This window comes from Manis pentadactyla, chromosome 3 (genome assembly GCF_030020395.1).
Source record: "Manis pentadactyla isolate mManPen7 chromosome 3, mManPen7.hap1, whole genome shotgun sequence".
NCBI classification, from domain to species: domain Eukaryota; kingdom Metazoa; phylum Chordata; class Mammalia; order Pholidota; family Manidae; genus Manis; species Manis pentadactyla.
In genome coordinates this window covers 175,560,556-175,848,913 of record NC_080021.1, presented here as the reverse complement: position 1 = coordinate 175,848,913, position 288,358 = coordinate 175,560,556, and the positions used below count along the sequence as shown (strand labels likewise).

The following is a 288,358-nucleotide window of genomic DNA, read 5'->3' as shown; positions in this document are numbered from 1 at the left end:
ATAGCAGCATTCCATTGTATGAATTTAACACAATTTATTTATCCATTCATCATTTGATGGACATTAGGGTTGTTTTCAGTGTTTAGTTATAATGAATAATGCTTCTATGAACATTTGAGTATAGAAGGGCCTTTGAATAGACTTGTTTGTATTTCTTTTGATTAAGTACCTAAAAGGGGGATTGCTAAATCATGTGTTTTATCTTTATAAAAAACTGTCAAAGCTTTTTTCCAAACTATTCACAACAGCAGCATATGAGATTTCCCACTATACCACAACCCATCATCACTTGTGATTGTCAATGTTTTCAATGTTAGCCACAATAGTGGGTCTATAGTTGTATCTTAGCAAGATTTCCCTAATAACTAATGATGTTGAGCATCTTTTCATGTGTCTATTTGATGAAATGTCCATTTAAAACTTCTGACCATTTTTTAAAATTGGATTGTTTATCTTCTTATTACTATGAAAATTCTCTGTAAACTCTGGGTTCAAGTCCTTGAAGACTATATCTCCCAGTGGTCAATTTCTAAAAGACTGTACCACTCAAAAGTCTAATTCCATAAAGGCACCCAAATGGCAAATTCCATGAGTACTACAACATTTCAATGTCTTGGGGAGAGAGTAACGGTCATTTATCAAATTCTGAAATCAATTACTGTGTGGTTATATCAAAGATAACCCAATTCTGTCATTCTCATCAGGTCATGTCTTATACCTTGAGAATAAAAATGCTTAGAATTTACAATGAGGACAGTTTTTAAAAATACTTAGCATTACTCTACCAAACTTAAACTTTTGAAGACTCGATAAATCTCCCTAACTCTAGTCCACAGTCATTATTGGGTCCCTTGGCTATATTAATTTGTATTTGTATATTTTATTACATATGCTCTGGCTTGTTAGTAGTGTCTCTCTCCTAAGTTAAGGGGATCACTCTTTATTCTGTCTAGAGTAGAGGCTAGCACATTGTTCAATATTAAGTTGTTTGTCAGTCAGGCTTTTAGGAGGAAACAAATTTCACACTCAAAGGGCATAATAAAGGGCCTATTTACAAATTGTAGGCAGGCATAAGGGAAACAAGCAAGCCATGGTTTCTGGTACTCCTAGACTGGAAGAAAAATGGAGAGGGAGAAGTTGCTCAAACCTGAATAGAATAACTATAGCTACAGGAGCAGTGGTCTGGTGTAGACAGATTCAAGCAACATCATTCAGATGTGGCAGGAAGGAAACAAATCAAGAAGAAAAATACCCCAATCTTATACTCCTTCAGTCCTCCAATCTCCTGATGCTGACAACCACCAGAAAACCCCAACAGGAAGCCAGAGAGCAGGAGATCATGCTGATGTACTTAATGAAGATCAACTTCCCAGGACACAGAACAAGAGAGAAGAGTAGAGAAAGGATCTGGATGGGCCACAGAAATTATTAAATATAAGAAGATAATAAATGTACCCTAATTACTGAACAGTTACTCCAAGTAGAACTTTGGAACTATAGAGGAAATAAAATATAAAATAATGAGAATTATTAGTGTCCCCATGAAGAAATAAATGACTCTTAAGTCAGATGTGCAATAGCCTCTTTATGTTTGGACACATAGACATTCTATATAGCAGAAATAGAACATATACTTAGGATTTTTGTTTTGTTTTATGACCAACTAAAATAATAAATTAAATTCTTAAAAGGGAGGGTGGGGGTTGGGGGAAGAAAGATGAGAGAAAATAACAATGCCTGGTTTTTATTTTTTTACCTATCAACAGCTGAGAAAGAGATTGCAGCTGCCATTCTTGAACAACCTGCTGCTATACTAAAAGTTACATAAATGCTCCTTTTAACATCTTTCATTTCATAAAAATGTTAATTTACCTTCTTAATCTGAGCATTTACACTATTCTCAGTAAAGAATATTGAAAATGGTATGGCATTAGGTATTTGGCAGACCTCAGTTGGTATCACGGCTCTCTCTTTACTTGTGTATGACACAGAGCAAAAATATTTAACCTAAGCAAAATTTTCCTCATCCAAAAACAGAAAAATAGTAATGAGCATTCCTCAAGACTAGGGTGAAGTTTGTAATGTGTAAAGAATTTCTCATCTCTACATCTACATCATTGCAGTCCATCTATAAATAATGGCCTTCCTCCAATTTTTAAATGGGGGCAAAATCTCTCTGGATCCTAAAAAAAGCACTATTGATGCCACTTGTCAAATACCCAATTAACCTATAAAGAAAAGGACAGCCCAGTGACACTGATGCCCACAGAAGCCCTGTGGCTTGTGATGTTTGAGTTCAGTACTCTATTCCAATTACCTCTTTTTTCTACATATACTCTGGTCACACACTCTAAGTTCTTTCAGCTTTAAAAAAGTAACATTCTGAATTTCATGGAACTCTTCAAATTACCTATAAAACATGCTAGAAAATAACTATTCCCTTAAATCTCTAACTGAAAGGATGTGGGAAGTAAAGGAAGAATATAGAGAAATAGATCATCTCTGAAAATGATCACTGGATTAAATGAGCAAATCACACATGTGGGCAACATAGATGGATCATCACCAAAACCCGAAGAGAGGCACAAGACTAGGTTAAGGAGATGCCCTGATTCTTGGGCAGAACAATCACATTTGTACTATCAAAATTCACACACTTTTTAAGGCCATTGATATCCTCTATGTATCTTACTTCCAATAAACTTTGTATGTGGCAATGCAAAGTGAAGGATTAGTAATAAAAAGTATAAATTTATCATAAATATTAGTTCATCAAGTACTCAGGATTTCAAATATAATTTAACAAAATACTTGGACAATTATTTATTGTGAGTCCCAAAATCAAGACCATGTGGAATGATTTTTATTCTATTTAATTGAGAAAACTATTTAAATAAATGCTTGCATATACATTTATGTAATTTAAATTTTTGTTAATTGTTATTTGTGTGTGTGCTACTGAATTTAATTTTTTGTTATGAATTATTTGTGTAAGTACTGAAAATTACAAAGGTGATATCCTTTTCATTTTATTTATTAGATAAACTTAGTACCTATATCTGGGTAAGTTATCTGGTATTGGAAATACGAAAGCAAGTAATATTTTGACATTTGGGTGCTACTGCTCTCTAGCACTGGTTATATATACTTACCTAGTAAAAGTAGATAATAATATTCAGTGAAACACCTGTGTTTATCACTGGCCCGCCAGTTGTAGATTTAAGATTATTATGCTACATGAAGTGTTAAACCTACTAGAGCTCACCCTACTGCTCACTCTGGACAAAAAGTAACCTCTACTAGGTTTTCTGACCCTAGGGAGGAACAGTTCAGTGCTGCTAATGGGGACACTATCAAAGGAAGGACTCTACAATGCTGTGGAACTAAAATGTTTAAATAAATGATATCCAAAGCAATCACAACAGAAAAATTAGTATGGAAAATTTCAAAGCAACCAAACAAAAGAGGTGGAAGAATGTTACATTTCTGACAGTGAATAAACCGTCCCACCTGCTAATTTCTCCAACTAAAATCATATCTAAACCACCAGCTTCAATTTTAAATAATAATAGGTACCATTTATTGAGGAAAAAGCTTTACATACATTGTGTCATTCAATCCTCAACATAACCATATGTGGTATATGTTATGCTTTCTATTTTATAAATGAGAAGATTGAAAGTCAAAGATTTTAACAGTATGTCTTAAAGTCATATGCTCATAAGAAAATTAAGATTAAACCCGTGTCTGTCAGAAAACAAAGCTTGTTCTCCTAGCCATCAACCTAGGTTATCAATTATTTCAAGTGCTTTTTACAATAGAAAACTCCTTAGGATAGAAACAGCCAAATAATTAAACCATGAAAATTTTGTATTAATGATAGATTCCAAAAGAGTACAATAATGATAAAAAAGTGAGGAGAGCCACATGTATTGCCTCTTAGGTTTATTCCTGGAAATCTCTGTATTTTGTTTTCAAAATTAAGAGTGTGACTAAAGCACCAAATAGAAAATAGATCAACATTCAGTACATCAGAGTTCTTCCGGAATGTCAGGGTTAAAACCTCTGAAAATCTACCTGCCTATAAACGCAGTGAGAAAGAACACTGCAAAAATTATCAAAACCAACTTTTTCAAGACTCTGAAATTAAATAAAGACTCACAATAATGCAGTGAGTGTTTATTCAAAAAAACAAAAACAACCCAAACTTGTTAAGAATAACAAATGTTATCCCATTTTAATATGCCGTAATCCCATCTCCTCTTCCCAGCCTTGCAGTAGCCTTGAAAAAAAAGAACTTCACAATGATGGTACCTGTGAAACCTTGTGCCTAACAACCACTAGAGAGGGCAGGATATCACTACTGGACCTGTCTAATACTCCCTGAAAAACACCATTCTCAAGGTTTGTTTTTATTTCATTTGATGCAGAGGTCACTCTGTGCAAACTGACCTAGACCCAAGACAGGTGTCAAAAACAATCAGCAACGTTTAATGCCCACTAATATGACAATTGTTTAAGGTAGCAGTTTCCTGAATGTGGTATTATCAGTTAGGGCTACTAAGAGGATGACGAAGAAAGTGTAAAAGGAAAAACTGGGGAAAAGGGTTTTCCTTAAAAGGAAAAAAAGAGTCTCTGAAAAGTTCTGAAATATTACTGGAATCTAGAAGGCCACATGCATGTGCAGGGTTCTATGCATACCTAGGACGACCTAAAATACTAATCTCTCACCTTTGACTGACCTTGAGGCTCTGTAGAAGCAGAAAGCTAAAGTTAAGGCAGAGTTATAAGCTTTCCATTAGAGCAACACACACATATAGCCACCTCAGCAAAGGCTGAGAGACTTATCTTTATAAAGCATTTAAAGAAATCTCTGTACAATAATAAGCTCATCACTAGGCTAACCAAGTGGAGACACCAGTGGTCACACACAACAAAGAGCACACACTTTATATAATTATTCCAGGAAAGTCACAAATAGACAAATAGCAATAACAAACCCAGAGAGGGGCAGAGTCGAATATCTAAAACTGCTACATTTGATTATTTTAAATGTTTACTTTTCAACCAAAAAAGTAAAAGATTAAAAGAAACAATAAAGTATGGCTAATACACAGGGGGAGAAAAGCACTCAATAGAAACTCTCCCTTGGAAGTCCTGATTATGGACTTAGTAGACACAGACTTTAAGTCAGCTATTAAAATTATGTTAAAAGAATATTTTGAAACCATGTCCAAAAGAATTAAAGAATACTACCAGAAAAAATGTCTTTGCCTCACACCATATACAAAAATTAACTCAATATAAATCCTACACCTAAATTTAAGAATGAAAACTATAAAACTTTTAGAAAAAATATGAGTATTTGTGACCTTGGATCTGGCAATGGTTTCTTAGACATGATATCAAAAGCACAAGCAGTGAAAAAAAAGCAGATAAGTGGGCAGCATGAATATTAATATTATGTTCAAAAGAACATTTCAAGGAAGTGAAGATAAACCACACAATAGGAGTATTTCCAAATCATGTGTAGAGCAAAGGATTTGTATCTAAACTATATAAAATGATAAAAATGCAAATGCCCATTTAAAAATGAGCAAGGATCTAAATAGATATTTCTTCAAAAAAGAGATATAAATGGCCAACAGGAACATGAAAAGATACTCAATAAAATTAGTCACCAGACAAATGCAAATTAAAACCACAATGAGGTACCACTTCACACCCATTAGAATGGATACAATCCAAAAAATGTATAATAACAAGTGTTGGCAAGCACATGGAGAAACTGAAAGCCTCATACATAGCTAATAGGAAGGCAAAATGATGTAGCCACTTTGTAGAACAGTTTGGCAGTTCTCAACAAGTTAAACACAGAGTCATCATATGAACTAATTCCTCTCCTGCGTATATTCCCAAGAGGGCTGAAAAACATATGCCCACTTAAAAATGTGTATATGAATATTCATAATAGCATTATTTATAAATAGTCAAGAGGCTGAAACAACTCAAATGTCCATCAACTGATGAATGGATAAATGAATGTGGTAGAGCCAGTGTAATGGAATATTATTCAACCATAGAAAGAAATGAAGTACTGATATTTGGTACAACATGGATGAACCTTGAACACATTATGCTACGCATAAGAAGTTAGACATAAAAGACTACACACATATCCTGCAGTTCATTTTATACAAAGTTTCCAAAATAGACAAATCAGTCAAGACAGAAAGTAAATTAATTGTTTCCAGAGGCTGAGGGGAGGGAGGAATGGAAAGTGACTGCCAATATATGGGGTTTCCTTTGGGTTACTAAAATGTGAAAACTTTTCTGGAATTAGATGGTAACAATGGTTACACAACTATTTGACTATATTTTTTTACTTTTAAAACTTTTTACTGAAAGTTTTATGCTTTTAGGTTTTTAACCTCTGAATTGCACAGTTTAAAACAGGTGAATTGTATGCTATATGAATTATATATTTTTTAAAAGCTATTACTTTTTAAAGTATAAAAGGTTTTCAGGTTGGTGCAGCCTTTAGACCTTGGCAGACGTTGGAATGGGTCTCCAGGTTCCAAGTCATAAGCCCTTCTGGCAGCCCTGAGCCCTACCTGCTCCTGGAAGGCTGTAATTTTGATGTCCACCCATGTACAGTTCACTCCCATGCACAGCATTTGGGCCAGAGCATGTTTCTGGCACCTGGCCAGGCCCCTGGGGTGACACCTTTACCTTGTGACTCCAATTAGAGGGAGTCAGGGAGTCCACAAGCACTGGGGATTTCCTGATGGGTTCTGTGAGCCAAACCCCTTATGGACGGCTCTGGGAGGAGGGGCCTTTGGCACCAGGGTGCCCAGGTATTTCTCATCCCAGAACTCCCCTGATGGCCCCCAAGATCCTGCAAGATCGGACTCCTCTAGGAAGTGTGGTTACAGCTGCAGCACCCACGCCTGACTCGGCCGTTCTCTGAGCCACCACTGCCGCTCAGGCAGGGCCCATACTCACTGCCCTGACACACCCCGAGTCACGTACTGCGACCTGCGGGCTCCGACTGCACCGTTTGCCTTTCTGGACCTGGCCTGGCCCCATCCCTCGAGCATCCTATGTGCTATCCAAAGAGAGAACATTTCTTGATGGCACAGCGCAGGTGAAGGCGATAGCTTCCCCATCCCAGGATGAAGACGGATGACGAGCTGGGTCAGAAACAGAATAATGCCCTCAGTCTGCTTGGAGCAAAAATGCTCCAAGATGGACACAGATGGTCTCTGGGGATGAATTTTAGACACCTCACAACTGCCAGGAGGAGCAACTCGCCCTGAAGATGTGCGTGTGTGCCTGAGTACCTGGGTTTTTTGTATTTTTGCGTGAGAAAGTGAGTGTATATGTGTTTCTTTTTATTCTCCCCTTTCTTCTCCCCTACTGCACTAAGTGCCTTGGTCTGACTGAACATCTTGCTCTTTTTCCAGAGCTGTGTCCAGATGGGGAGCCCAGCGGGGTAGGCTGTGTACTCCTCAGAGTACCTTGGATTTGGGGAGTAAGGGCCTCTTTTTCCTTGGGCCCAACATGTGCTGAGAAGGTCATTTCGTGAAATGGGAGAGCTGCCGAGGTCTAGTTTTGAGAATGTCTGCTCTGCCGCAGTCCGGGACATCAAGCTGGTGCTTTGGAAGGTGGTTGGTGTGTGTCGGTGAAATGCAGGCGCCCGGTGGGCTGTCGGCTGTGGAACACCAAGAGGGCAAGGCCCAGATCCGCGTTTTCCCCCTGAGCACAGAGCGGCCGTGCCCAGCCCCCTTAGCTTCCAGAGACCCTGGGTGGGTGAGGTTGGCACTGTCCGCGGTCTGCAGGGACAGAGGGGCAGGTGGCTGCTGAGGGGCAGGTACTCACATCTCCTGAAGAGGGGAAAGCAGCGGCCCGAGCTGACAGCCGCCGGTGCTACACGGCGGGCTCCCATTCAGGCCCTTGCCCACCTGACACACTTCATTTCCAGATTCCAGAATGGAATGGCGCGTTCAGGTTACTGCAGCCTGGGACCCTGGCCTGTGTTGGAAGGAGGCCCGGGGCTCCGCGCCAGAAGCCCGGCGCGCGTCACACTCCCAGAGGTGTCGGGTTTGCGGCCCGCGCATGCGCAGCTGCTTCCCGCGCCCGGCTTAAGGCGGTCCACACCGTCCACAGGATGAGGGACAGAGCTGGGGAGTGAGTGTGTATGTGTGTTACATAAATGTTGCACAAAATCCAACAGAGCTAAGAAACCAAAAACCTCAAGAGGGAGTGCTGCCAAAAGAAGTGAATTTTTCATTAGATACCCCAAACAACTTAATGGTCATAAACGTGGGAGTGGGGCAGAAAAGTGCATCTTGTGATTCATTCATTAGTACTACTCTGGGGAGAACACAGTAAGTCCTAAGATAAGTGAAAAAAGACATTGACCAAGCTATCTTACAGCCATCTCAAGGGACAAAGAGCCTCCTCATAAAAATGAAAAATCCATCCAACAAAAAATGCCATTCAGTCATAAGACTCAATCCTTACTTACACAAAACCATGAAAGCTCTAATACTTATAATAGAAACCTGTAATCATTGTCCTAAGAATGGAAATCCTCAGTAAGAGACTACAATGACAGCTATAATAAGGTTATTGTAGACCCTAACCTATAAATTTACAAATGGGCTATCAACAGTCACCAAAAATTAAGATGGACAAACAATGCAAAAGAAAGAAAAATAAGAAAGAAACAGAACTCAGTTACATAACTAATTGCCAGGAATTGGAATTAATACAGGAAAAAGTAGAAATTTTAAAAATACATTTTTAAAATATTCTCAGAAATTTTTTAGAATATTGCCTGTGTTTAAAAAGTAAAAGAAAATAAATGATGTTAGAATAAAAGAATAATTGAAAATTTCAAAACATATTTGCTAAAATAACATAAAGTTGCTAAGTAATAGGTGAAAATTAGTTGTTTACCTGAGAGATTCGAATACGGGATTATCTCATAATGCAAAGCAAGTAGAAAAAGAAATCAACAGAAATAATGATTTTTAAAATGTAAGATCTAGATTCTATTAGAACTTTGAAACACATAGAAAAAAAAGAATAGGAAAAAATAATTAAATGACTTATTCCCATTAACTGAAAATTCAACTCTTTAGATTGCTCAGCCCCTGAAAGCTGAAAGTGAGAAATGAAACCATACATAATGAAACTTTACAAAGATATACATTCTGTCAAGTATATATATTTCTTAATAAATGTTTAAAAACTAAAAAAATGCAAAAGAAATTAATAAGTGAGGAGCAAACCAATAGTAAGGAAATCCTAAGAAAAAGAAAGCAAAAGTGAAAACAAATATTGTAAAAAGAGCATTCAAGGGAAAAAAGCATTCAGTGTGACATAACAAAAAGTGATTATTTTGTGCTGATGAAAGATATAATATATTAAGAAGTTACAATGGTAATGAATATTAATGTACTTAATTACACAGATAAAACATAAAAAGCAAAAGCTGGTAAAATACATGATTATAGTTTCTATTTCAGGGAATATGAGGCAATAGATATCTTGAAGGACTCCCACTATAAAACATTTAGATCCAGGGTAATACTTTTCAATGTATTGAAATTAAGGAAAACTCTAAGAGAAAAAGAAAACTATAACTGAAAGAGAAGCAATAAGTTCTAGGAAAATATGGTAAGGAGGGGAGCCTGAAGGATAATGATGTTCCATCACTACACCAGGCCTTGGTTCCCAGGTGAACCAAAGTGACCACATTCTTGGTTTAAAGTTACCAGTACCCACCCATTTCCAAAAGAAGTAACAGTAAATATATTATGGGGGAAAGCATCAATTTAGACCCTTAAGATTTCCACCCATCCAGATCAAATACAGAGGAGCCTATAGTCAAGGGAATGTAAACACTGAAGGAAACAAGTGTCTATGACTGAAGCTCAGCATCAATCATAAACACAAATTTAAATTCTCAGGGACTTTGGGTATTGAAGCTATCTGATGCACAATAAAAGAACTTGTATAATACAGTTTAAACAATTTTTTTTGGAAACAGCAAAATGAGCACACAGCAAGAGGCTCTCCACAGTGACCAGGCAGATTTTAAAAATAGGCAAGTAGAACTTTAGAAATGTAAAATACAATTGTTTAAATCAATATATCAATGGATCAAGCAGTGTATTTGACACCAATAAACACAATTAATGATACATGGAGAATAAAGAGAATAGAAAACATGAAAGAGAAATCAAGAGACCTAGATATTAAATGAGAAGATCTAACCTGCATTTTCAACTCTGCAGAGACCTTCTCATACCATGCAATCTAAAGTAGTTCCTCCCATCCCAGTCCCACCCCTTAACTTCTCTAGTGCTGTGTTTCATTTTTCTCAGAGCATCTGAAAGTATCTTGTTAGTTTATTTCCTACCTGTTTATTATCAGTTTCTTTCTGCTTGACTAAATACTCTTATTACAATAGAAACTCCACCTGATATCTTGTCAGTTATAGTTGTAGCATAAAGATGATATTTTCCCTCTCTATGTACATCTATTTGGTCTGATCGCCCAATTTCTAATCTACTGAATGGGTAAGAGGTGGTGTTAATAGGCTATGCTCAAAATTCCCAGCAACATGTATAGCCTTATTTTTTCATTGAAGATGGGACTGTACTCTGTATCTTCTTTGACCTTCTTTTTCTCTTCATCTTACCCTATTTGCACATATTGGTTCTCTTAGTCTTTTAGTTTAACTATCATTTGTTTAACTATTGCCATTGGATGGATATTTCTAATATTTTATTATTACAAACAATGATTTGTTCTTTTGTTCATTTTTGCAAATATTTTTGTATAATATATTAAATATGAATGTTGTCTCAAAAAGTATGCATATTTTAAATTTGATAGATGTTGCCAATATGCATTCTAAAGAGCTGTACAAACTTCTACACTTCTTAACAACACCTGTTTCCCCATATCTTAACCAACAACGGATATTGTCAAATTTTTCATTTGGGTCAATCTGATATGTGAAATAGGATATTGCATTACTATTTTTGAATTTTTCATTCATTATATGAAACAATGTATTTACTTATATCTTATATATGGATGGGTACCCAAAATTCATGTGTATTGCTTTTTCTGTAAATTGCCAGTTATATCATTACTTTTCAAGAAAAATTTAATTCTCTTTTCTTATTGATTTTTATGAACTCTTTAAAAAATTCTGAGATTATTCTTCTGTCTTTTATTAATGTTGTAAATGTGTCCCACTTGTCTATCAAGTTAAAATCTATCTTTTAACTTTGCTCCTGGTATCCTGTAGCCAAATCTATCAATTTTTTCTTTGTGGCACTCAGATTTTGTGTCTTGTCAATGAAGAACTTCTTCAATCAAAAATTATTTTTAAAATATCCTAATCACAATTCAATAACACTATAAACTAAAAACAAAATGTTCCACCTTACTACTTATCTGGGAAGAAAAATTCCAGCATCAATGTATTAGTTTTCTATTTCTCTTGTAATAACACATTATCACAATTTAGTAGTTTAAAACAGCCCAAATCTTCTGGTAGAAAATCTATTTCACTGCACACATTCTTTTAAAAGAGGAGAGGAGACATAACACTACATAGGCTTTGTAAGCACTAGAGCTCTCCTGCTTCTGAAAAAGATCACATCGACAATCTATTTTATTTTTAAGGAGAAACCTGTTGACTTTATTTCAAAGAGTTGAAAGAACTCTTGAGGACCACAAAACTATGTTAGATGAATTCATAACAAGCACAGATATCCAGTAAATAAGGAATCCGAGTAAACAAAAGCTATTAGTTGAGTTGGAAAATATCTCTAGAGGTTAATTTCCCCACACCTTGACATCTCCTCAGTTATTTTTCAGCTACCTTGTTTTGAGTTTCTTGACCCTTCAAGTCATGCTACTTTGATACAATTCTTAGACATGTCTAAGTTTTTCAGCGTTTCAAAACTTTTGCTCAACCACCCCTCTAAAGTCTTCTATGCAACTTCATATATTTGCATATATGTATGATTTCCTAGAAGTTCCCTGAAACTTTTTCATTTGATATCATCTATTACTTCCTATTTGTTGATTTACATTTCAAATGTGTTTTCACATTTGATGTGAAATGTGTTACATTCTTGAAATACGTTTTCATTATTTTATCATTCTCTACTTCTCTAGAATTCCAAATGACATGTAATTGTTATATACATAAATATTTTTTGAAATTTTACATTTTGGACTTGAAGACAGTTTTATTCACATTTTCTTGAAATAAAGATTATTTTTAAATGTCCTAGAAATGCTTTCTCTCATTTTTTTTCTTTCAGGCATAACCCAGAGATACACAATATAATCATTTCTCCCTGTTTTAAGATAGCCAGAAGAATTTATCTGAATGTACATAAGCATACAATATAAATATTGAATGTATACTTAGATGAGGACAGAATTTGATCTATAAATACTTTCTGTCTAAAATGGAAATTAAATAGCAAACTTATCACTGCTATGCTTGAAATTCTTGAATGGGTAATGGTTTATTTTGAAACATTAATTAGCATCCTGTGAAAATATTAACCAAGGTAGACTGTTAAAACATTATGCTCAAGGATAAAAATGCATGACAAGCTATAATGGATGTAATAACTTTATGAAAATCCCCTCCAATCATGTAAATAAAGAGCAACAGGAGTGTAAATATAGCTCAGATTAATAATATTTATTTTCCTAATATTCATTTCCTGAATATGTGCATCATTCCAAGGCATCATGTGGGCTTGTATGTGCATTTATGTTTGTTTTTAAATGACGACTACAAAATGAACACCTCCCAATAGCTTGAAGATGAAAGAAATTTAACAAATGGGTTCATCTTAGTCTCCCAGTTACTTGGGGAAGAATAATAGTTTATTGACTTCAGCAAAGTATTATGTTTATTATTAAGATGGGACAATAGTGGTCAATAATGGATGGGTACCCAAAATTCAAATTTTGTTATTTTAACTATTTTATGATTTGCTGATAGGCTTACACGTGAAAAAAAAGACATGAATTTCAACAGCATGCTACAAGACATAAGCAGATTAACATTTGTATCCCATCCACTTTTTGATGCTTCTGGGGAAAAGTAAAAACTTGTAGCTTCATTATACGTGTCTCTAGGCTGATGTCATTCAGTGAATTGGGGCTAACATTGACCAAAACCACTTAAAAAAAAAAATTAGAGAATTCTGGTTGGTTTGTCAATAGCTCATCTGCATCAGTACTCATTTTTTGTCTTAAGAGTTCACATTTTAAACTTCTAGTTATTATTTATGGTGGCTGCTTTTTCTGATCCAATTAAAAATTATTCATTCATTCATACACATTCATTCATTTATTAAGTGGGTACTGTTTGCTAGGTCTAAAAATACACAGATGAATTTTACTCTTCCTAGCCGTGAGAGTTACAAATGTGTGTTTTATAACAACAATACAGTGTGGTAAATGCCATAGTAGCAGTAGGGAACAAAAGATGTTTTTAGCTGCTTTGGCAGAATTGGGAAACGTCCTTCACAGGGTAGGTAACATTTCATATTACGAAGCAAATAATATTTTGGAAGTTTCAGGGGATGAAAGACGTCCAGAGAGAAAAAATAGCATTGTCAGAGGTACAGAAATGTATAGGCAACAAAGAGAAGTCCAGTGGGTTTCATGGTTGCGTATGGCAGAAAAAGTGACTGGTAACAAAGCAATTAAATGCCCATTCATTAAGGATGTTCAATAAGGGATTCAAAATTTGGGAGGAAGGTTGAATCCCAAGATCCCTTTCCACTATATAATAGTATCAGTCTATATTTATTTACTGTTGATCACCTACGTGACATAATATATTGTTCCTGCCACAGTGAGCTAATTGTAAAGTGAATAATCAGTTTCTAATTTATGTGTTAACAATTCACACATTCACGTAAAGAGTGTGCTAACACTTTAAGTGTCCCTATACTGAAATAGTAATTGAAAACCTGATACTATCTATCGATGAATAATTGTTGTAAACTGTTTGAAAGTTGTTTTGTTGTATAAGATGTTCTTGGAAGGACCACACAGCTTGGTTATCATTTGCCTCAACAATGCATCTCATGGTAAACCGGTTGAAAGTTCTATATTGTCTATACTAGATAAGGAGATAAAAATGATTGCATCATTGTTACAGTCAAATGAGTGAGTCAGTATAATATTAACAGCAGATTCCTCTAGAAAAAAAGTTTAATCATGATTTCAAGAAGCCCAAATATTTTATTTGAATGCTTTCATTTTCAAATTATTTTATAAACAATGTAAGTGTCCATGCAAAACTCAAATATTCATAAACATATCGCCTAATGGTATCACACAACTAAACATCTCTAATTTTAAGAATTACTGTTTATAATATTTACCAACTATTTTGTAAAAGTAATTTCAGTGTATTCTGCTCAGTTCATACAAAAATTAAATTTATGACACTATGTATGTTGTTGGCAAATTGAATAGCTTAGCATTTGATCCCAATATTTTGGAAAAGAACCTAAGTAACAGTGGTCCTGCCAAAGTTTTCCCAGTCTAACCATATCTTCAAGATCCGCCAAGTTCTAAGTGTAGTCGAATAAACACAGATACACTTTCACAGAGAGAGTGTGCCAGTTTTTAATCATCCCTTTAATCACCTCCAACATCTGCCAGCCTTTCTCTTCTAAAAATGCTGCCACTTTTAGCATGACCCCCGAGAGGCAGGTGCAGTATACGAAGCATGGTGTGGTGGTTTCCAACAGAGTCCCTCTTGGCTTTCAGTTGAAAGATGTCCCAGCCTGGTTTGGCTGAGATCACATGGCTAACTCCCCTCCCCCACCATTCAATGTGACAGCCACAGGAGTAAGTCATGAAGGATTTTCTAGCAGTTCCTGAAATAAAATCACATAAAGGAGAAACATCTGAAGAGGAGGTTCAGCATTTAACAGGACAGTGTGAGGTAGATAGACACTAACCTACCAGAATAATCACAGAAACTATATGATACATCAACAAATCAGATGCCTTCATTTAAAATAGCAATTCTGATTGCAAATTAACTGGGTTGGATGAAGTATTGGAGACATTTACAAATCAGATAGTGCTCCTACTGGGGCTTAGCTTAGAATAAATCCTGCCTGAGTACCCTGAAATTCTGAGTTTAAATAATCAATTACTATTGATTTTTCACTTTTGTTCTGCCAACATTTGGTTATTCCCTGGGTCACATAGCCTTGCCATTTGAACCAAAGTCAATAAAGAATTTATTCATTCATTAGAATCTGTAGAGGTAGAATGTAATGCTGAAAAATTGTTTAAAATTTTCTACAGTAAATATCAAACATTTTTTAATGCTGAAAAATCTGTATTAAGGACATAAGCAAGATAAGTGTGTATGCCTTGTGAGGGACTGGTTTTAATGATGTGAATTGCATTAGTGCAGGAGAAAAGTAATTTAAAAAGAATCCAACAATAATTTTTTGGACCTTGCAGCAGGATTGTGAATATTAATTTGCTCATATATTAACAGGCATGAAGTATTGTTATTTTCTTTATACCTCTTGGAAGCACTAAATACAAACAGAGTGCGATGATCTGACTATTTATTGGCCAAATTCATTCCAATAATAAGCTTTTGGTAAGCGCAGAGAAGATTTCTGTATCACTATCAAAGTATAATAGCTCCCAATTTGTCTAATCATTACAACTAGTGCTCATGAAAACATCTTACTCAACTAGAAAAAGCTTATTCATCTCTCTTATTACATTTGCTCTGAGTATTCTCTTGAATTTTTATGCGAAAATACCAAAATGCCTTGTAGTGCTTCTCAGTAAGCAGAAAGCTCTGGCTCTATCAATCACTTCCAGTAATAATATCAAATCATTTTTTTTTCAGTATATAAAGATGGTAAATGTTGCTCGGAATATTTTGCTAAGTTAATAAGGTTCTATTTCTGCATATTAGGCAGTTATTTTCCAAGATATTATAACATTGATTTTTAAAGTCATTGGTTAATTTTTACATGGAAACTTCTTTGATGGTAACCATTGGTATCCAGTCTTAACCACATTTTTCTTCTGTCCATGATTCAGTAAGTGAAGCTCTCAAATTTATGATTATGGAATTCTCCTTGGTCTTCTTAGTATTGTGTAGCCTTTGTGTAAGTACTTCTATATTTCCAGAAATGTTCTCATCAGAATCCTATTTCATCCTCACATCAGCCTTTTCCTCTGTTTTACTCATGAGGAAATGGATACAAAAAAATTAAGTAAAGCCAAGATGTAAAAAACATCACTTGTAGCATTCAGATTAGAGCCTATCAGTTTCTCCACCAGATCACAGTCCCCATTTGTCCTGCTTGAGTTAGTCTTAAAGGATAATTGGTTTCAGTGTTCCATAAATTCAATGAAGTTTTAGCTACACAGTCTCAATCTGGAACAATACAGATAAGAGCCTAAACTCAACTTTTAAAAATTCACTAGTGAATATTAACTTACAAAATTAATAAAATGCTAGATCATTTGAACAAGATCTTCCTCTCCCAAATAAACTAATGTTAATATTTGAATGGGATTTTTAAAAAATTACCATCTGTCTTACATTCCCATTGTAATTTTTTAAAAGAATTTTAAGTTTTGTGGGAAAGGTTAAACATTGAAGAAAGAATGTTAGAGAAATATTTAAGTTTCTTTTCATTAGCAACAATTAGAGACCCATATGTGGATTTTCCAAACTCATATCCCATCATCCAAAATACATATTTTGAACAATTCTTTAGATTCTTGAGGATTTTTGTTCTTTTTCATATCAAGTAATTCATTCCAATATTAAGACTGACATTTTGAATCATAAGACATTTTTACCAAATAAAAAATTAAATGATTGACTATCTCAACATTTTCATTTTACAGATACAAAATGTAGACTTCAAAGATAGATTCAACAGTGTTTTTTGTGACTCTAAATGGTATTTTCTTTCTGCTTTTTCAAAACAGGGGAAAAAAATTAAGTGAGGGTTTGTGTGGCATACAAGTGAACACAATTAAGGAAACCCTCATTGTTGTCTTCTGAATAGACTTGTCACATTACTATTCACAGCTTTGTCTGGTGACAGTGGAATATCAAAAAGATACTGAATAATATGGCAAAAAATCTATTGTGCCACTAAGATCTAATCTTTGTCTGAATGTAATTGCCTTATTAAAAGATTTGCAAGCTTACTCTTTCTGTGATTCTAAAATAAGCCAAGGAAAACCGTGCTGTAAAACTGCAACTGTAGTCTCTATGATATGACAACAGCGTGTAAGTCAAACTGAAAATTAAAACCCCATTCCCTAGTTCCCCAGCAATGGCGTGGATGCTTCTAGTCCTGCAATTATCCCTGGTGGTATGAATGGCATTTGGAAGACTTTCTTCCCATGAACTTTAGCTTAGAATGCCTGAGGAACTGTTTATGTAAATACGAATATCTCATTTAGATTGTAATTCATGTCATGTGGCAGTGTCTGCTTCTGTGTACCTGTCCATTATAGCTAATAGATTCAGGATAAGCTCCTTTGTGTTTTTTCCCCACCCTGCTCCCCAAAAACACCTTGCTCTAAGCCTTCCTAGAGGGGAGAACAGTTTCACCGTTCAGTAGAAGTAAAGAAGTAATTGCACATACTGAAGCCAATACCCATTACAAATTGTCAGCGTGAGTAAACAGTGTAAGTGGATTAATCTTCTTTTTTTTTTTTTGCCCTTCAGCCTATTCCTTTTGTATATATTATAATATTTTACTTCTATGGTTTCTTGAAAAGCTTTGCTTCCCATTCCCTATTAGTCACTTCATTCAGATATAATAAGACATAATACAAGCACCACATAATCACAGCATTAATTCACTTCATTTGTGGCCTTAAGTCCTTATTCTTAATAGAGAAGGGAACAACCACCAATTTCATTTTTCTATAAATAACTATCTCATTTAGGCAACAGTAGACACTTAAACACAACCTCTTCAGTTAGAGTGGATTAGGGTAAAGAGGCCGGGACAGTTGATAGTCACATACATTTTAGCAACAGAAGAATTTTTTCTTATTCATCCAGACTTGAGGGATATTGGGTATATATTAGGTATGTGTAAAGATTACATTTTACTCATCTCCAGAATTTGACATAACTACCTAAAATGAGATTTGTGCAGTGATAGTATTAACAAAATTCCAAGAATGGAAGATTGCTTTTTATAGTAACCTTCTCCTTGTAAAATCTAAATTTTGATTACTTTTTAAAGAAATTAGAGCTACATGCTGTCCTTAAAAGAACATTTTTATTCAAATTACAGGTGAGTTAAGAAGATCAAATATATTTGCACATAATTTGCATGTGCCAATTTATCAGTGCCTTCACTTCTAAATAGCAACAATTTAAGCATAACTGATGCTTCCCAGTAAAAGATCCTTTCTTCATTTTGTTCACTACCTTTTTCCCCAAATCCTCACCAGATCTTCTAAGTTTATAGGTTATATGAGAAGTTAGAGGATAGAAGCAGAAGATTAAAATGTATTGAGTTTCACATTGTCCAACTGTTAGTGTCCTTGAGCAAGAATGGGGTAAATGCTGCCTTACAGTAAGATTATCAAGTATATAATACACAAGTGTCCGTTTGAAGCAAAATGAATGTGTTAAAACATTGGGCCTCTAACTTTATCCAGTTCTGATAAAGCCATTCATTCATTCTCTTTCCAAAACCTATTGGATTGCTGGAAGAATGTAAGCAAAAAGGAATAACCCCTAACCTTATCCTGCTTACACTCCACTGTGCCCCATCAGCATGGTTTACCAAATTAAACACTCCATATCCTAGGATATCCAAACCGGAATGGACACTTCTGAGTGTTAGAAGAGGGAGCTAGTAATAGTTACACCAAGACAACAAATGTAAATAGAAGTGTCTTGTGAAAACCAGAAAGTATGGGCACTATCCTTCCCTCCCAATTTCCCCATTTAGTACAGGATACACTTGCATTCTTTTCTCTTAGGATGGAGAAAATGGGTGATAGACATTAATGACATATCTCAGACAACAACTTGACTGTTCCTGGAGATGTCCTGTGTAGTCAAAGGGGTAAATAGTAAAGTTTTAACCTTTGGGAATCTCAGTTTTTCATCTATAGAATAAAGATGTTGGAATGGATAAGTTCTAAGATCTCTTCCCTATTATAACAGTCTAGGATTTCCCATATGAACCTGAAGTTCTGATTTGTTAGGAAGAAGAAAACACAGCAAATGTTTTTCATTTTGCTTTTAAAATGTTAGTCATACATTAAACATAAGGGAATGCCACATTTTTTTCCCCTCTTAAATGTGAAATACTTGAAGGCCTGTTTTTAGAGATGGTGTAAAAGCTTGGGTTCTAACATCTTCAAGGGAAAAAACATTCAGTTTTCTAAAATCTAAGTATGAAGCAAAATCAAAAAAATAAATTGTAATGATGTAAATATTGTTGTAAACCTATAAAATTTTTAATATTTTGTAAGACCAATACTGATAAAATAAATATTATATACAATGATCTAAATCTCTTCAAATTATGCTAACATCCCTCCTCTTCTGAACTTCTGTCCTTTTAGTCTTCTGTATCTTTGGTAGAGATTATTTTCTCTCTCCCATTTCTGAAGCAAATTACTTTACCTTTGAGAAACTGAATACTCATTTGTTTCTCACTAGACAGGAATTTTTCTTAAGTTTCATGGGTTCCTTTCAAGCAAGATCATTTATATTAAAATTTTATTTGAAGACAATTGCTTAAAGCAAATACAGATACTTTTAAAATTAAATCATTAAAATACATCCTATACTATCTTGTGAGCATCCATTATGAATTTTCCATTTATTTACATCAGTTGGTTATATGTTTTCTACATCTGTTGTTTTTAATTTTACCTTATATAATAAACGTTAGTCTAATTGTCCATATAATTTTGCAGGAGATATAAAATGCCTATTGTCTCTATACAATATTTAAATTATTTAGAAGACATTTTCTAATCTAGCCATGATTCTTGGCTACAAAGAATTATAACATGTATTATATTTGTGGGTATAGTTTTAATGTAAATGTTTTTAAGAAACAATATTTTCATACCTGTGATATGATATTATGATGCTGTAAGTCTTGATTTGCAATTGGAAGATATTCTACTGAACATTTTCATTATTGTTGCAGCCAATCTGACAATAGGTACCCACTGAAAACTCCAATTCTCATCTAATGTACTTCATACCTTCATTCCAAATGAATTTTTTTATTAGTGTCTCTTTAAAATATAAATTAATAAATTTTAAGTCCAAAAAAATAGTGTGCTATTCTTTGAAATTCCTGGAATATTATTTTTTATGCTACATTTATACTATACCATATAATTCATATTTCCTTTGCTTTTGTTTTATTAGAAGCAAGTCTTTTGAATTATATCTTCATATTTGTCTACAGTACAGTTCAGATACAATCAGAGAATCTACTGTCTAACACTAAGCTTACCATAAGCATTAAGTATTCTCTGACAGATCTTATAATGTATGTTGGTGTTGTCATAAAAAAATCTAAAAGTTTGTGTGTTGAGAAATCAATTTGGATTAAATATGAACATCACATATACATTTCTTAACTAGCGTGCTGATTTTTGACAATATTTTGAAATTTATGGTATTTTAAATGAAAACTATTAATGGACTTCTATTAAAATAATTTTTATTATTATAACATTTTGTTTTAAAATTTTTATTTCATATCTTATTATAAGATTAACATACAACTATCACCTAAAACTTGTGAAATAAAAGTGAAAGGAACAAAATAGATACATTATCCCAACATCAAAAACAGTCTTTATTACCATTTTGGTAGTTTTCTTCCAGTCTTTATTTCATAGATATTTTTTAAGTTGATTTTAATTACACTGTATGAAACTATCTATACTGAAATTTACATTAAACATCATATAGTGTTCTTTTTTTTTTTCTCTTATGTCTCCTGACAACTAATGATGCTATTAGGTATTTGATTTAAATTCCCTTTGGGTTTTTTGTTGTTGTTTTCTTTTTTTTAAATTAAATTATCATTAATATATAATCTTATGTTGGTTTCAAATGTACATCACACTGGTTCAACAGTCCCTGTGATCAACTTATATTGTGATTGGGAATTATTATTCCTCTTTGTCCCCCTCCCCTCCCACCCTTGCACCCATCCCAAACCCTCCCCCTTGGTAACCACTAGTCACTGCTCAGTGCCTCTGAGTCTGCTGCTGTTTTGTTCCTTCTGTTTTGCTTTGTTTTTATATTCCACAAATAAGTGAAATCATATGGTAGTTGTCTTTCTCCACCTGGCTTATTTCACTGAACATAATATCCTCTAGATCCATCCATGTTGTTGCAAATGGCAGGATTTCTTTTCTATTTATGGCTGAATAATATTCCATTGTAACACCACATAGTGTTTCTTATAGTAATATAAAAGATTCACGAATGTCAATATGAATGATATTGTGAGAATTACATGAGATAAGGTATAGAAAGGACTTGATAAGGCATAGAAAGGGCTTATATGAGATAAGACATAGAAAGGACTTAGTATAGTTTATGATACTCAGTAACTAAGTCAGAATATGTCAGCTACCATCTTCATCATTAAATTTATTATCAGATAATAACCGTGAAGCTCTACCATAATATACAGAGCCATCTAATTATTAAAATACATCTAGGTTCCTTACAGGTTTTAGCCTTATAAATAATGCAGGGTTTGGCATATTTTATACAGAAAGCTGTTTTCACATTTTTTATTATTTCCTTAAGAGATATTTCCAGAATGAAATTGCCAAACAAGGGGATGCTCATTGTCAAAACCTTTTAATATACTTCACCAAATGTCTTGAAAAGGGTTGTCCCAACTTCAATCCCCTTAGCAGTGTATAAGATTGGTCTCTTTGTGGCACCCTAGCTGACATTCAATATTCTCTATTTATTTTCTACTTTAATCATGTTCCTAGCTATATCTGCCTCTAACACTGTATCAGTTTTTATTTTCTGAAGAATTTATTTATTGACATAATTTTAGAGTAAAAGAAAAAACAGAACTACAAAAAGAATTCTCCAATTCCCTAAATGTTAGCATTTTATTATATTTGCTTTATCCTTTTCTTTCTCTCTTTGTAGATATAGATACAAATTTTTCTGAAATCTGTAAATTGCATAAGTGACACTTTTTACCTCTACTTATTTTATTACATGAGCACAATACAATTATCAGTATCAGTAGATTAGCATTGATACAATAGTATCTAATCAATAAATTAAACTTGTAATTAAAACATTTGTGCTCTCTCAGGATTCATTTCCATTTTCTGCTTTTTTTTCTGGATTATAGGTCATATATTCCTGGATTATATACAGCTAGAAAAAAAGGTGTAGTAGACATGTGGCTAACACATTGTAGAGAATGAATTTTGTTATCTTCCTTAGAAGAGTTTTGAGATTTTGTCCTAACATAAAAGTTAACTTGATAGGACTGAAATTCCAAACTGTCTCCCCTGTGATGGGAAGGAGCTGAAATCTCTGCTCCTCTTTTTTTAGCTTTCTGACTTGATATCCACCACACTCCTTAGAGTCTTCCTCATGCATGCCAAGCATGCCAGTTCAGGGGTTAACCAAGATTTAAGGAAAGATTTTATATAGAGAGACTTAGATTTCATAAGATTTTCCCTTTCAATTGTAAACTACTCTGAGGGCCCCAAACTCCTTACTTTGACACAAACCAATAATTCTGTGTGTCCATACTCAAACTGCTCCATGCTATACAGACTAGGAAGGGTATTCAAGGAAAAGTGTACATAATATGGATCTTGCTCAGTAGAGTTCTCTTCTTTCAAGGATCAAGCTTCTTTCAGTATTTCTCCCTGCTTTTGGTTAAACTCCATGCCTTCCTCTTTTTAAAAAACTTAATCCACAATTTACGATTTTTACCTGCAGGTCGTTATTCCAATACAAGATCCTTGGCCATCCTGGAACCAGAATTCAACAATTCTGTAGTCTACGTCAGATCTTAACATATTTAAAGGAGCATTTCCCAATGTGTGGTCTGTAGAACACAAGTAGTTCCTTAAAATGAACAATCAAGAGGAGGTTGTTATGTCATCACATATTTAGGAACCCTGCCTGGTCTTTCATCCACTGTGCCTCTTAGATATTTACAATTGTGTAAGTCTATTGAAGGATATTCCAAATCCTTGAGTAAAAACTATTAAACTTTAACACAGTGTTTCATTGATTCAACAAATATTTATTAAGTGACATTCTAGTGTTTTTTTCCCAGATATATTTCATTATAGAACATCCTTTTATTTCCTTTTAAAACTTTTTATGTTCTACAACCTAGTGTCAAATGTAACACGTTTTTTAAATGCTGTATTAAAAGTATGACTCCTACTTAGAATTTTAATTTTCTCTCCTAGTACTTCATTTCAAAACTTTTCTGTTCCAGAAAACTGGTATATTACCCCATAACACACATTTTCTTTGTTTTTCTACTTCAATGGTTTTATTTAGGGCAATTATATTCATCAATGTATTTCCTCCCTAAGCAGTACATTTATTTTCCTCAATTATTTTACCATGAAGGGCATGGTACCCTGACTCCGACAGGGACTTCAGCACCTTCTGCTGGCTGCCAGGCTGCCTGGTAGGATGCACAAAGGGAGCATGGAGACTTGTACAGTAGATTTTTGTTTTGCTTTTATTCAATTTGGGGGGTATAATTGAAGCATCATAAACTCCATGTATTTAAAGTGTACAATTTGATACGTGCATATGTCTGACACCCTCACCACAATGAAGAAAATGAGCAATTCCATCACTCAAAGAACGTTCCCCATTCCCTCTGCAATCACTGACTCTCTCCACACTTGTCTTCAGGCAACACTGACCCGCTTTTGTTACCAGAGATGGGTTTACGTTCAAGGATTTTTAATAAGTGAAATAATGCAGTATGAACTCTTTCTCGACTGGTACCTTTCACCTTTCACTCAGCATGATGATGTGTAGAATCACCCATGCTATGTATCAGTAGTTCATTCTGTTTCATCGACGGCTGGTATTCCATTATGTAGATACGCCGTGAGCTGCTGGTCCATCTGCCCGTTGGTGGACGTTGGGTTTGCTTCTAGTTTCTGGCTGTTACAAATAAAGATAAGAACATTGGGTAATCTGGAGCTAATTGCTAAAAAAAAAAGAAATACTGCTTTTATTCAAACCACATCCCACTGAAGATCTAGGACAGTCCATAAAATTTCTCCCGTAGGTGTAGTACATATCAGAGAACACACAGAACAAAAATGAAAGCAGAATTATAACAAAAAGGCAAAATATCTTCTGTTGTTTAGTTATGTATTACTATGACACAAACTATCCCAAAACCTAGTGTCTAGAAGAGTAGCCATTTTATTGCATCGCATAATTTTGTGGGTCAGAGCGAGCTTCTCGGCTGGTCAGTAAGATTTAGGTGGCTTCAGTCACTTCCCCAGCCCCGGGATAGGGATGGCTTGGAAGACTGCGCTCTCCTGTGATGTCTCCTGCTGAGGAGTCAGATTTCTTCTGTGGTGGCTCAGAGTTGCACAGAAGGAAGGCAGAAGCTGTCATTCCTTCTGAAAACAAAGCCCGGAACTGGCCCTTTCTCTCATATACTTTCTGTATGCAGTTATTGACCATCCCAGATTCAAAGCAAAGACAACTAGACTTCACCTTTGATGGGGCAGATTTCAAAGAATTTGCGTTCGTCTTTAATCCACCACACCATTCTCTGCATAAAATAAAGTAGTAGATATTTTACAGAACACTGTATGAAAGAAGGATAATTCTGTTCTATTTTAGAATTACACAGGGACAAAAGCTAGTAAAAATGGCTAGTGATAAGACATATAATTGAGGAAGTTAATAAGGACACTGCAGACACAAAAAATATATGAGCATATCATGCAGAACGTCATGCTAAAATATTTGAAAATTTAGATGAACAATTTCTAGAAAAGTGTAACTTATAAAACTGATACAGGCAGAAAAAGAATTCTCTAGGTAGTCTTACCATATTGAACAAATTGAATCCAAAAATCTTGCCACTTGGAAAACTCCAGGCCCAAATGATATCTTTAATGAAGACTTCCAAACATTCAGGGAATAAAATATTCCAGTCATATTCAAGTCTTCCAAAGAGTAGGAAGAGAGGTTATGATCCCTAGATAATTTGATAAGACTAGCATAATCTCATGTATGATATAATTATTAGAGTCATATTCAAGTCTTCCAAAGAGTAGGAAGAGAGGTTATGATCCCTAGATAATTTGATAAGACTAGCATAATCTCATATATGATATAATAAAAATATTATACAAGTACAGCCTGTAATTGCCTCTTCTTGTGCTAGCCTTCTCAGCATATCAGTGACTCATTTGTCATTATATAAATATGTAAAAAATGTAGAATATAACTTACAAAACACATTCACCATAAACTAACATTATCAGGAATTAATTAAACATTAACATGTGTTACTGTATGATGATCAGTCCCTCTCAAGAAAAGGGACATAGATTGGATTCTACACAGTCTTTCTCTCTTAGATTTTCTGGGTGTGGCAAGGAAAATATGTTTTTCATGTTAGTGTCCTCTGCCTTCCTCTGTTTCTCTTTATCACTACTAAAATAATTTTGTCATTGCCCATTTAGATTCTCCCCCTTCCCACTTTATGACAAGAAGTCCTTCTTTGCTGGATCTATTCCTTTGTGATGCAAAAGTATAAATGAGATTAGGAAAGGAAAGGAGAGAGTCCTTAGCCATAAAAGCTATGTTTATGTATATGACAAAGAACTGGTAGAAGATACAAAGGGATTGAAAGACCTGGTTACCTGAGAGAGTTTGGGGAGGTTTCTAAGTAAGACCCTTCAGGGAAAGTACAAATTCATATGGTATATTTTAGAGGGTATACTTTGGGAATATAAATTTTATCCCCTTTTTTGTTCTATAGGTGCAAGTAAAAATTGAAATGACCAATTGAAATGGTCATTTTTAGTGATTTTGTAGTAGTAACTAACATTACATTGTTAGTCTTTGCTAATGTAGGACAGCCTTTTTCCCATGGAATATTAAGTCTGAACAATTCTTAAATACCCATATGCTATCCTACTTGCTATTGCAATATAGTCCCAGGTTTTCCCCAACTTTCCAGAATACCTGCTGTCGTCTCTGTTACTCTTTGTCCATGTCTCAAGAACAGTAACCTTTCCTCTTCTGACAATGAAAACAATAACAGCTAACATTTTTTGAGTATTTCATATATTTCAGACAATATACTAAGTGTTTTACATGTATTACCACACTTATTCCTCACAACAATCCTAGGAAATAATTATTGATATTATCCTTTTTACAGATGAGGAAACCAAAAGGTCTAGTAATTTTTCCATGTTCACACAGCTAAGTAATAGCAAAACTGGGATTTGAACCAATAAAATATGATTCCAGAGCCTGTCCCTTGTACCACTGTATTATACTGCTTCCAACTATAATATATGACCTTAGCAACTGCCACACCCTTGCAACAAATACAATTTATCCTATTTGAGCTTTTTACCCACAAACCCTTCTCACTATGAGAGGAATTCTGGAGCTAATTGCTAAGATGATAAAATATTTTCTTATCTCATTACACTTATACTTTTAAAGCTTGAGACAAAAATTAGACATAAAGCAAGATTGAAAAATTAATTATTTGATTACACTAAGGATCAAAATGTTGGCAAATCAATACTTAGACTCAAGATATGAGGATCTGCTTGGAAAAACAGGAGAAGACAAGAGGAAAGGCTGGGGTGGGGAGAGAGAGTGGAGGGAGGATTTGAAATGATACTGTATCATAAAACAAGTAAGGTCCTAGGGAAACTGTCCCAGTTGCAAAGGTAGAGCCATATAAATAACATTGTATCTTACATGTATAGGTTGGTGTTTTCAATCCACTAAATAGAAATCAGGGTCAGGAATAGAGGAAGCAAATAATTAGGTATTAGATGAGCTGGATGGTAGAAATGTAGGAATTCATTTTTCAGTGTAAGGCTTTCTCCTAGAGGCCAGCTGAGGGGAAGCAACCAGCAATATAAGATCCAATGCAGAAGTTAGCTCTACTGGCTGCACAGACACATAATGCAGGAGCTGTAGGAAGCCAGCCCTGAACGTGAGAGTCACATGGGCACCTCTCAGGGTCCTCTAAAGAAATAGAACCAGTAGGAGATGGTACATAGACAGACAACAGATTATAGATATTGACAGAGACATTATCTATAGATTTTATATTATCATATATACAAATACACACACACACTATATATATATATATATATATATATATATATATATATATGCACATACATACACATACACAGAAAGGGATTTTAAGGAATTGGCTTACACAATTGTGGGTGCTGGCAAGTGGAAAATGTGAAATCTGCAGGGCAAACCAGCAGTCTGGAAACTTAGGAAGGATTTCTACATCACAGTTTTGAGACAAAATTTCTATTCCCCGGGAAATGCCATTTTTTGGTCTTCAGGCAACTGATTGACAACTCACCTTATCCAGGGAAATCGCCTATACTTAAATTGTAGATCTTAATTACATCTACAAAACACCTTCGCAGGAACAGCTAAAGTCATGTTCACCAGTCAGGCACCATAGCCTACCAAGTTGACACTTGGACAGTCCTGTTCTGAGACATTTGGTTTCTACATCCGGTTACTAAGGGGAAAATTCATGGATCAACAAAGCAATTCAAAGATTTGTTGCAGTTGAAGATAGGACTGAGGCGTGGGAGCTGGACTGCTGTAAGAACAGTGGACCTTTCTTTGAGAAGCTAGTGAAATGGGAGGCAATACAGAACACCAGATGATCGTGGTTTTTAAATGTTAGGTTAAACAAGAATCACTTGGAAAATTTGTTAAAAATGCAGATCCTTCCTTTTTTTAATCTGTAAATTTGTGTTGGAATTTATCAGCCACCCCAGGTGATGCTGATACAGGGCACACAAAGATTACGCTTGCGAAAACGTGACGTTAATGACATTTATCCCATGACTAAAGAGAAAGGGAGTCTCTAAACATAATACGATTTCAGTAAGGACAAGCTTCACCTGCTGAAATGACAGCGAGACCTGAATCCTATCATCCCACAGAATAAAGATAAGATCCATAAAATAAAAGGAAATGATAGCCTAGATAGGCCAAGCAAATTTAATTTCAGAATAGCCATCTTTGAGTGCACAAATAGAATCAGAACATGTCACAATTGAAAGCCAATTGAGAATATGGCCTGTACCCTACTTCCCATCCCTATGACTTTCAATTGTTTGTGGTAATAAAATTAGAGCATATCACAGAGAAAAAGAACAGAGTAACTGCAATGTTAAGTGAACAGTTTGTTCTCTGTACCCAGTTTTCCAAACTGCTGTTTATGAAAAAACAACTGCATTCTCTTTGCCAAATGAGATGCTCACCAGTGTGAATGACTTACATAGGGTATATTAGAATGCAAGCATACCAAAGACAAAGCTTCTGACAGAAGATGAGTTTGAAATAAAAATTTAATTGAATTACTGTTGGCAACAGAGAATGGAACGTGGAATTAAACTTCATCCAAGACAAAGCACTATTATTATGTGTTTGAAACTGTTCTTGTAGGCAACAAGTAGAAAAATTTTTTTTCTACTCTCCCCCATTGAACTTGATCTAATTCATAATTGCTATACAAGGACCTCTAACCAGTTTCCTATCACTTAGAATCATGGATTTCTAGGATCTTCAATTTATCAGTGGGTTTGATATTAGATCCAAATATCCAAAACGCCTAACAACACATTAACTTAAGGTCTTCCAGGCTCTCTTTAAAAACTTCTGATAAAAAGTAAATATTACCTCAGAAGTAATACCCTTGTACACTTAGCAACTTTAATTTGAAATTTCCTTTCTTTGAAGTGTTCTGTTTTCCTCTCCCAACTTTTCCATAGCATCCTTCACCCCAACTCCATCCTACACCTGACCTTCTGGCAAGCAGAAATAGTCACACACACACATACACACACACACACACCACATCCTACACATAATGCAATCTCCTGAGACCTTTAAAAACATTGACCATGATAAGGAAGCAGACAAGCAGGACTAGAAAATATTTCTGATTCCCCAAGGAATAATACAGATTCCCCATGGTAATCACTTATTACATTTAGGAAACATTTTATTTAACACACAGAAGTAACTAACCTGCAGTTAACTAGAGAGCTCAGTCTTAATCAAAAAAGAAACAAGAGCTATAACTATATAAGGCAAATGTTTTCAGGCATAATGAACTGTTCCATACAAAACTTTTACTTCATTCTTTATACTGAAGGCCTCTAAGACAGGAGGAAGGATGAAATATAATTTGATACTAGACTGATTAGGAGGTAGACAAATAACTAGCAATGTGATTTCTGAATAGCCAAATTATATGGCTCCTCATTACAGAAGCAATAATTTTGCAACAGAATGTTTAATGATACTTTTCTTTAAAGTGAATACTCATCTCCTTTACATTGTTACCTCCACACACACAAAAAAATGTGGCCTAGTAGTTAGTCAAAGTTCTTAGGGCCTCTGTGAATCTAATTACTGTCCCAACATATCACAATAGATGGATAAATGTTAAATAAGACTTAACTGATTATTTTTTAATTTCTATACCTATATTTAAAAGTTATCACCCTGTAAAGCTGGATTCCTAAAATATACTATTTTGTATGTAATATGAAATTGTCCTAAATTGTTTGAAGCTCTATTTACAAACATTAATAGAGAGAATATCAGCCTTAGTTTTTTATAACCTGATATCCCTGAGGTTGTCAAATAGCATTTACAAATATTTCCTCAAAAATTTACTGTAAGTTAACATACCTACATCATAGAGCTCACTATTCTATTTGTACAAGAGCCATAACAGTATAAAGTGAATTTACATTATATAAGGAAATCTTGACCCAGGGAAAAAGGAATTGTAATCTTGCCTTTACCACTTACCACCAGTGTGACAATGAAAAAATTATTTAAATTTTCTGAGCCTCAGTCTCTTCATTTGTAAAGTAGGCATAAATATTACTATTGCTATTAAACTATCTTACAGCATTGTTGTAAAGATTACAAACATGTTATGTGAAATAATAGATACAGTACTTGGTACATAATGAGACTCAGTAAATCATAGCTATTGTCATTGTTTTGTTACTGTTGTTGTTTTGAGTAACCAAAAGTCAGAGAAAAAAAAAGATTAAAAACAAAAGCAGAAAACTTAAAGTTTCTATTGTGTTTTTATGCCAATCTTTTGATTTTTAGAACTTCATAACTATTGAAGATATTAATATAAGAATTTGTATGTTTTGTGTTTCTAGAAAACCTGCTATGATTAAAATTATAATTATACGGAAACACAGAGGTGGAAATTATCACCATATGATTTAGACAAGAAAATTGGGCCTTGGAGACGTCACTCCTTGATCAGGATCACCCAGTGCATTGCAAAATCAGAACTTGAGTCAAGGTGTCTGAAACAAAGTTTAGAGTTTAGAGTGATAAAATAATTAGGAAAATCAGAGCCAAAAAAAAATCAACTTCCCATAAAGTAACAGTGATCCAATCTGAGAACATGAACCAAAAGTATATTATTTGGTTATTATCATATATCCCAAGTGAAGAGGATCACCTCTTTCAACCCATGCTATGTTCATAAAATAATGAAATCAAATGTCAGATCTGTTTGTTAAGCTATCCCCTTGAATGTTTTCATCATTAAGGATCTGTTTGTTAAGATATCCCCTTGATATTCATTAGTAAGCATTAATTATTTTAATTATATATCATAATATATAAAATATATAATTATATAATGTGTAATGCAATTGCATATTATTTTAATCAATATATTAGTACATTGATATTATTGATTTTGGTACTATATAATTATTATAGAATTGTGCATTTACAATGTATTTATAGAGTATATATAACATATATTTCATATAATATAATTAGAGTATATGGAATTATATTGATTACTATTATTAATTACTTTAAACATTCACTGGGAATCATTCATTACACTAAGAAAAAGTCACTGAAGTCATTATTCATTCAAGTACATGCCATAATTTTGTTTGTGAGTTGAATTATTACTTTATGATACTTAATATAAATAATTCCATCAGTAGCAGTTTATTAAAAGGAATTATTTTCTTCCCTTGAATTCAGTCAGTCAGGGAGTATATGAGTGAGAACACTGGATAACAGATGAGTTAGGTGACCCAAAAAGAAAGAAAGTTAAGAAATAGTACTATTTGACTGATCTGTCCATCAAGTCTGAAGAAAACTATCAATCTAGGTATACTTCAGCTTTAGTATATTCAACTCATTATCTTCAAAAGAACTCCTGAGGAAAGGGGATTTTTCCCATTTTAAAATGTACTGAAAATGCATTGACTTCAAAAAGGATAAGGCATCAGAGGATAACAAGCAAACATGAGCATGTGAGAAAATGTCTACACTTCTTTTGAGATGCATACTTAATTATCTGAAGTACAGAAAAGGTGACATGACAATGTCTGGAATTTGCTTTAAAATACTTCAGCAAAATATACACACAGCAGAAACACACATGTGTGTTCACCAGAAGACAAGTACAAGCATGTTACTAGTAGTATTATTTCTAATACCAAAGACTGGAAACAACCCAAATGTTCAACAGTAAAATGGGTAGAGAATGGCCTATCTGTACAATTGAACACCATATAGCAAGAATAAACAAATCCAGCAAAGTGCTACAGCATAGGTGAATCTCAGAAACATAACGCTGAACAAATGAAGGCAGGCAGAAAAGAGTCCATATATGATTTCATTTATATAAAACTCCAAAACTGGCAAAACTGATCTCTGGTGTTAGAGGTCATAATAACTTCTGTCACCCTTGAAGTTGGAAGTCGTGACTAGCAGGGGACATGAGGATAATTTTGGGTTTTGCTGATGTTCTGCTTCTTCATGTGGATGCTTATAGTATGCTCTTATGGTTTGTGCGCTTTTCTATGGTTTGTTATTCTTCCCAAAAAAAGTTTGTATGAAATACTCCTGCAAAATAAAATTAAGAAGCAAACATGATAAAGTCTTAATAACTTGAATTTGGATGATAGGTACACAGGGACTCATTTTACTTTTCTTTCTACTTTTGTGACTGAAATTTTTCATATTAAAAAATGTAACTATAATCTAAAATATACTGTATGATAGGTGGGGACCTGAGAATTCAAAATTTATTAATTTTAGAGATATAAATTTAAGAAGAACTTAAGATGTTGGTTTATAATGCATAGTACATTGAATCTTATGAAAAATGATCAAGATTCTGCCCAATATGCCCTTCCTCCATCTACAAAAAACATACCATTGAATTACATTGAGTCAGCCACTCTGGAGAGATTACCTGGCTAATACAAGCATAATCATACTGCACTCCTGTGTTTCCTAATTAAAGGGTCTGAAGATATTAAACCAATTGCCAACACTGCAAAAAAAAATGGTCTCCTTCTCTGACACCTGAAGAAAAGAGCTCTGCCTAATTGATTCTTATTACTGTTTATTATGTGTATTCTAAAAACTATTTCTAAAAGATTTGGATGGGGTGGGAAGAGAAGGAAAAAGAGAAGGTGAACACCTTGAAAGCAGTCTGACTCTAATTTTCAGCAAAGCAAGTGCAAATTTAGATGCAGTCAGAGTTGGACAAAATATTACTGGGCTACTGATTTAAGAAGGTAAAGAAAAATTTAGCCTATAAGGAATAGTACAATATTTCATTATGCTAACATGAAACCTCAAGAGTTTGTTGAATGGAACCTACTGGGTATCCATGGCCACTACTTTGTCTTTCAAATTAGGCCATTTTTATTCCCACTATGAAGAGTGCTCTTTCTGAGTGTATAATGAGTTAAGCTTTGCAAGCCTTAGAAGGTATTCTCATGGTATATGAAGAAAGAATTGATTTCCCCTTCCTTTTTGGTTTACTTCTATGAATATGCTTTTTACATTATATATAAAAATCAGAAAACTGGATGTCTGAGGTGAGGCTGGAAATTAACAACTCTAAGTATTGATGGATTTGTTTTTCATTTTGTAACCATTTATTAGATTATTCCTACATTTTTTTTACCTGACTTGATAAAATGTTTTACAGCTGCCAGTTGCAACAAAAGTCAGTTTCTTTTCAAGCAAACTAGCACTGCTTGTTGCTTTCTTGTGTTAACGCTCAAAAGAATTCACGCCTAGTCATAGGATATATGAATTGTAGTTAATAAACCATTACTGTCTGTGAACATTATGACTCTGGGTACCTACTATTATGTATTTCTTAAATTAAAAAATTTTTAAATCTCTCCATTCAGTACAAGTAAAATAGGCTTCACAGTAAGTAATTGCTGATCATTTTTGCCAGATATTTTTATTAGAACTGCATGGTAACCGTTAAAATGGGTTTGCATTTTCTTCAGGAGCATTAATTTTCGGATTAAATAAAATACATGGTCTTATTTTAAAGCAGGCTCATTTTATACAATAGACCAATTTTTAAAATGAGCTACCCTACACTTAATGTCATTAGTAAACGATGCATTTAGTCACACAGGAATCCCAGGCTCATACATTTAAAACACTTCAGCATCTTGTTATGCCAGCTGAACCCATTGCACAGGGATGTAACCTAACAATAGCTACTTACATAGACAAATGACTATAGGAAACCAGATTTTGCAGCACAGATGCTGCCTCTTATCTTGCCCCTCTAGGACAATGTCAAAATTGTGATCATTGTATGTATATGTTGAATCTGTATCTGGTATTTTTCTGGGGAGAGTGAAAAATTGATTGTCATCTGCATCCTTTCATAGTTTCATGGAACATCTACCGGTGAGATTTTCCAGGAGATGGTTCTCAGTTCTAGAGTGCATTATGGTATGTCATAGGCACTATCACAGGTTACATCCATTTGTGCATGGGAGTAACAGTCTGCAGTGTTAACATCATTCTGTCATTAATAGCCACCAATTATTAAACATTCATAAGGCAATGTGCTAACTCCTTCACATGCTTAAGCTCAATACATACTCACAAAAGCCCCATGGTAGATCCTATTTTCCCATTTTACAGGTAAAGAGGCTGAGATGCCAAAGAGATAAAGAATGTGCTAATGATTATACAGCTATAAAATGGCATACTCAGAATTCAAACTAAATCCATCTGACTCTAAGCAGAAAACCACCTCAGTGAACCTCCAAACTTGTTAAAATAGTGACTTGTATTTTGTTTCTTACTTTATGCCTTTTATTATACTCTAAAACTAAAGCCCCAACATTTGCTAATAAAAGGAAAGCATTGGCACTAATTCAAACACAATTCAAGTACCTATACAAGTTATTTGCAAATAAATTACTTATTTTCTTTATTTTTAAACAATCACCAAAATGTGATGCTTCTCCAAGAGGTAAAATAGTAAATAAAAATTAGTAGATACTCAAAATTTGGGGAAATTCAATCTCTTAGTTGCAATTATTAAGACGGCAGTTCAGTTTTTTTTAATGTTAATAGAGAAATATACGGTTTATAAATAAGGAAGGAATTTTGCAACATTTAAATTACATATAGTCTATGCGGTAAAAATCTACAGGAATCATCTGGTCCCCTTCTGCCACACCATCCCCAGCTCCAATCCATGTTCCAAAGCATACACAAACACACCCATAAGATGCTTCAGTACCCTCCCATAGCATTACCATAATTGGAGACCCCGTCTCTACTTAATGACCCACCAATGATGAGACTCTCTCTATCTTATGAGGGAGCTTATTCCATGTTCAAGGTAGTTCCAATTGCTTACATCCTTCCAAATAAATAATGCTTTCCCTCAGTCTCACTAAGTTAACTAAAATAAAAAAGAAGTGCTCAGAATAACAGTTATAACTTTAACAAATGTCTCTCTTCTCATTTTAAGTGTCCTTGTGAATTTATATCTCTAAGTCCTTAACTGTGGTTGTAATGTAATTTCAGAAGGGAGCACAAATACATGTTTTCAATGGATATATTTAAGTGGAATCTCTTCAAAATTTTTCACCTCCATAACTGTCTTTAGGAAGGTCCCTTGTAATTTATCCAGTCTCAGAAGTTTTAACCAAAATAGTGTAGAAGTTTTGCACATTAAATACTTCACAACTAGTTTCCCTATATAATATTCAAATTTACATAAAATATATTTGCCTATGAGTATAGAGTTACACACACAATTGTAACTCTTCAGTTTACTTCACAGTGAAGATTTTTGTTTTATGAGATGAGTAATTCAAAGAAAAAATAACTTAATCGTTTTTAAATTAATTTGAATTTTCTATCTATATTTAACATTAAAAATGATTGCTTTGTCATTTACTTCTGAGTATTCTGCAGGTGTGAGGATGGCAATGGTAACTTTGTCTTTGTTTCAGAAACACACTTCACTTTTAAGCAGATGAATGTTAATACTATGGCTCCAAGTCCATCTGATAATTCAAAAGAGGACTGATTTTCATATCTTTGCTTATTTGAGATATTAGAATATCTTCCTTCCAGACTGTCCAGTTAAACTTGAGAACAGGTCTCATTAAATTATTTCAGAACCTGAAGCCACCCAAAGTGGACTAACGGTTTCCTGTCCATTTACTACAGAAAATTGTTCCAACAAATTTTCATCAGACAGCATAACTCTCCTTTGTAAAGCAAAAGTGAGGAATGCCTCGTTGAATCATCAGGTTAGTTAAGATGTTTGTTATGGAGAATATAATCTTTATATTAATATTTATCCTTCAGTTTATCCTTGCTTGAAATTAGCCCTGCTGTTAAAAGACAGCAATACAAAAATACATCACAAAATTTGAGAGAATGCTTGCAGTTAATGCTCGTCAAATGGAAACAAAAGTATTTTGAATTATTTATTTTCTCTTTGTTTCAATGGAAAGATAATGTCACATATCCATTTAAAAGAATTCAAGTGAATCATGTCTTTAAATACCAAATTATATTTATGTAAATATGATACATCTGCTTTCTAAATTGCATTAATTCTCCTACATTATCAAAAATAATTTTTGTTGAATATTTTGATGGTCACACTCAGAACTTTGAAGGATTAAGTAACAAAAAACTAATGCATGTCACTTAAACATAAAGTCACAGAAGAAGAAACAGCCTTTCAAATCTCAGATACTCCTATAGACAGTGTATTTTCAAAAATTTAAGAGATAAAAGTTCATTTGTAGAGTACTTTAACTTGTTGTTGCTGTATTTTCTCCCTTTTCACAATATTCTGTACTAGATGGGGTAGGGGTGGGGATTCGCAGAGGGAAAAACAAGGACAGAGTGAGTAAGAATAAAATGGCTAAGGAAAAATAGAGCCCTTGAAAAGTCAATTTAAAAAAAAAGAGGCAATAACTATGTTTACCAATGGAAAAAGAGCCAGAAAACTCTCTATGGGGAAGGGAAAAGGAGCAGATAGCACATTACAATTATCCCTATTCGGGGTACAGGAAGAGGGAATTGGGAATTCTGGAAGTAGTAGTATATTCCCACAAAGAAATAATCACAATACAACAATAAAAATGGACAAACTACATCTATAAGTAACAACATGAATGAATTTTGTAATGTTGAACAAAAGAATACAGGCAAGAAAATACATATTGTATGATTTCATTTATATAAAAAAAAAAATACAACCAAATTAGTGTTAGAAGCCAACATAGGGAGCAGGGGCAATAGTGAATGGGAAGGGGCAAAATCCATCCTTCTGGACTTTGAGTGATGTTCTTTTTTTTACCTAGATAGTGCTTTTATGAGTTTTACTTTGTATTCAGTCATTGAGCTGTATGTATTTTATGCACTTCTCTATGTAGGTGTTACATGTAAAATGGAGCAAAATGAAGAGGTATTAAGAGAAAAAGCAATGAGACAGTGACAAGATGCAAAGCCGAACACTAAGCTTCAGTCATTCAATTATTAAGGCTCAAATACTAATACTATTCCATCTGCATGGGCCTAACTGCCCAGAAAAACATATATTTTTAAAATAAACCAGTGAATAAAAATTTATTTGAAAAATCAATTTTCAAAAATCCTTTTACTGAGTTAAGCAAAACATATTTTAAATAAACTTTAAATACCAACTATACAACATGGGACTTAACGGGGAAATAATAAAAGCATCCCCATTAAGTTAGGGATAAATAAAATACTTTTTTGCCACCATTATTGTTGAACATTTGTTCATTCATTCAAGGAACATTTATTTAGAGCCAGCTGGTGCTTGGCACTATTCTGGGATACCAGGACAAATCTCTGTGTGGAAGAGCTAAATGCCTTGCCTTCATAGAGCTTAAAATATTAGGGGAAAACCAATGAATAAGCAAATAAACAAATATTAGATAGGAACAATTGCTATGGGCAAAAAGTAAAGCAGTGTAAGAGAGAGTAAGGTAAGTTGCAATGATGGGTGAGGCATTGCTATTTTATATGGAAGTGACTGGGGACATCCCTGTTAAGGTGACATTTGAGCAGAGACTTGAAGGAAGTGAGAGGGCATGTCATTATGGTATGTAGGGTAGAATCATTGTGGAGGCATTAGTCTATGCTAGTAGACATCAGAAAGAGTGAAAGGCATAAAAATAAGAGTGGAAGAAATGAATTATCATTACTAGTATGTAGTAAAATTGTTTACCTAAAAAAGCCAAGAGAATCAGCTAAAATGCTATTCCAAATATCAGTAAGATGAACAGGTATAATATTTATATTTACTCAACAGCCTTCATATATTCAAACAACTTGATATAATCAAAAAAACATCAAATAAAAATAACAAAAAAGACAAAACACTGGGAATAAAATTAACAAGTAATGTACTAGCTCTATATGAGAAAAGCATATAAATGCCACTAATGGACACAAGATAGGAAGGCATACCATGTTCTTAGCAAAATTTAAATTCATAGTTTAATATTCTTTAATTTAACTTTTAAACACTAACTTTATACCAATAAAAATATTTTTAGATCTTGACAGTAGCTCTATATATACTAGCTCTATATAAGAAAAGCATATAAATTCCATTAATGGACACAAAATAGGAAGGCATACTATGTTCTTAGAAAGTAAAATTTAAATTCATAGTTTAATACTCTTTAACTTTTTAACTTTAATTTTATACCATTAAAAATATTTTTGGATCTTGACACTCTGCCTCTAAAGTTCATATGGAAAATAATCCAGCAAGAATGGCCAGAACTGAAAAGTAAAAGTAAAGAATTCTGAAATACCTACGCATTTCAGGTATTGAGGTATTCCATATGGAAAGCCCTTACCCATTCTAGGTATTAAGACTTTGAAAAATTATGTTAATTAAAAGAATATAGATTGGTCCCTGAATGTGTGTCTATATGTATCAATGAAATACTAATAGACCCAGATACCTATGGGAATCTAATAGATGATAAAGGAGGCATTACAAATAAGTAAGTAAAAAAGATTGGGTTATTTGGGAAATAGAGTGGGAATAAATATTTGAAAAATGCAACTTTGGATCCATCTTGCATACATCATATTGAGCTAAATTCTAGATGGATAAAAAATGTACTGTGAAAAAAAGGAAGCCATAAAAGTTCTAAGAGTGGGGAAAACTTTATAAAGTATTATTTTTAAAAGGAGATACATAAAAATATATAAATAAACTAAATAAACTCAGAATTTTCTACATAACAAAAAAATAGCATAAGCCAAGGATATGCAAATTCAGGAAAAAGACATTTCACAGACAAGGAAAAACAAATATGACTTAAATTATGAAATAATTTTACTTTCCCATATAGTAAAAGAATGCAAATTTAAATGACAGATATAATTTTTTAATCAGATTGACAAATCAGGAAATTTGATTATACATTGCATTGTACTGCTTTGTGTGTCAGAAAATGGGTACTTTCATAAATTGCTGGTAGGAGTGTAAGTTAATACATGTTAATAACATTTTTAAAGTATAAATCATTTTATTCAACTCCACTTCTACACATTTTTTTCTACAGATGTGCTTATACAATGAAAAATGACACATGTGAAAAGAAGTACAGAATTGTTAGTAATAGCCAAATACTGGAAAAAATTTAAATGGCCATCAATAAGGAACCAGCTAAATAAATATTACATGATGTTAAAATTGAGGTTTCCACCAAGACATATATGAAGTTCCAAAGACATTGTTACATGTAGACTTTACAAAGCACATTAAAAAAACAATCGCTATACCAAATCTAAAAACTTTTGTTCAGCAGAGAACACAATCAACATGATGAAAAGACAACTTATGAAAAGGGAGAAAATATTTGGAAACCATATATTGGAAAAGGGGTTAATATGCAGAATATATGAAGAACTTCTATAACTCAACAACAAAAAATCAAATAACCCAATTTAAAAAGGAGAAAAGATTTGAATAGACATTTCTACAAAGATGATATACAAATGGCCAACAGCCTTATGAAAAAGGTATTCAACATCAATAATCATCAGAGAAATGAAAATCAAAGCCACAATGAGATATCATCTCACACCTACTAGAAAAACAGAAACTAACATGTGTTGCTAGGGAAGTTGGAGTTAGAACCCTTGTACTCTGTTGGTAGGATTATAAAATGATGCAACCACTATGGAAAACAGTATGGAGTTCCTCAAAAATTAAAAATAGAACTGCCATATGTTCCAGCAATCCCACTTCCAGATACATATAAAAAGAATTGGAAGCAGGCTCTAAGAGATACTTGCCACCCCATATTCATAGCAGCACAATAGCCAGGTGGTAGAAGCAACCCAAAGTCCATCAACAGGTAATTAGATAAACAAAATGTAGTTTATGCATACAATGGAATACTAGGCATTCCTACAAAGGAAGGAATTCCTGTCACATGCTACAACATGGATGAACTCTGAGGATATTATGCTAATGGATAGCATTTGGGACTGGAATTAGCCAGTCCCAAAATGGCAGCTACTATATAATTCCACATTTAGTAGATATCTAAAGTCATCAAATTGATAGATATCAAAAGTAAAATGGTGGTTACCAGGGGTTCTGGGCAGGAAGCAAAGGGGAGTTGTTTACTGGGTACACAGTTTGAGTTCTGCAAGATGAAGAAAAGTTCTGGAGATCAGTTTCACAACAGTGTAAATAAGCACTACTGAACTGTACATTCAAAAATGGTTAAGATATTAAATCTTGTATGTGTTTTTGTCTACAACAAAAAAAACTAAAATTACCTGGAACATTTAATTTTTTGAGTGCTTGGCATTACTATAAGCACTTCATATGAATTGATTCATTTAAACCTTACATGAAGGAAGATAATGCTATTATCTCAATTTTACAGATGAGAAAATTGAAGTTCATAGAGTTTAAGTAATTTCATTTTAACGGGCAAGAACAAGATGTGAAGCTGGCTAGCTTACTTCTACTCTGTTTCTCAAAGTACTGACCATTCTATTTCTTCATTACCTATTCAGAGCCAATTTCAGGATGGATGCGTGTCTCAGCTGGATCAAACTACAAAAACAAATTATGGAGGGAGGGAGGATTTTGTGAAGTGATTTTCTTGGAGAGAAGTGTTGTACTGGGGAAAGGGCAAAGAATGAGGGATTTCCCCTCACCTCAAAGAAGGAACAGGGCCAAATGCAAACTTAAGGGAGCTTTCTTCTGGCTTTTAAGAATACCGTCGAAGCTTTTTGGGAGGGGGGATTAAAGATGGCAGCATGAGACGAGAGACAGAGGCTTCCTCCTAAAACTGGCTACAATTAGAAAATATAGTTGGCACAACTAATCCTGAGAGAACAACAGGAAAGAGAACGGTGCCAGACTGCATAAACCTGGAGAAAAGAGCAGAACTCATGGAACAGAGTAACATACCAAATCTGTGGCCAGGCAGGACCCAAGCCCTTCCCCCACCCCAGCTCACTGGCGAGAGGAAGAGAAATGGAGCAGGGACAGAGTGGAAGGCCTGGAACTGCTGAATACCTAGCTCTGGAAATCTGTGATGGGAGCACAAACCTACATTTCATGGTGCTTTCATGATACTCGCATGACTACCGGATTGGAAAGTTAATACAGGAAGAATTCCTGCAGAGACTGAGATTCCAGCCACTTGTGGAAAGCAGAAATCCATATTGGGCTGTTCTGGGACAAAAGCTTATAGCTGTGTGCTCAACCCACTGGCTCAGGCAGTGGAGACAGACACAGCAGTCGGAAAGGGGGAACAGCTCTTTCCTCCCCCCAGGTACCAATACTGCTCCCCTGTGACCCCCAACATTGCTTCAGGGGCTGAGCAGCTCCAGTAGACCTTCTGGACACTAGAGGGCGCCATATACAAATATGAAATGCCAAAGGAACCTGGTCCAGAGTAAAATTAATATAACTCCAGAGAAAGATTTAAATGACATAGGCTTACAACTCTTCCTGAAAGGGAGTTCAAAATAAAAATCATCAACATGCTAATGGAGGTACGGAAAGATATCCAAGAACTCAGGAATGAATTCAGGTCAGAGATCCAATTGCTGAAGAGCACAATGGAGGGTATTAAAAACAGGTTGGATACAGTGGAGGAGATGATAAATGAAACAGAAACTAGAGAAGAAGAATACAAAGAGGCTGAGGCACAGAGAGAAAAAGGATCTCTAAGAATGAAAGAATATTGAGAGAACTGTGTGACCAATCCAAATGGAACAATATTCGCATTATAGGGACACTAGAAGAAGAGAAAGAGAAAGGGATAGAAAGTGTCTTTGAGGAGGTAGTTGCTGAAAACTTCCCCAATCTGGGGAAGGAGATAGTCTCTCAGGCCATGGAAATCCACAGATCGCCCAACACAAGGGGCTCAAGGAAGACAACACCAAGACATATAGTAATAAAATTGGCAAAGATCAAGGATAAGGACAGACTATTAAAAGCAGCCAGAGAGAGAAATAAGATCACATACAAAGGAAAGCCCATCAGACTAACAACAGACTTCTCATCAGAAACCTTACAGGTCAGAAGGGAGTGGCATGATGTGTTTAATGCCATGAAGCAGAAGGGCCTGAAACCAAGATTACTTTATCCAGTGAGATTATCATTTAAATTTGAAGGAGGGATTAAACAATTTCCAGATAAGCAAAAGCTGAGACAATTTACCTCCCACAAACCATCTCTACAGTCTATTTTGGAGGGACTGCAATAGATGTAAGTGCTCCTAAGGTTTAATAGCTGTCACCAGAGGAAATAAAACCACAGTAAAGAAAGTAGAACAGCTAATTAATAAGCAAATGCAAAATTAAATTAACTATCGCCAAAGTCAATCAAGGGATAGACAAAGAACACAGAATATGATACCCAATATATAAAGAATGGAGGAGCAAGAAAAAGGAGGAGAAAAAGAAAAGAACCTTTAGATTGTGTTTGTAACAGAATATGAAGTGAGTTAAGTGAGACTCTTAGATAGTAAGGAAATTAACCTTGAGCCTTTGGTAACCACGAATCTAAAGCCTGCAATGGCAATAAGTACATACCTATTGATAATCACCCTAAATGTAAATGGACTGAATGCACCAATCAAAAAACATAGAGTCACTGAATAGATAAAAAAACAAGACCCATCTATATGCTGCCGGCAAGAGACTCACTTTAAACCCAAAGACATACACAGACTAAAAGTGAAGGGATGGAAAAAGATATTTCATGAAACTAACAGAGAGAAAAAAGAAGGAGTTGCAATACTTGTATCAGAAAAAATAGACTTCAAAACACAGAAAGTAACAAGAGATAAAGAAGGACATTACATAATGATAAAGGGGTCAATCCAACAAGAAGATATAACCATTATAAATATCTATTCTCCCAAGACAGGAGCACCCACATATGTGAAACAAATACTAACAGAATTAAAAGGGGAAATAGAATGCAATGCATTCATTCTAGGAGACTTCAACACTCCACTCACTCTGAAGGACAGATCAACCAGACAGAAGATAAGTAAGGAGACAGAGGCCCTGAACAACACATTAAAACAGATGGACCTAATGGACATCTACAGAACTCTACACCCAAAAGCAACAGAATACACATTCTTCTCAAGTGCACATGGAACATTTTCAAGAATAGAGCATGAACTAGGACACAAAAAGAGCTTCAGTAAATTCAAAAATATTGAAATTGTACCAACCAGTTTCTCAGATCACAAACGTATGAAACTAGAAATAAATTACGCAAAGAAAATGAAAAATCCCACAAACACATGAAGACTTCAGAAGATGCTCCTAAATAACCAATGGATCAATGACGAAATAAAAACAGAGATCAAGCAATATATGGAGACAAATGACAACAATAATTCAACACCACAAAATCTGTAGGATGCAGCCAAGGCTGTGCTAAGAGGAAACTATATTGCAATACAGGCCTACCTCAAGAAAGAAGAACAATCCCATATAAGCAGACTAAACTCACAATTAATGAAACTAGAAAAAGAAGAACAAATGAGGCCCAAAGTCAGTAATAGGAGGGACATAATAAAGATTAGAGCAGAAATAAATAAAATTGAGAAGAATAAAACAATAGAAAGAATCAATGAAAGCAAGAGCTGGTTCTTCAAGAAAATAATCAAAATAGATAAACTCCTAGCCAGACTTATCAAGAAAATAAGAGAGTCTACACACATAAACAGAATCAGAAATGAGAAAGGAAAAATCACTACAGACTCCATAGAAATACAAAGAATTATTAGAGAATAGTATGAAAAATTATATGCTAACAAACTGGATAACCTAGAAGAAATGGACAACTTTCAAGAAAAATACAACCTTCCAAGAATGACCAAGGAAGAAACAGAAAATCTGAACAGACCAATTACCAGCAACGAAATCAAGCTGCTAATAAAAAAACTACCTAAGAACAACACCCCTGGACCAGATGTCTTCACTGCTCAATTTTACCAAACATTTAGTGAAGACCTAATACCCATTCTCATTAAAGTTTTCCAAAAAATAGAAGAGGAGGGAATACTTCCAAACTCATTCTAAGAGGCCAGCATCATTCTAATACCAAAACCAGGCAAAGACACCACAAAAAAAGAAAATTACAGACCAATATCCCTGATGAACATAGATGCAAAAATACTCAACAAAATATTAGCAAACTGAATTAAAAAATACATCAAAAAGGTCATCCATCATGATCAAGTTGGATTTATTCCAGGGATGCAAGGATGGTACAACATTAGAAAATCCATCAACATCATCCACCACATCAACAAAAAGGACAAAAACCACATAATCATCTCCATAGATGCCTAAAAAGCATTTAACAAAATTCAACATCCATTTATGATAAAAACTCTCAACAAAATGGGTATAGAAGGCAAGTACCTCAACATAACAAAGGCCATATATGACAAACCCACAGCCAACATTATACTTAATAGAGAGAAGCTGAAAGCTTTTCCTCTAAGGCTGGGAACAATACAAGGATGCCCACTTTCTCCACGTCTATTCAACATAGTACTGGAGGTCCTAGCCATGGGCAATCAGACAACACAAAGAAATAGAAGGCATCCAGATTGGCAAGGAAGAAGTTAAACTGTCCCTGTTTGCAGATGACATGATATTATACATAAGAAACCCTAAAGAATCCACTCCAAAACTACTAGATCTAGTATCTGAATTCAGCAAAGTTGCAGGATGCAAAATTAATACACAGAAATCTGTGGCATTCCTGAACACTAACAATGAACTAGCAGAGAGAGAAATCAGGAAAACAATTCCATTCACAATTGCATCAAAAAGAATAAAATACCTAGGAATAAACCTAACCAAGGAAGTGAAAGACCTATACTCTGAAAACTACAAGACACTCATGAGAGAAATTAAAGAAGATACCAATAAATGGAAACACAACCCATGCTCATGGATAGGAAGAACTAATATTGTCAAAATGGCCATCCTGGCTAAAGCAATCTATAGATTCAATGCAATTCCTATCAAAATACCAACAACATTCTTCAATGAAATAGAGAAAATTGTCCTAAAATTCAGATGGAACCACAAAAGACCTCAAATAGCCAAAACAATCCTGAGAAGGAAGAATAAAGCAGGGGGAATTACGCTCCCTAACTTCAAGCTCTACTACAAAGCCACAGCAATCAAGACAATTTGATACTGACACTAGAACAGACCCGTAGACCAATGGAACAGATTGAGAGCCCTGATATAAACCCAATCATATATGGTCAATTAATATATGACAAAGGAGCCATGGACATACAATGGGGAAATGACAGCCTCTTCAACAGCTGGTGTTGGCAAAACTGGACAGCTACATGCAAGAGAATGAAACTGGATTATTGTTTAACCCCATACACAAAAGTAAACTTGAAATGGATTACAGACTTGAATGTAAGTCATGAAACCATAAAACTCTTAGAAGACAACATAGGCAAACATCTCCTGAATATAAGCATGAGCAACTTCTTCCTGAACCCATCTCCTCGAGAAAGGGAAACAAAAGTAAAAATGAACTCATGGGACTACATCAAGCTAAAAAGTTTTTGTACGGCAAAGGACATCATCAACAAAACAAAAAGGCATCCTACAGTATGGGAGAATATATTTGTAAATGACATATCTGACAAGGGGTTAACATCCAAAATATATAAGAATTTACACACCTCAACACCCAAAAAGCAGATAACCCGATTAACAAATGGGCAGAGGATATGAAGAGACAGTTCTCCAAAGAAGAAATTCAGATGGCCAACAGACACATGAAAAGATGCTCATCATCACTAATCATCAGGGAAATGCAAATTAACACCACAATGAGATATCAACTCACACCACTAAGGATGGCCAGAATCGAAAAGACTAAGAACAACAAATGTTGGTGAGGATGTGGAGAAAGGGGAACCCTCCTACACTGCTGGTGGGAATGTAAGCTAGTTCAACCACTGTGGAAAGCAGTATGGAGGTTCCTCAAAAAACTAAAAATAGAAATACCATTTGACCCCGAAATCCCACTTCTTGGAATATACCCAAAGCATACAACTTCTCAGATTCAAAAAGACATATGCACCCCTCTGTTCATCGCAGCACTTTTTACAATAGCCAAGATATGGAAGCAACCTAGGTGTCCATCTATAGATGAATGGAGAAAGAAGATGTGGTAAATATACACAATGGAATATTATTCAGCCATAAGCAGGACACAAATCCTACCATTTGCAACAACATGGATGGAGCTGGAGGACATGCTCAGTGAAATAAGCCAGGCAGAGAAAGACAAATACCAAATGATTTCCCTCATTTGTGGAGTAAAACAATGAACCAAAACTGAAGGAACAAAATGGCAGCAGACTCAGAGACTCCAAGAACGAACTAGTGGTTACCAAAGGGGAGGGGTGTGGGAGGGTGGGTGGGGAGGGAAGGAGAATGGGACTGAGGGGTATTATGTTTAGTATACATGGTCTGGGGAATCATGGGGAGAACAGTGCATCACAGAGAAGGGACATAGTAGACCTCTGGCAACTTGCACTGATGGACAGTGACTGCATTGGGGTAAGGGTGGGGACTTGATAATATGGGTAAATGTAGTAACCACATTGTTTTTTCATGTGAAACCTTCATAAGAGTATATATCGATTATACCTTTAAAAAATTTTAAAAAAGGAATACTGTCACAGCAAACATTTTTGTGTGGACATATTTTTTCATTTTTCTTGAGAATATCAATAAAGACAGAAAGTGGAATAGTGGTTGCTGAGGGCTGGGGAGGAAAGTATGGCTGCTAATGTGTTTTTTTTGTGGGGGTAATTAAAATGTTGTAAAGTTGTGATGGTTGAAAACTCTGAGAATATACAATAAAAACCATTCAGTTGTACACTTTAAATATACAAATTCTGTATGTGAACTATATCTCAGTAAAGTTGTTATTTTTAAAATTAAGGGGATGCTGAAAACACAGTAATCAAGGTAAAAGTGTAATGTAAGATTTTTAAAAATCAAAATTAATGTAAAGCTAATCTACCTGATACAAAATATCAGAATTTTAAGTAAAGATAGTGGGTAGCTCTTGTTTGTTTTATGGCCTTGCATTATTGTGAAATGAATGAGTTATTTCCAAACAGCCTTAGTTCCAGGATAACACAGTCATTGTATCCTATCCACGGGGATTGTTGTTTGTGGGTTCACAAAGGTGTGCAAACACACTGAACAGCAGTGAGGCTTTCTGTATAGTCATTTGGGTGAGTGGTGGTGGGAAAGAGCTTTAAACTTCTTCTACTTGGTTCAAAATATGGGAAAATATTTTGATAAGTGTCTACAGGAGTGGTCATTTTCCCTTTGCCTCAGACACCGTTGTACCTCAGCAAAGTACTAACAAGGAACTTACATGGGGCCAGTGAGAGAGCTTGAGATGTGCTCCCTGCATGACACCCTGTAAGAGCTGAGAAGTTCAGAGAGTAAAAAAGGGGCTAACTAACAACTTGATGGTAAAGCCAAGATAGTTCTGCTGCATTAGAGTTGCCCACAGTCCCAAGACTGTCAAGGGAAAAAAGTGATTGCATATGGACTGGCTAAGAACAGAAGACAAAGAGCCACGCTGGAGCCATCTTTTGTTTGGTTTGAGAGGGTTTCTACAACCGGGTGGAGGTGAGGGGGCCCTTCAGTGAGTGGCTCTGTAGGGTGGGCTGCCAGAAAAATATGAACTGAAGCAGGACAGCAAGGGGCCTACTGAGGAGAATGTACATAGCCCATTGTCACGAGGGTCATATTTGAAGGGAACCAGCAGGGAACCTCCAAAGTGCACACCAGGGAGAATCTACTTTAAACATACACCTAGTCTAGAAAGCATGAAGAGATGCAATTCAAATTTCTCATCCTTCCCCGACCTCCCAGCTAGGACCCTAGAGGGCTCAGAAACTAGCAAATTTCAGATGGTTGGAGACAGGGAGGGTAGGAGGAGCTCCAGGAGGAAGAGGTTTCACATCAAAACAATCTTGTTTCCCTTTCCTTTAGCAGGGCAGACTTCCAACCTGACGCTTGATGTGTTAAGTAATTGTGAATTTTGAATGATCTCTGAGCTGGTGCATTCCGACTTCTGAATTCAGCCTGCATTTAGGACAAAGTAACTGTAGGACTATTTCCTCAGAGAGAGCAAATTTGTCATGGGGAGTCTACCCAAGTTTCCACCTAGGGGCAGAAGGAAATGATGCCAATTAAATAAATTTTAAAGAAGCAAATGGGGAAATAAAAGCTTATTTTTCATTACATCTCATGAGTCTGCATTGTATAATTGTGCATAGAGATAAAATGAAATAGTATACACAATTAAAAATAATGCAGCAGTCACGAATATATGAAACTACCTTCAGGATATAATGTTTTCTGTAAGTATAAAACTATGTATGTTATATGCATTATTTTTATTTAAAAATAACTAAAACTATTTCTGGAGATTTACACTAGACATTGGTAACAGTAATTACCTTGAGGGAAAGGATTCCTCTGGGTAGAAAACAGGAGTAGGTAGGATACTTACTTTTCGCTGTCCACACATTTGTATCTTCTACATTTTGAGTTGTGTATTGCCTATTCTAAATATTAAATAAGTTAATTAAAAAGAAAAAATGGCTTCAAGCTTACACATAGATATGACCAAAAAAAGTAAATTACATAATTAACTTTCAAATTAGTAAACCCCAGGATGAGAAATCACATACATGAGGAAAGGGGTATAGCCCAAAGCCATTAAAAAAAAGAAAAAAATGGCCAACAAAATATGTAGAGGATTCTGAAAGACAGCATAATGAGTCTCCTAACATCAACCTCCAACTTGCCTCAACCCTACCCAAATTATACTGTTGAGGTGTCTGAGAGGATCTTTCTGGCCTACCTGTGTGTTCTGAAGGGGGGAAAAATGAGAAATAACACAAGGTATAGGCAGATGGGAGACATAAATATTACACTTATAATTGAAAGATGCTAAGTTGATGACATAGCTTAGGGTAAGAGCAAAATGGGTCACCAACTAAAATCCAGAATTAGACAGATTAATCCACCAAGTGAGAGGCATCATTACCCAGCAGAGAAGTCATTCCATCTACTCTGGCACTGAGAGAGTTAAGGAAAGAACAGAATATAGCACCAATGGATCTCAGTCAACAGGAAAAGTACCAACAGGAATAGACAATTTTATCTTTTCCTTCTTCTGACTAGACAGTAGTGCAGATGTTGTATAAGGAGAAGGAGATGAAACAAAGAAACTGAACAGAACAATGAGGTGGGTTCTCTCTTTGAAAGAACTGACTTCGACATTGAGAATTAAGAAACCTGCTGTGGATAAAATGAAAGCTCCTGTGGCCAGGATTCTCACCTGGCCCTGGTTGGCTAGCTCACTACACACGTGTGGGCAATACATTGCTATTGACTCTATACAAAGAGCTCCACCCAGTGCTCTGGGCGACACCATGGCACAGCTGCAGGGCTGTAGGAGAGCAGAGCAGAGGCTGGAGTGGTGGCAGCACCGAGGACAGACTGGGACCACTGTGCAGGCAGAAAAGCCCAGAGGACAGCTGTGCAGGCAAAGAGGCCCAGAGGAATAGACCAGCTTGCTGTATGCAGACTCACTCTAAGTGAATGAGATTTTAGCGATTGACCTGCCACCATGGAAATAAAGTTGGGTATAACCCTTTCACCCCAAGAATGTTCTACTGTCATTTCTTTGTTCACACTGAATCCATAGTGAACTTGCCCAAGGCTGAAACCAATTGGCAAGACAGCCACCCCAACTCCAAGTATAATCCCCAGTGAGAGTGAGACATACCACTACTGTCCAAGTAGGAGCCATGAGCCCTGGTAGAGGTGATTGCAGAGCCCAGATGTTCACATAATCTTTGAGTTCTTCCCCTTCTGCACTTTGACTTCATGACTCAGGGGGAAAAAAAATCTAGAACACTATATTTCCAGCCATCAAACTCTATATAAGAGGAGAAAACAAAGTGGTTTAAGTTAAGTGGCAAGGTTGTCAAAACCTTTAATTATAAGAAAATAAATGCAGGTCTGGACAGATCTCCATGTACATGCATAATGAAAAGAAATAGCAAAACAACAGTGCAAATAGATTGGGAAGGGAAAAAGAGTATATAAAGGACCGACATTGAAGCAAGCCTAGGAAAATCATAATGCAAGAAAGCGAATTAATTTCTCAGCAAGTGCTTTGCCATTTGGAATAACTTATGAAGAACAAAACAAGAATTCAAGAATGAGTTTTTTAAAAGCAGAATAAAGAAAAGAGTAATCACAAACCTAAGGAAATGGAAGATGAACAATATCACTAAATAACTAATGATAAATTTCAAAAGCAAAAAAGAGAGAAAAGACCTGATACGGTCAGTAAATGCAGATTAAATCAATCAATCAATCAAGAGCTCACAGAAGTGGATGACTGACAAATTCTGTGCAATGGAACCTTGTCCCTTTGGTAGAAAACCCAGAGGAACACAGCAATGTAGCCAAAGATATATGTTTTTAATGCAAAGAAGAAACATTTTCTGAAATGAAGCAGAAGTTTATAATCTGAAGATTGAAAAGTAGCATATATTCCAGGTACCTTGATTGGGAATGCTCATCATTGGGAAGGAAATAAGCCCTTAGTTGTATTACCAGTACTCAAGCATAAATAATTCCTTAGGCACCTAAAAGAAAAGCAAATCACCATCAGAGGAAAATATCCATACTGGTCTCATATTATTCTACAGTAACATTCAGTAACAGAAGCAATTGGAAAACATACAAGAAATTTGAAAATACATAAGAAACATAATCTAACAATAATATAAACATCCAAAACATGCATGAATACAAGGTACATATACAACAACAATAGGTAAAGCAGGCAGATAGTTTCAAACATGAAAGAAGTCTGAAGAATACAACACCCATGTACCCTTCTTCACCAAAACCAAATCAAAATAACAACCACAAAAACAGATAAACACATATTACTTGATAATGAAATCCAGCTGCTTAATTGATGAATGAAAAATAAAGAAAAGAGGAAATGCATAAAAGGTCTTGGGTGAACACTGATTCCATTTAAAATATATCTAAAGATTTACAAAACAGAATGAAAATGTATAATCCTTGGGCATATATAAATAATAATATAAATAACAAGATTAAGAGATGGGAGAGGAGAAAAAGGAAAAGCTAATATCTTCATCTTTCAGAGCAGGGAAACAATGCCATCTACAATTTAAATGGGTAGGTTTTAAAGCTATGGTTTCAACATTTTAATGTTTTTAATAATCTCTTATTAGCTTTAGAGGGACCTTTTATGAAATAATAGATCCTGTACTAGATACAGCACTTTCTGAAGTTTAGCAATCCATTCCAATTCATTTCAGCTTCATTTGGCTTCTTTCTAATTCATAACTTATTTATAAAAATAGCAAGTATTATACGTTAATAATGGTAAAAAGGGATCTGGGGTTATGTTTTTAAAACCTCTTCACTTTTCTGCATGACTTGAACTCATTATAATGAGAAAGTGTTATATTTACAAATTCAATACAGGAAATTTTCTTCTAAAAATGAACAGGAAAGTTAAAAACAGACATTTAATTTTTTTAACCAACTGATGTTAAGTTCAATAAAAACAGTATTGTAATTTAATTATTTCTCAGACTTAAGATTTCCTGTGCACTTGGATAGATCTCATCTCCAAATTCCAGATAAATGCCTCCATTTGAAATTCCTTTGATTCTGTAAACAGAATTTAGCATGCAGAATAAGTCCTAGCACTTAAATCATTGACTTGGCTGCTAAATGACAGCACAGATGCAATTCAGGGTTGGAGCCAAAAGAAATGATGAAGGTTTGAGACTAGAATTATTATATCACAATGAGAATGCAATAAAACTGCCTCTACTTTTACAAAGCCATCTTTTGTTCTGCTCCTTCTCTTTATACCTGTACCCATTTCAGTTGAACTGATCCCCATTTTGGGGTTGGGGTAGAGCTAGTTTTTATAAATGCTTTCCTCATATACATAGGTATGATGTTTTCATGTTAAAAATAATATATGAAACATGAACTAAAGAACCATATGCTTTTTAAAAGACACATTCATACAGGCTACTGCATAACAATTCTCTTTTTAACTGCTTAGTGTTTTCAGGACATTACATGAATTCCCTAAAGTCAAAGAGCCTGGCACATTTTATTTGTATTTTATCCTGTGAATCCTAGAGAACAGATGTCATTATAGATCCTTGTTTACCATGATAAATTTGTTTCTTCACTAAGTAGATGTGGTAGGCAAAATAATAGGCCCCCATCCCCCAGTGAGATATCCATATCCTAATTTCCACAATTTGTAAATATATTATATGGCAAAGGGAAATTGAGATTACAGATGGAATTAAGGTTGGTAATCAGATGATCTTGAGATGTGGAGAGCTGTTGGATTATCCAAATGGGCCCAGTGTAAACAGAACAGTCCTTATAAGTAAAAGAGGGAGACAGGAGAGTTAGTATCAGAGTGGCATAGTGTGAGAAAGACTCCACCCACCATCACTGGCTGAAGATGGAATATGGCAGCCAAGGAATTTAGGCAGCCTCTAGCAGGTGGGAAAAACAAGGAAACAGGATCTTCCCTTGAACGTCCAGAAGGAACGCAGCCTTCCAGAAACCTTGGTTTTAGCTCAGCAAGACCCACTTCAGACTGGCAACTTGCAAAGTTTTGTGTTGTGTTGTTCTATGGTGTTGTTGCAAGTCACTGAATTTGTGGTAATTTGTTACAGCAGCAATAGCCAACTAATACAGTAAATACAAAGGTGAAAACATGCAACAACTTTACTCTCTGGACCATGCTTCTGAATGTCCATGGTTACAGAGCTGACTTTAGGCCAAACATAAAGTAGCTATCTTGGACACTAACTCCCTGTCAGTATTTTACTTCTCTTTTTGGGTAACAATGTATCATAGAAACATAAAATTTTTAAAATGAAAAAAAAGGCTATTCTCTGGATAGCTATAGTATACTACCTTTCCAGGACTGGACAAGAAACTCATGTTTCACTTTCTTCCCCTGACAGTTCGTTTCCAAGACCTGGATGATGGGTGAGATTGCTGCAGTGACAGAGCCTGTATTGCAATAAAGACTGAGTATCTGAACATAGAAACAAGGCAAGAGATTATTATTTAAAAGACAGGCATTCCCAAGAAAGGTTTCCATCTCTTGCCTACTTAGGGAGGTTATAAGGGGAATAAGGGGGTGGAGCCAACAGGACAGAGCACAATTGGCCAAGAAACCCTGTAGCAAAAATGAGTAGGTGCTCAGGCAATGATGCTCGTTTAATATCAATGAGATTGAAGGGCAGGTATGGAGCCTAAGGACAGGTGATGAATAAGATCTGTGCGTGAGCATACCACTCGGTTAATTGTATAAGGATTAGTATAGTAATACCCATTAGCAAAGAAAATGGAGAACAAAGCCAGAGATTTCTTATAAGAAAATTATTGTCAAAGGAGAAAAACCTTTAGACTGCACCAATGCTAAGCGAAAAACTGCGAGAATAAGATCCATATACTGACTTACCCTGAGATAGGTGCCATTTAAATGTGGGGTTGAAGTCCTATGCCCCATCGGGGGATGGTATTAAGCTAGATGAGCAGGATTCAAGCTCATCTTTATATATTTACTGTGTTCAAAACATGATACTTCTGAGTCCCATTCTCACTGAAGCCTTCATTCATTAGATTTCACTGTGTGCTAGTAAAGTTAACCAGATAAAATATTTAGGGTAGTGTAATGTAGCCAGTAGTACTTCCCCACCTTTGTTGTTATTGACGCCTACATACCTGCAGACTGGAGAAGATAAGACCATTTGTAACAGTAGTCTGGGATGAGGCCCAATACTTTGCATTTCTAACAATTTCTTAGATGACAAGGAAATATCTTAGGTGATGATGTTATACTGAGGTACATGAGACTTAGGTAGGTGAAGAGGTTTATCTAGAATCATACTCTGGAACCAGGACTGGTTTCTTTACACTGCAATAAACAAAATAATAAATATTAATCCATGTCAACTAGCCACAAAATTCATAATTAACTCATAATAAATTTATTGTTCATTTCTTTAGTCTGTTTTTCAAAGTGCCAAGGAGCACATTTTTATTGGATTAGTTTGCTTACCCATTCCTTCCATTTTCCTCTACAAAAATGTAGTTCTAGGTTGGAGAAGCAGAAAGGGGGATCAGAGAAAGTGAATTTAGTAAAATGTGTATTTTCCAGGATGCCTTCAAAACTGTTGAAAGTAGAATTGTAGAGTTGCAGTTCTTGGTAGCAACTCTTATAAATGACCTGATATGGTTTATATTTTAAGTATTTCAAAGACTTCACTGTTTGACTAGCAGGGTATTGTCCTAAGTGGTGTTTGCTGATCACTTACTAAATGCCTAGCATTACACACAAAGATCATATTTTTTATTCTGTTTAATATTCACAACTCCCAAATATAGTTACTATTTTTATCTTTACATTACAGATAGGAAAATAGGCATAAAATGATTGAATAATCACTATCACATAGCTAGTAAGAAGTAAGGTTGGAGCTCAAATGAAATTCTGGTGGATTCAACATCTTACTGTTTTATCAGTGACACTATTGCACCTTGCTACTTGTCTTTTATTTTTTAATCAACTAAAGAAAAGTGATAGTACTACAAAATGACTTTGAGTCAATTGAACACTGAGCCTGTTTCAGAATAAGAAATTTATGACAGAATGGGAGGGGAAAGGTGAAAAGAAACATCTGGTTTATTCAAAGAAATTGCAACTTGCCATAGTTATGAGACAGATGAGTTTAGCTAACACATGTGACCAAGTGTGTGGACCTCCAAAGCAGTCACCTTGGGAAGAAATTTATTTGAACAATGCCATTATTGCTACAACAGATTCTTAGGCTTGTTTTAGGTCCAGATATTTTGTGTATACACCTTTTGTGTAAATGAAAAATCCCATTTAAAAAGGGGTAATGTTTCCTCAAGAAAGCAAACGTTTTTCCAGAAGACCCATCAGCAAATAGGCATGTACATTTAATTTGCCAGAACAGTCTTTTGCTTTGTTTTTGTTTTTGGTCAAACAGTCACTACAAGCTGCCAGGAAAATTGGGAAAGAAAATATTCAACTTTTCAGTCTCTCTATTTGTGTAACTCAAGGAGGGAGGAGATTGAGAATTCATACTGAGTGAGCCCAACTACAATGTCTGTCTCAACAGGGCTTATATTTTCCTAGGCGGTATGTTTTCACACCTTTTATCATTAAATCATCACAACAGTACGAGTTGGTCTTGCTATTTTAATTTTACTAAAGGGAGAAGTGTGGTCTTGGGTGGTTAAGAGAATTGTCCAAGTCATCCACCTTCTAATCATTGGGACTAATTTATGACTGTAGAAATCCTATCTAACATGTGCAAAGAAAATCATCATATCATGAAAACAATGCTTTCCCCAAGACTGAATGTGCTCTTAAAAGGCAGCATGAAGGAGAATCTTTAGAATCCTTATTGGATTCTTACACAATGATATTGTTCTTAATCTGTGACAAAACTTGTTGAGAAGTTCCCTAAAGGAGAAAGCCAAGGTCGCTTGAGATGAACCATTGTGTTCCATTAGTCACTGAAGCCTTAGCATGACTTTCAACAATCACCTACTGGTGGGAGATTTACAGACAGGGAATTATTTATTTAACACCTAGCTTATATGTTTTCCAGACTTCGTTTGCTTTTATTGATTATAGTATAGTCCTTGATGTATGCCAAAGAAACTCTTTTGTCCTCTATTTTCCCCTGCCACATAGAGCGGGGCATAAAATAAATCTGGCCCATAATCATTAATAAACACAGAAAACAGAACATAATACCTTCTTCAGGTATTAAACACTCTCTTTTCAGTATATACTAATGCTATCATATATATCGTGGAATAGGCTAGGAAATTTTAGTAGGACAAATATTTTTGCAGGAGGTAGATTTAAAGAAAAGACCTAACTACAGTTTTGGCGGGGGGGGGGGGGGGGCTTGATATATCCCTCCTAGAAAAATTTCGGTTTACATTTAGGTAGAGGACTCTTGTCAATTCAGTACAACTGTGTTCCACATTGGGCTCAAGTTCTCCTCATTACTGCTGAGTGAGTCGATGTGTCTTAATAATCTCCAACTGTGCTAACTTCTCCCAGGTGCAATGTGATGTTTCACAAGGTTAATACATTTAATGCATACACTTTCTGGAGCTGTTTTTATCACATCTTAAAATTTTCATTTCTTAAAAGACCCAATTTCCAAATTTATTGTTCATTTCTTTAAGTTTGTTTTTCAAAGTGTCAAGGAAAACACCTTTATTCTATTAGTTAGAGTTTCTATTCCTTCCATTTTTTCCTCTCAATAGATGTAGTTCTAGGCTGGAGGATCAGAAAGGGGAATCAGAGAAAAGTGGATTTAATAAAATCTATATTTTCTTTCAATCATGGTATGGCAGGGCAGTGGAGGGCTTGGGTGTGGGTAACTTACCCAGGTAGCTAATGAGCTATTCTTTTAAAAATGTCCTAGTAGTTTTCAACCAAGAGAGTATGTTCAGAGGACAGCATTTTGTTTCTTGCCCATCTAGTTCTTGAGGCAATGGAGAGCTTTAATAACAATATACTTTTATTGTTTATTATTATACTTACAATTAATAACATACTTCAAAAGCCATTCTGTCTCCACTCATAACTATTTTATGAACTAACCTTTTTTAAAACACTATGAAAATTGTTAGTAAAACAATATAAGGATATGTTTTTTTTAAAGTTTTCAATGTCCTTAAAAAGGGCTATTTACATAGAATCAACTTGTTAATCATATAAAATTGTATATAATTTTTATTCTTATTCAATAAGGTATAGCTCTAAGGATTTCTTATAAGCATGCTTTATTTAAAGTTGGTAATACTGTTGGTCAGTAAATGAATTAGTCAGTATATTTAGATTCCTCACTAATTCCAACTAGTCTTCCCTAGTCTCCAACTTCTTCCCTTTGTTTAATTATAGGAAATATGGGAACATAAGTCTGATACTACCTTCAAGTTATGCAATTGTAAAAAGTAGTGAAAAGTAATTGGTTAAAAAGAGAGGAAGGTTTCTGTGCCCTTGAAGGTTTCTCAGACCTGAAGGAACCATATAAGGTCAACACCACACACTTCCTTTCTCAATGCTGAAAGGCCTCTGACAAGATTTCTCCTTCCCACAAATCTACTAACTGTGGTTTCTTATTAGAAGCAATTAAGAGCTTCAGTTCTATTACCTTCCCCATAGAGCAGAACCTGTTTGAGGAGTAGCATAAAAATCTTCTTTACTGATCTCCCATAGCCTAGATCAGGCTGCACAACCTATATACACAGATTTTAAGTGATTAATAAATAAAAACTGACATAAAAAGAGATGCCTCATTAGACATAAACGTCCTGTTTTCTCTCTTGCTTTCTCTTGGCTGCTATAAGGCATCTATGATGAAAGTATGGAAGTCGATTCATAGTGTCAGATAAGTGGTACTCCATAAGCTCTAAAAAACAAATATCCACGCGGTTCTGGAGAAATCGCTCAGGACGTTTGGAACAGGTGTTTCTTATCCACATCGATAGCGTACAGTGGAAATGGAAGTTGGGTCTAAAACAAGTCTATTTGCCCATGTAGGGAATAGAGGACCCTTGTAAGACTTTCCTACACTTGAAAAAGCAGTGCCTGCGAACTGGGTTCTTCGGACCATTAACAAATTGAATGGAAAAAAAAAGGATCCGCGAATGTTTTCAACAGAGCAATGGGAAGGTAGCTAAGCAAAGATCCAAGACTCCACAGAGGGGGCGAAAGGGGAGGTGTTTATCTGTGCTTTCTGCCTTTTCCGGGCAGGCAGGGCAGCAAGGGCTAGACGGGGAATGGAGTGGGAATGCAAGGGGATGTTCTATCTGCAGGCAGGCGAGAGCTTGAGTCGGAGGTCAGTCCCAACACGGTGACTTAGCTGCGCACCTGCCAGGGCGGCGCTCCCCAGTGAGGGAGCGGCCCGGAGCGAAGAAGAGGACGGGGCGTTGGCCCGAGGGGCACCCAACGCGCGGGGACAGAATGCCTCGCCCGACCAGGTCGTCTCGGACCCCGGAACTCCCTCCAGCACCTGTCAGTCCCACCCGGGCCGGCCCGACTTTCTGTTTGGGTGCAGGTTTCCTCCCCAATTGGCCGCAAGCGGTCCGAGGCAGGGGCCCCTCCTGCATTCTCCTGTCGGGCCCGAGCCTCCCGGGTTGTATTTCCTCCTCTTCACCCCGCTGCGCGCCCCCTGTATGGTCCCGGGCCCGCAGAAGAACCACGCGCAGCGCAGCGCCGTCCCGCGCCTCCCGGAGCCGCGCCGAGTTGGTGCGCGTGGACCGAGAGTGGCAAACCATTGGCTAGTTAAGGTCGCGCTCCCTTTCCAACCTCGCTTCCCCCCTGCTCTGCCACCCACCCTCCCAGCTCTTCTCGCACCGCTTCCGCCTGTATTTTCAATGTTAGGAACTTGTGTTTCCTTAAGTGTTAGGAAAAATTCGCCTTTCATGAGCTGTTTAGATAGAAATGACCTGATAGTTTGCTGGTTTTCATACTTTAAAAAATGCTGACTGTAGAAAATGCCATAGGGAGGTGGGGAAAGAGGAAGCAAAATTGTGTGTGTGTGTGTGTGTGTGTGTGTGTGTGTGTGTGTGTGCGCGCGCGCGCGCGCGCGTGTGTATGTGTGTGGTGGGTGGGGAGGGAGGGAGGGGGAGAGAGAGAGAGAGAGAGAGAGAGAGAGAGAGAGACCTAGGGGGAGGGCAGGGGGCTTCCCTCTCCGGGAGGACAGACAGAATGATACATACCGTCATTAACAGTTTTGACCCACCCAGACCCCACCCTTTGGTTGCATCCATCACACAGTCATTACAAAGGGGCAGCGCTGTCACACTGCTTGCCCTGCTCCTGGGGCTTTCGTGCTGGCTTAATGAGGTGCACCCAGCCGGGACTATTGTGCAGCGCGAATGAGGCAGGAACGAGACGGCGACGATCCTTGCAGCTGCTCGCAACAGCCCCGCAGCAGCAGCCAAACCCAGACCTCAAGTGGATGGAAGCCTCTGGAAGGGTTTTCTGAACGAACCCATCAGGCAGTGGAAGACTGGCAGGGCTAGTGAACTTAGATGGGGCATTCCTCTCCTGCAGTTGAGCTGGCTGGAGGCAAGTGCAGTCACTCGGGTAATCGCGGGGGTGCTGGGGGCGGGGGTGGTGGTGCGGATGGTTTTAAGCCAGTCCTCAGTCCAAAGACGGCTTGGATCAATTTCCCCTCCAACCACTCAACTCTCCCCTTTACCTTTTGTTTTGTTAGCTTTGCTTTTTCCACTCCCACCCCTCCCTAGTATCGTCAGAACCTTGCGTCTAGCTCGGGTTTGTGCATTTAAATGTTATTCTGATTGGTGAATGTTCTCTCCTTTTTGTTGTGATTACTAGAGATACTTTAGTCCTGCCTTCCCAGTTCTGCGTCCTGCACAAGCAGTTTTGAAAAATTAAGTGCAAAAAGCATGACAAAGCAATATGAGGTTGCCGTGGTAAGTGAACTTTTAAGCCAAAAATTACCATTTTTTCTTGTACGCTGGGTGTGTGGATGCTTTGAAGGGGAATCATCACACACAAAGGGCTGAGGGCTGGGAAGAGGGAGCGATGAAACAAAAAGCAATAGTTCTAATTTTGTTTTTCTCGTTACTACGGTCAGTAGACGTGCCGTATTTAATCTGGTTGATATTCGGGAAGGTAATGGGTTTGGTGCATTTCAAGTGGGAAAGAGTTGGCTGTCTGCAGGGTCGAGGTGCCGGGGAGGGAGGGGAAAGGAACTAGGTTATTGTCTGTTTTCAAAAGAACCGTGCAGCTCTAACTTACTGAACTCAGCACAGTAGTGAGGTCATTCCTGATCAAAATCCTTAAGGAGAAATGGAACAATGGGGTCACCCTCACTCACTACAGTCTCTGTGTCCTCACCTGCACCGTTAGACCTTTTCTTTTCTTCCTCACACTTCTTCGGGTAGCAACGTTAGAAATCATCCTTCTTAAGACAAATTTTAAACGTTAAAGGATGCCCAAATAATACATTTGGAAAGTTGTGATCTTAAAAAGTTTGAGGCTGGAAAAAGGAATTGCGTACTACCCTTCCCACATCTCCCATCGCTCTTCCTGCCCCTGCCCTTTTGAACTAAAGTGTACAGATGCATTTAAGGATCCTTCCTCAACCCCTCTCCTAATCCCTTTTATGTGTTTTGAAGTGCGAGATCCAGAGAAGGACTTCTGAGTTTTGTTCCTTTATCTCACATTCACTTCCTGAGAATAGCTATCCAACTTAATATTTGTGGTTGAGTTAATAATTCCAAGTTTGGTAAAAGACTCAACCTTTCCTCTGGAAAATTCTAAATATTTTGGCCAGCTCAGCACTTAAAAAAAAAAATTAACAGTGCTCAGTAGTCTTTACTTTTTCTGTTTGTGAATCCATTTGACTTTTAACTTGTCAATGGCTGTTGCCAGGGAGATGACTGGATGCCCTATATTGGAATGAACCTGCAAGTTCTCTGATGAGGGAAGGCCATCTTCGTTTTCTCATTTGAAGGATGAAATAGAAACAAAAATGCCCCCCTGAAAGGACTTGTTTTCATGTTTTGTTAAAACCATTCTTAACTTTCATTTATATGTGTGCAGATGTAATTACAGTGCTTACATTTCTCAAGATCTATTCTGAAATAAAAACTTTTGAGTTATTATAAACTCCCTCTGAGCATAAGAAACACTTAAAATAACTTTTTAAACTGATATTACAATGAAAATTAATGTTTTATTAGGCACATGATTTGATAACTTCTTTTAACAGCTGACTTATTCTTTGTCTGTTCTACATAAAATTACTGTAATTTACCAGAAACTATAACAGGAAAGTGACACTTTATGAAGTTGACTTACAAAGTCTTCACCATTGCTTTTTGTCTTGCTATTTGCAATCATCATCCTTAAAAAGTTTTCACTTTGAGAGCTTAAACACCAAATGGCTAACTAAACTACTAATCTGTTGGTACAAGCAGAATCAATTCAGTACAACTTCGAAAGAAAAATCTCAGAAGAGTTTAGAATAGAATGTATTATTTCATGTATTTGTTGTAGCCAAGAGTTGCTTTTCTTAATGTACTGATAATTTTAGGCTATGGGTAGTCAACTAACAAAATTTTTAACTTTATAATTTATTTTGGACCATACTACTTAACTGTCATACCTTTTCAATTTTGGAATTAACCTTGAACTATGTTAGTACCATCTGGGGTTTTAAAATAAGCATCTTGAACTGTATTTTTCTACAAAATATAAACGAAGTAAGAATTTACTATCTACCAATTTTGTATAGATACTTGCAAGTATATTTATGGCCTGTAGATGTGTAAAAATTAGATTACTTGATACTGTGAGAAAAAACACCTTTAATCAAAATTATTTTACCTACTCATAGTCCCAAGCAAGCCTTCAATTTTACTGTAATTTTCTACCTATACACTGAATATACTGTTTTAGTTGAAGACATTCATAAAAAATTATTATTTAAAATAAGTTGGGTAATTGCAAGTTTTTTAAGTATAATCCATAATAGTGCATGTAGTTTAATATCCTATAAAAGTAACCAGACTATTTAGCACCATATGTTCCTGGCACTTTCCCTCACTAATACTAGTGTGGCAATTTTAGATTTGCCAAATATTCTTAATATGGAAATTTCTTTCTATCAGAATGTAATACTATAATAAGCCTTTTCTTTCCTCAGTGTTCTAATTATATGTTATTAGCACATTAGAAATACAGTGGCCATGGACTGGTATTTTCCCTAAACCTCAGTCCATTAGAATAAATTTTATAAATAACAGGAAGTTTATAATGTTCATAAGAACAAAGTTCTAAGTAAACAATACTCTCAGAGAAATATTTATTGTTTCCCATAACATCGACTCACTTTAAGTAAATGGTATCATAAATAAAGGAGCAAAATGGATGAGATGTAGGGAATGAAAATGGGTGGTAGCCAGGGTCATCTAATATTACATGGCAAGGTTCTACCTCTTACACCATGTTGAGGACATGAAATTTGTACCTGCAGGCAAAAAGGCAAAAAAGGAATGGCTGAAGTGATACTATCATTTTAAAAATGAAAGCTAATCTTCATTTAATACTTCTATTTGTATTAACCTTACTATCATATATCAAATACACAGTCTAAAACAGGTATGAAGCTAATTGTAATAGTTAACATGTATTTACTGGCCATGATCCTGGCATGAATCCAGTCATATAGGAAGTGCTTCACATGTATTATCTCAGTTAATCTTCAAAACACATGGTAGGTTTTATTATGACTTAAATGAATAGGGTAAGGTCAGACATCTTAGGATTTAAATCAAAAATCTATCTGACTCTAAACTTAGGTCCCAAATCAAACAAATTGATAATCAAATAATAGAAAATATATGAAATAACTTACTAAATTTAAAGAGACCTTCCCCATAAGCTCATATAATCTCAACAAATTCCAAAGATAAGAATAATTACCTTGTTAATCTTGGCAATTACTTTGATAAAACATTTTTTGAGGAAAAAAATCTTGCTGAAATATTTCTAACTATATACCTACATTGGGTTTGGATACCATCAGCCTACTTTGGCTGGTCATTTCTTTTGGGGGCAATAATTATGGAGAATTTATTGCATTCTCCATCCTACCCCAAAATCAAATAAAAGGAGAGGAAGATTAAATCAGTTATAATGACAAAGTATATTCAAATAAGTACCAACCATATCTACTTAATAAAAGGAAAACTTTACTTGCAAACCCAGTTTTCCTGAAAGTGGACTTAAAATCAATAGAGTGATTTTTATTTCATTTTACCAACTTAAATGAGACTTAATTTTTCATTTTAAAGACTTTAAAAATTCAATTACCATAGCATTTGCTGAAGTAATGAAATACATGATTTTATAGGTAGCAAATCATTTGATGATTTTTTTTTGCCATAATATATATTTTCTGTTAGAGTTTACTTTGATATTCTTATACTCAGTTAACTTCTACCATAATTATGCAGTGTCTTTTTAAAGTGAATTCATTTAGAACAAAATAGCAGTAGACTCAGACACTGAGAAGTGACTGGTCATTACCATGGGAAAGGGGAGGGAGTGCGTGGTGGGGCGAGTGAGGGGGAAAAACGAGCACAAAAATTCTCAGTCATAATGTAAGTTGGTCACAGGGATATAGCCAAAGATTCTGTAACATCTTCCCATATTGACAGATTAATAACTGCACTAGTGGGGGTGAGGATCTAATAATGTAGATAACTGTTGCACCACTGTGTTGTATACTTGAAACCAATAGAAGATTGTATAACAACTATACTTAAAAAAAAATTAAAGAAAATAATAACAAAGCTATTCAAATAATTTCAAATTAAAATGTACTAATCAAAGAACAAAAACAAAGCATATTCAAAGATGAGTTAAAAAAAATAAAGTGAACTAAAGAGACAAAACTGAAAGTGATATAGAAAATAGATTTTTCAAATGGGGCCCCATTATATGAGTCATTTTTTAAATATTAAACATGATAGACTTTCAAATAGAAGAGAAAAATCCTTTCCCTTTAAAAAGCTCTAATTTTGCTCTTTTTTAAAAATAAAATCTTTGAACCTGAAAGATTGGGATACAGATATTGCAGCTGATAATGTTTACTTATTTATTAACTTGGATCTGCAAAAATGGAGATGCTATGATTTTATCAAGATAATCCATTCAGGTACTCCTAAGTACCAATGAAGAAAATGTTTAAGGACATTATTTACATTCAGCAGAAAACTGCTCAATTTCTCACTTTCACCTGAGAAGAAGTGAAAGTGCTCTGAATAACTCTATCTGCATTTTATGCAGTATATGGGCTCTGGAGTTGTTTTGTGTAAACCTTTTCTAAAAATATTGGGTTACTTTTTTTTAAATGCCGAGAGCTCACCAGAATTTGAATCAACACTCTTGTTAAATTAAGAACTTTTTAAAATTTGATTCATCTGTTTTGTATGTTTCAGACCTTCATAATATTAAATCATCCAGATCTATCATGTTTAAACCCAATTGCTATGAAAGTGCCAATAGCTTTTTCAAGTCTGATAATTTTGGACTTTAAAGAAACATGTTAAAAAAGGGAGAATTGTGAAGCTTCAACCTTACAATATTCTGCACTTGGTCATATAACTTCAACTCTACTTCACTTTGACCTTGGAGGGCATGCCTCAAAAGACCCTTGGATTTTTACCCAGCAAGAAAGCTAATTCTAGTTACTTGCTTCATCCTAAGGAAATTCAGGCTCTGTTTTTATCACAGTTAATAAAATATTTGTGTAGTTTTCTATTTTACCCTTGATTTGGAAATTTACATTACTGTATTATGTACTACAATCATAGGACTGTATCTAGACAATTTTTTCCTTGCAAATTCATCAGTGTGCATAGGTCTGTATTTATAAATAATAAGTATATATAAATATACATATACAAAAAGTTACGGTTTTGTTAGTATGAAGTAAAAAAATTATTGAAGCAGTTTCAGTGTTAAACTTATGTGATAATTAATGGCACAAAACTGAATTTTATCTAATGACAAAAATATTAACTACCTTTATTATTAACTAAAAATCTAGAGTATTTTGGGATCGGTTTGTGGAATCTGTTTTCTTCTACCGCTCCACTTTTGCTTCCCCATAACTTCATACAAAATGATAACTTCATTTGAAAAATTTCAGGAAAATGTGGAAATCTTTAGTAAATATTTAGACAAGGAAAAGAATAAAAGGACCTTAAGACAGTGCCTGCACAGGTCCTGGAGTCCTTCAAGCTGTGCACCTCAATTATACCTGTAAATTCCTTTAAATATGAATTAATTACATTTACATAACAGTAAAGTTATATGTTATGGGCTTTCGAAGCCTCTCAGAGCATGAAGGGTTTACAGGAAATGGCAGAATAATAGAAGCTAGATACCACCACACCTGGCAGACATCAATGAAGGCTGAGAAGGCAGTGCTAAGTGTTTTATTTATTTTTTAATAAGAACTCAGGTTTTTTAGTATTTCCAGCAAAAATCATTAACCACATGACACATTATAAATATTTAATAAAGTCTAAAAGTTGACCACTATTCTTTGTTAAGGATAATGAGAGTGAAGATTACTACAGTAATCTAGGCTTGTGAATTTCTAATTATTCAGTGCATAATTTTTTACCACTAATTCTGATATTATGGCAGAGTTGGTATTTAATATATGTTTGATTCTTACCATAGACACTGTAACATTTTGATGTGTCTTGGGATACAAATGGATGATATTCTTCATTTAACAAACATTATTGCATGCTTACTAGGTTTTTGGCACAGTGCTAGACACCCAATGGAAAGGATGGCTTTGCTATCAAGCTGTGCACCACTGTCTGTGTAGGAGACAGACGCGTCAACAAATGGTTATAATGCAGTGAGATAATTGCTATCAGAGGTGTGTGCAAAGTGCTTTTAGGAGCTCTCACCTATAAACCTGCAGTTGGCTTTAGTGGGGGTATTCAGGAAGTGCTTCTCAGTGAAGTTTTGCACACTTTTTCCATTAAAAAAGTGTAATAGTGGGCCTTCAAATAATACAAAGATGAAGTATGTATTTTCTAGTTTTTATATTTTGATATCAACTTATGAAGAGGGACAGCAAGGATGTTTTCAAGATTCATTAGTGTAATTCCTCAGATGCACAGCCTTTGACAAATGTGCACTGCTGGGAAGCCTTTAATATATTGATTATGTTAGTGTTTTGTTGTTAGTAGCATAATGGATAAAGCAAAGGCTCCGTTTTTATTCTTCTAGATGCTCTACAAAAAAAAAAGTGTCTTGCAAACCGTGAAAGGCACACAAAAGCAAAAGTAATTAAATAACATAAATGGTGAGGGAGATTGCCTGTGATCTGGGCTAGAATTAGAAAGGGAAGTGTATGGAAGGTTATTTAAGAGAGAATGATATGAAAATGTTTTGAAATAGGAAAGAGAGTTCTGCTACATAACAATAGGATATCAATTTAAGTGACTTCACTTTCCTTTGTATTGCATTCACATTTACAACAGAGCGAAGTACCATTAATCCAAAATTTTCCTTATTTATGATTTTCATCATTGAATGGGCTGAAACCACCCTATTTTCTTCCTCAAACTCCCAACTGCATGAAAAATCTTCACTTAAGAGTGATTAGTACTTCATGTGAATATCATTATACATTTTGCTCTCTGATTGTTTGACAATACAGTTTAGCCCATTCCTGCTGGGATTCTCTCCTGGCAACAATTTTATTTCCTTGTGTTCATTTTTAGGAAAATCCTCTCCACATTGTTATATGTATTATTTTATAGGAAGGAAGCATGTAAAATACTCTTGAACTCATTTTACTTGTGAGTTTGAATAGCATTCAGATTAGAATGATTTCCCCAGAATTTTATAGGCTTGCCCAATCCAGCTGTATATTTTATATGCTAATGTAAATTCTATTTTTGTTCCCCTTGGGGGTTTAAGTGATTATAATTGTTGCTCTTCAAAAGCCAAACAGATGATGATTGCTGCTTCAGGAGTGTACCAAAAGAAACTGGCTTTCATTAAACCTGCTCATCCACTTCATAATTATCTCCATTTTATCTAGCTAAGAAGCAGGAAAAAAATGGCAAGTACAGTTCATTGAAGCCAGTTCAGTTATTTAAACATTGCTTTATTGAACTAGCAGGAGGTGTTAAAGTAGAGGAGATGTTTTCATCCCAACACTGATGTGTAGCCGGTGGCCCAACTCAGGAGTTTAGTTGAGCATTAAATGCCAGAGGCCACAGGGAATGAAAGGGGAGATATTCTGAGCTGTTCAGAGAGGGGTCCTCTAGTGGATACAATAAATAGTACTGCAATGGCAGCAGTTCTGAAATAATCTTTTTGCTTGCTCTTCTTGTAAGTTAAAAATGGAGTTAGCTACTTAGTATATCCACTAAGACTCAGAAATGCACTCTAAATGAAAGGGAAATTTCCTATATAATAATATTAAAAACAAAGGTAGGGAGGGTACTGATAACGTTAAAAGGATATTAAATCCTGTGACTGACATCTGAAACCTTCAAGAAATCCTATGGTCACATGAGCCTTGTGATCTTGACCATTGGTCAGAAACAGGTGCTTCCAGAAATTGGTTTTCCTCAATGGAGAGAATATCTCCCTTATTCAGGTGACACAGGGGTTCTGAGTTACCTGTAAGGAGGGGTTGCCTTGCAATTAGGTTGTATTGGACATGGTTCTGAGCACATACATTGCTGGCTGTCCTCCTGATGACACACTGAGGGTCCTTGAACTCAGGTGAAATAGAAAAGTGTCAGAGTTAACAGCGCAAGCTTCCAGCTGTCAGAAAGCAATTCTGTGCTGGTTAAGAGAAAAATTATGAAAGGACTCTGTTCTCTAAAATTTCAAAGAGCCACATTTAAAAAACCAATTGTCTAAGGATTTGGATAAAACATTACACATTCATAAACAAATAAAATGGAAGGTTTCACTTTTTTCTACAGATTTTCATTTTCATGTTCCATGATAGTTCAGCAAGTTTCAGGCAATTTCACTTTTTTAAGTTTTAACATAGAGTTATTATAGTACAACTTGATTTTTAAACTCTTGGGGAATCATTGAAAAAAGGAAAAAAAAAAGTTCACTTAAAAAGAAAAAGGAAATATGTTCCTGGAAGGCTTTTGGATAATTTGCTATAGAGTTGTATACATTAAAAAATAACTTTTTTCCCTCTCAATTCTTATGTCATAATAATAAAATTTTTCAAGTTTTCATGTATGTCATTTTATTTTGGGTCCACAATAACCTCAAAAAGTAAGGAAATCAAATACTATAATTTCATTTTATATATAGAAAAATAGAAATTTCACAGTTTTAAATCTAGAATCTGAGTATACCAACTCCTTGATCAGTATCTTATTCGACGTCTTGATCTACCAATAGCTTATCAAGAGATTATGTATAATTATATCTAGACTATAGAATCATCTTTAAACCTTGGCGGGGAGGAGGGAGTAGAATGTTCCCAGAGAATAAGTATTTTCCCAGTGAGCTCTTCAGCAGTCTATGCAGTTTGCATTCTCAGATCTAGGGAGAGACTGTATCAATGGTTTCCTCTAAAAACTCTCTAAATATATACTCTGTTTGGTGGTATAGCAGTATTGGAATTTTCTTGGATTTCTGTGTAGAGATATGCCAGGGTAAAAAGAACTGATTTCTTATCAGCAAAGCCTATAGAAGCCAAAAGTCTGAGAATATACTAGCTTCACCTAGAACTGCCCTAGGCAAAAATGGTGAAAACTATGGAGTTGGTTTTCTCACCTCTCTATCACCTCTTGATACATCTAGTACCCTGGCTACCCTTTGTTCCTCTAGGCTTGTGCTGTCCATTTACCAACATTACTAAAACCCAAGGCCTACTAGGACACTTGCTCTTCCTCTTCCAAGGAGGCAGACAGGTTGTTAATCTAATGAATTAATCTCCACTATTTGGAAGATATTAAGGAGAGTCTTGGTTTCAGTAAATATTGAAAAGTCACTCCCAGGGAAAATTCCCTCATTTTTTGTTAAACAATCATGGTGTGAATACCCTGTTGGTGGTCATGTCAGGCCAAAATAAATACTTTTCTGGTAGTTGCTTTTCTTAACCACATGGCACTCCTTGATTTTTGTCACTGAGGAGACTGCTTACTTATCTTGAAATAGGACAGTTAGAAATGCACTAACTCAACAAGAAAATAAATTCTGAAAAAGATTAACTTGGAAATGTTGTCTTATCTGCCTACATTTGTTAAAACAGAAGTAAAAGCTACAACATATAGTAAACACTAATATATATCCATGCCAATGGAATGACTCTCTAATTTCTCAGGGTTATCTCACATGTCTGTAGTTCTATTGTAATAACAGAAATTGTGGGAAATCATGCTTGTCCTGTGACCTCACAGACATATTAATGTAAATAAAATCTTAAAAGTCTCCCAGTTAAATCTCTTTCAGCATAACACAAAGTACAAATCTGGCAATTACTCCAATTAATCTGCTCAACAGAGAGCTGAACCAAAACAGTTCAAGGCAGTTTACTTTACTGCCATGTTAACTGGGCAACTGAAAAAAATCTGTACTGTGTTTTGTTTTAAATCAGTAGTCCATCAGAATCATCCATGGAGGTTTTTATAAACACAAATGCTTCAAACATCACCTCAGAATTACTGAGTAGGATGTCTACCCTGGGAAGCGCATGTACTTGAAAAGACAAGACCTCCACGGGTGGGCCAAGACATGGGTGCTTAGTTATGTGTGAGAACTACTGCCTTTCACCAGTAATATCATTCACTGAATATTCACTCTGTGACAGGCACTCTCTTGAGCACTTGACAAATATTTTTCACTTAATATTCACAATATCCCTTAAAATGTGACTATTACTTTTGCAGTAACTCATTTTACCAATGAGAAAGATGAGGTGAAGAGAAGTCAGACAACTTGCCTAAGTCATATACCAAGGACATGGGAGCCGCAGAACTAGAATGCAGGTTGCCTTGAATACTTGAACCGCTGCAACTCTGAAAAGGCCTTTGTAATATACCTATTGAAAATGGATGGCTGTATTTTATAGTTGTAATTTCTAACCTAGAAGCTTCCATTTTGTTGCTTTGAGTACCCTACGATTATCTGGAGTGTACAGGGATTGTTTCACTTTATGGCCTTAAAACAGAACCACTATATTCATGTGAAAGGAGAAATGGTCTAATAGGTAAAAGATACTTGAAAATTGCAAAATGTTTTTGTTTTTTTTTTGTATAAAAGTTGCATATTACTTTCTACTTTAATTCTTGGTTCAGAAACTCAAGAGCTGCTATAAACTACCTTTTAATTTCATGGCTAAAAAAAATTTAGAAATGAGATAGTTAGAAGAGCATGATTTTCCTTCCAGGTTAATTTCTCATTTAAAAGTATGAGAAGTTGTATAAAATCATTGCTGAGAAATGCAGTTTCCAGTGTAGAATATGCAATTTTAGGATTTGTTCTTTCTGATTTGGGGCTGACACCATTATTTAGAATAGTGATGACTCATGTCTAGGACTGAAATCTGTTTTTCATGGGTTTATACATTTTTCCCCTTGAACTGCACCAAAAATGGTTTTTTAATTGGCTTTAACTCATGCCCAATAAATTGGATGAAAATTGATTGCCACAGTCATGTTTGGTTTAAAATTATTCAAGACTGCGCCATGAGTCAGATGAGTGCAAGAGCAAGGGCAGCCTCACTTTATGTCCTCTGTTTATGACAAATAACTTTTTTCAAAATGGTCATAATTCATATCTAAAAGTTAATATATGTTTGCAATTTATAAAGCTTAAAAGATAGTAACAGAGCCACTTTAAAACACATGTTAAAAAATATATTTCTCTTATTTTGATATTGTTTCTTAATACCCTCTTTTCCAGTTCTACCAATACTACAAGTTAAATCATACTCCTTTAACAATTAATAATACCTGCATGTAGCTCTTGTTAGATCCTTGGTCATAATATTAGAATATTTTAATGGCAAAATTAAGTAAATAAATGAGGATGTTCAGACTGTACAATCCTATAGAGCTGAGACAGTAGTCCAGTTTTTTTCTTTCTCTGAGGAATATTTTTAAAGACAAAAATTAAACAATATGAAAATTGAATTAACTCAGGTGACTGTTTAGGGCATTGGAATAGCAATTCACTAAATGGTACCTGTCAGGGAGCCAGTTTTTATTCTATCTCATTATAATTATTTACTGTATTATGGTTTTCACTTACGTATATGCCATAGAAATACAAGCAAATCATTTTAAGGGCTTTGCAAGTTGGGCTCATTTTATGAGATTCTACAGGAACTGTAGGAAAGGGTATAATGGGGAAAAAGAAATGATTAATTAAATGAAAAGAACATCCCTTGGCTATAATATAAATAGCAGTAAGAGAAGGAAATAGTTGATGTTCTTGTGTAAAATTAATATTAGGCAATTCTAACTGGACAGGATAGTTAGATCTGATACTGTATTCTTCTAAGAAACTGGTAGAGCAATTTCTGAGATTTTTAAAATCATTTTACTCTATTATACTTATTTTTCATATGCATGAAATATCAAGATTTGTTTTTGTAAGAGTATATTATTTTTTGTATAAAATATAAAGCTCCAGGGCTGTTAATCTGTCTTCTCTCTGGTCCTCACCCCTCAATATTACCACCTGCTCCCACCTGGTGGCTACACAGCTGAAGCTTGAGCTCTTGAGCTGCAGAAGTTTTTTTCCTCAAGACACAAAACTACCTGTGTTTCTATTATATAAAAAAGACACATACTCCGAATTTTTACAAACCCAATAATGCAGGAAATAAAGAAAAATATAACTATAGACCAATTCCTATTATTTCAAAATAGCCACTGTTTAATGTTCTAGTGACCATCCTTTCTATATTTAGTGAATGTTCTCAACATTCAATATTTCATGGAAATCCTCATATATCACTAAATTACAAATATATACTATTCCTTTTAATGTTTTTGTAACTAGTTGCCATACGGTTATGGATTAGACATTTGGATATTAAAATTTACAAAAGCTAAATAATAAAATTTCCTCAAACCCCAAAATAATAATGTCAGTGGTTAGGACTTCCTTGGACATATACTGTAATATTTCTAAAATCCTATTGTATTTGACCTGAATCATTTAAAGAAGCAAGTCATCCAATTATCACTTTGATCTCTCTTCCATTTGCTGGCAATAGATAATATGGCAAGACGTGAGTATGATTATTTGTTCCAAAAACATAGTTTTGTCTGTTTATGTTAACTGCAATATCCATTTTCCTTATGCTTTTGTTCTATTGCAAGGATTATGTTATCTTTAATTTCTGCCATTTTTTTTCAAATAACTGAACTTTACATCTAGATAGTACTTTAGAGGTTATTTAATAAATAGCAGCTAAAGACTTGGCCATAAAAATTGACTACCTGGGGTCAAATCCCAGCTCTGTCAAATTCTAATTGTGTGATCTTGGAAAAATTACTTAATTTCCTCACCTTTAAAATGGTAGGATTATTGTGAGGATTGAATGATTTAATGTACATAATGCATTAGAATGCTGCCTAGCACATAGTATGTACTTAATGCTCATTACCCATTATCAGTATTCTTACTAATTCAGTGTTCTGGGAATCAGGAAGTTTAGGCAGAGTGACTTGAAGGCAATCAGCTAGTTAGTGGGAGAAGTAATATTAGGACTCATGTCTCCTTTCTCTAAGCCCAGGAATCTTTAGCTCAGTGCATCCTTTCCTAGCAGTGTTTTTAAAGCTCCCTCTTAGGCACAAAGATATCTTAGAGGCAACTGTAGGTGCAGCCTGAGAGGCTGTGATTCCTGGTTTCTCTCCCTCACAGCTTTCCTTGGGCTCTTGGGCTCAAATATATTATTTGTTCTAAGTGCTATCACTTTTTCAGTGCCTGCTATAAACATTTTGGCATGAAAACATTTTCGTTATTATCAGGGTGAACCTCTTTTCTATACCTGTCAGTCTTCCCCCCATCTCTATTCCTGACCTTACCACCTCATTCCAAGCAGTCTTAGGTTTTAGACAAAAGGTTTTGCAACCCTCCTTATGGCTTGATTCTGATTCCCGTGCCTTTGAGTCACCTCCTGCTTGCCAAGTCCAGAATATATGATTGTCAATAGATATATCCTGTATCCAGTTGTTTTATGTCAGTACTTCCTCTGCTGGCTCTCAAAGCCTTCCGTGAAGTAGTTCCACAATACCTAACCAACCTAATATCCTATCACCCTCCAGCCCATTTACTGCCTTCACCACAGTCAGCCTAGTCTCCACCATCAAAGTCTCATCATTTTCACCTTTGAACATCATTTCATCTGTTCTGAACACGTGCCCCTCTCCACACACACATCCTAATAAAGTAGATTCATATAAAGGTCTTTTAAATTTAAGGAATAAAACACCGCAATATATATATTTATATTTTCCTCTTTCATAAAAACCTTATAAAGGGGCCCATATTTTCATGTATTCTTTTGATATGATGAGCATAAAGACATGCCTTTCTTTTAGTATTCATTTTACATCCAGGAAATATTAGTATTCTAGAAAACATCAGTGCTCTGTGAGTTAAATAGTGAACACTGACATAAAAGAAAGGCTTTTCTTCTTATTGTCTGCACAAGGAATCTAGAAAGTTCAGCAAGAGAAAAAAAGAAATTTCACAGTAAATTGTGTCAAAATGTTTCAGGGAAATGTCTATTTGTTACTCAAACAACTTTAACAGTCTGTAACACCATTCATTTATGTTACATCTTCCAACTCATGTTTATAAAAACTGACATTTCAAACAACCATAGTCTCTAATTTCTCCTAGTAGAATGACAAGGACCAAAGGAACACAATATTGTTTCTATTACAACAGTATTTTCAGTCTTAAAATGCAAATACATATGCTCAATCACGAAAATAGATTTTCCATTTAGTTACATCAACAGGAAGGGTTAAAAGGAGTTGACAGTGAAATGGCAATAAAGAGCGACTCTGGTTATTGTGTGTGTCAGCATGTGAGTTTCTTCTTGGTGCTAATTACACTTCCTCATAGAAGTTTGGCAGTCACATGACTGGGCTTGCCATTGAGTGGGTTAATCTTATCAAATTTTAAGATACATTTAAAGTGCAAATAGGTGCCTATTTAAGTTTAAAATAAAAACATTAAATCTGGTTTTCCATAGCAACCTACTCATGCAGACATCTAAAAAGTTTAAGTTTCATTCTTTTATTGGGCTGCAGAGTTTTGTTTCCTTGCATTCTATTCACTCACTGAAAGTCCATATCTGCAGCTGCATCTGTATTAATCCATGACAAAGTAAGCCCAGGAGGGAACTGCAAAACTATAAACCATAAGCAAGTTTTAGTATTTTTTTTGACATTATATGTTTTACAGTGTCAAGTGGGCATTATTTCTCCACATTGTTTCATTCAAAGCAAACAAAAAACTATTATAAAAAGCATATTCTCTTGTGCCCTTTATACAGTCTACCTCTATATTCCTTTGGAAATTTATTTTGATAGATTTTTCAAGCACAGACAACTAAGAAATAGAAAACTAGGGCAGAAAGTACTGTTAGCCTATGTAAATGGAATAAATGTAATAGCCTATAAAATGTATGTAGAGAAAGAATGAACCTGGGGAGAGGCAAGTAATAAGAAGATTGAAACTGATTTCTTTTAAAGCCATAAATGATGAGTAACTTTTAAACTCTTGCCTTAGAGTTAACACAGAATGGTAAATAAGAATAGATAATATACATGTGTGTCTGTGTGTGTGTGTATGTATAATTGAAAAATAAAAGTGTCTTGGTATAAAATAAAAATATTTTAATTTGATTAGACAGTGATGGTATATATTTGACTCAGCTTGGTTTCAGCAAGTAATTAACTGAATTATAACCTATACTTAATACCAAACACTAACATTTTGAGCCTAACTAAAGTAACAATGGTCATAATTAATGCCAAAGAGAGTAAATAACACATTGCAAAAAGACTGACATTCAGGAAACCTGTTCTGTATTTCTCTTAAATTTAGAAATATTACCTATACTCCTAATGCCTCTGTTATGCTCCTGAAAATGAGAAATAATTTATGTCCTTCCTTACCTCCTACGTTACAATGATAAATATGTAAAAGTACATTGAGCTTTCTGTGATAAAAGGAACTATAAAAATCTGAGGTGTTTTTATTATTATATCAATCATATGGGATATCAGACTAAGTTCCTTTTTGAAGACCCACAACTTTTTATGGGTGAATCATGAAATTGTATTGGGAAATATATTGAAGCCACATAACAGGCAGACAGAAGATTTTATGTCTTTTGGGGCCTTTTAAACTTGGTTACAATTAGAAATGTGAGAAGATATTATCATAGGATATATCAGTTAGGACATTAATGGGAGCAAATGAAAATATTTAAGAGACAGTATGTAATATCAGGAACTCTAATTCTGGCTTTAGCAAATAAATGCGCTAAGTCACCATTTTTGTTCCCATAATTGTAGTTACCATGTATCAGCTGCTTCCTTCATGACAGGGAACTTGAATATTTTCCACTCATGATTATATTTAACCTTACAGTGAACCTAAATTAAGCATTATTATCACGATTTTATGGATCAGGAAATCAAGGCTTAGAAGAGATAAAATAACTTGCTGAGGACCCCACAAAGGTGGAGTCAGGTTCAAACCCAGATGTACCTGAGTAAAAATCCAAACCCTTAACAATTTTCAAAATTGTAGCACCTAATAGAGTAACATTACAATTTATATTTACAGGACTAATTTTTTGACAAGCTATACTATTGAAAAATTTGTAAAGACATACTCTACAAATATAGGCACTCAAAAGATGCTAGAATCAAACTGAAATGGGTGATTTGTCAAAGATGAGGAATAAACATTTAAAAATAGGAACTGATTATGTATTACTCATTTAACCCTCAGCTGAAGATAAATGTTCTATCTGGAACACAATTAGTTTTTTGATTTTTTTTTTTTTTGGTAATGGAATTATAATCAGTTTTAAACAAAAACATTATGTCTTTTAGATATTTCCAAATCTTTCAATATTTTTGCCTTATACATCATAGAAAGACTGTTTTGCCTTAAAAATTTACCATCCTACTTCCTATAAAGAGGAATTAATAATGAGGAATCCCTCTAAAGATGTATTTTGCACTTCTACAATTTTAGTTATTTTTCATTTTTTATAATGAATTGCTATGCTTTTAGAAACTATATATAGCATTTATTTGTGACAAAAATTAGGTTTATAATAATTTAATGCTAAAAGATTTTTCTGTTCAATAATGAAATTAAAAAAAAATTCTTTGTTTTGAAATGTTATATTATTTTATATGTATTAGATATCTTTTTTCACATTTCAGATTTAGTGAGAGTACATCTTTTAACCCTTCTGTAAATCACCATCTTTAACAAGTTCTACCTGTATTGACAAAGAGTAGTTTAAGCTGCCCACTGTATGTATATTTTCAATTTAATTAAGAATAACAAAAATAACTATAGCTTAAAAGCCTCATTAAAGCTGGCAATTCAAACTTGTTTGGTTATTTGTAACAGGCACAAAGAAGTCTTACATGGTTTTCTGAATATAACTTAATAGTGCCTAAAAGGCTAGAATTCATTAAAAGAATACTTAAAATGCTTATATAGTAGCCATTATTTAATCCAACATTATAACATTATGGAAAATAATGGTATAGAAAGGAAGAGCTAACTTACATAAACATAAATTTCTTTCTCATTAAAGAATACATACAACACTCATTCACCCATGCACTTGAATTTAAAAAAAAATCCTGTTTTCTGTGTTACAAGATATGAAGGATTTTTGCATAAAGAATTCTTCAGAAATGTGTTTGAGATTCTATGACTTATATTTATTTGCTTACTTCCCTGTGGCTCATTAGATAACAACTTCAGAGTTTGAAAGAACTCCAAAATATATCTAAATAGTTTCGTAAGTACTAAAACATGTACTAGCATCTTAAATTTTTTCTCATCACTTTTCCCAACAAATTAATTTTTAATTCTTCTTCACCCCACTGTAATTTAAGCAGCTCTTATATTGTCAATAAGTACACTCTGACACTGATCCAAGTTTTGGGGTTAAACAAAGTAAAAAGTGATTGATTTTCTAAAGCTGCAGTAACTACATATTATGGGCTAAAGGTACTTTTTTAGAACTGCTGCTAAAACTCGAAATATCAATGATATTGTGGAAAATGCAATGCATCCTCTCACACTTACAGACTCCCATAATTGTACATTAGTGAATTTACAATCCACTCAATGACAAAAAGAACGAGGTACAGTGCAATCATTAGTGAATCAAGACAACAAGGTCACTAAGTATATTCTGCTCATTAAACATTTAAAATTTTTTGTGAAACACTTACTCAAATAATGCATAGCATTTCATGTCTCATACCCATCAAGCAGACATAAGACTAGATATAAAATGTGCTGTAAGGACCAGGTGATTTCAAAATACACACGCGGAAATTTTTGTCTCCTGAAATTACTTCATGGAAATTATGTGGGCAGAGGGGGAGGGTGTGAAATGTAACTCTTATTCTTTTAAGTAGCTAAGCAGATTCTTTTCTGTGATCACTTCTTAAGGCTATTCTAAAAATCACCCTGTAATTTCTCCGGTGACTATATATCACTTCAACAACAAGGTCAAGTTAACCTCAGATATGGTAACTATTCTGTATCTGGTTAATCTACTTTTCTTACAACAAAAGGAAAAGTTCAGAGTTCATTTGGAATCTGTTCTTACTTAACACTGTAGTCAGAGTTTCCTTTGCCCCATGTTCTGACAAAGACAACGATCTTTTCTAAATGATTGGTTTAAATTGTTCCTTATTACATCAAAATTCATACAACTTTATACTTTTCAAATTGTTTAGCATGGTAGCTATGACTACGAATCGTTATCAAGATGCTGTGTCCTTTTGCTACTCCTTAGAGTTTCTCCTTCCCAAATAATTTTAAAAACACGTGAGCTTTAATCTCTCACCGCTCCCCACCCCCGACTAAAACAACAGCATCCCGTTCCAGGCGCCCCCTTTCTGCTTGCGGAAAGCATTTTAATGACAGTTTACTTTAGCGGTCTATCAGCAGACTGCTTGCCTCTGCCACCTGAATTTCAATTTCTTAATTTACAGCCCAGATAAAACAGAATGGAGCAGGGTCTGGGCTGCTCTCTACATTGGGTTGGCCTTATCAAGCGTGAAGTTTGGCGCACTGCAAACCTATTCAAGTGATTATCTGTTGAGGACCTCTTGAGCCATCTCCATCTCTGCAGCGGGCTGATAAGACAGCTGTTTCTCTAGCTGCTGTGTCTCCCCGGGCCTCAGTCTTCTTCTGATACAAACTCTGCCTTTGTCACCGTGTCCCGGTGCGGTCACTTACTCTATGGGGCAAGGGTTTGATCTGAACACACGTGCGGGAAAAGTGTGAGCGTGTACGAGAGCAGAAGACGGTGGAGGAGGGGGAGGGCTGTGAGAACAAGAAGGGGAGGAGGGAAGGAGGGTTAGAGACCGGAGGGAGGTGGGGGCAGGGCCGCGCGCGGAGCGCAGTTGATAGCTCTGAGTGACTGGTCGCTCAGCCTGGCTTTATTATTCCAAATTAGACGTGCATCTCACACAAGTGGAAACGTAAATCTGCAATATAAGGAAGAGCCTCTGAGCACTGGAAGCAGAAAAACCGTTTCTTCCCAGTTCCCGGTAAAGAAACCGGCGAAAAGACTGATCGTCACCAGCTGAGACAGATGGTTTCCTTTAACTTTGGAAACTGCTATTTTTAATTACTTGTATTAATTTTGCATGAGATGTATCGGCTCCAGGAGGAAGCTTAAGGAAGGCTGTTAGCATCCCCGAAAGAAACGGACACAAAGCTGTGATTTGCCCTTTCTCACCTCCAGTTTTTCTTGCCTCACCCTCGCCTGGTCGCCTAGATCTCCCTTTGCACGTTCAGGAAAGACGTGAGTTTTTCCGGCTAAAAGTTGCTACTGAGTAGAAGAGGGGAGGAAAAGAAATTTGAGGACATTTGGGCGGGCGTTTACATAAACGATCGTCGATACGAAACTGCAAATAATCTTTTCCGAGACGCTCTGGGGCACGTGTAACAGATCTTGGTCTGAATATTTGCAGGCAAATCACCTAAAGAAAAATGAACTTCCCATAAATTTTGCCCAGAAAAAAAGATGGTGGTGGTGGCGAACAACAAGCTCGGCTGGACTCAAAGATTTGCTGCGACACTATATTACATTTAATCTTAACATTTAAACAAAGAACTCACATGGTATTTAAGTGTAAATAGTAACGTCAGGATTTAGGGGGAATTCCCATTGAGTTTGTTCCCCTTTACAGTCTTCTTCCTGGAACAGGAGTTTAAAGACAAAATGTAAAGAGAAAGTGAAGGATGTTTGTGAACCCGCTCACTGCCGCTTCTGGCACTATCCCTAATGCAGAAGTGTTTGCAAAATAAAGGATGCTTTTCAAAATAGTCTCGGAGGTCACTCGTCTTCGGATAAGGGGCTTTGCCCTTTTGCCAGGAGGTGGAGGGAGCCAGCAGAAGAATTGGGGGAGAGGAGCGAGGGGGAGTGTATAGGCGTTTCTGTGGCTATTCCCGCTGGGAATATCGAAGGCTAAAAACTCTGGAGTAGGTTTAGCAGACTTTTCGATGACTACCTGGATTTGCATTTATTTTGCAAGACCACTTTGATGAAAGGCAGGCTCACCAGGGCAAGAGAGTGCATGAGAAAAGGGGAACAGTGGAGGGTCCGCAGCGAGTTCGGGGCTCTAACTCTCCTGATGGCTTATCACGAAGGCCGCGTCCTAGCAAAAGCCAGTCTACTTAAAAATAAACATATTTCTTTGGAGTAGGGCAGCCTCTTACTTAAAGTCTGGAATGAAACGTTCCCACAAAGTGCAGTTTTCGCATCTCACTGGAAGGGACAGAAAACATTACCAGGCTGTGCAAACCTTTATTCAGGGTAGGTTCGTCTCTGTCCATGGTGCTAATTCCTGCCTCATTCTCTTGCCCGGTTGCCACTTTCTATAGTGATGTCGGTGTCAATTTTCTCGACAATTTTTTTTTTCTTTTTTCTAAACTGTGGAAGGAAATTTGACATTTTTGTTTAAGAAGAATAAGTAAAAGAGTAGTCATGCTATATAATATCTATATTTCTCACTCAGGTATCATGGAAATGTCTCTTTTCAACATTATGAACCACAGACCTCCCCCAACCTCAAACAGCCCATCAAACTAACACGAAATAATATATTTAATCATCTGAGAGGGTATAATGTTTGGGACTATTGCTCTAAGCTAAATATTATAAAATCATTTAAATAGCTCAACTGCTTTATTTACTTCTTTTTAAAAAAATTTACAATAAATGTTTTACAGAGGCCTTTGTCATAGAATGATAACCCCTCCCAATGTAAGGAGGTTGTTTATCCTAAACGACATTGCCCACAATAGCTTATGACTATTCCTGTGAATGAGTGTTCCTTTATTAAAAAACTTTAGTAAAATAATCAATTGAATTCTTCACTTTTTCAACTCTGAGAACCATTCTTTTTGCAACTTTCTCCACATCAAACTTTTTCTCCAAATTCTCAGTGATACCCTATATTTCTCCCTTCTCTGCTGAAGCTGGAATAAAGCCAGTATTTTTGAAGGTATAGCAGAACTAACATGACAACCATAACTCAGTGTCTCTTAAATGCTTTTCTAATGCAAGTTCAGATGCTGTGGATGATTATTTATCTAACAATGAATGAAGGCAGGTTGAATATGATTGCCTAATGTGGAGTGTGATGTTTACACATAGTGTTTATTAATTGCAAGATAGAATGTGTTAATATTTCAGGCTAGGACAACATGAATTTCAAAATGAAATCTATATCCAGATCTCATTTGTTTTAAAGTGGCTGTATTCACACATTTTTTAAGTTGGAAAAGTACATGTTACTTATGGTATATCTATTTAAATGTTTTTCAGTTTAAAAACATCTGTCTTATTAGGGAAGTAAACTCGTACTTTCAGATATTTTCCATTTCTTAAATAATTTAACTCCATTTTTACCTACATAGAAAAAACAACATGACAACATGTTGAAGATGTCAACATTTTGAAATACATTTGCCCCTCTGCCCAAACTGAAAACAGAAGATATAATGAATCCACAGTATTTAGCATTTTGCATTTGAATGGACATATTTACCATTTTCCAAGTAATTCCTTTAACTACATAGCATACTTGCTATATTTTCATCACTTCACACCACACCCAGCTTTCTATATATCTACCCTCCTTCAACCCTTTTGGAAAATGTACCACTATAATCTACAAAACCTTTCTGTGGATACATACACACATCAAAAAAATAAAACAAAGTATGAGCTTTCACCCAGTTAGAAGACACTTATGTGATTATGAGTTAACAGTAAAGATTTTCTTCCGAGTGCTGAGAGTAATACCTGAACATATGCAACTAATTCAATGTTAACATAAAACACAGTAACATGAGAAAAGACAATCCACTCCATGGACAACTCTGACTAAACAGTATTATACTTTTAACCCAAATTGTATTTACTACTTTAAGACTTAAGTTCTTTACTGAGATGGGGTGAGGGAAGGGTTGAAGGAGGATGACTACAAACCCAATCTTTCAACTGCTTAACAGTGATTAATCTGTTCTAGCTGAGGTGGTGTCTTTCTGTCTTTTCCCTTGATTTGTCCTTCCTTCAGTCCCTTGACTCCATTTCTTCAAACGGCTTTTCTTTCTTCTTCACATGAGTCCCGCTCAGGGCTGCAGAATAGTTTTAAGTTGAAATGAGGCCCCAGGCCTGTTGTTATTAAAAAGTGGGGGCAGGGATTGTGACATGATAATTATAAATGGTAATTATAAGATAACCTTCAGATTCAGGCCTTCCATCCCAATCCCCAGTTACTATGCAAAGCAATAGAACTTGGACATATTATACAGGATATGAGGGAGATAAACAGGTCTTCTGTTCTTTGCCATTAATCATTTATCAACACTCAAGGACACTCTCAAGGAATTCTGATTTGCTTCACCCCTCACTTTCTAGTCATTTTGTTTTGTGACCATCTGCCCCTTTTCCCTTCATCTCACTCCACAATCCTTCAGTCTCTCTTACCTGTGACTCCTTTTTCTGTATTTTCAAAGATAGCAACTCGTAATAAATAAACAGGTAAAGTAATTATTGTTTGAAAGGCATGAACCCCCAGAGAAGATATGTTACATTGCATGAGAAACATTAAATACTGTCTAGGATGTTGGCACTATCTTCCAAGATTAAAAGAAGATACTCGGGCTGGAAAAGAACCTAGGTCAAATGAATATTGTCTCTACTTATACATCAAGTCAATCCTGAGGACCACACTTACATTTGGAGGAAGAAATAAATACCATGAATAAACAGTACTTCAGCCTCCTGAATGTTATTAAAATATGGAGTTTAATAAAGTAGCCTTCATCTGTAAAGCAGAGACATTGACAGCTTGGTCTTCTGGTTAAACTTTCTAAATCCTCGGAGAAAGAGCCTAGAAAAAGGCTCGGCTGTCCTTACTGTCAACAATACATGTGTGGTCCAAGAACTGTACCACTAGCAAATACAGACGAGTGGCTTGTTCTAATTTTATATACAGCTGCTCTTTTTGAGAGTCATCATACACCTCAAAGTGAAGGACCTTAGCTCTACTCAGTACCTCTTTTCCTAGACAAGATATTTATCGTACACGTTCTTATTCTAACACGAAGTGAAAGCTAATTCAAACTATGCAGCTTTATCTGAAAGCATTTCTGAATTAATTCTTGTCCTAAAAGGACGCTTTAAAAAATAAACAAGAGAGCTGCAATATACATATATTAGAATAGAAGAGACATAGAATTGCCTAATATCTAATACGGAATACTAGAACACAAATTGAAAAAGACATGCGGACAAGTAATGGTTGTACATTCATCCCTTTCACTCAGACCAAAGAGAGGGAGCTCTCAATGACTCATATATACCGGAAAGAGTTTAATGTTATAAAGAAACGTGCCATAGATGCGGTAGTGATGGCAAAATAAATGACTCTTTCGGAAGCAGAAAGATTTTAGAGGATAGGGGATCGTGCCATATCACAAACTCTCATAGTATAGTTCAACCCTCCCACGTTGCTTTCTCCCATCTCTTTTTGCTTCTTGCATTTCCCTTCGCCGCCAGTGTTGTGTGTACCTCTCCGCACAACTTACCTTGAAACGGGACTCCATTGAGTTCTGAAGAGTGACACAAGCTCTCATCCAATCATCTCACGTAGCCTTGCCTGGGCGGCCTCAATGGAAAGATCGGGACCAATCATCATTCTGGGGCGATGAGCAAGTTGGGTTGTGGCGCGACTCGGCGTATACTTCCGCGCGTGCTGCCCGGGATAGGATCCTGGCAGAGCAGCTGCACACACGCCAGTGCGGAGGCAGAGAAGGGGTTGGTGATACGGTGCTATAAATCTGTGGTCCAGTCCACCTCCCTTTTAAGACGTCCTCCCCCCTTATTTCTGTTGTCAGTTAGAGATGCAGCAGCTTACTCCTGTAGCGACCTACTAAAAAGCAACAAGGAGAAAGACATCGTCTTTTTGAAAAAACGTTCTTTCGTCTCTTTTCTTTGTTCCTTCGTTTGTTTTTCTTGCCCCTTTTTGTTTAGTTGAACGGCTGTAGGAGGGTAGTCTCTCCGTCTTTTTAAACTCTCTTTTTTAAGTTTCCCCTCCCCTTTCATACTGTTTTTTCGCTATTGCTTTTAGCGTTGGACTTGGGGTCGAAAGCATTTCTTTTTATTTGCTTCTTTTAAGCCGAGCACAGTTTAGGTTTCGTGCTGTCTTAAGAGAACTATCCAGCAGCTTCTTGCTCATCCTTATTGGGAGAACTGCACCGTTACTTTAAAAACACACATACACAAAAACCTTAAGGGAGAAAGGTAAGTTTCGGTTTGGTTTCTTTAATCATTAGTTGCAGCGATGCGCTGGCAAACCCAGAAAAACCTGTAAGTGAGCGGAATACAGAATATGAAGTTAATTGCACATGTTTGTCTCATTTCAAAGCTTCTGCTTTGCTTTTTAATTCTAGAGAGCTAGATACTAAAGGACGGTGGAGGCATGCTTGACGTACTGAATATTCGCAAATGTCAATGGCAGAAACTTAAGTGGTAAATGTGGCCAGGGAAGAGCAGGGGTACAATAGGAGTCTAAATGTTGAATGAGCTTGAGATTCAGGTTGGAAGTTCATTTAGTGGGAAGAGAGAGGTAACGGGTTTTGGGGGGGATGCATGCCTCTACTTTCGCAAAGCAGCCGAAGGACTGGAGAGGCTTTAGTACATTAAGGGGAATCAGAAGCCTGGATTTGCAGATTAGACCAGCGAAAACCCCACACTTAATTGCATTAACCAGATAACATGTGCTGGGGAGATGGGATTGCCAGATGGAATTTAGATGCTGCACCAGGCAGCGAGTTGTAGTTGAAAAAAGTACATGCCGCCTGAGGGCTGGGGCTGGGCTGGGGCTGGGGTGGGTAGAAGCTGTCAAAACTCATCATTGCTAGGTGTGCGGGCTCCAATTCACGGACGCCAATTGCAGTGATTCTCTTTTAAAAGAAGATAGCCAATTTAGGGCCGAATTCTTAAGCCTGTACCGGATATGAGATTCCCTTTGTTCAGAAAAGCGTAAATAAGATCCTTGGAGCTGTGTCTGTGGAGTGGCGGCTGCCTGGGAGTCTCGCTGTACTGGGCGCTGGGAACTGGATCCCAAGCCCTGTCCTTGGTCCTAGGCGGAAGACTTCGCCTTCCAAGCGAAGGGGGAATCCCTTCGCAGCCGCCAGGCTTCTCAGCCACCTCAGGAGCCAACTTCGCTACGTAGCCCTCACCGCCTTCCTAAACCTCCCCGCTTTCCCCGCCTTTCTGGAATAGCTATTGTTAAACTGATGCCGGGAGAAGGATGGTTGGGGATGAGACGCTGGACAGACACATGCATTTTTAACTTTTGTGATTTCTCGGGATTTAGGAGAAGCCAGCTGGGTTTCTACTGCGTAAAAGATAATCCAGGGAAGATGTGGGAAAGGGGGAGGGTGTTCGCTGTGCGGGGAGGGCAGAGGGGGTGGTAGTGTCGGTGAATGAGGTGTTGTGCCTAAGAGAAGTTTAAATTATTGGCACGAGGGGGTGTGGGCGAGTGTGTGCAGGAGAGAGCGCTTGGGGTGCTTAAGAGGGAGGGAGGGCATGGAGAAAAGGTACAAAGCCGGCTGGGGCTGTTAATTTCTGGCTGCTGGCCACCCCACCCACCCTCGCTCAGGGTTGGAAAAGCCAACTCCCCGCCAGCCTCCTCTCGGACTCCACTCTGTCAGCTTCCGGGCGGTGGGGGCTGGGGATGGCAAGGTGGCAGTGCCCAGGACGGGAGCTCCGCGCCGAACAGGACCTCGCGTGGCCATTGTTACTTAATTTATGCCCAGCACGTTGCTACGTACCCACCTATTTCACGTCTGTAGAGAATTAATATGAGAGCTTATACAACTGTGGTAAATTGGAGGTTAGAGACATTCCTCTTACGGGCTAGAGAAACTGGGGTTGGGACTGGGTATTTTTTTCTCGTAATTACCAGCTGCAGATCTGGCTTTATTGTGGCGAGAGTGAGAGAAATAATCAACCATTTAGTATTTACTCTTAACACTGCTGGGCCAGGGTGGATGTCGCTGTACTTTCTCCCCGAAACTCACGGTTTTTCTTCCCTCCCCCACTGATGTACAAACACTCCTGTTGGTTAATATTCTCAACATTCTGCCAGCCCTTCCCTGCACCTGTTTATTATGCCTATCCTCTGGGTGTTGGGAATGGGAGATGGAGATGGCTTATTTCCGAGGCCTACACTGCAACCTATACAACGTAGGCTTAAAATGGTGAGAAAAAAGTACAGAGCAGACAACACTAACTGAATAAATTATATTCCTAACTGGAAATCAGTTCCTAAAGGTCAGGAAAACGGTATTGGGGGTATTTTGGGGATGAAAGGGTAGGAAATCTGTTTAGGTCATAAGACTGCCTTGGTAAAATGGCTTCTTAAATGGGACATCTGAAAGATATGTCACAATCTGAACAAACAAGTCTGCAAAAAAAAAAATTTTTTTTTGAGCGTTTAAAAGTCGCCTTTTGGGCGATCAAAAAAAATTAACTTAGTTACTGTGTTATTCCGTGAATCTGCCTTACACCAGGCACTCCTGGATTTCCTTTCCTTATTTTAACCAAGTGCTTCGGGCATGTCACATTATAAAGCTAACCTGTTCTCAAGTTCACCACGAAAACACAACGTTTGGAAGTGTTTTGGAAGTTGTTGACAGAGAGAGGTCTCCAGTAACTTCAGGAAGTCAGCTTAAGGAAGTAGGGCATCCTAAGAGTTTTAGGCTTCGGTTGGCAAATTTGGTAGGCCGATTTTTGCCTGACGTTTGGAAACAGGCATTTTTAGCAATCCCGCCTGCCTGGAATGGGAATATTATAATTAACTGTTCAGAGGGAGGTCAAAGAGGCGCAGGCGCTTTGAGCGCTTTTCCCAGGAATCCTACAAAGTCAATTAAGCTCATTGCTAACGGGATTTGGGGTGACACACGGAAATGTCGATATAGAATCAATTAGCTATTTTTGACGTCCCCAGTCTGGGATCCCCAAATTGAGGGATGGACGGTCTCCATTTCGATCCTGGTTGATCCTTCTACTATGTGCCTGATATGACTTCGTCCAAGAGGGCAGTTTTGCCTCCCCCACCCTCGCCCTGGGTTAAGAGTCCTTCCGCCCTTCTCCCCCAGCCCCGCCCGTCGCGTGGGGGCGGGGAGCGCTGGGCGCCCTTAGTGGACCTTGCTGCATCAAATCCGCATCATGCCCTTGAAGCTGTAATCTCTCTCGGTCACGTTCTTGCGGCGACTCAGTCACCCACTGCTCAGTTCCTTTCTCTTACCTCCTGCGATTTCAGGTAGGTATGACAGGTGATATTTTAAACGTAGTTTTTAGGGGGAAGGGTTAAAAAAAAAAAGCCCTTGTAATGAAAAGAAAAGGAAAAAAAAGCCCAAACACTAGAGGTGCTCTCGTAATTAAGAAGCTGAGCAGGTGTAAAAACGTGCTCCCGCCTCGTGGCTCGGGGTCGGTTTTGACTCCCAGTCGTGGGGCTGGGTCTGAGGGCAGGCACAGGTTTTCCTGCGGAAAAGCGATTGAGCAGGCCGTGGGGGCGGGCCAAGGCAAGGCAGCAAAGCGACGCCCCCTCAGTGAAGAGTTGGCCATTTCGGGGCTTTGGAGTGTGTATTGGGGGACGTTGGAAGGATGCGGCGAGCGGCAGGCGCTTTTATAGTAGGGAGCAGGATTTCCTACTCTGTGTTTAAAGCAATGTATAGCACCCCGCACAGGTACCCGGGGCTTATTTGAACGTCATAATCCATCTAGAGAGGCTGAAAAGGGGCAGCGGGAGCTAAGCTTTTAGTTTTTTGCCGAGGGACAGGACCCTTCTACTGTGAAGTAGGGAGAAAAAAAGAGCCTTTTAACTCTATTTGCTGTATATGTGTGTGTGTGTATGTGTATACACTTGACACACATATATATCAAAGTAACCCCCGAGCGAATTGCTTCGACTCTCCGTTAGCGCCCAGAGCCTCGGGGTTTGCAAACTCGCACCTTGAAGCGGCGGGCGCGCGGCGCTCTCCGCGCTACCAGAGGAACCTGGTCACGGAGCTTGCTTCGAATCGAAGCCGGGAGGCGCGGAGCCGAGCGGCCGCAACCGGGCGTCCTCCCACAGGCACCGACCCTCTGGGCTGCCGTGGAGGGCACGCGCCGGCGGCAGCAGCCGCGGCGCCGCGAACTCGCCGCCGGCTCCGCCTCCTGGCGCTCCTCCGAGGAAGCCCCTCCTCCCCGCCCCGCTACAAACGGCGGGACCGCGGCGTCCGGGCGTCACTGAGGCAGCTGCGGGCCGGGTAAGGAGGCCGGTCGCCGGCGCCGCGCGGGTGGGGCGGGAGTGCCGCCGGGTTCCAGTCCGTCTTCCCGTCACCGCCAGGACTGGGGACACCGCTGCCGCCGCCACCTCTTTCCCGCGGAGCCCACCCGGAGCGACTCCTCCGCGGCCGTGCTGACAGCCGGCGGCGCGAGCCGTAGTAGCTGCAGCTCCGAGGCGTAGCAGGCAAGTGCTGGGAGCGTGGGGGTGGGGCGGAGAGGGCCGGCACGCCGCCTGGCCGCAGGTCCTTTTGGACGCCCTGGCTAAGGACTGTGCGCGCTGCCGCACCGCCGTGCGGAGTCCGGCTTCCGCTTGGCGGTAGCCCTAATCCGGGTTTAGGGCGGGAGCGCAGGTGGGGGCGGTGGAGGCTGTGCACGCGAAGTTCCTAGAGCTCGTCCCCGTGAGGCGGGAGTAGAGGGAATTGGGCGCCTCGGGAGGCGGCACCGCCCCTCCTTGGGCACAAGCTGCTTGGGGGTGGCGGGAGCCGAGCGGGGCCAGTTCAGTTGCGCTGGGCAGCGTGCGCAGGCCTGGATGTTTCCGCGAACCGCCGCGCATAGCGCGAGAGGAACTGCGCCGAGACGCAGGTGAGTGTATTGGAGGGAAAGTGGGGGAGGAGGCTTTTCTAGAAAAAGGGCAGGATTCCTGTGGAGGACTGTCAGCCCCGCCTTGTGGGACGCTGTGCGCACCGGGTTCTCCAGCAGGGTGGTGTCTGGTGTCGTGCCCACTTAGGACGGCGCCTCCTCGCGCGTGGTCCTTGGAGCTCCAGGGGTGTCTCGAGACTTGGAACCACGCATTGTGCGGAGGTGGCACGGATTCTGGGTGGTCCGAGCAGAGCAAAGCGAAATCCCCGGGGCTCTCTCCCCCTTGCGCCGTGTTAGGTGAGTCCGGGCGCAGCCGCGCGAGGTCGCCGCTCACATCTCCGGTTTGCGCGCTAGCGGTGCGCTGGGCGGGAATCGCGGGGTGGGCGAGGCAGGGCCTCCGGGAGGCACGCTGCCGGCTTTGGCTCGCTCGCTGTAGTTGCGGGAGGTACACCTCCAGCTGCGGCCTCGTGCACGGACGTATGTTCGTGCGCTGGTGAGATTGGTAGAGTCTTGCGCGGACCAGCATTGGTTCACTATCAGGTGCTCCTCCAGTGCTCGTGACAATGACCAGCAAAGTCGTTCCACGGGTTTCCTTCAAAGCCTACTTGTTATGATAGAGGCCCGAGCGCAAAGCCTTGTCTGTAGATGTGAGCTACCAGCATGGAGTCGCAGTTGTCCAGATGGTCATTTAAAATAGTGTTCATTTCAAATATCATCTTTATGATAACATTTTTAACTCCCAACTTCTCTGTATACGAAAGTATGAGAAAAGGACTTGTTACCAGCGATGTACTCTTCTTTATTCCCTCACCCAACGAATGGTACTTAATAATGTCTAATGAAATACCTCCGTCAAGGACAAAGAGCTTTCTAAAACTTAATTTTTCGGTTGACCTACCAATAATAATTCTGTCCTCATAAAAATGTAGCTCAGGCCCCAAAGTTATGGAAGGTAAGTCCATTTACAACCACTTGAATACAAGTTAAGGTATTATATCCCCCATTCCCTAAGTAAAATCGGTTTAAGTACTTGCTAGTTGTCCTTGAACACAATTTTCTCAAAAATCATTTCCCCACGGTCGTTTGAATTTTTCATTTTGTGGTAAGGTTGCATTGGTGGAAGCTGACCTGGAGTCTCCATTTTGTTGAGCAGGGTGGAAATGCTTTCCTAGATCCTCTTTTTTCGTCCAGACCTTTGGGTCTAGAAATGGTGACTATTTTGCTGGGTGGACTGGAATGTTACTACATTTGTTTTTGGCCTGTTTTTTTTGAGGGGTTTGTAGGAATGTTGACTTAACACTGCTCAGGTGCAGCGGGTGCATACTTACAGAAAGTGCCTTTGGAAATGAGGGTGAAAAAGAGGAAGAGGGGACAAGAAGAAAACAGGTGGATAATGGCTGGGGTGGGGTGGAAAAACTAGATTATGAAGAAACACATTACACCCCATTTTCTCGGACTCCTTTTTTCTTTTCCTTCTTGAGAGAATATTCTTGTATTGTGTGATCAAAACTAGCCCCTTACTGCATTTTTGGGTAACTTGGTGCTGCCACCTTTCGGGAGAGAGGTTCTATTTCCCCTCTAAGGCAGAGCCTTAGGTATTTAGTGTCCCGTTCTCCCAGGTCTAGGGGTTTCGTCCACTGGGTAGTGTTTGCTCTTAGGAATCATGTCAGTCAGCTGTTTTAAGCTGAACACATTCTCCACGGTTCTAGAAAATTTTAGTTTTAGCATATGCCCCTAGAATAGATGAGGTACCCAAAACTTGTCAGTGTAGGTCAGGTCCCATCTGTTACTCACTACTGAACTTTGTTTTCCTTTTTTCTAGTTCAGGATGTGTTGTTACTTTTTTGTTTTTGATTTGTTGGTTAATGCTTCTGCACCAGAGGAACAAGGTCTTTCTCTATCTGGGTTTTGGTATTTTTAGTTAAGACCCAGCTCCCAGTGGGTTAGAGAAGAACAGTGCGCTAAGTGGCATTTATACTAGTCTATTCTTTAATCCAGCCTTTTAGTCTTTGTACACAGATGTTCCTGGCTGAATTCTTGTTACCACTTTCAGCGATTCCAGCCTTCTGTGCTTTTTCTTGTTAACATGGTTATAATTTTTAAAAATACTGCTTTCTTCCCCAACCTCTTTTTCTCTTCTCTCTTAGAAGCAAGTTCCAGGTTCTCTTTAAGAACACAACAAAGCCATTCAGAAAGCCCTGACTTCTAAGATGGTATCAACCGTTTTTTCTCTGATGAAAAACAAACAAACAAACCATTATGCTTATCAGGCATTAGCATGGCACAAAGAGCGCCACCGTGGCAAATTACTCTTCATGTTCTTTCTCCCCAAAGGTCTGGATACCGAAATAGCATCCTACCAATTATCAAGGCTGACTTTACCTTTCACCTTTTTGATTGTTTGGTCTACATGGTAGGGTCAGTTTTTTTGCTCTCATTTGAAGTCTTATTAAATCTATGTCATCACATTCTTATTGTCACCTTTGTCAGCAGTAATGTTTATTTGGGAATAAGGGAGGCTAGCGATCAGCAATATTTAGCCTGGTCAGGTTATCTTTTGTGTAGCAATGGGGGGCTTTATAGGTGAGATGGTATGGGGCCTGGATGGTGTGCCACCCTGTGGAAAACTTGCCCATAGCAGTCCACCCCAGCTCTTTCTATTTCTGTGGATACTAAGCTGGATAGGCCCATAGGTACCACATTTGAGGTTTTTAATTTTATTTTTAAGCGTTGGTACTTGGAAGCTGGACCACTTTTGGGCCTGTGAGCTGTGCACGCGTAACTCCTCTCCATTGAAATTCTTAATTTTTGAACAAGGGATTCCATACCTTCATTTTGCACTGGGACTCATGGATTATGGGGCTTATCCTGGCGAGAGGCTTTCTTGATTGTTACTATTAATTGCGTATATAATTGCTGCTTTATGCTAATGTATTATACAGAACTGTTTGAAAGAGAAGGCTTTCTGCTCAGTAATAGAAATATGCAGTGGTGATGCCACGCCCAACTCTTGAATTAACTCTGTGGAGGACATTAGATGCACAGAATGTCCTAGTGCTTTGACCAGTTTCATTTTACAGATGTGGAAGTCTTCACTGGTTCTGGTTACTCACAGAACTTGCATGATGTGTGTTTAATGCCAAATCATTGTTTTCTTGTTTCTAATTTGGGAACAATGTTTATTGTGTTACTTATTTGATTCTGGGCACTAATTGATTTGCAACAGTAGTCAATTTTTCTTGATTTCAAATTATGCTACATTGAAACAGAAGGCACTAAGGCTTCAAAGGCAATAAATAATTTGTTTTAAGGCTCTTGTGTACCAAAAGATACATGTTTTGTTATGGTTTAAGTAGGATTGGTAACTTTTGGCATCTGAACTAAAAATAGGAATTAGTATAGTAAAATCCTGTATAGGTTTTATGGAGTATTTAGGAAATTTTTTACTAACAAGAAATGAACAGGTTTGGTTTTCAGCATGATTGTATATCGTAACTTTAATTTTGTGAGGTCACAGGAATTTTTTTTTAAGAAATGATGACTTTCTGTATCTCTAGCCTTGTGTTCCATTGTATCAAACAAAAGGTTGACTTTTCTGTAAGCAACACCTTTAGGTGCATTTCAGTAGTCATCCTCCCCTTTAATACCAATGCTGAGTCTCCAGAGATTGGTTTAAATAGAAATACCTATTTTGGTAAAGTTATTATTTATTTTTTGTGAGCCACAGGTTAGGCTTTGAATGCATCAATTTCAGTGACACTCTTAACTGTATGTTTTCCTTTTGAAAGCAGCTGAACAGTTTTGTGTGATGATAGGTAAGGGTTTTCCATGTAAGAAATCTTCATGGAGAGGAGAATAGATACTCTGGGAACTGGAATAGGTAAAATAACCAAGGAGGTCATAGGAATAGGTGGTGTAGGGCTAAACCCAAACCAATTTGGAGGCTGTTTCCTTTTTTTTTTTAAACTTGTACTTTCTCTTAGAACTTGTCTGTATTACTGATTTTCCATTATGTAAGTTTCTGACTGAAAATGAAAAGCAATTAAGGTTTGAGACCCCCTTCCCCAGTTTTAGAAATTGTTCATTGTAAAACTGGACGATTTTGCTTAATAGACTTACGTATTGTGAAACAGTTATAGTTAAATGGTGTTTTTTTTTTTGAAACATATTGAAGATTTTACTTTACATCAGATAAGCCCTGAGCTTCTGAATTGGATGGAGTATCTGCGTATTTTTCCCTTGTCTAATCTAATAGTGGTAGATTCATCCCAGGCTTTCTCCCTTGACTTAAAAAAGAAGTCTGTTTCATAAAAAAGGAAATTTATATTTCATACGACTAGCTTTTCTTTTCCTGCAGATACTTTGTTGTCGTGCTGTTCATTGCTGGAGATTATTTCAGCAACTTTAAGGAGTATATTAATACAATATTGCAAAACCCCCTATTTTCATAAATAGCAAACTGATTAATTGTTCTTTCAGGATGGGTTTTCATTTCATTCCATTTTGCTTTCTCACTTAGCAGTGGTCAAATTCACTTCAAGCTTCAGTAGACATTTCCTTCTTTAAGAGAAAAGGGCAATAGTTGTTTTGAAAGTCTTAGTTTTCCTGTATTTATTATGGAGTCAATATAAAATTAAAATTTCTTAATGTTAAGTTCTCAGTCTCTCTGAGCATCTGAAGAAAGCTGGGGGCCCCTCTCTCTGTAGAGAAATGCTCATACACTGAAATTTCCATACAATTTTTTACTCTTTTGCCCTCTGGAGTAAAGTGATTAAATGAGGTTTTATTTGGGAAATAAAGACTTTAAAAAAAGTTGAAATCATCTTCTTACAGTATGATGGCAGGCAAAGTCATTCAGATCAGTTCTTTTGTCTTCTGTAGTGTTAGCGATGTGGACTTTAGCTTTCATAGAAGGTGAACCCTCAGCTTTGTCTCCTCAAAGTGTTTTAAAATCCATTCTGATTTTGTAAACAAATATTACACACATAAGGTCTTCTTGTGAGCATGATGCCGCCAGTTTAGCTACTGAGTTGTCTTGCCTCAGTAGGTTTTGTCACTTAGGTTGAAATTCTTAATTTAGCAGAGCCAGGTGGAAAATACTAGGCCAGAAGTCTAAAGTTTCTGTTTGGTTTTGGCTCAATTACTTATGTCCTTGGTTTTCTTAACCTTTCTTTGAATATAAAACCTCATCCTCCACATCTCCAGGACAGGGTGAATATGAACATATTGAAATACAAGACTTTTGGCAGTGGAATGGCAGTGTTTACTGAACTGGAAGGGTGGTGATAGGTGATAGTTTCATATATTTGGCCTTCAATGTATTATTATTAACCATTGTTTGTAGTGATTCTACATAACATACCATCATAAAATGTCTATTTCTGTCAAGGAAAAAGGGAAAATTTCCAGGCCATAGGGAGGCTTTTGGAAAATTGTGACTCTGAACATGTAAGTATGGAAATAGATCTATCTATCTGTGATGATGGTATTTGGAAGGTTAAAATACATTTTTTCTTGACTATATGAATAATGCTCCAAAAAATTACATGTGAAATTACAAGAAGTTAGCCAGCTAACTTTTCCAGGAATATAAATATCTTAATTTAAATTTTCCATAGAGATCAAAATCTTAATTTAAGCGTTTATATTAAAATAACCAGTCTGTATTTTCCTGATTTGAATTTTGTTTCATCTCTTATCAAGGATCTATTCCTATGTGTTACAAAATGGAATTTGCACATAAATACATTTTTCCCAGCTTGTTTCAATGCCTGCTCACCACCCCAAATGAAAAGTCATTGATGGATGCCCTGTCAGGCTAGTTATTAGAAATTGCTCACTTGTTCAGCTTTTAAAGGATATTTAACACTTTTTTATTCTTTGGATGTCATTTGTGTGTATCAGAAGTCCAAGAGGTATTTCTCAAAGCAAATAAATAACAGTGTATTTGAAAATAAATTCAGTGAATTGGGTAAGGTGGGGAAAATACTGCGAGAACTGATAGTGTGCTTAATCGTGAGTTTCTTCTGAGAAAGCTTTTGAAAGTGAGATTCTCCTATTTCACGGATGTTGCTTCTCCAAGGGAGGTACTTCTGGTGATGTGAGGGCCACCCACCTTTATTGCACAGCTGTATAGAATATTTTAAATGTTGCAAAGTTTGTTACAGAGTGGGCAAGTTTTTATAACCTATTCCCAGGTAAGGCCTATTTCTGTGTGGGTTTACTCAACGCTGCTTTCTCTCCCCGAGGTGCTGCTTACTGGTCACTGACTTATTTTGTTCAAATCCTTAAGGTCCTTTCTGGCCTATAGCTATGAATGACTCATGGACTTTTTCCAATTACCGGGTCATCAGTGCTTTTGACTTTCACCCCTCCACTGCCATCACCTCTGCAAGGAACTTGAACTGCCCACAACCTTTCTTTACACCCCTGTGCTGGCTCTCTGTCCCTTAGTCACCTGACTGTACTTCTGAGCCCTGTGCTAGTTCTACTTCTAGCCTGGTAATTCTGAGTCGGGTGCAGCCTACTCACTTGTCCCTTTATTTGCATTTTTGCATTGGTTCTTAAGCATTCTGCTACATTTCACTCACTGAAGAATAAATACCTTATGTGACCAAGTGAATTGCTGCTATTAGAGGATGAAACGGAGAAACAGATATCCATGGATAAGTAGTTTGGGCCACAGGTCCCAAATGGTAGACCATGGTCTGTAGCTATTCTATTTGACCTGAACTCTCTCTCTCTCTCTCTCTCTCTCTATATATATATATATATAGATACACACATATACATGTATATGAATATATCTTTTTTCTAAGTAGTGAATTATAGACTTAGGTGTTGGGAAATATCATATGTCTATAGCCATATTTCATGTGTCTTATTAAATGGTTGGAAGGGTGGAAGCAACACTGAGTCCGTATTGATCAGCTACACCCTTCAGAATGGGGCATAGTTTGTTTCACTTGCAAAAGATTACTGCCTGGCCTTTGGGGGTATTTGAGTTTGTGATTCCAATACTATGTATGGCTCCTGAAGCCATGAGAATTAAAATGTTTCCTTAAATATAAAGACAAAGGCAGTAGTCCTAACGATTTCATATTCTTTTAATTTTGTGTTTACAGGTAAGGTTTGAATTATGTTAGATTGCCTCTTACAAGTTTAGATCTTGTGGTCTCCTTTACTTTGTTAGCAAAATTTTGGACCTTCCTTAATCCCTGGTGGTAAGCCAATTCATCCTTTCTTTACAAGGTGTGCTTCCATCAGTTCATCTTGCCTTGTCTCCGCTCTCCCTAGGATTTAACACCTACCCCCTGTTGGGAATGGGGTTTTCTTTCTGCCCCTTCACTGTTTATATTGAGAGATGCTTTGGGGTCAGCAAAACTTGATTGGTGCTGTGAAAAGTACTAGGATGTCATGAACTGTTCAAGAGAGACCCATGGCCCACCTGCTAACCTCACTGCTGATGGTGTCAGCTTAGAAAAGCTGTAAAAAAGAGCTGATAGGAGAGGTTACCAGGTGTGAGGTTTATATGTGTATTGTTTCTCTGCTTCTCCCTTTTCTTTCTTTCTTTTTTTTTTTTTTAGTCTTCAGACTTTTCTCTCCCAGTCTAGAAACAGCAGGGCAGCTTCAGCAAAGCTTTTTCCCATTTGTGCAGTAGAGCAAGCTGATGCTCCAGCAGAAGTAGAAAGAAGCTTTGCATATCATGTTTGGACCAATGCTGTAATTTTATTTTACAGTAAGGAAGGTGGATATTATTTATCTACTTCTGAGCATAATAGCACAATTTGAATAGCAGAGAGCAACTTCGGTGTATGTTAATGTCTAGTGAGATGAATACAGATGAATGCTAAGTAAGTAGAAAATGTTAGTGTGGAACCTTTCTTCTGGTGATTTCAAGCACTTACATTTCTAGTTAACTTTTTTCCAGCCTGGAAAACAGATACGAAGATCTGTTTTATCAACCTAGTATTAATGTAGCTTCTGAGAAAGGAACAATGCCTATAAAGCCTTGCTCTCTTGGCAGCCACTTGAGCTAGGCCGGTCACAACGAGGAGTTAGAATGTGTCCCTGTGTTGAATATCTTAGTAAAACCCTTCAGAATAATAGGAGCTTAATGCTGGCAGTTTTTTAAATTGCCATGTTCTCCAGCCCAGCCAAATTTTTTTGATATTTGGGGTGTGAGGAAAAGTGTATTCTTATTTTCAAAACCTCATTTTGAATTAGCTGTATATAGTTTTAAAAAATAATTATTGTAGGTGTATTCTGAATGTATTTTGAAGAGGCATTTAAAAAGAACTCTTGGTACCAAGCATCTTCCTTGATTATATGATTCTTTTAGACAAATATGTTGCTTATTTTGATGTATCCTGGAGCATTTGTTTGAGGGGCTTCCAAGGTGAAGGGCTTCCTTACTGGGTGGAGGTTGGGAATTGAGAATTGGCTAAAAAAAAAAAAAAGATGAAAAACATGTTTTATTTCCGTAAAGGTTGAGCATCATTGTCATGGAGCTTTTGTGTAATAGGAAAGGCTTTGGTATATGTGGGCTGGTGGTTAAATCAGAGTCTTGGCCTTTTCGAAATTTGTCTAAATTTGTTTCTTTTAGTTAAAGGTTTTAAAAAAATGTCTTCACATTTCTTGTATTGGGACTGTGCTTACAATCCCGGAAGATGGCATAATACTTACTGTTTCATTATACATTATTACTGAGGGTTTGGTGCTGAGAGAGCTTTAGAGAATTTTCTAAAGCATCCTTGTTCTCATATTCCTTGGTCTGTCTGCTTAAGGAGATGTGGTAGAAAGTGATGATTTAAAAGGTGTCACAAGCCTCTGCCCCCAACCCCAAGTTTAATTGCATTTGAGGAATTAAGAAAAGGGACACATCTCTGTAGTTTGGGCATTAGGAATATGGTGGCCAGGTTGTGGGCAGCAGTGTGTAGCTTTTCTTGGTCAGTTCTGTGTATGTATTTATTTGCTTAGTTGTTTTGATTCCCCCTCCTCCTCTTCCACCCATATCATTTTTGTGCCTTTTGATTCTCTTTTGTGGTATGAGTATTTCCTAGTTTGCCAGGAGCCTAGTCACAGGTGGAGGATATTTATTCAGTGCAGAACCTGCTGAGTTTTAAGTTGAGGCTGAAAAGAGATGCCTCTGTGACTGTTAATTTTATGCTATGTCCCAGGAAGAACAGATCCGAGGCATGTGTATATGGAACTTGATGAAGCCCCCAGCTTTGTCCCTATAGTCTTATTCTCTCAACAGCCTGATGTGCCAGCATCCTATTCTGGGCTTACCATTTGTTTTTCAAAACATCTAGGACAAAGTCATAAAGATTATGTAACATTTTTTTAGCTCCTTCCTTCTTGGTATAGTTGCAGTAGCAGAAAGCAAGTAGCAGGTCAGAAGCTGGGATGCTTTAAAGGGCACTGATCTGCACCTTCTCCTCAAGTCTTCCTCGTGCCTAAGACAGTATCTGCCAGGAGCATAGGTTGTCAAGGCTGCTGACTAGCTTTCTCATGCCACTTCTTGCTTGGTTTTCTCAGGTGTACTTGTGGCTTTTTACATTACTTTTTTTTTTTAATTCTGAAAGGTGATTGAACAGCCTGTATAGTGAGTGCTTCATCTCCCTGGTTTGCTGGAGAGGCTTATTTTCTAAGTTGGAACTAGCTGTTTGGGGATAATATATATTCTTGCTTTTTAGACTTAAAAAAGTTTGGCTAACCCGATAGCTATTGTTTTGTGGCAAGTAGAGGGCAAAGTGTGATTTCATGGTGAGCAACATAGTTTGTCATCTAGAGAAAGACAATGAAGAGATGAGGGTTTTTCCTTTTGTACAACCTCTAAAGTTACTTAAAATTCTTGCCTCTTGAGAATGCAGTTAGAGTAAGAAAACTTGTATAGACAGTCAAGTTGGTGACGTATTGGGAAGGGGCAACAAGGAGCTGCCTGTTCATAGTTGCTGACGGACCTGTTAGGACATAAAAACAGGTGGAGTCAGTAAATGAAGATGGTGTATACACAAAATGATGCACTAGGAGATGAAAAGAGTTACTTTAATAACAGCAATGACACCCAGTGTTTCTGTTCTTCTAGAACCTTACTATAGCTTCATGGGTCAATCAATTTATAGATAAGGAAAATGAGGCTCAGAGGTCAGGTGTTTGCTCAAGGATTCAACCTACTGCCTAGTTAGTTCTGTGGCTGTTACTTCAGTACCTTTTCCCATGGACTCCAGAATGATGTCCTTTCTACTTCTGGTAGTTCTGCTGGGTGTAGTTTAAGTTGATTGAGGCTAGACATTCAGATCCAAGAGGCAGCTGAGCAACTGTATCTCATCTCCTGACCTTATTGTTTGGCTCCTTAGTGGTGGGGCACTTGTGACAGGTTTTTGTTTCAAAAGCTTCACTCTGGTCATTTAGCGCTCCCAACAGAATGCCTACTGCTTGTTTCCCCAGGGCAAGGATTTTGACCTTGCATTATTTTAGATCTGTGACCAGGTGACTTCTGGAAGGATTCCATCACAGGCTGGCGTCTTCCTGATGGCCAGCTTCTCAACTTGCAGGATTACTTTTTGGAACCAAATGAAGGATAGATTGGTTATTTTCTATAAGAAAGGGAATGAAGACACTGTCTTCAGACTTAACTTTTGGATGCTCTTAAAATCAAGACAAACGATTGAAATACTGTATATTCTTTTTCCAGTGAGAGTGACATTGAGATAACCCTAGCTCATGGTAGTAGAGAATCTGAAAGGGGGCTACTCCCTAAATTTGTTAAGTTTCTGAAACTGTTTTCCAAATCTGGTGGGTTTTTAGAGACACAGCTGTTTCTGTTCTGAGAAAAAAGTCATAGGCTAGGTATTAAGGGGATGTATAATGTCTACACTTGAATCAACAAAACATTCACCCAGTAAAGACTGTTTTTGATTCATCTTGTTTCTCCAACTGTCAGAAAAATTGGTCGGAGGGTGGATGGGGAATACAGATTCAGGATAGTATTTTTGTTCTTCCCTAGGAAGGGGATATGTGTCTTGTTTATTAACTCTGTCACTTATATCTAGTGTGTTACTGTTTGTAGTAGAAATTCAGGAAATATTTCTTCACTTGAACTCAAAGTTTGAAATACAGATAACAGGGGAAAAGTGAGATAATACAGTACTTGAAACTCACTATCAATTGAGATTTTATTTGCATCTGTAGGTAAACTGGATGATAGGTGATCTTAGAATTTTAATCACTGCAAGGTTATTTTTAAAAAAATACTGCTTTTAACTATTGCCATATTTCCCTAAGTCTTAGATGTATAATTTTTACATTGTTTTTGAATCTCATGGTATGTCCCTTAATGTAATGATTTTATTTTCCGTGAAGTTAGTGGTACATCTTTTAGTCCATGATGTCTTAGAATTGGGAAACTGAGGTAGCTGCTTGTTAACTAATGTTCTTTGGTTGCTTATCTCTGTGTACATTTAATTCCTTCTGGACTATAAATATTATCCTTGTGTTCTGTGAAACTGGTTTAAGCCTAAGAATAAAATCATCCAATTGTCTCTACATTACAAGCAGGGGCCTCTGGTATAAAATTGGCCCAACGGTTTGTGCACACACCAAGAGTAGAACAGGAGTCAGGTAGAATCCTGCCAACTTTGCTCTGTACTGTTTAGCCATGATATAGGTCATCACAAAACAAAGCAGGAGTTAAGATACAGGTGTTGAGAATTCAAAGCTGAATTGCTTTTTATATTATTTCATCTTATAGGACACCACAATCTTAAACTTTGATGAATATGTACCGATTCTCCTTAATTTCTTCTTTTTTTTTCCTGTAAGTTGGCCTAGACTACCAAAGATTCTGAATAAAATGTTTCTATAGTTCCCTAGTTCTCTTAAAAAATATAGAAACAAAGAAATTCAGGGACTTCTTGTCAAGTCCTGGGTGTCCTGTTGTCATAGTTTTTCCCAGGGAGTTTTATGGAATTTATCCACGAGGAATTCTTCATTGTGGCTGGCATTTCTTTCTCTTCCCATGATTATCTTCTGTTATTGTCTGAAGTAGTGAAGTAGTTTGGTGAAAGTATATTAAATAGCTCATGAATACTTGAAAATATTCATTATTACCCTTTTGGCAAAATACAAAATGGCTTCTTTAAATTTTTTTTCCTAGACCTATACCTTGATGGGATTTGAATTTTTATGATTGTATTGTACCTGCCTCCTGATCTTAATGGTGTTTTGTTGTCTTTTTGATCATCCACTCCTTTTTTTGGGATTTTTGATGGACCTTTTCTGCTCTGCAGTAGTTAAAATTATTTTTCCAGCTTATGTGTGAAAATTTTGCAGTTTCCTAAGTGAAAGTTCACTACTTAAGCTGTTTGTCTTCACACTGTATGTCACACACTGTTTTAAGTCTTAAGATATTCTAGTGAGGGTGATACATAGTCCTGCTGAAACTTAGAGTTTGAGGAGATATAAAAGTTTTAGGAGCTATTAATTGTGATTTTGCTATGAAAGAAAAGTCTTGGGGGCTCCTAACTTAATGTGGAGCAGTCAGGAGAGTTCATTTACCAACTTCATCTTCCCTCCCATTCACCCTTTCCCTGCCTTACACAAAGGCAGACTTCTTAGTTTTTATTTTCATAGGTATAGAATATTAGAATAGAATGGTATATTCTAAAGTTTAACTCTCTTTTTCCTGATGAATTCGTGGTGAACTTTAAATCCTGGATCTGATCCCTGCCATCTAGCTTGTATCCTGCCACAGATCTAGTCTTTTTCTTTCCAACAGCTGAAAAACAAATTAATGTTTTTTTAAGGACAACAATTAGGCAGCTTTTACAATATAAAAGTGTACAACAAATACCAAGTCCAGCAGTGAGATCTTCATTGTCTATATCCTTTATTCTGTTCACTCATGGCTTTGAAAAGTGCTGTTTCTATCTGATTTTTGAAGTATAATTTATCAGGATATTTTTTATAGCTCTTTTCCAGTGTATTAATTGAGGTGATAAAAACTAAGGAGAATTGTCTATTAAGCTTTTTGCTTGGCTTAAAGGACTTCACCAACTCACCCAAAATTATAGTTTGTCATTGGTTGAATGGCTTTATTAGTTTGTAGGTAACCTTTTATAGAACCCCTTTCTGCCACATCATGGCAACTTACCCCATTTCTTCACAATACTGTATGCTTCCCAGTATTCATTTTTAGTTTTAAGGCATTCAAACTAAAAACAAATACCATATTAATTGGGAATTGTCTTTAAAACCTTTGCTGGTATGGGAGAGGCCTGAGCATTTTTCTTTGGGAAAACTTGAAAGACATTTATCAAAAAACCTTTCTCTTAAAATGACCTGAATATCTTCTGGGCAGTCCCTTAACCCTAAAGGGCTAGGTATGTTTGTAAGAGATTGGTAGAGTCTGGAAAGTTGCTCTAAGTGATCAGAAAAAGACAAAGAAAAGGTTAACGAAAATGAGGAAGTTAATTCTCTGTGTGGCTTATTTCCTCATCTACACATATCAAAACTAAACAGTACAGTGAATTTATAACATGGTATTTTAAAGTAATATCTTACCTGCTTATTGCATCATTATACTTACTAGAATATAGTCTTAACTCATTTGTTTCTTCAGAGAAGAGAGGTAGACCCTGGTGGCTAATAGTTTTTTTTTCTTGTTTTAAATTTTATGTGATCTTTTGGAAAGTAACCAAGACATTGAATCTTTCTAGTTTATATCATCTAGAATTGTTTAACTTGAGGATAGCATTTTTTTCCAGTTGGATCATATTCCATCACAGCTTTTGGATCTCAGTTCCTTTTTCCTTAGGTGTAGTGAAGCCACTAAAAATATACACAGTAACCTCTTGATTGAGGGAACCTTGGAGAGATGTAAAAACAAGTTCAGTTCAGGAGAGGAGAATTCTAATGTTGCTCCTGGTATTGCAGGGACAGCAGGGATGAGGGAAGGGACGTCTGGAGTAACAACTTCCCTTTGCTTTGGGTGTCTTTTCAGTGGCTCTTTAAATTAGTTTGTATCTTTAGGACATGTCTTAAATGTTGTTTTCAACAAAATATGAAGCTCATCAATGTCCGTGATCCTGTCTTACAGCTTTATTTCTTGAACATAGGTGGTCCTATTTCTTTAAAATAGTAAAATTATAAAATTACACACTGCATACAAGTTTTTCTATTTGTCTTTGGTACTCTTTTGTGAATTTACCAATTGGAATTAATAAAAGTGATTAATGTTTAGGCATTTTGATGTCTTTTATTTATAGACATTACTATACAGTAGTAATTTAAGTGCTGGATAATTATTTAATATTTTAAGATAACTTTGTATTAACTGTGCTGTTTCTCTTCAGCCCTGTGAATAATTAAGACTTATCATTTTCTATATTCAGTCTTCTAGCTGGTGAATTTAACAGTTTATTTGGTCCACACAGGAAAAGATCTGGTGTGATGCTTCTGTAACATTTTGACTAGACTGAGACTGTGCCTTTTATACATATTTATGACCTATTTTACTAGGCTTCAAAGCATTCAATATTAAAAAACATTTTGCTTCAGGAATGGACTAAAGTGGCTATGCTTGCCAGGATTAAGGAGGCAGGCTCCAGAAGTGACCACTGGACCAGTCATTTAATAGCAGTATGAAACCACCTCTGGCTTTGGGAAAAATGACTGCTTTCTCCTCAGCACGTCTTTTTGGAAGGAGATAGAGAAGTTGAGGTCTAAGGTGGGTGCTCTGATCATGGAAGGCTAACCACTGCTGTGGTATATGCCTGGCTCCTGCGTGAACACACACACACACACACACACACACACACACACTCTCTCTCTCTCTCTCTCTCACACACACACACACACACACACACACACTCTCTCTCTCTCTCTCTCACACACACACTCTCACACGCACACACACACACACACACACTCTCTCTCTCTCTCTCTCTCTCTCTCTCTCTCTCTCTCTCTCTCTCTCTCTCTCCAAGGTAAGGCAGCAGCTCCATCTGGTATGTTGTAGGCCTGCCGTGACATAGAACTGTTTGTACTAAAGCAACTCATTTTAAAGCTGCAATATGTTAAATGGGCAGCCCTTCATTGAAGGCCTCCGGTATGTTGGCAGTTTATCAGCAGCAGGGTTGTGATCCTGTCACTTCTTGTTAATGAAGGCTTTTATTTAGCTTAGCAAACCATATCTCCTGTTAACATCCACTCTTTCAAATGGTAAACTTGAAAAGGGTGTTTGTAACTTCTTTAATTAGCAGCTTTCGGGTTGCTTTGGTCCTTGCTTATGATAGGCATTTAGCTGTATTCTACTGAGGGGCAACTTGGAAACACCCACCTCCACCCCAAGTGATTAAAATGCTCCCCTTTTTTTGGTTTGTTTTTCTTGAAGTGCTTCTTTATCTTTCCTCTTAGGTGGCCATTTCTTCCCGTCTCAATTTCACTTCCATTTTTAAATTCCTAGCAGGGGTTTTATCAGAACATTAGCTTTCCCAGGGCAGTGATTTGACTTTCCCAGCACTTTTGGTTATTTCTGGGAAGCCCAAGAGAATAAGTATTTTGTTTTCATATTTAATGTGAGTTTCTTATATATTCAAGGACATCAGAGAATGTTCTAACTGGAGGGGTCCTTGCTGCACAGTATTGTCCACACCCTCATGTGTAACGTGAGGGATTGATGCTAAAGATACGCTGCCTAATGTCTAATGATAAATGTCAGTGGTTGGAGACTAGACCCATGACTAGTTCTTGACTTGTCTTTCCTTCTTCCGGTACCCTCTCCTCTACACTGCTGCAGGATTTCTGCATGTTTCATTTTTTAACATGCCAACAATGCCTTGGTGGGTTGTAAATTAAGTTTTTTAGAGGGCTTTTTGGCTGCAACTAGCATAATTAAAATGCAAATAGATTATGAACCAGCAATTTCTACCTTTAAATTTATGTTTTTGCTCTATTCTATAAGGTATTTGTTGTAGGCATTGTTTGAAATGGCAAAACCCTGGAATGTTTATCAGTAGGGGATTGGTTAAATTCAGTTAATTGGTTAATTAAATAACATACCTTTGTTACAGTCATGTATAAAGAAAAAAATTTTCTATGTGCTGATATTTAAATGTAAAGTACAAAGAACATTATAGAATGATCTCTCTCTGTGTATGCATTGAAGTATTTGCTGTCCTCACCTGTACTGGTATATGTGTATGTGTTTGCTTTAAAAATGCTCAAATTACTAATGAGTCTCTTAACCTTGGGGGTGTGGTTGAAATAATTAAAGACTTCTATCTTTATTTTATATACAGTTTAGCAGTTATGGTCTATATCATTTTTTCATTTGCACAAATACCATTAACATGTAATTACTAATTATCTGAAAAGATAACCCTTGCATTAGAGGATTTTATTAATAAATTCTCAATATTCTCTTTGTATAAACTGCCTTTTAGTGTTCAGTGCCTATGTTGAGCCAAGCATTGTACCCGGTCTTTGGGAGTTGAGAAGCTATAGGATGTGGATGCTATTCATTACGTTTAAGTCTTGACAGCCCACAGACATGAGATACAGCGAGTTGACTATTGACTGTGAGAACGGGGGTTTGGTGAGCGTTGCTGTGGTAGTTGGAAAACCATTCAGGAAAACAGGTAGATGGGAGTTTCATTTTTAGGGAGGTGCTGTGTATAGGTAGAGGGATATTTTTTTTTCTTAGGAGGAAAAGAGGGGGCATAATGTACTCCTATCATATTGAGGAAACAGTTTTAACTGTTAGAGGATGTTTAGGTTTCTAGAGCATCTTGAAATCCAGGTGGGAACGTTTCCGTTTCTGTATGTTAAAGGGTATTGTAAAACCTTTGGTGTATGGGAGTAGTAGAAAGAAAACTTGAGAAGTGGAATTGGGGACAGTTTTGTAGGATGGCTTGGTGTGAGGAAAGCTGAAGGAAAGGATTTAGCAAATGCCTTTTGCTGATCTGGCAGAAGGAACCCTGGGAAGGAAAGATGCTGCTGGGCTTCAGGAGGCAAGTGGAACATGATTTGGTGCCTGATGATTGTAGAATCCACCAATGAAAAACCACTTCTTGGTGCATCCTATGTACCTTTTTTAAGGGGAGAATTGTAAGATTCACAAGTACTTTCTAAACCAAATTAGGTGTGCAACACTTGGGATGTTCATAAAGCATGTTATGAGAACTAGACTAAAGGTATATTCATGGTTTCCCTACTGTGTTACAAAAATTCTCTATCAAAGGAAGTTGAAGTGATTAAAATAACTACTGGGCTTAAAAAATAGTTTACATAGTCCAAGAGCTGGAGGAGCATCCCCCTGAAGGTAAGGAGAGCAATAGGAAACTTTTCTAAGGTTTATACATGTGTACTGAAGGAATTTACCATAAAAGAAAGCTTATTGAGCAATGACTTACACCACTGATTCTCAAACTTTTTGGCCTTAGGGCCCTTTATACACTTCAATTATAGAGGACTCCAAAGACCTCTTATGTAGGTTATATTTATCAATATTTATTGTATTAGAAATTAAGATGAGAAAGTTTAAAAATACATTCAAAATATAATAAACTCATAACATTAACAAAAGTAACATTTAAAAAGGAAGCACATGTAAAAATAGTGATGAGTGGTATAATTTTACATTGTTTTATATGTCTTCAGTGTCTCTTTTAATAGAAATGAGCTGTATTCTCATATTGTACCAGACTGAATGCAGAAGCAGGTATCTAACATTATAAAGCCTTTGGAAAACTACTATACATTCATGAGAGAATGACAAAAAGATATTACTGTGACCTCTTGGATCTATGAAAAGGCTTCAAGGACCCTCGGGTTCCCAGACAATACTTTGGGATCCACTGGGTTGGACTAATGGCTTCCTGGAAGAAACGGGGTGAGGCTCATATAAGCCTTAAAAGAAAATTTACAGTCTGTATGATAGAGAGGCACGGACAGTCATCTGTCCAGGGTAGGTGTAAATTCAAGAATAAAGTCATGGAATTAGAATACTTGAAGGTGAGGTTGTACTGTGACCACATTCTGTCAGTGGCAAGTTTTACCTTGGCTTCTTGGTTATTCCTTTCCTTACCTAAAAGTTGAGGCTGTAGACCAGCTCTCAGAAGTCCCTTGTAGCACTAACATTCTGTGATTTATTCATGTATTTTTTTTATAGTGCTCTCAACACTTGCTTTCTATAAATAAACACATGCCCACACATCTACTTACACACATCTGGAGCACTTTGGAAGGTCACATGAGCTAAAAATGCACCTTGGAGTAGTTCACATAAGCATTTTGTTTTTCCACATTGGTTTCATTGTCCTACTTTGTTGCTGAAATAGGAATTGACTAAATGGTACTGTGGGTGTATATGGAATCTTAACTTCTTTGTCAGCTGTTGAACACACCTGCACTTATTTTTCTTTTTAAATCTTCCATTGCATTTATTACCACCCCTCCCCAATCAGTCATAGATTAGGTAGGTGAGTAAGGAGGAGGAAGGTGAGATGTTATCTAGACCACCTTTGTCAGGCAGGGCTCCACTGGTCTATTCCAGGTTGCTGAGCTTGTTGAGAGAAGAAAATGCCATAGTAGACCCTTCCCTCTTGAAAATGCAAATCTGAGTTGGGGATGGTGGGGTGCCCATTTATTTTCAGTGTGTATAATTCCACATTTATTTAATATTCTGATAGAACCTTTAAGTTTCATATTTGCTTATTTAGATATTTTCTGCATATTAATTTGGATCACAAATACCTGAATGTTTTATTGTCAAGTATTGAAGCCTTTATATATCCTGACCAAACCAAGAAATACCCATATCAGTGGCATCTAGGATTCTCAGTGTTGTTGATTACTTAAAAATGAAGTTCCTTTGCTAGGATACCTCTGGTGGGTTGTGGTGAGGGTTAAGGTATTGTGGAATTTCAGATAGCAAGAAACTTTCTCCTCTGAAAACTCTGGAATCTTTGGGGGCAAAGAGGTACTTTTATATTCTGATAGTTCCTTGTACACAGTAATACTTGTTGAGTGAATGCCAGTAAAACTTTTATTTTCTTTAAAACATAAAATTCAAGATAAGAACATTAATTATGTTTTTATTTTGGAAATCCCTTGCAAGCTGTACAAATGAAATCTTCAACCTGAGAAAATTTCTGCCTAGTTTAAAAGAAATAAGGCAGCAGTCTCAAATTTAATATACACATTATAAAAAAATTCATCTCCAGCTAGTGCTGCTTGTATTTTTCTTCTCAACTCTTACATTTCATACTTTCAGCTGTCTCTGGATAAGGCTATCTAAAAACAGAGGGCCATTCTGAGATAGTCTGGAGGGCAACTCTCTCTGTGTTATATGGTTCAAAATTGGAAAAGTAAACATGGAAGGAAGGATTGCTCTATAATTCACAATATTGTCCTGAACCTGGGTCCCTCTATAAGGTTATCGGTATATAATGTTGTCTTGATCTGAAAAGCCCAAATGAGGTGCTCTTGCTTCTGAAGAGGAGGAAGAAGTTGTTAATGCAAGTTTTCCTGTGGTTTCTATTTAATAAATGAGAATGGAGATCCTCTGAGAAGATTCAAAAAGCATATTCATTGCCCTTGAAGGCACCCACATCAAAAGAAGGTAGAGCTAAATTAGTATTTGAGTAAGAATTTCAAACATGATGTGCTTCCCCAAACTAACTTTAAAATGTTTGAAAATTTTACTGTAGTTTATTTTAAATGCATTTTTCTAATTTTGTAAGTTCATTTGCTGAGAGGGATTCTATACTGACTCAGTACTCACAGAAACCAAGTAATCTGAGGTAGTTTTCCATTCTCACATTATTTAGATTATGAGTTAACATTAGTAAAGAGGGAGATGACCTACATCCTTTGAAAAGCTTTTAAAAATTTCATTTTAGTATTCTGAGAAAGCACATGTCCATTTCAAGTTGGTCTTGAATGAGAGAAAGGGCTTGGGGAGAACAGACCCTAAAGGCTGCAGATTCACCTGCAGTGTTGAAGCATGCTGCCATTTGTCATTACAGATTAGCACAATTGCTCTTTGGCTGCACCATCTCGGGGGGGGGGTGAAGTGGCCCCAGCAGGAGCCCACAGCCTGGTGACACCTGCCAGAGACAGACAGGCAGAGAGGAAGGAATGGGAACTCCTCAGTTTTAGAACCTGATTGGTAACACCTGAGGTTAAAAAAATTTAGGATATTTATTCAAGTCACCCAGCCTCTCTAAGCCTTAAAGTTTCTAACTTAACGATATGGGAATAATGATGATACGTGTGATAAAACATTGGGGTGCTAAAGAGTATAGCTCTCAAGAACAGTAGCTATTTTCTCATTCCTGAATTGGAATTTTTTGGAAGACTAAAGATATTTGCTAATGTTAATGCGACTCTTTTAGGATAAATTATTTGACTTTAAGGCTTTGTCTCTACAACATATAGAATCCATTGAATAGTGCATGAAGCTTGGATCTGTTCTTGCAACACAGAGCCCTTGCTTGGACAACTAAGTTTAAAGGCAAGGGCTTGGGTTAGATTTGTCTATTAGTTTTTGGAAGGAAATAGAATGGAAAACTAACAAGCTTAGATTTTTCTTTTCAGTGATAAATAGAGCCCTTTCAGGGTTTTCTAATTCTTAATAGATTTTTTGCCCAACTGTGTGTTTCTTGTTTGGTGTATTAGGTCTGTAAAGAAGCTTAGTCTTGCCAGAAGGGACTTGAGTGTGTGGTGTGGCAATTACAGGCTCTCAATAGATGATGCATTAATTAGTGATCTGCATCCCTTCCAAAATAGGGTGTGGGCTGCCGGGAATAGCAGGAGTTACTATTAAGCATCAGTAGACTAAGTTAATCTTATTTAGCTGGAAATGGGGATAGATACTGTAATTAGATGTGAGAGGCACAGTAATCAGACTTGAAAATGTAGGCCCTCAAAATTATTTGAGGTTTCCCTACCCACATGTGAGGTGAAGGTAGGGTACACAATCTTGTTTTGTACTAGAGGAGACCTGGGTTCTAGTGTGGGTTTTACCCTGTCTTAGGATAAGGGTTAGGGTCTAGAATGTGGGATGGAAAATAAGCATAGGGTTGCTATTGTCTTTTAAAGATCTGATTCACTGATTTTAGAATCAGGGGAAAGGGTTCGATTGAGGTTTGGATGCTATTACCAATGACTTTGTTTTCCTGTTTAGAAGTAGTAGACAAGCATTAAATATTTTGGGCTTTTTAAGGCAGTTGTTTGGAGATGGAGATAAAATAAAAATTGCTATGAGATTGCCTTAGGTTGTGTTAGGCTCTCTACTCTCAGATTATGTCTGTCGTAATTGGGTAATAATTAGCACTCTAGAAGGCCATTATAAGGGTTTTAATAATTCTTCCTTCACTTTACCTGACCACCACCTGGGAGAAAATTTTGTGCACCGATCAAGGAAGAAAATGATCAAATTTGGGATTTAAGAACCTAATTGTTAAGTCTTGATTAAATGATGCCTATTAGGTTGTAATTATATCTATCCATAAAAAGGATGATAGCAGATTTGATTGCTGGGTTTCCTAAAGCAGTCTTTTAAGATAATGAATTTTAATTACATATGTGTGCCTGGGAACCATTTTAAGCCACTGAGAAGGGAAAAATGGACAAGGCAAATTGTAAAAGAAGTGTTCACCTAAGTACATAGCTTCTTAGTTCGTGGTTTTGGAAGGACAGAACAGAAAAATCTGACTTGTCTCTCCTCTCCCTCCTCACACAAATATATCTTTACAAAGGCACCTGAATCAGCATTCCTTAATTTTTATATGAAATGTTACAGTAACATTGATCAGACATCAGAAAGATATGGCATAGTAGAAGTGGTTGTATCATCATCACTGAAAATTTTTCTTTGTGCCAGGCGCTGTTCTAAGCAATCTTTTCTTTCATTCAGTACCTCAGAACTTGGGAGGTGTAGGTAGTAAAATTTTTCCCATTCTACAGATAAGAAATTACAGCACAGAGAGGTTTAAGTTACTGGCCTAAAGACCCAGTAAATGGCAGAGATAAGAGTTAGAACTCAATGCAGTTTGGCTCCAGACTGTACGAATATAAGTAACTATACTAGAATTCTCTGTTCCCAGGTTATTAGACCTAAATTGGGGATCAGCATTGATTTTTTTAATGAATAATCTCCTTGGATAAAATAGCCTTGTAGTATTTAGACACATCTGAGTAAGAACCTTGTATGTAAGAGACAGATAAGGGACAGCTGTGACACTGTTATCCTGCCTGAAACCTTCAGTGGCCCCCTATGGTCTACAAAGCAGATTTCAAGCACTTTTAAGCATTCAAAAGTTTTCCATTCTTTCCCAAAAGTAATGTTCACTTTATGAACTAGCCAAATACCTTTTTATCCCCTTGAACGTTGTCGATGAATTCTTAGCCCATTCTTTTTATTCACTCTCATATCTCATGGCAACCCTAAATCCTACATGTGATATCCTTTTTTATCTCCTTCCAGCTCCTATCTTTTATCAGTTCTGTCTTCGTCTCCTCTCCTCCACAGCACCTAAGTGTCATTTTTCAGTTTCCAATGTGCAGCATTCAGGTCTCATTTACGTGTGTATTAAATGAGATTTATCTTGTAACATGAAGACTTACACATTACCTTCTCTTGGTTTATATTCACACTGCTCCTGTGATACATTAAGGGCTCAGGGATCATGCATTGACTTTGGGCTACTTAGGTTTTGAGATTCAATTTAAAGATTTTTAGAAAATCTCTTTTGAAGTGCTTTTGTTGTTGCATGTCTGCAAAATACTTTGTGTGTCTGTGTGTGTTTAACAGGGAAGATGGAGCTTCACTTTTAGGTTTTTAAAAAAATAGGATTCATTCTGAATTTTAGTTTATTTTTGTCTCGAAACCTAAGCTGTTCAAATTATATTGTTAGCATCTCAGAACTCAGCTGGTCAGATAGAATTCATTGTACAAGAAGTGTAAAGGTCAGGTAATCAAACCTGTGTCTGTAGCTGCAGTGGCAACCATGTCATGCTTGTGAATTGGATTCTACACCAGCTAGTTTAACATCGTCCCATTCCCCATCCTTTATGGATTGCTATCTACCAAACGCACCCTTATTATTGGCTGTAAGAAGAATGGGGTCAAAACTGAGCAGATAAGCAAACCTAAGTTCATTTGTATTATATACCATGATCGTGATAGTGGATGAGCACGCTAGCCTATGCAAAGGACACAGGCAAGTATAGTTATTCTCAGTTTCCTTATTATATTTGGGATATTATTCTTTGTTTTCAAGAGACTTAATTACAGAACTATGATTAAATACCTTCTTGTTTAGTGAACCAAATCTGCATAAAGATTTGACAATGATAGTGTCAAGACTCCCTGTAAGGATGATAAACCCTGACTACCTGATAGAAAATCATTGCCCTGGGAGGTAAAACACAGATCTCTGAACCATAAATGACTATATAGCAGAATTATAATCTGGCAACTTTGTAGGTTTACCCTTTGAGTGCGAAGTTGTATTTGCCTTTTGGCAGTATTTTGCTTTCATCAAGATGATCTCAGCTTTCATTAACTTTTCAGCTAACTGCAAAGATTGATTTTTGAGTAGGTGAGAGTCCTTTTATATAATGTCTCAAAGGACAGAGTATGGGTTAAATCACTCATCAAATGGGTGGTAATTGGGAAGAAGAGGCTTTTAAAATGGTAGCAAGTTACCCTGAGCTTATTGGAACTGAGAGCTTTTACATGTAATAAGCTTCCTCATTTGTAAATAACGGGAACTTTAATAACCCATTGAAAGCCCAGAGACCAAGGCTGGAACTTGAGTTAATGCTTTCACTTTGCTCATCCTTCTAAGGCTAGTGTTTTGTATTTGGCACTCCTATAGTTGGACCTAGAATGTCCATCATTCTTCCTCTGATTGCTGAATTGCTAAAATATTTTGTTCTTCATAGTTTTGTTTCTTGTAAAATGAAGACTCAGTTAAAAATCCAATGACCAAGATGAGTACACTTCCTTTATATGATTTCCACAACCTGGTGAGAAAAAATATTGAGATGAAGTAAGTCATTTAAGCATTTTTCCCAATCTGTAAGGAGGTGGTGATGCCACAGAGCAGGTTGTGAAGAGGAGTCAGTATTAAAAAACTATTGCTTAGCTCTTGGAAATACTTTCCTGGAAATGCTAAATAGTAATAAATCAGCTTTCGGGAAGGAGACACATTGCCATTAAATGTCTTATTTTTGTGTCAGCTTTGTAATGAACAAAGGAGTGTTCTTTCTTAAATAAATGGAATCCTGATTTAAAATTCCATTTTCATACTAGCAATTTAAAATTTCCTCTCTGTGTAAGATCTCTGTTTTTTGACTTTCCTATTCTGTAGTTTGGGGTCATTTTATATGTTATTAATGACTATGGACTTCAAATTTTGTTTTATCAGTACCTTAGTCACTGGTAGGATCTTGGACTCTTGAGAATCTTTTGTAAAATATAAACAAATATAAAATATTAACACTTAAGAAATTCAACAATCTGAGGAAGAATGATGGACATTCCAGGTCCTACTACCCACTTTAGTCACAAGCCTATTACTCTTAGGGTCTATGTAGGTAGGGACTTAATTTGTTTTTCAGGGTTGTTGACTTTAAAACACATTCCTAAGCTGTATTTTCAGTGTCTAAAGGGCCACATGATTTTACTTCTATAGTTTATTAGCTGTTGATTTGTAGGGTTTATATACAGGTGTTTTGTGTGTATCTGTAAGACAAAACAAGGGAAAATTTGATTAAAGAGAAATGTTAATCTTTTTAGCTTTTGTTATATTTTATTTTTCTAGGGGCTACATATACCTCCCATATATGGCCCTGGCTCTCTGCTTATCATTGTAACCATAGAGGGTGGAAATATTAATGCTTTATTTGCTATGTTTTATCTGTCTTCCATTGGTCAAGAAATCTTGCCAGATTTTAGAGAGCAATGCCAAGTATTTAGTGTACTGGCTTGAAAAGATTAGGTTTAACCAAATGAATTTTAAAACGATTTCTCTAAACACTAGGGATTGGTTGTATAAACTTTGTGTGATTTTAATAATTAGTTTGGCTTGACTAATGAGGTTATGTGATCTGAAAAAGGTTGGTATTTTGGAATTCTCAAATTCTAGAAGGTTTTAAAACAAAAGGTATCATATTAAGTCTTGAACTTGAAAAAGGGGCTATACCCAGTGTGGATTAGATGTCTCTTTTCATCTCTTAAAAATTGGTTGTCCTCAGAAGCTTTTAAGAACTCTGGCAGGACAGCTTGCCTTTTCTCCTGCAAGAGGCCTGCTGTACATGTGTTTAATAGTCAATCTGTCTTAGAAAGTGGGTGGTTCTTTCCCCCTTTTGATGGGAAGCTGATGGCCCAGCCCTCTTGGGCACTCAGTGTTCCAGGAAACAAGAAAACGTCAAACAGTCCCTGAGTGTTATACTTACTATCTGTTTGCTTCTCATGCTGGGCCCTGATTGTAGATCTGCTTTGTAGAATTTCTTTGTCCTTTCAACCCATAAGGTGGAATAGGAAAGATAAGCACATCAAGTGATTTGAGTGCTCTTGGTTACTAGTCAGTGACACTGGAGAATCTCTGGGTGCTACTGATTACAGTGCCCTTTGATTTGGGTCGGAGCAATAGAGCTTAAGGCACTTCTAATTTAAGTCTCTACTCTTGTTAGGTGTTTATGTAAAAATGACCACATACAGGTGAAGTCATTATTGGTGGGGTCTTAAGTGTCTCTGTGATACAGTGAATGCTCAGTTGCCAAGAATAAAGCTCTTGGAGGACTATTTTTAAAGGGAAGGAGGGATTTTGAAGGTAGTGAAGTTTGTATTAGTGATAAGCATGTGTGAGAATTGGAAGTAGGGGAGAGAAGATGCCAGGTGGAGGTCCAGCAAGTGGGACAGAGGCTATTTTAGAGGCACAAAAAATTAAGAGCCAATTTATGGGAATATTTGTATATTACTTTTTTACATCCACATGATGATGATCAGTAAAGACCTAGCATAAGTTAGGAAACCCTGTTATGTCCTTACAAAAAGAGGGTTGTCAAGGCTTGTGAAGTCCTCTGGAGGAAGATGGGTGGGGGTGGGGGCAGGGCATCACTGAAAATCTGCTAAGTCTGAGAGTCTCCTTTAGAAGTCTTGCTGGGGTATATAGGTGGTGGCTTTAGAAATAAAGCAGTGGGTTTGAGAGGAGAACTGATTGACCTCAGAGGTCAGGTCTGCAGGTACCTCAAGGTCTCGCTGTGACCTTCTGTGATGCTTTAGATGATAAGATTGAGGGGAGGTGAGAGTCTCAGAAAACTTTGAGTGTTTTTATCATCTCCATTTCTTACATGGAGCTGAAATTTTTGTGTTGTGAAAGTTAAACATCACTGACTCTGAGTGTAGTATGTAGTCTGTTTTCATGAACTTGTTATCTTCAAGGGCCAGTTGAAGCCTTATAGATTTTCTCCTCCCTATTCTCGAACTAAGAATAGTCTGAACATGTTATGGAATGCTTGGACATGTTAAGGAATTCGGGATTTTCTATCTCCTATTTTTCTTTTGCTAGTACCACCTTTCAGGTCTAGTGTAAGAACCTGGCATAATTCCTTGGTGTGACTAAAAGATTATTTGAATGAAATAAATTGTGTGGCCAAGCAGCATTTCAGGGTAGAGGGTTTTGCCATAGCCCCTTGTGATTATAAAGTGTTCTTCAGTGACTTCTCTCTTCCAGCCACCATTTAGAAGAAGGAAATAGAGCAGAGAGGACATTCTAGGTTGTTGCAACAATGAGAAAAAGCAAGGAAAGAGGAAAATGCAAGAGATAGTCAGAGGATGAGCGTGGGTCATTTTGACCTTGTGCAGGGTTTTTTTAATGAGAAGTTGGAAGAAGCCAGTAGGGTGGGTAAGCTGTTAGAAAATTGAAGAGGCCCTTGAATGCAGGTCTGTATGTGTGCAGCTCATGGCATTTGGGCATGTGATAGATGAGATGTTCCTGGGAAGTAGCAGTTAGCCAGATTGGAGTGAAGTATAGGTATGCTTGTGGGGAGACAGAGGGAAGTAATATATATAGTGATAAAGGCCTGCCCTTTCCTCATGGAATTGGAAGATGGAAGGAAGGGTGGCCATTGGTGATAGTGGAAAATTAACTTGTGGATTCAAAAGTAAGAAAGTACGGTTTTGTGCATATACACCGGAGGTTCAGATCCTAGGATTCTGTGAAGGTTGGGTGGCAGCATTGGGAAGAAAAAGATAACTGAAATAATTGGCTTGTGGTTTATCAGTGTCTTTGGGCTTCTATAATAATCCTACAGATTGGGTTGCTTAAATTAAAAAAAGGTATTTTTTTGCAGTTCTGGAGGCTAGAAGTCCAAGATCAAGGTGCTGGCAGGGTTGGTTTCTGGTGAAGCCACTTCTTATCCTGTCGATGGCTTCCTTCTCACTGTGTCCTCAGCTGGCAGGCACTCTCTGTGTATATGCTCCTGGTGAATCTTCTTTATATGGGCCCCATTCCTATTGGATTAAGGACCCACCCATATGACCTCATTAACCTTAGTCACCTCCTTAAAGACCCTGTCTCCAAATATAGTTATGTTGGGGATTAGGACTTAAACAGGAGTTTTGGGGGAGACCATAATAGAGGTAAAGGTATCTAATTCCCTCAAGGATGAACAGAAATTACTCTCTTTCCCCTGCATTTGTGATCTGTGGTTTTCATTTTCCAGTACAGAAAAGAGAGATGCTTTCTACTCTTATGCTGGTCTAGGCCTCCTTGCTCCCACCCCAAGGATTGGGCATTTCCAGGGCAGAGATTGTTTTCCCTCTCACTCTCTACAACAACTTCTGACCAGCTCTACCATTTACAGTTGGATTTTGACAATTGATACACGATTGATTTCTTCTCTCATCTCTTCAACTTTATAGTCTGACCTCTTGTTAAAAACTGCTTTTAAAGGCACTGTGCTTATGCTTTAAAAGCCAGGTAAAAAGAACACTGTATTTAGAAGATGCAGTGCTTTTGCTACAGGTGTCAGGAGGGTCTTGGCAGTGTTTTCCCTGAATATCTACTCAGCTGTCCGTGCAGCTCTGAGGCCCTCTGGGTCCCTTTTACTTGGAAAACATTGAGAGATCCAGTGTTCATCATGGGACTTGTGATACTTTTGTTGAAAATGCTGAGAGATTTGAGGTTTGGGGTGTTTTTTGTTCCATGGAGTACTCACTGAGCACACACACCTGCAAGTCTCAGTGAGGCCCTGGTTTTTGAACTTAAAGAGAAAATTAGCAGTGAAACTCTAATAGAGAAAATACAAAATCAAAGGTCTGGGGTAAACGGCAAACACCTAGTTATATTAGCTAGTCAGCTTATAGTTAGTGGCCCTGACAGAGCTTGACTATTGCTGTTCTGTCTCTTTAGGGGTGACCATGTGAGAGTCAGACCTTCAGCTTTCTTTTCCTGGGGGAATGCAGCAAGAGTTTTAGCTCTTTTAGTCTGAGGTTTATAGGGGTTTGTGGGATTGAGTTGTGAGAATGGGATGGAGCCTGAGGTGGGTATTACTACATTTCCTCCAATCTGATTTTTAGTGTGGCCTCATTTTGTTTGAACATGAACTCCCAGGGCAGCTGATATGCCTGTAATTAATCCTAGAAAATCCATTCCAAAGATGAAACTATTTTTGCTTTACCTGTGCAGGCACCAAATAGGACAGGGGATGTTTAGGTCTCTGAGAATGTGGATTCACATCGTTTGGTGTAAATATTCACTATCCTTTCTTCCACACAGGCATTTCAGTATATTTTTGTGCCCTCTCCTACTCTTGTTATCATAAAAGTTTGTCATTTCAGGAATCCCTCTCTGACCTCTTCCTGATTTTGATTATAACTGTTAGCTCTAGTATTTTTCTCCAATACAAAACAAGAAAATAGCAATGGGGTCCTTCACTTCTTGTAGTGATTCTCTAGCCAAAGAATGATTTTAAGAGAATATTTCTTAATTGCTGAAAGCCTTTTTTCCTTCTTAACAACAACTGCCATTTTATATCTTTGTCTTAATGGATTATCCAAACATTATAGCTGTTTTCCCTTTGAAAACTGGTTTCAGGAATTAGAAATTAATGTAATGGCTTCACTCTAGGAACTTGGTTCCCACCTGACATCTGAGTGCTCTGCCTCTACAATCATGAGAAGGTTAAAAAGCACAGAGTTCTTTTAAAACCAAGTATCTTTTTCTCTTTTACAACAGAGATGTAAGATGTTAACTTTTTTTTTTATAACTAAAATTTTTTCTTATGTTGACCCCCCTTCCCCTCTTGTTAAGAATGTTTAGTTTCTTGGGCAAGGAGAGATACTGTAGTCACCAACTCAGGTTTCCATCATACTGACTGGCTATGATAGCTTATATAATATAATAAATTATTCTAGAAGTAATTTCTTGCCATTCAGAATGTGAGTTTAAAGATTTCTTAGCTGAAGTAATACCTACTGTGTGTGAGATCACCTTAAGGCAAAATAAGAATGTGAAAATAAAAGTTAAATAGGAAATTTTGCTGACTACCAAGTTCAAATCATTTGGCAGGTGTCAGATTTTAAGTTGTCTGGGTTATTTTGACTAATAAGGAAAGTTTAAACAGTCCTGTTACTAGATTTCTTTACTAAGTAATATTTGACCCCAAGAATTCAGTTAAGGGTATACACAGGATAATTTAATACATAATTTTGTATATAAATTTGTGTATAAAATTAAAGTTAATAAGTCACTTCATACATAAGTTCAACAACCATATATGAAAAGATTATTGCTATCCAGGGTTTGTGGGGGCTATATTCCACCTCATCATTTAGGAAAAATTTCCAATTTTTTCATGGCTGCATCTAGCATCTGGGAACTGGCCTGTACTGATGCACTGATGCAGAGTAATTAAAAATAGAAACTGACTAGGCACATAAAGACTCACATTTACTGAGTCTTTAAAACTATCAACACCGTCAAAAGCTGTAATGGTAAGAAGGGAAAAATTGGGTACTATTTCATTATACTGGTCTGTTAGAATACAGAAGCTCTGAGTTTATTTTCTTTTACTCATATTATCTCTCTTATTCTTTCCAATAAGTTTACATGATGATGAGATTATTTTTCCCATATCTAATAAGGAAGTTGAGGCTTAGAATCGTGACCATAGCAAGAGTCACCGCAGAGCTCGTTTTTGTGCCTAACTATACTGCATCTCCTCAGCAAGCCTGCTCATTATCCGTCCCTTCCTGTACTTTATATCTCTGCCCATTTGCTTTTGATTTATCGACTGTTATTTTTTCTTTATCTCCCTAAAATTTATATCCCTTTTGTCATATCAGTTCCAAAAATCATTTTGAGCCACTTTCTTACCTCCAATCTTAAAAGTAAAAATTTCCTGGCCTTTTCTTTGTGCTCTCAGCAAAAAGATTCCCAGTCGACGACTTCTGCCTTTTTAGTCACTGCTGTGGTGAGACTCACCTTGGGTATGCTTTTGCTGGCTCTGCCTCGGCTGCTTCACTGATAACCACAGTCCTCTTTCCCCCTTAAATCTGGATTCCTTCCCCCATCTCTGATTATTTGACTCTTGTCTGTGCTGCATGACCTAGTTGATATAGTCTGCTTGTTTTATGAAGGTCTTCGCAGTGTCTCTCAGCCTTGTCTGCACATTAGAATCAAATAGGGTGCTTTAAAAAATACCTATGTCTGGACCCTTACTAGAGATTTTTATTTTAGTGGTCTGGGGTGAAGTAAGGCATTTGGTTATTTTAACTACTTTTCTGATGTGGTGCAAAGAGCATGTGCTTTAATAGTCTGATAGACCTGGATTTGCAAGTTTTGTAGTTCTGGGCAAGGTTTTCCTTTCTAAGCCAATTCTTCCTCTGAAAAATAGGACTAAAATGACACACTTCCTTAGGTAGGTAGGATTACATGGGGATAGTGTTCCTTGAGGGGTTTGATGTACTGCCTGGCACTGAATTATACTAATAATAGCTATTTTTCTTAACCATTCAACAACATTGTCTTCCTTTTCTAAATGTCTGTATTCTTTCTCACCTTTGTCATTTATATATTGCTTTTTCTTCCTTGTTTGAATTTGTCTTTCCCATTAAAATTTGTTTATAAGTTCAAGGTCCTTAGTGATGTTTTATTCAATTGTGTGCTTAGGTAAAAGCATACCTTAAACCTCTTAAAATATATTTGAACTGCATGAGTCCACTTATATGTGTCCTTTCAAAAAAAATACTATATAGTACTGCAAATGTACTTATGATTTTCTTAGTAACATTTTTTCAGCTTTATTGTAAGAATACTGCTAGCAATATGTATATAACATATAAACTGTGTTAATTGATTGCATATGTTATTGGTAAGGCTTCTGGTCAATAATAGGCTATTAGTAGTTAAGTTTTTGGGGAGTCTGAAGTTACACGCAGATTTTTGACTGCAAAGGGGTCAGTGCCTGAACCCCCATGTTGTTCAGAGCTAAGCTGTTTATGGAAAGTCTCCACAGAAAAATGGATACATAGCATCAAAATTCTTTGACTAGAAAAGTAACTGGGTCTTGTGGGTGTCCTTTTAGAATTTCTGTGGCTTAGATTTTTAAAAGGCTTTCTTTTCTTCCCTTTTTTCCTCTTGCCACTACAGACTGTGTTACTGAAATCACTGCAAATTTCCTGCCAATATACTTTGTGAATATTTATGTCTTAGGTTTTTTTGTCTTGTTTTTCTGTCCTAACAGTCCCCTAGTCCTAGCCTTACCTGAAGTTTAGTCTTTTCCCCAAGCGTCTTACAGCTTCAGGATGACTTTTTGTGTGCTACATTCTAACAACTGTAAAGAGCAGATCAACACCAGTTGAAAGGGATAACCATTTTTCTAAAAGAAGAGTTTTTATTGAACTGTGTATATATGTATTTTGAGAGTAAAAGAAGCACTTTGTCTCAAAACACCCAATGTTTTTCTTCTATCAGTAATCACCTTTAGGTTGTCATCATTTTAGTAGCTCAGGGTCCACATGTATTTCTAAATCGTTTGTGTTTTATAAATCTTGCTATGAAGGAAGCACCCATCTGAGTTCCTTGCTTGGAACAGTCTTGTCTGTGTGGTTTGTCTCAATGTAAGTTAGATCTTTATTGCTTACATCATTTTGATAAAATTGAAGTCCTCCTTGACTTCTTTGGTATATAATAGAATTGTGTTTTTTAAGCTATATCCTTTCCTACGTTACTTTTTTTATTAGTGCGCATGATGTGGGCTTTCACAGCAGCTCTTCTGTAAGGTGACTTTTCTTCAGTAACAGAGATAAATGCTCTGGTACAAACATAAATGTTTCTGATGTCCTTGGGAAGATTTTGAAATCTCTCAAGTTCGGCAAGCTTGAGACTGTTCGTGTTCAAAATAGAGCGTAGCATCAGTCAGGACCAGCCAGGATGCTTTTCCAGTAGATCTGTCAGCATTCTGGGAGAATTCTTCTTGAAGGCGACTTCATCTGGTGACCTTCAGGACACAGAGGTCTGGAATTCTTACTTAGGTCACTATTTCTTCTTTGGGACTATAAATTAAAAGGTTGAGATAAGCCTTGTTCAAGTTGGGCCCAGCGTCTAACCAGCTTTGTGCAGAATTCCATAAACAGATTCTCTGTTTTTCCCACTGTGAGCCCTCTCCAGTTTTAACCTTTTATTTTGCTCAGGCTCAACCTGGTCATATGCTTTTGAAATTCATGTTTTATAGGTTGACCTGGAACTTGAGCAGCTGCTACTTGGCAGAATAGGTCGAGGTTTCTGTGTTAAGGCTGATTAAGTAGGTGTCTATAGTTGGAGTTTAGGGTTAACCAGACATGAAGCAGTGAGGGTTGATTTATAGTGGCTCCAATGTGAAGGGCATTTCCCCCTCATTGTTTTTATTTCCACACTATCCTTTAAAAACTGTAATGTGCGATTTCAAAAGTACAATCAAAACATAAAGTCTCTTTTTGACTATGTTCGAATTCTAATGGCAGCTATGATACCTGAAAAGATTAATTCCTTTTTTGTCTTGCAGGACACAATATTAAATTAATCAAATTCTCTGTTTATGATGTAGTTTGTTTGCATGGGCCCTCTCCTTTTTGTTGCTGAGTAATATTCAGTTGTGTGAATATATGACCATTTATTTATCTTCATGTCTTCTTCCTATTTATCTTTCTTGATAAGCACTGGAGTTGTTTTCTTTTTTTGCTTTGGTGATCAGTGCTGCTCTGAGCTTCCTCTTAGTGGCACCCCATGTTCTCCCTCACCCTCTCTTAGCAATTGTTCCTTGATGTTTGTATTTGTCAAGCAAGTACAATAAAAAGTAAAAGTACACATCAGGGGAGAGGGAGACTGGTAGGTTTGCCAATCTTGTTTTGCCAAGGAAGGGCATTCAAAAAAAATCTGACCAAGTTTCTGTTATCAGACATCATTTCCTGGCTGCTTAGACAGCCCAAAGGTAGGATACGCATAATTTCAGAAGCTACATGGAATGTATTTCACTTTATGAGAAAATCACTATGTTTTTCATTTTGTCTTGAACCAGGGAAGATTATTCCACAATGTTTGGTGAAGTGCTTGGCACTTAGGCCCGAGTCTACTTATTTTCCTTACAAATATTAAGTGTTCCTTCCTTGTACATTACTGATTTTCTGAGCTCTGATTTTCCAAATGAATTTTCTGATTAAAAAGCTAATGGGCAGTGCAGAGTAATGGGAGTTTAATAAGCTGGGTTTCTACCTCTGTCCCAACCTAGTTCAGTGACCCAGTGAGCCAGCCTCTGGCCTTCATTTCCTTCATTTGAATAAAGGGATGCTTGAGCAGGATGGGTTTCAAGATCTCTCTTGGTTCTTAAGGTTCTGAAATGATAACATTTTGCTTATTGGCCCTTCCACATTCTGCGTGTGGTTGCGTCCCTAGAATAAGATTCTTCAGGGCACAGATTCCTATAGCTTGTCTGTACATTTTTTGCTGTCCCTTGCGCCCAACTCCACAGCATGTAGCATGGCATCATTTGTTGCAAAGACCACGTATTTCATGTGCCTTATCTTTAGGTCTCAGTTTATATATCACTTCTCTAGAGAGGCCTTTTCTGGTCACTGTCTCCATTTTATTCCTGTGGATGGTTTTTTCCATGGCATGGATCACAGTTTTAAACAACAGTTTTGTCCTTTTGCCTGTTTAATCGTTCTCTCCTGCTAAGTTCCCTGAGTGCCTGTTTTGTGTACTCTCATGCTTGGCATTTATTAAAGACTGAATTCATGCATGCGTCATGAAGTCTTATTTGAACATATGACAATGGATAATGGATAACCTAGTACATATGTCCTTTTCTCTGTTGTCCAATCCTTTATGATTTTTTTCCTCTGATATCCAGATACAATCCTTCCTCCTCACACTTACCAGATTGTGTCCTGTGTTATGGTTCTATATGTGTTCTGCTCTTTGCTAGACATGAAGCAGCACCTCTTCATCTGAGTCATCTTCAGTATCCAGCACAGTGCCGTCCCTGCATGTTAGAGGATTTGCGTATTAGAATGAATATGAATGTCTTGTCCTTCAAATGTGTAGATATTTGAGATACATTAATTTTTTCCTAGGTCCTTTTAGTTGTGACTTAAGCTTCATTTGCAAGCTCCTTCTCAAAGGATCCTTGATGCCTGTTACTCAGTAATGAACTTCCCTATTTTCAGGTTGGTGCGTAGCGCCTTTGCAGTTGTCCAGAACTGTACAGGCTTGTCGTGCTGTCTGAAGTTTATGTATTTCTTTAGTTTCATTTCATTTAAGTGACTCCAGGGTTGTAAGCTGAGATCTTGCTGTCTTCCATCCTCAGCACGTTGGTCATTTATATTCACTTTGGCTATTTTTTATTTGAAACTAAAGGTTAACAGATATGGGAAGGATAATTCTGCCCAATGGATCATCTAGGAGGGGGACAGCTCCATCCTTCAGAGAGTGGAGGTTGGCTACCTTTCACCAGTATTGGAATAATTTCCAGATATTTCCTGCTCTTTTGAGGTATGAGTTTGTTTTATGCACATATTAGGTGGGTTCTCTCTCTTTAGCCAAGCATTGACCAGTTAATATCTTCGGGTATTGGGGGACCCAGCTAAGTTCTCAAATGAGAGAGGTATGAGGGCGCATTGAGCAGCTGCCATGAGAAGCTATAAGGGAAGAAAAGGGCTGATGATATATACAAGACTTTTAAAGAAATTTGATCTCCTCCCTGCTTTTCTTGCTAGTCTTCCCCTTCCCCACCATGCCACCTTTACTCTGGGCTTTCCATCTTCAGTTTCCACTTGTGCCCAAGTCTGTCTGGTAGGCTCGTGAAGTAGTTTCTGTGTCAGTGCATTCAGGTAGGGGTGCCTCATCAGCAGACTGTACCAGGAAGTATTTGTGTAAAGTGGTCTATTGTGTGGTATGTCGTACATAACTAGTCATCTTCAGGCTAAATTTTAGTATATAAATCTAGCTCTTTAAAATGGCCTGATCTCTTGAATGTTTTCAGGAATGCTAAGCATTTAATATTCATCCTAGGTTACTGTAAATTTGATGCCCATGCTCAGACCTAGTGTTAGGCCCCATGTTGGGTTCTGAGCTGATGTGTACCGTGTACATTAGTGTGTGAATCTTAAATTGGCATCTGAACATCACCATCAGCTGTTTAGCAAATTGGGATATTTTTTTGAAAACAAGTGTTTTGAATTGGAATCTGCTTAAACAAGTTTTACGTTACACAAACTACTTAGCAGTCTATTCTGTCTTCTCTGGTGGTTTAAATATTTGGTACTTTGAATTTAATATATGAGAGTTCATGGTCTATTTATAGGTCAGTTTAAGGTAGAAAAATAGCCTTTTTTTTTGAGTGAGTGAAGAAAGCTCAGCCTGGTCCATATGCAGGAGTGTATATATGTTTAATCTGAATTTCCCAAGTTACAGTGATTGCAACAGCTTGACCTTAGCATAAATTAGAAATGTGCTGTTAGAAGGGAGGATGTGAGAGCTGAAGACTTCTCAAGAAGGTTAGTGTCTTAAGAACAATATTTAGTGTATCTTACAATTTTTATAAGACATTCTTTTATCTGTTTATTTCATATAAAAGTATTATTTGCTAGGCAGAGTGGGAAAATCTATACTTCATAGATGAGGGAAATTACTGAGGTTAAAAATGAAGATCACAAAACTGCTAAGAAATACAGTTAGGACTGGCAGCTGACCTCTTTATTTTATATGGGCTTTTTCTATTCTCCTCTATTTTCATGTTGTCATTAGGTGTTGGTTAGCCTAGGACCTGGGAAAGAGATATTTGCCCCCTGAGGTTTTTTCCCAACCCTGACTGGTGATGTGAGAGCTTAAATTCCAAATTTCCCTCACATGCATACTATGTAGTACTGAGACTTTACCTTGTTTTGACCTTGACGACCTTGAATACCTGGTCATCTTTTCACTCTCCCAAAGAAGTCTCATTTTAATATAAATGGGTGTGTTTTGTTCTGATATTTTTAGATATGGGAAATAGTAACTATACTTGGGAGCGACTGTATATTATACATGATGATTTTGATTTGAATTTAGGCTGATCCAATGAACTTCTCTGTAACCTTGGTCCTTAATGAAGAATATAATAAAGATCTTTATGTGGGCTAGCATAATTAATGATGTGAGTTAAGAGGTATACCTCTGATCTGATATTCACATATTCCAAAATTGAACTCTTAATCAGGTCATACTGACTTGACTGAAATGTCATGAGAAAGTGATCATACAGAGGCCCCTAAATCCCTACTACTTAATAACTTTCGTCAAATTGGAGGTATCTTGTATGTAGAAAGGCATTTTTCCATATTTATTAGGCTGAAAACTTAAGGGTGAATCAGGAGGTGTCATGGGGAGAAAATAGGTACTTATCAGTGTTTATATAAAGTAAGATGTGAGAATTTCAGATTTGGTTTAGTAAGTTTATTGTTGTTTTGGAACCTCATGTACTGATTAGTAAACACATACAAAATGATTATTATAAGGTACTGCTCTTTAATGACAAATGTTGGTCTGTTCCCAGTTCGTGTTTTATATCTTAATGCAGCCCCGAAAGAAAGAGAACAGACCTAAGTAACCTAACGTCTGAGGTTTTGCAGAATGTGTAGTATGCTCTGCATGCAGGAACTCATGCCTCCTTCCTTCGTAATAGAGACTGGATTAGAAGTTTATGAGGATTCTTTTTTTTTTTTAAGGAAAATTACCATGGATTCTGGGAAAAAAAATTGAGTAGTGTTAAAGTAATACCCTGCAACCTTAAAGATTTATAGTTGATAAGAGAATAATTTAATGTGCTCTATAAAACCTTCAATTTTGGAATCCTCTGGCTTTTATTTTTAGCTGTGGCTTTTAGTTAATAAGAGGTGAAAAGTATAGTTTTCTCCTAGTCTCTGCCTGACATTACTAAAACTTTTAATGCTGAAAGACTTCTCAGTTCAGGAGATTCTTGGGAGATCACTATTATTATCCAGTGGGGGTGGTGTTCAGACCTCTATTTCTAGAGAATTCCATTCCCTATTTCTAGATAATTGGAAAGAATGGTGAGTTAATCACCTCAGGATTTTAGAAATTGTAATTACTTTGATATTGCCAAATGGACAGGAGGGAGAGTTTTTGCAGTAGTACTTTGAAAACTTACTTGAAACAAAATAGCAGCTTCAGGGGCATTGGAACAATGCATTCCGCCCACCGTCTAGTCCTTTGCTCTCCACCACCTGGGTTCACCCTGCTGTAAACAGGGCACTTCAGGCAGGGCTTTGCTTTTTACCCTTGTGTCTTCAAAGACTTTCTGTAGGACAGGGATCTCCTTTGTCACTCCTCATGCCCACTCCCCTGGCTTGAAGCAGGTTTGGATAAACTGAAGACAGCAGTAAAGTGAAGACAGACCTCTTCTTTATACTTCTGTTCCTACTTAGCCTCTGTTCTACTTCTAAAATATTCTTTGTAGTATGTCTTGAGACAGGTTTTAGAGAGTTTGACCTTGAAATTTGTTTTTATTAATTCTAGGGCTTCTGGTATAATGCAAGGAGATTATTTTGTTTTTTAACTTTTTGTTTGCTGGTACATTCCTCTCCCACCCCCCAGAAAAAAACCTGGGACTAAAGCACTTAATGTGCCCCTCTCCTTTTTTCTGGTATTAAAATATTTGATTAGTTCTAAATTAACTTTCTCTTCAGCCTCTAGAAGGGACAGGATAAACTTAATTCTTTATGGTTCCAATGCAGAGTAGTATATCATGCACAAGTAGATCTCATTTTAGAGTGCTTTGAATGTGTGTAGCAGTCATACTAGGATATATTCTATATAATAACAAAGAATTGACGCTTTCTGCTTCATTTGTTAGGCTTATTCCTTGGAATATTTCACAGCCAATTACATCTAAAATTAAAGATTGAGTTTAGATGAGTATGATATGTCAAAATTAGTAAAGATTAGTTTAACCCACTCCACCCAGCCCAGTATTTGTTGTACCCCTGTGTTATATCTACAGTGAAGTTTCCAAGCATTTTACCTCATGGGACTCTTGTCATTTCTTTCTGTCCCTTAACCCCATGTCAGTACACCGGTCTTTTGAGTCTCTCTACCACTATGGTAGAAAAGCTGTATACCCTTCAGCACATGTGGCCTTTAGACTGTGATGTTGTTCTGCTTGAGATCCAACCCTTGCAGGAACCTGGACTTTCAGACAAAGAAGTCAAGCTGGTATTGGGAGAACTGCAGAGAACATGCTCCATTTGAAGGGCAGCCTGCTGGCTAATAGCTCTGTGGGAATGTGGATTCTGTTGCCAGTTTTTTTTTTTTTTTTTAAGAAAAGCCAGGAATTTTTTTTTTTTATAAATGTGAGTTTGCCAAATTGGTGAAGTTTTAAATGTTGAACAGTACTAATTTAAAAAAGTATGTAGTATAGACCAATACACACATTTGCAGACTAAATCTACCCTCTCGTTTCCAGTTGTGACTTGCTTGGAGGTCTCGAGGGGCACTCGCCTGACTTGTCTCTTTGTCTCTCAGCTTTCCTCCGTGCGGCACGTACAAGATCGTGTGTGGTTACTGATGCCCATTATTTTTTGCATCTTTTCTTACTCTTTTTTTCAAATATGATCCTGTAACCTTTCTTTTAGATTTTTTGTGTGAATTGTTTAAGCAAAGTCCCTTGTTTTTCGGTTTTATTTCTGGTTTTAATAAATAACTGTGGTCAGCAGACTTCTACCATGTAATTGAATGCATAATACATTAATTAGGACGACTTCTGACTCCCTTCTTGTACCTCACGGTTCTCCGCTCCCCACCTTTTCTTTCTGCTTGTCGGAGCTACTGTTGGGTCTTGTTCATCATTCGGTGTGTGGTGAACTGTATACCACGAAGTATCACAAGTGGCCGCCTGGCTGCTGCTGTTTTCTGTTGGCTGTGTTGAGTAGGTCTTAGTTATTAACGTGTTGGTCTTAATGGGTAAATAGGATTTTATTTGTTTGCATTTTGGTCCATTTTAAGTAATTGTCTTTAGTCTCATCAAGTCAAGATATAGGTCATTTTCAGTTAGAACAAAAAGTCACTTTGGCAAAATACTGCTGTGTCTTGGCCAGCAGTGCACAGGAATTGTTCTTTCTAATGGTTTGTTTGCAGTGAAATTCACTCCTAATTAGTGTTCCCATGCAGTGGAAGTTGTCTCCAGGCTTAATTTCCTACTCCTGCTTCTACCTTGATGATTCCCTTCTACTATTCTTGAAACAGAGAATGAAAAATATCCTGATTACACAATTTAGTCCTAAGACCTGCAGTCATTAGATCTTTGTTGGGAATCCTGGGCTTTATCCTGACATAAGATGGCTTTGAAATGCATGTATGGGTGGGGCTTAGGGTATAATACAAAAATCACATTTCTAAACCATTCCACTCCCTTATAGAGATGGTCCTCAGGGAGAAGCAGCCAAAGCCAAGTCAAGGAGTTAAAACATCTCTAAGAAAGTGCATTTGTGTTGATTTCTGCTGTCTTTAAAGAAAAACAATGAAAAATTTGTATTTTTAGGGCCATGGTTTCAAGAATAACTTGAGTATCCTTTTTTTCCCTTTAAATACATGTGAGATTAAAGTAGTAAATGACAGTAAAATGTTCTTTCCTATACACAGACCTATAAGAAATTATAATCCTAATGACTCTAGACTATCATTTTGCCTATTACATAATAGGTACTTCTATAAAAGCCTTGTTAATGGCAAAATACGGTATCATTGCTAAGCAATTTACATGTTAAACATACTGTACTGAGGGAGTTCTTTTAAATAAATGTGCTCTTTCTGTGGAATAAAGTTACAGAAGGAAGTGGGTACCAAGAAACTCTTTGAAGTCCTAAATCAGAAAAACTTCAATTTATGTGTCTTTGTAATTTCAAATTTTTATAATGAGACAGAAATCCAGTTTAATGATAGATGTGAAAGCTGTGCACAATATCCTATTATTATTTGCATTTCAAACAATACGAAGCAAAATGCTTCATTTCTGCTCAAATGTTTCCAGACTCAGATGTTTAAGTTAGAGGTGGTAGTTTCCATGGCAGCAAAGTCTTTGGCCTTTTATCTCTTTCTTAGCACAATATTTAGCATAGGTCATCCAGGGAGATTACTGTTTGTGGCTATGGATTCTTAAAGACTGCCTTGAAAGCCTTTGGCTTTTTGGGCCCAGGTGTGTTCTGGAGAAGCTCCTTGAGGAGTGGAACGTATGTTTTGTGCATCCTTGTTTTCTCAGCATCCAGCTCCGTGTGCCTGTGAAATCCACTGAATCAGGGATGTTGCTCTCTCGTCCCTGGGTGGTTTCTCCTGTACTCCTCTTCTGATGTTACTGTGTATGCCAGACTTTGGCTGGGCTGGAGGAAGGAGCTGTTTAACTTCTGGTATGGTCTTGGTTTTTCACAATGGCGGTGAGGTTTGCTTATATTAAACTGCAATGTGATAACAGTGGAACATGCCCGTCTTTCCTTCTCCAGCTTACCTGTTTTAACAAAGGCTTGCAGCCAGGAAGTAAAAAAAATGCCAATTCAACATGAAGCTTTCGTTTATAAGAATTAGTAGGTGTACCTGGTAAGGGATGTTAGTGGTGGGCAATGACAGCCTACTGTAAGTCTGCTTTCCCCTTTATTAGCAACCTGAGGTGATTTTAACTGGCTCCTCCAGGTATATATATTGACTTGGAATACTCCCCACTTGGCAGGGAATACAAAGCTACATGAAAAAAACCCATAAATGAGTAGGAAATGTTTTTACTCGGCCACCTTGCACAGCACTTCATGGCATTGATGCTTTTTCTCTTTCTGGCTCTATGTTCACATTTGCTGAGGAGACACAGGGGAGTGGAGGGGCAAAGGGAGCACAGAGGAGGAGTATCTGGCTCACCTCAGCAGTTCTGTTCCCAGGAGGAGAAAGGTGGTGAGGCTGTTACGGGTGGAGAAAAGAGCGTGAGCAACATTGGGAAGCAGTCTGGACCTGGGAGGAGCCACTGGGAGTTTGGCAGAACCTCGTGTGTGCTTACTTACGTAGAGAGGTAGGTGGGAACCAGGTCAAGTTGTATGCCTCAGTGCAGAGTCAGGGAAGGCTGTAAAAAGAGAAATGGTTGTAGGATGTTTACCGTTTTCAAGTAGACCACTGTAGTTGTGGAAACGAGGATGGATTGGAGAGGGGGCAAAGCAGGCCTGGAAGCAGTGAAACCGGTTGTGAGGCTTCAGATGATCTCAGCTCTGGCTTCAAATCCCAGTGTCTCTGTTTAGTAGCTGTATGGGCTCGTGAAGTTTTGAAATCCTCACTTGTAAGCTGAAGATGATGTATATAAGCTCATTGTGCACAAGAAGATTAAGTGGGATTTTCTTTTGTTTGTAAAATATCTATAGTTTGAGGCCTTACCCAGAAAAAAGAATGAATGCATACTACTTTGTTATCCTACCCGACTGTCCCCATCTTGTAGTAGGATTCACTAAATGCAGCTGCATGAAATAGTCAGATAATCTGAAACTCTTTCCTATATCAAAAGATACCCAAATCTTGTGGAGAGTTCAGGAGTATGCCTCACTTGATTTTCTTGTAATTAAACACAATTTAAAGCTAAAGTTAGTGGAGACTTAGAAAAAGAATGTTTAAATTCAGGTTATCTTGAAAACCACAATAAGAGAAAGAAGGTAGGAGACAGTATAGCTGTATATGGGTATGTATGGATCAATTAACTTGTGAATTGTAGAAACTGACACCACCATCTCAATGTGCATATTGTTAATCTAGATTCTGTGGTACAATCATGGATGAGACTTATGCACTTTCTTTCTCCCTTGTATTATAAATAATAAATCCGAATATAAGTAGAAGATGTTCTGTCATCCTTGGAGCCCTTAGCAAAAGGAACAGTGAAGTGACAGTATCTAATCTTAAATATTAAAATTCTGAGACACTGAGCAGCTGAGCATGAGAAGACTGAGTTGGGGAGGATAGAAGGCCATGTGCACTCTGTGTGTGTATATGTGTAGTTTTTAAAGTTAGGTAAATTAAAATAGATAAGGCTGTACTTCTGATGTGAAACACTTAGACTATTGGAACTTCATATATTTAAATGTATTCTTCAGAGGTCTGGGGTTAAAAACCAGCATTTCAAGTAAAGATTCTTATTCTTCTTAGCCACCATTTGTGACTGTGTGCTAAATGTAGTTTAAGATAGCATTTGCTTCAGCGTCCCTGTAGTGGAGTTGACAGTCATGATTGGGCAAAGTCTGCATACTGTACTTTCTGTCTACAGTGTTCCCTTTTCATGCTAAGAAGATCCCAACACAGTTCTGCACCCTTCTTGTCCATATAGATATGAGAAAAAAACAAAAAAAAAACACTAAGCTTTCACCCAAGGGACAGATAAGCAAATTCTCTATGGTAACATTTTAAAAGAGGCATCATCCTTTGTCCAACAAAAATGATAATAGCCCTTCATAGTCACTGAGCACTTAAGAATTTGTAAAGTGCTTTGACAAACTGACCAAATTATATGTATATAATTAAAGCTTTTAAAGAAATAGACCCTTTTATTACCTCTTTTACCTCTTCCTCTTACAGAGTAATAATCCAAAGGCTAGGTGCTTTTTGTGGTTTCAGTCTTAAGAAAAATTTTCCTATGTTGAAACATAGCCTGTGATTTCATATGTGCTCCACTCCCTTTCTCTAGTCTGTGAGAGATTGATATTGTTTCTTATCAATTATTGGAAATATGTATGTAGATACATTAATAGGTTCTATATACATATATATGCTCACAGACTTGCTTCACTGTTCACTTATACAATGGGGGGACTTGCCCCAATGTACTTTCAGAGATCCTTAAGCATTTTTTAAAAATGTGCTTCAGGGCTATTAAGATTACATGCAAAGTGGAAACTCAGAAGTTGAAGTGGCAGTCATTGACAGGGAACCTAAGCACCTGCACGTTGACTGCTTTCCCTGCTAGAGAGGTATCTGGGATCTGGGATTGGGTGTATGTGCCTGCTATGGATATAAGCAGACAAGGTCTGAGACTAAGAAAGGTCTTATCTGATCTGCAGTGTATAGCATTAATTTTCTTTATTCTAAAGCATTAATTCATACACATTCTTAGTCAGCAGGTAACCAGAAATTTCCTTGTGATTCTCTCTCTCAGGGCCCCTGCCCCAAATGGAATCACTGGGGAGTAGAAATAACACTTTAACTGAATGTCAATTCTGGTGCCCCCTCCCCCTCTTGAAATGTAGTAAATAACCAGGAGCTTAATTACCCTAACAAATCACAGATGTACCTAGGTGTGTTTTTCTAGCTGGGATGTAGCTTTTAAGGAAAGCTGTCTGTGGGGGAAGAAGAGGAAGAGGTAGAACAAAGGGAATAAAGACTCTTCTTTTTAGGGTGAATCTTGGTTTTTAAAATGCACCAACTTTCCATAGTAAATAATTCACCATCATGTTTCTAAAGCAAAAGTATGTATGTCTTGGGAACATCAGAACTTTAAACACCAGCTGAAAATAAAAATGTATTTCAAAGACAAATACCAGTGAGATGATTCACATTTCAGAGAGGAAGGAAGCTGGCCCTCTGTATTGATTAACGTTTACAATCCTCCAGTCAGTCCTCCAGTGGACAAGGTGAGGGGGAGCTCATTGTTCTACTCTATAATGCATTAATGAATTCCAAATTTTATTTGTCCAAGGGTAGACTCTCCTCTTTTTTGATTTCTCTGAAGCTCAACAGGCGTATTTGTAGCCTCCCAACATTATTAAGGAAATATACCTTGTTTCATTGACATTTTAGATGCCTCTATTTTGGTATAAGCAATTTGGAGTTAAACACTAACTATAGTTTTCAGTTTTCTATCTGTAAGTCTTAGTAAATGACAGTGAAGAGTAAAATGTTAACCTCAGTGGCCAGATGGAGTATTGTGGCCTTTGTAACACTTGAGTTAAAAATGGCATTTGTGACCAAAAACCTTACTTAGCTTAGATTCCCTTTAAGACTAGGTATGCTTTATGTTGAGGAGCTTTAAAATGACAGTATTTTAGTGTCTGTATCCTACAGAGGAGCAAAGTTTTTAACTTGCCTAATGAAAACCCTCAACTACAGGGATTAATTTGAGGGTTTTCAATCAGCCTGTTACAATTTGTTACTATCCAGAGGGGGTTCTCCTCAGCTGGGACTTCAGTAGAAGAATGTGAAATTAATCCAGTTTCCATGTTGATTACTATGCTGTTTAAGTTTAGCAATTCAAATTTACTTGCCTGTATCAAGTAAGAACTCTGCTACAAAACTGTGAGAGGTTGATCTCACTGTACTCATAGGCATATCTATAGCCAAATAATGGCATGGGAATTAATTAGGACCACTGAGGTTGGAATGATTCTCACTAGAAGGTAGTGTATTCTAGCCTGAAACCAAGATTGAGTTAGCCCTAGCCTAACCTTCACTACTGGAGAGGTGTGTAAATGGACCTGTTGAATATAGATTTAAATGTTTACTTGGATTTCACAAAATGTAGTTTATTCTCATTACCTTCATCTACTTTTTTAAAAAACTTTTGGTGTGTTAAGATACTTTGAATTCTAACATCTTTAAGGGATCTCTCATATGTTATAAATCAACACCTGACATCTTGTACTTTGTTTAGTAGTTGCATTTTGTACCTTGCTCTGATTTTCAAGATTTTACATTTGCTAATTGTTAAAAAATAAAATTCAACTCACCAGCTTTATTCAGTGACTCATGAATCAGGCAGCATCCCATTTATCAGACAGAAGGGAGTTCCAAATAGCTGAATAAAATGGGAGAATTTTATAGGCAGAAGGGGACAGGGACAAGGAAAGAGCGGATTCTTTGATTTTTCTTTGAAGAACAGAAAGGGTCTACCAGGTAGATTACTCACTAGTGCTTTCAGGAAATGACAAATTTACTGGTTTAAGATTACATTCCTGGGAGAGGTTGAAGCTCCAATTAGGTTAGATAGTAAGTCTTAGTTCGCTGATACGGAATTTAGCACAAGCGACTTCATTTGGGTCGTGTGTGTGTGTGTGTGTGTGTGTGTGTCTTTTCTTTTTTTCTTAACAATCCACCATTTGGGTCGTGTGTGTGTGTGTGTGTGTGTCTTTTCTTTTTTTCTTAACAATCCACCACTTTTGATCAGACTTTCAGGTTAACACAGTGTGCTCAAAATTTAAGGCATTAATGCCACTTCCAGCTACCTCTCTAAAGTTCTGTTTTTGTTGGTTATTTGTGTTGCCTTCACAGGTCGTAGTGATTTTTGCTTAATTTCTGTTATATTCGTAGGCTGTTGACTTCAGGTTCACAATTTTTAAGTCAGTCATTCTCTTTGTTTTTTGATGCCCCAGTCCTAGGGAGATCTTTTGCCTAGTGGGTTAGCAGCTGCAAACATGCATTTAAAGCTTTTGAGAGAATACAGCTTTGTGGGAAGACTACCATGATTTTTATACACAGGGTAATTCCTAATGTTTGGAGTGTTTGCTGGATCCATGGTCCCTGAAACTAAAACCAATGAAAACTAAGTCAAAGAAAAAGACCCCATTGAAGGAGCTACCTTTTTAAGCTATGTGGCTTGAGTTCCATCTTCCTCAGAAGTGTTAATCCAGGTGTAGCAGGTAGTGTTGGTCAGAACATAGATACCTTCTTTGTTCAAAGATAATTTAAGGCCTGTCTTATTATCAAGAGAAACTTTGGCCAGAGAGTCTGATTTTTCTTGCACAGCTCTTGTTGTAGCAGCTGATTTGGTAATAGTTTCAAGAGTTAAGGAAGGATTTCTGATCATACCCTTATTTATATTTACATTTATTCTATAAAAGAAAGCTAATTTTGAACCATGAGTGCTTCCTGGTATTTTCATTTTAAGTGTGTGATTCAGGCTAGAAAGGTGACAGTCATGGCGGCCAGTAAAACTTAAGGGTCTGTAGACTGGTAGTTTTATTCTGGTTACCTTTGTGTCTTTGTACAGAGTCTGGACACAAGGTTTTACCAGGTTTGGGGTTGTTAACCAGAGATAAGAGAAATGGACCAGGGGTGTCTAGCATCATGGACAGATCAGAGTTGGGGACAGATGCAGCAGTCTGGAAGGTACCTAACAGTGGCCTGGGAGATATATGGGTGATGGCTTTATCTTTACAGGCCAATGTAAAGGGAAGAAAAAGGTTTCATATTCACTTACAGGGTGAAGTCTTGATCCAGCATCTTTGGAAGAAGCAGTATCCATCAACGCAGGCTATTTCTCTTTCTTGTCAGTTGAATTTGAAGGTCTCCAGTGTTTGCAAAGGACCAGACATCGGGTGAAGTCTTTAGCTGTGAAAAATGTGCTCTAGGTTCAAGTTCCTGAAGTCTGGCTGCTATTCGGGTGTTAAAGGGTACCTGGTATAGTTCTTTGCAAGGAGATTTAAGGGCAGCCTTTGTTCTTAGATTTCAAATCAGATGGTTGGAAAAAAATCAGAAATTAGTTTAGAAAGCCATAGCCAAATATTTGAGAAAAGTAGAATAATTCAGGATCAAGTCCAGTTCACAGGTAAATAACAGATCCTCAAAGGTAATTAGCAGGATTAGACTCTAATATCTACAAAAGTGTAAACATAATTTTTCTCTCTACAATTATCCACATTTTTTTTTCCTGTTCCAAATAACATTACAGTAAAACTAATTTGTTTGCATTTAAAGTTGGCCTGATCATTTACATAAGTGCAGCAAAAAAAGTGGTTGACCATGTGTTGTTTTTTTTTTTTTTGAATTTTATTTTTAAGACTGCTTTGCTGGAATTTTTCATAAGGAATCTCAGATTGAAATCTTAAAAGCCTTTGAAGCTAGGAAGCCAAGTCAAGGACTTGCTGGCGGATTTTACATGTATTACTGTACCAGTCAGAGACTTGGTATAACATGGTCAGTGTGTCCTTTTGCAAGAACAGACTGTTTTTGAACTTAGTAAGTAACTAATTATGTTGCCATGAATATTCAAGAGTTTCAGAATTTTGGAGGGATCAGGTAGAGAGAAAAAGTACAATGTTATATTTTTGTTTACAGAGGTATACTTTATCAAATAGCTGTAAATCATAGCTTAAGTGAAAAGGTTTCCTTAAATCTGCAAAAACAAAACAGTAAGGAACCAGCAATGTTTTCCAACAAAAAACCATACAACCTACAATCCTCCTCCTCATTATTACTTGTTTTGCTTGAATCCAGTTTTTCCATGAGTTCTGGAAATTCTTGCCCAGTTCAGTTTTATAATCTTAAAGTAATCAGAAACCTGTACTTGTCAAAGTCCCTTCCATGAATCTTGCAGCTGACACACTTTGGCAGGAACACATTTGCAAAGCAACAGAGTGAAACAATAACTCTAAGTGAATAATAAAAGACTTAAAAATGTCCATGTTTAAAGATCTGATGAGAGTTCATTATAATGGAATTGACAAGGAAATTTGGTTATTTTTATGATATACAGCATTTTAAGATAACTGAATTAAAGTTGATAATATACCAACACATGTCAGATTTCTAGGAATTTCATGATTTCTGGAACACATATATCTATACAAATACAACATAAAGAAGAGTTATTGTTTCTTCTTTGACAGTGTTTCCACGTCATTTAACATATCAAAAAAGCCTAATAAATCATCTCCCTTTTTGTAAGAACAACAGATCTTTTGAGATATTCCAGGGGACCTTTGAAACATCCCAAAGTTAGTTCAAGGTCAGTTAAGACTTCATTTAGAATTTGATTTTTGGGAAGTTTGTCAAATATATCAATAAGGTTTTAAACACTGGTCAAATAGTATTATAGGGCACTGAGAAACAATACTTAGACTATCCATTTAGCCATGGGGACAAAAGACTTTGAAGACAAATACAGAAAATTGAATAGTTATAAAAAAAAAAAAACTAGTTATTAAATAAGTTGGATCTAAGTTGTTTTCCTGGGAGATAAAATAAGTTACCTGTTCAGATGGCTAAAGCTTTTACTAATATTTGTGAAAACATTTAAAAGATTTTTATTCACATAAGTTTTAACTGATACTACCTCCCCTCCTTTGAAGGATTATTATGTTGATATGAAAGACTCTTGTTAATATGAAAGACTCAGTTTTCCTAAATAATCAAAGACCCAGGGAAAAAGAAAATTGAAACACAGGAAATTATTTTGATCAGACACATAATCTTTGTTTTCTGAGCATAATATGAAAAACTTGTTCCAGTCTCTTTAGGAGCAAACCAAAAGGCCAAAAAAAAAAAAACCTGTCCTTCTGGCAGATGAAAGAAGAAAGTTTGTTTCATTTAATAAGTACATTAATGACTTTAAAGCTCAATTTTATAACCTTTTTAATAAATTCACTCAATTTTAATCAACTTAACCACATAAGGTAAGATTTTTACTCTCTCTTCCCAATTTCCTATTTAGTTTGTCCTTTATTTTCTCTTTCCCATTTTGAAATAAGTAGGTTTATTTTGAGACAGAACTACTTACTTTCCCTTTTACAAAAATGCATATTCACACCTTACACCTTTTTGACCAAAACAACAAAAATCCCAAACCCAACACATCCTACTTTGCCTGCGTAGTTGTTTCTCTTATTATTTCTAGTTTTTTAATTTCATATATTAGAATTCTTAAGCCTTAAAAACTTTAATTTCTAGTGAAAATAAGGAAGTAAATATTGTGAACATTTACCTTAGCATTCTGTGGCTTGGCAGGTTTATACATACTTTTTATAACTTTTGGAAACATATTTCTCATAGTGAATTTCTCAGCCTGGCACAAAACATGCTTACTAATAAACCCAAAATACCTTTAGTTTTTCTAAAGTGAATAAATCTATTTTTAGTAATTAATGTTTTTGTTTTTTATCTTATTTGGAAACGATACAGATAAATTATTTAATTTTACTTAGTAAAACTGTTTCAGGTTGCCAAAATGATTTGGGGAAACAATTAAAAAAATTTACCTACAATTTTTTTCTTGCTTATATCTATTTAATTTACTTGTTTTTGACAATTATGTTTAGATTACTTGTGGCAGTTTCATCATACCAAGTTATTTTTGTTGCTGAGGAAATTTGTAAATGAGATAATGTGAACTTATTTGACTAATAAAACTAGGAAGAATAGAAGTTGTATGTCTGCATTATATTCAGTGTTGCTAAGTCTAGAGACATGCCTGTTTTAATTAAACCAACAAACTTAAATACCTGATATTTTCCCAGATGATGTGAACTTGCAAACCATTTGAGTTAGTTTCTATTGTATTTCTGAGAATTTTAGGAATACTTTAGTTCATATGTGCTTAATTTTCTTTTTTGGGATATGTTTATATATGTACATATACATATGTATACACACCCATAAACATGTAGACAGACCCAAACAGCTTCCATTTAAAAATTACTGCCATGAATCAGGTACAATACAAAACTCACTAGTTATTAAACAAGTTGGATCTAAGTTGTTTTCCTGGGAGATAGAATAAGTTACCTGTTCAGATGGCTAAAGCTTTTTACTAATATTTGTGAAAACATTTAAAAAGATTTTCATTCACATAAGTTTTAACTGATACTACCTCCCCTCCTTTGAAGGATTATCTCCTTGAATTTGTCCATTATTTTGGTGGACTTTTGTTTATGGTCTTGTAATCTCTTTAGAGTGGAAAAACAATTTAGACAGGATTACTAAAATGAGTACTCCAATAAAAGAGGATGGAGGGGAGCAGGAGCTGTGTTCATCTTAGGTTTTGGTACCTCTTGAGTCTTTAACTTTGTGTTTGCCTTTTGCAAGGAATCTTTCAATGAAGCTATTTAAAAATCTTGAAGTCTTTCTGAGGCTTCTGCATACCAATTAAAGTAAGGATCCCATTCTGTTTCCTTAAATTGGGAACCCTTACTTTCAAGTGCACTTCTTAAAATGATCTTATCTAATTGGAACATTTCTCACAGTGGCCATTGTAATTTCCTTGAGGGCCAACAGCCCTTTGGTAGGCCCCTTAGCCACAAATGAAGGTCAACCCTTGTTTCTGTCCATCCATATCTGGCTGCAAATGGCTTGCAACCCACATTTCTGTCCAGTGCATTTTGGGCCTCCCAACCTTATGGTTACCAAGTTTTAAGGATACAAACCAATGATCTCATTTTAGGTTGTTTAAAATGTGATTTTTGTCATTTATATAGATATTTATGGCTCATGGGACCATATTTCTTAGACATAAAATAAGCAGGTATACTGAAAGGTGGTGTGCTTAACTTTTTACAATTTAAGGATTGTACTTCTTCAGTACTCATTAATTTTTTAAACTGGGCCTTTTCAGAGCCAAACTAATACCTAAAAGGGATGTGATGTTTCTGTGACCCATTCTATGACCAACTTACCCTAACATTGGGAATCTTTGAGTTAGGTTGTGAGTGCTCTAACAACTTCTAAGTGTTCATCCTGTGCCCATGGACTTTTGTAGGTCACCCCTCTCCCTCCAGCACCATCCCCACCTTTGGAGATTTCTATGAGTAGTGCTCGTTGTCTTCACAAGACCAACATACATGTGCTCTTATACTACATAACCAGCACTAACCAAGAGCTGTCCCTGTGGGCTGGCCAAGAGAAGGCCCTGTGCATACCACCAGCAGTTTCCAACCTGGCACAGGGGCTGGGAAAAGGACTGAATGAGCAAACTCCCACAATGAGGACTGTGGGCTGTACTGGGTTTCCAAAAAGGGGAATTTCAGACCGAACCAAGGTGATAGGGACTTGAGTTCTGGGTAAAACTACCTGCTAGCTTGTGATAACCTGCTCTCACTGGAAAGCCAGTTATATTAGGAACTTAACACAAAGAGGGTGGAGCTACGAACCCAGAGGAACTTACCCACAGTCTATGGAAACAGCAACAAAAAGAACTTTTTCAAAAAGGATTCATGGGTACATTGTCCCTGAATGCCCCTGAATGCCATCAGAAGTTCGCTGTAGATCCCATTACTGCCACCATATCTGTTAAGCAAAATTCAACTGAGTAACCTTTAAGGACCTTACTGGCTTTAATTCAGTGACTCGTGAATCAAGCAGCATTCCATTTAGCAGATAGAAAGGAGCTCCAAAGAGTCGACCAGAATGGGAGACTTTTATAGGCAGAAGGAGACAGGGACAAGGAAGAGTGGATTCCCTCATTTTTCTTTGGAAGACAGAAGGGCCTACGTGCAAATTACCTCAGTAGTGCTGTCAAGAAACTCCAGATTTACTGGTTTAAGATTGCATTCCTGGGAGAGGTTGAATTAGGTTAGGTATGAAGTCTTAGTTTGTGGTTCTGGGGCTTGGCACAAGTGACTCCATGTTGGGTCTGCCTTTTTTTAGCATATTAAATGAATCACTTGTACATTTTAGCATATTAAATGAATCACTGTAAAGAATCTGTACATAAAGTGAATAAATGTTGATTTAATGTTCATAAACTCAGAGTTTCATATGTTTAGTTTCCTTGAGGAGATATATAGAAAGCTGTGTCTTAAAAGAAAAAAAGAAGGTACCCCTTTGCTTAATCATCTTATGTTCTTAGTGCCTAGAGTTTAATAAATGCAATGATAGTTTGTTTGCATGTAAGCAGTTAGAATCTAAACCAGTTTCTCAATGATAAATATAAACAGGTTTAATTCACTTCATTTCATTCACCTGTGATGGCTGTCAGTACATACAGAAGCTCAGTAAGCTTCGTGTGCCTTTCTCTTGTTAATCTTTGTCAGTTTAGTTTCCAGATCCAGCCAGGGGCCCTAGGAGTGTTGAAGAAAAATTTTTCCTCCCCTAACCCTCCAGTGGTCCTGTGTGGTCTGGCCTTATTACCTCCTGGAGTCCTCTCCCTCTAACTCCTTATAGCTTCCCTCTATCTGGTCTGCCTGGAATGCTCTTCTTCTGGATGTCTTCATGGGGATATACTTGGTTTACCATTACTTGTTACAGATGTAATGGTAAACCAAGTAATTACAAACGTGGTGCTTAAAACAATACAGATTTATTACCTTACAGTTCTGAAGGTCAGAGTCGCCTGATGTGGGTCTCATTGGGCTATTGTTGGTGTTGGCAGGGCTGCATTCCTTCTGGAAACCCTAGGGGAGAATCTGTGTCCTTTCCTTTTCCAGCTTCTGGAGGCTGCCCACATTTCCTGGTTGGGTGGTTCAGTTCCATCTTCAAAACCCGTGGTGGTGGGTCAAGTCTTTCTCACACTGTGTCGCTCTGACCCTGATTCTCCAGTCTCTGTCTTCATAACATTCACAGGTTTCAGGGATTAGGATATGGACATCTATAGTGGGACATTATATAACACCACAGTACCTAGCTTATGCCTCTTTCAAACCTGGGCTCAAAGCTCACCTTCTTAATGATGCCTATTGTTAATACTGAAAACTGTCTATCTCCCATCTCCACATTCACAACCCTCTTACTCTGCCCTACATTTTTAATATACTCTACATACTCTAATAATATGCTCTACATATTCTAATGTACTATTTCCTTATATATGTTCCTTATTGGTCTGCTGCATACATCTCCCATTGGAAGTGTACACTACAGGATACTTTTCATTGCTGTATTGCAAATATACCTAGGTCAGTGTTTATTTAGTTAGTGGGAGTTGTGTACAAATGTTTGTTGAATGAATGGATGAATGAACAGTGTGAAGCTTAAGCAAATCTTTCTCACCAGATCTTTTCCTGTTGCCCAGGACTTGGGACCCCTAAATTTATTAGCTGTATTCCCTAACCTCACAGTTTTTAATCCTGCCAGCTCCAGAACTGCAAAACCTCAGAAAGACTGGCGTCAGAAAGACTCTGTAGTTAGTCTTTGGGGGCCAAGAGACAGAGAAATGTTAGTGTTCATTGCCAAAGAACATTCTCCCTGTGACTCCTGCAGCTGTTTGGTGCATCATCTCTGAAGCTCTTGGACCCTTGTTAGCCCCAAGGCCAAAAATCTGAGTTTGACAAGGCTGAGGAATCCATAGAGCCCCAGAGGCAGGTAAAATGGCATGTGGATGGGGTAGGGAGTTGACAGGGATTCTAGGATTGAGGAAATCTCATGATTAAAGCCACAAACTTTATTTTAGGAACCACAAAGCAAAGTGAAGAGATTTAAAGAAAACAAATTAATGGCTCATTCCTATAGCTGACACATCAGCCCCGTGATTTTAGGGCTTGGTTAACTCTTATATTGCTTAATACAGTAAAGCCAAAATGTATCCTGAAAATGCTATTTTAGTGGGAATTGTAAAAAATTATTCTGTAGGAATGGTGTCATCTAGCTAAACGACCCCATCGACTGCTTACCCAGCTCTCATCTGTAAGCTGTCAGTACTCACTTCACTCATTATTTTGAATGCTTTAGCTCCTTGCCTCGAGTTCCCCAAAGGAAAATGCTTTTTGATCAAGGTTGCTGTCTTTATTTTGGTAGATTCTGCTCTTAAACTTTTGAGACAAATGGCTTCTGTTCACCTTGTAACTTGGCCTTAGAGAGGTTTGCTGTGGTGAGAGGAAAGGCTTTGCACTGTACGCATTCTACCCTGGTCATGTGCTACTTAAGATATTGAGAACCCTATAGGTGCAAATAAGTGTCCAGGTCAAGGTCACTTTATCCAGTATGGACCTTTCAAGTATGAGAGAGATGCTTGCCCTTGAGTGACCCTATCCATGATTCTTTTTAGAGGTGTTACCATTTATTTGCTTAAACTTTCTAGTCCGAATGAAATTAAACCATTTGAAGTCCAAAACTTAATTATGATGCATTTTTTAAAACAACTTTGTGTTAAAATCTGTTTATTTTTTTCACGTATGCCTTTGATTCTGCCATTTTCTTCATGTTAGACCCAGACTCCAGATGCCACATAACCCACTGGCCAGGGACTTGGAGTACATTTTTGCACCACGTTTGTAGGTTTGTTTTAGCTTCCAATTTTTTTGTAGTTGGCAAGTTGGTGTGATAGGCTCTTGAAATAAAAGTACACAGGGGATCAGTCAAGATAGTTTTCTTTGTTATGCCCTTTAACAAGAATTTGGATTTCAGTGGGTGAGGGTGGTACCAAAAATTGAAAATATGCTTTCATAGTTATTTCTGGTTTGAAATACTTGAGGTGGGATAGAAAAATAACCTACTAAGTTTGCACGAATTTAGGGAGGTGTTTGCCTTTTCTTGCTCCATTTTTTTAAGGAATGGTTTGTCCTTAACGTACATTTTTGAATGCTTAGTGTGTACAAACCCCTGAAATGGATGTGGGTGGGTATGGCTGATGTTCCATCTTCCAGGCTGATGGAACTGTATGCATAAAGCCAGAGAAGGTATGGCTTTGAATGTGTTTCAGCTGTTTGAGGGACAAGGGATGGTTTCGATTTTTAGGTGCTTAAATAAGTGGGCTGTCAGAGTAGTTGTAAAGGCTCTCAGATGTTTATATTGTTTATACTGAATAGTTTGTACTTAATTTGATTAGCAGCAGGGAGCTATTGAGGGTTCAGGAAAACCACATAGGAAGAGCATTACTGTGGATCAGGATGATGAGGGACCTTTTAGAAGGCTGTAATTGAGTGGTTCGGATGAGAAGTGAGGGCACAGATCAGAATGGCTGCATAGTGGTGGAGAGGCTGGTGCAGATAGGCTGCGCTGTGGGACTACAGTGACCCCTTCAGCGGCCCTACTAGGACTTTGACCCTCAGCTGTACCCAAGTCAGATTGGTTCCAGGTGTTGGAACCCTTCCACCCCCCCCCCCCACTCCCCACCCCCTGCCCAAAGACACTGTACTCAATAAGAATACTCAGAATATATGTAGGATGTTTTTGATTAGCAGTCTTGTTTTGTGGCTGTCTGCAAAAATTTTGAAGTAGCAAAGAAACTGATAACTTTAATTTTCAGAATTTTTTATCAGGAAGTTTGGAAAATAGGGACTGGACTGTTCCTTTCCTCTCAAGTGATCAGAAAACTATTGGTCCCAGATAGGGGAAATGAAGCAATAGCATTGGTTTCCTGAAATCCACTGTTGTAAAAAAAATTTTTAGAAATTAAGATACATAGAGGGACATTTAAGTAAGAAGGAAAGAAATTCAGTTAAAAAAGTTTCTTCTGTGGATTTTTTGAAGTAAACTGTTTGAGTGTTGATAACATAGTGGCCACTCCCCTCCACCCAGTAAAAATCATGCTCTTACCGAACGAACATTCTCATTCTCTCTTGGAGCCCAGGGCAAGTTTAGAATAATTCTAGATTGATTTGTGCTAAATTGCCTTTTCTTATATTATTACATGGAGAATGACAGGAGGAAAAGCAGTCATAGTTGGCATAATTGATGTCTAAATTAAGATGTGAACATACATTGAAAAATTATTTTTTTAAGCATTAAAGTGAATGGTTATATGTTGCTGGAATATATGGCCTTTTTTCCCCTTCCAAAGAGTTTCAGAGCCAATTGAGAATCCATAAATAGTGCACAGCCTGGTTGTCTGTGGTAGACTGAGTAGAGCAGAATTGCCTGTCCTTAAGTGAAGGGGAAGTAGCTTTACATTTTTAGTAACTGAATTGTTGGCCAGCATAAAGGTAAGGGCCATGTGAGCAACTTATTTATAACTTCCCATAAAGGTATGTGTCTGCCTCAAGCAGAGAAACTGTCTGGGGTACTTGAAATGTAAAAATGCAGTAGAATAATTTTCCAAACACAGTCTTCCTAACTAGTTGGTGCAATAAAATGATTGTTTGCATCCCTAGGGCTTTCAGAAAGAGGGGTGTCAATAGATTAGCTCATTAGCATCGCCTCCTATGGAATAGAAGGGACTGAAGCCAATACATTTGAATCTATGGTTGTATGTAGTAAAGAATGTTTGGATACTAACTCCAGAGGGTATTCAGGACAGAAATTTAAGCTTGGTTTAACCTATAGGGTGTGGTCTTCTTATCTATTCTACTACAGTTAGGATCTTACTAAAATACTCCACATGTATAAAAGGACTTAATTTTTTTCACAGGTTCAATTCAACTATAAGTAGTGTTTTTTTTTTTTTTTAATGAACATAGAATCAGACTGAATTCTGTGGTAACAGTGGGAGAAGGGAAGAAGAGTAAAAACATTTTCATGGCATCCTGTAAAAAGCACATTTAAACCCTTTTGGTAGATGCCAGAAAATTGAATCCATTGTTACATGTTGTCACTTGCATTGGTAGTAAATCGCTTCCATCCAGTCTTAATTATAGGGATGAAATTTTTATAATCAAAAGTAGGCAAGTAAAATATGTTTTTGGCTCTTATTTGTTACTCATTATTAATTTTCAGACTTTTTTCTGAATATTAAGTTGACCATTTAAAGCATCTACATATATGGCTAAAATGTAAACTTTGGCTTTTGTGCCCATATCATGGCTCTGTTTAGTATTTGGGCAAGTTGTAATATGTGGTAAATGGCCCATTAAACTATATTGGAGGCCTCATAGCAGCACTAATTTCAAATTGTGCTGGGTTTACAATTTACATATTAAAAAATGTTCACTTGATTTCGTTCAGGGACAAAGATGACATTCTATATAAGCATTACTCCAAACAATCCTATTTATTGGTCCAATTATTTCAATTGAAAGATGCTGGTTTACTACCTTTTAGTATATGTGAACAATTTTCAGCAAAACTGTTAGAGATCAGTTTGACTATAGTGGCAGAGTAACCTCACAGGGTTTCGATTCACTTTTAATTTTAAGTCCCAGGATTAAGGATCATTTGTAGTATAATGTAGCAGTGTGGGCAAATATAGCTTCTCTTAATGCCCTTCACATATTTTGGGTAAGAGTGCTTTTTATGCAAAGCATTTACTTAGGGATTGCATGACTGCCTTTTCTCACTATAAAATTTCATTCACATTTCCTCCCTTCTCCCACATCCTTAAGAGACAGGACAACATACAGTGTTTTGCTTCATTTTATTATTATTTAAAAAAAATTTGAGATACGGTTTAAGGTAGTTCTTCAGAATAGATGCCAAGGTAACTAGTTAATACTGTTTTTCAATCAGGCTCTTAATTAAGAATGCTTAATTTGTGCAAGAAAACTACATGTTGAAATGAATTTGGAAAGATTAGATTGGAATTGCCTCAAATTCAATTAAGCCACACTGCATGGACGTGCTGGGAATATCAATACAATCACTGTAAATTTTGTACAAACTGATTTGTTGCATTATCTTGCTCATCTAACATACGGTACTTTTTGTGTCCATATTGCAGACGGCAACTCCAAACTAACATGGCAGTCAGACTGTGTGATGTGGCTTCTCTGCTTAGAAGTGGTTCGTGGGCAGCAGAGCCTTGGACTGGGGTCTGTGGGATTTTTCTTAAATTCTGTAGGCTATTTTTTTTTTTAGCATGTTGCAGGAGTGCTGAGGCCATACCAAACACTTGAACTTTTCATTTGGCATACTAGTTATAATATTTAACCTATTGTGGTATGGCCATCATTAGGACTTAAAGCACATTGGAATCTTAACCATAGTGGTATATAGCATCAGAACCATGCTTTTGTATGTAACTTTTTATAATCTAAATTAGGATTTAGTGTAGACTCAAAGAAAAGAGTGACAAGCTTTTTTTGTTAAAAAACAAAAAAGTTTTGGTATGGTCTGAATACTAAGTTACCATAACTCTTTACATACTGTTTACTATGTATTTTTTTGGTTACTAAATTTTGAAGTTATTTACAATTCCTGATGCTCAAAAAAAAATTGTTAAAATTGTAAATCTGGCCGAAAATTATTTGCCCAGGAGCTGTTGAAAGAGTTTGCATTCTGTGAACAGTTGTGTTGAGCCTATCAATGGAATATGCATTATTTGTAAAATATAGCACATTAGTATCATTTTATTCTGAGCAGATGGTCCTATAGCTGAGAGATGCTGTAATTTTCAGCACACACAGCCTACTGCAGCTGTTCACTTGAATGTTGGCTTAGGAGCTTATTCTTGCCACCTGAACATGGAAAGAAAAGTGCAATTAAGTGAGGAGTGTTTGTTGTCCTTGCTAAATCCTGCTAATTTCAATCACTGAGCACTTTATATTTCAAATGCCATCCCAGTGAGTTTATTCTAAATATCATATTTGGGGTTATATAGTTTGTACACATACCCTAACTTTTGAATATTGATTTGTTCCATTGGTTGTGGCAACTCTCATCTTGGAATTCATTGTTTTCATAACTGCCGGGCAAAGGTTAATCCCACAAGAATTTTGCTGTGGAAAGTGACCCACACTAATATTCTACAAACTGGAACAATAATGCTTTATTAGGAAATCTGAAACTTTATCAGTTTCAGATAAATTTGTTAATTATAAAAAGAACATGTATTTTGAATTATTTCAGGTTTTTTTTATACAAATTTCCAAAGGTCTCTTTATTTTCCTTTACTCCTTTAAATATTCCCTGAGAATGCTTACCCAAGAGGGGTAGCGAGCAGCTTATAGAATAAATACCCATTTCTTTGAAAAGGAGATGAAGTCATGGAGGGGTTATAGGTTGTTTGATATTTCATTGGTAGTCTGGATTTTGTCTCCTATTTTTTCTCCTGATAACACTGATTTCTTGTTCAGTCTAACCAGTCTCCATCTGTCCTATAAACCTCTCTTGGCATTAGATATTTCTTCCTATGTGCTTATCTGCTGTGGTGCCCTTTCATTTTTCATAGGCAATATGCCTTTTAAAGGACTTTTTTTCTCTTGTAACACTCTTTCCTTCTACTTTGCTTTTTTAATTTTGCCTTAAATTCTTTGCCTTTTATATGTTAAAACTTTCCCCCCAAACTAGCATCCCATCAATTCAGAATTGTCAATTTTGAGAAGTAGTTCTTTGAGGAGATGAGGATGTATTAGATCAAGTATGAAGAATAATTCTTTCTGTGATGCTTTGATATTTGGATTCCCCCACAATCTTGGCTATGCAAAGTAGATAGCTATAGGAAGATGGCTTTAGAAAATTTGGGGCTGTGCTTTGTGACTCTTGCTGAAAGAGCTTAGAATTGATTTTTAGGAAACTAGATTCAAATTTGCTTAATAAATGACTTTTATAGTACCTTCAACAGTTTAAAGACATTTCCCCCAACTCTGCTATTTATTCTGTATTTGGAGTTTATAGATAACTTATTACTTAGATTTTCAACAGGCTTATGTGCTCAAATGAAAATTTCCTTGGGCTGGTCTGTTTGCAAAAGCTGATGTTTACATTGTTGTTTTGGTGGACTGGATAGGGGTTTTTGGGGTTTTTTTTTTCCTTTTAAAGTCAGAGTCAAGGCAAAATATATCGAATTGTTTGGGGATTTTATTTTGATGACGTACATCAGTTGCCTTGATGGTGATCTTTCGCTGCCAAGGTCAACAAGAATGGCTTGTCAGATTCTACAAGGTACATTAAGTACTCACAGCTTCTTTTCCATGTTATCCTACAAATCCTTTTCATGTCCTAACATAACATCTGATATTTTTCTTATTTCTTACTAATAGTAGAGGTACGAGATATTGTCACTCAAAAACATTTTCAATATGTAACCAAAACAGTACATGTTGACAAATTTCTATATATTTACAGTACTCTTGCTCCTTGATTTTAAGTTAATGGATGTCTGTCTGTCAGTTTTAGAATATTGAAACTCATAGGCTAACTGAAAAATCTCTTCAAAGTTAGGTAGACCATTTTTTTGGTTTGCTTTTTGTAGCATGTTTAATGAGCACTTTAATTTTCTAGTATGATTTTTAGTCAGGGTTCAATTCTGTGCTCTTTGGTACTAAATTTCCTCAAGTCTGTGGACACTTCAGGTAAGTAAGGATATGTGAGTAGACCCAGAATGTGGTTCTAGAGAATGTTTAAGATCTAAATTGTGCTTATGTGCATGTATGGAATATGTATGTGAAAATATAGTTGTGATCTTAAATTGAATAGCTGAATAGGAAGTAAAAATTAGCATAGGTGTTGCACTTTCTGTTGAAGCTCTGTTGTAATTTCAGCAGAACAACTTGTGTTTAGTGACAAGTATTTAAATTCTTGGATGGAATAATCTCTAATAGTTTGTGAAATATGAATTCTGACATTTGTTATTTTCTCTGTTTTTAGCAGGTAATTGCTGCCATGGAAACACAACTGTCTAATGGGCCAACTTGCAATAACACAGCCAATGGTCCAACCACCATAAACAACAACTGTTCATCACCAGTTGACTCTGGGAACACAGAGGACAGCAAGACCAACTTAATAGTCAACTACCTTCCTCAGAACATGACCCAGGAGGAACTAAAAAGCCTTTTTGGGAGCATCGGTGAAATAGAGTCCTGTAAGCTTGTAAGAGACAAAATAACAGGTATGCAGTTTTATATAGGCTTATCCCATTTATAGGATTGTGTTTCAAGATGTGAGAAAATAGTAAGTTTACTCCTTGTAAATCATTCAGTGCTGCAGTTTTACATGTCTAGATATTCTCTCTGTTATTGACTACATCAGCAGCCTGAAACTTAGTTTTAAGTTTTGTTTTCCTTATAAAGCAGAAAACATTTTTATGGTCAGTGTATATTATCGCTAGACTTTTATATACTTTGAACTGTACAATAACATCTTTGAAAAGTGTTTTAAAAGTATGTATGTGTCTGGGGCAGCAAGTGCCATGTTAACCGTTAGTTTTTAGTTCTCTGAGCTCACATGACTTAGCATTTCAGCAATGAGATATAAGGAGAATATTGTGTTTGGGAGAGGAGAAAAACCTCATAAAATGTCTTTTCCCTTAAGTCTTTATAGTCCTGCTTATAATACGTAATACAGAGTAAGTGATAATATTCATACTGTCAAAGTATAAATATTTGCAGTGATAGAATTTGAGTATAGCAAGATATTGTCTGTTCTTTAACAAGGAGAGGAAAATGGGATGTATGAGTGCTCCTCTTATCATAAAGATAAGAATAAAAGCATGGTACTTTTTAAGTATTAAGTACTGGAAAAATATCTTTAGTATTTTGTAAGATTTGACTAAATTTTTAGAATAAGCCAACACCGAACTAAGGGGCATGTTCTTAGGGTAGAAGGGTTAATGCTTCCTGCAGTTGTTTTCAAACAACATGTATGAAGTTACATGTAGAAATATTCCCTGGATTTTCCATGTCACTGTTAAATTTAGGTGATGGTGTGCATAAAATTGTTTTACATGGTTTATAACTGAAAGTATAAAATTAAATGTTTGAAATGAGTGAAGGATACCTAAAGGCAGTGTGAAGAGTTGCACCAGGATCCAACTTTAACTAGTTAGTCAAATGACCTTGGACAAGTCAGCTCTTGGCTTCAGGTTTCCTTTGGTAAAATGAGGTATGGGCAAAGGAGAGAACATGCCAGGTAATTTCTGATGTCAATTTTGACTTTTCCTGAGATGGTACCTTTAGCTGTCCTTTTCCCAATCAGTAGGGCTGTTCTTTCCAAGATGAGTGAGTTCTTAGAATTATCACTTAGGCTTGGTCTCACAGTGGTGTTTCCTTGAGCTGCAGATTGAGGTTCACCGAGAGAACTTACTGAAATCAAGTAAATCAAGTAAAAACCAAGTAAAACCTGGTTGTCACCAATCCATTCTGAATAATTATTTTTCAACTAATTATGTTACTTAGATATTTACCATGCTATCATCAGGAAGACTTGTCTTTTGTTTTTGAATACTTGATAATCAAATGGGTGAGAGTTTCCATTTCTATATCCCAAATCAATGTGAGCAGCGTACATGAAGTTTACAAAGAAACAGTTTTTGAAAAAAGTTGGAAAAGGTAGAGAAAGGCTCTTATAACAGCTGTGGGCCCTGATACTATGTGATAAGTAGTATGAAAGCTGTGACATCAGTGATATGATTTCTAGTTTAATTGCCTAGTAACTATTGCTACCATTAAAAAAAACATGCTTGAAGAAGGCATATGAAAGTTACATTTCGGTTATGATCCTGGGAACAGATGAAAATATTAAACCATACATCTTTTGTATTAGGCATTTTCCACAGGAAACATCTCAAGGATTTTTATCTCTCGTCTCTGGTCAGTCTTGAATTACTTTATTCTTCTGTAAACTTTTATTAGAGCTGTTTGGTGGCACAATTGGATATATTTGAATTCTTTATCTTCACACCCTTTACCTCCCTGAATTTAGTGTTGTGGACAGAGGTAATAGAATCATAGTGCATGTGTAATCTGAAATACATGGTTACTGGCAACCTTCTTTAATATTTGTTGTCCATTTCTTTCAATCCTGCTCCATTGTCTTTTCAGTGAGAGGGTGGAGTTTTCTACCATAATAAAGTTTCTACCTCTCATAAACAAGTGGACTACCCAATAAAATCCACAGTGGGCATGAGGGTTGAAAGATATTTTCTAAGCTTTTCCATGAAATACAGTCACAAATGTTCCTCAAAATAAATGTTCCATTGACAGAAAAGAGATGCTGCCCTCCGTAAGTTTCCTACTTAAGAGAGACATTGCAGATCATCACCATATTAAAAATAATATCGTGCTGTAAAGAAACAATTCTAACAGAATTCCTCAAACTCATTTTACCATAGAACTCACTCTAGGAGATATCTCCTTGGTACTAGATTTCCACTGAACTTGTTCCATGAAGTCTTTTGAATTTATTTAACTGGTTATCAGACAACCTGAAACTCTTCTGTAACTTGTTCATTGAGCATGTTTCATAAAATGAATATCCATGATAGTGAACTATAAAGTGAAAAGTTGAGTAGGTAAACTGAATACAAAAGACCTCTTTTCTACTAACCCTGTTTTGATTTGGCCCACTGACATCTTATTCTTAATATAGTTAAAAAGGTGTTCAGAAGAGTCTGACTCATTTAGCTTCATGCATAAATTACCTTAGAATTTTTGTTTTGTACTGAGTTTCTTAGTAAATATTTGTATTGAACAAAATAGTCTAGTAAATGGTACATTTCTAAAACTGGATTTTAAATTGTTGCTCTTTGCAAAGTGGACGTATCTTCCTAAGAACTACTATTAACATCCTCTAGCAAAGTTTTGAAAGAAACGGGGGATTTGGACCCTGCTCTCTGTTGTTTAGCTTAGCCATTTAATGCAGTTTCTCAGTACACATTTTTAGAGTCAAGTCAGAGTTACTTGGTCTGTCTCTTCCGACTTATCCTACCTTGGGGGTTTAGTTTAGCTCTTTGCATTCTGATTTTTATAGGCGGTAAGCATTAATGAGTGGTTTGTAAGAAAACTCAGGGATCATTCTTCAGGAAAAAAAATTTAAATCCCTCCTTTTCACTTCTCTTAAAATGTTTCTTACTTAAATAATGCTGTATTAAGAAACTGTATCACAGATACAGAAATATCTAGTTAGGAAAGTGTGTGCCTCTTTCCTAAAACCTCAAAGTGTGTATAATTTTTAGATTGTGTTGGTGTTAGCAAATTCATGTCACTTTTGATAGAATGAGGATTAGGGAAATACATTAAGAAACATCTTCAGTAGCAAGTACAGTAATCTCCTCTCTAGCCTAAATTCTATTTACTATGTTGTTTTTCAGGCCCTGTTTTTGGGCTCGTGCCCAGCTTTATATTTCATCCTGCCTCCTATCTATAGGCATTAATTATGAAAAGCTGCTGCTTGTACAGCTTAGCCAATGTTGGTCCATCCCTTTGAGTTCTTAAATGCACTTCAGAGCCCTTGATACCTGCTGATGCTGCATTCTAGTGGAGTGAAATGGATTTATCCAGGGAAAGGAATGAATAATAGAGCATTCAAATCAGAAAGGCTCTTGAGATGACCTTAGCCATTTCTCTCACATACCAGGTGATGAGAGGCCCAAGTTTGTTGAAAGGACTATTCCAAGACCCCATAGCTATTAAGTGTTAGAGCGGGGACCAGAATTCTGGTTTTCTGATTCTTTCCCAGGATTATTTCCTCCTTGCCCTCTTGTTGGGAGGCCAGAACTCAAAAAATTAAGCATAGGACCAACTGATGAATTTATAGTGAAAGAGATAACTTGTACAGGGTCACTGAGGGGCATCTTCTGGGGAGTGTGCCTGTTTTAGAACAGGAATGGAAGATTTTTGAAAGTCAAGGACTGAAATGAGAATGTCTGTGCTTCTCTGGAAACTTCATAATCGGTGAAAATATTGTGAAATCAGATATTCCAACCCAGTGGTTCCCAAGTTCGGCTGTACATCCTCACCTGCAGGAGTTTTGGAAAATACTGGAGTCTTTGGGTGTCTTGTCAGAAAGCTCCCTTGGTGATTTTGATGAGCAAGCAAGCAGTTTTGGGAACCAGTCTTTGGTTGCATAGTCAGTAGAGCACCTGTGCTGGAATCACTTGGAATGACTGCCAAAAATGCAGGTTCCTGGACCTACTGAATCAGAATCTCTGTAGATGAGGCCAGGAGTGTTCCATTTATCTGGGAGTTACCTACTTTACTTGCTGAACATTTTGCAGGGAGATAGAGCCAGGGATTTCCAGGTTTTCCTGAATTCTGAGTGGAGGTAGGTGGGAGAGGAGTTATAACTGTAGCACCAAATTCTGTGGCAAATTAAGTTTCAGGTTTTGTCTCCACCCAGCGTTGGGAGGATGAGTTAATTCCTGGGGTTCCGGACTGGAGATACCAAGTTTAAAAGTCACCAGGCTGTGTTTACTGAATATTCAGCTTGTCCCAGAGAGAGAGAGAGAAAGAGAGAGACAGAGAGACAGAGAGAGGGGCAGAGTTTAAGTGTGTGTGTGTGTGTGTGTGTGTGTGTGTGTTAAGTGTGTGTGTGTTAAGTGTGTAATTAGTTTTCAGACCTCCAGGATAGCTTAGCTTGTTTCCTTTGCTGTTACTTTTCCTTTTTTCTAATAGAAGAGCTACAGAATTACAGTTGAAGACCTCAGGTGATGAGTGGTGCTCTTTTTTTATCTTGGTGTATGGTGTTTTCACTTTTACTCTAGGAATTGTTTGAGATAGGTCCTATGCCAACCCATCAGTTGCCAACTAGAAGCTTTCAGACAAAAGGGGAAACAAAGACCAAAACAAATACAAACTACAGGCTGCTTTAGAAGGTACTTCGCTGATGTGGCATCTGAATAGGCATGGTAAGGTAACACAGGCCTCCTTTATTTTGTCCTTAGAACCTGAGTGGAAAACTCTTTTTATATGAGCGTTATTAGCTAGGTTTAATAGTGTTTATGTTGCTTTCTGAGAACTTTAAAGTTAGTTTTGAACCTGGTTTATTTGATCAGAATAATGTGACTTTCCAACCTCATTTTAATGGCATGGGGTTCACTGCTCCTCTTTTTAAAAACAAAAATGGCTTTAGCTCTCCAGGATTGGAACAGGTAAGTGGTATTTTATTAGTCTAATGTGCACCTTCAAACTTAACAGCACTTACTGTGATGAAGTCAGTTAATCACAGTGAGCAGGAGGCTGTTTTGATGAACATGAATTTGAAAAGGTGGCTGTATGTCAGTTACAATCTTAAGGTCAGCTGTTTGGTGTTCATAGTATTAAGCAATCAAGAATTTTGATTATTGCAGACAAGTAGTTGAAAAGAGAGGATGGTTTGGTAGGTGGTGGGTGGGTATGGTAGCTAACCTTTCACTTTGCAGACTTCTCTTACTATTAGAAATTTGGTAGAAAGGCTAGTGTGTTCCCAGGTCTTCACACAATAACTTAACTGCATGTCGTCAGAGACTGGTGGTTCCCTAGTGTATTAACTGTGGAATATGATACATTTGAGTACAGCTGTTTTAGATTTTAGTGGCTAAATTTTTATGAAGTGAAATTTGTATAAAATGAACTGAAATTCAAATTCTGTTTTTGTATGTGGTGCTGAATAAGCTTTATTTGCATGTATTTTTAAACCTAATTATTTTTCCATTGTATGTTTGTCCTTTCTAAAGGTCATGGCTAATCAGTCATTTAAAAAATTTGATGTTATCATTATAAAAGCTTTTCATAAAGTTTTTGGGGAAATTAAAAAATTTTTTTCTTCTGGGTTCATTTTTTCCACTCAAAATAGGTTCATATTTTTCTGTGTTCATTTTCTCCACTTGAACTGGGGTATTTTACAGAACAATTTTCAGTGTTAGTGTTGGTTAATTAAGATGAAGAATTTCAGGATAGTGAAATTAGAAATTTATGAAATTTAAGAAATCAAATATGATTCTTTTCCATTGTCAGGGAGGAAATTTTCCCTCTACCCTCTTAGTTTAATTTGTAGACCCCCATTCACTGAATCTAACAAAAGACAGATTATACAATTTCTAATGTCAATTACATTTCAGTAAAACTGCAGAGGGAGATTAATAGAAATAGAGGTACATGATATTTATTAAATATTTTATGTGCACTTAGAATTCACAGAATTGAAGCTCAAAGAAGTGGTTAGACTCCGGGGCTTATGTATCATTTAACAGAGGAAAAGGGATTTGAACTCTGAGGCAAGATAAATTGTGGAGAAGTGAACGTACATACATGGAGGGAGACTAATGGAAGGCACTGAACTATTTCAGCAAGGTTTGTGTGTGCATCTTGGTGCTGACTCTCGCTCTGGTTGTGAGAATTGCACTCTCCCTGGTACAGGAGAAGGAGACATCTTCACAAGGGACATTGATAACCTGTGTTTAGGCAGAAAAGAATAGGGCAGAGAACTCCTGAATTGCCTTCAGCTCAGAAGAATCCTTATGCCAAAGTGGCATACTCGGGACCCCTTCACCATTAAATGAATTAACTCTCAAATTACAAACCTGAACAGAAAAGGTTTCTTCTTTGGGTATGCTATGGTAGTGAAACCTAAAGCGGCCAGTTGCTGGAAGAAAAACATCTATTTTGAGGATATAGAAAAGTTTGAAACAGAAATGTTCCTGATTAATTTGTAAATTTAGGGACTTTTATTTCTCTGATTTCTTGATATTGACATTTGTATTACTTTGTACTTTATTACATTAGAAGGAAATGAAGAAAAATTATTGCAACTCCCAGGAGCTGATTACACATTTTCCAGCAGCTTTTAAGAAGTATTTACTGGGGAAATAAAGTTGAACCTATTGGGTAAATGAGGTTTAGGAGTTCTGATTATGTTCTTTTTTTGCCCTTATTGTCACTGGGACTTCTTGAATGACCATATTTATCTTGCCACTAGATTAGGAATGTAGCACCTTTTATTTTAACTTAGTTTGATCCATACTCAAACTTTGTTAATGTGTTCAAATTCACAGGAACTAAGAATGCAGTTGAAGTTGTGTAAGGATTTCAGTCCCCCCCTAAAATTTAGTAAGGTAATGCGTGCTTGTGAGCTGATTGCTATCCCAGATCTTTTCACATTCTTTTTTCTAGTTCTTGTTTACTTGCCCATCAGGAGATTGGTGGTATAGAATAGAAACCATTTTCAATCAGTTATTTAGTGACTGTCATGGTAATGATGGAAAAAATGTAAATGAGAAAGAAGATGGTGAACTAAATGGGAGAAGGTAAAGAACAATTAAATTCTGATACAGGATTTCTTCTTCCTTTTGTAATCTATAGAATGGTAAAATCCTATTTCTCCTCAGGTATGAAATTGATTATCCTATTTCATTACCTTAATTTACCCTCAAGTCATCCCACCCCTGCCCCCATGTAATACAAAATCAACCTGCTTTTCTTTTAATGGTCTTTATTTCATTACCTTATATCTATTACACTACCTTAGTACCAGCCTTTGCTATTTAACTTTATAAATTATGAATAGAGCAAAGCATTTTTATTTTGCACCTATTGGAACATTTTCTTTTAAACATTTCCTGAACAGTGGATCACTGAAGCTAAAGCTGTGCTTCAGAGTTCGCTAGCTTCTTTTGATCTTGTTCTAAGTTATTGACTTTCAGTGGAGCACACTGCTGCTACTAAATTTTGAGAGCTGTGGAAACTCAGAGCGTGCCTTTCTAACTAAAAAGGTCAACCTTAAAAAACATTTTCTGGCATTTTACTTGTGAGTGCCATTTGATTTGTCAGACCTCTGTTGTGACTTATTTAACATGTTTTACTCCTTAATGTATTTGGTTTTGTTTTTCAAAGTTGTAAGATGTCAGTATTTCGACACCATTGGATATATTGTATATCTTTCATTGGCGGTGGTGTCTGTCATCAAATGTTTTTGAGGGCTTTACACTATAAAGCAGCAGGTTGTCAGTTCACACTATCTTTTTGTGATCTTAATAGAGTCGGAAATCTCTTACTGTCTTCTTTAGGTAGTAGAGGGGTGATCATTCCACATTGTTCTAAATTAGAACAAAGATTCTCACTCTGTATGCCTCCTTCAAGGGGGTGAGGAGAGGCAATATGGGAGTATTTAATTTAAACTCTGTAAGTGTTCCATCTCATCTTTCCATGTGAAATGGACTTGAATGCAGTGTGGTATTAGGGTTAACCAAACCCCTATGTATGCTAGGGTTGTTACTTGCTTAGCTTGGAATTAAGTTCTCAGGAATAACATTGAGATAAAATGCCCGCTCAACTTCTGTTCCCTGCTAGGGAGGTGGCCTACCAAGCATTAGTTTCAGAAGTTTCAGTTTAGAAAGGACATATTATGCTTGATTTCAAATCCCAGACCAGTCAGTTACTTGTAACACAGCCTTATATAAGCTGTTAGTGTACTTGGAGTTGCTTGTGTAAATTGCCTAGCACACAGGAGCACTCTCTCTCTTCTCTTTCTGATCCCCTTCCTACCAGTTAATATTCATTCAGTGACATGATGGTTGCAGACTATTTCCCTTGGGTAAGCTAATTTTTGAGAAAAAAATTTCCAAGTAAATCTGTTGTCTGAGAATTCTTAGTTTCTCATGATGTGGGAAATGGAAAGCTAAATTTCTATCCTTTGCTTTTTTAGGTAATTTAACCAACATAATTGATTTTTCTAGGGGTGGGATAAAGAGGGAATAGGAAGTATAAGGCAGGACTTGGGAGCCTGGAAAGATGATTAATGATAATACATCAACCTCTCTGAACTAGAACTCTGGAGTGTGGAGTTATTGCTCTATGTTGTATTGTGTGAATGTTATTCAGAATGAATGAGCTTGACTTACTTAAAATATGAAGGTTCTTTGAGCTGAGCTTACCCAGTGGACTATTACTGGCCTGAAAGGTCAGCAAGTTGTTAGACTGAGCCAAGAGGTGTGGGTTAGAGAAAAACTAACAGGCTTATTTTCACTTTTATTGACATCTTCTTCCATAAGATTAATACACCTTTAATATAAATGGTAAAAACTATTACTAAATATTCTTTATTTATAAAGTAAGATTTTCAAGTAGGGAAATGCAGAGACCTGTGTGTTTGAATGTTAAGGAGCCCAATACTCATGTAGTGTTAGCAGACCAGAGGACTTAGAAAAAAATTGCTATCCCTTTTTTGTTGTTGAAATATTCATTGAAAACAGTTAAAGCCTTGCTTTATTCAGTCATCACAGACTTCACAGATTTCAGTTTGTGTAAGGGAGGGTGGCGATTTCCATGAGGGCACGGTTAACTTAGCAGATGCAATTTTACATCTTGTTTTCCTTTTCTTTCTGTTAAATCCTTATGCATATTGTGAATTATAGTTTATTTTTAGCTCTTAATGAGTTCTTTTCTCATGATTGTACTTTTTGTTGGAACTCTGTTTTCTACAGAAAGCTTTGATTTTGAAGGGGGAGTGTGTGTGGTTCAGAAGTCTTGTAATCCACCCCCGCTTCCTCTCCAGCTCAACTGAAATTTTCATTTTTGTATTAGAGGTGGTAGATCCTAGATCCCGTTGCTTATTACCTGGTCAGTAGGTGTGGTGATGCCCTTGATTCTTTTTCACAACCTTTTTGACCTTGGGCTTTATCCTGAGGAAGTCAAATTCTCCTTTCAAAGTAAGGTTTAAAAGAAGCAGAGCTGCATGCAAACAGGTAAACGAGAATCATTTCATTGTATTCAGGGTCACTGGAGCCTGAGGGAACTAGTTTATTTCCTCCCATTTTGATGCTTTAAATCCAGTCTCAAGGAGCCAACTGGCTCATTAAAACAGTGGCCTCCAAGGCACTGTCTTCTGGATGCTTCTTCCTAACCATGCTACCAGTCCCTGAGAGCTTTTTTCATACAACTGAATTGAATTGTAGTTTGTTTTTAGTCCACTTGAAAATATTATCTGAACAGGGTGGCTATGGTGTGTCAAAATAGTTGTCCCATGGAGTTAGTGTAACATATCATCAAGATCAGTTTTTTGGGGCACAGTCTAAAGTTCTCTTTGAAAAGATCAAATTCTAGTTTTATCCTTACAGTATTGTATCTAGTCATGGGTGCAGAATCATAACTGTAATTGTTTGGGGAAATATCTGGTCAATTTTATATTTCCACATTACATCATGTTAAGATATTTATATAAGCTTAAAGGTTTAGAAAGGGATATCTACTCAAGTGGCTTTAAGTAAAAACACGATTTGGAGATGGGGAGAGTGATGGCCTTGCCAGGATATTACTACATTTTAGGAAGTAATACAAAAAATCTTTGAATTAGCACCTGAAATAGGCTGTAGATTCTGCATTTAGTAAACAATTCCTCTGGGGAATTCCTGTAACTCTGGGAAATTCTGGGAAACCTTGTTTGTCACTTGATTTGAATTTTCTTTAGAAAATTTGCCTCACTTTTTAAAAATCCAAGGTGAAAGTGACAGAGAATGAAAATGAAGGAACACAGTAGCTTTGTAAATAATGGAATCAAGGGTCTTGGGACAGAAATTGAGATTGGGAAGTAATTATCTTATGTGAAGGTTTAAAATCTGGCCAAGGACAATCATTTGGTAAAATTTGATAACCAATATATTTATCACTATTATACTTACTACTGTGGTTAACTTTTATTTTTTTGTATCTGGATATTCAATGATAAGAGTCAAGAATTGATAGGAAATAAAAGAAGTACTGAGTTTCCATGTTTAAGAGTGGAAAGACTAAAATTATGATGGTCAACTAGCATAGAATAGTGAATTGAATGTTTTAAATGTCTCCTTAATGTAATCTTTCTAGAGCCTTAAAAATTATAATTTGGCCCTCTCCCTTTCTTCAAAAGAATGCTGTTTAGAGCCAATCAATCTTTGTCTGGGTATCTGAAGTTTTTACACATAAACAAGTCATAGATGTAGATAGAAGATAAAACTTTTTAAACATAGTACAAGTTCTATCTATGTCCTTTAATATTAGATATAGGTTCGGGAAGAGTGGAGGCTCAAGCACCCAGATATGGTAGAGAAGTCTTTTGGGTTAGGAGATAAACTTCAGTGTGTATATGTGTGTATTTGTGTTTTTTAGCTAGGAAATGTTCCTGTTTGAGGAAAGTAAGATACTGGTAATCTGGGTATAAATGGAATACCATAATAATGTTTATGTTGATTATTGGGAGAACTAGAAAAAACACTGATTTTAGAGGTTGTATTTGGGAGTAGGGATTGACTAGTTAGTGATCTGGAGGTATATATAAGATTTTTAAAGTTTTCCCAAAATAAAGAAGATTAGTTTATAATACATAACTAGTCTCCTGCTCCTTTATAAATAACAAAGAAGAAATTTTCAGCAACAGAAAAGGAAAACTCCTTGATACTAAAGGCTGTTGAATTTTGGAGTGAGCTGGAAGTCTAGTGTTCAGTGAAATCTTCATTTGTGGTATACTTGTAATAGAATACTTGGTGTGTTATATAGCATTCTACAGTGTAGGAACTCTTTAACATGAGTTGATCCTAATGCACAGGTCTGAATTTATTTGTGAAGCTTGCTTGACAAGGGCAAAACAGACGGTGTAGTCACAGGGGTGAGCATTAGAGTGTACTTTTACCTCAGCTCTTTTCACAGATGAGGTATTACAGATGAGGAGGAGCCTTAAACTCCTAGCCGCCTTTCTTTGGGGGACACTTTCTTGGCAAAAAGGTGCATTTTTCTAAGATTATGTACCCCTGTGTTTATTGCAGCATTCTTTGTAATAGTCAACATACAGAAACACTCTAAGTGTCCTTCCATGGATGAATGGATAAAGATAGGAAATGTGGTACATATGTACAATGGACTATTACTTAGCCATAGAAAGAAATCCTGCCGTTTGCAACAACATGGATGGACCAGGAGGGTATTATGCTAAGTGAATTAAGTCAGAGAAAGACAAATACCATCTAATTTCACTTATATGTGCAATCTAAAATAATAAAATGAACAAACAAAAAAAGACTCATACAAATGAGAACAAACTGGTAGTTTCCATAGGGGGAAGGGGAGTAGAGGGAATGTGTGAAATAGATGTAGGGTATAAACAGGCACAACTTGTAATTATAGAATAAATAAGTTGAGGGGATGAACAATACAGCATGGGGAATATAGTCAATATAATAACTTCAAATATTATTATAAATAATTACAGATAGTAATTCCAGTTGCTGTGGTGAGCATTTTGTAATATATATAATTGTTGAATCACCATGCTATACACCTAAACCAATATAATACTGTATATCAACTTTATTTCAGTTTTAAAAAGATGGGCTTTTCTGAAGGAGGTACCTTTTGCCACCTGGCTTTTCCCTAATCTTAAAATGTGTTTGCAGAGTTGCCATGTAATGTGGCCCAGCTAGCCAAGAAGCTCTGTCTATACTGTTGAGTTCCTGTACTGATGTTCCTTAATATTATTTAATCTGATGCAGTGAGACCACAGTATCTTTCCCAAGATTGAGCCTCAGATATGTGAATAAGCAAGTAATTTCAGTAATAGCAGGTGAAAGAAAACTGTTTTTAAGGGTTCTTAAGAAGAATTAAAGTTCAGGTGCTCTTCTTGAATAAAGTTATTTTTCCCTTCATCCTGCTATTGATTCATGGGTACTTGAGACAATAAAATGGCAATAGTTTGAAAAGATTATTTTGTGCTTAGGTATTTATGTGACTTGAATATTTCATTTTTAATATGCTTTTCAAGTTCAGTGTGATATGGTACATTTACTGTGGTGCTAATGTGGACACTGCTATGTTTGTGTGCTAATAAGTCACTGGGAAGAATCTTCTAAGCATTTGCTTTTTAAAGTGTTTTGCGAATTTTAAATTTGGAAGAGTGTAACAGCTAATCTTTTCAATTTTCAAACTTGGTTATTTTTGTTAAGAAATGCTGATCTGTGATACTAATGTGGCAGTCGTAGGAGCCAGACCATTTTGTATTTCTCTTTAGCAGCCATCTGTTATTTGGTGGGCAAATTGCCCTGTGGTCTCAGAGTGGTTTCTGTAACATAGCTGTCCCTTAGCAAAAACAGAATGAATATTTATTTCTGTCAGGGTACCTCTTTGACTTAATTTGTAGCCATGGTTTCTGTCTGACCCACAGCCTTTAAACTTGCTACCATGTACTGCTCAGTTCCTCTACAGATGGTGTTCCATTGGGATTCTTCCCTCTTTACTGCTTCAGAAAGGGCTTTCTTGTCCTTGAAACTGTGTCTGCAGTAATTAAATAGGTTTCCTTTATAATCAGCATTTATACCCTAACCTGCTCGAACACCAGTGGTCTGTTGGGGGATTTCTCCTAAGTATAAAAATCAGTGCTTTTGTTTGACTCTCTTAAAGTGAGGGGGAGGAAGAAAACCACATTCCTTAAATCCTCTTGAAAATGTAACTGCCTTTCTTTACTAAATAGAAGCCAAGCAAAATGTTCTATACAAAGAAAAATTGCATGTTATTTATACCTAGATGTTTGTGTTGATCAGGGACAATGGACATCTTTTGGAATTTTACTTCCTTTGTCTTTGCTAAAAATATCACTAATTTAATTGTGGTCTTTCTTTTTGGAATAAAATGGAGTGGAGAATTGTTCCTCAGTGGGAGTCTGGTATGTATATGGACTGTTTTGTCAGTGATGCAGATAAAGTGAAATGATATGTATGTCTTTAATTTGAAACTTTTGTCTGTGATGTGATGTGATGTCTTCTTGGCCAACTTTCCTACCTCTCTCCCTCTCCCCTTGTTTTTTTTTGACTTGATTGCCATATTATACATGAGGGGTTCAGGTATGTGTGCATTCAGAAGTCATTTATATCTTTGTGATTTGCTGCATAAAATGTCAAAATAAGGTTAACACTTTATGTCTACTCATAAGAGAGGCTTAACTGGGGAGAAAAAAGGATTCAAGTATACATATTTTTGTAGCTCTGTGAAAGAGATCATAGAAAATCGTAAGTCTTCCTTGGGGCAGTCATCTTGGGTTTTGCTTTTCCATGGCTGGGGTTATATCCGTCTCTAATAGGTGCATAGTGAATGAGTATTTAAGAGTGTGTTAGGTTGGTGCTCTTTATTCATCTCTGTATTAACTTAAGATGCAAAAAATTCCTTATCTCTTGTAACTCTTACGAAGGTGAGAGGTTATGCCATGGAAGTACAAATCCTCCTGGGGTGTACGAGGTTGCTTTCATTCGGTTCCAGTTCTGGTCCTTATTCTGGAAGGCCCACTGAAAGAAAAGAGTGGTCTGAAAGTTGAATTCTGGGGAAAAGGGGAGTAGGATCGAGTTAATCATGCTCATTGGAAGCCAAGTGGCATTTGGCAAAGGGTTAGAATGGTGTCATGGACAAAAGTTTTCTTGGAATGGAAGAATAGGAACAGAAGATTTGGACTGAATTTGTCCAGATGAGAGATTAGCTGTTTAGGACTGGGGCAGTTTGTAGGGACTTCTGAAGGAGGGTATTGGTTTTTTTCCTCTAAATTTTTTTTTTTTTAGAGATCTTAGAGACTCAGTTGAAAAGTATTTGGGAAGTGTCCCCTTCCTGGGCTGTCACAGCTTCTTCCTCAGTGGTCTCCTTGCTGTGCAGCTGCACCTCTCAGTGACTGCCTCAGGCTACCAAAGTCAACCATCCTGCAGTATGACTGCTACTAACCGTCATGTGCGTACCCCTGTTTCTGAGTCTACTTTCTTCTACACAGCTCACTTTTTGTTCACTGTGCCTTTGGTCTGACTATCTCTTCTGTGCATTTCTACAAATTAGCCCTTCTTCATATGCCTATTCCCTTAATTTCTTTGTCAAGAAACTCCTAGTAAATTTCACCTGTGTTTTCACCAACTAAGTACTTCTCTTTTTTCAGATTTGTCCTGGTTAGGCATGAAATGCCAGTAATTAATCATAGATGTTCTCTGTTCAGTTAGGTACCTGCATCTCCCTTGTTTACTGTCATGCTTTAAGTTTTGAATCTAACATCCCAGAGGGCAGAGACCATGTGGTATTGATCCCACCTGCTTTTCTTCAGCTAGGAAATCACACTGTGTGTATGAAAGCGTTTTAATGCAATCTGCTGAGAGAGAAGTGTCTTGTGTGGGAGACAGTTTTGGCAGTAGCAGACATGTTTGGCTTTAACCATGAGAATTGCTTTCTGAGTTTCTGGAAAAGGAGTATGCAAATCAAGTCCTGTTTTAAATGAGTCTTTTTATAATGTGGATATCTCTAATCTGTTTTGTAATGATGGCTGTGTTTTGAGGATTTAAGTGATTCGTACACCTGCAGGATGCCATTTCTTTTCTTTCAGGCTTTTAAAATTTTCTTTTATACATAGTGTCTTGATGGATTATGAAAGAATGGTGAAGTTCCAGTCAATGACAAAGAACAACAACAAAAAATTGCAGGTGTATTTGGAGATTATGAATATCCTGGCTGATAATTTGTGAACTTTGAATGCACAGGCCTTTGCCTCCGAGTAATCCCCAACTTGGCCAAAGATCAAGATTCTGCTGGAAAAACCGAGTTTGGAATGATCAATCCTGGTTTCAGTGAAACCTAACTACCATTTACCTGCTACCTTTGAGCAAGTTAATTAGCATATCTGGACCTCCAAATTCATATCTGTGAAATTGGTACAAATGTATCAACACAGAACTTTGCTATGAGAATTAAATATGATGAATATATGTAATGTAAGACTCAGAAGTTTCTTTATAGCAGTTTACAATTAGAAAATGGTGCTGTTTGCCTTCAGAAAGCTGGATACAGCAATTATGGGGCAGTGGAAAAGGCTTCTCCACAGATTTACTGAGTTTTGCATGTTGGAATATTTTGGCTGATGAACCTTTTCTTTGGGGTGAAAGATTTTTTAAAGTTACGTGTTCAAGAAGAAAATTTATCTCTATGAAGGGATTTTTTTCATCAGGTGGACCAGGTGGGATGTGTATAGTCTGACTAATGTTTCCCATTATTCTGGACAAAACGGAGCTCTCCATAGTTGTTTGCAAGACTGGTTGACACAGTTTCAAAAAGGGCACCTTTAAATTTTTGTTGTGCAGTATCTGGATTTAAAAAATGAACTCTCTCTTACAAAGAGAGAAAAACACATTAAGAAGCTTTACTGCTTTTTGATGGCCTGCCTAGGAGGGTTTGTGTGTGTGTGTGTGTGTGTGTGTGTGTGTCTGTGTATATGTGTGTAGATTGACACCAGCTGGTAGTACAGGCAACAGCAGATGCCCTTTTTACTACTGTGTTTGTTGACTGGTTTCCCTCTTCACTACCATAATACTTTAAGGAATATAGTTCTTTGCCCTCATCTCAGATGATTATTTACTTGAAAAACTCCATTGCTTTTAAGTAAGCACAAGGTAAAGCAAAGAACACAAATGTGTATTTGCATATGTTTGTATGCTGTACAAAGTTAATCATAATTAACTAAGAAATGAGAGTTTTGCAGCTGACCTACATCTTTAACTGGAAGTAAGCTTTAGCTCTGAGTTGTTAGTGTCCTAAGTGTCTTTGAACTGTGGGGTCTGACTTTCTTGGCCAACTGAGTTTTTTGGCTTTTGCTTTTATCACAGGGGCAGCTCCAGGGTTTGAGGGTAGAATTTCTGATTTTTCTTTCATAGCAACTACCTAAAATCAATAAGTAATGAGAATTGGCTTTTGTTTTAACTGTAGTATTTTGAGATACTACAGTATCTCACTCACTTTATCTCAGGCTACAGAATTTGCTCTGAGTTAGTCTTATCCTAAGATGTGTATACTAAAAGAAGTGGTTTATTTTGTCCGCTTTGGATAAAGATAATTTTTCCTAATCTTCCTGGTCTTGGATGCAGGACATCTTAGAACCCCTGTGCAGTGCTCAAGAATGCAGAGGATTTAAAAGCCTCTGCTGTTCTCAGTAGCCTGAGACTGAATTGCGTGGGAGTTCTTAATGTTGTCTAAAATTGTGATGTATTAAGAACCCACAGTTTCGCCAACTTAAGCAAGGTCACACTGCATTGCTAGCAGATTCATAATTACCGGGACTGGAACTATAGAAAAATAGAGCTCTACCAGTTGCATAATCAGAGAACATATACAGCCATTAAAATTAACTTGAAAAGGAAATGCCCTGATGCTGAGGACATTAACTACTCCCTCTAGAATTGGGCTGCTTAGGTAATACTTACCCAATTATCACTATTTACAATCTTGATTTCTGTAGAAAGTTACAATTTAAACTTGTCTGTATTATCTCAGTATACCTGTGAAGTCCTCAAAATTTAAAAATACTGGGGCATTTTAGTCTCAGGCCAGCTTTATTAGCATTTGGGTGGAAGATAAGTCTTCCAGTGAGCTATCTGTTTTCTGTATTATGTGAGCATCTAGGTTGAGTTCTCCATCATGATAATCCCTAGTAATGTCCTTTGGGAAACTAGTAAAAATGCATCAAACTTTCAGGAAGGCTGGCTTGGTCTGTAGTGATAGGATCTCACCAGTCTTCTGTGTCACGATTTGATCTTGCTCATAGAGGGCAGTGAGGAGAACCTGTTTAATTTGACCTGAGGTAGTTGTGTGTTTAAATGAAGGACCTGCTGTATCTGACATGCTGTGTCTGAGTTGGCTCAGGCTAAGTCAGGAATTAAAATTTTCAGAAAAACGTCACTAGAGAAGATTGCATCCCTCTCTTCAAAGATTCTCTCAAAACCTTGCCCCTGATCTGTTGTATGCATGGCTTTGTTACATATCAGATCTGTGATACTAAGAAAGCTCTTTTGTAAAGTCTGGTGTATGTTACTTTGGTGCCAGCATTGCAGTGCACAGCCTGTCTGAACAGACACACATAATGAATGCCCAAGAACAGAAAGTCCATCTGAAGAAACACAAACCATTTGCAACTTTATTGTATGTTTGGGAAAAGAGGGAAAAAGGGTGTTACAATGAGGGGAGGAGGAGAGTCTGTCTAACAAAAATCGTCCCTCCTTGGAGTGAAAACTAGTTTTCCTAACTCAATTTTTTGTGTGTGTTTGTATGTGTATGCAGTTTTATATAGGGGACGTGCTTGGAGACAATCTTCTCAGTTTGCTTTTCTCAAGTCTCACATTATTAGACTTTAGGTTGAAAATAGTCGTTTGTCAGAGGACCATAGTGATCTGTTCTGCTAACCATGGGATTTTAAAAAGATTCATGCTGCTTTTGTCCTTTTTTTATTTCATAAAACATTACTACTGCTGTAAATGAAATAATAGATACACATCAATCAGTGTAGTCACCTTTTATTGTTGATTCAGCTACCAGGTTTTTACAGAATTCACTCTGCATTTTATTTGACTTGAACATGAATAGTCTCGGCAGACTTAATTATATTAGTGAAAAAGCACTTTCAACAAAATTATATGCTGACATCCCATAATTTATACTTACAAATTTGTGAAACAGATTTATGTAAATCTATCAAATTACTCTAGATGACATTTTTTTTGAAAATTGAGATTTCACTTAAATGGTATTTGTAGAAAATTTTCATATGAAAAGTTTTACATGAACTATTTAAAAATAAATCTCACATCATTCCCTTATAAAGACAGAATACTGTAACATTTGAGCATCTTGTCTTAGTTTGTGTTCTGTAATCCATCTGGTACAATGTTGGGGACATGGGGAGCATGTTTATAAGGGCATCTCTCTTCTAAACCATAAGCTCCTGGAAGGCAGAGGGCTGTATCTTCATTTGTTCATTCTTCACTCATTTCTTCATTCATTCAATGAACATATAGTTAATAATCTTTGCTAGGGTTGTCTTTGTCAGAAACTGCTCAGCTTGTCCTTGCTCAGTGATCTAAAGAGGTGGAGTATCCAGATTGACTCAATATCGATATGTAGTGAGATGAAGGCATAATATAAGGGCTGTGGAGGGACTGGGCGGGGGAACATTGCACAGTGTTCACTGGGAATGGGACAGATTGTGGCAGGAAGGGGTCTCAGAGAAAGAATCAAAGAATATGTGGGAGCTGACCAGTAGGAGATGTGTGTTCCAGACACAGGGAACTGAATGTACATTTTATTTTAGGGTATATGTGTAGGAGTAGCGGAAGCAAGCAAGAAGCTGATGATGACCTTGGAAACCAGAGCACGATTGTATTTGTCTTTTGGAAATATCACCAGGACAACGTTATGGTGGAAGATAACTGGCTTTGGAGTTATTAACAGGAGGCTAGTGAAGGAGTGATGGGTTAGGATATTGTAATAATTCAAGGTAGAAGAATGCATGAATACCTCTGCTAATGCAAAGGGGTAGGGATGAGGGACAGATTTAGCTGGTTAAAATGGTAGGATGTGATACTCCTGTAGTAGAACTTTCATGGAAATAAGTCTCCTTGCAGAACTTTGCTATTAGATTTATAAGCTACTTCCTTCCATCTTGGATCAAATGTTATCTTCAGGATGAGGCCCACTCTGACCACTATAGTCACAACTAGTTTATATCTGAACCCAGACCATCTTCAGTATGCTGGAAATGCAATGTAGCCAGGCATTTTATAACACAAAAAAATTGTTTTGAAACAGTCGCCCACTCTCTCAAATTCCTATATTGTGCAGATATCAGTTTCACTATATATTAATGTATAGCCCTGAACTCTTACCTCCCACTCTCATTAGTCTGCTTTTTTTCCTCCTTCACCCTTATTTTGTTCTAATACACCTGTAACAGAGCTTGTTCTTTGATCTTCTTTTACCAGAATGTATGTTTTATGAAGAGGAACTTTCTCTTTGCTATATCAGGGATTAGCAAAAAGTAGACTTTCTATAGTTGTTGAGCCAAATGAATGGTAAATGTTGATGAGAGATATGTAGGATGGCTTTTTTTTAAATACTGAATTTTGCTTTCCACAATTCCATGTTGAGGGTGTCTCAATATGGATTGGTTGGATAAAATGAAATTAATGTACCAGGTTTATAATCATGATTTACAGTAGACCATTGCCTTTACCTTTAAACCTGAGGGGGTAGTTTGATATTCTGAACATTGGTAGTAATTTGAAATAGAAGAGACTAAATAAAGTGACCTTTGAATTAAATGGGTCTGGAAGATTGTGTGTTTTTAATTAAAATATGCAATTAAATTTTTAATTAAAGTATGCTATTAAAAGCAATGTAGGTGGCAAGGGAATGGCTGCTGCTTTAAATTACACACAGTTTGGGATAAATTGAAGTTTACTGTGTTTCCCACTAGCACTTTGTCACTAAACAGATTCCCTTTCTGTTTTCTTCCTGCTCTGACCCCTGTGCAGCTCTCAATGGGCCTCAGTGCCATTCAGAGGCCTGTGGAGTGTTTCAGCTCTGTGCTCTAGATCACTTGACTGTGGTTTTAAGCAGCCTGTTTATAACTGTTCTCCTTATGCCAGGAGCAGTTTGTTAAGTGATTTTTCTATCTCTTGTAAAGAAGAGATCCCTTTCTGTGGCATATATGTTGGACTAAAAAGGAATGTTCGAAACAAAAGGCATTCTCATACACAGTGTATAGAGAGAGTACATGTGCTGAAGTGTGGTATTGACCTGGAGTTTTCAGAACCTGCCTGAAGGTCTTAGGCCATTTGATTGTTCAGATAGCTTAGTTCCATGGAATTCTTAGTTCTAGAATCCCTGCCATGAATGTTAGGACCAATGCTTAGATTGAGATGACTGGTAGCTTGTGAGGCTAGCTGGAGACAAGTGGTGCTGACCTTATTCTTGATGCTCAATTACAGAAGGAATGTTTTGGCTAGAGACAGGATTTCTTTGCCTTGAAGGCTATTTTTGGGAGAGCCTTAGCTTTGTCATCTCATTAAGAATTTTCTTTTAATCATGCTGGGTTCATAATGGTTATACTTGGATTTAAATGTAGAGTGTTATAAATTTTTTAAAGAAATAATTCTTGGTTTTGGGATTATCGATATGCACATTCTAAATTTAGAATGATTTGAAAAATAGATTTGGATGGTATGGATAAATGATGCTTAGTTTTCAAGCCTTCCCTGGTAGTTTGGTTACCAGGGAACTGTTACTAGCTGATGAATCTGAGAGCACAAAAAAGTAGATGCAGGCTGAATATTTTTCCTTGATGGTTGACTTGTTACTGCTCTTATTTTTTAAAAGTCTGCACCCCCTTATAATAACCTGAAATAGGCACTTAGCTAAATAAGGCATAATTTATGTTGTCAAAAGAATGAATAACAGCGTAGAAATAAAAAAAATAGTGATACAGGAATTTGAGAAAGTGGGCAATTGTCTTTCAACAACTTTTTTTTGTGGTAGAATCCTGTGAGAAAATGCCTGGCTACCTTGTGTTTCAGGCATACTGAAGATGGTCTGGGTTCAGATATAAAGCAAGTTGTAAACTGAGTTGAGAAACAGCATTTGAGAATCCTGGACTTAAGTCCTCACCACCACTTCCTTCTTGCTTTTTTGATTTGAGAAAGCTGATAGACCTTGCCCAGCTTCAGATATCACTTCTCCCTTGTAGGAGAATATAAGTCTCTCACAAGATAAATCTGAGGCTAAAATTAAACAGTAAAACACTACACAGCATAAAGGTGAGAATGGGGAGAGTCTTGCCTCTTGTATTATCTCTGATGCCTTTGTATATTTTAAGCATCTAATAAATATTTGGTGACTAAGCTAACTCACTGTAAGATGAGATGATACATGAAGTTCCTAACGTGTGTGTAGTTCAAAGTCAACATGTTAATGCATCTACTGCAGCGGATTTAGGAATGCAACCTTTTAACAGCAAATATCTCCTTTCATATTATTTTGCTTAGGATAACAGTAAAATTTTGCCTACCTCAAACACATTCTGATTGATAGTTGGGGCTTTTCCTAATAATGCCCCTCAGCAAATTAGAAACTTTGTGGAAGAGAGGTCGTTTGGGGATAAATATTGTCTGAGTGTACTCAGTTTACAGGTAGTAGAAATCAGGCTGACTCAGTATAGATGGCCATGATTGCTTGAGGGATCAGGTCAAAGACTCATTCTGTGGTTGGGCCATCGATGGTGAGGTTGATAATAATACCTTTGGTTGTTATGTAACCCCACTGTGCTTCTCATTCATTCATTTAGCAAGCTTTTGAGTGCCTGCAGTATGCTAGGAGTAAAAGCCCAGAGGCCAGTGCAGGAGACAGCTAAGCCGGGACTTGGCAGGACAAGTTTCTCACTTCACACACTGACCCAGCTCCAGTGGGCAGTGCTGTGCCCTAGAATGATCTCAACAGGCCGATAAACTGTTACTCTGAAGGAATGGAGAACTTGAAGATTTTAGAAGGAAGACATCCACTTAGATATTTAAATGCATCTGTAAAATAACAGTCTTCCCTGCCGAGTCTCTTCACAGGCTCAGGCCATCAGCACTTGGCCCCTATCAGGGCCCCTGGAAGCCTTATTTGTAGCCCAGGATTGTTTCTCACCATTATAACTGTGATTTTCAACCTTGGCTACATATTAGAGACACCAGGATTTTAAAAACCTAGTACCAGTGCTTCATAATAAACCCATAAAATCACATTCTTTGGGAATGGGACTCAGGCATCAGTTTTTTAAATTTTATTGTAAGCTTTATAGATGATTCCAGTATGCAACCGAGGTTAAGAAAGTACTAGATAAGAATCTGCAAAAATGCAGGTGTGAGGGTAGTGCTAGTCAGTAGGAGAAGTCAGTGCTGGTACAATTGATGACCTGATTTATTTTGTTGTACAAGAGCATTGTGACAAAACTGCACAATGCCTGGCTTGCCTTGCCTTTCCTCATTATATTTATAGCATCTTCCTGATTTAATTTTAAATGGATGCACATTAACTCCTTAATATATAGTAGGTGAATGTTATTTTTCTTTTACCTTTTGACTAGAACGATCTACTTCCATCTATAGTGAGGGTGCACATCACTGCCTCAGCAGTTTCACTGGTTAGAAATTATTATCCTCATTTTAGAAATAAGGAAGTCACAACTCAGAAAGGTTAAGTAGCTTCTTCAGAATCACACCGCTGGCAAAGAGCAGAGCCAGGATTAGAATTCATGTGTGTCTGTCTCTAGAGCCCGTATTCTTCCCATCACAAGTACATTTTGTTATGTTCAGCCCTTTTGAATCCTGCTTAGTGCTAATAAAATGACATTTCATAAGAGGGCACTATGCATGCAGTAGATACAACATAAATGTTTGTTAAATCAATAAAAAGCTGATTGCTAAATATACAATGGTTTCACATGAAACTTTTAGAAAATAGAACTGTAAGACAAAAACTCTGTGATTAGTGTGAGAAAAAAATAACTGAATTAGGTTTAGCTATCCCCTTACCCCCTTTTTTTAAAACAGGAAAAAATTCAATTTGATAAGAGGATATAAGTTAGCAATGATTATCTCAGATTCTTTTTTTTTCATTGAGGTATAATTGAGAAATTAATTTCAGGTCTATATATAATAAACAGATTCTGATAGTGGTCCCCAAGATACAATCTACAAGTTTCATGGTTATTAGGTACTGTATGTATTGAGTCTTCTCCTTTATTTTTATTTTTATTTTTGCTACCATTAATCTACAATTACATGAAGAACACTATGTTTAACAGGCTCCCCCCTCACCAAGTCCCCCCTACACACCCCACTACAGTCACTGTCCATCAGCATAGCAAGATGCTGTATAATCACCACCTGTCTTCTCTGTGTTGTAGAGCCCTCCCCGTGCTCCCCACCACATTGTACTTGCTAATCCTAATGCCCCCTTTCTTTTTCCCCGCCCTTATCCCTCTCTTCCCACCCATCCTCCTCAGTCCCTGTTAGTCCATTCTTGGGTTCTGTGATTCTGCTGCTGTTTTGTTCATTCAGTTTTTCTTTGTTCATATACTCCACATATGAGTGAAATCATTTGGTACTTGTCTTTCTCTGCCTGGCTTGTTTCACTGAGCATAATACCCTCTAGCTCCATCCATGTTGTTGCAAATGGGAGGATTTATTTTCTTCTTATGGCTGAATAATATTCCATTGTGTATATGTACCACATCTTCTTTATCCATTCATCTACTTATGGACACTTAGGTTGCTTCCATTTCTTGGGTATTGTAAATAGTGCTGCGATAAACATAGGGGTGCACCTGTCTTTTTCAAACTGGGGTGCTGCATTCTTTGGGTAAATTCCTAGAAGTAGAATTCCTGGGTCAAATGGTATTTCTATTTTGAGCATTTTGAGGAACCTCCATACTGCTTTCCACAATGGTTGAACTAATTTACATTCCCACCAGCAGTGTAGGAGGGTTCCCCTTTCTCCACAACCTTGCCAGCATTTGTTGTTGTTTGTCTTTTGGATGATAGCCATCCTTACTGGTGTGAGGTGATGTCTCATTGTGGTTTTAATTTGCATTTCTCTGATGACTAGCGATGTGGAGCATCTTTTCATGTGTCTGTTGGCCATCTGAATTTCTTCTTTAGGGAACTGTCTGTTCAGCTACTCTGCCCATTTTTTAATTGGATCATTTGCTTTTTGTTTGTTGAGGTGTGTGAGCTTTTTATATATTTTAGATGTCAACCCTTTATCAGATCTGTCATTTATGAATATATTCTCCCACACTATAGTATACCTTTTTGTTCTGTTGATGGTGTCCTTTGCTGTACAGAAGCTTTTCAGCTTGATAGAGTCCCACTTGTTCATTTTTGCTTTTGTTTCCCTTGCCCGGGGAGATATGTTCAAGAAGAGGTCACTCATGTTTATGTCTAAGAGATTTTTGCCAATGTTTTTTTCTAAGAGTTTTATGGTTTCATGACTTACGTTCAGGTCTTTGATCCATGTCGAATTTACTTTTGAGTATGGGTTAGACAATGATCCAGTTTCATTCTCTTACATGTAGCTGTCCAGTCTTGCCAGCACCATCTGTTGAAGAGACTGTCATTTCCCCTTTGTATGTCCGTGGCTCCTTTATCGAATATTAATTGACCATATATGTTTGGGTTAATGTTTGGAGTCTCTGTTCTGTTCCATTGGTCTGTGGCTCTGTTCTTGTGCCAGTATCAAATTGTCTTGATTACTGTGGCTTTGTTGGAGAGCTTGAAGTTGGGGAGTGAAATCCCCCCCACTTTATTCTTCCTTCTCAGGATTGCTCTGGCTATTTGGGGTCTTTGGTGTTTCCATATGAATTTTTGGACTATTTGTTCCAGTTCACTGAAGAATGCTGTTGGTAATTTGATAGGGATTGCATTGAATCTGTAGATTGCTTTAGGCAGGATGGCCATTTTGACAATATTAATTCTTCTTAGCCAGGAGCATGGGATGAGTTTCCATTTGTTAGTGACCTCTTTAATTTCTCTTCATTGTCTTATAGTTTTCAGGGTATAGGTCTTTCACTTCCTTGGTTAGGTTTATTCCTAGGTATTTTATTCTTTTTGATGCAATTGTGAATGGAGTTATTTTCCTGATTTCTCTTTCTATTAGTTCATTGTTAGTGTATAGGAAAGCCATAGATTTCTGTGTGTTAATTTTGTATCCTGCAATCCTTTTGTATATAGTCACAAGAAACCACATTAGGATAACCAGAATGGCTATCCTAAATACCTATATTCATACCTATGTGGACCTAAGGTGCCTCATCAAGAAAAAAGATCTAATTTCACCATGAAATTGATGCAAAAATGGTATTTAATAAGAAACTTCAGACCTTTTCTGGGCCTGTTTCAGGGAAAAACCCTCAATTAGTTGGGTTTGACTTTTAGTAGAGACTAACCCTTTCTTATGTCCATTTTTGTCACCCACTCTATAGTGTTTCTCACCTCTTTAAACTGAGAAATTTTCTTACTTGCAAAAGTGAAACTTTTAGGATTGGCTTTACTTGTATGTGCTTTCCATTGATTTCAACCTCTTGATACCTCCCATTTTTTGAGAGTTGGGACATCGATCCAGGGATGAGAGGGTTCAGATATTAGGGAAAAAACACCAAAGACTTACCATGAAGCAGCTCTTACTCCAAAAATTTCGTTTCATTGTTATTTTTTTGTTAATTTTTTAAAATTTTGTTGTCATTAATCTACAATTACATGAAGAACATTATGTTTACTAGTGTCCCCCCTTCACCAAGTCCCCCCCACAAACCCCATTACAGTACTGTCCATTAGCGTAGTAAAATGCTGTAGAATCACTACTTGTCTTCTCTGTGTTGCACAGCCCTCCCCATGCCCCCCCCACATTATACATGCTAATCATAATACCCCCTTTCTTTTTCCCCACCCTTATCCCTCCCTTCCCTCTCACTCTCCCCAATCCCTTTCCCTTTGGTAGCTGTTAGTCCATTCTTAGGTTCTGTGATTCTGCTGTTGTTTTGTTCCTTCAGTCTTTCTTTGTTCCTATACTCCACATATGAGTGAAATCATTTGGTGTTTGTCTTTCTCCACCTGGCTTATTTATACCCTCTAGCTCCATCCATGTTGTTGCAAATGGTAGGATTTGTTTTCTTCTTATGGCTGAATAATATTCCATTGTGTATATGTACCACATCTTCTTTATCCATTCATCTACTGATGGACACTTAGGTTGCTTCCATTTCTTTGCTATTGTAAATAGTGGCTTTTGGATGTAGAGTTCTATAGATGTCTATTAGGTCCATCTGTTCTAGTGTGTTGTTCAGTGCCTCTGTGTCCTTATTTATTTTCTGTCCGGTGGGTCTGTCCTTTGGAGTGAGTGGCGTGTTGAAGTCTCCTAAAATGAATGCATTGCATTCTCTTTCCTCCTTTAGTTCTGTTAGTATTTGTTTCACATATGTTGGTGCTCCTGTGTTGGGTGCATATATATGTATAATGGTTATATCCTCTTGTTGGATTTAGCCCTTTATCATTATGTAATGTCCTTCTTTATCTTTTGTTACTTTCTTTCTTTTGAAGTCTATTTTGTCTGATACTACTGCAACACCTGCTTTTTTCTCCCTGTTGTTTGCATGGAATATCTTTTTCCATCCCTTGACTTTTAGTCTGTGCATGTCTTTGGGTTTGAGGTGAGTCTCTTTTAAGCAGCATAGAGATGGATCTTGCTTTTTTATCCATTCTACTACTCTGTGTCTCTTCATTGGTGCATTTAGTCCATTTACATTTAGGGTGATTATTGAAAGATATGTACGTATTGCCATTGCAGGCTTTAGATTTGTGGTTACCAAAGGTTCAAGGTTAGCTTCTTTAGTATCTTACTGTCTAGCTTAACTCGCTTATTGAGCTATTTTAAACACTGTCTGGTGATTCTTTATTTTTCTCCCTTCTTATTCCTCCTCCTCCATTCTTTATATGTTGGTTGTTTTATCCTGTGCTCTTTTGTGTTTCCGTTAACTGCTTTTATGGGTAGTTGATTTTATTTTTTGCCTTTAGTTAGTATTTGGTTGGTCTGCTTTGCTGTGATTTTATTTTCTCTGGTGACATCTGTTTCGTCTTAGGAGTGCTCCCGTCTAGAACAGTCCCTCCAAAATACCCTGTAGGGGTGGTTTGTGGGCGGCAAATTCCCTCAACTTTTGCTTGTCTGGGAATTGTTTAATCCCTCCTTCATATTTAAATGATAATCATGCTGGATACAGTATTCTTGGTTGAAGGCCCTTCTGTTTCATTGCATTAAATATATCATGCCGTTCTCTTCTGTAAGGTTTCTGTTGAGAAGTCTGATGATAGCCTGATGGATTTTCCTTTGTAGGTGACCTTTTTCCTCTCTCTAGCTGCCTTTAAAACTCTGTCCTTGTCCTTGATCTTTGTCATTCTAATTATTATGTGTCTTGGTGTTGTCCTCCTTGGGTCCCTTCTGTTGGGGGTTCTGTGCACTTCCATGGTCTGATCAATTATTTCCTTCCCCAATTTGGGGAAGTTTTCAGCAATTATTTCTTCAAATACACTTTCTATCCCTTTTTCTCTCTTCTTCTTCTTTTGGTACCCCTGTAATGCAGATATTTTTCCTTTTGGATTGGTCACACAGTTCTCTTAATATTGTTTCATTCCTGGAGATCCTTTTATCTCTCTCTGCGTCAGCTTCTATGCATTCCTGTTCTCTGGTTTCACTTCCATCAATGGCCTCTTGCATCTTATCCATTCTGCTTATAAATCCTTCCAGAGATTGTTTCATTTCTGTAATGTCCTTCCAGACATCATCCCTTAGCTCTTACATATTTCTCTGCAGTTCCATCAGCATGGTTATGAACTTTATTTTTAAATCTTTTTCAAGGAGAAAGGTTAGGTCTGTCTCCTTCTCAGGGTTTGCCTCTGTGATCTTGGTCTGTATCAAATTCTTCTTCCTTTTCATGGCGATAGAGGTATTTGTAGGGAGCTGGCGCGTGTGTTGGCTAAGAGAAAGTCCCTTCTTGCTGGTTTGTGGCCTTCCTCTCCTGGGAGAACAGTGACCCCTAGCGGCTTGTGCTGGGTATCTACGTGCAGGCGGGGTTTCTAATTCTTGCCCGGCCGCTGTGGAGCTCCACGGTTGCTGTGGGCGTGGCCACCCTCAGGCTGCTTCTCCAATATGGCGGAGCCGCATTGGAGTGGGAATGGGTGGGAGGTTGTTTATCACCGTGAGGGTCCTCCGAGCTGCACTGCTGCCCAGGGTGTTAGGGCACTTGGAGTTCCCTGGGATTCCCAGCCAGCTGCTGGGCTAAATGTCCCGGGACGCTTTCGTCCAGCTGTGGGGTCCATGTCCCTTTAAGACTTTCAGAAAGCACTCGCTTTTCTTTGTCCCAGTGGCGCCGTCTGCGGGGACCCGCTCACAGGTCTTGCTGTCCTGTTTCCCTAGTATCCAGCACCACACACCTGGGTGTGGATGGCTAGGGCTGGCTATTTAGCAGTCCTGGGCTCCCTCTCCTCTCCTCCCGCCGGGAGCTGGGGTGAGGGACACTCAGGTCCCACCAGGCCGTGGCTTGTATCTTACCCCCTTCGTGAGGTGCTGGGTTCTCACAGGTGTGGATGTAGTCTGGCTGTTGTCCTGTGTCTTCTGGTTTCCCTTTTTGGAAGAGTTGTATTTGTTGTATTTTCAAAAATATATATGGTTTTGGGAGATTTCTGCTGCTGTACTCAGCCGCCATCTTGGCTCTCTCGTTTCATTATTTTTATGCTCTTTTTCTTCTCTCCTACATGTTCTCATTGGCTTGGACGTCCTCATTGTAAATCTTTGCATTCCTGTTTCCCTGTATTCCTTATGTAGGTCATCAAACCCATTTTAGGAGATTGGATTCATTTAATTTGAAGGTGCCCTCTGTAAAATAAATATACACATACACACACATGATTCTTTACCTTTTCAACTCAAATAATTGTCTTGGTAAAAGCTGTAAATTTGTCAGAGTACAATGTATAGAACACTGACAGATTCTTAGCTGATGCTTAACGCCTTCCCATTTTGTGGGTCAGGAAACTGAAGCTGCAGAAGTCATTCCCGTGAAGCCCACTCACGCCACTTGGTGGGGACCTGCACACACAGTTCCCAAAGCTGAGCGTTGCTCTGGCTCAGGCAGGATGTGTATGATGGAACACTTTTGGGACATGAGTGTTCCTTTTTTTTTTTTTTAACCTCGCAGCTTGCTGAGTTCTGATGTTTATATCTACAAATATAGTAGACAGAGATAAAAAAAGACCACATGGATGCATCTAGAAGAATTAATGTAGACTTCTTTGTACCATTGAGAAAATGTGTTGGTGTTAATGATAAGACCATATGCCAGAATGAAAGTGGATCTCTGTCATCAGCGGTGTAGAACTAATGAATGCCTTTTCCCCTTCTTTTTCATTAGGGCAGAGCTTGGGATATGGCTTTGTGAACTACATTGATCCCAAGGATGCAGAGAAAGCTATCAACACCCTGAATGGATTGAGACTTCAAACCAAAACAATAAAAGTAGGTTAAAAACCTTTTTATATCTACTTTTAGCCCAGGTATTTTTAAAAAATTAAGGTCTGCTTGTATTTCTTTACCTTTATTCATTTTGTTCCCACAGAGTCACTTCTCTGGGAAGCGTAGCAGAATTTTGTTTGTACATGATGAGGCAACTGTATTCATGAGTACTTCATGTAATCACTCCTCTATTAACAAAGGGACAGCAGCAGCTTCTTTATATAAGTACTTCATGAAGCCTCCTGAATTGAATCTTCTTCCTTTGAATTACTTGTCATATAACTTAAGGAAACCTTAGACCAGTTCTTCTAGCTCAGGGGTCAGCACACCTGTTCTTTACAGCATCAGGTAGTAAATAAATATGTTAGGATTTGCAGGCCAGACAGTCTCTGTCACAGCTTCTTAACTATGCTCTTGTAACTTGAAACCAGACATAGCCACTGCATGAGCAAATAGATGTGACTGAGATCTTATAAAACTTTATTTATGGACACTGAAACTTGAATTTTGTTTAATATTCCTGTGTCACAAAATATAGTCTTTTTATTTTATCCTACTCATTAAAAAATTTGTAAAAACCACTCTTAGCTCACAGATCATAAAAAAAAACAAGAAGCAGGCTGGGTATGATCCTTGGACCGTAGTTGACTTTGTGCTAACAGATTCAGCTTATTTGAGGAGATGGACTAGAAGAGCTTACATGCCACACAGGTTATTTTTCCTGTTCTTTTATTTTTTTCAAGACAAATGGTAAATAATTTTGTGGATATTTTTCCACTGTGATTTTTCAAAATTCTGATGTAGATTCTCCCTGGATAAGAAGTTAAACCAATTTGTAGTATAGATTTCTTTTCCTTTAGAAAATAAAAGGGATGTTGCCTCTGGAAAGCTCTTAGTACAACGTGCCGTCAATTTTCCCTCTCCTGCCCAGTGCAGACATTGCCAATCAATCATGGCAGACTTTCACTGAGTCTAGATGTGACTCCCAAATATTTTTCAAATAGTGTTCCAGACAACCTCTATCAATTGACTCAAGTTGGAACTTATTTTCCACACTTGATTTAAGAAGTCAGCTCAGACTATAGCCTAAAGTGGTGAGGAGAAGTCATTCAGGGCTGACTGTGGCATCCGTCTTGTTTAGAGACTTGTCTAGAGGATTTCTGCTCATTTTTTCAGGTATCTGAAAATGCAATGTCATCTTTGTACTTAAAAGTTGCTTCTCACAGAATTGTAAGTTAATTCGTTAGCCCTGGGTAGTTTTGACATCCCATTCTTTTATATTTATTGGCACATAGGAAAAATGCCTCCCAACTGTGCCTCATCTAAAGGAAACTGAACACAGCAAATCCCAAATATACTTGGATATAAGATGTCTAAGAATTCAAGACTTCTTGATCAAGAAAATGCCCTATGAAAAATTCACCCTTCAGTCAGAAAACAAACTGGTTAATTTTGATGTTATCACAATTTGAGGAAAAAAACTTCTTTCTGATGTAGTCTAGTTATCTTCAGGTTTTTTTGTGTGTTCTTTATTGTACGTATTTTTGTGGGCCTCCCAGTTTACACTGAATTCGAGAATTGCTGCTTATTTATCTTAGTGTTGAGGTCCTGAGTTGTGGTTAAGAAGTTGGAATAGGTAGTTGGGATGGCTCATTCCAGGATTTATTTTTCTCTATTCAAGAAATAGCCATCCTTACTTCATTTTAAATGAGTCATTTCTTTTGCTACAAGTTAGTTATTTTGCAGTAATGTCCACAAGAAGGTAGAAATGCAGGAAAAACAGATCACCATAGGATAAATTTTCATGGCTTATAAGGAAACCATTGATGACAGCTGCTTCCTCACTGTCCATTGCCGGCCTTCTCTTGAAGGCCCAGCTGCTCGGCAGAATATATGGAAGAAAGGACAGTAATGCCTTGTGGCTTTTACACTGTGACATCTGCTACTTTAGATTTTCTGAAATGGGGGTGGGGGTTGAGGGATAAGCAGCAGGCTACTTCTTTCCCCGCCCCCATTTGGTTCCTGCAAAAATATCAGATAACAGCTGGTACCTTCAGTTTGGTCCAGATTTCTTTGAGATGCAACGTAAACCGGTTTCCAAACTACATAGCACCATTTTTCTCGGTCTGTTCTTTTTGTGTGTCTTTTTCTTACTTTAAACTAGACATGTTTTGTGTTCTTATACTTCTTGAACCAAGTACCTAGTATTCACTGCTTTGAGTACCTTTTGGAAGCTGTATTTAAGCCTTTCCATTCCCTGGGAATGCTATTCCATAAATTGGTCTCTTTTTTTTTTCCTTCCTCAGATCCATCTTGTTGGTGACTATCAGGCTAATCTAATAAAAATAACACTTTCTTCATGTTACTTTTCAACTCAAAGTTTTTTCATATTTCCCTACTTTTTTATCGTGTCATTTGGCCTAACTCTGGAGTTGACCCAGTGTTATTACTATTCTCCATGGTAGTGGGACTGGCTCTTCACTTGCAGCCTGATCTTATTCCCAGCCTCTGCACACATGCTCATGTGGTTTCCACTTCCTCACATACCTTTTTCCCACTCATTTTAGTTTAACAGAGGTTATCCCATCTATTGGAGCCCACCTGAAGTCCATCCTTCAGCCACTACCTTGCCAAGTTGTTCCAGCTCAGGTTATGTTCCCCCTTCTTTGAAATATGTTACCTTTACCCATGAGAAACAACAGAAGTTTTGGGATGAAAAGACCCATGCATTATTTAGACTTGGGCACCTACTACCCTCTGCCCCCAATAAAAGTGTCAAGACCTTGGTGGTCATATAGTTTAGCTAAGACCAGGCAGTTAAAGGTAGAGCTGTGACACAAATTGTTATCTTCTGATGCCTAAGCCAAAACTCTTGCCATGACACTATGCTTTCCTTTAGAAAGCTGCAGTAGATTAATCAATATATACATTATATACAAGTATGCAAGTGTTCATTTACTTCTGAGTTGAGGCTTCTGTTATGTCTTCCAGGCCACCTAGCATTTAGTATGTGTTTGCTAGAATTCCTAGTTATTGGAATATTGAAACAGTGAATCAAATGCTGTGAAAGGTGGTTTATTTAGCACTTTCTCCTGGGGCTTCCTAATAGCATTAGCCCAGTAGGGCTTTGTGCAATGGGTGGTGTGTTGAATAAATGACACATTTTCAGTATTTCTGCAGTGAGTGAAACAAAGTCCCTCAGGGACTGCAAAATTCTCAAGTAGTTATTCCCAAATGTGGTTACATCAGAATCACAAGGAGAGTGAGTTAGTAAATACAGGTTTGGGGACCCACTTCAGACCCTCTAGATCAGTGTCCAGAGGTGAGATGCAGGAATCTCTTTTCATATGCCTTCCAGGTAATTTGTGACAGCAAGTCTACGATATAGCAGTTAGGAACCACCAAAATGCACCTTTTTTGACCAAGTGGGTTCTCTAAATCTTTGGTATTTTTGCATGTGAAGTTCCATTTGTTTTCATGTTTTACCATGCCAATCCCCTTGTGGATAATTCCCTTAACCAGAATAATAGCTATGCTTTTTTATGAGCATGCTGAATGATAGCTTAACATTTAGAGTAAGAAGTAAGTTCAAATCATCTTCACTTTTTAAAAAGTGTGGCTTAGAAATTCGAAAAACCTAATATGCTCACCTTATGTTGGAAAGATATTTCTTTATTGTTAGGTACTAGCGTTCATAGTTTAAGTTTCAAAGTGCTTATTGTCTTCTGAGGCTCACTCTTTTCCCTGATCAGTCAGTGAGCCAGCTGCTTGCCTTGTGTGTGATGTCACACCATCCGTGACCTTCAGGTGAGGCAGTCATGACAGATATTGAGATGGTAAAATGAACTGTGAATATTACAAGATGTTTTTAACTTCCGATATTAGGGAGAGTAGTGAAAAGGTAGCATATACACAATTTAGGCATCTAAGAGGAAAAAATATCTACTCATTATAGTGTCAAAAGTTGTATGTGGGGGGATCTCATTGAGAGCTCCCCGGTCCCCATGGGAGCCCTTCATTTTGTGGGCTATTGGAGGGCTCAGTGGTCATGATTGTTGTATTCAGTCTTCATATTTTTCTACTCATTTTGTTTTTAGGGGGAGTCTCAAGTATTGGTCAAATCTCAATAGTGTGTAAAACATTCATGGCTTGAAGCCAATACTGTTTTTCCCCTCCAGAGGGAAATGTATGTTTTGCCCCAGTTAATGGTATCAGACTTAAATTTTTGTTCAATAGAGTAAAATCATTCATTTCCACAAATATTTATAGACTTTTTTCCCCCTTCAAGTCCTATAAATAGGTGATTATCACATACACAATGAAAGGATGTTTTGATTCCCAGCATCTCTCCCAAATTCTCCCCATTCCTCTATGGGCCCAGGAAGCTTTATCTGGTCAGAAAGTGGGAGCTGTTATCTTAAAGATTATAACTTTTTATTTTGATTGATAGGTACTGCCCTTAGAAATCCATGTTTTCTCTACCCTGCAAAAGACAATACCCTATGTGAAAATACTACCAGCACAGAAAAACTGCCTAAATCTGGTTTTGATTAAAGGGATTATTTCTTAATTATTCAGACATAGACCAGGCTGAATTTTTCCTTTGCTTAAAAATTAATAGATGTTTATTAATGTGAAATACATCATATTAAAATAATCAAACCACCACTTAAGTACATATGGAATACCTTATAGAAATTGGAATATTAATTACAAATTGAATCTGTTCCTTAAAGTGTTCAGTTTCTTAGCAATTAGGCAAAGCTAATAAAGCTTTATTCTAAGCTCTTCTGTTGCTTTTAATAATCTGTTTTCCATTTCCTTACTAGCCTATCCTTTTCTCAGCAAATACCATGTTTGTAGACATTTTTTTCTGTTTAGCATGAACTATATCCTTTAACATAGGGGAATATAGAACCACATTTCTGAAATCTTACCAGTCTGACATTGCTGAGTAATTTAACTGGCTGTGTGATTGTAGGCAAGTTTTTTTAACCATTTAAGTTTGCATTTATATCTATAAAATGAATGGAATAATTTATAATGTATTTATCTTAAAAAAAAAAAAACTTTCCGTGGCCTGCCAAATAGCATATTAAGAAAACGTAAAACTTTTTTAAATGAACTCATGGTTGTTATCATATAGATTGATTTAGTTAGTGATGAGAGGCAGCACCCTATCCTGAATTGATAACCATTTTAACTGTTTCCCTTTGCCATTGTTGAAAGTTTAGCCGCCACAGTAAACTTTGTTCTGGGAAACACTTTAGTAGCTCACCTTCTTTTCGGTACAGAATTTTTTGGGGTGGGTTGGATTTTATTTGTCATTGTAAATTGTTCTTTTATAAAATTCTGACCATTAGGACATGTTGAATAAATTGGCTTGACTGTAGAGAAGGAAATGGCGTGGGAGCCAAGAAGTGAAACGCTAAGCTGTGGGCGACCCGACACCTTCTAGGGGCTCTGTTAGTACCTGCAGGACCATTGTATGGTATTTGAGACAAGGGGATTTTATAATAGCAATAATGCTAAGAGTTCATGCTTTTGTAGGGAAGTGGAAAGCCTGTTTTAGGGGAACTGTATAGAATTAACTAGAGCAGAAAGCAAGATAGGGACCTAATACAGAAAGAGCCTGAGAGCATGTGAGGGGTCGTAAAAGGCATGTGTGCCATGCCAAGGTGTCGTGGTTTTGTACTGAAGGTGAGGGAGAACCACCAGTTTTGAGCAATGTTGATGGGATTGGATTTGAGTATTTATTAGGAGGCGAAGGTCTTCTTTGTGTAAACTCATCTCTCTGAGCATCTCCAGCCACCATAGTTTTCTTTTGGCTTAGGCACATAGTTAATGTTATTTTTCATGAACGTGAAAAATGTAGATGCTTCTATAAGTGTGGGTTTCACAAATGTATAAAACATCTCCTATAAAGTACCCTCATTTCAACACTTGCACATAGATTTTCATTTACCTTTTACCTTGAGCAGATTTGGAAAATTTGAAAGTTAATAGTCTGAAGGACAGGCCTGAAATTATCTGACAGCTTCTGAAATGTTAGCCTAATTGTTTAGTTGGTCTTATCTTTGTAGAGAGACTAAAAGTTGAAAAAGTGCCTGACAGGAGTGGAGGCAAAAATGGAAACTTGGAGTAAATAATTTCTTTGTCTTTTAAAAAAGACACACTGAAGGCATGTTTTTCTAACTTCGTTTTTTAAACCATGGTCTAGAATTTTCTGGAGCCATGTGCCAGGTTTCATCAATATCTTGCTGTATCTGATTATCAAAAACTGTTCAATGCATTCAAATAAAATTATTTTATCTATGTTGAGTCCAGTTGACATGGTCTTTCTTTCAAATGAGAAATAACAGATTTTTTTTTGAGTAATGTGTTGTTTGTATAATGCCCATTCTGTGTTTTGTTGAATTCTCCATTGTCAACTTTGATTTTTTTTTTTTTTTAATTACAAAAAGCTCCAGAGGTTGTTACTTACCTGGGGTGGCCTAGAGAGTATGGGGTGGGTGGCCTAGCATGGTCCAGACTGTGACTGCTCCAATTTCAGGCCTGCTGTATTAATCCTACTCCTTCCAAACTCCCTCCAAAGTGGGAATTAGACATTTGAAAATTGCTGGAGGGCAATAAAATTGGCATTTCTAATCAGCTTTTCTGTAGATACTTTTGCATGGCTGCTGGAGCAGAAGCTGAACCTGCACACAGGGGAGGGGGAGGAGGATTCCTGGTGGTAGTATCCCAGCTCACTTCCTGCTTATTCCTGCTTGGGAGCCACTGAGGGTGGTGGTGTGAGAGAGTCTTAGCAGCTGGCTGAAGCTATCTCCCTTACAGATCATTTTGTTACCCAAGTATGCCTCCACCTTTTCTGCCTGTTTCACAAATGTGCAACAGGAAAAGCGGTTCTTCAAGGCCCTGTTAACTTGTCTGCCTAACGTTTATACTGCTCCATAAGGGTGGGATAGAGCTTGTCTTTCATTTATGGCAAGGGGAGAAGTAGTAATAGTTGAGTTTGGTAACTTCAGTCTGTTCTATACCAAGCTAGCTAGACAGGTTAAAATAGGCATGCTAACTTCTGAAGAAGGAGCCCTTAATTCCTTGCTGCATCTTCATTTTGTAGTGTTTTCATAGGCTTTTATCCTTTTACTTGTCTCTGGGTTCATGCAAAACAACTGCAGTAGGCAGATACTCCCTTTGACCAATGAACGAAGCTCAGGTTAAGAGACCTGTTCAGACAACAGTATAGCTAACAGTACCACTGGGACCAGAATTGTTAATGTCACATTGGCTGATGCTGCTAGCTTTTATTGTTTCCTTTCCATCTCGCATTATCGATATTCAAGTGTTTTGCTTTGAACCAGGTGTAGATGCTACTATAAACAAACCAGATATTCTCTGTAGACTTTAATCTGGGGCTTTTAGCATTGAGACTGTGTGAATCAGATCTCTGTTAGGTGCGAGGGAGTGAAGCTATGCCTAGTTGTGGAAAAACTTGCTGTCTTTCAGTCTGAGTGCCTGAGACAGCCAGACTTACATTTGAGAAGGAAACTGCTATCTGGAGTCATATTTAGCCTATAACTGAATTAACATAGATTTAAGTATTTTCAATGGTAATTGTGCAATGAAAGGATTATTATAGTATCTTTCTGCATCTTTGTCTTACAGGACAGAGTTTTACATAAATCCAGACAAATGAGATAAAAGTCTGAAAATACTACAAAGAGCAGATTCAACAAGAAATTAGGGACCCTTTGGAAGTCAGCATACTATCTTAATCTCTAAACACTAGCTTGATAGGACAGATTGAAGCCACCAAACTGACCTAGTACTGTTTCTCCTGAGTTGTAAATGAAAGACCACAAACCCTACTCTACTCTTAGAGAGTGTTAGAAAAGTTAGGATTTAGGACTCATTCTTCAAGGATGTTTTTCTGGTAGGTTCTTTTGAGTTGTAGATGCTAGTTAAAAAAATTAGAGAAATGTATGTTTGTCTCTCTTTAGATTTGTATGAACTCTTTAGAAAAAGGAGATGTCCATTTTTTTTTTACTGCCCCCTCTATCAGATACTCTATCATTTCCCTTAGGATTCTCTCTCAGCCATAAGTGTCATACCATACCATGATTATGTAGGTTTTATTTCAGTATTTCCCGAACACTTGACATACTGTTTATGGGAAAGCATGAGAGAGGGCTATATTTTGAATACAATACAAGAAACATGCTACTTGTCTGAACTCCCCCCTCCTCCCCAGTTCCGTGAAGAACTCTTGTGAGTCTTGTTGCATTAGGGCTTAAGAGTCACAAGCTGTTCTCTTGGTCTACTTTTCTCACTTATAAAATGGTGGAGATGGTACCAGGCTACACAGTTACCGTGAAATGTTCTGTTTGACACGGAGGGGTAAAGAGTACTTAACACTGGCGTGTTGCTTTCAAAGAATACTTTAAGGTTGTATTTTAGAAGTCTAGTTGGGGAGTAATTAAAAATCTACTTTTACCCTGAAGAAAGTCACAATGTTTAGTTCTTTTAATTTAACTTTGTTGGCTATTAAAAAAAAATTACTGTAGTTACGTTCTGTTACAGAGAAGTGGATTTTGAAAAAAACAAAACAAAACACAATACATCATGCTATTGTGCTCTGTTTTTTGGTCATTAATATAAGGTTTCCTCCTCTCCCAGGAATGAGAGGTTAATCCTTCCTACATAGATTCTGGGGTTGCTAAGGAGTCTTAAAAGGACTCTCAGGCGAGCAGCATGAAGGGCAAGGAAAAGCAGAGTACCTACTTGGTCCTGGAAACTGGTAATTCAGAAAAACTTTAGTTTTCACAAATTTCGTTAAATGACTAGAAATTCAACTGTTCTGCTTGCTTTACCCAAACAACTCTGTTTGTATTCCTAGAGAGATTCCTGAGTCATCGAGCGGCTCAGACCTCATAGAATCAAGCACAACAACCTTTTTGCAGAGACTGGCTGGGCTGATGGGCCCCTAATTGAGCCAAGCCACATGCAGCCTGTCTGATTCTTGGAAATATCTTTGGATGGATTTTTATGGGCTTCCTTTTATGTGTTTTTATTTCTTGGTGATGTAAATTCATATATATACTTTACTTTCAAGCTACCTGGGAATTTGTCCTACTCATTTAGTAGCCAGCATTGGTATTAGTGGGAAGAGGGCTTGAAATCTGAAATTTCTGTAAGCTCTCCTGGAAACCTGAATATGCCCCCAGAGTTTGAGGATTTCCTACATAAAATCCCTATACAAAAGGAACTGCCAAAACCTTAAAGTTCATCAGAATCACTGGGGTGAGGTGTTTGATAAAATGCAGATTTCCAGACCCCAATTAACACTCACTAAATCTGATTATCTGCAGGGTGAGGCCAAATAAATCATATTTTAACAACCACCATCAAGGATCCTCAACAGGTGGTGGTCTGACCTGAGACACACATTGTTTGGACCTAAATGATTTGCACTTGGATAAGTCTGTGGTGCTCTGCTCAAAACAAATTTGCATGTAAATTAACATTTTCATTTGTGGGTTCTATCAAACTATGAGGAATGCTTATGATTAACAGATACACTTTTAATGAATACAATGCTGGATTTACCTAAAAAATAATGCATATTTCATTCTCTCTTTCTTCCTCTACCACACATACACAGACACACATACACACTGTTCAATTTCAGAACATTTGAATGTCATTAAATACTTTTAAGATTACAAGTACATAAATACCATATAAAATTGGATTCTGAGAGTGGGGAAATTACAGTGGGATTCTTCTGGGGCCCATTCATTTAAAATGGATATTTCAGAGTATTGAGGTTGGAAACTGAATTATATGATCCGAGATGGTTGTGAATCCTTAGATTATGAAAGTTGCTTTTACAATTCAATAAAAATATATCTTGTCTTTATAAACTCCTATCCATACCCCTTTCCTACCCTTCCCCAGTTTCTAGATATTTGAACTTTCTAGTCAGGGTTTGAATAAATGAGATTTTACTCTATTTACTCTCCCACATAACAATTTATAAATATTTAAAGAAAAAAAATCCATAAAGTGAATTATTTCCCAAAGCTGTGTGTGAAATCAGTGCATAATTTGCCAAAAGGCTTGGAATGTCTCTGTTCTCATATTTGCAAAAATGGGTTAATAAGTACTCATCACCAACTTGAAGGATTCTCCTTGGTGGTGTTCTTCATTAACCAGTGTCTTGGGGGAACTGGGAAATGTGCATCCTCTGCAAACTGCTCTGGCACACAAAGTCAAATGAGCTGTGAAGGTGAGGACTAAAAACGGCCTTCTCACCTTTGTACTTTGTTCTGTGAGTATTAGAGAACATTGATCTACAAACTGGCAAAGGGGATACTATTTGGTGGTTTAATTACAGCCAGTGAATGTTGCTGATGCTATCAATCAGTGAGACCGGGAAAAGGGCATGGTGCCAGATCATTCTGTGCTCCCGACAGTGTAATTAAATACACAGGACTAGATTCTCAGGTAAAAAGTGAGGTGCTTCTGAACTGAAGCAGGAGAACACTTTGTTTTGCAACAAAGGTAAAGGTGGTTGTCTCCTCCTAACCATCCCTCTTTTAATTTCTGGAGGTGTTCATGAATAGCAATGATAAGGTCTCTTTATTGCATACAGTTAAAGTTTTTGGTGTCTTTTAACAATTCTTTCATTTAAAATCTTCACAACTGTCATACAAAAGGCTTTAGGAATACAGTAATTACTTTTAGTTAAAGCTGTTTGGGGGAATATATAGCTTAGGTGCCTAATAGGTATTTGGAGGATGAGGGATTGTCTTTGAATGAGATTATTAGTCCTGCAAATCAGTTCATTTTAAAAAAAGCTTTCCCCATGATTATTCTCTAATGTCTAATCATGTTGAGAGGAAAGTATCTTGATAGGTTTGAAGTTATAAAACATGCAGTTTTATTTCAGGGGTTATTCCTCTTAAGTTATTTATTGAATGAATTTCATAGTTGTATAACCTATGGCAGGTCCACACAGTATATGTAGATAAAACTTTCTTTGACTCTGGGGAGGGCTTATAGTAATATTTCTATTAGCCTTTTCTCTCTTTATCCTATGTTATATCTATGTTATATATCTATACCATATACATAAATGTATGTGTGTGTATCATAATTTCCCATTTAGAACTGTTTGAGAGATAAATGCCATAGGTAATCTAAAATATTTCCTGAGACTGCCCCCAACTTTTAATGGTGTGTAGTTTGTACCAATCGAGGCTTAGCAAAGTCAGGCAACCCTTGAAAGAAAATCAGTTGTTTTCCTAACTTTTTTTATGCACGTGTGTGATCCCAGACATTTGGGTCAAGTGAGGCCTCACAATACTACATCTTAGCTATTGCAGTTTACTGGTAATACATAGATTGTGGGCTATTTCACATTTACTACAGGTGTTTGAAGAAGAATTATTGAAATATCTTACCTGTTGTTTAAAAGAGGAAGATTGTTAGAAATTTTTCCTTCGGAAGTTTGAGGAATAATTTTTTAAAGTACATTAAAGGCTTAGTAATCGTGAATGCTTCATCATCAAGAGTTCTATCCTATTAGGCCTTTACTATATTATATGGATCCATACATAACATGACCAGTGGTCATTCTCATAGTTTGTAGGGAAGGTCATATGCTTTAAAAGTCCTAAGTCTCCATCATACATGTGCTTTTTTTCCTCTACTCTTCTCCCCCACCCCACAAAAGGGCAAAAGTATTAAACAGACTATTAAAAAATATTTAACTGCAAGTTTTTTAAGACTACAATAATGATTACATGTTCTTGAATTGGGAATATCTGTAATTAAATAAGTACTTAATTCTGAGAGCATTTTGAGTGTCTAGTATATACCAGTCAGCTTTGCTAAATGTTGGAGCAATGCTAAAATATAGCAAGATGTAGTCTTGTCCTTGATGTCATTGTGTAGTAGGGAAGATAGCAATTACTTCATACGATTGTTATTTGGATGTATGATAAGTGAATAGAGAGAGCAATAGAAATGGATATGTCACTGGCTACTAAGAGGCCTCCACAGTGGTTTCAGAGGTGATAGAGTTTTACAAAACAGGGTTCACAGAGAAAGAAGGAAGGTATTACACGTGAAGGAATGTCTCCACACAAAGACACAGAAGCCTTTTTGACAGAAATAAATGTACTTTTTGAAAGAAACTTAGCATCTGAAAACAATTAAGTGTACTTATTCTATAAAGTAATAACCTTCCACAAAAATGATTAATAGAAAGATTTGATTAAACTGAGCCCCATGTTTTACATTTGTCCATTTTCAGTGAAGACCTAATTTGTAAGAGGAACTACAGGAATGAATTTTGGGCAGATAAATTCACTTGTTCATAGACACATACCTGCCTTGTTCTGCAAATATTCATGGTGACCTATGAGACTCATTTGAGATTCTTAAAAATGGTATCAAGATGAAATTTCTCTGTGGAGTATTTAGTGAACATACAAAGATAGGATCATTATATTTTCATTACTGTATATATAAGTAGGTCAAAGGAGACTTGGGTATCTGAAATAATATTGTAGCACAGCAGTTTTTCTTATACTTACAGAACAAAAGGAAACTTATTGTAGAATGTACTTAGCATTTTTATTGCCACACTGATTTTGACTATTCTCCTCACTTAGCTTATGATGGGAAAACTGTCTCCATATTGTGTATGTGTATGACATACACCAGACATTTTTGTAGACTATCACTTCACTGCTCATAAAATCTGCACCTTGACATTTAAGAGCTCTAGAATCTGCCATAACTCACTATTCCAGTGTTGTTATTATCCTGCAGAAATTTCTATCCTAGTTCAGCTTTGGATATGCAAGTCTAATTCTTGTCTCGCAACTGCCTTGGAGATATCTATCTTTGTCTATTCTGCCCTATACCACTGTCACTATTTACCAAGGTTTATTTGGCCATAAAAGCTTTTTTTAAGATTTTTTTATTAAAGTATTGCTGATATACAATATTATATTGGTTTCAGGTATACAACGTAATAATTGAACAGTTACCTGCATTATCTACATTATTAAATGCTCACCCCAACTAGTTTAGTGTAGTTACTGTCTGTCCACATAGAAGATACTAAGGTACTACAGGACTATTGACTATATTCTCTGGGCTGTGCTTTACTCCCCATAACTAATTTATATTATGATTGAGATTTTGTGTCTATCCCCTTCACCTGTTTCACCCACCCACCCCAAAACCTCTCCCACAGTAACCCCCAGTCACTTCTCAGTGTCTGTGAGTCTACTGCTGTTTTATTCATTTTGTTTTGTTTTGTTTTGTTTTGTTTTTAGATTCCACATGTAAGTGAAACCATGTGGTATTTGTATTTCTCTATCTGGCTTATTTCACTTTGCATAATACCCTCTAGGTCCATGTTACTGCAAATGGTAGAATTTATTTCATTTTTATGGCCAAATAATATTCCTTTACATATATGTACCACATCATCTTTATCCATTCATCTACTGATGGACACTTTGATTACTTCCGTATCTTGGCTATTGTAAATAATGTGGAAATAAACATAAGTCTGCGTATATCATTTTGAATCAGGGATTTTGTTTTCTTCAGGTAGATTCCTAGAAGTGGAATTACTGGGTCATAAAGTATTTCTATTTTTAGTTTTTTGAGCAATTTCCATACTGCTCTCCGTAGTGGTTGCACCAATTTACATTCCCACCAGTAGTGTAGGAGGGTTCCCTTTTCTCCACATGCTCACCAACACTTGTTATTCTTGTCTTTTGAACAGTGGCTATTGTAACTGGTGTGAAATGGTATCTCATTGTGGTTTTGATTTACATTTCTCTGATGATTAGCGATGTGGAGCATCTTTCCATGTGCCTTTTGGCCATCTGTATTTCTTCTTTGGAAAAATGTCTATTCAGGTCCTCTGCCCATTTTTTTCCTCCAATGTATATGCTTAACTTTATTTATTTATTTATTTATTTATTTATTTATTTTTATTGAAGTCTAGTTGATACACAATCTTATGTTGGTTTCAAGTATCAACACAGTGGTTCAACAGTACCCACATTATTAAATCCTCACCCCAACTAGTACAGCTACTATCTGTCAACATAGGAAGATGTTACAGAATCATTGACTATATTTTCCATGCTGTACTAACATCCCTGTGACCAACTTACAGTACGATTGAGGATTTTTGTGCCCCTTTATCCCCCCTCATTCTCCCCACCACCCATCTCAAACCCTCCCTTAGCCATCAGTCACTTCTCAGTGTCTGTGAATCTACTCTCTACCAATTTTTTAATGGGGTTACTTGCTTTTGTGGTGTCAAGTTTATATGAGTTCTTTATATATTTTGGATGTTAACCCCTTTTCAGATAAATCATTTATGAATATATTCTCCCATATTGTAGGTTGCCTTTTTGTTATGTTGATAGTGTCCTTTGTTATATGGAAGCTTTTTATTTTGATGTTGTCCCAGTTGTTCATTTTTGCTTTTGTTTCTGTTGTCCAGAAAAAAATTACTCTTATGTTCAAGAGATTTTTGCCTTTGTTTTCTTCTAAGAGTTTTATGGTTTCATGTCTTACACTTATTTTAGGTCTTTAATCCATTTAAAATTTACTCTTGTGTACAGTTAGACAGTAATCCAATTTCATTCTCTTGAATGTAGCTGTCCAGTCTTTGCAACACCGTTTACTGAAGAGACTGTCATTTCTTCAATTGTATATTCTTTCCTCCTTTGTCACATATTAATTGACCATATATGAATGGGTTTATTTCTTGGCTCTCTATTCTGTTCCATTGATCTATGTGTCTGTTCTTGTGTCAGTACCATGTGCTGTTTTGATTATTGTAGCTTTGTAGTATAGCTTGAAGTCAGGGAGCATGAGACACCCCCATCTTTGTTCTTATTCAAGATTGTAAAAGCATTTATTTTTCACTTTGCATTACTTTTCTCTCCTTCGTGGTCTACAGAACACCTCACAGAACACTTACCATTTTATTTATAATTTCTGAATGACGATATTTCTGTATAAGAGATAGTGGAGCTGCTCTTGGAGACCTGCTCTATATGCTTACAGATAGGAAAATTCACAATTTAAGTGAGAGGAAAAGTGAAACACTGTTACTTCCTAGGTGTTAGTAGTCACTGGAGATAAGGTTGAATGAAGAATGTATAAAGGACTTACCTGCTTTTTTTCCTCTAATAAATGAAGACTTAACTCCTGTTACTCTTTGTGTGTGATTTTCTACATATTGTTCATTAGTCTGTGTCTGCGTGTCATGTGTCTCTCTTTCATATATTCTTGCTTTCTCAAATCTCAAATGAAGGAGTACATGAAAGCCCGGGGATGTGTAACCTACCGAAACTGGCTTATAGAGAACCTTTTTCTTTTTCCACATGTTACTGACTAGTACTCGTTGGCTTTTATTGTTAAAAGCTCAGTTTACTTATCCCAGGTAATGTGTAGACCTTCTTTATGTTTAACTTCCTAACTTGGCATTTTAATCTGTTGATCGTATCTTAGAATATGTTAGATTCTCAAATACTACATTAATTGTGTTTTAAGATTATTTTTGGAGGTAAAGTTGTGACAGGTATCTTGATCAGTATTGCATTAGTTGGAGATTGCATCTGATCAAGTTTCAGAAACTCTTAAGTTGAAAGAACCCTTAAGAAACTATTAGTGGAGAATGGTTTTCTAAGAATTGGATGAGTACCCTTATTTTTCTGTGAGCCAGTTTAATTTGTATTGTTTCCGTTAAAACACAAAATGCCAGGTTGTTTGGGCCAGTATCACACGTTCTGATCATCTTGCCGGAGAGGTACTTCAGAAATAGACCCTGCAGAAGGCCATGGGATATATTCACTCAGCAGGTATTGGAGTACCTACTTGGTGGGTGGGGCAATAAGATAGGCATACATACAAGAATGACTTGCAACCATCTAGAAACTTAAAGTCTAACAATATGAAAGCTTGGTAGGAGAGTTGCAGTGCTCTTACCCTGGGAGGAGGCTTTGAGACAGTCTAGTCCTCTGACAATGTTGAAGGAACCTCAGACACATCTGAGTATTGAGTACTAAGTACTGAGATTTTTCTCTTTAAGTTTCTCTAACGTCTGGATGGCATATTTAGTGAAAGCATTGAAAATGAAAATTGTATAGTACAACGTGCTAGGATAGCATTTTAAATATTTTTTTATACTGTAATATTGCATTGAGTCATTAGGTGCTGATTGCCTGGTGACTTGACCCATCACACACTCAGAAACATTCATGTAACCCTAATCTGCAGTTAAGCATTATTCTATGAAATCCACATAATATTTTTATTACCATCTCCCAAAAAAGTATTCTTTGGTTCTCATTTTAAGGTCTAACAGATCCCTATAAGAGAGAATGAGGAAGTAGGAGGATTTAATATGTGGTAGTTTGGAGAAATAAAATTAAAATTAAGTTGGCCTTAGTTCTATCAGCCCATTTGAGATACTGGATATTGACCCTCTGTGTAACACTAAGACAGTCTTTTCTTCATGCTTCAGCCAGGATTCACATTTTCCAACACACTCATCTGCCATTGCCTTATAAAATGCTCATAATGTTTTTTGTAATACTGTGATTACAACTTTGTAATTATAAATTATGATATTGTAATAGTTAATATAAAAATTGATTTAAAAATAACTGCCGTGAATTTAGAAGAAGCCTTATTTATTTCATTGTTGAACGTATCTGTTAAACTGCAAACATTTTCCTTGTGTCAAGTCTCCTTCTCTGTGTTATATCTCAGAGATATTAGTAGTATTTGAGTATTTTCTTCCACAAGTTGGGTATGCTGCTTATAATACCTAATTCATACTCTTGTTGTGAAGATCAGTTGAATATATACGTTGAGGTACCCAGAAAAATGCCCAGCACATGGTAAGCACCAAATAAATGTTAGGGGCTATCATTATCTGTATTATTATGATTTTATATGTATGAAATCATTATATAATACTTTTATTATTCTCTTCAATCCTTGTAAGATTCCTGTGAGGTAAGACTATCAAACATCAAATTACAAATAAATAAATATTTGTATTGCCTTCAGAGGACCTAAGGAAACTATTTTCAAATTATGTGGGACTGGTAAAACACAGAGCTAAGACCTGCACTGAGCTCTGTGCAACTCCATGCCCAGTGTTTTTGCTTCTTTGTAACTTTGGAGGGCTATCGTGTAAATATCAATTTCTGGCCACTGGTTCATATTATGACCAGAACTTCACCAGTAATAAAGCATTCTCTTTTGTCTTTAGTTTTTTGACTAAGAACTGAACTAATAGTATGCCTCAATTCTGGCCTATTTACATTACTTAACATATCTAAAGATGATGTGGCCAAATAAATACAGGCTCATTTCTCATTTCTAAAGTTAAAGTAAGGGAGCCCACTTTCTTAACCACCACTGAAAACTTCCTAATGCAGAGGGTAAGAGTGGAGTGTTCGGTCATTACAGGTCAAACTTCTATTTTTTTTTTCCATGCCACTTTAGTGTCATCATTTTCTGAAGTTTTAATGAGCTCTAAATGAAGGTGTGGGATTGGAAATGAAATTTGGAACACTGTGATTACAGATTCCTGCTTAGACCTGGGAATGACTTATCCAGCACTGCTGCATAGGGGATGTGGTTTAGCCTCCCACCCCACACCCCCAAATCACCCTCCTTCAGGTACCATATCTAGCACCATCGATCTATTTGTGTTTTATATTTTGTTAAATTCTTCACATGCAGAAATCTTCAGGAATTTGGAAGGCATTTATGGACTCTCCAACTTGCATTTCAAGGCTGTTTTTACCGTGGACTCCCTGTTTACCTTTACCAGCACAAAAGTGCTTGCCTGTCTACTACAGCTAAGCAAAATCCTCAATAAAAGGGCAAATATGATATGCCAACTATGACACTTTAATAAGAAATAAAGATGTCTGTCAGGACAACCTATTTGGATGCTCATTTAACAGATACACATGGATGAAACTCTCTTGAATAACATTTAATAAACTCTGCTCAGTATAGTTTTCAGAGGCTGAGTTTAAGATGTGTGAAAAAGAAAATTAATTTGTCACGTCTCCAGTTTATGATTAGTGGCTTATTACAAATGTTAGCAATCCGCATACTTTTGTTTTTCTGTGGCCATTCCGTAGTTTCAGTATTGTTTTGAACAGTGCCATAGGTGAGCACTTGCTCGTATGACACTTACTTATTCTTAGCTTTATCTTTAAGCTGGGTAGAAGAATCAGTTGCCTTGAGTTTTATTTTATAATGTGCCGAAACTTGGAAATGATGTGAAGCTGGGAAGTCTCTCTAATGTGAAACAACCAGTTGCTGTTTTCCCTTTCTATTAAATGGGGTATAATTAAAAGAATAACAGGTATTTTTAATACCTTAAAGAGTCTGACTATTCTGAGTGCATTTTAATTTAATTGGCATAAAGCACTAGTCCCAGGATTCTCAGTTTGATTTTTCCTTTTTTAACTTCCCTCCCTAGACTATACATCTATTAGATTTTTCTCAAACATCTCCTAAATAATTCTCAGGCATTACTAGTAGTAGAAATACAGAAACTGTCCTAAGAGAATGACTCATTTGGGTGTATTTCAGACTTCATTATGTGTATAAAATAAAAAATTTAACAAAGCTAAGTTTCTTACTTTCTTGCACATATCTTCTGGTATCTCCCTAACTGTCTGACCACTCTCCCTATAACTGTCATTTCTCTAGAAACTTGTGTGATTTCAGACTGTGTGTTGCAGCCACTGGTATAATGCAAAACCCCTGGATGAGGAGTCGAGACCCCTGTATCCTACACCCAGCTCTTGCTCCATGTCGTTGTACATGTTAACATGTTACTTCTTCATCTTTGTGTGCCTCTCTCTTTTTCTAATATATAAAGAAATTGGACTAAATGATCTCTGTATTTTTCTTTTTGCTCCAAAATTGACTTTTCAGCAACGTTATTCTATTAGAATTCAAAAATAAAGTTTTGCCAATTAGTATGTGATTCTAAATCATCATCATGGTAAATGCATGGTAGGTATGAGGGTATACAGGTATACAAAGTGTGTTAAAGACAGAAAGTTTATTTCAAAGAGTTAATCCAGTCACAAGAGGGTAAAGGTGAGTACATCTTGTTCTCTTAAATACTGAGGAAACTAAGGAATATAACCCACACTACCTAACTCAGACTAGAGGGGAGAGATGCCCACGGAGAGTCTGAGATGACTAAAATTTAGATGAGTGGAAGGAGCAGCTTAGACTAACACAGGGAAGTGAGAGAGCAGGAAGCTTTAAGAAACTGCTGGAGGTTGTGTGTGTTTATATAGAAAAGGTAGTCAGCGCCCTGAGTGTAAAGTACTAAAAAATTTGAAATTAATCTTAAAGCATTAGGAAGCCCTGAGGGATTTTAAGCAGAGAATAACACAATCACTTGAATTAAAACAATCTTTATAGACTTAAAGCATTCAACAAATCCAGTCTTAATAAAATTTGAGGTCCATATGTGTTTTCCACTGATGAAGTTTTCTAAATTTGTGTTTTAGAATACCTGTTAAAGGTAACTTCCCTAATCTATAATACCTTTTCTAAGCCTTCCTGTTAAGTGTGGTTATTCCTTTTAGCTTAACACCTTTGCTAATGCTATTCTTTAATTTCTTATGGACTTATTTCCGTATGCCTTTGTTCTCTCAAATTTACTCACTGGCAGCCCCTTGTGAAACATGCCTGCCTTTATGCGAAATTAACTTGGACTATACTTAATGTGTGAGGCTTGTTCCAGGTAGGGTTTTGCATTTAAAGCAGATAAAAGTATATGTTTCTTCCTTTTGGGTGAATTTTGAGGTCTGTGCTTGAATTGTGGTGAGAGAGTCCATCTTTCTGTGTACTTTACTCTGAGCTCTCCAGTGTAGCCACCTGTCTATAAAAAAAGCCTTGATGTTGTCACAAGACCTTTGCTACTTCCTACCAGAGCCAGAGCTAACTTTTATTTAGTGATAGTGTCATTTTTCAGACAGCCCCATCAAGACCCCATTTTTCTATATGAACAGCAATTAGCTCAGTTGAAATAGGCATAATTGTGATCTTGTCTACTCCTTTCAGCCGAAGAGATTGAATGGAGCTTTTCAAAAGGTCTGATTTTGAAGTTTAATGTTTATAGTCCTGGGTCAGTAACTGACAAGTGATAGAAGTTGTTTAATGGTGATCTTGCCAGTGGGAGATTTTTCAAATGTCCGTAGTTTAATAAAGAATTGCTTTGTTCACTTATAGACCTTATCACTCTAATCTGTTGGTATTAATGTCCAATGTCACTGATCTTTCTGTTAATGAATTGGAGAGAAATGAGAGCAGTTGTGTTTTTTGAACAAAAGCGTTTAAATGGACTTCTAATAAAATACTAGTTCTTACCCATATATATTTTTGTTCCTTTTGATTCTGTGTTTTGATTAACTTATGTTTTGATAGACCATTCTTACTATATGTGTTACTCTTCCTTGAATGTTTAGTGTATAATTAGTTTTAGTTGTTGATGAAGAAATGAGTTTCTAATTGCAAAGAGTATGCTGTTTCAAACTCGTATATTTTTGAGACCTAATTACTTTGATAAATCTATTTTTATCTCTATTTTGTCCAGTCTCGTCTAATTTGTGAAGAACGATTTGAGAAGCCATGGGCTAGAACGTTTATTTGCCTGGCACTTCTAACTGCCTCCCTTTCTTTTCCCTCAAGTAATCTCAGTATTGCTTGTCTTTGTTTATTATATCACTTGTAGGGTTGTGAGAAATTCCAGAATAAACTTGAGTTTTAAATTGCTACCTTTGGAGTAGATTGGTGTTCAATGTTGTACTCCCTGTATCATCTTTAAATATTTAAATTGCAGACTCTCAGGCTGCCTCTTAAATTAGATCCTTCACTTAGTAGTTTTGACATTTCATAACCTTGCTCCTCAGGCATTAAATATGCACCTGTTTAAATGGTAGTGAAAATTTAAAATACAAACCCATCTATTAATCCGGTGAATGTAGATTGAAGAACAGCTTGCACTGGAGGAAAGAAGCTGTTTCATTTGACCCCACTGGGACATACACTGGATGTGGATTATCTTGAAGTATTTCTAATACATAATTGGCCATAAAAAAAAAACATCTCTTTGGTTTTCTCCAAGGAATTTAAATCTTGAAGAACCACAAAGATAGACTTTTAACACTTTGAGAGTTAAGGAGAGCCCAACAGTGGTTCTCTAGGTGAGTATTAAAACAAGCCACCAGAACTAGCTCCACATCCACAGAAAAATCAGACTGGAGAAGGTTACTGCTAATTGCCAGATACAAATTGTGGTCTGGAAACTGATTTCAGTCTCCAGAATGCAAGTCCTTATCCACCTGGGAGTCTTTTTCTACTCTGATCTAAGTGCATTTCTGCTTATAATCATTTGAGATGGAAGAACAAGAAGAAGTAGTTTTCTTTTCCTGGAAGGGAGGATGTTGCTGACAGTGACGTCCTGGATAGAGCAGGGGAAGGGAGCTGGTTGCTTTTAAGCCAAGAAGCAGTAAATGTTGTGGGGATGAGATGTGGCACATGGGTCTGGGAGGACAGTGGCCCTTCCTTATTTGTATTTCCTGGTGGGGGTGGGGATTATATTGCTCTTTAATAACATTCTAAGAATTAGACAGTCATAACCTAATTTAAAAATTCTAATTATCATGTACAGTTTCTCCAGATACTGTCAATTGATGACCACTCATTCTTCATTAGAAGAAGTTAACTTTTAAAAAATACCAAATATCATTTCATGGAAAATGAAATAAAGTAACTTTTGACTTAACTATAATCTTTACTAATAATAATTTCTAGGGCCATCATATTTTCTTCTGTCTTTGCTTAATTTCACTGTGTGTGTATATATATATTTAAGAAACAAGCTCCAAGATTCATTTAATTTTTCCGAACTCTGAGAACAAGTGCACTGGTAAGCTGTTACTGAAGTGTGGTACTATAGAAAGAAAATTGGGCAAGGGGACAAGGACATGTGGTCTAAAGATCAGAGTTTGAGTCCAGTTGTATGTAACCATAAGCATGCCTTGTCTATCCCTACTGCCCAGCTATAAAATACTAATGTGTGCTCTTCCTGCTGCACAGGGTTGTTGTGAGGCACTAAGAAAATACTGTATTTGAAAATGCTTTGCAAATGGGGTCTCATAAGACCCCAAATTTAAGTTTGCCATCACTATGAATTTATATACAGTTTAGTCACCTCTGTCCTGCCTGTGGTGATGGGAACTAGTTTGTTGACAAAGTTAAACTAAAAAATACTGTTTTGAGAAGGTTTGTTGCTGATTGTCAGAACCCTTTGAATGTGGAGGTGTTCTAAAAGCATACCTGGGATTTGTTTTAGTTAGTTGCAGTAACAATGCAGACAGGGAAGTGATTAAAAAGGAAGAAGTTTATGTTTACGGATCTCTAGAAGTAGGAGGCACTACATGCCACATGGGGAAGTTCCAGGGATGGTCGGGAGGCAGAGGGGAGAGGGCAGAGCATGGTCCAGAGCCTTTATTGGGTGTCTAGTGGAAGGAAAGGGTGAGGCAGTATAGGTATGCTGAGTAAGTTTACCCGCAGGTAGTTTGAATAATTTTGGAGGGCTCTGGACTATAGGTGTGGTCCCTAGTTTTTTGATATCTGCTTGTGGGTTGATTTAGGGCAGGGGGAGTATTAATATTGGCTTGGTGTGTGAGTTTGATAAAGGAGATAGGGCTCTGGATCGGTTGGTTTGTACATAAAAGGCACGCATGCTCAGTAGGGAGTCACTTTACTGTCTCTAGGAATTAGCTATCCTTGAGAGGGGCAGTCTTTCCTGGATCTAGACCCCAAATGCCAAAACATCAAAAATACAGAGAATTAAAAATATATAGTCAGTACAGGCTGGGAATGAAAGAAGCAATGCGAACTGAAGACTGGACATTGAAGGGGAAAAAAAAGCAGATAACATAACTGACCCAAGTATGTTTTCAAAGCTTTTATATAAGCACTAAATATAGAACCGTTTTCCTAAATACATTTTAGGATAACTTTTAAAACACTCCACCCACATTCCTCTGAAATGCACAAAGCAGTAAATGTCACAGTATGAGTAAATTATTCTAGAACACAGTAATGGACTCAGGTTACTCTCAACTTTAATGATCTGGGATCTTCACTCACATTCTCAGATGCGTGTAGAGGTAAATAATATTCATAATGTAGTCACCTAGGTTTTTAGGTTCTGTGCTAAGAATTTTATGTGGCTTAGAAATTATTTTATTAATATTCCTAATAACCATACAAAGAAGGTACAGTTATGTGATAATAGACTTAAATGATTTGTCTAAGTTCACAGAGCCCTTAGTGAGTTGAACCTAGTTTTGAGCCCAGGCACATTGGTTAGCGAGCTGTCACCTTTACTGTTAGACTACTTCATGCCATGCTTAAGTTCATGGAGAGGCTGCCTGGTTCATCAGTCATTGGAAGTTACCCTCCTAACTTTGAGAATGTTTAGATGCTTACTCTGTTGCCCATGGGGAGTGACTTTTCTTCTTTATATAAAGTTCCTTCTTCATAAAGGGGGCACCGCAATCACCTGATCTGGAGCAGAGTAACAGCTTACTTGCTGAGAGCTCTCTGCCCCTGAAGTAAAGCCCTGGAGTCCTAGTTACCAATAGAGTCCCAGTGGTGGGCTTTTTAGTTAACCCACATAATTGAGAATTGAACTTCAGAAGAGAAATTGGATATTCATTTATTCATATCACTGAATGCATGTATAAGTCATTTGCTTTTTTTTTTTTTTAATCACGTTTATAGCAGTCCTAAGACTAGATTCCATTTGAATTATTTTGGTGATCACTTGGAATTTTCCTTCATTTCTTGTTTTTCACTTACATTTCAATTTCCTAGTCTTCATTGTTAAGTGTTTTGGCATAGAGGGAAAAAAAGAGTATGTGAATAGTTGTCTGTCTTCTCTTCTTTTTTTCACTATTCCAAATTCCTTGTGTCTGTGGGACAGGACAGTGTTATTGTGACTTTCAAATACAGCCTTTGGAGCAGCAGGTTTATTTTCAGTTGTTAATGAGCAAACTTATTGAATAAAGGGTAAGAGTATTAAATGTTAACACTATTTGGGACAGGAGTGAAAGCTAGCAAGACCTTTATAAGTAGTATAAAACCTGGCACTTTTTTCTAGAAAGCATAAATAAAGTGGAATAGCACAGAGAGCTATTGGGTAATCTAAACCATGGAGAAAATATTCGGTGTTTCATACTAAATACCAAACGTTGTTCAAACTGACAAGGTGTTTTCTTTGTTTCCACAATAGCAGCAGAGTAGATTATAGGTAGATACTAATAGATAAACTGAGCAAGCAGAAGTTACATCATGATACCTGAGCAAATCAATCCCAGAGTTAGATCCATTGGACATTTTTATGGATAATCAGGAAGATGAGGTATATTGTGAAGTTTCTGTACTTGAAGTAAGTCTGGAAGAGCTTATAACCAAAGGGAATGTGGTCAGGAATATTGTGTGAGAGTCAGAGCTCTCTAAAAATTGTCAGGGACAGGTTTTAGGCAAAAAGCCACCAGTTACAACTTGGGCAAGCTCCAGATGACTTGATGAATTGTCCCTTAAGTGCTGTGGTACAGCAAGCTGTTGTGGGATCACTGGATCAACAAGGTATTAGATTGACTTTACTCAGCAAGTATTCTAGCATATGCCAAGATGGTAGATACTGATGCCAAGATACTGATAAATAGAGGCAGATGTAGTTCCTTCCCTCATGGAGGTTACATGAAGAATGCTGATTATAAACAACAACAGGCAAACTTACTTTGTCTTCCATGCTTGTACAATTTAGGGCATTATATCTTAAGATAAGGAGCTTTTTGGAAGGATACGTAAAAGAGCAGGTGAGTTAATAAAGAGACTTACACATTTTGAAAATTGAGGTTAAAGAGTCTTATGAACAAGAAGACAATAGACAAAGAATAATGGGGCATACAGCCCATGCATATACTTAGATTTCTGGGAATTCAGGGATGACAAACCTTTCAATTTTAGAATAATAAAAGAGCATACTTGCTGATAAATTGTTTAGAAAGTTTGTACCACCATTCTCAGAGATGGGAGAGACTTGAAAACATCATAAAATTGTGTCAGATGAATTTAGATTCCTTAAGCTTAATTATTTGAGCCTAAATTCCTAGTTTAGGGGATTGGCCCATTGAGTACAACCTGTTTTTGGGAGTGTACTGTGCTCTGTGTACCACCAGTCTGTTTTAAGACTTAAAAAAAACCTACAGGTAAATACTCTCCTCCTTCCATCCAAGGGGATGGTATTTCCCATTTGTTGATAATTTCTCCAGAAATGAGAAAAAGTTAATTGTGCTTTAACTTCAGTGTTTGTTGTATGCACCTTATGGAAAAGCTAATTCAGACAGTCTGAATTTCTGAAGGGAGGTAACTGAGTGGGGATATATGTTTCATTTTATTTCCCTTTTCCAGGTTTCCTATGCTCGCCCAAGTTCAGCTTCTATCAGAGATGCAAATTTATACGTCAGTGGACTTCCAAAAACAATGACCCAGAAGGAGCTGGAACAGCTTTTTTCACAATATGGACGCATTATTACTTCTCGTATTCTTGTCGACCAGGTCACTGGTGAGTAGGAGCCGCTCTAGGCAATCTCCTACACTTTCTGACTGGCAGATTCTACAATATTCTGCCTTCCCATATACATCCGTCTTGCTCCTAGAACACATCAAAGGTATATGTGGGCCAAAAAATGCAATTTTCTGCTGAAATTGTTCAGAAATATGCATGGATAAAAATAGATTGTGCAGTGTAGTGAGTGAGCTTGAGTCATTTCCACCCTGAAGGTGCAGGTTCGAAGCCTGTTTCATGGCTTGTAATAAATTTACAGGTTCTACAATCTTCAGTTCCAAGCTGCTGCACAGAAAAAGGCCCCATTATCTTTTGTAAATATCATAGTTTAATGCAGCATTGTCCAACTAAATCTCCAAGGGAAGATTACATGACATCTATGCTAGTGGTTGCTTTTCAGGCTGTTTTCCAGGCCCATGCTGTGTTGTATAGGTATGTATATAAGAGTTTGAAATTTTGAATGTTAAAAAGGAATTTTTTCTGCATAACGTAACCATTAACTAAACTGAAATGAGAAGACTAGTATGTTTGTTAAAACTTGTGTGTAAGGGAGCACTCTGCTAAACCATTTAGTTAGAAGGTAGCAATATAGATTTGCTTATGGATTATAAAATAAAGTATAGGTATATTTTTCTATTATAAAAACAACATTCTTTTTAAAACATTGGAAGTAGAAAAACATGGTAAAAAGGGAGAAAATCCATGATAGTGCCCTATACTCAATAAGTATTTGAGTCACATTAAGATTTTGTGAGTTTGGGTGGAGGGAAAGATTGTTTTTCCTGTTTAATATCTTTGTGTTTCTTTCTTCTCTCTCCTTCTTTCACTTTTCCTGTTCTCTTTCATTTCCCTTCCCTCACATTCTTTCTTACAATGATAATACTACTGGAGATACATCATATATTACACTGTCTGATTTTCTTGTTTAAGAAAGCAGTGGATCAATTACAGAATGAAATCAGGTCAAAGCAGGTCAAGTTTTAATTCTTCGAGTGATGATCCATTTAGTTGATCTGAATTTGATCAGTAGCAGCCTGTGTTATGGCCCTCTGTGCTGTTAACTGGCTTCATAGGAAATGCCGTGCTAGAGTTGGGTAGAGAGATTACACATTATTGGGAGAATTGCCTATAGGATTCGCTGTATGGAGAATATTTAGTTCAGTGAGGGTATGTGCAAATATGGTCTTCCCTTCTTAGTTGCATTTTATAATCCTCCTCTTACATTCTATCACAAGGTGTTAAATCACACAGACTGCTAATAGGGTTATGTAGAAATTCAGGTCTAGCAATCCAGATAAGTTTGTTGAAAGTAACAACAATGGCCCTTTTTTTGTTCATATCATTAATGCTTTTTTAATCATCATTCTTAATAAGAACTTGGTGAATTAAGAGTAGATTTTACCTGTGATACACAAAGACCATCTCTTAACTGCGAATCCAGTCTGAGTGCTTAGGCTCACAGGTGGACGTGCCTCATTGCCTCCTGGTTTAGTCAGTGGTCCTCCCTCCAGTGTGGTCCCATACGTGTAGCATCAGTGTCCTTGGGCACCCCCACTAGAAATGCAAATTCTTGGGCTGCACCCAACATCTGATAAATGGAGTTCTGAGAACAGGTGTTCTCCCAAGCCCTTCAGGTCATTCTGATGCTCAACTTTGAGGACAAGTTTAGAAGACTCAGCTTGTGTAGAGGTCATTACTACATTGCTAATAGAATGCTTTCCTCGTGGAACAGTTAAGTCCTAGGTGTTATTTTTAAAAGGTACTAATAGATAACTTAACAGGATAGATCTGCTGTCATTTCACCATCTTATCTTTATACTTGGGCTTTCAAAGTGAAATTTTTCATTTTACCTGAAATGAAAAATCCTGCAATTTTGTTACTCAGCCATCAGGTGGTAATAATGTACAATGGATATAGTTTAATAGGAAAGGAAAAGTGATAGGGGCTGTCAGAGATAAGTGTACATGGAAAAAAAATGCCTTATCTACTTTAGAATAAAATTCTAAGCCATTGAACTTAACACAGTATTAACTGTAAAGCAAGCAGACCTTCATTCCTTCTTGAAGTTCCTATAAATCATGATAGTCTAGTGTATCTTTTCTTAGTCTATCTTTATAACCTCTTATTCTTTTCTTCAGTGACATACTCTCAGACATACAGACAGACTTTTCCAGCTCCAATTCCAAGCTGGTACTGCTAGCACCAATTTGCTTGCCAAGAAAGTGTTTCCTTGCAAATCATGATGGTCAGCTATGGCCACCCCAGCTAGCCTGTTTAAGCTAATTAAATGGAGTAAGTTTGGTTTCCTTCTACCATTTCTCAAAAGCTGGACAGGTATTTGGCCATCCCTCTGCTTTCCTATTTTCATCTCTTGGAGTGGGGAGAGCATGAGACAGGCTGGCATACCATAGTTGGGAGTAATACTGATAAAGCCAGAAAGCTTTCAGCCTTTACTTCTCTTTTGTTTTTAAAATTTAGGCCTTCTTTTACTTCTTTTTCTCCATGTAGTATTACTTTGCTAACAAACTGTAGCTAGTTAAAAAAGCAATGGGGGAGTTTCAGGATATTTTTCTTCAAGGCTGGGATCCTATATAATATTAAGCAGAACTTCATTATTTTAAAAATTAGCTGAAATACATCTTTCTACCACTATTCATTATTCTTAGGATAGCTTTTTAGCATTTTTAGCAAATGCCTGGTTCTCTTCTCCTTGTTGCAAGAAAGGGAGCTCCTGTCCCCTTTGTTTCTGAGCTGTTTGTCCAGTAGCATAATTTGAAAAATAGAACTCCTGTATGCTTTTGACATTATTAAAGAGAGTGGGTGTACAGGAGGGATAGAAGAAGGCGAAGAGATAAAAAACATGGATATAACTTGTGTGTTTTCTTTCTCTTCTTGGTTTATTGGGGTGGGCATTTATAACAGGTATTCAAATTGTATAGGTAACTTTATGCATTTAAAAAAATGACAAAAATTGTGATTCTAGACTAAGTCGCTAGTGAGTTAAGGTAAAACTTTTCCTCCTCCTGTGATTTTGCGGCAGATGTTATATGTGGGTGAAAACATGTTCTTGAGAAGGAAAAATTAATTTATCTTTTCTTCTCTCCCTCCTCTTTCCTTCTACTCCCTCTTTCCCAAATCCTTACCCAAATCTACCATAGGCATATCAAGGGGTGTAGGGTTTATTCGATTTGACAAGCGGATTGAGGCAGAAGAAGCTATCAAAGGCCTAAATGGCCAGAAACCACCTGGTGCCACAGAGCCAATCACTGTAAAGTTTGCTAATAATCCAAGCCAAAAAACCAATCAGGCCATCCTTTCCCAGCTGTACCAGTCTCCAAACAGAAGGTATCCAGGACCATTAGCTCAGCAGGCACAGCGTTTTAGGTAAGTCTGGTCTGGTTCTTCTGCCCAGCTCCTAAACTGAGAAGTCTCAGGTTCACTGTCCAGTACTTGTACTGACAGAATCTCTGGTTTATTATGATTATTGTTGCCTTTCTTTTTCTTATGGGCACAGAGAAAACCTACTTGGGGAATAGTGTACTTTGCTAATATCAAGGTGGGGACAAGAAGACAATAACCTACAGCAGCAACTTTCAGCTGGGCTGTGATTTTGCTCCTCAGGAGGCATTTGGCAGTGTCTGGACACAGTTATGTCGGCATAATGTAACTGGCAGGGGAGTGGAGTACAGATACCACGAAACATCCTACATAGCCCCTAACAACAAGCACTTACCCATCTCCAAACATCAAGGTGCCTACGTTGAGAAACCCTGACCTACAAAATCCTGGTTTCTTAACTGTTTCAAATCCTTCTGATTTCCCCTTTTTAGTTTTTTTCTTGATAAGGTTTTATTCTCATGTTTCAGTTTTTTAGGTCAAGCTCCTAGAGTTACTTTGTTTTATAATATGTGCACTGCTAAGAATATGTAACCTATGTGAATATATTAAATATCTACAAACAGGTCCTTCTCCCCTTTAAAATTTTTTATTTCTTGTAGTTTAGGGGTTGGCAAGCCTCTGTAAAGGACCAGATAGTAATTATTTTAGGTGTTGTGGGTCACAGTCTTTGTTGCATATGTTATTTTTTTAAAACAACTCTTTAAAAATGTAAAAACCATTCTTAGCTCCTATACAGGGCTATACAGAAACAGATGGCAGTCTGGATTTGGCCTGTGGGTGGTAGTTTTCAGACCCCTGTATAGTCCATAGAATGACCATGTATCTTTAGTCCAAAGAAGACATTCTATCTTGTGGACAGGTATAAATATTCTACTTTTTTGAGGTTTATTCTAATCCTGGGATAACACTAAACCAAGAGTGACTCAAAAAACATAGCTTATCTGCATGTGAGAAGAATAGAGGCTTTAAGATACTGAGCAGAGCACAAAGAACTCCTGGTTTCATAACGTCAATCAGTTTTTATTTTCCAGAACATTTTTTAATACCGTTTTTGGCCATATGGTAGACTACAGCCATAATTCCATTTAACTCCCATGCTAATTTAAGAAAAAAAATCACAAGTGCATAGAACAGTGTTCTTTCTTTCCTGTCTGGTAATAGTTAATTACCAAAAGTATAATCACAAACATAGCTTAATAAGGAGTTAACGTTTTCATGCTTAAATCACATGCACTTTTTCATTGGGGTATTCAGTTTTGAAAACAGGTATTAAGTCAGTCAAATGTCTCCTTTTAAAAAATACTCTATGTCATCTGAGGGTTAAGAAAGAAATGTGCCATAGATACTACATTTAATTCCCACTTAGTGTGGCTTTTGCCCTGGGAGAGGAGGTGGTGCTGTCAAATGGCTCTATTTGGTACTGGATGACTGGGTGCCCAGTTGATTGAGCCTTGCTTATATTCATTCTACTTAAGTTTGTGAGGCTTAAAAAAAACATTGGCAGAAAGAACATACTGTGATGATGGTAGTGAAGACTGGGCCAGAGACAGAGATGCATGGGGCTGCTTTTCCTTCTGGAAGAAGAAAGCTCACAAAGCCAGTTTTAGCTTTGCCTCTAGGTTTCCTCAGTGACATCTTAAGAGAATAATACGTCTTGCAAATTTGGCAAAGACAAGCTTGAAGGAATTCTAGAGGTGTTTCCTAAGGAACATACCAGTTAGCTTCAGAGCTTGGGGCTTAGAAAAGAATTTTGAGCTTAGATAGAGGATAAGTTCTTTGAAACTTGTTTATTTTAACGCTGTGAAAGTCTAAATGCTTGCTGTTACAAGAAAGCTTTGGTAGTTTAAATTGTTAGTTATTTTTTGTGTTTCCAATTTAAGCTCTGAAAGACTGAAATGACAGGATCTTCAGGAGAATGCCTGATTATTGAAATGACAAAGCATAGAGGTGACTTAAATATCAGGTTGTTGATAACAACTGTATCTGTTCCAACTCCCTTGTGCTTTGTGCTTTTTTATTTGTGGTTGGGTGTAGCTTTGCAGGATGTTCTGATGGTCAAATTTAATATCTTTTTAAATATCTTCTGCACATTCTGTGCTTTTATCTTTTAATTCCATATGTTAACTTGGAAATTCTTCCTTTCTTTGACTCCTATAGAAAGAAATTCTGGAAAAAGGGAATAAGAGTTGTCTGCTGTAAAGGGAAAGTTGGTTTCTGAAAATGGGGATGATTTTATGAAAGAAAGAGTTTCAGATTCCGAACTCTTGTCTCCATGACCTGACTTACCATTCCTTCCATAATCTCTGTCCAGATAATATGCTATGAACTAATTTTTGAGCTCAGTAAACGTGTTTAGTCTAGGCTGAGTGTTAGAAGAAATTGAGAGCCTTTATTCCTAGAGTTATATTTAACCTGGTATGTGTTTGGTTGCTTTTCTTTAATATCTTTAAAACCTTGGCTGTCATTACCTTGATTTTTTTTCCCTCCTTCTGTCGAATTAAGACTGAATTGTCTTTCACCTCATAAAAACTCTTCAATTAAGAACTTGTTTTGTTGGTATTTTGCTCTAATCTGGTTCAGATCTACATTGATAAACAAATATTTTGTCCCTAATGACTGATCCTAATGCTATTAACCTTGAGTTTTATCACCTTCCAGCAGACACTTAGAAAATTTCCCACTATGTGTTTTTATGTTGTCATAGTATGTTGGGAGTTGAGAAAGATTGAGAATACAAGTTACAAGTATTACAGTAATAGACAAGGACACTTAATATTCATGAAATGCGCCGTATCTTTTAGGTCAGTAATAAGAGTTAAGTTAAAAAGTGGGCTTGTGAGTAATTAGAAGGAAATTTATTTTAACATGAGCACCGCTGATCTGATATGCTTATTTGACAACTGTTTTCAAAATAAAACCTCCTTATTTATTTGGATGGTCAGTGTAATTCAAGCCCCTTAAGCATATTCTTGGGATATGGTATCTGAATTGAATTTTCAGCCAAATTTTTTCATCTCTCTTCTTGTGGAGTGACTTTAATTTTATGGAATGTGATCTAGTCTTATGGCCTGTGTGCCTGCTTCTATAAGCCTTTGTGCATTTTGAAAGAACCTTTTAAAATCAGCAGTTCGGTTGCATTAATGGCAATGTGCTAGTTGTGCTCTCCCAATTTCCTTTTGGAAGAGACTGATATCTTCTTAAATATTTTTTTTTTTCTTAGAGGACAAATAGTTATCCAGTTGTTAAGGGGATAAGTTGATGATCTTGTTGTGTGGCTTAACTTCAAAGCAGATCTTGGCAGGAACTTTGGAGATATTTTGAGAACCATTATTTGTAGGGTTCAGTTTTCTTACCCATTAGTAATCTCTATTTGTGTTGTTATTTCTGACTTTAACTGATTTCATATTTCCCTTTACTTGCCCTCTGTAGTCTGTCAGCTCAATTTCTTGAAAACTAGGCAGATATCTTCTTTTTATTCTCTGCATACAAACATCTAGCTTTGTCAAGGTAATGCTTTACCCAATATATGGTTCTACTGCCTAGTTTTGGTCCAAGTTCTATTCCTATTGATAGAAAACTATTTGCACACATCCCCAATCTGTATTTTTTCATAAATTATATGCCCATGGGCTTGTCCTGTACATTCATCAACTCATAAAACTAATCTAACAGAAAGCAAAGATAGAATAAAGATGAAATAAACAATGCATCAGATGTCTTGCTAGTTATGTTGACTTTCATATTTCCTTTACCCAACATCTTAATGAATAATATGCCTTTAAAGCAAGATTCATAAAATTATCTTGACGGTTTTAAACTTATCTTACTTCATATAAAACATGTTGGATTATCTCATGTCTAACCTCATAATGTACTTTGTATTAGGAGTAGGAGAAATAACTAGCTTTCTCTTTTCTTATTTATTAGGGTTTCCCTTACCAGTGTCATCCTCACTCCGATTATTTTATTATTACTTTTTTTTTTTTTTTGCAGAAATCTTTGTTAGGCTACCTCTTTGATGGTTATTTTAGCTAAAGCCAGGTTTCCCTATCTAATCCTAAAAATCCACCTATTGTGGTTTTTCAAAGTGGGTTCTGTCCAAGCTAAAGAACGGTGGGAGTGTCACTGCCCTTTTGAGGACTGCTCTGTCTTCTTCCCCCAGGAAAATATGTGATACCTGGGAACTGAGTGAGGGTATGGGGTGTGGTGCATCAGTTACATGTGAATAAAGAGTACCTTAAAGTTAAAAAATATTTTTCACAAACCCTTTAATATTTACTTGAGACACTGCAGTACATCATCATGCATATAACCCCTGGGGTCATTCTGGAGGTTACTAACTTGGTCTGCATTAAAAATTGGTTTCCATTTTTAAATGACCACAAATGAAAAAGATGGCTGTCCTCGAGTGCTGAACTGACCCAGAAAAGATGTATAATTCTGAAATGTAATAGTGGTCCTTGTGACTGAGCTAACTGCTGTACTACTGGGGTGCATGGTGCCTCCATGGAACACCCACTTCATCTTCCAGCTCCAATGGGAAACAAGGGTGTGTGGCTTGCAAGAAGTTTCAGCATTGCCTATATCCTGTTTCTTAGATCTGATGCTCCTCCCTAGTCTCCTTATTGACGGATGTGGGAGAAGAGAAGGTGAAGGAGGGGGAGGGGAGAGGTGGGGAGAGGTAGACATAGATAACTTGGCTTAAATTTCAAAGGACAGAATTTTTCCTAAAGTGGTTATTGTGTGAAGAAATCAGTAGTCAGGATCATGATATCACGTAAGATTTCAGAAGTAGGGCAAGTACAAGACCCCATTGGAAAGGTGCTTAGAGGCTCTAGTATGAGGTCCTAGGCCTCTTTCTTGGAGAATCCTGGGTTGGAGAGTGGCAAATAAGATGTCTCTCCTTTAATGCATGTCATTCACTTCTCGGGCAGTTTTGGGTTCCACCTGTCTTGAAAATATGAAAACTTGTTTAGGAGAGTCTATCTCTGGACTTTGTTTCGTATCCCAAGCTGGTAGTGGCAGAGTGTGACAGTCCCTACCTGGGCCTAGTTAATGCCAAAGATGATGTAACTCTGTTTTGAGTGAATTGGTAAGGTGTCTCTGCATCTGGGCCTTTCAGCACTTGGAAGGCTACCTCAGTATGCTCTTCTCTTCTGCAAGTATCATATGCCAAATGCATTCTGTATTGATCATTCTACAATTGTATGAAATTATCTGTATCAGATTACTTTTTTGGTTGGTTCTACTAAGTTGTGCATCTTTATTTTTGGTATTTGTGGCCTTTGTTTTGAAGTATAAAGGCAAGGCATCTTTATATGTATTCAACATCTCTGCAGAAAACAGATGGAATGGAATGTACCCACCTATATACTCTTTCCCCACATGTGCTTTCTCCCTTGAATGTGCAAACAGGCTCCCAGCCAACCCTCCTGATAGCTTTCATTCTAAGTTGTTGATGTGGGTGACCTCATTGCTTTTATTCAGTCAACAGATACTTAGTGTGAACCTGCAATGATCCAGGCCTGTGCTCTGTATTTTGTGGTACTATAAGGAATAAACATTCCCTGCTCCTGACAGGGTTGGGGTACAAGACAGACACAGGTGAATGAGGATGCTTTGTCAATATGATTTGTTCTGTTTCCTTATACTTAGTGTTACCTCAGCTCAGTTCTTCCCGTTTTTTTTACAGAACATACAAAATGCCCAGAGGTGATTGGGAACAGGAATGTGTGAAGTTTCTGGTAGACCAGAAAGAGATATTTTTTAGCTTTTATAAAACTAGAAGGAGTTGCTTTCTAATGCGTGTGCTCCTGCCTCATTTGAGGCCACAGGTTAGATAGTAAGGTTGAGACATTTCTCAAAACTCACCTTTCACTGGTATTGAAAGAAAACATCATTCCCCTGACCCAGAATCTTATTTACAGAGCGTCGGATTCTGCGGCAGTTGAACGTGGCTCTACAGGCAGTTAAGTTATACCTACTTCCTCTAAACACAGGTAATGAATTGGTACACATTGTGGGCATTTGGAACATCAGAATGGCCTTTTTGAAACTGATAAAGATTCTCAAGTACTCTAAATCAATTTGATTGAAATAGGAAAAGGGTGGAGAGTTTTAAAGAGTATGCATCTACTCCCAACTACTTTGTTTCAAAAATTTAAGAGAAGATCAAGTTGAATTGTTTTTGCCTGGCTTCTTTTTTTTTCCCACCCAAATATATTTGAGTTCTTTGAGCCTCAATTTCCTCATCTGTAAACAGGGGTAATGACATTGCCTTCCTCAGGACTGCTTGGGTGTCTGAGGAAGTGAAACATGCCTCTCCTTGAGAGCAGAGCCAGGCCTAGGAAGCCCTTGGTAAATGGGAGCTATTATTCACAGGGGCAGCATGCACACTCAGTGTGGGGCTTCTGCAGACCTGCTTCTACCTGGCTTCTTATACCTCAAGTAGGTCCCCCCTTCTTACAGCATAGTCAAAATAAGCATCAGGCTGGATGCCTGAATGCCTTGCTTTGCTGCTCACTAGAGCAGTGAATCTATTATTTTTCTTTCTCTGGACCTTAGCCAAGCACATTGAGAAATGGGACCTTTAGCCATGGTTGTCTACAATGCTCTTCCTGCCTGTGTGTAATAACACCTTTGATTCTAAGAAATGAAGATCCTTCAAAGTTGGGAGGTAGAAGGGAAACTTACGAAATTCTGTAAAACTGAGTTTGAATGTCAGTACCACCATTTACTAGACTAACCCTTTGATCTTGGTCAAGTAGTTTAATTTGTGTGCCTTAGTATATCCAGGAACCAATAGTTAGGAAAATTAAGAGTTGTGTTGAAAAACAAAATCCAGCTGAGTAAATTTGAAGATCAAATTGGCTTTATTCAACAATTAGCATCCCATCTAACAAATAGAAAGGATCTCTGAGGAGCTGTACAGAATGGAATGTTTTATAAGCAGAAACTGGGGAAGAAATTTCCAACAGAGTAGACTGTTTCAGGCAAGGTTACCTTCCTTTGGGGGAAGGATGGAGGTCTGTCAGGCACATTGCCTTGCTAGCATTGACCAGACAATTCCAAGTTGACTGGCTAAAGATCACATTCTGGGAGAAGCTGAATCTACAGGTAGATTAGATATTAACTCCTGGTTTGCTGACATGGGGCTCAACAAAGTGACTCCATTTTGGTCCGATGCTCAGCTTAACTAAGAGATGGCATCAAAATTTAAGCATTAGTGGCACTACCAGCTGCCACTCTGTAGTTCTCCAGCTTCTACTGATCTTCGCTGTGATGATCACAGGTCATGGTTCTTCACTGAATATGGTATTCACAGGTCATGACTTCAGGCTCACAATTTTTACTCATTTTTTTCATTCCTTTACTGGCGTCCCAGTCTTAGGGAGATCAGTTGGTTGGTGGTTAGTGGCTGCAAACGTGCATTTAAAGCTTTTGAGAGAATATAGCATGTCAGGAAGACTACTATGATTATTATAAGTAGGATAATTCCCATTGTCTGGAGTGTACTTTGGGTCCCAAAGACCCAAACCAATAAAAATCCAGTAAGTCAAAGACCCCATTGAAGGAGTTGCTTTCCTAAGGCAAATGGCTTGCTCAGTAATTTTATGTAGCTGAGTTTCAGTTTCCTCAGAAGTGTTAATCCAGGAGGAATAAGAGAGGTTCCTGAACATAACCTCATTTTGTATTTGCTCCTAACCGGTGAGGTAGGGACCTGCCAAAGGAAGCACGTCCTGGGTTGTGAACACCTCACGGTAGGTCTTCTCTAACTTGACTGTAAATTTAGGGGAGGTGACTGGTGCAGTGTCTCAGTCAGTTTGTGGTTAGCTTAGGGCACAGTTAGGTAACCGAAGAAGAGTGATTGTCTGGTTATGCGCCAGCCATCAGAGCATTCGTAGGCCTGAGAATGATCACCACCAAAAAGATAATTCCTGTCAGCGCACAAACCAGTTCTGGTAAGGTGGTACTGTTAATGGACAGATAAAAAAAGTTTTTTTATGACAAATCTAGCAGTCTGAAAGGTTACTCTCTTTAGTAGTGGCCTGGAGATAGAGATGATGGTGTTATCATTCCAGGCCAATGCCAGAGTAACAGGAAGAATTAAAAGAGGAAAGGATTTTATGTTAGGTAAAGTAGGAAGTCTTGATCCAGTGGCTCAGGTGGAAACAAAGCAGTCTAAACTGATGTCAGCTACCTCTCTTCCTTGTGAATTTGATTTGGAGGTCCCCAGTGTCTGCGCAGGACCAGATGTCAGGTCTGGTCTTTATCTGTTACATGCATACCTAAGGTTCACGTCCCTGGAGTTAGGTGCCATCTGGATAGTGACGAGGATATGGTATAGTCCCTTCCAAGCAGAGTCAAGGATATTTTTTGTTCTTTGTGATTCCAAATCAGGAGGGTAGGAGAAAAGAAGAAATGTTAGTTTGGAGAGTCTTAGCTAGGATTTGAGGAAAACAGAAGTATCAGAATCCAGTCCGGTTTATAGGTGTATGCCAAAACATCAAAAACAATAGGACTAGAATCTAGTATATACGAAGGTGCAAACATAATTTTTCTCTCTATAATCCTACATATTGAGAAATACAGAGTTTCTATGTGATCTCATATATATTTATATGCTATATATAATTTCTATATCATCTGTATAATGGGGGGTTTTAAACCAGAGTTAATCTCAGTAAAACTAATTTGTTTGCATCAAGAGTAGTGATTAACCATATAAGCTCTATTTTAAGATTGCTCTGCTGGAACTTTCATAAGCAATCTCAGATTGGAATCTTAAAAGCATTTGATGCTAGAAAGCTAAGCCAAGGATTCGCCACTAGATTTCATCTGTAGTACCTATAGTTTGGGTGAATTCTTCTCTTGAGGTACCCCCAAATATTCTGAAGTTCCTGAGCCAGCCAGGCAGTGACCTTCCTTACTTAAATGATAAGGCTGCTGGAAACCTTAATACAAAGCAAGGTACCAGGCCAGGCTTTCCAATCAGTTCCTGATCATACCTGAGTGTTTACACATCTCTCTCAAATACGACATTCCAGTCAAAGCCTTGTTAATATAGCCAGTATTTCCTTCCACTTGTGTTCTGTTACCAGGAGAACAGATTCTTATCCAACTTATGGAAATAACTAATTATATTGTCATGTAAAGAATAGTCAAGAGTTTCTGAATTCCGGAGGGATCAGGTAGGGAGAAAAAGTAAATGTTTCGTCTTTGTTTTCAAAAAAAGTACTTTCCTCAACTGCTCCAAGTCATAGATAGCTTAGAAAAGTCTTTTCCCTTAAATCTGGACAAAGAAAACATGAAAGAACCAGCAATGTTTCAAACAAAAAGTCAAAAAGAATTATGATCATCCTCCTTACTTCATTCAGTCCCATGTAATTAATACTTGTTCTGTTTGAATCCAGTTTTTCCATTAGTTCTGGAAATTCTTACCAGTTTCCTGATGTTAAAGTTACCAGAAACCGATACTTGTCAAAGTCTTTTCTATGAATCTCCTTGGAGATGGTACACTTTTGCTAGAACAGTTTTGCAAAGCATCGCATCTGAGTAAAAGCAACTGACTGTCTGTAAATGACAAGAGACTTAAAAAAATGCCCGTGGTTAAGGATCTGATGAAAGTTCATTGTGACAGAATTGAGAAGGAAATCTGGCTATTTATGTTACAGCATTTTAAAATGATAACAAGAATAATAGTGATAACAGTATCATACCAGGGCATATCAGACTTGAGGAATTTCATACAATTCTGGAACACTTATAACACACACCTATACAAATGCAACATATAGAGGTTTAGTATTACTTCTTATTTGACAATGCTTGCTGGGTAACTTAACATATCAACTATGCCTAATTAGTGTAACATCTCCCTTCTTTTATAAGAAGAAAGAACAAGTGTTTTGAGATGTTCCAGGGGTCCTCTGGAAAATACCGAAGTTTGTTCAAGGTGAAAAAAGAATTCACTTAGAATTTGATTTTGGTAAGTTTGTCAAAAATATCAAAAAGCTTAAAGCATTCAGTCAAATTGAATCATAGGTCACTGTAGAACAATACTTTTTGATCGTGGACCCCTAGAAGGATGGAATGTGGGGGGTCCAGGTGTTATTTTAGGTGCCTTGCTTTGAAGCTGTTAAAGGTATAAGGCCAATAGCTTGGCGGACTTTTGTTTGTGGTCTTACTTCAAAGTGCTTTCCAAGTGCTTCAGCTCTGGTCAGGAGTTCTGTCAGCCTGTCCACTCATCCTTTTTCTGCATTTTTATCAATCCACTAATCTCAGGAGGCAACCTGTTTACAAACAGAGCAGCTACAGCAGGTTGGGTGACCTCATTTATTGTTGGAACCCAGAATGCCAAGGAAGAGAGCTTCCAGAGAGCTGCTAAAGTCTGCCACAGATTCATCTTTCTTTTTTATTACATGTTTGGATAACAGAACAGTCAGCATGGGCAGGGAAGGCTCCAAGAATGGCTTAAAGATCAGTCCCTATTTTGTGAGTATTTTCTGGTCCAAGAGGAGACCGTGTTGAAGGTTGAGGATCTTGGATATCATCCTGGAGTTATTCCATCCTGCTTTATCTGTTTTGGGGCTTCATCAAGTCCCACCAGCATGTGCACAGATGATTAAGATCTGGTAGCCTGGGGTTATATAACCCAATAATGACTCTAAATTCTTCAGAAAACTTTTGAGGGTCTACCCTTGATTTATGAAATTCTTTAAGTTCTTTAGTTTGATCTTTGACTAAGGACTGAAAGAAACATGAAGACTATCTTCTGCAACCTTGGGTGATTTCATTTTAAAAGGTAACTGTTTAATAATCTTTTCAGAGTGGAAAGGCAGTGCAGATATAGGGTTAATAGTATGTGAGTACTTATATAATGAGGATAGAGGGGAGCAGGAATCATGTCAGTTTTATCATCCTTTGTTTTAGGTACCTGTTGTGTCTTAATTTTTTATTAGTTTTTTGCAGTGAATTTTTTAATGAAATGATTTTGAAATCTTAAGCCTATTTGAAGCTACTGCATACCAGTTTAAATAGGTATCCCAATCTCTTTGATTTATTTGGGAACCCTTGCATTCAAGTACACTCTTAAATGATCTTGTCTAATTGGCCCCATGGTGGCCATTGTAATTCTAGGTTGTCTTTGGCAATATTTTGTCATTTTTGTAGATACTTATAGCTTCCAGAACCATAGTTCTCAGACATAAAATAATCAAGTGTGCTGAAAGATGGTGTGCTCAACTCTTTGGAATTTAAGGATACCATTTCTACTATTTATTTTAGCTAAGCCTTTGGGTATCTCAGAGCCAAACTAAATGGGATGTGCTGCTAGGTTGGCCATTATTATGTGGTGTTTTACAGTGTACCTCATTGCGCAGAAATTTTCTTGACATTGGCAGGTGACCTAGTGTCAGTCTGACCCTTTCCATGAGCAGCTTATTCCATGACCATGCAGGATGGCATGTGAGTTTTTGGTGTTGGCAAGCACTTTTACAGCTTTTAAATGTTCAACCTATTCCCACCAATTTTGTGGCTGCTTCCGAGATTTCCATTAGCAATAGCTATTACACAAAATGAGACAAACATGTGCACCTTAATGTATTAGCAGTAAACAAGAGACGTTACTGCTTCCTGGCCAAGAGAAGGCCCTGTGCATACCACCATCAATTCCCATTGTGGAACCTTGGACTGGGGAAAGATTGAATCAGCAGGCCTCAACAACAAGGACTGTGGACTGGGGGTTCCACATAAATGGGAAACTTGAAACTGCCATTAATGGTATCCATGTAGATCTTGGGAGAGAATCAAGAGTTTGGAGTTTCCACCAATCCAATGAGAATTTTGGTCTGAACTACGAGCTGCTCCCAATGTAGAACTGACTGGAAAGCCAATGAGATTGGGAGCTCAATGCCAAAGAGTGGAGCTCAGAACTGAGAGGAACTTACCCACAGTCTGGAAAGTGGCAAGAAAGAGAACCTCAAAAGGGATCTTGGGCACCATGTCTGTATTTTCTGTTGTCTTTGAAGCCATCAGATGTTCACTTTGCATCCCTTTGCTGCCACCAAATCTGTTAAAAAATAAAACAACAAAATTCAGCAGAGTTAGTTTGAAGATCAAGTTGGCTTTATTCAATAATTCATGAATCAGGCAGTGTCTTATCTATATCTAGCAAATTAGGAGCTCTGAGGAGCTGTACAAAATAGAATGCTAATATAGGCAGAAGGGGAGGGGGAAGAGGGAAGTTACAAAGATTAGTTTGTTTTCAGACAAGGTCACCTACTCTTTGGGGGAAGGGCAGGGGTCTGACAGGCAGATTATCTCACTAGTGTTGATCAGGTAATTCCCGATTGACTGGTTATAAAAATCACATTCCTGGGAGAGGCTGAAACTATAATTAGATATTAACTCTCAGTTTGCTGACATGGGGCTCCGCAAAGTGACTCCATTTGGGGCCTATTATTTGTTTCTGTAACAGTATTATAAAATACATGGAGGTGCATGTGGAACACTTACAACATGCCAGGCAAAAGGTGAGCGCCCAAACATTAACTATTCCAGAGCCTTGACATTTCCTCTGTGAGTGGTTTTCTCAGATGACTACCTGTGTTTCCTCTTCATTGCACAGACCCTTCTAGAGATAAACTGTACCCATTGGAAAAGCTAGTCTCATATGGCAGCAGTGGGTACCCACTTTCTCAGGAATGTGAAAAGACCCAATGTTTTTAGTTTTCACGTACAATTAATGTACAAATATCCCCTTGCAAAATGGTAGTAACATACCCAGCTTTCTGGAATGTCAAGGGGGAAAATTAAAAACTGAAGTTTGCTAAATGTGTGTTTTGCAGGTTGGACAATCTGCTCAATATGGCTTATGGAGTAAAGAGGTAATGATAGAGGTTCATGATACCCATAACCCCCCCCATCATTGGTTAGTTTCTTTGATTTTGGGAGTTGACATCCTTTATAAGTTTATGTTGGGTTTTCTTTTGCATGTACAACCTAACAAGAAGCTGTTTTTTGAAGCATGGTTGACTCAAGGAATATTTTTCTATCACTGGATGCCACTTGGTCTTTTAAAAACCCATTTTTTAAATATTGTGTTGCGACGTTTTAGCATGTTTATGTATATGTTGGTCTTCCTCCCAGTCCTGCTTATACATGAAGTCAGTTCTAGATATATTTATTTGCTGTTGTGGATAATATTATTCAACATAGCATATAATGGCCATTTCATAACTTAGCAATACCTTGATAGTGTAGCATGTCACTGCAAGCCACACAGAGACTTTGGTTGAAACATCAAATAGTTGTATGTATCTGTTGGAGGGAGGGCAGTTACTGAAACTCTTGGGATCGGAAAGGGAAAAGAATTAAGTTCATTGTTGTAACCAACCTTTTTTTTTTTTTATTTTGTGTTTGTGTGTGTGTGCGTATGTGTGTGTGCATGTATGTTTCCTGTTTTGTTTAGTAGGTTTTCTCCAATGACCATTGATGGAATGACCAGTTTGGCTGGAATTAATATCCCTGGGCACCCAGGAACAGGGTGGTGTATTTTTGTGTACAACCTGGCTCCTGACGCAGATGAGAGTATCCTGTGGCAAATGTTTGGGCCTTTTGGAGCTGTCACCAACGTGAAGGTCATCCGTGACTTTAACACCAATAAATGCAAAGGTTTTGGATTTGTGACTATGACAAACTATGATGAGGCTGCCATGGCGATAGCTAGCCTCAATGGATACCGTCTGGGAGACAGAGTCCTTCAGGTCTCCTTTAAGACAAACAAAACGCACAAAGCCTAATGAGCTCTTGTCCTCAGTCCATTTATATATGAAAACTATACAACAAAGGCAAGTTAAGAGAAACTTTATACATTAGTAAATGTCTTTGTAAGTCAGTGTTGAGATGGGGATAAAACGACTACTTAGCATCCTAAGAAATATGTGAGATTTTTTATTGCTAGTATTTGAATTAAAACTTCTTAAATATCTTTTATGTTTGAATATGGACAAGAGGTACAGGGTTTTTACCTGTCACATTGCATTCTATTGCCTTCTTTGAAGAAGGTGGACCTTTTAAAGTGTTTCAGCTAAGGGAAGACGTTTCTTTTCTTTTTACATAACTGCCTTGAACCTGTGAGTAAATATTGAGGCTTTGTGTTGTAATTCTTCAGTTGGTTGTGTCTTTTTTTTCCCCCTTTTTTTCTTTTTCTGATTAGCTTTGTGTTTGGTTTACATTTAAAGCATTGCTGTTATGTCTAAGAAAAGTATTTTGAAGTTTACATTTTTATTTATGACGTTAAAAACAGTATTTATTTTGTAATTATGATTTGGGTTGGGGAAGGGGGGGGCTACATTATAAACGCTTATTGTAAGAATACTGGAGAACTTTTCGTAAAGCAGTACCTTGCCAAAGAGATAAGAGCCTCTTTGATGTGGGTTTAAAAAAAGCATCTATTTTTATAAAAAAGAAAATTTGGAGAAACTTTTTACTGGTCCTGGAACAAATATTTTGACTTGAATACTTTGAGAAATCTCTTCATATGACACCTAGTGAGCTTTTAAAATTTACCAGGAAATTTGCAGTGATTGGAAAATTTAGAAAGATTTATGATGTAGAAAATACTTTTGAGATCTTTGTATGAAAGGAGTAGAATCAATGGGGGAAAACACTGCTGGTTTCATTTTTGTAATCACCAGTGGAGCGTCTGATCATCCTGGTTATTATGTGATAGGTGGCTCACATTGATTTGTGATTTTGAAACAAATAAAAAAATTTACAAAAGAATATATAAGAGCAGGCAAGAAATTTAAATTACCAAGCGATGGGGGAAAAAAATCTGTTCTTCCTAAAGAAATCCCTTCAGATAGAGCTCATGGTGTTTAGTGATGTACTTGCAGTATTGTTTGAAGAATTGTTTTGTCTTAAGGAAAAGAGATGTTGCACATAATTTGTACTGCAGCAAATCGGCAAAAGTGATCTGAGTTGGATATATTTGAAGGTATTTTGAAAGTTACGTTCAAGGCTAACACCTGAGCTTTGTGTAATGTAAATAAGACCTTGTGTTTATGAACCTTTCAGCTAATTTGATTTTTTTTTTCCCTTACATGCCAAGTGATGTTCAGGTTTTGAATGTTTTTGTATCCGTTTTTTCCTTTGTAAATGGCATTAACATTGTTACTTGAGGTCTTGCTTAATCACTTTTGTTGTCCTGAGGACTTGAATTTACAGTGCATCAGATTTGTTGCTAATTTTGTCTGTAGATAGTCTAGCTTCAGCTGTTTATGGTGATGCTACATTTTCATTTATAAATATGTTTGTGGTAAAAAAAGAGTATAACCATAGGTTTTGAACAAATTTCCTTACATTTTTCATACAAAAATCATAAATATCTGTATGCTATTGAAATTTAACTTTGTATGATGCTTAAACCACTATTTGGGGAAATAATAAAATAAGTCTTTACCATGTATGAAAGAAATTTTAAAAAATACAAAATATTTTCTGATTAGCATCTAGCTTATAATAAATTTTCAAAAAAGCTGAAGGCAAAAATGCCTTCATCAGGATGCACTGAGAACTATATAGTTACGTCCTGCTTTTTGTATAAACTGAGATGCTCACATGCTTCCCCTTAGAACAGGCAATGTGCTATGCATAACATAGTTGTACATTATCTTTGCGGTTGCGTTGTTTTATTTTTTATTATTTAAAATTGTAGTTATAAAATTTTTCAGTATAGTACAGTACATATACTGTGAGGCGCGTGCTAAAGTGAATAAGCGAGTTTTCATGCTGACCCACTCAATGCTATTCAGAAATCAATTGGCTTAGCACTTTCTCATATCCTTAGGTGCATTTAGATTGTCAGAGTTAACCTGCATTTAAAAAAAAACTAAAAAACAAAATACATGTATATACTTAAAAAAAATAAGGTTTCCCTCTCGGGAAAACAGCAGCTACATGCTTCTTTCCTATACTACTGTAGCAAACCAAGGCATTGATGAGAGGGCATGCAAATTGTGCTTCACTTTACAGTGTTTATCAGAGCACTTAATAAAATGTAAGGCTGGTATTTATTTGAAGTTGTACAGTATGACTTAATTCACATCTGTTGGAATAGAAAATATATTCTGTTGAGTATTTAAGAGGCTGTACATGTTTTCTTTTGTGTTTGGATTCTTTGTACTTTTTCATGTTCAGTACATCAATAAACAAAGTTGAAGGGAAAGAACAGTGTGGTGAGTAGGTCTTTCTACACGTTTTGGGGGTTCCTGTGCTCAGTCTAATAAATGTGCGCTCTGAGGTACCCTCAGAGCTTTCGTTGAAAAAAATGTTATCTAAAATAAGAATTCCAAAAGGCATGTTTATCGAAGTGAAGTGTGCAGAATTTTTTGAATGACACCTTCTGATTAGCTTTCTAATATTACTTGAGTAATTTTTATAGATATGGAAATACATGCATTGATATGCTAGTTGTACAGTTGAGTAACTGAATGCTGACATCATTCTATGACTCTGACTTAATAACTATGGACCTTTTTTTGCAAATGGGAATTGCCCTCACATGTGGACTTGAGCTGAAGAGAAACCAAATAGAAGGAAGGTAACTTACTGTTTCCACTGGCAAGATTTAATTCACCCATGGGATTAACTGTTGGTGTGTGAAATTTATTTTTGTTGCCTAAGTGCCATATTGTCAAGAAACTCTTCCCTAAAATCAGAAACTCAGTTTTAATTAGATTAGGGTTGATGTGTGTAGCACATGTACAGATCACAAACTGTTCCAGCCCCCTGTTTCACATACATGTTCAGTTCCTATAAACTCATCCTTAACATCTGTGGAGAAAGATCTTTTATGCAAAGATTCTACTTCTATAGGACTTAAGAAAATTGATATAATAATGAAGTGCTTTTCTTTTTTCTTTTTTTAAAAACGAAGTATACTAATTGGCTTCTTTAAATTTGTATGTGTCAGCTTTTTTGATAAAAAAGCCATTCTAAAAGTAATTGACCTGATTTCACAACTTAGTAGTCAAGAGCCTAGCTGAGTGACAAGACAATTCCTTTTCTTCCAATATGCAATTAATCTTAAATCTCCATACTCCCTTCTTTATTATGTGAATTTAATACTCTAATTTTGTGATGTTGGAACATCTTCCCCTCACCTGTCTCCTCTTGCATGCTTATCAGTATTTTGACTGGTTTGCATGTCAGCAGTTCTACTATATTTGAGCAGATAGTACAAGAATTCCCCTTAAAGGAGGTTGCTGAAACTATTGGTGTACTTGAAGAGAAATGTTTTCTTCCTTAGACTCCTTTCTCACTTTATACATCCATATCGTCTAGGGTATCACAATTCATTGTTAGAGTAACCAATATAAATTTTTTATTTTAACATCACTTTATATTACTTTAACCTGATTTGAGGAAAAGTGTTTTTAAAAACAGATTGAAAAAGTCCTGTCCTTACTTTATAAGAGGATCAAAAATGTAGTGGAAACTCTGTAACATCCTGCTCAAAAAATGAGAACATTATTATATTTTAACAACAAGTATGATAAAATTTTAATATACCTCCAGAACAATGTGCATATACATTTTGTTGAGTAGTAGACATAAAAAAATGCAATAGTTTTTGATCCTTTATGCCTCTTTACCATCTTTGAACCTTATATAGTGCAAGAAAACAGAGCTATTGCTAAACCCATAACAGTTTATTATTGTCTGAAGAGCGTTTATAGTCTCAGTTATTTCAGTGAATGGTTCATTTTTCTTCACCATTCTTCATATCCTGTCTCTGAAAATTCCAAAAGTGGGCTCAATTCCCTTCAAATTGAAAAGATTAAAACATCTGTACTAGTAATACAAACAGCCTGTTGATGTAGGGTTAGTGAAATTAACCTTTCCATAATTCTGGTTCATAGAAATAAACATCTATTTTTTGGTTGTTCCGCACAGGTTTACTGGTTATCTATGTACTGTGCTGTGCCCCAGGTCTATAAAATAAGCAAGATATGGCTCTTACTCCCTCGGAAAGTAACACCTGGAAGGGAGGGCATCAAGCCACCAGGCTGTAACTGCAGTGTCATAAGTACTGTAAGAGTCCAGAAGTGATGTCAAGCTAACTTGCTTTAGTTGCTATAAATCCTGTAAACAGCTCACCAAAGTGAACCTACCCTGACCTTCTTAAAGATTCTGCTTTTCCTTTCTTGGATTATTAGCTCATTTGTGTAACTTTCAACCTGATATCAGTATCATTTAGTTCAGTGACTCTTAAGATGTTCTCATATTTATTAAGTTGTCCATGTCCTTTCTGAAGCAAAATAACACACAGTAAGACACTGTCTACCTGAGTAGTTGGATTAGTGGAGGAATTTGATGGGCTGTTCTTGCTCTCTCTAAACATATAATATGTGGAGTGACAGTTTGGAAAGCTCTAATGTAAAATACCCTAGATATTAAAAACATCTGACTGGCTTTATTCTGCTTTGACTTAAGACATGTCACAATCTTAGGGTCTCAAACTCAATATTAACACTACTTTTAGTTTAACTAAAGATGTAGATTAAAATGTGATAGTTGATACTAACCCCCAGGAAAACTCAGTGTTAAATTTTCATACACCTTATAGCAACCAAGCAAGAACCCGTGCTGTGTACAGTGTTTCAAAATGGGGACACAAAAATATTTTGAAAACATAAATCTCTCTGTTCTCACATAGCCTGTCTTATGCTCCAGAAGATTTGTCCAAATCGATAAGTAAACTATACAAAAAGAGTCAAGAGTGTGGCGCACAAAGTACATTTAAAAGAAAACAGGAAGGGAGTGGCTGACGTGTGTGTGTGTGTGTGTGAGAGTGAGTGTGAGTGTGAGTGAGTGAGTAAGCGAAGGAAGAAGAGTCAGGGATGGGAATGGGAAGCCACACAAATCGTAGCAATTGAGCTGGGTCATTAAGAGTGAGATTTAAAAGAGATGGGGGGAGGGAATTCAAGAAAAGAACACTGATAAAAAACATGTAGGTAAGCTTCTGTCTATTTATAATATTTTCTGGGCAATTAGTTCATATTCAATGTAGGCCTGTGAGTTCATTAAACATTTTTGTGCCCATGATTAAATCTCAGATTAGTAGAAATTTGAGTCCCTAATGAAATACAAAGTATCATCAAAACTTCGTTCTTGTTCCCTTGCCCATTTTTACTGTCCATACTACTACATTTCTGCTAATCCACATTAAAAATATTTGTTATCGTAGATTATGTTTGATTTTAGACTTGCATAGAAATTGCTAAGAAGGATGCTGCCTTCTTAAAAGAGACATTTATTTGGAGCCTTTTTCTCAATGTATGCAAAAAAATAAAAACATCTACCCAGTAATAGAATACTGGGCCAATCTATTTCTCAGTGTGAAATAGATTTCAAACTCAATGATTTAAGATGATAAAGTGATCCTTCTTTGGCATTTATACTGTTTCTAGTACCATAGTACCCAGTTAACTCCTATATTGTATTTATTTCATATTTTTCCTACTCCTGTATCACTCAAGTATCACTAGAAGACAAGAAGAAAATTATATAACCCAAATGTTTCTCAGATATTTCCAAGATGAGATTTTAGTTTGATAGTTTTTACGTTCTAGTGGTTTTGGAAGTTCAGTTAATAGCTATGTGTTGCCTTTCAGTAAAGAACCACAGGAAAAAAAACAAAAAAAGCATTCCATTTAAATAGCCCTTTGGAGGAAGGGGCCTTTTACCTACCCATTGTTGGTGACCATGTGCTGTCTAATTGATTTTTCCTGTGTACTCCTTTTGAGAATCCTTCCTCTACAGTTTCAGAAGCTACCAGCCCCACTGTGGACCTCCTTGCAGCTGTGAAGAAATGGGCAGCCACCTTTAGGGTGACATCACCCGCTGGAATGAAGCTCAGCTGGCCAAGGTAGCTTTGTTCTCCGGATCGCACTGCCATTTTGACAGAGGTGCAGTGAGGGTGGTGAGAATCGGGGAGGGAAGTTAGCACCTGTAAGTTCAGGTGGTCAGGCATCCAAAAGATGGACAGCTCTTGTTGCCTGGACCCTGAAGAAAAAAAACAACAGCCGCAAGTACCATTAAGCATCAGGTTGAAAGTGAACCCCTCTTGTTTACTGGCAGGTTTGAGATCTTTTCTCTTCTCAAAAAAGAAGTTTTGTGAAGCTGCAAATAGTAATAATTACAAGAAATAATGCAGAGTTTCACAACAAAAATCCCCAAGTTACTATCAAAAAAGGATAATTAGCTGTTGCTTTAAATGTTGATCCAGAAATTACAGTTGTTACTGGATCACTTAAATATTCTTTAGCAGAATTTCACCTCTTGAGAATGGCTGCTGCTGTGTGTTCTCTGTATATCCAAGTATATGTTGAAAGTATTCTGGTCTTCAAGAGCTACTCTTACAGAAGTCCCTGTTTTAAACCCATGCGTTGCATAAGGAAAGTCTCTTTGCTACTTCAGGTGAATTGCTGCTCATGTTTTCTGTCTTAAGGGTAAAATAGCCTGAGTATTAGATAACAAAGGCAAATATTCTGTCTTTCCTAAATGAAGGGTGGTTTTTATAAATTCATCTGAAACTTCTAATAGAGGTGATTTATTTTTAGGTGTCATGGCAGCACACTTAAAAAGTGTGTTCCACAAACTTTTTCATGTCTTGGCTGCTGAGGAGATCAGTATCTCGATACACCTGTAATCCCCTTTATCATGTGGTAGCATGCTGTGGCACACAGGATGGGATGCTCTGTTTTAAATACTTACTTTTTAAAACTTTCCTTCTGGTAATTCTTATATTAAATGTTCACTGAGCTCTGTACCAGTAGCTGTGCAATGTTTTGGGGCTGAACATTTAATTTTTGTTTGTTTTTACTCCAGTTTTGAGCTGCAGGACACTTGAGGAGTTTCCTTCACACCTTATTTTGCTGATCTGTGAGTCCGTTCCAGGAAAGGTAAGGTTCTCAAATATTCTGCTAACATGAAATCTGGCATGTGAACCCAGCTCACCTAGCTCTTGGAACTTTGTCTTTCCCTACCTACCACTGAAGCACTAATACACATGTGGAATTAACTTTCACAAATAGTGTCCTTTTGCAGGACCACATTTCTTGAATCATGCAGTTTATGTGTGACATCTAGAAGTTGAATATAGGTAAATACATGTAGTATTTTATTATGATGCACTCAAAATAATTTACATCCTTGTGGATAATTTCAGTCAATAATATAGTCACTGTAGAACATTTATTAAGTACAAGAAGTTCAAGTCAGAATTTCACTCAGTCTTCCGATGAAAAAGATGTTTGACTACTTTTTTTTTCTGATACTTTGTCATGATTATCTAATCTTTTTCATGAACATTCTGAATATTCAAAATTTATAAAGATACTGTCCCTGTTTTTAATTTTTCTCAGTGAGGATATGGAGAAAATTTTTTAACAGACATAAAATAATACATTTCTGGTTTTAGTTGAAGACATGGCACCTGAAAGCTCTTGTCTGGCTTTCATTGTGTTACTTGCTGACGTTTTGTCAGGGAGGTGTAAATTCAGGGATTCTGCATGGTTTTCCATTGCAGCGCCATTCCTCCAGGTTGTTGTATGTGCTGAAGATGAAGTAAAGCACACTGGGATGCTGTCTCCAGAATTCAGTCTGGGAAGTGCCTGAGTGCCTGTTTGCCACTGTCTGAAGGCGGGTGACTGGGTTGCAAGCTTCAGCTAAGCAGCAGGGGCCAGGATGGGGAGGGGAGGAGTGTGGTGCTACCTCTTCTCCTTACTGACAGAGGACATGTAGGTGTCCTCCAGCACTGGTAAGTCAGTGCTTCTGTCCTTCCTTTCCGTAGCCAGAGGAAATGCTGTCTTCCCAAATAGGGATGAGAGAAGAGGACAATGATGAATCCAGTTGTGGGTTAGTGACTTCTCCTCCTCCTTGCCTGGGCCTCTGATTGCTGTGATCATCTCTTGCAAGGGTCTGGGTAAATACCGGCTTCTTATTGCAATGTGCTCAGATAAGTAGCTGATGGGAGAAGAGCACTCTTAAAAGCATTGAGGAGGCTGAAAGACGCTCATTAGAGTGCACCTGGATCCTGCCATGACATCACAGGCAGACCATAAACGGCTCTCCAGAAAGCTCGACAGCCTTTTTTCACCCTGTTCTTAACAATGAGACGTAGATTGGGCTTGTTCTCTATTCAAGCATCCTCATGAGTAAATGTCTATTTTTATGGTAGAGCTGCACTTTAAAAATAGCTCCAATCAGTGCAGCTCTTTTCCCCCATATGTTAAAAAGTTATACATGAGTTAAAATATCTCAGATGGCTTAAATTCTCCCAGACACAAGGCACTTTTCTTTTTTCCTTTTTTGGGGGTACTGGGGAAGGTGGAGGAGGATTAAGCACAAAATAAGGACTTTCTTTCTGGGCCTCTTCAACCCCATGTTTGTTTTTAAGTGACTTTTTTTTTTTTTTTTTACCCATAGCAAAACTTTTAAACCCAAGATGTGAGATTTCTAACTGTTAAAAAATTCATTAATATTTGGCGGGTACAGTCTTCTTCCTGGAGCGATTGTTTATTTTTGTTGCTGAGAGCAATTAGCTAGAACAGTCACAGTTGCAGCTGTTAGATACTATAAGCTCCAGCGGAGATCACAAAAGGCCTTATGCACATTTAGAGTCTGTGTTTGGATTACTTTTAATGGGTGATTCTTCTGGAGTCTACCGTGTTAGCAAATATGATTGGGTGATCCTGAGCCAAATCAAATGTACAGTGGGATCCTTGGCATGCTGTCTTGATCAGAGACATTTAGAGACCTTACTTTATGGAAGCCAGGATGGCTGTGGCTACTGTGTGTGGAACCTGTACCGCTCCTTTCTCTCTGAATCCTCCCCGTGCAAACCTGGAGGTGGCTCATTCCAAAACAATATTCTGGTTTCTCAGGAACTTGTTTTGTGTTTACTCCTTGCTTGTTGTTCTTGACTTGTTGGGGATTTTGTGGGTTACTCTGTATGTGCAAGTTGAGAAGGAGATTCCCAGAAATGATATGGTGTCTGTTGATTTATATCTTTAGGAAAGAGTGGCTTCTTAGAGAATCTTGCTTCCAGTTTAATGCCTGACACTTCAGGAAGAGCAGCTTAAATGAAGGGATTGCGTCACTATTTTTATAGTCTGTAGTTTTGCCTTTGAATACAGTTTTGATAGAAGAGTGTATAGTGTGTGCATATTTAATAATCATTGTTTTAGGATTCACAGTATGCTTAAAAACACATCTTTTCATTTGAATTTCACAGTAAATTGTAAGGGAGGGTATTCTGTGTTGTCCCCATTATACGAAAAGAGTAGATGAGTCTCAGAGTTGTTGGATAGCCAGCCACCTGCTTACTTTTCTGTACTGGAGCAATTTACTCTGTGCAAATAAGAAAATAGATATTTTGTTTATTTTACTGCCATTGTACTAATTTGAAGCAGGTTGATGAACTCTAAAGGATGCTAGAAATAGCTGCAATGCCCTAGACTAGTTTATAGTGGCTTCTCAGTTAAGATAGAGTAGAATCAGGATATGTTACCTCATTTTTTATTTGGGGAAATAATTTGGGAATATTGGAGGGTTTTGGTAATCATATTACAAATGGGAATCTAAAATCTGCAGTGAAAGTTTGTTTCCTGGTAGCTAGCATAAATTGGTTAGAAGTCATTACATTTTGATGACATTTAGATACTTAAATGAAGATATTTTTGGAGCAGCCTTTCAAATGCAATTGAATGACCAGCTGGCAATTTGTTTGATTAGCCAGCTTGAATCTATTACTAAATCAAGTATAGTAGTTCTTCTTCAGTCACCTCCCCCCAATAAAACTTTTCATATAATTGGAGAGGAATGAACAATTAATCTAGTAAGTTTTTTAATCTAGTAATTTTTAAAAATTTTTTAATTTTTAATTTTTAATTTTGGTATCATTAATCTACAATTACATGAAAAACATTATGATTACCAGGCTCCCCCTTCACCAAGTCCCCCCAACATACCCCTTCACAGTCACTTTCCATCAGCATAGTAAGATGCTGTAAAATCACTACTTGTCTTCTCTGTGTTGCACAGCCCTCCCTGTGCCCCCCCCACTAGACATGCTAATCGTAAGGCCCCCTTTCTTTTTCCCCACCCTTGTCCCTCCCTTCCCACCCATCCTTCCCATAATCTAGTAATTTTAATGATATTCTTCTGTACATATTTTCTCTCTTGGATGACTTTATTTCTAAATGGTACTATAGTCTCCTCACATATCAGTATTTGAAATCACAAAAATTTAAGCAAAATGCAAGACTTTGTTCCTTCTTCTTCCCTCCTGAAGAAGAATAATTGTAAGTAATGTGAATTGATGGCTTTCTTATTTCTTCAAATTCTTGAGAAAATCTCTTATTTTTGGAAACCTAAGCAATATATCCTAGGGCACTACAAACATTAGAATTAAAGTTTATCTTTTAGACAAAGTTTTTTTAATATTCAGACTTGATTATAAATACATTTGAAAGCAATGAGGCAGCATTCTCTTGGATTAATTAGTTAAGGACTCAAAGGAGATGCAGATAGGTGAGATGTGAAGGATGTGGAAACATGGATACATGGGTTGGTCAGAATATCTGAATTAAGAGTAAGGGCTTCTCTGTGTAATATTCCCCTTTCCACAACAGTGAATGGGTCCGGGAGTGAGTGGTGCAGATGAATCAGTAAGAAACCCATTAGGTTGGAATTTTGAACAGTGATCCTGAGATTTCTGAAGGCTAGGCTGTATTAGCTTCAAAGTAAAACATCAGATCTTAGCTGGATCTTGTATAAAACAGTGCCACACTTACAAAATGTTTTATCTTCCACAGTGGTTCTCAAATTTAGGTATGCATGAAACTCACTTTTGAAGCTTATTAATGTAGATGTTTGAGGCTCGCTCTTAGTTTCTGGTTCACTGGCTCCCAGGTGAGTCCCAGACAGTCTCGTTAGTGGAAGCTCCTTTTTCAGCCAAGGGAGAGACATGTGGGCCTAAATGGTTGGAGTGAGCTGTAGAGGATATAGGGATGTGGGGTCTTACTCTGCCTATTTCCTTTTCCTTCTTTTCTGTATTCTCTTTGGGTTCTAGAATAGTGGTGGTTGTCTATTTCTACCTCAGTTTTCATCTACAAAACTTACATTTGACTCTGTATTTAAGTTGAGCAGTATGCTAAACACTTTTATATGCAGTACCTCAATCTTAACATCCTGAGACAGATACTCTAATAAACACTATTTTACTGAGGAATAAAAGACTTAAAGAAGTTAAGAAACTTGTCCAAGGACTACCACTAGTAAATTGTTGAGCTGGGGCTGCAGCTTTCTGTCTGACTTCTGAGCTGCAGTCTTAGGAACACAATATACTGTATGGTTAAGAGTGAACAGTTGTGTTGGAAATATTTGATTTTACCCTAAAATGAGGTAGTTGGGTTTTACTGCTGCAAATACATCTCCTCTTGGAAAAGAATTCACTTGGGTTTTTTTGTTTTTGTATTTTTTGTGAAGTCTATAATAAATAGGTAAGTTTATTCCTGTCTTAGGTCAGTTAGACTGGGAAATTCCTTAGGGTAGGATCTTTCTGTCATTCATTCAGCTTGGTATTTCTTGCCCTCTGTCTCCACTACTGTGCCTTGTATATTGTGAGCACTCGGAATAGTTACAGAATATGTGACAGGTAAGAATGGAGTTTGAGGGGCCACTGCCTACCCCAGATTAGGGTTGATGTCAGATCTACTTTATTCTTTTTTTTTTTTAGGTAATTATTTTTTATTGAAGGGTAGCTGACACACAGTATTGCATTAGTTTCAGGTGTACAGCACAGTGATTCAACATTTATATACATGATAATTCTAGGTACCAGCTATTACCATACCAAGTTGTTACAATATTTTGACTATATTCCTTATGCTATACAATACATCCCGGTCACTTATTTATTTTACAATTGGAAGTGTGTACTTTTTTTTTTTTTTGTGAGGGCATCTCTCATATTTATTGATCAAATGGTTGTTAACAACAATAAAATTCTGTATAGGGGAGTCAATGCTCAATGCACAATCATTAATCCACCCCAAGCCTAATTTTCGTCAGTCTCCAATCTTCTGAGGCATAACAAACAAGTTCTTACATGGAGAACAAATTCTTACATAGTGAATAAGTTACATGGTGAACAGTACAAGGGCAGTCACCACAGAAACTTTCGGTTTTGCTCATGCATTATGAACTCTAAACAGTCGGTTCAAATATGAATACTCATTTGATTTTTATACTTGGTTTATATGTGGATACCACATTCCTCTCTTTATTATTATTATTTTTAATAAAATGCTGAAGTGGTAAGTGGATACAAGATAAAGGTAGAAAACATAGTTTAGTGTTGTAAGAGAGCAAATAGACCTACTTTATTCTTAAACTCATTTTCTCTATCAGGAAATTAGTGTTCATAGTATCTGTGTTTCTCAGACATTTCAGGTTTGCTTGCTTGTTTTGAAAGTGAGTCAGGGTTGGAAATAATGCCTAAATTGTAAAATGATGTAAACAGGAAAGGTATGAAAAAGAAATTAGTGTGTTCTAAGAGCAAATGCAAGTGTACACATCCAGGGACTTTTGCTACACATTCTGTCTCTATTCTCCATAAGTAAGAAGGTCTTCTAAGTGTGAATATTAGGGATATGATTAGCTAGGGTCTTTTCTCTTGGACAACATATAAGCTGGTCCTATGTCTGAATAGAGTATGTGTCAATAAAAGTGAAAGAAACGTGGAGAGAAGTTGAAATGCCTTGACTTCTATTTCTTAGGTATCCCAGGTGAAGTTTTTGGTGTACATATGTAAGTACGAGATTTCACAGCTCTTCCCTTTATTAATTAATTAATTAATCTATCTATCTATCTATCTATTTATTATTTTGGTATCATTAGTCTACAGTTACATGAAGAACACTATGTTTACTAGGCTCCCCCTTTCACCAAGTCCCCCCCACATACCCCTTCACAGTCACTGTCCATCAGCGTAGTAAGATGCTGTAAAATCACTACTTGTCTTCTCTGTGTTGCACAGCCCTCCCCGTGCCCCACACACACTGTACATGCTAATTGTAATGCCCCCTTTCTTTTTCCCCGCCCTTATCCCTCCCTTCCCACCCATCCTTCCCAGTCCCTTTACCTTTGGTAACTGTTTGTCCATTCTTGGGTTCTGTGATTTCACTCATACGTGGAGTATAAGAACAAAGGAAAACTGAAGGAACAAAACAGCAGCTCTTCCCTTTTTAATGGCAATATTATGGTGTTAATAGCCAGAAAAGTAAATTGGCCTTGTTGAATTTATTTTAAGTAATAGAATATCCTCTGCTTAGAGTTTATAGCTTGACTAATGTCATTTCTTGACCAAATCCAAGTCCTAAGAGAGTCATACAAGAATATCAGCCTGTTAAGTATAGTGCCTAAGTTCAGGCTGCTATAACAGAGTACCATACTGGTAGGCTTGGACATAACAGAAATGTACTTCTCATAGTTGTGGAGGCTGCAAGTCTGAGGTCAGGGTGCCAGCATGGACGGGCTCTGGTGAGGGCCCGCTTCCAGGTTGCAGACTGCCAACTCCTTGTTGTGATCTCACATAGTGAGAAGCAAGCAAGCCAGCTCTCTGGCTCTTCATATAAGGACTTTCAGTCCATTTGTGACAGTCTACCCTAATTATCTCCTAAAGGCTCCATTTCCAAAGACCGTCACTGAGAATTAGAGTTCAGCATGTGAATAAGGGAGGGGACGGTGTGACTCAGACATTCCATCCATAACGCAGTGTGGAACTCTAGGGTCTATGTCGGCAGATGATGTCCTCTGATTCATTACCAGACTCTCATCACACAAACCTGTCTTACCATGATGGCTTTCTAATGTTACATATCAACCATGACCCAGTCACAAGGTTGGGCATTTCACGTGGGATATTACTAATTTTCACAATAATTCTGAAAGTTTCATAATATTATCCCCGTTTTACAATTAGGAAAATCTGAGGCTTGTGGAGACAAAGGAGACTGTGATGGAGTAAGGACACTTTAGCTTTCTTCATCATTGCTAAGTAAAATGGAAAGGAAAGTTCTCTGTTTCTAAGTAGGTAAATGATGCTTTTGGTAACAAAAGTATCACCAGGGGAATACATTTTGGGAGTGGAACTCAGACTTTTCCCTTTGTGTGTTATGGTACCAGCACTTCCAAGAAATCAGAAAGCTTGCAAGCTTTAGTGGGACCTAGTTGAGATTATTTTTCTGCCGTCAAGAGACAATAGGGCTTTTGTTCTTTTGGTGGAAAGACACACTGTTATCTTACTGCTTTCTGTGTGCAGAAAATTCCTACGTCAGTAGCAGTTGAGGCTATTTCTGTTTTTACTGTTTCCTAATGGTCATGCAGGTTATTGTACCTGTAAGGAGTGCATAAGCCTGTGGATTCTTTGGTATAAATGCCTTCATTTGTCAGGTGAGGAACTTGAGGAAAAGAGAAGTGATTGGCTTGACTAACACTGAGCACTTGCTGTGTGATTAGTACTGCAGAGACCCCCAGGTACCAGGCTGTCATTTAGAAACTGAGCAGTAGCATGTGAAATTATATTGGAAATAAATTTTGCAGTAGTGTTCTCTAAATTGAAGTGCATAAAAATGGAAGGACTTTTCTAAAACAAAATGCACAGTATTCCAGGCAGTGGTCTGATTACTTACATCACCACCTCTCCCCCTTCAACATCATATAATTTGGGTTCCCAAATTAGACTCCTAATAAATTATTATAGTACACAGACTAAGACTGTTGGACTCTGTTCTCTAAGGTCTTGCTAGTCTCAGGATGGTTCATGGATCAGTGCCTGGGAAACTGTTAGAACTGCAGACTCAAACTGTGGCTCTGCCCTCAACCTACTCAACCATAATCTGCAGAATTTAGCAGAATTCCCATGGTGATCCACATGCATATTCAAGTTTGAGAAGAAGTGATCTAAGACAGTGGTTCTCAAACTTGAACATGGAAACTTGGTAAAACCCAGATTCTTGGGCCAGAGATTGATCTGGTAGTTCTGGGGTACATGCGTCAGGAGTTGTACTGTTCCTGGACACCTTGCGGGTTTGGTTGAATGGCCCCTGATTCTGCGACAGTCCCAGAATCATTTGGATGATTGAATTCCATGAGGTTAAGATCCTGTACAACCATTTCTTTAGGTATTTTTACCAAGGGCTGAAGGTGGAGTGCACAACAGTTCCACACTTACTTATTGGAAAGTTATCCTGCAAAGGACTAAGGTTGATGGAAAACTTCTCTGTGGTCATTAGGAGAGTATATATATATATGTAAAGATAGATAAGGAATTAATGTCCCAACAATGTCCAGGTAAACCACTTGTTGAGTTGGGCAGAGGTATTGCCCTCTTTATCCATCAAAAAGGAAAAATTGAACATCTCAGGTTTTCTAAGATTCCACTTTCTTTTAAGAACTCTGATACCTTCTCATTGCTTCTCTTGCCAAGGAAAGCAAACACAGACCAGAATTCAGCAGCTGATAAGGCCCTCCAGTCTTTCCTATTTAAATTGATTTAGGGAAGTTTTTGCACAGCTGAGGGCTGGCCACCTACTACTTTGCTTCAAGGCATTTTTCTGTGTTTCTTCATTGAGAGCATAGGTACCTTTGAGGCTTGTAAATAGTTCTGTCAATCATTGTGGTCAGGAACTAGTGAACCCCACCCTTGTAAGGCTACTAAATCTTCAGGGAGATAGATATTAGATGGCTTTTAGTAGTTTGTGTCAAAATGAAATCTCTTGAAGTGTATTCTAGTTTGTATCTTGAAATTTTAAAACAGGAGTGATGTTGGAAAATTCACACACTCTCCCAAAATAAATTTTTCTAGATTTTTTTCCTACAGTGGTCAAACCATTGTTTATCTTTTGCAGTTGGCATTGATATGTATTTAATATGTCATTTATATAGTTATGTATCATATATTTTAATTATATTCTAAATGTAAGTATAGCTATATCATTATATGACATGTTAAGTATTTCCTATGTTGTAATGAGAGAAAAAAAGTTGCTTTGCCTAGCAACCTTTGCTTGAGTTTGCAAGTGAAGCTTGGGTGTGTGTACTTTGCCCATTTGCCCTTAACTTTCAGTTACTTTAATAATTAGAGTAATTCATTCATAGATATGCAAAATAATTATTAAAAAGGGGAAGTCCCTATATGACAGATAATCAGGATTTCAAAATCTATATTCCCTGGATATTTCTTTTGATTCAGCTTGTGCTTTTGGAACTATGTAAGTATTGAAAAAGTTGGAAGAATGTTTTATGGAAAATGTCATGGTTTTGAAAAAGTTGGGTTCAGTGTTCATTTTGGGCATGGCATGTATATACACTTACTATGTAATGAGAAATTATGGTATCATAAAGCCATTGAATAATACCAGCGGTTTTAGTTGGAAGGGCCCATGGGATTAGAAGCAAATCAGTGTTTCATCAAGTACCCACCATTAGCCTGGTCCTGTGGAAGGTACCTCACAATTCTATAAAATGAGTTGTGTTTTCTACTCTTAAAACTGAGGAAATGGGGGCTTAAATAAATTCCCAAGATTTATTTGCAGAACTGAGATTTAAATTAGGATTTGAACATGAACTCTGGAACCCATTCTCAACATGGGACTTATGTTGTTGAAAGCTGGGTGAAATAGATTTGGGTCCATGTGGCCATTTGTCTTGCCAATGGGTTTCAGCCCTGGGCAAGTTCGCTTTGGATTCAATGTGACCAAAGAAATTGACAGCAAAATGTTCTTGGGGTGAAAGGGTTATACTCAACTTTATTTCCAGGTGGCAGGTCAGTTACTAAAATCCCTTTCACTCAGAGTGAGAGTCTGCATGCAGCAAGCCGGTCTCTGCCTCTGGGCCCCTCTGTCTGCACAGCCATCCTCTGGGACCCTTTGTCCGCACAGCCTTCCCACACAGCCTCCCTCTGGGCCTTTCTGCACAGTTGTCCTGCACAGTCCCTCTGGGCCTCTGTCCTTGGTGCTGCCACCACTCCAGCCCCTGCTCTGCTCTCCTGCAGCCTTGCAGCCGTGCCACTGTGTCGCTCCCAGAGCACTGAGCAGAGCTCTTTGTATCAAGCCAACAGCAATATATTGCCCACAGGTGTGCAGTGAGCTAGTCAACCAGGGCCAGGTGAGAATCCTGGCCACAGAAACTCTCATTTTATCCACACCATTAAAAACAAAAATGCCTAATTCTTATCTCAGGGTTTTAAAGTTTTAATTTGATCCCTATAATCTTGTGAAATAGGGCAGGTGCTAATGTGCCATTTACAGGTGGGATTGGGGTGGATAAGTAAGAATCTGAAACTCAGCAAGGCTCAAGGACTTACTGAAATTAACAAGTCCAGTAAATGGCAGAGCCTCTGATCAAATACACATGTTGATGCCAAACCTGATATGTTTTCTCATGCCTGCCCTACCAGTTTATTAAAAGTGTATTTAAAAGAGGCTGGAGCCGTTGTTAAGCAGAAAGTATATCAAGATTGTAACATTTCATAAATGGCTTGTAAAATATACCTTTACTGCCATGCCTGTCCACCCCCTTGTATTCTTTATAAACTGGCTCTAGCAGGAAGCTGTGTGCTGCTGAGAGCCACCTGGATGAAACGTGCTCATAGTTAAGGTCCAGCTTCATAATATTTAATGACCCTGTCTTTACAGCATAATTTTCTTAGGAAAAAAGTTTTCAAATGCCCTGCCTTTTTAAAATTAAGTGTTATTTCCAGTGGATTGATCATGCTTACTGTAATAGTATGTTGATCTTTTGGCTTATGTTACAGCATAATGTTTATATCACTAATTTTTGCTTACATAAAAAGGAGGCTTTACTTACCAAAAGAACGTTTAAAATTTTTAGCTTCTTTGCTTGAGGGACGTTTGGAGTTTGAAGGTGGTGTCCAGTGTGAACACTTCTAGTGAATGTTGCAGGGGGTGGGTTTTTTCTTCCTACCAGGTTACTTTGTTTTCCTGATGGCCTGTCAGGCCCCCATGTCTGGCTCTAGCTAATCTTGTGTGGGACTGTTCTTCCTGTCTGGTCAACCATGCCTTGGGAAGTAGCTTGTCGACCCTGCCTGGAGAGCCTGCTTGAGAGGGTTGGCAAACTCCCCTGGTCCTGCTGTGAATCCCTCAAGCTTGTGAGGGACGACAGATGGTTGAGCTAAACTTGGAGCCACCCCTCTATGTAATGATGAAAAATGACCAGCCTCCTGGTCAGTGGAAATCAGAACCCTGTACACCTTTTAATTCTAATCAACAGGACGTTGAAATGAACACCAAGTGAAGGAGAGGTAGGAAAACCTTTCACAAGTTACCAATCTGTCTTTGTTGATACTTGTTGCACTTACTAGTAGGAAAACTCTTCATGTGCATACTTTTTCATCTGTCTAGTTCTTTACCCATACTCCTGAGACTGAGAAATAATCCTGTGTGCCCTTTGGGGCACAGATAATCTCTGTAAATGCCAAAAATATGAGGCAAGATCCAAGCACGGTTGTGGAGTTGCTTTCTGTACAGCATGAGTGGCCTGAGGCCTGTCGTGCTCATAGCCCCTTCCACGGTTCTCTGCCTCTCCTGTAACTCATGCTTAAGTCATGACCCTCTGTAGCCCTGTGGCCCAGACTTTTGTACCTGGACTCTGCTAATTGGACCCTAAGAGCAGCCTTCTGTAGTCTACCAGTGAGTGACTTGGGCCAGTTCCAGAGTAAAAGTGAATTGGTAAAGGGCAGAGAAACAGCATGGCAGAGAAGCTGAGTCCCAGTCAGGAACCACGAGAGTGAAGATGCTTGAACTGGTGCTGCTTGGAGGCCCTCTAGTTAATTTGGCTCTAATTGTTGCCCCCATGAAGCAGGTTACTGGGCTCCTGTAAGATCCCTGTCTTCCTCATCACCACTCATGTCCTTAGGATGATACTCTCTTATCTGAGCTGGGCTGCATGTAACCCTGGCTTGGGCACTGGCATACAGTGGTTACTCAGAAGTGCAGTCAGACAGCTGGGCTTCTCTGCCAGCACTGCCCATCTCTAGCTGGTGAGTTCTTGGGTAAGGTCCTTACCCTAAGGAAGCATCAATTTTCTTCCTCTATGAGATGGAGAAGATGTTAATATATAACAGCTGAGGCCCCTAGGCTAGTGCCTGGTACATGGAATGTGCTTAAAGGTATTAGCTGCTGTGTTACTATTACTGTTGTTGTTATTGTCATTGTCATTATTATCACTCAGAGACTGATGAACATACTTTGCTTTGCTGAGAGAGTACAAAGTCCCAGGCCTGTCCACTGGTTTGGTTGTATTGAGACCTTTTTACAGTGACATTAAATCATACAAGGCTTTCCTTTCCTCTCCTCTCACTAAGCCCTTGGAATTCTGACTGTTGGCCTGATCTTTGTTCACAAACCTGAGGCTGTTTTTGACTGCTTCTGTTTAAGAAACATCTAACAGACAAAGGAAGCCCAAATCCCATGAGTCTCAGATTCCTGAGGGGTTATCTTCCCAGGATACAATAATATTTATATGGTGTCTTCCTTAAGTACATGTGTATGTTAAATATCTCTTTGCTAATTAATTATAAGAAAGGTATTTTAATGACATTCCTATGTATTTTACCAAATAACTGTAGTTGCTCACTGAAATATGCAAACATGCCACAATCTTTTGAACCATATCTCTTCTTGGGTGACCAAGCTCTAGGTTCCCTCCTTCTGGTGCCTGAACTGGAAGAAGAAGATGAACAGAGGTGATTTTTCTCTCTGGACAGTTCTCCTTTGGCTTGGTGCCTTACTGCTTATGTGCTGGAAGGAAAAGTAAAAAGTAATTAATTAAAGAGAACTTCCCCACTGTTGGCGCTGTGACCTCCTTCTGTGGCAGCCAGCTTTTTAAGCAAGGATCTTAATATTTCAGCAGATGGTGCAAGGTTTGTTAAAGCAGCCTACGGTATTCCCAGTTCATTCCCACACTTCTGGATTCTTTGTAATTAGCTCTCAACATAGGTGAAAGTGTGCTCAGATGTAACCTAAACCATGGGGCATGGAGAAAGAGAAGCACCTGATGAGAAAAGCAGACTAATCTTGCTTTCCTTTTAGGGAGTTGCCGCAGAGGTGAGCTCCATGAGATTAACAGTGGCTGGAAGTCATTGCAGCTGTGTCTGTAGTCTGTCCTACATGTGCTACTGGAAACTACCCGTTTGCTTCCAGTTACAATTGATTTTCATTTATAAAGCTCTTTGTCATTTCGGTCCCCAGCTGGTTTTCTTGAATAATCAACTCTCTCCTTGGTTTCATTATTAGTTCATTGTCTCTGTTCCTACATTTTGTACATGTGTCTGGGGATCTTAGGTAGAGGGTGTTAGAATTTTAGAAAAATATAGTTAAGTTTTGTGGATAAATAAATAGTATGTTCTTATAATCTTGGAAAACTGAATTGAAGCTGAGTGTTTTGCCATATCAGGGTCACTGATATTGTTTTCCTAGGGTTACAGCTACTTACATTTTGTATAGAAACTATTTTTCACAGGCCACTGTGCCTAAACAATGCTGGGCATGTAATTATTCCTTAATGTATGTGGCATAGCATCCTCATCAGAGACCTCCAGTTATTTGAGGCAGCCTTGTCTTTCCCCTTGATGTTGCAGTTGGGTGAAGCAGTGTTGGATGGCTGTGTCAGGCTCATAAAATAACCCACAAATGGTTTTGGAACCAAAAGCACTCTAAAAGTGGGAGTTGTTATTGCATTCCTAATGATAATAATAGTGGACATAGAGTTTAATAACATCTTTTCTACTAAGAATTTTCCTTTGTCTCCAAATATGTGACTTAAAAGAGAGTCAACAAAGATGTCTTTCCTTGTGACTTCTTACCTAGTCCACATTTGTTTCTGTCTTTAACAGCAACTGTTCTCTTAGCAGGAACTTTGCTTAGTAACAGTTGTTAAATACATATTTAGGACTTACTGTGACACGGACACTGTTAAATGACTTATATGTACTTTCATTCAGTTCTTATGGTACCTCCACAGGTAACAAGGCTATTGTTCTGTTTTATAGATTAGGACCCAGGTGGTAAATGTTAGAACTGGGACTTGAACCCAAGTCCATCAGACTTCAGAAGTCTGTTGACTGGGATGAAATGGAAAGAATGCCTCCACAGTTGCTTTCCTTAAGGCCTCTGTTTCTAGTTGGCCTGGCTTTCTTTCTTTGTCAGTTCTTAATTTTGTCTCCTCATTTATGGACGGAACACACCCAGTGTACACTCTGTACTGTGGAGCAGAATTAGGAATGAAATGGGGGAAAAACAGCAGATTGGAACTAACTAACTTTGCAAATGTATGGTTTGTTACTGGAAGAAAAAGCTCTTTAGAAGACCACAGTCAGAATATCAAAGCTGAGTTAGAGTGGGTAATGGGAAGGAGAAGCATTGTGGTATCTGGTGGAGAGCTACTGCTAGCAGGCCAGACAGTGAATATTGCTTTTCCAACTTTCTGCAAATGGCAAAAATACCAGGGCATTTTTTTACTCACCTGAGGAGTTATTTACTGTCAGAGGAGTGAACAAATTTTTTGAAATGGGGTCCCTTAATGAGTGGTTAGCTGTTCTTGTCTTTATCCTTATAATCATATTCTATCCTTATAATTACTTGAGATTGCTTATTTCAAGGACAGAGTTGGAATGCTTTACTGACTGATGTTTTGACAGCAAATAGGTGAGGTTATAGCCTTGGTAGTTAGGAATCCCCTCCTGAATGTTAGGTGAATTCAAATAGCGAAGGTACTCCCAAGGAATCCTTTTTGGCCAGATGGAGAAGGGATATATTTCCAAAATTAGAGCTGCACAGAAAATTCTCTCTCATGGATGAATTCTTCTCCCCTCTCTGAGGACCATCTGTCTCATGGGCAGAAGAAAAATAGGCATCTGTTCAGATCTGCAGGGTGGCCACCTGGACCCGTTCCTGTAGTGTGTCCAAGTGGAGTGTTGGGCTGTCTTTGGGCCAACCTAGAGCCTTAAGTACTGGGGTCTTAAGTGAGGAAATAAAGAATCAAGGCACAATAATTTTAATCCAAAACCTGGTTTTGTAGAGCGAGGATTGGTGAGTGATCCATTATTCTAGACCAGGGATCAGCAAACTTTTTCTGTAGAGACTCAGATAACATTTTAGGCTTTACAGGCTGTCCAATCTCTGTTGCACTTACTCAGCCCTTCCGTTGTACCACAAAAGCAGCCAGCGGTAATATGTAAATGAATGGTCATGGGTGTTTCCCAGCAGGACTTCATGTCTACAGACAGGCAAGATTTGGCCTGTAAGCCATGGTTTGTCACTCCTGTTCTGAATCAAGAATTCACGATATATGGGAGATTTCCCCACCAAAGGCTTTGGGTTCATGTGGTGTAATGTTAAGTCTGATGCTGTGAAGTTTTTATCCTTGGATCTGTAGATTTGGCTTAAGGCACTTGTACTGTCCACATCCATGGTGTTCACTATATTCAGAGCTCTGGTTATTTGGGAGTGATTTCTTCATCAACGCATGATAATGTCAGGAAGATCCTACAGTGATGTTGGACTCCCAGAAGAACTCCATATGCCTTTGCACATCAGTCTGAACACATTCACTTAGATAGGCTGCTTCTAAACTGAGTGTGACAAGCTCAGTTCTGGGTGTGTCCAGCGTGACTGGCCACTGGTAGGTATACTAAATGAAGTCAGTCTGTTGAATAGACTATTTTTTACTTGTAGACTTGCCTTCAGGGGTTGTAGTTCATCATAAAACAAAAAACTCCCTTCTGAAGATGCTGTGGGTGGTTCTGTTTATCATAATCACAGTGATGGATTTAGGCCCAGTAACTTTGTTCCCTCCCTGGTTTGGGTTCTGAAAAAATGCATTGAGGGGAAGAAGCTGCAGATGTGAGCCACCAAAATAAACACACTTGTTACAGAACTGATGTTTCCGGTTTCTTGGTGGGGCTTAAATTCTTTACATCCAGCCTGAAGGCTTAACTGTCTAGGCAAATGAATTAGAAATTGTTTACAAGCTAGAATGTGAATACCAGTCAAATATTTCTGCATTATTTTGCATCATTTCCTCTCTCTTCCTTCTCCATGAGGAGGGGTTGTAATTGTGCCCATCTGAAAATTCTGCTTTTACTGCCTGATTTAAAAAGACAGTGCCTTGTGAGATCTGTGTGCTGTTTGCCTTTTTATGTGATCTGCAATATGTGGTAGGCAGAGGTGCTAACTTCTTTGCTAGGTGACTGAAAATCAATATTCATATTTATGCATCAGTTTTAAGAGTTAATTGTCTTTGATTGGATGAGTCAAACAACTGGACAACTGCTTATGTCCCATTTGAAACAAACATCTTGTTGGAGATGCATGGGAATCTCAAATGCACACTGTACCTTTCGTACTCAAGAGCCTGTTTTTACTAGAATTCACTGGCAAACAAGAATGAGAAATGAACAAAGGAACTGTACTTAGATAGGGAAATGAATATTGGTATATTTTCTCTCATCTTATTCCTTCCAGTGAACTATAAGCTTCCAGGCACCATTAATTGATGTTAACAGATTTTATGTAGTAGTCTCACGAAATATGGTACATGGAGCCATCACTTGTACTCCCATTTGTGTATTACGTTAACCACTTATTGTACACTCACTAAAAAATGTTTGAAGTTCTCAAAGGAACAATACCTAAAGTTGCTATCTATGAGCAAAAGTAGTCAAAGGAAGAGAGTGGAGAAAATTATGTGAATATGTAGTTTTTTTGAAAAATGAGCAGTGAGCAAATATGGGAAAATACTATAGTATTGACTTACTATGAAAATAGTTCACTTATTTATGTATGAGACAGGAATTTAATGAAATCTTTAATCGCTTCTTTCAAGATAGAAAGACGCAAAGGCAGTTTGAAAACAGAGTGGTGAGGATGAATGTATCAGGGTGCTGTGGAGGAACAGATGTATCCTGGCAGAAGTAATCTATAAGTGGAGAATGGAAGATGAGGGGGAGTTAGCTGGGCATAAGTGGAAAGCAGGGCGAAGCATGTCACATGCAGAGCCTGGCCTGTCCAGAGATGAGGGAAAAAAGTGTATGTGCATTTAAGGACTTTGTTACAGTTCATTTTAACTAAAGTATTGGGATAAGGGAAAGAATAATGAGAGGCAAAGCTTACAGCCACGAATGGGGCCATATCTTGACAGGATTGTACTCCATGTTAAAAAGATCATTTTTTCCCCCTCTAGGGCCAGTGGGATACTTTGAAGAGTTTTAAGCAAGGGAGTGATTTCAAATTAAATTTGATCATTATAGGAAATACGGGTGATGGGTTGCAGTAGGATATGATTGGCAGTAAGGAGATCAGTGAGACCATTGCTGTAAAGCAAATAAGAGTTGATGGTATATAATTCTAAACTCTGTCCAGTTAATTACTGGCTATAGAATCTTTTTAAAAATTATGTTCAAAATCAGAGCAAAGGAAAGGTAGGGGTTTTTGTTGATAGTGAGATTTCCAGCTTGGTTTGCCATACATTCAGTTGCTCATTTGTTGAGAATGGGGAGCAAGGGGGGAGAAACAGGGTTGGGGGAAAGAGATGAGTTAATGGTGAATTATCAAAGCTGTTAGAGACTTTTGGGAAGAGCTCAAGTTGAACTAAACTGGTGTAGAGTACGTCAAGAAATGGAGCAAGAGATGAGGCTTGGAACCAAGTTAAGGAGCTCCATGAATGCTTATGTGAGGGCAGGCTTGCAGATGAGGAATGGTGACAGAATCTGAGCTGAATTTGAAGGAGAACAGGAGAGGTGTGAAAGAACTAGGAAACTAGGCCTTTTGCATTAGGCCAAATGAAAGGAAGAGAAAGTATCTGTAGAAATGCAAGGAAGAGGCTTGCAAGAAAATTCAAGGGTAGATGTTGATAGAATTTGGCAGTGATATGCAAGAGTTCTATACAATTCCAAAGCATATCTCATTTGCACAACTGGCCCATCATACCTTTCCCACCTTATGCTTCCCTTCTCACACCCACATCTCTGCCAACCTGGATAACTTGCAATTTCATAAACATGAGCTTCACTTTTTATATTTTATGCCTGTAGTTTTCCTTGAATGCCTTTCTTCCACTTATCAAACCCTAAAGATCCTGTTAGGAAGAGCAGGATTTCAATAAGACAAAAGAACTTTTTCCTCTTCCCAAATTTCTCTTCAAAGGCTACCTTCTGCATCCTCCCTCTTTGGCCAGAAATCTTTTGTAGTATATCATGGTTACTAGTTCTCACATCTGGCTCCACTAAGCTTTAAGCTCATTAACAGCTTATGTCTTGATTTGTTCACATCTGTCTTCCCTCTGCTGTCCTTAGTAGTTGCTCAGTAAAGATCCACACATGCTTATTGGAATCAGATTGGGATTCAGTCTGTACTGTTACCACTTACTGGCTCTGTTCTGTAGAGAATTTATTTCACCCTTTGAGCCTCAACTTCCTCATAATAGAACCTACCTTACAGATTTATAAGGATAAATTAGCTCATGCAGATCCAGTACTTAGCATGGTGTTTGGCACATGACAGCTGCCAATACTGAGTGCTACTACTAATAGTGTGAATATTGGACTAGGAGGGTGGTGCCTTGCATAATTTCTTATGAATAAGAGAGGACACCTATACTAATGGAGGTCCCATGATGTGTGAATGAAGGGTTGGCCAAATAATGGATTCTAATAATTTTCCAGTACTTCTGGAAGAGCTAGTGGACACTTGAAACTTACCAACAGGAGACTTGTGGAGAAGAGACACAGTAAATCTATGTCTTACTTGGGATTAAAGCATATCAAGAATTACCTCCTCCCCCACCAATCTAAATTGTAGAATGAATCCTATTTAAAGATCTGGGGAAAGCATCTGGTTCCATAACACAAAGGGCCTCAAATTCCTCCCTCCTTTCTTAGAATGTCAAGATCATTCAGGAAACTTCTTAAAGATGCCTTGGATAAGTAATAAACCCAAAAATGTAGCAAATCTGATGATGATGAATGAATTTATCTGAATTTGTTCATCTGAAGAATGTTAAACAGCACTTGTTTCTCATATTTATGCGTACCTACTCCTTAAAATCTTGAAGGATTTAAAAAAATTTTTTTCTTCTTCAGAAGAAATTGATTGTGTGGATCCTATAAACTTTTTTTTTTCAGGTTTCACCTATGTCTTTCTTTTGAAAATGTGGACTTTGTCCTATTTGAGTAATTTATAAACCAGCCATTGAAGAATCCAAGGTACAAAGAAACCCTTTTCTTCTGTCCACCCATTAAGTAGGGCAAATTGATGGATGTAACGAGTTTACAGTCGGTAATTTCCCTCATCTTCCTTGTGGATTTTTTTTGTGTAGCTCAGGGCCTATAGGTATTTTCTGGATTCTGTAAGTTGAGCATTTAACACAGTTATCTTGAAGTGAAACCTATTTGTTTTAAGCCACACAGGCAGTTTCCCATTATAATAAAGCTTTCACAGTTGAGTACTACTGATCTCTTGTGTTCTTGAAAATGATTGCTGATTAAAATCACCCTTTTTGCAGACAGCTACGCTGCCACTGCTGCTTTTCATAGAGCATAATAAACTACCATACACAGAAATACTAAGATGCCACTTAGACTATTAGAATTTTAACCACTTCAAGTGGCTGAGGCACAGGGGCTTTTCAGCCCCAAAGCTAGTTATCTCAAAGCTGGTAATGGGCCCAGCTTAACTCGGTGCTCCCCTGGGGCCCAGGCTGCCTCCTGCAGAGTGGTGTGAAACTTCACTGTCGTGTGTTGTGACTGATCCCTAATGCCAGTGTTAACAGTGGCTACTTGCCATGAGTAAGAAAGTGAGAGTAAGTGTTGTTTATCCAGACAAGAAGTGATACCAAAATGAGACTGGAGGTGTGATTCTAATTTGCACCTCCATTTCATTTGCCCAGAGGAACTACATTTCTTTGTCATTATTTCTGAATATAGACAGTGACAGGAAAGGCTTACCAAATGTGCTGCTAACAGATGTGACAGTCACACTTCTGTGCAGCCCCTCATTTTGTTCATTCATGCTTTCTTCACATTACTGTGTGTTTTGGAAAAAAGGCCCATACCAGAATTGCCTGAAATATCAGCTAAGAAGGAAATAGGAGTAATAATGCCAATGAGCATTTTGAAGCATATTCCTTGTCCTGTGTCTTCTCTGTGTTGTGATACTGTATTTTACATTGCACTGTATAAAATATCCATAGGATAGAAAAGTAGGAAATAGTGAAGAGTGTGTGTGAATGATAGGAAATAGAGTAAAATATTTCTTGATGCTTTTAAGTGGCTTGTGTTAGATTTCTTGAAAGTTTATTCCATGGAACACTAGTCCTACAAAATGTTGTACTTTATGAAAAAGAATTCAATGGTAAGAAGTTTAAGAAGATTCAGAATACATGTCAGAATATTAAAGGCTCAGAGAAATCCTGCAGAAAAGCATCCCATTAACTTTTATTTAACTCTGTACTTCCTGTACTTATTTGCTCAGAAATAACTTCTTGCTCCCCACTTAATGAATTACACTTTTGGAAAAAGTGTAGCTGACCTTTTCTGACTGTTAGAGGAGAGATGTTTCTTGTTCGATATATTGGCTTTTGTGACCCTGCGTTCTTGGACAGACCAGTAGTATTATATTCGGATGTCTAAGCAAGTTGCAGCAGTTTTTCAGTAAGAATGTTCATGAGACATCATATTTTTTCCTGTAGCAATTGACTTTAAACAACTCTATCTTAAAGTAAACCAAAGTGTAAGTTCAGGGAATAAAGTATAGTTGGAGTCCAGCTGAGACCATCATTTTTCTCACTTCATGCAATTGAGGAAAGAGGGCAAGTCCTGCTAGAAACCTAATCTTAGCAGCTGTGGGAGGCTTCACTAGTCAAATGCTGAGGAATACTTTTACCCTGTAGTCTTATTTATTAGAAAACTGTGTTGGGGGTTTTCTGGCAAATTGAGACATTTCTTCATTTCTAACACTTTCTCATATGTTGTGGAAATAAAGCTTTAAGAGATGCATGATCCATTAATGCACCTCATTCCTTTGTGACTTTGAGCAACATCTCACAAATACATACTTTGAGTCAAATAAAGAAGTATTATATAAAAAGAGCTACAATACAAACTGAACTGCATTGCTTTGTAAAGATACAAGGCTGAAACATGTATTTCTAGTGCATCAGAAGCAGCTAGGGCTTCTCTGGCCAGCACTTAATCACTTTAGAGTATGACCCACATAATTGGTTTTCTTACTGTCATATGACAGACATATCACCCCGACATTATATCAGAGAGCTGAAAAATAAACAGTCTGCCTGGTGATGCCTGAGCTAAGGAAAGAATAATGTCTGCAGTTTTGCTCTGGTTGCTGTTTTTGAAGTTTGCACCTCAATGTGCTGCTTTATAAAGAGAATTAAATTCAAAGGGGAAGTGCCCAGATGTAAGTCCCTGTTAAATCAAGGATCTTTTTCAAGAGATCTTGGGGAGGCATTGCTACTGATACTCCCATTTGTCTGTGTGAACAAAAAGTTAGGCAGGTTTAAAAATAACTGCCTTATTTTTCCAAAATTTAGCCCCCTGCAGCATGAAATTCACACCAGAAAAGTGACAGGATTACATCTCTCCCAGTAGAGCAGTTACGTATGGGAAGTGAACACACTTCACACTCCAATCACATTTTCTGCATTAAAGAATAGGTGAGCAGAATGCTATCACAGGCTCACACAGGCCTGAAGATCTTTTAGGGCCTGATTTTCCCTATGATAGAGCAGTTCTAGCAAAGGGAGATTTCCCAGGGCCTGGTTCCCAGACTTACTGGCAGGTGTCTGGCCTCATTGGGGGACTCTAGGTTTAGGGAAACAAACTCACATAACTGGTGCTGACAGGTTATTTAATCTTCAATTAAGTTATAGCGTGCTCTGAGATCCTATTGTTCTACCTAAATTAAAAATGTTCTTTCTGTTGCAATTTTTGAAGCAGCAGAGCGGCTTAGAGGATGAGTCGGACCACAGCAGTTAGAAGCTCATCAGCTGTACTGCTAACCAGCCACAAACAAATCAGTGAACACCCGTCCTACTTTCATTTTGCATTCTTCCCTGTGTGGAAGTATGAGCTGTCCTCACGGGCAAGTGTGAGGAACAGGAAACCAGCACGGACTGGGCGGCACTTGCCAAAGGTAGCATAGGGAATAGGGAAGAAATGATTTTTACTAGGAAAAGATGAGGTTAAGCTATTGGGCTCTCAAATTCTACTTTTATAAGCAAAGAGTCTTGTGAAAGCTTGGTACCCATTAATTTTCTTCCCATGCCACTGGTATACCACTGTTACTTGGGGTCTTGTAGGAGAAGCCACTTAGTGAATGAGGAAATTGGCTTGATAGGTTGATTCGTTCACCAAGCCTTTAAGTGCCTACCATGTACCAGCAACTGGAGGTACCCAGAAGCTCAAACTCTACGTGCCTGATAGTGGGAGAACTGTCCCTACTGTGGATTCTGTGGGTTAGTGATTTTAACTGTTAACCCAAATTACCAACATGAATACCCAATCAACCAGTAAGACATAGCCCCTTTGAGAGCAAGAACAACATAAAGATGGCAGAGGACTTCACAGCGGTAGAGAGGAACAAGAATCATTTTATGAAGTGGAGAATGGACCTTTTTCATCACCAAAATCTTTTTGCTCATACAAGGATCATTTTCTAATTAAGCAGATGGAAGGCCCAAGGAAGAGGGTGGGGGTTCATAAACTCCAGGCTAGTCATTTATTCTGCACTACTGATTGAAAGTATGTGCTATGCTAAGCTTTGCCCTAGGACCCCAGGATAAAGTAAAAAGCACACACATGGCACCTACCATAATGAATAGGGTATGAATAAGTAATCAAAATAATCATTGGTTTATTGATTGTGATAAATGCTTTGAAAAGTACAAAGACAAGACTGAGATAGAAATTCATTGTTAGAGAGTAAGAAGCAGCTATGTTTCAAAGAATACTGGGGGAGAACAAGACATTTAAGCTGACTTGAATGAGGTTGTTTTAGAAAGAGTGTGAAGAATGACATTCCAGAAAAAAGGAAGTATGCAAAGGCCTGAATATGGAAAGAACATCCTGTGTTTGAGGAAATGAGAGAAAAAGTGTGACAGTTCATGGTTGTCTGAATCATGTTTCTCCAGAGAAACAACCAAAAGAGGGGTGTGTGTGCATGTGTGTATGTATTTATTAAAAGCAGTTGGCTCATGCAGTTAGGGAAGTGGCAAGTCCCAAGATTTGTAGGATGAGTCAGCAAAATGGAGAGCCAGTGCTGTAGCTCTAGCTAAAGGCTGGTGGGATTGAGACACAGGAAGAGCCAATATTTCAGTTCAAATCCAAAGGCAGGAAAAAAATTGATGTCCCAGTTCAAAGGGAGCCAGGCAGGAAGTTTTTCTTCCCACACCTGAGGACCTGTATTTTTGTTCTCTTCAGACCTTCAACTGATTGAATGAGGCCCACCATCACTAGGGCAGGTGTAATGGTTTAAGTTTATGTGCCAGCTTTTCTGGGCTAAGGGATGCCCAGATGATCTGGTAAACATTGTTTCTGAGTATGTCTATGAGGGTGTTTCTGGAAGAGATTAGCATTTGAATTCATGCACTGAGTTCAGCAGATTGCCCTGATGATGTAGGTAAGCATCAGTCAACCTGCTGAGGGCCCAAATAGAACACAAAGGTGGAAGAAGGTTAAGTTTTCTCTCTCTGCTTGACTGCTGAGCTGGGACATCAGTCCTCCCCTCAGACTGGTACTTAATTCTTGGGACTCCCAGCCTTCATAATGCAGCTAGCCAGTCTCTCATTGGTTCTGCAGCTTTCAAGAACCATGGCAATACAGAGGGCAGCCTGCTTTATGCATCCTGCTGATCCAGGTGTTAATCTCATTCCCAAACACTATTATGCACATACCCAGAATAATGTTTGGCCAAATGTCTGGGCACCTTGTAACCCAGTCAAGTTGACATATAAAATTAATTAACACACAGGGTCAAAGACAAGGAGAAGAGCACAAATAAGGTGGGAAAGAAGCAGGGCCTTGCAGGTCCTGGTAAGGAGTTTGGAGTCTGTTCTGGAAATTCTGGGGCCCATTAAGGAGCTTCACAAGGGGTGATTTGACCCCATCTCCTTTCAGAGCCCATCACTTTCCATGCTAGTGGAGGCTACTTTGAAGATGAGATTTGTGCAAAATGAAGTGGTGACAGGATGATGGGAGCAGAGACAAGGGAGATGGAGATGGGTGGACCCATGGAGGAATATGCTGAAAGGTTGGGTTTGGGGGAGGAAAAGGGATAAATCAATACAACCAAGTCGATGAAGCAAGTGTATGTTTTGCTTTCTTTGTGGTGGAATGCTGAATATGACAGTTTCTTATTCCCTTGGTCAGAGATCTGCAAACGGCAGCCCTCCTGTTTTTGTATATAGCTTGCAGGTTAAGTAAGAATGGTCTTACCATTTTTATTCAGTTGGAAAAAACTCAAACGAAGAATAATCTGTGACCTGTTAAAATGACACATGAACAGTTGTATGGGAACTTTGGTCTAGTGCGTGTAGATGCTTTTGCCCTAGGACAGCAGAGCTGCTGTGGCCTGACAAACCGAAACACTCATTAGCTGGCCTTTTACCGCAAGCGTGCTGTCCCTTTGCTCATTAATGCAGTGGACTCTGGAAAAGCATGTTGATTTTCATATGTCCATCTTCTCTAACCCTTAGATACCTCTTAGCAGGGGCATTATCAGAGGTAGGAATTTTTCTGTCTTTTCTGTTTGTAGACTGAAAAACGCCAGCATTAAAGTGGCATTGTGTTCACCAGCATTAGGGCTTTGACCTATTCCAGCAGCCAATTAAGGCAGCTTCCGAAACTGAAGCTTTTAGAGGTCATGAGCAAGGATCATGAACACAGCCTCCTCTGCTGGGCCCTGACCTGCTCCTCTGTCCTGGAAGAGACCAGCCGGGCAGTGTCTCAGAGGAAAACAGATGATGGCGCTTTGGCTGCCCTGAGGGTGGAAAAACAAACTGTCAGAGGTAAGGGAGGAAAGGTGTGCTGGCAGTAGCTCTGAAGCCCATCTCTTTTTAAAATTCATATTCTCCAGAGATTGTCCCTTGGCTTGATTGAACTGTTCTGGCCCAGGAGAGGTGATGTTCTGTGTTAGGCATTGAGCTGCTGACTGCCATATAAGGCTGGAGCTCCTTTTCTTGATCACTTCTTGATGTGGTTGAGTGTTTCTGCATACAAGTCCAGCAGTGATCTTTCACGGCCCACTGACTGGATAGGGTCAAAACCCACCCAGCCTGCTTTTGACAGCCAGCTGGCAGTATAATAATCATTTGGAGCACTACCCTGTATGTTAAATATCCTCGAACAGGTATGACTTTGACATATGTAAAATGTTTTCACTTTGGGAAAAATATCTGAATATTTATAGTTGGGACACATGTCCTAAAACTAATGTTGTTTGAAACTCACTGTGTATTTCTACGAAAGTGAACTCGATGTCATGATTTAACATCACACAAGCATAGAATGGGTGGTTAGTGGAAGGTCTTGGCCTCACTATTTTCACTAAGGGTCAAGTAGGTTGAGGGATTTGTGTAAGGTTGTGCCTTAATTCATGAGGAGGCCAAACCCAGGGCTACTAGGCCGCTCTCTGAGGCTGTCAGTGCACTCCACTTGGCCCTTTGCTCACTCTGCACAGTCATCGGAGAGAGATTTTTCCAGGCTCCCTGTGTGCAAGCTCTGCTTTACTCACTTTTAGTGACATGAGAGAGTCCTGCTGTCAGAGAAAAGGCTTACAGCTTTTGATGACTGAGATTGTATAAGCAGGACTCAGGCTGAACATTTGAAGCCAGAGATGGGAGGCTTCCCTATCAGCCCTTACCTCTGGGGCATGCAGATAAGGGTTCTCTGGTGGGTTTCGTGGAGCGTCTAGAGCAGTGCTACCTTTTCAGTGAAGAGTATTTTCCTTTCTCATCTTTGTTTACTTCCTCTGTCTTCTGGACCTGATGTTGCGTTTTGCCTTTGCTTATATACCTCCTGGAGGAGTCTGAAATAAATACTGAACAGGAAACATTTTTTTAAAAAGAAAAAAAAAATCTGCTGTTCCAGCATTATTTTTTCATACTATGCTAATCATTTTTAATACACTGTACAGATGGTAAGTTGTATTTTTGTGGTGGTTTTTTTCCCAAGCCAAGTTCATAGACATGATCTTGAATTTGTAATGCTGGATTTCTATGCATCTTATTTGGCTCAAGTGTCAAAATAGTACTGTCTTTTAAAAAAAGTGCAATGTAGATTCTATGGGTAAGGCTGATTATTTCTGCTCTCTTTCTTTATTGAAAAAAAAAGTGTTATTTCCCTTATTATAAAAGTAATGTATTTTCTAATAGAAAATTAGAAAAGGATTAATGTGAAAAGAGAGTAAATTGGTTTAAGCATCACCCTCAAAACAGCCACCTCCTCTTCCCCCTCGCCTTTTTTTTTTTCTTTGTTGGGTCATACAATGAGCAAGATGATACCAGTTCATTCAGTTCTATCTTACAAAATAACAGGCTTAGAGAACAGATCAACAGAAGGCTTAATTATATGGAGTTTGCATGATAGACTAAAAGACCATGGGTTTAGGGGGCCTAGAGGGTCTGGATTTTGATTCTAGAATTAGAGTTAAGTTGTATGTTCTTGGAAAGTTACTTGCCTGCATCTTAATTGTAAATTAGACCAGTGGCTACTTTGGGAAGTGTTACATGAGAGCCTTGGCTAGTGCTGGCTGAGGATCCCCCTGGTCTATTGGAACAGCTCTCGCATCCTGCGTGACTCCTGCACGGAGACCTGGTTCTATGGCAAGCTTTTATTGTAAAAGGCCACCTGCTAAATATTTTAGGCTTTGCAGAACAAGGGCAAACAAGGATAAAAGGCAGGTACTTATATAACCTTTTCAAATGTAACCATTTAAGAATGTAAAAAGAAAAGTTTCTTAGGTCATAGGCCATATGAAAACAGGCAACAGGTCTGTTCTAAGGCATCTTCACATATTACATGCATGATGTGACCTCATGTGTAGCCCTGTGAAGTAGTCACACTTCTCATAAATGATGGAACCCAGATTCACACCAAGACAGCTAGAGCCCAGAGCCCACCTCTGTCTCTACCAACCCCTCTCCTGTCTAAAGGTTGGTCATTATAACGAAGATAACCACCAGGACCACATTTCCTCATTCGGCACCCTCAGCTTTGTCCCTATCTCTGCTGCCCCCCCTCCACCCCCTTCCTGTCCCTGATCTCTGGTCTTTGTCTTTGCCCACTTTCCTCCCCATCAACCCTGCCCTCTTCCTTGAGGCTGCCCCTGCCTTCTCAGGACCTTTTCTTGGCTGATCTCTCTTTATCCAGTGCCCTGCCCCTGGGTGCTTTGGCTTATCCTGCAGGTCTCAGTTCAAATGTTAACCTCATTTGGAGAATCCTTCCTAAAATATGTGTCCTTGTGCCCTAGGCAATCTATCATACTATCCTTTACTTTTCAGATTCGCTCCTTCCTTGCCTCCACTACTTTGGCATTCATCCTGCTCCATGATTGTGTTGTCTCTCTCTCCATGTTTGTCTGCCTCTGCCCAGCAGAATGTGAGCTCCTCCCCAAGGGTGGGGTCAGGACCTCATCCTTTTCATCAACACATTCCCAGGGCCAGAGCAGTGTATGGAACATAATAAGTGCTTAGTAAATATTTGACAAATATTTGTCTCGCCATTTGTCTTGCTAACTGTCCTTATTTTTCAGAAACCAGCTAAATCAGTGTGGGTTTTCGTGATCCTAAGTCCAGCTAGGCCTCTTATGGTATCCTGTTTATTTACTTTTGTGGCTTGAAGAACCACCTATTATTTGGTAAGCCCAGTATCAAAGGAAGAGTCAGTGCCTCTTCCGTGGAAGGATGTATAAGGTGTGAGCTTCAGGAACCCACAGCAGCCAAGACTCCTGCAGGAGGTAGAATCTCATCTGCAGGGAGAGACCTGGGAAAGTCGTCATTGCGGGAGCTGAGAGTTGTGCTTCTCAAACCTTGTGCTTAAGGATCTTGTGCAGGTTCTGATTTAAATAATCTGAACAGGTCCATGATTCTGAATTTCTGTCCTGCTTTTAGGTGCTGCTAAGAGCTACTGGTCAAGAGACCACATACAAAGTAAAAAAAACCCAAGTCAGGTTTCTCAACCATGGCACTGTTGACATTTTGGACCAAATGATTCTTTGTCGTAGGGAGCTGTCATATGCACTGTAGGATGTCTAGCACCATTGCTAGCCTCTTCCCACTGTGTGCCACCAGCATTCTCCCAGTTGTGACAATGAGAAATGTCTTCAGACATTGTCAGTTGTACCATAGTTGGTGGTGGGGTGATACCATCTCCAGTTGAGAACCCCTGGCCCAGATGCCTCTCTGCTATTGGTTTGTTTTCTAATGCTTCTGGAGATTCTCTGAGCTAATGAATTTCAGTTTTGCTTAGGCTAGTTTAGTTAAATATTTAGGAACCTGTAATTAAATTCTACAACTTACATATGTATAAGGCTGTAGTTACTTGCGTGATTTTTTTTAAATATATAAAGCATGTATATTCCACCAAGCTTTATAAATGTACATTCTGTGTATCTTTAGTAATTAGCATAGAGAAGTCTGTGGGAGAATAAATGTCAACTGAATGAATGAAATTCTATAGGGGATGGTGTATTCATGCGTCTTCCCTCCCATTTTGAGCTAATTTCTGTAGAAAGTATCTTACTCAAGTGTTATATATCTATGTTTATGTATATACACACACACACACCCTTGCCAAATGTCCACATACCTTTAAAAGTACGCGTAAGTGTACAGCTTGATGAATTTTCACCTAATGAATATTTGTGTGTTACAGGCCCTCAGATCAGGAGCAAAACATGACCAGCATCTCCGAAGCTTCCCTTTGTACTCCCTCATACTCATTCTACAATTTAAAAATGTCTTTCTTTTCAATAATGAAAAGGAGTCCATGTTCACTGTTGAATATTGTAAAAGTACAGAGATACAAAAGGAAAAAAATACTCTCTTTTTAAGACATAAATTTTAACATTTTTTTTAGCTTTTTATTGCCTATATATGTATACAAATGTATTTTTTAAATTAAAATGAAATCACCAGATTCATATTGTACTGTGTTTAGCTTTTCCCAGTCCCACATTGTGAACATAGTTCCATGCAAATAAATGCACATCTAATTCATTGTTGTAATAGCAATGTGGAATTTCATTGAGTAGATATACCATAGTTTACATAACCCATCCCCTTTTCTTGGTCATTTCTTGGAAAATTGGATATTCAAGTGGTTTCCACTTTGCACTCTTATAAACACTCTTTCAACACTCAGTTTTTTTCTTAAGATTATTTCTTTACTATTAAAATTACAGAGTTAAATAAGATGACCCTAGTAAAATCTCTAATCTATATAAATTTGGTTGCTAGAACCATTTTTAAATTAACTAATTAAAAAGTATATGTATATATGTACATACGTACATAGAAATTGAGCTTACTGTGTGTTTTTGCTAAAATAGAGTGAACAGAAAGAATTCAGCAAAGAGCAGCGGCTCCTCTCCTAAGCCCTTCAGTCTCTCAAAGTGCCATTATCGGTTTCTCGAGGGTTCAAGAATATTGACGTTAGTGGTCAGATAGGGTCTTTTAAAAGAAAGATAGTGGGACTGTTCTTTAAAACTTAAATTTTCCCAAAGACAGCAAAAAGACTTACTGGATGACTAAATCTATACTGTAGATCAGGGGTCAGCAAACCTGTTCTTTGTAAAGAGCCAGATAGTAAATACTTACAGTTTACAAGCCATAGGGTCTCAGTTACAACTACTCAGCTCTGTTGTTACAGTGCTAAAGTAGCCAGAGGCAATACATAAACAAAGGGATGTGTCTGTGTTCCAATAAAACTTTATTTACAGTAGTAGGTGGATGTGGACTGCATACTCTATAGTTTGCCAGCACCTGCACTATTTAAAAAAATTTTTTTATTAAGGAATTATTGATCTACACTCTTACGAAGGTTTCACATGAAAAAACAATGTGATTACTACATTTACCCATATTATCAAGTCCCCATCCATACCCCAATGCAGGCACTGTCCATCAGTGTAGTAATATGCCACAGATTCACTATTTGGCACCTGCACTATTAATTAAAATGGTGTTATATATACTAAAACATGAGTAATCATAATAATTATGCAGTTCAGAGGATGAAATGTGATACGAACTTTTAGCTCTTCACAAAAGATCTGGTGGGGACACATACCCTGTGGCTAATAGTGTCCCTCTGGACCAATCTGGTTATCCGTTTTGCGTTCTGATATGTGTCCTGCCCTGTTTTTGTTCCCCCCTGTAAGTTTCTTCTATTGTCAGTTGCCTTCATTGCTTGGGTTTCTTAATCTCTTCTAGTGAAATTGATCAAAACTTCCTTCAGGCAGTCTTTTCAGTTGATTTAAGTCCAGTCTCCTTCACAAAATACATGCAAAGAATCACTGTCAAGAAAAGTGTCTCTGTTGCTGTTGTGGTGGCTCTACCTGTTCTCCACTCTGATTTCCTGCCTATACTTTCAGCCTCCCTGCAGTGGGGGGAAGTCATATTCTACCCTGTTAGGGGGTAAGATTAATTGACATTCAAACTAAAAGCGATTTCATTACTAGGTTCAGAGACCCTGAAACTTCTGAGTTACTAGTAGTAAGAGCCCTTCTTGATCTGCCAAAGCTGAGAGGTTTGCTTCTTTCTTCTTAAAAGGGCCATGTCTCCTGTTATGTGACTGCATTTTTAGGACATATATATTTGTACGTACACATTATAGTGCATATATATTTGTGCCAATTTGTTCTGTTCTTGGTGAAGGATTGAGAGATCAAAATCCTTCATTAAAATAGTGAAAAGTTTTTTCAGTCCTAGAATCTGTGCCTGGGATAGGCTAAGTTTTATGGTAGGTACTTTTTCCCACATCACAGTTTTAACTCTGTCTGTGCTTATAATTAAAACCTTCAGTGACTCTCCATTGCCTTGAGGATAAGCTTCACCCCCATCACCAAACATGTTAACATTCAGTCAGTGGTACAGTGTTTAAGAGTATTGCAGATAATACAAGCCTGTGGTTATCACTCTGCTGCCTGTATGTGAAGCGTCCTTTTTTACTACTCATCCCCATTCCATTCTCCTTAGGACCCGCAGTCTCAGGCCCCTTAAAGCTTTTGTAAGTGGTTTTTCCTGTGATTGGAAGGAAAAACTCCTGCCATCCCTACACTTCCACAATCAACTTGGAATCAAGGCCCATATTCTCCTAGCACCACTCTCCAATTTCCACAGAAACTTCTAGAACTTTGCATGTATGTTATCCATAAGACTTAAGACCACACATCCTTAGTAGATCTATGTCTACGTGTGTTGTTTCCTTGATTGGTGAGTTTTCCAGGTTGAGTCATTGGGCATATGTGGAGTATTTTCTGGCACATGTGGAGTAGCCAGTGTATTTTTGTTGGAACCGAGTCAACATATAGAGTTAACAAATCAAGCAAAACCAGTATATTACATTAATGCTAGCTGCTTCAAGAAATAAATGATGATAATTTATTCTTCTAGGCTCCCAATATTTTGTGGCTCTGCCAGCCTTCTTTAACATATGCCTCCAAAGGCTGATATTGAAGGACAAGGAACATGGAGGGTCATCTTCTTGAGGGTTTATGGGCCACACCTGGAAGTGATGCACACCACTGTACCTGCATTTGATTGGCCAGGTCTCAGTCCCATGTTCCACCCCAGTTGCCCCAGAGGCTAGGAAATCTAGTCTAGCTAGACTTCATGAGGAAGACAGGAATGGTTAGTGAACAGTTAGCTAGCAAGTCTGCAGTAATATTTGTTTAGAATTTATCTATGTTCATATGTGAATCCCCAAGGCTTCCTTGGATATAGCTAGCCATTTTCATATAGAGTGTGGTATGGAGGGAGTAGTGGGAAGGGAGATTAAGGTCCTCCTGAAGAAAAGTGAGTTTAGATTGTTATCTCTGTGTTCCAGTAGTTATAGGTCATTTTTTCCCCCTATTTAGGGTACATTGTTATCAATATTTTATTATTTTGCAAAGCTAGATTTTCTAGAAGAACACAAGAAAAAATTGTCATGCCTCATGTAGTTCTTGTACCTAATTACCACTATTTTCATCACAGTGACAGTAATGCTGTGTCTGTCATTCAATTAAATGTATAAATTGTTATTTTTTGGAGGATTAAGGGATTCCTATAAGTGTTGTGTGTGTCAGTGGTACTAATGTCTCAAGGAAATGGCTTTCTGGAATTCAACATAGTAAGAAAATAAGAAATTCAATCAGTGTGATAAATCAGTGAACTCGCTGTTGAAGGGCCTAAATTTAAATTAAACCTTTAAAAGCAATAACCTCTTTTCAATTTTGGTACTACTAGGAGATAATGGAGCTCTTAAGAAGAGTGAATTTGATTTACAAGTATAGCAATTCTTTCTTCAATTGCTGATGTTTTCCACAGTATATGCTTTATTCTTTCAAAGTTTAATCAATAACTAAGGTAAGTGAAATGTCTTTCTAGATTTGTGGACTTTTTGTTTGATGTTGGAATTATAGATGTGTATGGAATTGTGTTAGGTGCATGTTTTTGTAATAACCTAGCCAGAGAGAGGGTTTTATATATACACTGAAAATCTCCAGAAAGAATGTATTTAATAATAAATGCACATTACGCCAGGTAAACATGACTGGGTTCATGTCTCCTAGAAATAACTCACTTTAGCAGTGTGTGACTCAGAGGTGCTGAGTCCAGAGTTTACAAGCCAGCATCCTAGTCATCCCTGAACTGGGGTCAAGGGACACTCATCCAAGGTGAGCATTGCCTTCAGGAGCCAGTCAGCCAGAGGGTGAATCAGACCATTTGCTTCCTTTAGGCTGGGTCTAGCATTCGTTTCCTAGGGCTGCTATAACAAATAAGCACAAACCTGGGGGCTTAAAACAACTGAAATTTATTCTCTTGACAATTCTGGAGGCCAGAAATCTGAAATCAGTTCACTGAGCCAAAATCAAGGCATTGGCAGAGCTGTATTCCTCCTTGGAAGCTCTGAGGAGAATCCTTTCCTTGCCTCTTCCAGCTTCTGGTGGTCTTGGCATTCCTTGGCTTGTGGCCCCACCACTCTGATCTCTGTCTCTGTGGCCATAAGGGTTCTTTTCTTCTGTGTCACATCTCCCTCTCTCTGTCTCCCCCTTACGAGGACACATGAAATTGCATTTAGGGCCCACCCAGAGAATCCAGGAATCTCCCCATTTCAAAATCCTTAATTTAGTCACATCTGAAAAATCCTTTTTCACCAAATAAGGACCATTCATGGACTCCAGATACTAGGACTTGAGGGTCTGTAGGGTGTGTGTGTGTGCACTATTCAGCCTACCCCAGGCATGTAAGCCACTCTGGAAGCAACTGTTGTGGAAGTGCTAGTGACTGTAATGCTGAATTTTTCATTTGAATCTGAGTTTCTAGTTAGGAAAAAACATCTTTCTAGTGGCATGGTGTGTACCACTTGTGAAAGTAAAGGTTTGCCTTCCTTACACAAAGGCAGTTCACCTTCTGTTACAGAGAAAACAGGTGAGTTTAGCACTTTTTGGTCATTCTTCATGTTTTATTTTAGTATTTGACCTGGGCTTTCTATATCCTGCTATTGGTTATGAGGATAAAAATGATGACATAGTCAATATGTTATAAAAGTTTCCTTTAGAACCAAATACATTTGACTACCTTTTAAAATTATGCTTAAATTTATTTTCTGATTAGAAAAGTGTTCATTTTAGGAATTTATAACACCCAGAACAGCATGAAGAAGAAAAACACTCTTGTGATTTTAACAACTTAGACATGGGTAATATTGATACTTTGGTTTCTTTTACCATATTTCACTAGTTTTTCCCCTATGGTGCTTAGCAGTTGTCACACCATTTGTCCACAATGGTTTGAAACACCATCATTATTCTGAGAGGGAAACAGGTTTTCTGGAAAATGCTGGAAAACTGAAGAAACATTGTTAATCAGCTTAGACTCTATTTGTTCCTACAGTTGAAGACTTCCCCTTACAGATGCTGTGGTTGATGCAAATAAAGGGAGAGATTACAAGTGTTTCCTTCAATGAAAGGCCTATAATTGTTAGGGTAAAGTCCTTCCTGAATGAATCTTTAAGCTGTTTTCTAGCATGTTTTAGTAGAGCCTCAATCCTGAGAGATGTTTGGCTCTGAGGTAGGAACAAAAGTTGTTCATGAACAAGTAAATTTGGGAAACCATGTGTGTCCACTTCATGCATGTGTACATGCACCTACATTTTAACAGTTGATATGCATATTAACATATTAAAACCCAGAGACTTTCTAGAATAAAAAGCCTGTTTAACCTAGTGTTTCCTTCTAGCTGATTGATTCATTATATTTTTCTAATGCCTATTACAAAGAACTATGTGGGATATAGTTTGTGAAACAGAGTAATAATGAATTTAGATAAGGGATATATAAATGTTTTTGGTATGATATGACTTTGGTCAAAAAACTGTGTGTGTATTTATGTGTGTATACAGTTGACCCTTGAACAACACAGAGGTTGGGGTGCTCACCCCTCATACAGTTGAAAATCTATTCAACTTCTGACCCCCAACAACTCAACTACTAATAGTATACTGTTGATTTTATGGGAGTATATGAGAAAACAAATTAATATATACATATATTCTATGCATTCATGATACCTTTTTCTTAATTTTTTCAATATTTCTAGGTTATGTGGTTTACTTGTTTTTTCAAATGGTCACAAATCCCCCCCAAATTTCCTAGTATATTTATTGAAAAAAATATGCATATAAGAGGATCTGCATAGTTAAAGCCCATGTTGTTCAAGGGTCAACTGTGTGTGTGCATATGTGTGTATCTATAGATATTACTGTTCTCATCTTTGCCAAAAATCAAGAGTTTTTGGAATGGTTTATTTGATTATAGCACTATAAAGCTTTTTAAAGCTTTTTCTTTTTTAACTAAAGATGTCTTGTGTTATAATACATTAGGCTTTTCTCTACCCTTTGGGGAATTAGAAATTAAAATCTAGGAATAGTATCGAACAGAGTGAAAGTTCAAGGGAAGAGTGAAATAAATTTGTATGTTTCAAAAAAGTTAGTGTGAAAGCTTCCCAACCTCTCTCACCAAGTGTCATTTTGGCCTAAAGCTGAATTAGTTCTCATCTGATTAAATCAGAACCAAATTCTGCTATTTCTTAACTGCTGTGAAGTGCAGATTTTAAAATGTGTCAGAAAAGCAAAAAATATAATCCTAGTAGGAAGTAACTCTTAAAAAAGAATAATTAGCATTTCATTTATATCATCATTTTACAACTTCTCAACATACACAATTACTCATTGTGTTTATGTCACGTAATTATTAAGTGCCTGGTCAGAAGGCCAGCATTAATTTTATAATTCAGGTTTCTAAATTTGGATCCATGAAGGCTTGAAGTCTTAGACATGAGCAGAAAGCCACACTAACTTATAGTGTCCATGTCTATGAAATGAGAATAGTGGTCTCAGCACCATAACTAAACTTTTGATTTTTATACTGATGGAATTGAAAAGGGGCTCAGTTAACATAAACATGTGGCCAATCCAGACATTGTTTATTTGATACTAGGAAGCAACCACAGAGCTCTCAAATATTTGGGAGTGAAAACCTGATTTCCTTGGTTGACTAAAAAGAAGTCTGTAAGGAGAAGAGGTCATTGTAATTGAAAACCTTTTCCTGCCAGATGATGTTACTTCTCTTAGCTTACTTACCTTCACCGCAGTCCTGTAGGGCAATGGCTTTTAGACTAGCACCAGGACTTAAGCATCACCTAATGTGATGGTTAATTTTAGATCTCACCTTCCCTAGACTAGGTCAAACACCAGTTGTTTGGTCAAATGTCTGTCTAGATGTTGCTTGGAGGTATTTTTTAGATGTGATTAACATTTAAATTAGTAGACTTAGAGTAAAGCAGATTACCTTCTATAATCTGTCTGAGCTTCATCCAATCAGTTGAAAGCCTTAAGAGAAAATACTGAGGCCCCCAGACAAGAGAAGCATTCTCTTCCAGACTGCCTTCAGACTCAAGACTGTACTGTTGACTCTCACTGGATTTGCCAGGTCCACAGTATGAGCCAGTTCCTTAAAATGAATATGTGGGGTGTGTGTGTGCATATATACATACACTCCACTGGTTCTGTTTCTCTGGAGAACCCTAACTAGTCACCTAGGCACTTACTAGAAATGCACATTTTCCTGCCCCACGCCAGATCTGCTGAATCAGAAACAATAGGCATGGGTCCAGCAGTCTTGCTTTAATAGTCTAGCTGATGCTGATGATCCCTAAACCTGAAAGCTACTGCAGGTAAACAGAAGAAGCCTCTTTTTGCAGTTGAAGAAATTGAGGTTCAGAAAGGTTAAGTATTATACCCAAAATCACATTTGGTGTAGCAAAGATTTATTCGTGATGCTTCCAAAAAGATAAAATAATGTTCCTGGATAACAGCAATCTTTGTATCTGCCTTCATAGTGTACTTTTGGGATGCACATTTTCTTAAAGAAAAAATATGAAGGGAACCACCTGTATGTATATGAGAGTGGTGATTAGAAGTCTTTGTACCACCCAGTATCACTTTTATTATTTCATGTAATGAAAGATTTTGTTAATTATTTTGCTTTATTGGCTGTGCAGAGCTCGTGATATGTGCTGAAATTGCCAGTACTGCTACACTGAGGTGACATATCCCAAGCAAAAGCAAAGGCATCTTATGCTTTACTAAGGTCATTTACCTAAGTGTAGAATTTCCATTTCATTATTGGAAGTAACCAAAGACTTTCATTACTTTATTACAATTTTCCAAAGTTTCTGGAGTCCCCTTGGTTCAGGTATCTTAGCCCCGAAGGACATTTTCAGATACAGTTGCTGAGTGTGGTCATGAAGCAACTAGGCTACATAGCAGGGTATAAAAGATAAACATCCAAATCTTAGTAGCACATCACTTATTTAGTCACCAAAACACTGGGCTGGGTGGTGGCTTTCCTCCAAACAGTAGATCCAAGACCCAGGGTCTCTCTCCCTTGAGGCTGTACCATGGTTGATGTGTACCTTCCAAGGTTGCAGTATACGAGGGAGAGCATGGGGGTCTCTGAGGGGCAGGCTGGGAAGTGTGTTCATTTCCATTCCCATTCTGTTGGCCAGAACTTAGTCATATGACCACACTTAGCTGCAAAGAATGCTGGAAATGCCTCTGTGCCTGGGAACAAGAAGAAATGAGTTTTTAGTCAGCTGTAAGTCTCTGACACCTGAGACTTCAATGCTCCAATGTTGGTAGATTTATGTTTCTGCCCATGATGGATGTATGTTCTCCGAATACCCAGAGCTTGGTGGGTGTGAGGGTGGGAAAAGAATTAGTCATTACTGATACACCTGACTGTACAAGTTCTTACCAGATTATGGTAACAAATAGAGCCACAGAAATAATAACTTCAGTTGTGCTGTGTCTCGCCCACAACTTATAGCAGAGATCTTCCACCCACTCTGGTTTCCATCAAGTTCCATCTCCTAGGCTCATCTATTAGCAGTACTTACATGCTGCCTATTGCCTTCTTACTCTCCCACTTCATGTTCTGGACTGCCTTCATCCCACCATTTAAATTTCATTTCTGAGAGAAAGGAAATAGGCCTTATGTATTCAGGGATGGGAGGAATTATTGGTGGCTGTATTTGGAGATTACCACCATGTTTTGTCACTCTGTCCACTTCGTCACCTGTACCTCAAGGCTGTGCTACCTGTATATCCATATATTAGAGTCACCCATGAAATCCTTTCTTTCACCACTGGTATAACCTTTTTCTAGAGGTTTCAGGCTATTGACATCATCACTGCAATGTTAGGTAGCTAGGCCCTGATTCTGAGAATATGGGAGGTGTGCTTGGGAAATAATGAATAAGCTGTGTTGGAGGTGCTGAGGGTTCATGTTAAGAAGATAGTGAGTTTGAAGAATTATACTGTGGCTTAGATTCTAGCTAAAGGGTTAGGGAGCTTTCAACTAGTTGTGATAAATTGTGAAGCAGTGTTTAAGGAATATGGCTCTCACAACAACATACAAAATTGAAGGATGGTGCTGTTGACCATGGCTACCAGATGTAGACACAACGTGAGCAAGGTGTGGACCATATGGAGAATAATGAGGCCTAAAAGAAACAGACATGGAAGGCCGAGGAGTAATCAAGATGACTCAGTGAGGTTGTGGGAGGTGGAAAGAAAAAGGGAAGGCTGGGTAAGGTAAAGTCAGCCACAATAACAGTTTTAAAATACTGTTAACAGGGAGGTTTGTGCCTTACATGAAATTCTAGAACTAATTAGAGGTAGGTAACTGAGTGGTTGTTAAGTTTATATTTAAATCTTAGTTTGGTCTTCATGGGGATGGGAATAAAAGTTCATGCATCAGTCAGCTTAACATTTGTTATGCCATGGTAACAAATAGCTCCAAAGTCTCAGTGGCTTATGACAGCCCACAATTTATTTCTCACTGGTAATGTGACTATTGCAAGTCAGCTCAGGTCTATTTCACATCTTCTCCATTTTGTGATGCAGAAAGAAACAGGAGCCTACCTAGAACGTTTCTGTCTCAGGGTGGAAGGAAAATAAAAGTTGGTGGAAGCATGTCATAGCTCTCAAAGTTCGTGCTTAGAGTCACACATGTCCCTTTCATAATTTATCTTTAGTTTGTTAGTTGAAGCAGAGCACATAGTGAAGCCTGATGTCTGTGAAGAATAAAATTATATTCCTTTCACAAGAAGAGACACCAAGTATTTTTTGGATATGTAATACAATCAGCCATGGTTACGTTTTCCCCTGTTTTTAATTACACAAATAATGAAGAACCATCCTAAAATACACTGAAAACCACACGGCAAACATTTCCAATCACCCCGGATTTCTCCCACTAGAAATGACTGCTACTGTTAGTATTTTGATATAAATATCTTTAGATATTTTCCCCTGGGAAATTTTTATAGTGTCATCAAATGCTATATGCTGTCTTGTCACTTATTTACTAACTTAAAGGTCCACAATGAACATGCATCCATGTCAGTAATACACATCTATGTCCCAGCTCATAATGGCTCTCTGGTGTATAAATACAATATAATTCATTTAATTGTTTATAAAGATTTTTCCAATTTCACTATTCAATTAAGCACTATCATAAGTCTCTTACATGTACATGTTTGCACATTTATCAGCCTATTTCTCTTCTATAAATTCCTAGAAGTGAAATAATTAAAAGGAATACCTTTTTAAAGTCCTTTTTGATACCTCATTGACAAATTTTATAGCTTAGTTTTTAAGGCCCACTCTTTTTCCTCTCCTAAAATGGAGTAGTGTTACCATAGTGATAGCAAAAAAAATCAGTAGTCTCATGGAAGTGCCTAATTTGTCTTTGTCTTCATTTTAACTCAGAAAGTTACATTTTGTGCTGGGGTTAGCACATAAAATGCCCATCCAGAATCTCTTGTGTTTCAGGAGGTCAGAACCCTTGGAGAGATGACCTCTGCTCTCCCTGGTTATTCAGCTTCACAAATTGGCTCCCCTGTTGTCTGCTGGGAAAGGCTGTGTCAGTCACCATTGGTCATAAGTTGCTCTGTCTAGGGAGACACAGTAACTGATAAGTGTCCCATCAGCCTACAATTTGGAAAGTAGTTGGTCAGTAAATAAAGCAGTTTATTTAGATCATAAATTTTTAGAAAAACCAAATGCATTATGGTAGATTTATTTCAGGATTGGAGTAATTTCTCCAGACCATTTGAAGACATGATGCAAGCTACCTGTTGTCTGGATTTTCTGGAAGAGAGGAAGAAAATTAAGGCTTAATGAAATGATTAGTTTAATACTTTCCCCCTTTAGCTCACATCCCAGAGAGGGTCCACTATTTTGGAAGCTAAGTCTGAAATCTGGATTCTCAAACTGGTGGATGAATTAAAAGACAGTCAGAGATGATAGAGTGAAACTTGGGAGGTACCCACATGAGGTCAGGGAGGTACTCATGGGGTGAACAGTGGATAGCTGTTCTTCATGTAGGGCAAGCAGAGGTGAGCAGCGGAAAAACATCTCTTTGTTATACAGCTGCCAAGATCAGACTGGGCAACCATGGAGCTAAGTTTCAGACAGCTCTGCAGTTGTGCTAAAATACCAGGGTGCTTGTTCTGTATGACAAAATAAATTTACATTCTCATTGTAAAATGCAGTCTCATGTGATAACTGGAAGAGAGCCATTACACAGCATTCTTATCTTGCTTGTTTTTTGTTCTGTTTTTTTGTTGTTTTCTTAAGGCAGTGTAGAAAACAGTTACGATGTGAGCTTTGGATGAAGACATTGTAGGGCTTGAGTTCTGGCTCAAACCTAGGCTTCATTCTGTTACCTTCAGGGCCTAAGCATACTCGTTTATAAAATGAGACAGAGTGGCAATATCTACCTTAGAGGCTATTTATAAGATTTATACACATAAAGCATGTAGTATGATCTCTGGCTAGTACATGAAAGAGGTCAATACATGGTGGCTAATTTTAATATGAGTATATTGTGTAATTACAGTTACCTTCAAAAAGCCATAGTAAACTTTAAGAGGTTCGACTCATGATATCAAGGATTATTCCATAGCCATCATTATCATATACATGGAGATACCTTTAACTATAGCCTTATATGGTTCTAGTCTTGCTTTTTGTGCCCCCAAAGCAAGCTTCAGTATTTCAGTGGCTTAATACAATGAAATGTATTTCTGAATGTATCAGTTGTAAGGGGGATGTTGCTGGACAGAGGTTAATGTCTCTGCACATGGTGTTGGGGAGTCCAAGCTTCTTCCATTTTGTGGTTCTACCATTCCTTAAGACCTCAAATTTTATTGCAGCCATCAGAAGGCAGAAGCACAAAGGAACATGGAGAGGGAGTTTAATGCAGGCTGTGCCTGGAAGCCATGCGTATCTTTTTTGCTCATGTTCCACAGTCTAGAACTAATTCACATGGCCACCCCTTACTGTAGGTGGTGGGGCTGAGAAATACACCTTGGATTGGACAGCAACTTCCTGGCAATACTCTACACCAGAGTAGATTTGGGCAATAAATTTTGGGGAACAGCTAAGCAACCCTGTAACATTTGCTGTGGTTCCAAAGCATGGGCAAGAGAAGGTTTAGGAGGTGTGTCTGTCCCTGATATTTTATTGGAAGAAGGGATGAAGTTTTGGTGACAGAGAAGATAATAGGAGTGAAGAACGATTTGAAGATTCGAACTAGCGAATCTAACTCAGCCGATGGTCTTACTTTTGTAGGAAGGAGGGCTTCGGGGCAGGTCAGCACATTGGTGGGGAAAAGACCAATGAAGGGTGTTTTGGGCATTGAGCATTTGAGGCAACTGTGAGCTATCCCGTGGGAATCTTCCTGAGGCAGTTAGAAAAACAGACCTAGAACTTTAGTGTGACCATCTTTGCTGAATGAGGACACATGCCATCTACCTTTACATTTGCCTGTAGCATCTTAGATACTGAGCTGTTAGAAAATGATTCTCAGGGTTTACCTTTTCTTGATGGTAAGAAATACCCAACCCAAATGGAGGAAACAAAGTCGGCTTTTGTTTTAGGTGTTATTTTAGAGTATGCATTATTTTCAAGATCATGCTTCCTATACCATGGGACTGGATATACCACCGCATGATTTGTGATTTCTTTCACTGCTGCTCAGGGAGAGTGGGCCACCCTTGAATACAAGCGATCTCTTGAAGAATGAGATCCAGAATAACCCCAGGCAAGCCACTCAGGGATCTGTGTTTGTTATAGCATCATAGATGTGGTGTGTGCAAGCTTTTCATGATACTTTGATCTAAGTTGGCCTCAGTGTGGAACTGGATGACTGGCTGCTTGTACTTAAACAGAAAATTTGTCAACCTCACACTGCAGGGGAGGGTTTTTGTACAATCTTCAGATTCTAGAAAGAAGTGCTAATTATCCACAGCAGTCAAAATTATATTTTTCCTCCATGGCTTCTTATACAGATTCTATCTCACTTGATAATCCCAGGTGAGCATTTCCTATGGTTTATTTTTTACTTCTTTGGTACTTTCTATATTTAACTGAATATATCTTGGTGTGTGAACCATCTGTGAGTTTCCTGTGTTCATGAATCTTACAACTTGATGTAAGATGGTGTACCCAGACCATCTTCATCTTGGCAAAATTATTTGATATATCTAGTAATTACCTGCTGTCTTAGTCAGCTCAGGCTGCTATCACAGAATATTGCAGACTGGGTGGCTTAAACAACAGACATTTATTTCTCCCAATTCTGGAGGCTAGCAGTCTGACTAAGGTCAAGGTACCAATAGCTTTGGCTCCTAGTCCCTCCCACTTCCTAGCCTGTAGACGGCCACCTTCTTAACAGGAGCTCACATGGCCTTTTCTCAATGCACAGACATGGAGAAAGAGCATTCTCTGTCTTTGTTTTATAAGAGCACTGATACTGCCATGAGGGCCCTACCCTCATGACCTCATCTAAGCCTTGTTCCTTCCCGAAGGCCCCACCTCTAAGTACAATCACATGGAGGGGTTAGGGCTTGAGCATATGAATTTGGGGGCATACAGCATTCATCCCATAACACCTGACTTTATCGATTCAGTAGGTTTTATACACAGAAACTTAGTGGAGCTAAGGGTCTTTTTCAGATTTCAGAACGAGGAAAGAAAGAGGTACAGGTTGATTTCCTTACTGCATTCTATTGTCATGCTAGTATGAGCCTTTCATTCACCTAGTCCTTAAACATGTATGACACATTTAGTTACCAGGCAGTGAGCTAGCTTCTAGGGATGCAGAGATTTTTCAGGCATGACTAGTACTCTCAGATAGCTTGTGATTTTTTAAGAAAAGTCAACCTTCATGCAAATACGCTTGATGAAGTGCTATGATAGCAGTTAGTGTAGGGCACAGTGGGGCCCTAACAAAAGGAGTGGTTTCTTCTGCCTGGGAAACTGGGGGAGGGATCCTCTTAGAGGAGCTTATGAGCAGTTGGAAGGTTGGTATTCAGAAATTAGGTGTAGAGGACATGGGCATTCAACCGACAGATTCCTGTGTGTAAGTCTATGTAACTCTGAAATGACTTGGTGTGCATGGAAAAGCAAATAGTTCAGCTGACTAGAGCATGCGTTTTAGGTAAGGACTTAGCTGCAGATGAATGAAGCTGGATATGTGAGCAGGTGCCACATGCAGGAGGACCCTGTTTGGACCTTGTCTTTTGGGCATTGGGGAACCACTGAGAGATACCAAGCTCGGGAGTGACATTGACTTCTGCATTTTAGAAAGATCACTGGGGCAGAGTATGAAGAACAAACTTAGAGATTCATTTTGTTGTATTTCTGGACTTTGGGAGTTGGGGCATTTATTTCCATGGGTTTCAACTATTATCAGATATCTTTTGAGGATTCCTGTTACACAAGTCTACAAGTGTATTTATGAGAAAATGTGGGAGAGACATGAATTCCTTTGCTCAGCAGCTCTGCATGAAACTTTGACCTAAAGAAGATTGAGATCACCAGTCATCCCATCACAGGGCATTTGCACCCACCTGGAGAAGGTCACTGGCAAGACTGTGCTGAAAGCTGCCCTTGGGTTCTACTGCTTTGACCTCATACTGTCAAGTGATATCCCCTAGGTGAGAAAGTATGGTGCTGGCCCAAGAAGGGCAGCATGACTATTTTTAAAGAGAAGTTTGAGCAAAATGTTTAATCTTTCTGAGTTAGTTTCCTCTGCTGTAAAATTGAAATTAATGCTACCTAGCCTACAAAAAATAATCAGTTCTTCTATAATTCTTTTGAAACCATTAATTCGTTTTAATATCAGTATTAGGGAACAATTTGATCATAAGATGGATTTACATTTGCTTATGTGAGATTTTGTCTGCAAGAATAGGTGAACACAGAAAACTGTACCCAGATGAACCGGGTTGCACAGAAAGGCATAAATCATAAACCCACACCTCAGAGATCTACTGGCTCCCTCAGCTCTCTGCATGGTGGTGAGCCACACCCACCCACCTCTGGTATGAGAGCTGTCCCGCTGACTCCAGATGACCCGCCTTCCTCCACTCTACAATAACTCACAAGCTGCAGCTAGATCATCTGACAACCATTTCCACAAACAAACTGTGGGCATTGTTCAAGATGAAGTTCCATAAAATCCCATCTATATTTATGGTACTATTTATGTATTTCTTAAGTATTCAATATGTGTGAAATCATGCTACTGTTTTATTCTATCCCTCTATGTCACTGACAAAAGTTTGTGAGTGCTGTATTCCTAGCCCAGATTTTTTTCCATGAGTCTTACGGTTTTTATTGTGCAATTTTGCATACCACAGTGATTTTTAAGGATGCCTATGTTGAGTTACAGCAGAGTTTAATGTTCTGTAAAGATTGAATGTTAGAATGCATGTGGTAAAATTCTCAGTACAATATTTACTTTGTGGGCATCCACACGGACTGATTTTCTTCCATTCAAGAAGCCATTCAGTGAGAGCCAGATTACATGGGAAGAGTCTTTGCAGTTGGCATTATTATGGGTCACACTATACCATGCGACGAGGGGACAGGGTCAGTGGGGATGAACTCCCCCAACCTGCTCTGTTTACCCTATTTTCCAGTGCACCTTGGAGGGGTATGTGTGCTAGTTAGTACTCAAGCTTCTTCCCAAACTCTGAACTCACCTTTCTGTACTCTATTTGGTGTTTTGCGGGAGTCCTTAAAGCTGGCTCCTGGTTAGATTCTGCCCTCAGAGTACTCGAGGGAGACGGGGAGGCTGGAAGAGTGGAGAGGGGGTTTTGCTGCTTCCCCTATGTTTGCTGTTCCTATTTTACCCTGTGAGTGGTTGTTAGTTTCAGCCTCCAGTTTGTTTTGGCACATGCAGGACCAACCGGGCAGTACCCACCCCCAGAAGTCTGTGCCCAGCTCTGCTGAATCCCTTCCCGAAACTTGTAGATCCTGATTACCCCATCTCTTCCCTTTCTTCCCTAGGGATGGTGGTGGTTTCATTTGGTTTGTATTTCTGCATTAGCTTCGTGCTCCCTTTGAACTTTTGCAGTTCCACAATGCCTATTGAACAAATTCCTTACATCACATTCTTTCTGGTGTAATATTTGGTGTGGCTTCAGGTTTCCTCCCAGGATTCTGACTGATACAAGTTAGAAGGTTTGGTAATTAGAGTGTCTGTTGGAGAAGTGGCACAAGAGCAAAAGATAAGATGGCTGGTTGAAGACTCACGTCTAAGCTTTCCTGAGAAGCAGCAGCTCAGATAGCCTGTGACTAGGATGCAGGACTAGTGCCATTGAGGTGAAGAACTTGGGCCCTGGAACCTCAGCTCTGCCATTTACTAGTTGTTTCTTCAGCAGTTTATTTAATCTCTTTAAATCTGAATTTCTTCATTGGAGAAAAATGGGTTGTGGTCTGGACTACATGCAATGCTTGCAAAGTGCTTAGGGCATGGCTGGCACGTGAACAAGCTCTCAGTTAAAGCTGTTCCTCACTCTGGGCGGTGCTTTTTGACATCAGTGGCTGCAGCTACTCAAGCCAATTTATTTTGAAAGGTATCAAGAGGCATTCCCTAGCCCACATTCTCAGCATTGAAGCCTAAGTCAACATCCCATCTCCTTCGACCCACTGGTGACTTGCTGACTCTGAAAAAGAGTGATACCTTTTTGAAGTTCACGTAAAACAGAAAGCTTTGGTGACATGAATTTAGAATGGCTAGTTGCCTTCAGGAGAGTTGCCACTCATCTGTTGAGGCTGCGTTGACTGTGGCCTAGCACCCTGTCACAGGGACTGACTTCTGGAATGTGCTATGGCCGTGACCGCGTGATGCAGCTGTGCTGAGGATGCCATGAAGGCGCTCTGAAACAGCGAGGGTGCTTCCACTACCCCACACTCTGAGAGAAAATGCCTCCATAGCATTAGAGTGGGGAATGGGTATTTGAGAAATGGGTCTGAATTTCTTCTCTAACATATGGATGCATGAATGTTACATGTTCTCATTATTCTAAACTCCTATTAAATCTGAATCTTAGCCCCTACTTGCCAAAGTGGAGAAATGCCCACTATGGGTTATTATTGAAGGGTGCGGCTCTTCTAAGGTTTTCTGTGAGCTCCAGAGACCTTACTCAGTTCTGTTCTGTAAAAGTGTCCTAGTTCTTATCTATTTTGGTTTTCCACCATTTAAGTCAGTGTGATCCATTATAAGGGCAATCTGGCCCAACAATCATCTGTCAAGGCTTTGAGCTGTAGGATTTGGTTCAGCCTTCCAGGTACCATGTAGTCTTGGAAAATGCACTTGGACACACTTTTTGAAGGGAGGCTTCTCCCTTGTCACTTGCTTCCCCTTTCAATCCCCAAGTCAGGCCCTAGAACTCAGATTACAGACATAGCTATACTCTAATAATGGGGGGGAAATGCTACTCATGATTTTGCCTCTTACAGCTGTGAGTAAAATGCAAATGATTATCTCATTAAATACCGTATCACAGTGCTTGTACCAGAAACCATGCTCAAGACTTTGCATTCAGTTCCTCTAAACCTTGGCAGTTGTGCATAGCATTGACCCCCGTGGGACACAGGAGGAAACTGAGACCCTTAATAACATAAATGGCATGTTGAGGACATACGACTGATAAATAAATGACAGAACTCAGATTAGAGGGTCATTTTTCAATATATGAGTTTGAAAAAAATAGATGATTTGATGGTTGGCTGAAAATGAGAGAAAAGGTATTTGGGTAGGCATTTGAAGGAGAAGTTTATACCTTGAAATTTTATTTATACTTTAGAATATTCAGCTTAAGTGTTCTGTATTTTGCCTTTAAAGGGAAAAATAAGATGAGCACAAATATAGATGAACTTGTGAATGTGGCTGAATGACAACTCGACATGAAGGGTGGTCTCTTGCAGGGGCCTGTGTGTTGCATTAGTGTCTCTCTGGCATGCTTTCGATTTCTGGGCTAAGCCGTGTTTGTATGGCTGCAAGTATTTTAGTACATTGACATTTTTAAGTTGTTGGCCTAGAGCTGTTAAATGTGACCGTCCCTGGTTATGAGAGTATGAGCTGCTTTGCTGTGACCCCCTTTCTCCTGTACCTACGCTGTGGTTTAATGACCTTTTCCTCCTTTTCCTCTTGATAAACAAACTGCAGTTGGCTTTCTTTAAGAGCACCTGGTGGAGAAAAAGAGGCTTATAATTAGGAAACGAACATACATTTTTTGAAATGGAAGAATTCATCTTACAAAAAAAAACTTTACCATTCTGTGCTTTAAATAATGAGCTGTCATATTGCATTTAAATTCATTCAGACAACACATATTTATTGAAAGCTTCCTATGTACTGGGCACTAAATGCTTGGGTCATTTCACTGAACATATTCAAGATTCCTGCACTTGTGGATTTTACCGTCCTTTGAGGGGAAATAGGCCATAAATATTATGCAAATACACACATATATAGAAGAAATAAGACAACTGTTGTGGTTAAAAGAGAATAAGGTAATCTTGATAAGGAATGTTGAATCATTAACTATAGTGGTCAGAATACTTAGATTTAAATGAACTTATAATGGGTATTGCTAAAAGTGTGAATATAGCTCAACAAAGGGCTTGCAAAATGTATTTAATGCTAGGCCTACTTATTTAACCTCTAATTTCTGTATGGGATAGTAAAAACGACTAATGGCAGTACAGGCTCATTGTTTTCAGTCAAAGATATGCCAGTCTTTGACAATCAGTGGAAATTAACTGGCATGGTTTCCCCACAGATATGTTAGGGCTAGAAATAAACATTAACTTTTGTAATACATTGTAATTTATGCAGCCTCTGATTTAATACATTTAATTAATTTGAAGGATTTGGAATAAATTTACTAATATGCTGGCTATAATGCTACATAGCACATCTACAAATTATCTGCTTTTCATAAATTAATAGTCATTTCTTTATTTTTATTATTTCTCAAATAGATATCCTAGGGGCAGTTTTTCAAGAGGCTTAACACACATTCTCTTTTTAATGGTGAGTTGGAAAAATCTATTAAATTCATATTTGGACAAATGTAGGTAAGCAGCTGTGGGATTAAGCTTGCAAATTTAATTTGAAATCAATTTCTCTACTTTTCCCTCACCTGCATTGCTAAAGGGACTCATTTTCAACAACTTTTGAAAATTCTGGCAGTCAGTATTCAACTAGTGTTAGAATGTATTCATCAAGTATATGTTTGGAACATTTTCTCCATTTCATGAGTTATTATTTTTGCATTGGAAAATCTTTTTCAAGTTTTTGACAGTCATTACCCATATAAATCAAAGTAAATCTTATCATAGCAATACTATTTCAAAGGATTGTGTTTAACACAACTTAATTTTTTCTTAGCCTTTTTAGTGGAAATACGAAATTTTTGTTTTGACCATGAAAAATTCTCTGTAAGAAATAATACAGTCCAACAAATTGCCTTTGAAAGTTGCTTTCTAATTCTTCATTAGTGTATTAATTTTGACTCTGTGTGGAAACAAAGATGTAAATTAAAGCTCTGTTGCATATAGGTCAAAAAGAATTCTACAGTTCCCCCCAGCATATCTCTAGTATAATAAACACTTCTGTAAAAGATTAATGGCTGCTTTGAAATACAGAACCTGACATTCACACCCACTAGATGCCATCACTCAACTGAGGAACTGCTTGGAGGCGGACACTGTGCCAGGTACAGTGATGATAATGATTAGGGCAGCCGTGTTGGTGACTCTGTTCCGAGCTCTCTGCACAGCACACCGCGTCGTTGTCACATGTAATCCACATTTAATCCTTTGAGGTAGGTGGCTAATCCTATCCCTGTTTCACACTGAGGATACTGAGGCACAGGAAGTCTAAGTCTACCTAAGAATATGATTTTAACTAGTTTGGCTGAGTGTCAAACTGTGCTTATTTCCTGTGGAGTGAAACGGGGTGTGAATGCTGGAGTATAGCAGTGTTTCTTGCTCCCTTCTGTGTCTAGAGATGTTCTTTGTGGCCTGGGAGAAAAACTTCCTGAAGTAGCGTTATTATCCTATCATGACATTTATTCTTTCCTTTCTCTCACATGGCACTCGGCACTGTCCACCATTATAATGTGTATTTATTCGTTGATTAGTGGATTTGTTTAGCATGTTTTTTTAATGATGGCAGAAACTTTAATTTGCTGCTGATCCCCTGCACCTCATACAATATCTGGCTTACAGATGGCATTAAAGCAGTTATTTACTGAATGGATGTGTGAGTCCACTTGACTCCACAGCTTCGGTCAGCTCAAGCCTGTGCTCTGCATCACTGGACGCTGTAAAAACGAAAGGCTGCCACCCCTGCCGGCCCAGCGCACAGCACTTTGGATCCCTTGCACGTTGACTGCCTTCTTTACAGAAATAGGTCTAGTGACTCAGAAGCTCTTAGCAGGCTTTTATGATATGATTTCTAGCCCTCAACTCCTTTTAGCTCCATGCAATTCAGGTGGGATGTTCTTGTGAATTGAAATTCACCATACTATCCCTGAAATGCTAAGGAAAGCCGGGTTAAAAAAAAACAACCTTCAATTTGTCCTTAAAAATAATCAGGAGATCATTCAGTCCTAGTATTTATAAAAGTAAATCATGAGAAACAGAGAAAACTGAACCAGCGAATTTATTTCAATACATAAGACTGAGTGTAGAGATCTGATGCAAAAAGTAGTTGATAGTGCCACATGCCCCATAAAACCAAAATATCAAAACTAGGTCCCTTTTTATTTCTCTTCCTTGGAAGTCTTGAATCAAATCCTGTGTTTGCTTTGAGAAAAGAAGAGAAAGCATACAAGGCATTCATGTCCACAGCCAGCTGGTGTGCTTCTTCAGGCCCTTCTGGGTTAGAGTAGCATGGTCCAGGTTCCTACGTCTAACAGAGTCTGTGCTTTGTCACACTTCCTGCCACTCAGATATCTCCAAACGTTTGCCTTACGACTGTGATTTGCTGATGCAAACAATTGCTCTCGGCTGCATTTGGCATCAGGTCTATTTTGTTTGACCTGGATGTATTTTTACATTTGTTATTAACATTTCAAACTTAGGGAGTTTCACATTAAAGCTTATTTATGTTTCTACTTCTCTTGAACTAGTAGAACATTTGGCATATTGAACCTATCTGCCAGTAAAACAATGGACTATGTGAATGGTGCCTGCCCCTTCAGGGGCCTGAACTCTCTGGGCTGTCAGAGCCCTCTCCTCTCTCTAGTATGGTCATGCTGGCTTCTCTTAGTTACTTGTCTGGCTCCTACAGAATTTAGGCAGGAACCGATTCAAGATGGGCTTGGAAAAACCAACCTCTTGGTCATCATTTCATCCCTTTGCGCTCTCCTCCTGAAAGCATTGCAGGTCTGTGCTTTGTGCAGATGTGCCCGTTTTACCAGGGAAACCAAACTGACTGAAACCCTTGGAAAAGGCTCAATGAGCTGACTGGGGGACTGGCATGTTTCTCTGTTTCCACCGAGATGGGAATATTACATTCAATGTCTGTGAGATCAAAGATGATACACTGTAGCCTCCTCCTCCTGCCTGAGATTGTTCCCTTCAGGAGGAGGCTCAGTGGAAACTTTCAGTAGATGGTCAACATGCTGTGCTAATAACTAGAGACCAGCTATCACGTCTGTGCAGTGTGCTAAGCACATTAACAGTCTTATCTCTGCCCTCCTACTCCTTTTGATTTTCAACACTCTTCTTTTGCAGCCCGTTTTAGTTGGCTTTTATGTGACCCAGTGGATAGAAACCTTAATGTCAGTGACATTAAGTCAGTACCTACAAATAAATCTGGAAATGCTAAACCCTGACAGAAAGTGTGTTCCAATTAGTACTGATAAAAGCACAGTGAGCTGAAAACAAAAATGACTTCAAGTTGGAAAGACAAAGATATAGTTCGTCTGGCTCTGGAAGAAGCAAGGAGTCTCCAAAATTAATCTTCCTTGTTAAGTGTATTCACAGTTATTTCATTAAGACAGCTTCCCTTGTTTTTTAAATTTAGCTCACTGATTGAAAGGGACATGAATGTTCCTTTGCAAGGATAGCGCTTTAGCATTCTGGGACTTTTAGTTTTTGTGTGGTTGCTTGTATTGACGCGGCACTAGAGAGATCCTGTGTTAATTGCTGTCTTTGCCTAGCTGCATTTCTGTGGGATGCCATAGAGTTTGCACTGTGTGTCCACTGGACCATCAAAGGAGTCCCTGGGGCTTGTGTGATGAAAATTTACACCAACTTCCCATGAGCTTCAGAGAGATCATTTGATTGGCTGTGCTCAGATTGAATCTGTATCTTACATGGACATAAAAGACATGGAAAACTTTTACATACTGAAAATGTTTTGTTCTTATGTGTGAAAGAACTGTTAACTTTAAAATGCTATTCTTTTTACCCAGCTAACTCTTGCTTATCCTTTAAAGCTCTGTGTTCCAGGAGTCTTTAGCGCTCGGGTCCCCTCCCTTATCTGAGCTAGGTGTGCCTTCTCTTTGTTTCCAGAACACTGTCTGTGATCCTCTAACATACTTGTGTTAGGATCAGTGTCTTGTCTCTTACCAGATTCCAGGCAGTGTCTTCTTGAAAGAGTGTTTCTTTCATCTTTTTACCCTCAGTGCCTAGCATATAATAGGAACTCAGTATGTGATGACTGAATAAATGAATGTATAGTTGAATGAATGGATATATGAATAAATGATTTGGATTAATGAATATGTAATTGGACTAAAATACATCTTGTCATTTTGCTTTCATTTAATGGGTTTGTGTATCCTGATTTTAGTTTATAATACATGGTGTTTTACTTCAACAAAAACATGAAGCATTGTTTTTCAAATTGCTAACTGAAGCATTCTATAAAAAACATATAGTGTTGAAAGAAGGGACTTGGCCCTAGAAGTGAGGGTAAAATGGAAACATTTACAAAAATATTGACAGTTCTTCTATTGACAGCAGAACTGAGGAACCTGATAGAAGTTGTTTTTACCTCTAGGCCACATTTCCTGCAAGGAGAAGATTCATGAAGATATGCCAGCTTCTTCACTGATGAGTAATGTTCGTGTAGGAGGGGACAGGAGCACCTCAGACTCTGAATCCTAGGGTTTAATCCACCTCACGGACATCTTTTCTACTGCATTTTTAAAAATTCCAAATTCAAATGCCCTTAGAGGAGATACAAACCCCTCAGAGCCCATCAGCGGTGATAGCTGTCCAAATCCTGCAAATATTTACTCCCTCCACTTCTGCTGTGTTTTCACTCTGCCTCAGCCATAGAGGTTTAAGGACTTGCCCAGGGTTACAGAGTTCAAGCCTCTGCCTTTCAGTTCACTGCAACCCCATCATTTTGTAGGCACCTTGGCGATTCCCATCGGTACCAACAAGACATTTTTAAAAAATTATGATTTAAAATGAGAGCTTTTGAGTGAAAACGTCTCGAAAAAGCAAAGACCTTTTCCGTTAAGGCAAACATTTATTGAACTGAAACTTGAAAGAAAGCATGTTGCTTTAGTTGCCAGCCTCCTGCATCACAGGTTCCTTTTCTGTGCTCTAAAAGCCAGGCAACTCAAACCTAAGCCTTAAATGTGTTCAGTGCAGAAGCCTTGGCTCTGGGGGCTGTACAGATAAAATAGTTTCAAAAACCCACCACACCTCTAAAAATACTCTAGAAGGTAAAACCATGTTAGAAGTTTGCCTTTAGCTTTTAGCACAGAGGACACAGAGAGAGTCTAAAGTAGCTATAAATCTTCCTTTAAACTTGTGCTGTCAATGTGGAATTTTTAACTCAATAGAAATGACATTACTATATAATATGTAGACTCTAAAATACAATAATAGGATGTAAAATTATTTCTGTTTAGTAAATATTATGGTATAGTGTGTATGGATGAAACAACTATTGATGAACTTAGAAAAAAACCCTACATGTCAAATTATGGGAAGGAATATTAAGACATCATTCATTCATTTTCAAAGTGTGGTTCTTCCTCGTGCTGTTCAGTAATTCTCAACTATCCCAGACAGATGAGGGACACTGGAGGTCCTGACTTCCAGAAAAGTCATTTCAATTTTGTCTAAACTAACTCATCCACTAAACCCAAACAAAAACTTTCTTTATCTTGAAATCACAGGAAAGATGGAAAACAGGCTTATTACCTTCAGTTACATAAGAGCCCTTTACCTCTCTGAGGCATCATAAAATTTTCCTCACTGCTGTTTCTGAAGATTGAATATAAAAAATTTTTTTTAACCATATAGGTTTTTTTCACTACAACCTACCTCTGACATAGATGTTTAATGAAAATTAGGACAGCCTATAAAATTTTCTTTCATAAACAAGAAAGTTTCTCTATCCAGGTTCCATTGTCTCCATTGAATTCTATTCTTCTTTGACTCTGACAGGCTTACCAGATTAGTCATTGTGAAAACCAATCCTCTGAACCAAATTTCTGAGATCTCTGTAATGCGTCACTTTGAAGGATTGTTTTCAAGACCATGTTGGGAAAGGACTTTAAAGATCCATCTAGTCCAAGAGTTTTTTTGTTTGTTTTTAACTTGGTATCTATTGGTGAATATCAGGAGAAACACAAAATTTGGGAATTATTAACTAAAAAGTTTGTGTGTTTGTGCAGAACACAAGTCTATAATTTTTATCAGATCCTCTAAACGGTTGGTGATTCCTAAAAAGTTAACAATTAAACAGTACAGCCCTCCCTCCTCCATCATTTTAACCTGAGTGCTTTGACAGCTTGCCTGAGATCCCTTGCTAACCACCTTTGGATTTCCAGTCTTGTGCTGTGGTTGACCTCACAGTTGACCAAAGCAAGTTCCTACCAGTGACAGATGAATGGGGAGCCTGGTGTGGTCTCTCCTCACAGCACTGTCAGTTGAGCCATCTTGGTTATTGTGGACAAATAGACAGAAGTGAATGGGAAATGTCCAGAATCCATTTGTATATCATTTTAATGTCTGTAAGAATAGTAACACATAGGAAGGTAATAAAGGAAAAGAACAAATATTCTGCCATTAGGACCCAAATCTTTAGACCTAAAAGAGGAGATCCTTATCTTTCGAGCCAACAAAGTGTATAATCCAATCAAAATGGTATAACAGCCTGATTGGCAGTTACAGATGATAATCTGATTTGAAATTTAGTAATGATGTGAGTAAAATCTTGGGAACCTGGTTATGTGACCACCTATTTTATTTTGCAATCCCTTGCATAGACTATGAATGGGGCTCAGGATGTCCCACCAGTTTTGATTCCATTGAAATCAAGAATGGTATTTATTACCTGGAAAAGTAGTAATGTCTTTTTTTGTCAGACACAGTTTAAATACAGAAATATTTAAGAGACTAAAAACACAAAGTGCTTTTATTTTTAAAAGGAGTCTGTGTTCATTTGGGTTTTAAGGTTTTGAAATGCTTAAGAGAATTTGGTCTCATAGAATAACAGATCAGTCTCATAATTCCAATTTAAAATGCATAACTGAGTAATTGATTTAGACTTGTGCTTTTAGGTTGAAATATTAGAAAATTGATCTGCAGTGTTGGAATATTTAAAAGGACTTAATTCAGTATATTTATAAATTTAATTTATTTGATTTAAGAGGTTTATTTAATTACTCAGGAAGGTTTTAAGTCAGACAATTGAAGTACTTAAAGGAAATCAAATATATTAAATTTATAAATGAATTTTAAAATGTTTGAAGAGCTTTAACAAACTGTTTATAAATGGTGCTAAGTATTCCTCTAAGTCCCTTTAAAAGCAATTGCAAAATTTACTAGATTATAAATAGAATTAAATTCGTAAGCTGAAATGAGAAGCTCAAGGAAAAAGTAGGCTTTCAGATTTGTAACGAATAAATCAAATATTAATATATAAAGGCTGACTACCATCAAACTAATCTTTTCCAAGCACAAAGGTCACCCTCAAAGACTCTGGAAACCTCATATTGAGTCCACACTGTTTTGTCTTAAACACAGGATTATTCTTCACTTCCACAGAGAGGTATGTATTCCTTTTTTCCTAGAATCACGCAGGACTCTAGATAGTTTTCCTTTTCCCATTTTTATTCTTTTTAGAAATAATTCTCCATTTTAATCAGCTATTAAACAAATTCTCCCAGTGTATTTTTATCTTCCAGGTTTCTTTTAAAAGTTCCATTACGTTTTAAGGAATTGATGTGCGTATTTATTAAGTTGCCTAAATTTCCTACTGTAGGAGATAGTCACAAATTACTAGACAATAATAAGTTCTTTTCTGGTGCCCATATTTCTTATTTTTTCTCTTTTTACTTTTTGATCTTTTTCCATTTTTGATGGACTCATTTTTGCTAGGAAAGGAAAAGTCAGTGCAGATGAGCTATTTGGGGAACAATAAAGAGTGGTGGGTCTTAGAGCAGTCTGCATACTATTGGGCTGATTGTTGTTAGGTAATTATTCCAGTGAATAGTAATTTGATTTTTTTTCCAGGAGAAGTCAGAAATTTAATGTGAAATCTCTCATATGAAAAATATTGGTACCAATTTAAAACAAACACTGGGAAGCAGGACAGAATCTGCATCAGAGACTGAATTAGGCTACAGGTCACTTGTTTTAGAACTTTGTTATATGAGAAAGTGCTATGAACAGTGATGTGGTCTGCTCCCTTGTCAGTCTCTGTCCCAAGAAGATGTATATCTCAGCCACATTCAGAGCATCCCTAGAATCAACTCATACCAAAGCATTGGTAAATAATATAGTTTCACCAAAGATTTTGAAAATTGAGGGAGAGGAAGTTTGTGTGTACATATAGTGATCCCACATTAAGGAACAAGGAAAACTGTATTTAAAAACCCATTACACATTTCTTTTCTCCAGTCTTTTCTACACAGCTACTCTGCTTGGGGTGGGGGACAGGACCGGGATCATAGTGATTTATTTCTCCTTCCAGACCTTCACAGACTTCCCAGGATCCTAAGCTTCTGTCTCTGTCCCGGATTTTCAGGTTACTTCAAGTTCCACTCTCCTTTATTAAGCAGAGCAGTGTACTTTTATCCCACACTTATGCATTCTGGGCACTCAGGGGCAGTGCCACTGAGAGGGATGTAAGTAGCATATGTCTGTGGTGCTTGAAACCACAAATGCTGGATACTTACAACCCATGTTTTCTAGCTCACTGTAGTCTACCTCTGGGTGCTGGCGCTTGCCTCCTTTTTGACTTTTCTTCTGGTCTCAGCAGCCGCTACTGCTGTGCTTCCTACCTTCCCTAGGCCTTCACCATTTCAGTGCACACGGGACCTGGCCTCCAGTGTCAGCGGCCACTTCTGCTCAGCACTTTGCTGGAGCCCCTCCTCAGCTGCGCTCGCTGCAGGCTCACAGCCGTGGGAGTGCTGGCAGGTAAGGCCCTGCCTCCACCCACAGCAGCCGTCCTGGGACTTGGTGTGTATAAACCCAGCACCTCCTTCCTTATGAGAGAAGAGTGACGGTTGTGTTGTGTGCAGCTTCCCACAGTTCCTCAGTGGGGCAAAGCTCCATTAGTCCATCCTGCTACCGACAGAACCTTCATTCTTTTCCTCTCGGTGCCTGTCTAATGTTTTTACTGATATTTCCTGGGTTGCTTCCCACTTAAACTCTAATATCCACCTCTAGGGGATCTATGTCTGTGGAGGAACCTAAACTATAAAATACCTTCCAACCCAGTGCCATTTTCATTAGACTGCTCAGGCATGGGCTTTAGCTGTTAGTGGTTCTTAAGGGAGGCATGCCTTTCCTGCACAGCTATTGAACTGAATCCTTGGGCGCAGCCTTGTTTTGTGTGTTATGAAAGAAAACATGCCCTGACAGTAGCCTGGTCTTAACTGTGGTGTCTGGGTATTAGAAAAAGGATGTTCTCTCTGGAAGTTCTGATTCAGCAATTTGAATTTTCATACCTACCCCTAACTGTTTCTGACCAAACCAATTCCAAGGAATCCCATCCCAGTTTAAGGTAGAAAATAACGATGGTACAGGGAGGGGGATGGGTTTTCTTTTTGGGCCCTTCCACAGTTGTCTTCTTGCAGCTTCAAAATGTGGCTACACTAGGGCTTTTCTGTTCAGCTCTTTGGCGGCCAAGTATACTCTTGGGTCTAATGGCTGCTTATGAAGCAGTTCATTATTCCTCCGAAAAAGGTTTCTCATCTGCCTCTAAATCACCTTCTTGGTGACTCAACCACTCTCAGTAAGTTTGCTTGAGGGAAGACATTTAAAATTTCTAACCACTGACCAGGGAGTGGCTTACTCACCCAAAAGGATGCAATCTATTCATGCTGACATAGGCTCTCTAATGCAAACATTATAAAGTATTCATAAGCCTTCCCTTGGCCTCAAAATAGAACCCATTTCTCCATTTGGATAAGGTATTAGAGCCTTAAATGCCTCCGCAATGAATCTGCTCACTTTTGGATTCTAATTGTCGCGCTCTTCTATGGAGGACGACTAATAGATGGCTTTTTTTTGCCATCTGTCCTTTTGCTTTTGCTCTGTCTCATCTCTGCCTCACTCTTCCCTTCAGCCTTGTTTACAGTTCTTTTTCTGGAGGGGTGGTTGCAGAGTTGACTTCCCAGGGAGAAAAATTAAATATGCATGAGAAAGATAGTGAGGGCTTATGGGATCTGGAAGAAGGCAAACTGAATATATAGTAAATGAAAAAATTTAAACATGTTAATTTTAATACTTTAACAAGCACTGGCATGTCTGTAGTCCCTCACAAGATGTAGTCTTCTTGAAGCTGGATAGCCTGTGTTGCAGTTATTTTAGTCATGCATGATTTTTTCCTCTCTGTCATTAAATTAGAATATGATTACCTCCCACAGCCAAAATAGCTCCCTTGGGTACTAAGTAATATAATTTATTTCATAAATAGGATCAAAACACCTTTATTAGATGGTAGTGACTGGGGGGAGAACAGCATTTTATTAACATTTTAGTATTGACTCTATTTTATTGCATTTAATCAGAGTGGGATGTTGACAGCAACCCAGAGATGTATTCTAAACTTTTATCCAGGTCCCAGCTACCTTGCTAGAGAGATGCTTGTTTGTTCGGAGAAACCAAGCTGTGATGGATTCTTTTGAAAACCCCATAGGCTCTGTGTTTGGTCTGTCTGAGCGCTGGGCTCCTAGGACTTGCTTTTTCTGGGTGGGTTCAAATGAGCAGGACCACAAAGCTTAATGTGCAGAGCCCAGGGTGCGTGAGGGGTGAAGATACTGACTTCTTTGCTCTCTCCTTTCTTTTCTATTTTCAGCAAATATTTATTTAGTACCTGAGGATACAGCAGTCAACAAAATAAAATCCTTTCCCCTGTGGGTCTGGAGTATAGGAGGAGATAGACAATAAGAATGAAGAAGTACAGGCTAGGACGGGGCCTGAGTCCCTCACTGAGTGAGGGTTTCTGGACGTCTGTTCTGTGCAAGTACTGTATTATACACCACCTGTAGTCTTAGTCTCCATAGGCTGGGCCGTCCTGCTTGGGCATTCTGTAATGTTTGTCCCTGGGAATGACAAAAAATAGGATATCTA

At 37.6% G+C, this 288,358-nt stretch overlaps 1 protein-coding gene across 10 annotated transcripts; it reads left to right on the top strand.

Annotated features, from left to right (window-relative positions):
- The first annotated feature begins 59,835 nt into the window (after positions 1-59,835).
- ELAVL2 (ELAV like RNA binding protein 2) lies at positions 59,836-224,718 on the top strand. 10 transcript variants are annotated; one of them, XM_036898138.2, is made up of 8 exons: positions 59,836-59,929; positions 146,527-146,617; positions 149,394-149,637; positions 179,244-179,347; positions 204,938-205,091; positions 208,254-208,479; positions 221,343-221,381; positions 221,966-224,718. In XM_036898138.2, the coding sequence occupies exons 2-8, from the start codon at positions 146,546-146,548 to the stop codon at positions 222,294-222,296; spliced, it is 1,170 nt and encodes a 389-aa protein (XP_036754033.1). In that variant the 5' UTR covers positions 59,836-59,929; positions 146,527-146,545; the 3' UTR covers positions 222,297-224,718. The 10 variants fall into 10 exon arrangements, with proteins under 10 accessions (XP_036754033.1, XP_036754030.1, XP_036754036.1 ...); XM_036898135.2 differs by lacking the exon at positions 59,836-59,929 and adding an exon at positions 83,572-84,111; XM_036898134.2 differs by lacking the exon at positions 59,836-59,929 and adding an exon at positions 88,088-88,330.
- The last annotated feature ends 63,640 nt before the right edge of the window (positions 224,719-288,358 follow it).

What these genes read in the sequence shown, in the direction of transcription:
- ELAVL2 (XM_036898123.2), top strand. Translation starts at nt 88,676, where the DNA reads ATGTTTCCGCGAACCGCCGCGCATAGCGCGAGAGGAACTGCGCCGAGA. An exon ending in TTCAAACCAAAACAATAAAA is followed by an intron (nt 179,348 to 204,937) that starts GTAGGTTAAAAA and finishes TCCCTTTTCCAG; the next exon opens with GTTTCCTATGCTCGCCCAAG. An exon ending in TCTTGTCGACCAGGTCACTG is followed by an intron (nt 205,092 to 208,253) that starts GTGAGTAGGAGC and finishes AATCTACCATAG; the next exon opens with GCATATCAAGGGGTGTAGGG.